We start from the raw sequence: 288,358 nt of genomic DNA, 5'->3' as shown, positions 1-288,358 counted from the left end.
TGCTGGTCTTTCTTTTTAATTATTTTTACCTTATTCTGTTGTTCTTTGCCAGGAACTTTGAAACAAACTTTTTTTAGATTCTTTCAGTTTATCAAGATTATATAAAATATGCTCTGTCACCAAAGTCATTACTGAAATATGAAATTATGGTCAACCTTATAACTGTCAAAATCCTCTGTTCCATGCCATCTGTTTCAAGACAGCTGAGCCAAGTAATTGTGACTCTGCTGATCCAAGGATTGTCAGCTCAGTTACAAAAACAGTACAGATGTTATCAAATAGAACAGAAACCAAACTAATAAATGCTTTTACATGACTCTTGAAACCCATTGTAGGTAGTCTGGTGCTTCTGTGCAGAATTAGCTTCTATCATAAAAATCTTATTAATTCAGGTTTGACTACAACCTTGCCAACAGAGCACACTGGAGATACATTGATAAACCAGTGAAGATGTGTTGAAGTCTTCTCTGAAAACTACCTTGTAAGACCTATTTAAGATAAAAATTTTTGAGGATGCTAAAGTCTCTTTGGCTTGACACAAAGCTGTAGATTCACTTAACATTAGTAGAGACATTTAACATTAGTAAAAACTATATCTCCCATAATGATCTATTCTCAAGTTTGAACAATTTATCTCAAATTTCTTGGTATTTCATGTATCTCCTCCTTCTTTGTAAAATCACCCTAAGAACAGCAACAGCTCTGCATTTTCTTGCTGCGCATCTTCAGAGAGTCTTCAGTGAAAGCTGTTACATAGGCATAAACATAGCTGTCTGTTTGGTCAAGTAAGTAAAAGCAGGGAATCAAATTGAAGTCTTTTGCACTGTCTTGCAGACCACTAACCACAGTAAAGATATTTGGCTGGCCCAGAAATAACATGTGATACTGAAGTCATATCCAGACTGGGGATTTTTTAAATCATGGTATCCTCAGAAAGCAATAATTTTAGGACTAAGGGCAGGATGATTGTTTTGTTTTCTTGTAAATCTTTCAAGATGCTAATTGTGATTACAGTATGAAATTAGAGATCTAGCCAGTGTGATAAATGCATTTCATATCACAGACAATTAGAAATTTGAGAAACTTAAAGGACTGTCTGTTCAGAATAGAAAAGTATTTGTTTGCAGAAATGTGTTTATGTACAAGAACAAAAGTCAAACAGCAGAATCAGACACCTTTTGGGTAAAGGCTGCTCAAAGGTACTTGCACTTGCAAAGCTGTAAAGCTTTGAGGTATATTAGATGAAATTATTTTTTTCCCACACAAACAGTACTAGGTATCTGAATTTGACTTTTAAAAATTGCTTAGCATATGAAATTGGTTATAATACTCTTTTTTAGTAGAGAGGCTCAAGAATAAATGCTTTCAAGCTGTGCAGGGTACACAAACAAATTGCACAAAGGGAAGCTTGGATCTGTAAAACAAATCTGTTCAGTAGGTCAAGAGTATTAACTGAATTCACCTTGTATTTTAATGCAGAACTCAGGCACCAGGGCATAACAAGGAATGGGCATACTTCATCCCTGCTTGGTAATTTGTGGTGGTGTTCATGTATCTTGAGAACTTCCCTCATTCGTTTGTCATTAAATCAGTTCTACTGGAAGTCAGGTTTCCATGCTGAGAGCTAGGAAGGAAAATATTTATGATTAAAGAGACATGCAGCTGCTATTGCTGATCCTGAATAGTTTATTTTGGACACATAGATTAGGACTTTCTTTTCTTTTTTTCACTTTTGGGTAAAAGCTTGGGTGTGTGCTTGAAAAAATAAGCCTTCAGTGAGGGTAGAGAATGCCCATTTATTATCTATTCTGCCTGCTGTTTAGGCACTGTAGTATATTTGAGATAAACAGCAAGATTGAAAACAATGTTATTGTTGTTGTTACTGTTACTTAAGACAAATAGGTATATTGTCTTTGATTTCCACAAACATAGGGCTCTTTAGTGTAAGGCACCACAATGAAATTCAGACCAAGTCAATGTCTATATTTTAAAATAAGTTGCAGACACTTGCTACGTATTTTGACTATCTTAGTTTTTGCGGTATATTAAAATAAATTCTTTCTTTAGTTTCCCTAAATAACATTCATAAAAGGTCAAAAAAGTGGAAGTTGATAATATTCAATATTTTGTTGAAAAGTGAACAAAAGTACCTGCTTTCATTTCTCTTAGAATGAACTAATAGTCCATCTCAGGAAGTAGTTTACTTTTCAAGCACTTCATGGAAGTTGATGTTGATATTGTTTAATAATGCAGTTTACATTACTCTTAGTAGACAAACCACAAAAAGTAGTTGATTAACAATCAAAAGTATACAAAAAGTATATTGATATTTAAGCAAACAGTTTAAAGAACTCCTGTGTACACCAATCATTCAACTCTCAATACTTAGTAAAACTGACAGCTGTTGTTCTAGACAGCTTACATAACTCAGGCACTTCATTTCATCCTACTGTAAAGTTTCTTTGGTGAGTATATGGAATTGCTCAGAATTGCTTGTCGCAATGTATTTTGCCTCCAATACTGATCTAGTGCTTCCAAGTGACTTATTTAACTATGAACTTCCTCTCCTTGTTCTAGTTGGGTCATTTCCTCATGTTTTCCTTGGCTTCTGCTTTTCTAGTCACCATAGATATCTGTATTCTCAAACTCCCTCCACTACTTTTGCTGTGTTAGATGGTATAATCTCCAAAGACTAATAATATTGAGTACAACTTCTCTTTTAATTCACAAGCCACATATCTTTCGCTCTCCTCCCTTCTATTCTGAGATACAATTTCTTCCATAAATTAAAAATAAGGAAGAAGATTTAGATGAAAGAAAAGAAACATGGAAATATATAAGTTACTACATTAATTTTCCACATATAATAATTTATATAACATATGTGACATTAGTAAATATACTTCTTACTTTGGAATGCTTTTTATTAGTACCAAGCATGTCTTCTGGATCAAAAATACCATAAAGTTAACATATATTATAAATTCCTTGTATCAACAAAAATACTTCTCAAGATGGCACTTGTTTTTACATATTGAAAAATACTTTATTTACTACGAGAGGTACATACCAAATCTGCAAATACTAGAAGCAGTTACTCTAGAGGATTAATGTCTCTTGGGCCACCCCCAGGGATTCTTAAGAAAATTGGTTTTAATTTTGTTTTCCTACTTTTTTTGTGTAACCTAAGCCAGTGTAGCTCTTTGTAGTTCAGTTCCACCTGAAATGGTGGAATGGGTATTACAAGAAGTTTCCAACTTACAGGAGTAGAGACACATATGCTCAGCTAAAGTTATGAGATTAAGACTAATCATTACAAATACTCCACTGGAATATAGCAGCTTTTGACAAAAAGAAAAAAAATTCATCTGTACAGGATATCAAGCTTTCTTGGGATTGTGGAATTCTGTGCAAATTTACTGATTTCTGCTTCAAATATGAGGTGCATTTCCTATCTTTATTATATCTCCCATAAACATACAGGAGGAAAAAGTTTTCTAAAGTTATAGAAATTTTCCAAAACACTCCAATGTACACACTTCTGCTGTTAGGAAGAGCACAATAGCAAATTACACAGCAAAGACACTGCTGAGATGCAAAAGTAAGAAGAGTAAGGAAAAAGCTCAGTGTACAGAATCCATTTAATGTCTTGTGGCAGAGGCAGGCAAATGGTGATTAAGATGCAAGGCAAACTAATCATGCTGGTGATAAAAGAAATGGAACGTGTAGCGCATATAAGGAAGTATAAGAGCTTGCAGGGGAAGTAAACAGGAATAAACAACAGAGAAGGATGTATAGTCTCTGTTGCTTCTTACTACCTTTACTTCTCATGTAATTTTTCCAAGTAAAAAGTAGTATCTGATGACTCTATTTCTATTATAGTAACTTAATCCTTTTCCACAATGCAATTTACACATTTTGTTTTCCAATTTGAGGCATTTATTCAACTGTCTTTGAAATCTTCTACAGAGGCTTTTTTACAGTATGTCCTGTTTTTCACTGTAATCTCATTTGCTTGCCCTCAAACATTTTTCCATTTTCTTCCAAGCTGATCTTCCAGGCTTTTAAATTTCATTTGCACATAGGTCTGTATGTTGCAGAAATATTTCCCTTAAGATTTTAACACGATCAAAAAGTATACGAAATACAACATAGATACTAGGCAAAAGCAATCAAATTATTTTGCACTGACGAGCTAGCATGCACAATGCTATGAGTTGCATCATGTAGTAAAATAAACCGCTATGGTAATTGTCATGATAGTTTTTAATTTTCTGTGTGGATGCTTTTCTTCCTTCCCTAAAAAGAATCCTCAAAAAAAAAAAAAAAAACATTTAAATCGAACAAGCAAATCATTTGCCTTTCTAACATTTGGGAGCAAAAAAGGCTCCTGATCAATTTAGTATCTACTCTAGGACCATTTACTTTATATTACTTCAGAATATGACCAGCAATCAAAAGACTTTGCAGCAGTAGAAAGTTTTCTAACAACCTTCTGCATAATTACTGGACCTTCCTTTCTTCCTTCCGAATTCCTTATTCCTTCCTTCCGAATTCCTTCCTTCCGAATTCCTTCCTTCCGAATTCCTAATTCCTTCCGAATTCCTTCCTTCCTTCCTTCTGGATTCCTTCCTTCCGAATTCCTTCCTTCCTTCCTTCTGAATTCCGAATTCCTTCCTTCCTTCCAAATTCCGAATTCCTTCCTTCCTTCCGAATTCCGAATTCCTTCCTTCCTTCCTAATTACTTCCTTCCGAATTCCTTCCCTCCTTCCAAATTCCTTCCGAATTCCTTCCTCCCGAATTCCTTCCTTCCTTCCGAATTCCTTCCGAATTCCTTCCGAATTCCTCCCTTCCTTCCTTCCGAATTCCTTCCTGCCTTCCTTCCTGCCTTCGCTCCTTCCTTCCCCCCCCCTTCCTTCCCCCATTTCCCCCTTCCTTCCTTCCCCCGTTTCCCCCTTCCCCCCTTCCCTCCCTTCCATCCGTCCTTCCATCCTCCTTCCCTCCCGCCCTGACAGTACTGATTCATCAAGGTGGATGAAGCATTTGGGTATAAAGGTGTTCAACCTTAGGGGAAAATCTGCAAGTTAGTAGATTACAAGTGATTAGAGAAGTATCCATAGAAACCAGCAAATCTGAAGCAAATAACTTGATAAATTTCAAAGGGGATGAAGAAGAGAAGAGGGTCCATCATGAGGCAGCTATTGTCACATGGCATGGATGGACAGGAGACACAGAGAAGAGAGAGGTATTTAGTTAACTTCTGAGAGCAGAAAAAAAAGATCATGTTAGGATTAGTTGTAGGGTCACTGATTATGGAAAATATTTGGAGGAAAATACACATGGTGAAACATTTAGCCTGCTAGAAGTCCTAGAAATTCTTAGTCTGTCTTTCAAAGAAGCTATATTCACAGAAGTTATGTACTCACTAAATATCAGAGTGAAAAATAGTGTGAAGAGACCAAAGAGCTGCCACAAACATGAATAAGAAGTAATGCAGAGGGCACCAGAGAAGAAAAAGCTCAGGTCTGCAGAAATCAACTGAGACTCAGAGAGTATTCAACTTGAGAGGGAACCCTAGAAAACAGGTATAGAAGCCTATGGAATTTGTTCTGTATTCTTTTATAATGCCTATGTAGGCATGAGTTAAAAGTATTCTTTATTTTATAAAAGGCCATTCCATCTCTTCTGAAGTTGGAAAGTATAGTGCTAATTGATGAGGTTATTCACTTGTTAGAAACCTGTCAAATGTCAGTGCAGCATTACAAGACACAAAGTTGCAAGGACGTAAAGTATCAGGCTTTCGCTACTCAAAATAGTACTGATTCTACTCCTCAGGAAGTCAAATTCCTGTGGACTAGTATGTCCTTGGCTAAAAGGCCTAGTCTGACCTCCTGGTTAATCTTTGTGTCCACTTTCTTTCCCCTCCCTGAACATACTGTTTTCCTATATATCTTCAGGCTGGTTAGTAACTAGTCAGAATAAGTAGTAAGAAAATGGAAGCAAGGATTTTTCTTGGGTATTTGCTCAAGGTTTTCAGGGAGTGCTGAAAATTTCTCCCTGTGAACATCTGTAGCTGTGACCAACAGCTCAGCTATTCTGTAGTTGCTGTATCCTGCATGTCTTTCCACACTTTCCAGCAATATTGCAATCATTTTTGATTCCGCAAGTGAAGGTATGTCAGTATAGAAGAGGAGATTTTTCTTTTTTGGTGAGGAAAAGTGAGTCTAGTGAAAATCTTACTGAACTCATGGGCAAAGTGACATTCAGGCTCCTTATGTGAGAGGAGAAGACAAGGAAAACAATGATGATGACTGAAAAAGCATGTTTTTCAGATCTCTGCATGACTAACATGAGGCCATCTCCAAAAAACATATAGTTGTGCTTAAAAAGAAAAGGGCAGACAGTAAAATATCTTTATTTACAGTGGATTTTTTTACTGTCCTCTTGATACTGGTTAAGAAGGGTGAATAAAGAAAGAGTCAGGCACTTGCTTTCCAGAAAGAAAACAGAAAGTGGACATCTTTGGCTATAAGTACGAGATCACGCAGCTTAATAGCCCTCAAGGGAGCAGATATTTCTAGAAAAAAAAAAAAAAAGAAAGAAATTCCTCAGAGATCCAAATGACAAAGATACCCTGGTTTTAGAAGCTTCTGTTTCTCATATCAAAAACTAGCAAGTGGAGTAGTAACAGAGGCTCCCGAGTAAACTGAGACCCCAAATGAGCAGTACCCATACCATTCAGGGAGAAGCAAAGACCATCCAGTTCAGCGTGCTAAAGTGTTTATAGCTTACCTCCCAAGTTTCTCCTTTGCACTCTGCTGAGGCTTTTGCTAAATCCCTACATACATTAACAATACTAATCACACTCCATACTTGCTTGACAGGCTGCCTATCAGTAGAGAATACAAATTCAGCCTGGATACTAAGTTTTTCTAGCACATAAAACAGTCATATACAAGGATGACCAGTAGTGATTAGGCTATGGTACTACACAGAAGTTCCTCCATGTGATTTGAATTAATTGATTTATTAGTAGCAAAATAGCCAGGTGGGTCAAGCTAATTAAGACTATGATTGCTAATTGCCAACACTGGGGACAATATGAGCTGCAGAGGCAATAGATACAGTCTGTTTGCAACAGCTCCATAAACTGCTACATAGTTAAGACTGGAGAAAAAAAATAAGGGAGACGATGTTGCTGAGATGAAGGTGTAACTTACAGTACACCCCATTCAGATGAGGTGAAAGCAACCAGTCCTATAAAAAATTTCTCTCACTCCCCAGCAGTCTAGTCTAGTGGCCTCTGAAGAGGTGTGAGCACAAGATAATTCACTGGGAAGAAAATACATCTTGTACCATTAATAAATAAAAATAAAGTACTTAATTTGTCTTTATATTATCCTTTTTTAAATTTTGATTTTAAAATATTTTATACATAATATATTAATATAGTAGTGCATGTATATAATCTATAAATTATATAGGGGTGCATGATCAAAAAAGGTTGGAGTCTACAGGTCTAGCTTAAAATTCAGAATGACTTTTCATCAGGTTTCCAGTTTTCGGTGTATTTCAGTCTCTGCTATCTTGGGTCATTCCAGGTAGTTTGGCTCTCAGGTTTAGGGGTTTAAAAGAAAACAGCAATACCATGTGGTTTATGGTGTTTGTCAAGCTCAAGACATAAACCTGACATTCATGTGCATTTAAAACTGCGTGTTTCTCTATAATGCTTCATAAATCATACAATACAACTGTAGGGCCAAATGGGCCCAAATGATTGTTGTTGTCAGATTGTTTGCCTAAATGTCACAGAGAAAGTATGATCTAAATTTGGAAAATCTATTTTAATAGGTCTTTATGACCACAGCTGTATTAAGCCTAAAAAATCCAGATAGTATGCATATTGCAGAAGGTTGAGGCTTTAAAAACTTAGATTTTTAGATCAAGGAATTTAAAAAACCACAACATATTTCTAGCTATGGAATTGCTATGGAAGATGTTTTAAAGCAATATCAACACTGTAATTTTTGAAACCTCTCTTATTCTGAACCCAGTTTATTTATTAATAAATTAATTTCAAAAGAGAGGCATAATTTTTTTGTATTGAACATTGAGTTCCTCATACTTCTTTCTTTATCAAGCACTACATAGTTCTGGATGTTCCCTTTCTTAACATCCCTTTCCTTTTTTCTCACTATGGATTCCCCATACCTCTTTATCAAGTTCTACAAAGTTCTGGAAGTTCCTGTTCTTAATGTCCCTCTCCTTTTTTCTGACTAGTAAATGAATCATGAAATTTATTCCTTTTAAAACAAGATTCCTATTCCTTTCAGTTTGCCTGCCAAAACTGATAATCTCCTTGGATGCTGGCACATGTGTTTTAGAATGAATATTTTCCAGAACTTACTCCATGTTTATAGTGACACTCTGAAAAGGGATGTTACCTTCAGTTCTCTCTTCTCCATAGCTTGACTGAAGTTTTGGATAAATATTCGAGCTTGTTCTAAAAGAAACTTCTGCATGTATGATTATTTTTTCTTTACCATTGCTTTAAATGTAAAAAGTGAAATGTTATGTTGTATTAAAGAAAATTTGATTAACAGTAGATTCTAATGAATAATGATGCTTGCAGCATTGCTTAATCAAATATAATTCTATCACAAATCATTTTGTCTTCTCAGTTTTTGCCAACATACATGGCAGGTTTGTGGGAGGAATGTTTATTTCCCATACTAGTTCTATGTGTTTATTTGGTGTTTTCTTATTCGTTTGTTTCAATTCACTTAGCTGGTATTGGATCTTTTCTCTATGGTGCTACCCCCTCATTTAATTTTCTCAGTGGGAGAAATTCTCATCCTGAAGAAGTTGCTAGGATCAGAATTTTCCCAACAGATTTTTTCTGATGCTTTATGTGGTCTCTAACAGCACATGTGTTTTATATACTTATAGAAACAATTTTGTAAATTATAAACATTACAAGGCTTATTCTTTTTTCAGAGAGGTTAACAATATTTGGCAATTCTGTGGAATATTCTCTGCCTAACCTTCAGTATTATCTTTATTTTCTTGAGCATAAATTGTTAGGCAAGGTTCTTCTCAATGATGTTCCTGAGGGAATTTTAAGTGCATTAGTTCACTAACCACAGTAAATGAAATTTATTATCTATCTGTGCAACCTTTATATCTCAAAACATTAGTTTTCATCCATTTTTTGAATCTTATTTTGATAGTTTGCTGCCAAAGGATTTGTGTACAGACTTTACTGAGATCTTCCCATATGTCATTATGTTCATGTTTCTGTGCTGCCACACAAGTTGTCAAAGATGCCACATTTTTTTCCATTTCTTTCTATTTGACATATTCCTGGCATTTATTTCTAGTTCTTTTTTTAAAAACACTTGAAATTAGATTAACTAGATGTCTTTTTTAAGCTACTTTAGTATTCATTCCTCCATTGATTGATACTATGTATTAGTTTTTAGCCATTCTGTACTGAAAATAGAAGAAATATAAATGTCACATTCTGACCTCATGTCAAGACCTTGTGGGTTTCTTTTGACTAGTTACTTTAGAAATATTTTAGTTATCTCTTCAGGATTTTTGCTTCCATTAGGGACACATTGACAGTAATATCCTTGCTTTGTAGCTTAGAAATATTCATAATCTAGCCTGAACTGTCTGCTGTTAAGCCTAGAGAGTGTTGTATGCTTTAGAAGCTGTGTAGGTACTCGCGTGGACTGCTTTGAGATATACCCCTATATAAGCTCTGGCTTGTGCAATTGCTAAAAGCAGCATTCTTACTAGTGCTTTGGCCTCTCACACAACATTGCTTAAAGAGTGGTATAGGCAACACTTTGTTTTACTGTACTTGCAAGAATACATTGACTTGAAAAACAATAGTGCAATACAGAACATCCACTTTCTAGGTCTGTTGACTGTGTGTCTGCAGTTCACCTCCTGAGGTCTTAGACTGCTGACCTGTGGCCTGACAACTCAAATTTATTTGAAGCTTTTGTATCTCTCTCTCTCTTTGAGGCTGCTACACTCCTCAAAGATGAAACTGAGTGTTGTCCATGAAGGGAGAAGATGTAAAACATACTTCAGGTTTTAGATCAGAGCTCAAACCTCAGTGGATCCTTTTGGCTCAAGCTGATTAACTGATCTCCACAATTAATACCTGTGAACTGTTTTGGCAAGCCCATCTGAAAGGTGTTATTTTAGTATAATGTTCATTGTACATGCAAAACTGGTTCAGAATTGTTTTTCTGTAGGAACAAAAATATTGGGGTTTTAGTTGTTATATTTAATGGAACAGAGTAAAATATTTTTCTATTTGATCTCGGTCCCCTAGTGGGCTTTCTTTTTTTCTTTCTTTCCAACAGTGTGACAGTTTCCTCTTTAGACTTCTAATTATGTCTCCAAGGACCTTCTACATTAGCAATGGTGGTGGCCATTTACCATTCTACCCAGCTACATTCTACCCAGGCTATAGCAAGTTTTATAAAGATGGTTGTTGTATATTTTAAAACTCCTATAGAGTTTCAGGCTTTATTTGAATAATGTAATGGCAGAAATAGTCAAACCATTCTTTTATCTGGCTACAGAAGAAGTTGACATGCTTATGATTGTGGTAACATGGTCTATTCAAGTCATGGATCTGAGCTGAATATGGTAATTCAGACAACTGTTTCTCAACAAACCTGCTAATGGCGTTGTCTTTGTGAGGCCATCTGATAAGAACCTCTGCTATAGTATTTGAATAGCTCCTAAAATCAGACACTTTGGATAGCCCTTTTCCTCCTCTTCAGGATTATTATAAAGAATGCTGCATTAACTACGTTGTATCTTCCAGCTTTCCATTAATTCTATCACTCCTTTTTATTGCATCTCTAGATATCTTTCCATGCTACATGCTGAGAAAAAAATGTAAAAGGTATGCATCTTCCTTTTCACTCAAAAATGCTTCCCAAAAGCCTATTTCCCGCTAAAGTCCAGACAGAAAAACTCAGACATTCCTCAGACTGCCACACAGCATATTTGTAAGAGGATTATAGCAAAGGTGGTGTTAGTTGTGCAACATTTAAAAAAATTAGAATTAAATATAAAATCTAGTAAGATAGCCTTAAAACCTATTATCTCACAATCTAAACATGTCCTTAGCTTCTTGTGTTCCAAATTCCTCTTACCTCTCTGTCATAATCAGAACATCAGGTCTAACACAGGGTAATTTTAAAGGAATTTCAGGCTGGTACTGCCTTTTCAGGGTTGTTATGAAAAAACATACTGTGCACATGTAAAAACACATGGACTTAGTGAAGGTGCTTTTATTTGTAAGTCACATCTGGAATGCTAAGTCCTTTTTTTTTAAAAAAAAAAAAAAGTTCAGTCTGGACAAACTGTGAAAACAAGGGTAGTCCAACCCAAGACAAACAGTTACTATGCCCAGGTAGTTGTGGTGAAAGAGAAGACCCCCCTCTTCTGGCATGAACTGGAGTAGCTCTCACCACAAGATGATAAAATATGTTCAAAACCATGTTATGATCAGAAATAGGAATAAACCTAGTATCTGTATATAAAAAAGTATCTCTTCCTCCATCATGTCCTGTCAAGTTTTCTCATTTCACACTTACACAAACTTAGTCCTCCACACCAGGTAACTGCATGTGTATCAAAAGTGTTCTAGCTTCTTCTTTGCCAGATTGTGAACATGCAGTGTGTCATGGACGGATTATTTTTGCGTATTTGTTTTCTGGCTCAGGACAAAACATCTGAAGAACTCTCTATTTCAAGCACAGAGTGAACTGAGCACTGACATTAAAAATATGCCCTGCAGTCTTGATGACTGTAGGAGGAAAAGCCTTTTGACAGACAAATTGTCTTTGGTCAGGCAATATTATTTGCTTCATTCTTCCCTGAAGGTGACCAACAATTCCAGCTAGTGAGAAAAGACTTTTGCTAAAGATGGTCAGAAATCCTTTTGTATCCAGCATTTCAACTGTTCCTGTAAATGCAAGGTTTTCTCTATGATAAATGTGACAGTGAGAATTCTGTCCCAGTCACATTTCAAAACAGATAACTCTGTATTTATGTGTACTTATCATTCTCTCTTTAGCTACCAGAAGTAAAGAAGCAGCATTTATAATGTTTCCTTTTGTTTATTTTTAAATTTTGTATTATCTTTTTTACCAGCCTTTGCAATTTATGAGTTAATGGTAGGTAGATGGAATTCTTCCCTTTTAGATCATATACTTCATTCTTTGTAAATGCAAGATAGACTAGTTTTCTCTACATCCTAATGGTTAAGAAAAAATAAAGCAGTGAGAGACGTTCACATTCCTCTTGTATTGCTGGATGAGCAGCTGTTTTGTTTTAGTTTTAAAAACTGAAGTCAGAGATAGAGAGAAATGTAATGCTGTTTAGTGTAAGTCGTCTGTAAGGTAGAATATTCTCTGCCTGAAAAATGGGAAGAGTTGACCAATGGTGTATAGTTGTCTCATTTCTATGCAGTAATACACAAAATAATACACTTCTTTCCAGCAGAGAATGGCAGCCATTATGACAGGTACTGAAGTGGCATGGAAATTTGTCTTGGAATAGAAAAGCTCTTAGTTTTCAGCAGTTCTCTTCTGTATATCAGAAAATTCTGATCACTTTAATATATTTTATACTTTTTAATTCTAGGTTACTATGTCAAACCTAAATAATATGAAATTACTAGTTTTCATTTTTCTGTTCTCATGGTTTTTACTATTTCCATTTCTATTATTCATATCTAAATATTAACTAATCTTTGTTTGACTTTCCAGTGTGAAATCTGAACAAAGTACAGGTTAATCTAGATTTTTTTTCTAGACTCTCTAGGATTTTTCTCTAGATTCTCTCTTCTTCTCTAGATTTTTGTCATGACTTCTCAGATTGTGCAGTACAGTTTTGCTTTTCAAATCTATTGTTTAACTGGAGCAGTTTTCAACCGCTACTACAAAAAGGAATTTGTGTTGGAGTTGGTATACTAATGGGTAGCAAGAGAACTTCATTTTCTTCTGAATACTTTCGCACTTTACTAAATTTGTCCGCTTTGTCCCAAGTAAACTCTATTTTTGAAAGAAAGGTGATATTTTTTCTTGAGAATAAATGGCTGGTATGTCAACCAATGTCTCTCTGAAGTTTTCAATTACAAATGTTTAACAGTTGCTGTTGAACTACAGTAAAATTAAGGCAGTCACAATTTTGGAGGGGTAAAAGGTTTCTTGAGGTAGAACAACAAGCCAGAAAATAAATCAGCTATGTATTTCTCATTATATCAAAGCATGCTTTTGTTAGGTCTGGGAAAGTCTATGAAGGACAGACATATAGTATAGAGTATAAAAAAGATGCTAATACTGCATGAATTATGATTCTGTCATAAAACTGGAACTGGGAAAAAAAGAATCTTTATCACCAAATGTCTTAAGACTAATTGTTAGAGAACAGGAGATTAGTAATTTATTGTATTTACAATTTATTCATCTTCATCTTCTTGGGTGTTTTTATGAAGAACACGTTGCATTTTTACCTGCAATACTTCATGAACTGTTTCTCAAACTTTTTTAAAGCCATTAGAAATGTATATAATTACTTTTTACTTGCATATCTTATGTTAGGTCAGTTTTTCATTTCTCAATGTTATGACGTTGGAAGATTATTGTGAGCAATTGTCAGCAGATGGGTTACAGAAGAAAAGAAGTGTTTTATCTCCTATGAGAATGAGGCTAAGCCTGTTTTTCTGTTGCTAAAGAGAGTTTTAAAATGTTTGGAATTTATATTCCATTTTACTGGTGACTTTAAGTGACATTAAGGCAGCTAATTTACAGCTTAGATTTTAAAGGTCTTCTGGCATGTGTTTTCCAAGGATTTCAATGGTTGTCCAGCACCAAAATGCTTCAAAAATTAGTCCTTACTGTGTGATGTCTTTAGCTTACATTCTATAAACATCCTGCTCTAATGGTGTGTCAAGAGACTATATGTTATATGTATGTACTAGTATCTTACAATATTAACACAGACATTAGCCTGTATGATGTTCAGTTTTACTGAAAAGGGGATTCACAGTAATTAAAGAGACTGAGGTTCTCTCAAGACAATGACAATCATAGTCTTTAGGATTTTGAATACTCTAGAATACTCTATTCAAGACAATGAATTCACTGGTATTCACACAATTTTCCTCTGCATGAAAGAAGGCAAATAGTATCCTCAACTGCCTTAGGAGGAGTGTTGCCAGCAGTTTGAGAGAGTGATCCTTCCTATCTACTAAGCGCTGGTGAGGTCACACCTCAAGTGTTGTGTCAAGTTCTGGGCTCCATGGCAAAAGACGCCTATACAAATATGGGAGAGGGTCCAGTGAAGGGCTACTAAGATCATGATGGAACTAGAGCAATTATCTTAGGAGAAAGTGCAGAAAACTTCATCTGGTCATCTAGGAGAAGAAAAGCCTCAGAATCAAAGAGTTGGTCAGGTTTGAAGGGACCAGAGTGGTCCAACATACATGCTTAAGCAGGATCTTCTCAGAGTACATTGCACAGGATCACATCCAGATTGTTCTTGAATATCTCCGGTGACAGAGACTCCACAACCTCTCTGGGCAACCTGTTCCAGTTCTCAGTCACCTGCACAGTAAAGAATCTCTTCCTCCTGTGCAGGTGGAACTTCTGTGCATCAGTCTGTGCTCATTGACTCTTGTGCTATCGCTTGGCACTACCAAGCAGAGCCTGGATCCATCCACTGACACCCTCTCTTCAAATTTTTGGAGACAAGCCTTTCCTTGTACAAGAGATGCTCCAGTCCCCTATGATCTTTATTACTCTCCACTGGACCTGCTTCAGCAGGTCTGTGTCTCTCTGGTCCTGAGGAGCCCAGAACTGGACACAGCACTGCAGATGTGCCTCACCAGGGCTGAGTACAGGGGCAGCATCACCTCCCTTGTCCTGCTGGCAGTGCTCTTCCTAATGCACCCCAGGACACCACTGGCCTTCTTGGCCACCAGCACACACTGCTGGCTCATGGACAGCTTCTTGTCCACCTGGACCCCCAGGTCCTTCTCCACAGAGTTGCTTCCCAGCAGATCAGCCCCGAGCCTGTGCTGGTGCCTGGGGTTGTTCCTTCCCCAGTGCAGGATCCTGCATTTGCCTTTGTTGGAGTTCAGACAGTTCTTCTCTGCCCATCTCTCTACCCTGTCGAGGCCCTTCTGAAGGGCTGCACAGCCCTCTGGGGTATTGGCCCCTGCTCCCAGCTCTGTGTCATCAATGAACTTGCTGAGGAGGCATCTGCCCCTTCGTCCAAGTCACTGATGGAGAAGTTCAACAATACCAGGCCCAGTACTGAATCTTGGGGAACACCACTCATGACAGGCCTCCAACCAGAGCCTGTGCCACTGATAATCTCCTGTGATCTGCCATTCAGACAGTTCTCAGTCCATCTCACTGTCCCCTCATCCAGGCCACACTTGCTGAGTTTGCCTTTGAGGTTGTTGTGGGAGACAGTGTCGAAAGCCTTGCTGAAGTCCAGGTAGAACAATATTCACTGCTCTCCCCGCATCCATCTATCCAGGTAGTTGTTTAACTGTGGAAACCAATCGGATTGGCCAACCATGGTGTCCCATTGCTGAATCCATGCTGACTGCTCCTGATCTCCTTCTTTTCATCCATGTGGATAGAGATGGCCTCCAGAATGAGGTGTTCCATTACCTTTCCAGGGACTGAGGTGAGGCTGACTGGCTGGTAGTCCCCTGAATCCTCCTTCTTGCCCTTTGTGAAGACTGGGGTGATATTTGCTTTTTTCCAGTCCTCAGGCACCTCTCCTGATCCTCCATGACCTTTCAAAGATGACTGTGAGTGGCCCAGCTATGGTGTTCACCAGCTCTCTCAGCATTCATAGATGCATCCTGTTAGGACCCATGGACTGCTTGATGTCAGGTTTGCCTAGGTGTTCTCCAATCTAATAATCCTTGACCAAGGTAAAGTCTTCCTTCCAGCATTCCTTTACCCTAGTCTCCTTGTTCAGAAGTTCCTGAGGGCTGGTCTTGTCTATGCTATGATTTTTAGACTTAATATGCCATGATTAATTCTCTAGAATGGAAAATCTGAGACTCAAGTTTCTTGTATTAAACTCTTTAATAAACATATGAATAAGGAATATGTCCTCTTTTGATGCTAAGAATCATGCTTATGAGTACTGAAAATTTAGTGTCACTTAATGGCATTTAGAATAAGGGAGAATGAAAGTATCATCATATTAAGATAGTAAAAAAAAATTCCACTATTGTCACGTCTACATACAGCTAAGCATGTCACAGTGTTAATTTGAGAGTGCCTTGATAACTTTTTAAACTTACGTACTGCAGAATGGTATTTTCTATTACCTCAGATGCAGTATATATATTTTTCAGTATATATATATATATATTTTTTTTTTTTTAACAAAACTATCTTGGCTTTGTGAATAAGATCAAAAAACTTGCACTGGACACTAAAAAATTCTGATAGTTCTTTTTGTCATTGACACTGTGCATTAATGACTTAGTAATCAATACAAAACTGGCCTTTGTTTTGGAATTATCCTTTATCATCTTCAGGGGAAGCTCTCGAGGAGACCCAAGAAGTGCTCTGTCATGACTTAATGGAATTTATGAAAAAGAAATTGGGTGCTGACAGAGAGCAGAAATGGAAAGAGGAAAGAAAGAACACGTTAGAACAGTGACTGGTATTGGACAACTGGTCTTGAGGCCAAGACCGGAGAAGGAGTCCTCCACACTGCTTCTTCACCCTGTTTCCACTTCTGTGTTGTGGGAAAGAGAGATTGTATCAGCAATAACCTGCTTAAGAGCAGAACTCTATTTAACATCCTGACCGCCTGTTTAGTGAATGAATCAAAAACCCACGCAAAACAAAAGTCTATCAGGTGAAACATAAGTTGTGCCATCAGCAATCTTCAGCTCGGTAGGTGCAGAACCCATAACTAAAACTAGAATTAACAGGTTAGATTGTCCTGGAATTTTTGTGTTATTCTGTACAAGGAACAGCATTTTAAAACACTGTAATGTACTTTTTGCTGACAGGTTTCATGTTATTTACATGGGATAGAAAAATGTACATACAAAGGGCAGAAAAATATCAAGTTCTTTTTTGCCAAGACCCATCTTTTTGTGTTCATCTGATCGTACTGTTTCTGGCTTTGAGTTTTATTCATTCCTTTTTTATGCATTCCTCTAAACATGTCTATCTCTTCATCTATAGACTTTTCCCTCTGCTGCTGCTGCCTAAATTACAAACTCAGAAAGAGCTCTTTTGCATCTATGAGTGATGCCTTCTTCCAAAGTCTGCATATCCCTATCTAAATCTCTTTCTCTTCAACTTGTTCTCTGTCTGACTTCTGTAATGTTTTCTTTTATCTTCCTTAAAGTGGGTTCTATATTGACCACTTATCTTTTCCTGGCTTATGCAGAAAGAAGCATCTGACAACACTGGACAAATATCCAGTATTCAGCTTACTGAACTTACTCAGTTACTGGCTCTAGAAATGCAAAAATAGATGCTTTGCTTGGCCCAAGATTTGAATATAATCTTTATTGAGATATTTATTAGGTCTGAAAAGATAATTAGCTAGTTAGTTAGACAGGTCTAACACTTTTCTTTAAGTGTCCACCAAGCATATGACAATCATGGCTGCTTCTGAAAGCTTATAAATTGCCAGTGCTTGCAAAGAAGATGATAGAATCCTTCTCTAAACCCTATGTGACTAAAGCTTATTGCAGACAGAAATTGTGTCCTCCCAAAAAATAAATCTGATAGCGAATGTCATCCTGGATGGGTGGCAAGGATTAGAGCACAAATTTATGCACACAATAAAATGGTATTTAAATACAGAACTAAATAATGCATTTTTGTAATAACAATTTATCTTTTGGTTTACTAATAGCCTTTTAAAAAACAAGGGTGTAGCATGTGCACGTGTGTGCTTGTGCCCTTATAATGAACTCTTGCCCTTGTTTTTTTGCTGTGTGGTCTGGAGTGTAAATTTTCCTTTGCTTGAGTTTACTGAGTACAGTGCAAACAAATACTCTCTTAAAAAATTGTTCTGAGAACTGTTACATTCTCAACTTTGCAACTGAACTTTGTCTTCTTGAGGCTGTAATATTGTTTGTCATGAGAGTCTATGCAGGAACAAAAAATAAACCCAAACCAAAACTACATAACAGCTTAACTGTGGTGCAGGAAGCTGTAACCCCAGTGGAAAAGCACTCCAAGCACAGAGCACCTGTGGGCAGTCTGTGCTAAGACTTCTCTTGGAACATTTAAATTCCTCTGACTCAAAATCTCTCTCTTTTCCATGGAAAATTAATTTGTATAAGCTAAATGATGGTAGACAATTTTTATTTATTTAACAGGGACAAACTAGAAAGCATACCAAACAGGGAGAATGTATCAGGGTGCAGGAAGGGACAGATGCTCCCTGGGCACACAGAGTCAGCCACGTGGAAGCAGAGAGAGGCAGCCCCTACCGGGGCTTCAGACAGGGACCAGGGTGGGCAGGGCAAGGCTGGGACATTAGCCCAGAGGCTGGATAAGGGAGGTCTGAGAGAGGCTGTTGACCAGCTCTACTGCAGCATCACTGGGACAGGAGTTGGTGGCCCTGAGGGCTGACATAGGATCCTGGGCATTGCACAGACTGTGGAGAGGCACAGCAGCAGGCTGGGCAGTTCTGGTAAGGTCTGTCTGCCATGAGGGCCCTGGGAGAATAGAAAGTGGGCTTTAATTGTATTGTAAATAAAAATAAATACATAATAAAATTTTTGGCAGGGGGTGAAGTCCAAAGAGACAGTTTTTTCAACTACCTCTCTTGTAACTACTGAATTTCAGCAGTGAAACTAAATGAAGTATTTCAAAAGCCAGATAGAATCAGTATTCACGTAATAATTTGACTCATTTAGCGAATCATCTTGACTTTAAATTAGGAGTGCATAAATAGGAACATGTATGAAGAGACCAGACAATAGTACAGTAAGCACTGTGTCAAATCTAATTATGTATCTAATTTTTTAATTACCGATTAGTCTTTCTGTACTAGGGGTCACAGCTCACAATCAATGGTATACTGTGGTTGTGGAAAATTTCTACGCAAGTGGCAAACATACATCAAATCAGGTGGAAGGCCAACAAGGCTGACGTCCTGTTGGGAGTCTGGTGTTGACCACCCAACCAGGAAGAAGAGGAGAATAACTTATTCTACAAGCAGCTGGAGGATGTTTCAGGATCACCAGCCCTTGTTCTTGTAGGTGACTTTAACCTACCAGACATCTGCTGGGAACTCAACACAGCGAGAAGAGGCAGTCCAGCAGGTTCTTAGAGTGTGTGGAGGACAACTTCTTGTCACAGCTGGTGAGTGAGCCCACCAGCGGAGGGACTACACTGGACCTGCTGTTTGCAAACAGAGATGGGCTGGTGGGAGATGTGGTGGTTGGAGGCCGTCTGGGGCATAGTGATGATGAAATTATAGAGTTCTCAATATTTGGTGAAATGAGGAGGAACATCAATGAAATTTTCACACTGGACTTCCAGAGGGCAGATTTTGGCCTATTCAGGAGACTTATTCGGAGAGTTCCTTGGGAAGCAGCCCTTAAAAACAAGGGAGTCCAGGAAAGGTGGGCTTGCTTCAAAACAGAGATCTTGAGGGCACAGGAACAGATTGTCCCTGTGTGCGAAAAGATGAGTCAATGAGGCAAATGTCCGGCCTGTATGGGCAAGGAGCTTTTGAAGGAACTAAGGAATAAAAAGAGGATGTATCATCTGGGGAAAGAGGATCATATATCTCAGGAAATGTTTAAGGCAGTTGCTTGGGCATGTAAAAAAAAAAATTAGAGAGGCAAAAGCCCAGTTAGAACTCAAACTAGCAACTTCTGTGAAGTACAATAAAAGATATTTTTATAAATCCATTAATGGCAAAAGGAAGAGTAAGAACAACCTCCTTACTCTATTAGATGCAGGAGAGAATTTAATAACTACAGATGAGGAAAAGGCAGAGGTACTTAACACCTTCTTTGCCTCAGTTTTCAACAGAGAGACAGGTTTTCAACTGTCCTCCTGGGCTGGCAGATGGTGTTAGGGAGCAGAATGGTCCCCCTGTTATCCAGGAGGAGGCAGTCAGAGAACTGCTTAGCTGCTTGGATGTTCATAAATCTGTGGGACCAGATGGGATCCATCCCAGGGTGATGAGGGAACTGGCAGATGAGCTTGTGAAGCCGCTCTCCATCATTTACCAACAGTCCTGGCTCACTGGTGAGGTTCAGATGACTGGAAGCTGGCCAGTGTGGCACCCATTCACAAGAAGGGCTGGTGTTACGATCCAGTTTAGACCCAGGAAAGCAAAGCAAGCTAAGTCTCTGTGCATAAACTGGAAAGAACTTAGAAGGTTCAAAATATTCCCAGAAATGAGATTAAAACCAAACGAGGTTAGATGTTGTTGCCAAAAAAAATGGATATATTTTATTTAATAGTAAAAGAGGCAAAGAGAAGGGAAGAAAAAAGAGAGAAAGAAAAAGAAGTGTGCATGGGGGGGGGGGGGGGTGGGGGAACAGGGAGAGGTAACAGGGGTTAGATGGAAGCAGATCACCCATCCGAGGGTCCCAATGATGTCTCGTTGCTCCCCTCCATCCGGTCTGCTGGTCCTGAGGGTCCCCTGTCACTGCCGTGGCCACGCTGCTACACGCTGCCACACACCATGTCACACTGCCACACCACACACCGCCACACGCCAAAGAGTGCAGAATTCCGTGGATTCATATACACTTTGGGCCAGGTGGGAACGCCCACATGTCTCCCCTGCAGGGGCCAGCTTGACGCTGTCCCTTGCAACACTGAGGGTCTGTTGTATCATCTCTGGGGCTCTGGTGCAGGGTCTGGGGACCCCTTTGAGGGGGGCCCCTGTGATGGGCCATGTCACCCCCTTCTGCTGTGGATAAGCTCCCCCCCGCCCCCCGTGAGGACCCCTCAGCTGGGCTCCTTTGCACAGTTGGAGGATGGGCGGTCACTGCACCTCTGACCAGAGGCCTTTCCAAGATACCCAGAGCCTCTCCTCCCTCCACCCCTTGGTGCAAGGGTCTGTTCGAGCCTGGCAGCTGATAGCCCTGGGGCTGTGGTCCTCATCTTGGAGGTGTTAAGCCTGTGCTCAGTGAATGTCCCCGGCCCTGAGTTGTTACTTTATCTTATCTTCATCATGGAGCATGTCAGGCCTCAGGGCCCCATTCAGGGTGTGGGAGTCTTCTCTTCAGCTTTTGTAATACAGTTTTAAAAGTCCTTTAAGAAAATGTTTAAGTCATATAATATAGTATTTCAGTCTCCAACAGCTGGAAAGAAGATCCTAGTAATTACAGGCCAGTTAGTTTGACCTCAGTACCTGGCAAGGTAATTGAGCAGTTTATTTTGAGTGCCATCATGCAGCACCTACAGGATGGCCGGGGGATCAGACCCAGCCAGCACGGGTTTAGGAGGGGTAGGTCATGTTTGACCAACCTGATCTCCTTTTATGATCAGGTGACCTGCCTGGTGGATGTGGGAAACCCTGTGGATGTTGTCTATTTGGACTTCTGCAAGGCCTTTGACACTGTCTCCCACAGCACTCTCCTGGACAAGCTGGCAGCCCACGGCTTGGACAGGAGCACTCTTTGCTGGGTTAAGAACTGGCTGGATGGCCGGGCCAGAGAGTGGTGGTGAATGGTGCTGCATCCAGCTGGTGGCTGGTCACTGGTGGGGTCCCTCAGGGGTCCATGCTGGGGCAAGTCCTGTTTAATATCTTCACTGCTGATCTGGATGAGGGTATATCAGTAAATATGCAGATGAAACCAAGCTGGGAACATGGGTCGATCTGTTGGAAGGTAGGAGAGCTCTGGACAAGGCTGGATAGGTTGGCAGAGTCCAATAACATGAAGTTTAATAAGTCCAAGTGTCGAGTCCTGCAGTTTGGCCACAATAACCCCCTGCAATGTTATAGGCTGAGGACAGTGTGGCTGGACAGTGCCCAGGCAGAAATGGACCTGGGGGTACTGGTCCACAGCCAACAGAACATGAGCCAGCAGTGTGCCCTGGTGGCCAAGAAGGCCAATGGCATCCTGGAGGATGCCGGGAATAGTGTGGCCAGCAGGACAAGGGAAGTCATTCTTTTCCTGTACTCAGCACTGGTGAGGCCATACCTTGAGTACTGTGTCCAGTTCTGGGCCCCTCAGTTCAGGAATTATGTTGAGATGCTTGAATGGGAGGAGGGCAACAAGGCTGGTGAAGGGCTTGGAACACAAGCCCTATGAGGAAAGACTGAGGGAGCTGGGGTTGTTTAGCCTGGAGAAAAGGAGACTCAGAGGTGAACTTTATCACTCTCTACAACTGCCTGAAATGTGGTTGTAGTCAGGTGGGGGTTGGTCTCTTTTTTCAGGCAGCAACTGATAGAATAAGAGGACAAAGTCTCAAGCTGCACCAAGGGATGTTTAGGTTAGATGTTAGAAAAAAATTCTTCACTGAAAGAGTGATTGCGTGCCGGAATTGTCTGCCCAGGGAGGTGGTGGAGTCACCATCTCTGGATTCGTTTAAAAAAAGACTGGATGTGGCACTCAGTGCCATGGTTTAGTTGATGAGGAGGTGTTAGGTCATAGGTTGGACTCGATGATCTTAAAGGTCTTTTCCAACCTAGTTCATTCTGTGATTCTGTGAAATTATACAATAGTGTCTAGAAACCTTCAATATATGGTATTCTTTACAAGAGAGCATTGAAATAAGAACTTGTGTAAGTTCTACATTTATAAAACCTTAGTCACTATACAAAGAAAGAGAGAACTGCTCTCTAGCAATTTACAATGCTTGTCTTAATTCTAACCATACAATCACAGAACAGCCCAGGCTGGGAGGGCCCTCAAAAGGTCTCATGGTCTTCATGGGAAAGGGAGCCTGGAACATGGAGTATCCTGTCCAATCATATTTTGAAACAAACCTCCCAATGATGGAGAATTCACCATGTCCCTGGGGAGGTTGTTCCATTGAACAATATATCACTATAAAAAACCATCTTTCTTCTATCAAAATGAAGCCTCTCTCAATGCAACTTGTATCTGCTGACCCTTATCTTCTCCATGTGGCTCCATGGGAAGTGAGAGCCTCTGTCCTCTTTGTAGCTGCTTTTAAGTGACCATCTCCAAAACATATAAAACTTGTCACCATTCTGTGTCATACTGAGTCACAGAATCACAGAACAAATTGCAGAACAAATGACAGCTGTGCTTAGTGATTATTATCTTAGCATACAAGCATATCTACAATAAAACTAAATTCTGTCCTGATAAATTCCAAGACAGAATTACTTCTCTATTTGCCATGGTGAAACAGGTTTTTATTTACTGCATACAAGAGAAAAAATATTTGGTAGTACAAAATGTCCTCAATCAAGAAAGTGGGTTCAAAAATACTCAAAGGCTGATGACTGAATTATGCCCTGGACATTTTTAGATTAGTCCTAGATTATTATAGCCCCACCCAGAAAAATAAGGCATTTATTTCTTTCATTATTTGAGCCACAGTGCCTTTCATTTCTTTAATTTTAAAATGAGGTAGGTGATTATTTCTTCTTAGTGGTAGTGGTAAAGTAGTTGATATGGCTTTTTGATGATTGCTTTGCACTGTTTCTCCAAAGCTTCACAAAAGACATTAATCTTATCTACAAAGTCATGTGCTGAGTTCCAGCAGAAAATCTAGACTGAAAAACTTCTAGCTTATTTGTTGGGGTTAGAAAATATCATTATTTTGATGAAATGGAATACTAATTTAAAAAAGAAAAATCTCTGAAAGGAAAAGACTTAAGTGTTTGTTTAAGATCAAGCACTTTAGTTAAGTGCTCTGCTGAATTAGGTCATGGAGTAAGAAACGCAGATTAACTTGTGTCTACCACCAAGTGCTGAGAGCCTGTGCAGTAAATTTAATGTTCTCAAATAGACACATGTCTGTGCTCAAGTTCTGATTCACTCATTACGGGAATGGACAAATATATAATGCACTCAAAGCAATGTGGAAGAAATAAGCTATATGCCAGCGACATGCCAAGAAAAATAATATTGGGTGTAGAACTGATCTATATGCACATGATAAAATACAAACATCAGGGCTGAAATCTGCAGTTGTAAAATGGTATGTATCAACGCTTTACAATGTAAGTAGAAACTGTAGATGGGGGTTATGATTGCCCTCTACGCCTTGGCATGACAATCTAGGGTCTTGCTATAGAGAGTCATCCTTTGGGAAAGGAAAATTATTTAACAGGGTTTTTTACATAGTAAATAAGCAAGAGATTATGTAGATAGAGTTCTTAAAATGCTTTGTCCTCATATAAATTCCAAAGATTGATGTCAAAAGCAGGAGAATTTACTGTATTGGTAGCGTTGTACATACCATATTAGAAATTATTGTTTAGAAATCACATAGACTAATACATTTTTATTACTTCTGTGATACATGTTTCACAAGTAGAAAGCAGGTCAGACAGATACATGGAAAATCATTCTGGGAACTATATTGCATATGGCATCACGGGTTCCTGTGGGATGTCTTCAATAGAGTTAATTTACTTCCATGACAATAAGTTATATTTTAAACTTCAACAATTTCTTACTATTAAAACATGATGTTGTTGAGAGGTGTTATTACTGAAGTCTGTTGTATTCCCATCATTTCATGGTATAAAATATGATGGAGGAAAAAAAATTCTATAGAATAATCTCAAGATCTTTAATATTTTGAACTAATAGAGAAAACAGTGAAATTTATAGCATCCAAATTCAGAGAAGAAAATGTTACACTGTACACCATCCATCATGGTTAAAAAGAAAACTCCAAGATTTGTGTCATACAGATTGCAGTCTCCTTCATACACTTGAAGTTAAGAATTATTAGTGTTCAAACCACCCCTACTCCTATTTCCTCTAGCAGCTGCAAAAGCAGTTAATATTTGACCAATCCGTTATCATTTCCTGATCCCAGCAAACATAGCCCAGTGTTTACAGCTTACAGTTTTTAAAAATTTTTGGCATAAATCATTGTTCTTTCTTCTCAGTTTGCAGATGCTGAGTTTTTCATTCCGCAATGAAAATAAAATTTATGAAATAACTCAGCAAATATATAAAGAGATCATCATGCAAAAAGCCACAAACAAACAACACGCCCCCCCCCAAACAACAGCCTTTCAGTGGAAGATGCTGATTCTAGCAAAATACTTCCATGAATACTGTAAATAATCAACTTTTGCTTTGATAGTCGGAAAAACTACGTACCTTTTAATTGCCATATCATAGCATATTCTGTTGAATTTATGCAGTCTTCAGTCATCCCACATTGTCAGCTATTCATCTCAGATTCTTTTTTGTCTTCAGACTGAACTTTCATTTCCATTAGCAAGCTACTCTCAGTGTGGAATGTAACCATGATCCAATGACAGGTGTCATTTAAGCAGACCTTGACTTCAGTCATGTTTTTTATCTGGACTGTAAACATCTTTGAATGTAGAAGAAGAATTTAAAAACTTTTGTTGTTACCCCAAAGCATTTTAAAATCATCAATTATGAGGGATAGAATAGTTCCTTTGGAACGGACCTCCAATTACCTAGTCCAACTCCGTGACAATTTAAGGGCTGATTATAAGATGAAGCATGTTATTAAGGGCATTGTTGAAAGGCCTCTTAAACATTGACAGACTTGGGGTATCGACCACCTTTCCAGGAAGCCTATTCCAGTTTTTGATCATCCACTCTGTAAAGAATTTTTTCTTATATCTAGTCTGAACCTCACCTGACACAGCTTTGAGCCATTTCCACATGTCCTGTCAGTGAAAAACAGGAAAAAGAGCTCAGCAACTCCTTCTCCAAAAGCACAAGAAAACAGCTTTGAAGGTGCACAATATCCCGTTTTGGAAATTGAAGCGATCATTAATTTAACCTAATAACTAAAACTGCCTATCCCACCTTTCCACATGACCTGGCATGAGGATCGAGGCTTTGCAAGGGGATCTGAAGAACAATGATCACGATGGTTCATTTAGCGTGGGAGTGTTGTCAAAGTTTAGTCAACCAACCAGCATTAATACTGCTTCCATGAAGAAAAAACAGATGGATCGTTGTCACAGAAGACTCCCTGATAAGAACAGAGGACCCAACACATAGAGTAGGCCCACTTCTTAACTTCCCTCCTCCTCCTCTGGGGCAGAGGTTAAAGATGTGAAGAGAAGGCGTCCTACCCTGGTGTGGCATTAATTTTTCAGCAGGCAGTGATAAATTTTGGAACAAGAAGTCCCAGAGAAATCAAAAGAGATTTCAGGGCCTTAAGGTGATTGGTTAAGACATCAGAAGCACAAGTATGTTCTCCTCTATCCTTCCAGTTGCTGAGAATGATGAGAGAAGAAACAGGAAGAGCTACCAGATTGACACCCGGCTTCAAAACTGGTGTCACTGGCAGAATTTTAGTGGTTTTGATCATGGATTGGTTTACATGACACCAGGCCAGTTGGTGACTGATGGATGTACACCTGTCTCAAAGCAGGATCTTTTCACAGGAGTTAGCAGGGTTCAGTGAAAGAGCTTTAAACTAGGTTTGAAAGAGTAAAGAAGCCCCAAGCACACTAGAGACCTGGAGATAGCATGCCAGTGTTTGGGGGATGGTGTGCTAGTGAGTTTGGTCTGCTCCCTCAGTGGAGGTGGAGGATGGAGATCCATGCAGCAGTGAAGACACAGGTGTTATTGATAGAAACCACAGAAGGGCATGAAAAGAATCATATAGGAATTATGGCTTCTGGCCCCAAAAAGATGGGGGGGTGGGATCAATAGCCCAAGTGAATTTATACCAAAACATGCAGCATGGGCAATAAAGAGAAGATGGAAGCCACTGCAAAGCAAGAAAGCTATGACATAGCTGCCATCACAGAAACATAGTGCATTACCAGAGTGCTGCAGTGGATCATGCTAAACTCTTCAGAAAGGATAAGCAAGGAAAAAGAGAGGGTGAGGTAGCCCTCTATGTTAGGGAGTGTTTCAAATGTCTAGAGCTCAGTGATAGAGTGATGATATGCTCAAGCATTCATGCATAAGCATCAGAGAGAAGGCCAACAAGACAGATATCCTGGTGGGAGTATATTATAGACCACCCAACTAGGATGAAGAGGCAGATGAAATATTCTATAAGCACCTGGGAAAAGCCTTAAAATCACTGACCCTTGTTCTCATAGACGACTCCAACGTACCAGATACCTGCTGGAAATACAACAGAGCAGAAAGGGAACAGTCCAGGAGGTTTCTGAACTGTGTGAAACATGCCTTGATACTTCTGACACAATGGATGAGGGAGCCAGCCAGGAAAGGTACCCAGCTGGATCTGCTGATTGTGAACAGAGGATTAGTGGGAGATGTGGTGGTCAGAGGCCATCTTGAGCACAGAGACCATGAAAGAACGGCCAGAACTTCTGCCTGGGACTTCCAGGGGGCAGACTTTGGCCTGTTTACAAGACTGGTGAATGGAGGTGGTCCCAAGGGGACAAAGTGCAGAAAGGCTGAACATTCTTCGAGAAACAAATCTTAGAGGTGCAGGAGCAGGCTGTCCCCATGTGCTGAAAGAAGAGCTGTCTGGGAAGACTGGCCTGGCTGAACAGAGCTTCGGCTGAACTCAGGAGGAAAAGGAGAGTTTATGACCTTTGGAAGAAGGGACAGGCAGCTCAGAAGGACTAAAAGTATGTCATGAGGTTATGCAGGGAGAAAATTAGAAGGGCCAAAGACCAACTAGAACTACCATAAAAGAAAACCAAAATTTTTTCTGCAAATATGTTCACTACAAAAGGGGGCCAAGAAATATGTCCGTTATTGGTTGGCAAGGAGGGGGGTAGGTAGCATAATGACAAGGGATAAGGAAAAGGCTGAGGTATTGAATGCCTTTGAAGGGGGGAAAGGGATGCAGCTGGGCTCTCCAGAAGCAAGCCCAAGGGTGGTAAACCAGAGTCAGGAGTGAAATCAGCAGTCCAGCTGAAGTGCACATACCCAGGCTGTGTGCATTGCACACAGCATGGGCAAAAAGCAAGAGCTGGAAGCCATGGTACAGCAGCAAAGCTACGATGTAGTCGCCATCCTAGAAATGCGGTGGGACGATTCACACAGCTGGAGCACTGCACTGGATGGCTACAAGCTCTTCAGAAGAGACAGGAAAGGGAGAAAAGGTGGATAATATATATCCACCCTTTATAGTAGGGAGGCTTTTGATGCCATGGAAATTAAAACCAATGATGATGAAGTTGAATGCCTATGGGTAAGAATTAACAGGAAGGCCAACAAGGCTGACGTCCTGTTGGGAGTCTGGTGTTGACCACCCAACCAGGAAGAAGAGGAGAATAACTTATTCTACAAGCAGCTGGAGGATGTTTCAGGATCACCAGCCCTTGTTCTTGTAGGTGACTTTAACCTACCAGACATCTGCTGGGAACTCAACACAGCGAGAAGAGGCAGTCCAGCAGGTTCTTAGAGTGTGTGGAGGACAACTTCTTGTCACAGCTGGTGAGTGAGCCCACCAGCGGAGGGACTACACTGGACCTGCTGTTTGCAAACAGAGATGGGCTGGTGGGAGATGTGGTGGTTGGAGGCCGTCTGGGGCATAGTGATGATGAAATTATAGAGTTCTCAATATTTGGTGAAATGAGGAGGAACATCAATGAAATTTTCACACTGGACTTCCAGAGGGCAGATTTTGGCCTATTCAGGAGACTTATTCGGAGAGTTCCTTGGGAAGCAGCCCTTAAAAACAAGGGAGTCCAGGAAAGGTGGGCTTGCTTCAAAACAGAGATCTTGAGGGCACAGGAACAGACTGTCCCTGTGTACCAAAGGATGAGTCAACGAGGCAAGTGTCCAGCCTGTATGGGCAAGGAGCTTTTGAAGGAACTAAGGAATAAAAAGAGGATGTATCATCTTTGGAGGGAGGGTCAGGTCTCTCAGGAAGTATTTAAGGAGGTTGCTAGGGCATGTAGGAAAAAATTAGAGAGGCAAAAGCTCAGTTAGAACTTAACTTGGCAACTTCTGTGAAGGATAATAAAAAAAGGTTTTTACAAATATATTAAAGGCAAAAGGAAGGGTAAGACCAACCTCTGTTCTCTACTGGATGCAGGAGGCAACTTAATAACTACAGATGGGGAGAAGGCGGAAGTGTTTAACACCTTCTTTGCCTCAGTCTTTAGCGGAAAGACGGCTTGTCCTCAGGACAACTGTCCTCCTGGGTTGGCAGATGGTGTTAGGGAGCAGAATGGTCCCCCTGTTATCCAGGAGGAGGCAGTCAGAGAACTGCTTAGCTGCTTGGATGTTCATAAATCTGTGGGACCAGATGGGATCCATCCCAGGGTGATGAGGGAGCTGGCAGATGAGCTTGCAAAGCCGCTCTCCATCATTTACCAACAGTCCTGGCTCACTGGTGAGGTTCAGATGACTGGAAGCTGGCCAATGTGACACCCATTCACAAGGAAGGGCAGAAGGAGGATCCTGGAAATTACAGGCCAATTAGTTTGACCTGGTAATTGAGCAGTTTATTTTGAGTGCCATCATGCAGCACCTACAAGATGGCCGGGGGATCAGACCCAGCCAGCACGGGTTTAGGAGGGGTAGGTCATGTTTGACCAACCTGATCTCCTTTTATGATCAGGTGACCTGCCTGGTGGATGTGGGAAACCCTGTGGATGTTGTCTTTCTGGACTTCAGCAAGGCCATTGACACTGTCTCCCACAGCACTCTCCTGGAGGTCCGTGCTGGGGCAAGTCCTGCTTAATATTTTTTATTGACAACATGGATGAAGATATTGAGTCTACCATTAGTAAATATGCAGACGACACTAAGCTGGGAGCACGTGTCCATCTGTTGGAAGGTAGGAGAGCTCTGCAGAGAGACCTGGGATGGTTGGATGGATGGGCAGAGTCCAGTAACATGAAGTTTAATAAGTCCAAGTGTCGAGTCCTGCATTTTGGCCACAATAACCCCCTGCAATGTTATAGGCTGAGGACAGTGTGGCTGGACAGTGCCCAGGCAGAAATGGACCTGGGGGTACTGGTCCACAGCCAACAGAACATGAGCCAGCAGTGTGCCCTGGTGGCCAAGAAGGCCAATGGCATCCTGGAGGATGCCGGGAATAGTGTGGCCAGCAGGACAAGGGAAGTCATTCTTTTCCTGTACTCAGCACTGGTGAGGCCATACCTTGAGTACTGTGTCCAGTTCTGGGCCCCTCAGTTCAGGAATTATGTTGAGATGCTTGAATGGGAGGAGGGCAACAAGGCTGGTGAAGGGCTTGGAACACAAGCCCTATGAGGAAAGACTGAGGGAGCTGGGGTTGTTTAGCCTGGAGAAAAGGAGACTCAGAGGTGAACTTTATCACTCTTTACAACTTCCTGAAATGTGGTTGTAGTCAGGTGGGGGTTGATCTCTTTTTTCAGGCAGCAACTGACAACGAGAGGACACAGTCTTAAGCTGTGCCAAGGGAAATTTAGGTTGGATATCAGGAAAAAGCTTTTCATGGAAAGAGTGGTGAAATCCTGGAATTGTCTGCCAAGGGAGGTGGTGGAATCACCATCCCTGGATGTGTTTAAAAATAGATTGAATGTGGCACTCAGTGCCATGGTTTAGTTGAGGTGTTAGGGCATGGGTTGGACTCAATGATCTTAGAGGTCTCTTCCAACCTGGTGATTCTGTGATTCTGTGATTCTTTGCCTCAGTTTTTAAGAGCAACACCAGTCGTCCTCCAGGTACCCAGCCCCCTGAGCTGGAAGATGGGAATGGGGAGCAGAATGAAGCCCCCATAATCCAAGGGGAAATGGTCAGTGACTTTCTACACTGCTTAGAGACACACAGGTCTCTAAGGCTGGATGGGATCCCCTCAAGGGTACTGACAGTGCTGATGGAAGTGCTCACAAGCCACTCTGCATCATTTACCCACAGTTATGGCTAACTGGACAGGTACCAGGTGACTGGAAGTTTGGAAACATGACACTCATTTACAAAAAGGGCTGGAAAGACAATCAAGGGAACCACAGGCCTGTCAGTCTGACCTCGGTGCCAGGGATGGTCATGAAGCAGATCACCCTGAGTGCCATCACACAACATGTGCAGGACATCAAGGGGATTGGTCCCCATCAGCCAAGGTTTGCCAAAGGCAGGTCCTGCTTGACCAACCTGATCTCCTCCTATGACAAAGTGACCCATGGATGAGGGGATGTTGTACACATGGACTTCAGCAAAGCCTTTGACACTGTCTCCTACAGCACCATCCTGGTGAAGCTGGCAACCCACAGCTTGGACAGGTGCACCCTTCACTGGGTTAAGAACTGGCTGGACGGCCAGGCCACCAGAGTAGTGGTGAATGGAGTTACATCCAGCTGTCAGTTGGTCACCACTGGACATCCCAGGGCTCAGTACTGGGGCCAGTCTTGTTTAATATCTTCATTGATGAGGAGATTGATGAGTGCACCCTCAGTCAGTTTGCAGATGACACCAAGTTTGGCAGAAGCGTTGATCTGCTGGAGGGTTCAAAGGCTCTGCAGAGGGATCTAGACAGGCTGGATCTATGGGCCAAGAACAATGGTAGGAGGTTCAAAAAAGCCGGGTGCCAGGTCCTGCCCTTGAGTCACAATAACCTCAAGCAGCGCTAGAGGCTGGAGCAGAGTGACTGGAAAACTGTTTGTCAGAAAAGGCCCTGGTCAACAGCAGCTGAACATGAGCCAGTGTGTGCCCAGGTAGCCAAGAAGGCCAATGGCATCCTGGCCTGTATCAGCAACAGTGTGGTCAGCAGGACCATGGCTGTGATCATCCCCCTCTTCCTGGCACTGGTGAGAACACATGTTAAACCCTGTGCTCAGTTTTGGGCCTCTCATGACAAGAAAGATATTGAATTGCTGCAGTGTATCCAGAGAAGGGCAATGGAGCTGGAGAAGTGTTTGGAGCACAAGACCTGTGAGGAACAGCTGAGGGAGCTGGGTTTGTTTAGCCTGGAGAAAAGGAGGCTCAGGGGAGACCTTAGTGCTCTCTACAGCTGCCTGAGAGGAGATTGTGGCAAGGTAAGCGTCAGCCTCTTCTCTCAGGCAACCAGCGACAGGGCAAGGGGAAACTGACATTGCTCCATGGGAGGTTTAGATTAGACTTGAGGAAAAATTTCTTCATGGAAAGGGTTATCAACAGGAACAGGCTGCCCAGGGAAGTGGTTGACTTACCATCCCTGGAGGTATTTAAAAGATGTGTAATTGTGGCTCTTAGGGACATGGCTTAGGTGTGGCATTGGCAATGCTGGGTTAATGGTCAGACTAGATAATCTTAAAGGCTTTTCCAACCTAAAATGATTCCAACCTAAAATGTAATACTGGGTAACTCTTAAACAGTGTAAGAATTCCATTTTAATCTCTCTGTTTCCCAGTGATGGTCAAAATTAGGAAGGAGGTTTTTTTTGATGGAGTGATGCAACAGTAGGAAAATAAGATTATTTTATCCAATGAAATCCATTCCTCTTCTATAATAAAACTCAGAAAACAGATGCAATTTGAGACAAATGTCCTTAAAAGGGTGGAGGAAGTACTGTACCTCAGGTCAATTTTGACTGGGCTGTAGCATCTAATCTTCTCCTTTCCTGGAATTCTCCAGATTATAAAAACATAAGATATGACATCCAGTATCAGGTGGTTGGTGTCTCAGGTTCTGTATCCTATTATCTGTAACAGCAGTTATGCAGAACTGCAGAAACACAGAACAAGGCCCATTCTAAACAAAATAGCGGATAGTCTGTAACATATGATGGTCCATAACTTCCACTGGATACCAATTCAGTTGTGAAATACAGAAATTTCTATGGCAACTAGTCCTGATCCACATGAAATTTGACTGCCCTAGGATTAGAAGGCAACACTGTTGTTGGGGCTCAGGAATAGTATTCCTCAGTTTAGTGCTCTCACCAAAAAAATCCCTCCCACCCCCTATGCGTGGCCAGAGAGGAGAGTGGGAGGCACAAAAGGAAGATCATGGCTTGAGATGAGAACAATTTACTGGAAAAAGCGATGAGATGAGAAAAGGGACTGTAACAGTGACAACACTAATCACAAAAGTGTAAAAAGAGAGGGTGATTTACATGCAAAATGCTCACCAAGCCCCAGAAAATGCAACAATGCCAGATGCACCCTGTGCAAGCCACGCTTGTTCCCCCCAACAGATACCCTTCTTCTTGGAAGTGAGAGTCACTTTCCTCCACCCCTGGCAGTGATGGTAGCAAATAACCTGAGGGTCTTGGCCATGCCCACACGGCTTCAGGCCCCTCACCCTCTTGGGTGCTGTGAAAAATTAACTCTGTCTTTGGCCAAAACGAGGACAAACCATTGTTACTTCATGTGAAAATGCAATTTATTTTTTTTCCCCACCATTCAATTTTTTTATACTTTCATCAAATATACATGTATGATATGGAGCTTTTTGGAATAGTTCTCTACTGTCCTGCACTTTGTAAGGTCACTTCTGACTGTGTTCTGTGACTATATAAGATTTCTAGTCTAGAAAACCATTTTGGGCCACATTTCTAAATAAAGAAAATGTAAGCCTGTAATGTACAGTTACAGCCACTCACATCTGACTAAAGTCACAATCCTAATAAAAATATATAACAACTCAAAATATTTTTATATTTTTATGTTAAATAATATTTTAATATTAAATAATATTAAAAATATTTTTATATTAATTAAAGGAATTGTAATGAGAGTTATAATTAATGTAGCTCAGATTCCCTGGGAAAAAATATAAATGTGTATTTTGTAGGCTGTAGGCAGGAAATTGTGTTTTAAAATGCCTGTTTGGCTTTTTCTCACTGGTATGTTGGTGAAGAAAAAGGAAGGCAAATCTTCACTACCATACTATAGGGTGGAAAAGAAATACAGTGTGCTTTCCTGACATAGACCCTCTGTAATGCAGGGGGCTCCCACACTCTGCTGCTTTGAGTGGTAATATATGTGGGCTTTTCTCATCACTGAATGGTATGGTTTATATGAATTGATACTGTTCTCTCTCATTTTGTCCTGACAGAATACAGAGGGAAATAGGATTGTGTGCCTCTCCCTGAGTGCACATACATGCTGTGCTGATTCAGTTAGGACCTGTGGAGGTAAAAGCATTGCATAGGTCTTGGTATAATGCTTCTATAATTATCCTGATACAATCTGTGGCTACCTAAAACTTTTCATGTTCACCAGAGGACTTGCTGATTACTGTAATGAAGTATTTCACCCAAAGTTTTGTTTTGATACCACGGAAGTAGGAGACATTTTGGTGTATACAGGATAAACAAAACATTTAAAAATAAATTTCCTAGAAAATCTGCTTGCTGCCTTTGGGAACAGAATATATTAAGAGAAAGGTAAAAAGCCCATCTCCAACAAAACACAGAAGCACAGGCTTTGTGCTGGTACTTTTCAAAATCCAGAGGGCTTTTACGTGCTGGTGGCAGCACAGCTCCAATGGTCTTATGCAAACAGAGCAGTTAAAAGACACTAAAGACTGTGTGGTAAAAGCATGGCAAACTGAATTTTATTATCCCTCATTTCTTGCAAATCTCAGAGGAGTCAGAAGCTCAAAATTCCCCCTTTGTGGGCTAGCAGTAGTCTTGTGTCTCCTTGTCATAAAATGGCTAGAGGAAATATCTGCCTGGGATCTGTGCAGAGTTCTGCTTTTATGAAAAAGAGACAGAAAAAGAGACCTGGCATTTTAAGAGCCACTAAAGTGTTAAGGCTTCTTTCACAAAGATCTCTCCATACCAGTGAGATTCTGCAAATGTAAACAGTTTTCTTCGGCCAGAAATTTTCAGGTAAATCTGAAAAGGTCAGTAGCACACATGTTAGAAGTAAATAAAAACAGTTAATAATGAGGCCATAGTTTGAAGTTCTTGCTCAGATTTATTCAGTGAAAATTGGACCTTTGGAAAAAAAACTCCAGAATTTCCCCAGTAGCATTTTAATATTTAGGTGATAAGGCAATATACTCTACTTCCTATATCCTTACGCACAATATTGGTCACAACACATAAATGCAGTAATCTATCCCTAACAGTATATTTTATGTGGAAAGTCTTGCAATGAAACTGTCCATTTTTCTGATTTAAAAAAAAAATGTTCATGCTTTGACAAAGATTAAATCATCCTTCAGTGCTTATCTGTGTGCTGTATTTGTGAATATGAATAGGTCATTGTCTTCAAAGTTACTGTTCATGCATCAAAAATTCAACATATGCATGAGTTTATACAGGAACTTGATGTTAAATAAGTGTTAGGAATGTATTGTGCTTGTATTGCTCTATCAGTGTCTTTTGGATAGAGTTTGAGAACATTTCTGTTGCTATGGGGAGCATTCACTCCCTGCCTCTTATCCTGTAATAGTTTTGTGGTTATGTAGAAGACAGCCTGTAATGTAGTCAATTTTTTTATTTTCATGAAAATAAAAGTAACCTACACAGAAATAAAATATACTACAATGTAAAAATGTTAAAAGTCATTAAATGTTAAATCCCTTATTTCAAAAATCCCCTACTGCACCCTTAAGGGGGTAGTCACTTAATCTCTTCTTCATTCAAAATTTTCATTATCTTCAATCAAGACAGTCCTTCATAAGATCAGAAGGTGATCCCTGAATTCAGCTGAATTTTGCTAAATAACTATATTTAATGCAAAATTCCTAAATCTGGCCATCCTGATGGTTTCTAAGTGCTTGAAGTTACATTTTTGGATCCTATGCATCCACCAAGTGAGATAGCAAAACCAGAGGCATTGAAAAGAAAAAGCTGAAAATCACTTATTAGATTAGTCTACACTTGGACTTGTTGCCTGTAAGTATCATGCTATACTGCAACACCATATAGGGGAAGCAGATTGCACAGTCATGGCAGATCATTTCATTAGCGTAAGAAATAATTCCAGTATTACAAGCAATTTGGATGGGTGCTATGGTATATTGATCTTTAAAAAGAGGCTGCTATTCCTCATATCCGACAGAGTTTGAGGTCTTCAAAAGCAGTTCCTAGACCATTGTTACAACTAAATGTAAATTAGACATGATCTTCAGCTCTAACTAGCTGACTAGTCTTAACTATAATAATCCCTTTCCATCAGTGCTTTGTAATGCTTTGGAACATAACTTAGTGGAGACCCAGTGCCACCTTTCCTTACAACACATTCAGCTGCCACTAACTTCAACAGGAAATTAAGGGAACAACTTTGCTAAGAATGGAAGCTGTAAACATAACTCATCATGAGTTTTTTTGTTCATACAATTCTACAGGACACATTAAGACACAAGGAGAAAACTAAGTGTTTGAAGGCAAATACTGCCTGCCTGGCTCTTTCAAATCACTAGGTCAAATTCTGGTTTTGGTATAATTGTAATTACAGGATTGCTTTCAATTTATGTGGGAGTAGTGGAGACAAGAATTTGTCCCACTGAGATTACTTTGTAGGCTGATGTAGCAACACATCAAGATTAGTAGAGATTGAAGAATTTGGCTCACAAGGGAAAAACCTTCAGGATTTATAGTCTGACTGAGAAAAGTAAGAGTGCGTAGAATGTCTGATTACACTACAAAAAGGATGTTAAAAGTTCTATAATTTCTGGTTTTCTGTATTTACACATACGAGACAATAAAAATCCTATGTTAAATACAAAGTAAAGTGAATGTTACTAATAAATTACTTTGTCCTAAAGCAACATCCCACCTGTCCCAATACTGTGGCATTTATGGCTATGGTGAGGATGTATCAAGCAACTATTTAGACTGTCTCTCAGGTAGCAGAGTAAAATGCCTTCCACAGAAAGCTGAATGATGGAATGTAAGTTATAATATAATTTTCCAGCTGTTCAAAAAATGTGTATCATAGTTCCTATTTCACAACTGCAGTAAAATTAACTGATAGCCATACTCATCTGGGCCCAATTCTGTAAAGTGTTAAGAGTCCTGAATTTCTGCTTTTCTGTTGAGGTCAGTGGGAGTCTAGAGTCAGCGAGCATTTTGCAATCAAAATAAGAGGAGAAAAGTAGATCTCTCCTCAGTTCTCGAGAGCAGGGCCAACAGCCAATAACATCAAACTGATCCTACCACCATTAAATTAAGTCCAAGACACATCAGTATGAAAGAGGGTGCCAGTGAAATTTGCTCTGCATTAGATAACTTGTGTCTGTTTCTCTAACACTAACTTTGGAGGTCTCTTGGATAAACAGCAAGACAGAGTATGAAAGATGCTTGTTTTCTGCATCCCACTGGAAAAGAATCAAAAAAAATCATCTATGTGAACTGCGGTTACAATGGTAAAAAGTTTCTAGAAGTACTTTATTTGCAAAATATTTATGCAATCTCTGCAAAAGAAATGAGTACTATCTTAATCTTTACATCAGTTCTTATTTTAAAGCCAAAAAAGATTGTCTGCTTTAGGAGGATAACAAATTTGACAATTTTCGTCTGTCTAATAGATGTAAATTTTCATTTTTCTTTTAGTGCTCTGAAGGAACAACATCACAGCTGGACACATTTTCTGAGGATTGTAAATTTTTTACTGAGGACTCTAAGGCTTTAACCTTGTTATTTCTTTACTTCAACTGGAATATTCCACTCTACTGACACAAGGTTCTTTCCACTTGTCACTCAGTCTACACCTCAAGGCCAACAAGGTTCCTCATTCAAGAACTTCGTCGCAAGTAATCTCTTTACCCAAACGCTGAATGGCACCATTGAAATGGCCCAATACAAATGAGCCATTCCTTTATTCAATGGTCAATCCCCTTCTCTCTCACATCTCAGATTATGAACACCATCTTGATTTGATACAGGGCGAAAAGAAACAAGTGTTTCCATAGGATTTCAGCCTGACTTTTTCTTAAGAAACTTGATTTCTTTGAGTGTCAAGCTCCCTTTGAATAGTGTTTTAATGGATCATTAAGAGAAAAGAGTCTAAAATCTTACTCTGTTGCTCTGATAAATTCAGTATCTATGAGAGAAAACTGCAAATCATTCCAAAATGTCTCAATAATATTTAACAGAGAAGATGAATGTTCACCTGAAGTCTGAGCCTACTTACACAAAATTTAGATTCCTGAGTCATCTATTTTGTCTGTAAAGTTACTAATGTGAAAAGAAGATTACTGCTGTCACAAGAGCTCCACTAACAACTTTACCATTAATATTCTTATTATTTCCTTACAATATAATTTGTTACAGTGTCATCCAGGTTGATACTCTGTAGCAGGTCCTTCTGCCCCCTGTGTCTATTCAGAGCCTTAGACATGAACGGGAAGGCAAAACCAAATAGAAATTCAATTACTCTCCTGCAATCCAAACACCGTATCTCTGAAAATGGCTGTACCTTACAAAGCATGAAGTCAATAAAGTCAGTAAATGCATCATATTTATAACCAGAGTAACCTGATTTTGCAGAGATGCAATGAGGAACTAGTCAAATAAAAAACTCACAGCATGGAAACTTATCATAAACTCAAAGGAAAACAATCAGGTAGCCAGATATCTATACACTAATACATATCCAGACAGGATTAGTTATGATGGTTTGCTCATTTAATGATTCCCAAAGCCTTCTTTATTTTGTAGCTTCTAACAACCTTTTTAAAAACCTCTTGAGACCTTTCTCTAAATGAGTCATTTCTTTCTGGGAAAAAGGAAGAAAAAGGTGCACGGTACAAATACTACAATAAAGAGAAATATTGTATAGTCCAACTGTGATGTTCTTTCACTGTTTTATACAGCTTGTATCTTTCTTTGAGAAAAAAAAATTTAAGTGAACGTTATTCCAGGCTGGTGCAACAGGCCTCCCAAAAAAACCAAACAAATAAAAGCAGAGGAAGAAAAAGGTACTAGTTGGAATTTACTTACTTAATAGTCTACTTTCATCCATTCTTTAAAAAACATAGGGGTTAGCCCCTATTGTGTCATAATCGTTATGGTATTTTAGTCACCTTGACCCATCTACTTAATTTAGATATGCCTTGTTAGCATTAGAACTTCCATACCAAAATACCACTTTATAGTTTTCAACAGCCAAAAGCAGGAGCAAAGAGTCAAACAAATTATTGCAGTCTCTTAACATTTCAATCCATTATGATGCAGACAAATGAAATGTTAAATGTCATAATGCTTGTAAAACTACGATCTAGCTGTAGCCCGCTCCACACAAAGGCTCTTCCCAGTCCCTATTAATAAAGCCATACAGATAACAGAAATGGCTTGAAAGAAAATTCTAGTGTCAGCATATTTGAGTAGAATCCACTGCCTGAGAGAGCAACCCTGTTTGTTTTTTTTTTTCCTATCCTTCCTCATCAAATAGGTGGAGTACTTTCAAATAATTCCTCTATGAATTTGAGAGGGAACAAGGAGTACAGAAATAATCTCCCTGCACAATACGACCCCCCTTCTAACATCAAGATTTCATGGTCCCTAAAATGTCATTCAACCTCCCCAGGCTCGTTGCCTAGGTCTCTTTAGATCAGAAGCTGCTGGTCCTATTGACTGGTGCTAAAGTATGTGTGATGGTTTTCCTGATAGGCTCAACTATCTGTCAGGGACTGAGCTGAGGCCACTAAACTAATTTCATGTTGGAGTTCAGGTTTGAGTCATTTTTAAACAACATTAACATATTTCATGTATTTTCTCTCCAAGAGAAGAAAAAAACCCAAACCCTTGAGAGGCTAAAGCAGAATAGTTTCTGTAACATAAGGATATAAGGTAATCTTAAATATGATAAATGTATGATCTGCCTATGACTTGCTGTCAATTACAGAATTTATCCCATATCAGATGAAACAAGTTTAATAAACCACTTAAATGTTATAAGGTATGCTTTCTACCAACATGAATTATGTATCTATCTTCAGCCAAATGTACGTGTTCTATCACTCTGAATATTAAATACAAAAACTATGTTTAAATAATGTGAAGGGTTTGATTTAAAGCAACAAAAGCCAATAAATTCAAAGTTTATACTGGCACTCTATCCTTAACTCACACAAATTGTTTCAAACAGGTATAATGGCATGAATTACACCCCTCTTACATTTATGTTTCTACTTCTATATTTGAATTTTCTGAGTTCTGTTAGTCTAAGTCTCTCCATGAGTGTCTTTAAACAGAGTTCTAAAATGTAATTTATTCGCTTTGTTTCTATTTTTTAAGGCAAAATTATGCCTTATGGAAAATTTTAAAAGGAACATTTTTTTTTTCCTGAGGATGGAATGGTTCCTTCAGAACTGTTTTAGTTTCTCTAAATCAGAATGCTTAAAATATTTATTAATTACTGTTAACTTTGTATTAACTTGCAGAAGAGATTGTATGGGCTCCCTCCGAGCTTTTCTGATCTCTTGGTTTACCATAGACCTGGCTAGATATTTAGTATGCTCATTAAATAATAATTGTTATAAAATTTGTAGAGCCTTAGCAATAGCAAAGTGAATGTCTGCAGTGTTTGTTTCAAATACTGTGTTGGGTTTTAGCTGCTTTGCTGTTTCTATCTTCTTATATGTGATCACATAACTGTGAATAGGACTGTATGAGCCCAAAAAAAATTCTCCCCAAATGGGATCCACCTGAGGATTGTATGTAAGGCTGTTTGGGGGAAAAAAGCCCAAATGGTTAGAAAACACAAAAAAAAGTGTGATTTTTATATCTATGGGAATGCTGTTGGCCAAGAAGTACCTATAAGTCCTTGGGGAGAGGTTGAGAATGAAGCAAGATGGCATTCAACAGTTTGGTATCTCAGGACAGCACATAAATGCAAATCTCAACACATAAGCACAAATAACACAGACTTAAAATGCCATCTTAGTTGTAAGTTCCTCCAGAGAGGAGCGAGAATTATAGTTAGGTTGGAGCACAGAATGTATCCATTTATTAAATAAGAGAAGTTCTGTAGGATAGTATAAAAAGAATCTCAGACTTGGAAACTAAGTTGTAAATTTCCAAATCAATTCCAGTATTTTGGGAAAGTCACTAAATAGTTTTCTCTCTAAAATTTCTCATCTGCAATACATAAATACTTACTCTATTAGTGTAGTCTCAAGTTTTGTTTGTTATTGCTGCTATAACACAGAAAAGTATATACTACATGTATGCAAAATCCCATTATCATATACTTACTACTTATCTTTTTGTATGTATGTAAAGAGGGCTTTTTTAGGTTTTTATTATGGACAGCTTATCACATCTTTTTCTAACTTTCCCAGTGTTCTCCACCTAGCTGAATCCCTAATAAGTGCTCTGTGTGCATTTATTGAGTTAATTTGAACTGAACTATTACTGTGCTAGACTGCAAATCTGTTAACTAAAGAAACCCCTTAAAATTACTCTGGTAGGCAACCTCTTTCTAATACATGCTCAGAAGAAGCCCCTTCATATTTCTCTTCATTTGAGTTATACATCAAATATGATTTTCAGTGTGGACATTTTTCTTCTTCACCTTCAGATGAGAGAATACAAAAGCACTAGTAAATGTGGAAATGTCTCAACACACATTTTCATATTGTTAATCAAAATCAGTTTTATGATGTTGTTCTGAACTCTGCACATCTGAAATATGTGTAACTATATGAATTTACATTTTTAAACATGTTTTACATATCATAAAGAAGTATAAAGATGCATGCCTATCTAGATCTGGCTCATGAATGCTCACTCTTAGGATTCCTGTAATTCAAGACTCTTCCATAATGGTCGGACTTAGTACATACAATGTCCAAGGAAGTTGTGAGTTAGAGATCACATCACAGCCAATTGTCATAGGAAATAACAAACAAAAAGAATAAACGAAACAGAAGAATATTCTTTGTATGAAAACAAGATTTATTTTGGAATTGGAAAACCTTGGACAAGTCTCTGTCTCTTGAACTGCAGATGTTTTGACTTACATGGATTAAATGTACAAATTCTATTTTAGATTTAGTTCAGAGGGTCATCAAGATCAATTGACAATATAATTCCTATTATATTAACACTGTAGTATTTGTGGCTATATCAGATGCTCTTCCTCAAAAGAATAATTATTTAGATCACTGATTAATTGTGGTTTTGAGTGCAGGTCCATAACCTAGTGCTAATGTTTCACTTGAAAAAGACTACATTATAAAATATTTTAAATGAAAGCCCATCTGCTGGTGCTTTTTCCACTTGGAGCATGAGGGTCTACCACTACATCTACTTGGCTAGTGTAATTTCATAATTATGCTCTACCTACTGTATGTTTAGAAATCATTCATAAGCATATGCCCACAGAGAAAAAGCCAATAGGTTAAGGTTTAGCAGCTTTGTTTAGCTGGTTATAAGCCATGTACATATGCACATATGCATATATGATAGTAGAGAGTTTTGAACAAAGTATGTGTATATGACTACATGAGCATCTCTATAAGACAAGTCAGACAGGAAAGGAAGAGTACCTAATACAGAAATGGACAGATATTGAATGAAGAAGGTATCTAAACAAAAAAACCTTCACAGTTTTATAGGAAAAGAAAGTGTAACATAGAGCAGGTAAATGATAATGGTTATTGTGATTTTAATTAATTTGAGTAATTTATGTCTCAAGTATTTATTAATCTCCTTTTTAATCTTTAAAGAAACATGAAAAGGAAGTTCTGTATTTGGTTTTGGATGCCACAACTCACTGTTCAGAACGGGATGGGACAGCATAAGTTCTTTTACTGGTGCAGCTGATTGTCAATGGAGATGTATGTTTTAGCAGACAGTGATCAGAAACACAGGTAAAAAAGGAACAACTTGTATTCGTTCTGTTTTATGATACAGAAAAAAATTCAGGTCTTGTTTTGTTTTTAGCTTTAAAGACATTCTAATTCTTGTGGGTCTTTGAAACCTATGGGTTTCACTTAAAAGACTCAGAAACTATTATATCAATAGAACCACAAGTTGAGAAGTTAAACAACTGAAGGAAGGAAATATCTTCTAATCTTAAAAATACTGCCTATTCATGTCTACTTTTAAACAAGTAAGGTTTAGAAGTTGTATCTTTATAAAGCCTCCAGTGAGCAGCTTTTTTTCTGAAAAATTCTATATAGAACTGTGATTACTCTGATGCCATGGTGATTTTTCACCTTTTCTTTTATACTCCTTTTTATATCTTTTGTATTCTTAATGTTTTTTAGCCTACATTCTTAGATGTATTTTGTCAAGCTAGGAGACTAAACATTTTAGAAGCTTCATAGTTAGGGATCAGTGTACCCCAGACCCCAAGGTCCTCTCCAGAACACATTCTGTAAACTAAGATAGAACCATCCAGGGGAAGGCTCCTTGGGGAGAGGGGCTCACTCGAGCCTCTCACTGAGGAATCTTTGATAGATATGCTAATTAGTAAGACCTGTAATGTTATACCCAATCTATTGTGTGTGCCCATTGCGGTGTGCATTTCGGCGCATTCCACCCGGACGTGGTGCACCTAAGGATCCTTAAAATAAATACCAAGGTAAAATCCCTTTTTCCCTTTCTAACCATGTTTGATTCTTGATTTTAAGACCAGAAAAAGGCATCAACTCAACATTCCTGAAATACAGCTCACCTTATTTTACATGCATAAAATGAAGGCTGAAAAGATGAGTATTTGGGATTTTTCTTAGATGTGCATCTCTTTGGTATCTAAAGAGTGATTGTTCCTATTAAACATTTTTTAAATCTTTATCTTCTTGTTCTATTGATTAGAGGACCCTGGAGCTGTGAAGTATAAATCAGAGAGAGGAGCTCTAAGAAGGACATGGTTTAAGCTGCTAAAATGCTTTATGAGATATGCAGCACTGCTGTAGAGTTCAAGGCAGCTGGCATTTGGATACTCAAATCTAGAAATTCTTCACAATGAGGTACTGTGTGTGAAAAATGTGCAGGTGAACTGAAAGTATATCCAGATTTAGGAAAGCCCAAAAAAATCATCAATATAATTTATGGCTCCAAGCACAGAAATCTTACAACATGTTGTAAGGGATTCCAGTTGAGTACTTGGAAATGATAGGATGCTAGCTGCCATTGTACTCATTGGCCTATCCCCATTTTGGTTATATGCCCTGTCCCTTCTCAAACTTCATCCAGCCTCCTTTTTTATTCTAGGCTCTTACTTCTCATCTCTAATATCTCTTAGTTCTGTTAACAGGATTATTTTCTCTCATTCAGGTATTTTTGCTGGTTGAGAGCAAAGTTATGAAGAGAGAAATTTCACCCTGGCCTTTTAAAATGAAGGAAAAATTCCATTCTCCACAGTCCAGCTGAAAACATGAAGTACCAGTTGAACTGATGGAATTATGGCATAGCTTGATGACCAAACAAGATCTGTACTATTGAAGAGCTCAGTTTTTCATTTTAATTTTTTACAATATGCTTTTCCTAATGGATATCATTAGGAAATACACTTCTGGCCATTTTTATAGTCCCTAATATTTGGCTAGGAATCCTATACCTGTATCTGCCTTTTCAGTCTCAGGATAATCAAAAGTAAAAAAAAAAAAGAATGAATTTCTATATTCAGGTTTCAGAGGTGGAAACTCTTAACAGAGAAATCTGGAAATTATTGTTTCAGCAACTGAGTGTGTGAGTTGTGTGGTGTAGAGCATAGCAGGTACAGTTACGTTAAAGATTTTTGCTGTAGGTAGGATTGTGTGATTGTCTGATTATGTTAACTGAAAGAAGGGTTAACCACCACACTACCATACAGTGAACTGGATGAGAAAAATATTTGATTTCATTTTTGCAGGAATTACAAGTAGGTGCACTTGGTACTGAGTATTCTTAAGACCAGATATGAAACAAAAAAGTGAACCAAATATGTTACTGATGTCTGAGAAAGGCAGAAAGCTGGCCTGTTACTCTCTTCAACGCAGCAAACAGATACTTTGGGGTTTTTTCCTAATATCTCCTTGGACACTTCTGTTTCCTTTCCATCAAGTGTTGCTTTAGCTCAGCTGTTACAGCTTTGTGGCTTTCACTAAAGCATGTTCATCTCATTCCAGGTCCTTTTACTTGTTTGACACATAAAAATAGAGAGGAGACATAGATTCAATTCGCCTGACTAGGCCACATCAGGAACTTAAAATAGCATTCAACTAATTAAACAACAACAACAACAAAACCAAATCCTAACAGTAAAGCAGAATTTACCAGAATAAGAACTTCCAATATTACAGTGAGATGCTCTCTCAACCAGTCCTATGTGTTTGCCTAAATACCAGAAAAGTGGTGTCAAAATTCTCATGAGGAATGAAGGTCCTGCTTGTTCACTGTGAACAGAAATGTAGTCATAAATAGTCCACTTAATAAGATTTGTCTAATGATTTGGATGCAAAAAAAACCTAAAACAAACCAAAACCTGCTCTTTGCCATATACAACTACTGTTGTTAACTAAAAACTGAACTGGAGCAACTGATATGCTAACAGTATCTTTAAAACAGCAGTGGGGACATCCCTGTCTCCTGCTGTTTTCTCGGCAGGGGGGATGGGGGTAACCTGTGAATCTGTAGTTGTACAAGTACAGCTTGTACAAGGGAATGGCAAAAGAACATGCAATCCAAAATCCAGTAAAAATAAAGAAGTCTTTCTGTTACCTTCATGGGCTGTAGATAATGGCACAAGTGACTTGCACTCACCTGATACAGGTACAACCGTTCCAAACTTGCAGCAACAGTATGTATAGAAAAATATAAAATCAAGTCTACTGTGAGAAGAATCTCTGTGCTGTTTTAACATGAGTGTCCAACATATTAAAACAATGCAGATTGTGTTTCAATATTTAGCTACATTATTAATTAAATTTTAAAGTAGTTTTAGTCATATATAAAAGTTTCCTTCTGCCCATATAAGGTAGACATCTGTGTGTTATTTCCTCTGTTATCATAATAATTAATAATTGAAGAAAGAAAGAAAAAGCTATAAGTTACTTTTATTTTTCCTTTTTATGCTTCAGTGTATTAAGTTGTTTGGATAATTTATATAACTGAGTTCTCATAAACCTGTATGATTATAAATGCTGTCATCTACATGATGAAAACAAAAACGTGGATGTATAACAGTAGGCATTAAAACCAGAGAAAAGAGCTGAAAAATTCCTTCCTGACCTCACCCTTAGTATTATAATGGTTATGAAAACACTAAGACAGAAATTATGAAGTCATTTGGATACAAAAGAAGGAGTGATATGATCAGTGTTACTTTTCTTTCTGAGAAGAAATTGATCCTCGCAAGAGCTTTGTGAATTTTCAGGACTCAGGCATGATTTTCCAAAAGTTTTATAGCATGTAGATACATAATAATTTAGGAAAGAATGATCATAACCCATTATGATTTTGAGGTTTTAGCACTTTATACTTGTGGTCAGGTCTAAATACTGACAAAAAATACAAATCCGAGGAAACATCCAACCTTTGATTGGGACATCATTCTCATCTGGAAAGTGTCTGTCATTTGAACATTAATCACACTCCAATTATGTTGTGACTCATGATTTACTCTAAGCAAAAGACAAGAAACAATACTGAACAAGTTACTGAAAAAAAAAAACAAAACAAGAGCTGAAACAAAAAGTAAATACAGCTTTTATTGCCTTCAATAGTTTTCTATGCTCTTGAATGTGCTTGTTATTTAGCATAACACAAAACCATACATTTATTCCCACCCATCAGTTTCAAGGAGGTAAGAATATTGATACTACTACTACTACTACTGATAGTGATAAATACAGTATTAATATTATTGCTATGTTATACACACATACTTTAAAATTTTTAAGTCAAAACTGCATTTGGCTAATTATGTTTGGCCTTAAATGGTAACATTTGAGCATTTGTGGTGTATCTTGGGAGAGAGCCTCTCAATCAAACTGAATGCTTTGTCAGCTTACAGATTGTTCAAATAGCTCTGTCCTGTCACATTATCTTAATTATCTGTACTAAATTATCTATAGATACTCAATGCTATTAATAAATACAGCTTGTTTTAGGGACAGCATAATAAAGACACTGTACAAGAATATCATTGTACGAACCTTAATTATTATCAAACTCATGTGTTCTTGTAAGAGACTTATTATTTTCACTGCTCGCCCTTTCTGGAAACGGGAGTATTTTTGGAATCCACTAATAAAACAAGAATCTATTAATAGCTGAAAGCCCATTGTTATCTTCAAACACATTGGGTAACAATGGGTCAGCTTTGGTGGTGACAGTTTTATAGACATTTATGAAACATCAATTGAAGTTCTAATTAACCTTTAGTTCAAAGAGTCACCGAATGGTCTTGTTGAAAGGGACCACTGAAAAGGTCATCTGGGCCAATGTCTCACCTCCAGCAGAGTCATCCTAAAGCACACTGCACAGAATTGTATCTTTAATATCTCCAGCAACAGAGACTCCACAATCTCTCTGAGTAACCTAGAGCCTGGATCATCCTCTTGCCACTGTCCCTTCAGACATTTATAGACACTGATGAGGTCCCCTCTCAGTCTTCTCTTTCTGAGGTTGAACAGGCCCAGCTCTCTCAGCCTTTTCTCATAAGAGAGATGCTCCAGTCCCTTAATCACCAATGTCACCCTCTGCTGGGCCTGCTCCAGCAGGTCTATGTCTCTCTGGTCCTGAGGAGCCCAGAACTGGACACAGCACTGCAGATGTGCCTCACCAGGGCTGAGTACAGGGGTAGCATCACCTCCCTTGTCCTGCTGGCAGTGCTCTTCCTAATGCACCCCAGGACACCACTGGCCTTCTTGGCCACCAGCACACACTGCTGGCTCATGGACAGCTTCTTGTCCACCAGGACCCCCAGGTCCTTCTCCACAGAGTTGCTTCCCAGCAGATCAGCCCCGAGCCTGTGCTGGTGCCTGGGGTTATTCCTTCCCCAGTGCAGGATCCTGCATTTGCCTTTGTTGGAGTTCAGACAGTTCTTCTCTGCCCATCTCTCTACCCTGTCGAGGCCCTTCTGAAGGGCTGCACGGCCCTCTGGGGTATTGGCCCCTGCTCCCAGCTCTGTGTCATCAATGAACTTGCTGAGGAGGCATCTGCCCCTTCGTCCAAGTCACTGATGGAGAAGTTCAACAATACCAGGCCCAGTACTGAATCTTGGGGAACACCACTCATGACAGGCCTCCAACCAGAGCCTGTGCCACTGATAATCTCCTGTGATCTGCCATTCAGACAGTTCTCAGTCCATCTCACTGTCCCCTCATCCAGGCCACACTTGCTGAGTTTGCCTTTGAGGTTGTTGTGGGAGACAGTGTCGAAAGCCTTGCTGAAGTCCAGGTAGAACAATATTCACTGCTCTCCCCGCATCCATCTATCCAGGTAGTTGTTTAACTGTGGAAACCAATCGGATTGGCCAACCATGGTGTCCCATTGCTGAATCCATGCTGACTGCTCCTGATCTCCTTCTTTTCATCCATGTGGATAGAGATGGCCTCCAGAATGAGGTGTTCCATTACCTTTCCAGGGACTGAGGTGAGGCTGACTGGCTGGTAGTCCCCTGAATCCTCCTTCTTGCCTTTTGTGAAGACTGGGGTGATATTTGCTTTTTTCCAGTCCTCAGGCACCTCTCCTGATCCTCCATGATCTTTCAAAGATGACTGTGAGTGGCCCAGCTATGGTGTTCACCAACTCTCTCAGCATTTCTGGATGCATCTCATCAGGAGCCATGGATTTCTGGATGTCAGGTTTGCCTAGGTGTTCTCCAGCCCAATCCAAACCAAGGTAAAGTCTTCCTTCCAGCATTCCTTTACCCTGGTCTTCTGGTTCAGAGATTCCTGAGGACTGGTCTTGTCAGTGAAGTCCAATGCAAAAAAAGTGTTCAGTAAAATCTGCCTTCTCTGTATCCTCTGTTACTAAGGTCCCCCTCTATTTAGTTATGGACCCAAATCATTCTCAGCTTTACTATTGTTAGTGATGCATTACTTTCTAATAATATATTGTTTTCAGGATTTCCATTTAGAATTCCCAATACTGCCTTTGTCTCTCTTTTCTTTTTGTAGTGTTTGGAAAATGTATGAAATTATATTAGCTAAATTGACATCTTACATCCACTACATTACTACACTTCCCTTTATTTTATACTATTGGATCACTGTCTTTCTGTTGTCAGTGTATTTCAGAGAAAAATGCAGTAGTGTTTCTATGAAATGTTTAGATATCCTTACGATGCAGTGATAATGATCTTGAATAAAATCTGTTATTTTTTATATTTTTACTTGAATAGGAAGGATAATCCTGTTACATGAGAGACTTCAGATTAACAATTTATGTTATGTTGTGCTGCCTGTTAGTGCTGAGGTCTAAAGACCTTGGACCAGTTTGAAGGAGGTCCTGAGAATTACAGTGTGGCCTTGATGCTTAATACTTCACATCTGCTGCAGATTTAATGTTGGTACAAGCATGTACATGTCATACAAGCATATTCAGACCAACTTTATAGTGCACATAATGTTTTTCCTTCTCGGAATGCAATGTATTATGGGGTGGGTTTGTATTTGACAAGCTGGATTTACTGTGCACATACAGCACCATAAGGACAGGCACTATACTAGGGTTCCTCAGTAAAGTCTGGCAGTACATTCTTAAAAAACTGGACAGTGGTGAGATCACCTAAGCCCTAAAAATAGTGGAAGAACTGTACTATAAAAAAGAATTGAGTATATTATGAGATGTAAAGCAACAAAAGAGGTAAAAATAGATTTACATAGTTTGCATTGCCACACTTAACAGTACAATATATAATTCAGATCCATGTTCTTTCACAGGCTTTTTTATTGCTGAAAACAGTTACAATTTTTCTTGCAAATAAGTGAAAGTGTCAAGGACACACCTTAATGGTTTCTTTCAATACTACCAATCCATATAATCCATATAGGAGACGTACTTTGGAATACAGTCTGAATATCTAAGGTTACTGAAGATGACATGAAATAAAGCTTTGTTCCTCTTCCCAACCCCCAGAAAACTCCTAAACCAATGACCAAAAAAAACCAAAAGGAAATTTTGTAATTGATCTCATTTGATCTCTCTCCTGTTCCCTTTTCATCAGGTTGACTATCTCACACTGGCAGTTGCTGGCTTCTTTCTGTAAATCTTTAGATTCATATGAGAAGTGTCCAAAAGTTTTAATTTTAGTCTTACTGAGTCAACATTACCAAATATGCTAAGACAAGCCCTATTAACCATACTTACATTATATCCAGTTTTTTTTGTTGGGACTTTGTAGTAGCCTTCAGCATAGGCTCCCGGCCAGGGTGAATTGGCATAAAAACCATTTGGTTACACTCTTCTGCCATCTGGATGTGAAGGAAAATTTAATTCTTAGAACAGTATCAGCACTACAGTCATCTGTTAGCCACGTCATTATCATTGCAATATGATGGATAAAAAACTAGCCAACATGGTAGCAGTGAAGGAGACAGTTTCACTGTCTTTCAGGTAAACTGTACTTGCTGGACATTTTGTTTGAAGCAGATGTTACTACTCCTATTTTCCCCTTCTTCCTAAAAGACATCATCCACTTTGCTGTTGTGCTGAGCAGAAGGTGCTTAGCTTTGCATGTTCTGCCCAGATCTCTGTGAAATCCACAGAAAGATTCCTGGGAGGGAAGCTGGCACTGCACCCCCATGTGACTGCCAAAAAAGAGGACGCACAAGTCACGAAGCAGTAGGGAGGAATGGACCTACTGCCAGCATATACTACTGAGTATGCGTGGGTGAGTGCTTCTGCATGGCAGCATGGTTTCACCCAGCTGACAGCCAAGCCCCACACAGTCGCTTGCTCACTCCCCCACCAGCAGGATCCAGGAGACTATTAGAAGGGTAAAAGCTAGAAAATTTGTGGATTGAGATAAGGGCAGTTTAATAGGTAATGCAAAAGCTGTGCACACAAGCCAAGCAACACAAGGAATTAATTCACCACTTCACATGGGCAGGCAGGTGTTCAGCCACTTCCAGAAGAGCAGGGGCCCCATCACAAGTAACAGTGACTTGGGAAGACAAATGCCACCATTCTAAAAATCCTCCCTCCCTCTTTATTCCCCCACTTTATATCCTGAGCATGATGCCATGTGGTTTGGAATATCCCTTTGGTCACTTGGGGTCACCCATCTTGGCTATGTCTCCTCCCAGCCTCCCACGCACCCCCAAACTTCCTCCCCAGTGTGGCAGTACAAAAAGCAGAAAAGTCCTTGGCTGTGTGTAAGCCCTGCTCACCAATAACAAAAACATCTGTGTTTATCAACCCTGTGTTCAGCAAAAATCCAAAACACAGTCCCATACCAGCCACTGTGAAGAGAATTAACTCTACCCCAGTCAAAACCAACACACATGGGAAGGTCTTGTCTTCTCTATATTAGGATAGTAGTATATGATGTCATTTAGTGAAATTAAATATATGAGAAATACTGTGTATGAAAGGCTTTGCACAGACAGCATGTGCCCTCTAAAGCCTCAAACAAATAAATGCTATGTGCAGTCTATACAATTACCTCAGGTAAAAGGACTTTGTGATGCACGTAACTGGTCTGGAGAAGAAAGGAAAAAATTTCAGTACTTGCCACAATACTGCAATTCATTAGTAGCCAACTTCAACTCCAAGACATCAGAAAGAAACAAAACTTCTGAGACTACAGACTACATAGTTGCAGAGATGTGATGACTCATCCAACTGAGCAGAAGAAACCCATTGATGTACACTGGATGAAAAAGTGTTTTAATTTTTCCAAAGAAAAGAACAGGCAATAGGTGGTAAGATGATTGGCAGGGCCACACAGTGATTGACAAACAAAGGTGACTATGTGCAGACACTGAAAGACTTTATGGATGTTCCAAAAAAAAGAGAAGATGGAGGTTACAGGAGTCCACAGTGTAGGTTAGAACTGGAGGAGAATGGAATACAGGAAGCTGCCAGCTTACCTAAGAATTTGTCAATACTGTTTTGTTGAAAAACAGAACATGGAGGGGCAACTCTGACTAAGAAGGATAGCCCAATAAGCAACATAACTGCAGGGATAAATTGGAAGAAGGACCTGGTTGAAGGAGAAGGAAAACGGGGACATGTTACGTACATGGATGATCAAAACAGAGAAACGAGCAAAAGGTGGTAATAAGAAAGAATCAGATTTAGAAATAGCAAGTTTCTAATGTGTAAAACAACACATATTTTTCAGGAAAGGAAAGGAAATACTAGAGAAAAGAATGGTCAAGGAATAGGCCTGCATATGCCAGAATGAAGGAAACAATGAATGGTGTGACATTTCTCTTGTGGTCTAATGTCCCCTAGTCATCACAGACACACAAACACACACTTACTTCTGAGGGATTTTAAAAGTAAATAGACACTATGAGGTTCCATTGCTCAGAGTGAAAGGCACTGATGAACAAAAGAGCTATCAAGGACAGGTATAATGTGACAATTGACAGAGTTCTAAATAAAATTTTGCAATAAATATAATAATAAAAATGTTGCAATAAATAGAAACACATAGCTGAAGTTTATTTAGCCATACAAAGCAAAAGAGTGTGAAAGAAAGTTGTGGGCCTCCTGGAGGTCATTAGAGCTGCAACTCATACTTAATATTGTCTAGACATGGGCCCAAGATAGAGAAAAGTATTCTCTGGTTTCATTAAGAGGCTTTGCTCGAAGGCAAAGGCAGTATGTCCACTGGGACTAAAGGCAGTGGCAAACAACTACTGTTCCAGTCCAAGAAACAGCAAGTTAGATAAAGGAAAAGAATAAGCAAATCAGTAACATGTATGCAAACTAATCTGCAGTAATTCTGGTTCTCTAAACCATAATTTCTATGACAATTCCTTTCAATGTAACCAACAGTTCTTAAATGAAAATAATGATTTAAAAAATCACATCAGTGAAAGGTATTGTATTACCTGCTGTTACACTTTTTTAAGTTTTTTGTACTACCCTGAATGCTGATAATGATGCGTGGATTCAGAATTTTCATTTTCCAGGTGAGTTGGAGGCTGCATAGTTACCCGAACCTTTATGTGAAGTTAACAGTGAAATATATTATTTTTTATTACTTTGGTTACCGTAAAATAACAGACTCAAGTAACAGCATTTCTGTAAGCAGCACTCTGCTGTATATAATCCTAGATAAGTATATAATCTGTACAAAGGAAATGTTCACCCAAATAAGCTTTAAAACAGTATTCATACAGAGGTATTATTCAATAGGAAAAGAAATCCATTAACATGATGCAAAGAAAAAGCAAATCATGTTCTCTCAATAAATGGACCAGATAAGATGCCAGTTATTGATTTAGTCTGGGATACTGGAATACTAAATCTTCTGCTGTATCCAGGCACAGTTTATCTTTTGGAACTCCCATGGTGATGTATTTTTATGTTTAAAAAATAAGAACCCTATTTAAGAGCAAATACCTATATTCACACAGCCAGATTTTCTTTAGCTACTGGGAGAAATTACTATTTTTTGCTGAAATTTTCTATCATAAATATTGTCTTTCAGATTTAATATTTCTTTGCAGTGGTGTCCTCTAGGCATTGAGGCATTGTTATTTTGTGCATCTACAGTGTGATTTGATGATATAGGCCTCCTAATTCCTCCTTCTATTTCAGAGATGGTTTCCTGTGTGTATTTACTATCTTGTAAAATATTTTCAAATACCAATGTCAGCTTCTCGCTACACAATGGCGGGATAGAGAAAAAGGACAATGACTGAAAATGTTTTCTTCCAGGAGTCAGTCAGGGGAGTGCAAGTGTGACCTTGGACCCACAAACAACACTTCATCCATAATATAAATCAATATAATAGCTATTTCCCCTATGCTGCATGTCACAAGAATAATAGAATAGTTTTTTGTGAAGCATGAGGTCAGAACCACCCTCTAATAAATACTGTGCAATTGGGTGAGTACTTGTAGCAGGCTGAGTGACCCTCATGTATGAGACTACATTTCCTCAGTTTATTGTCAAACCAAGAGGTTTCAGAATGAAGTGGGTCTCCATGACTTGGCACACTTATGTATTATTAGCACCAAAAGAAATGTTTAAAATGGTGTCTGACCAAGCTGAGGCATTAGCACAAAGCTTCCCAAATCTGTTTTTAAAAAAATCAAGGTACTTGGCAGGAATGTTGCAATGCACTGCAAAATACAAATAATCTAATTAGCACAATACATGACAGATTCTTCAGATATGCCAGATAAGTATTCTCTATTTACAGTAGACAAAACCAGAATTATGCACATAGATAATAAGAATTCATATACCTCTAGTTATTTTCTTGAGTGTTCTTGGAGGTTATACCAATATGATCATCTAATCCATAAAGCTACAACATTTTAAGAAGCTACTGTCTTTGCTGCTTACATTCCTCATGGAAGAGCTTCTGTGGAAGTCTTAGCCATTGACAGAGGCCCAGGGATGCAAAGACTGTATTTGAAACTGCTGCTGGATTATTCAGTGGTCATTTGTCAAAGTAGTGACACCTAAATTCACTTGGTTGGATTCTCAGAAACGATACCTTAGAAAAGATAAAAGACTGAATAACACAAAGGATATTCTAGGTCATGAAATACTGCCAGAAAGCTCAGCAGAATATCAGAGCAACTCAGGAATTCCATAATTTTGAGCATACTTCTAAAACAGCTTATGTGGTCAGGAGTCACGTGGTCAGGATGCAGAACTGGTCAGGGGAGATAGATGTCAAGATGACACTCACTAGGAATACATAGACTTAAATGAAAATAATAAAAAAGTGGAGTTAGCTTGCAACATGAGACTACATATATTCTTCTACTCATTCCCTGAACAAAGTGGAGTAAAATCAACACATGATCTAATGTAATTGCTGTCTAGGCTACATATTTACTTTATATTGTTCACAGTCTCAATATATCATATTGTAGTAAGTTCAGACAACTAAAGCAATGAAAAATATTAGTATCAAATTTTTAGTATCTGTATCTAGTCTTCATTTAACATATTTCTACCACTATTTGGGTCATAAAACCAAATCAGCTTTATTTTTTTTATCTGTGGTTTTCAAGAGATATCTAATGTTACCTATGCGGAGTGTCCAAAAACCACTGGTCAGAGTGAAAATAAAATTGTGATTTCTAATAGCCGTTTATATTTGATTTTCAGGTTTTGAGTTCTTAGATCATATTCGGGTCATATTTTTATACTGTGGGATAAAAGTGCTAAAAGCATAATAAGAAACAACCCTAGAAATTCTTATGTAATCAAAGGACTCCAGAAGGAGTTTTAAGGAAAGTAACAGGGATCTTCCAACAGAATTGTGAGAGCTGGTAAGAATTAAATTTCATTTTCTGGAAAAAAAAAAAGGAATGTAATTATTCTTGGCAAACCACTCTTACACTCTATTAGAATGTTGTTTATTTCCTTTTGAATTGAAAATTAAGTGTAGCGAGAATTCTATTTCTGCTTTTTGTAAATTTGAAACTGAGTATGATCTGACAACTGCCTGTCCACCTCACAAATGAGTAAACACGAAAAGCTATCCTCTGAACCCTCACTGTCTGCCTTCAGACATAATTAAATTATTTTACATGCTTAAATCAATTCTTATCTTGTGCACATCACTAGGATACAACTGCTGAGAAAATTAACCAAAACAAACACATTTATCAAAATTCAGTGTTGAAAACCCCCTTAATTACTGCAGGAATTATCTTTTGTTTGTGAATGATTCCAGGTAATTTTAAATGCAGTTTTCATTACAATACTTCTGTGGGGTTTTTTTTAATACAGATATTTATGTAGTACTTATTCTTAAATATTTTGTGTCTCTAAAGGAAGAAACTCTGTTGAGTAAAAACTGTCTAAAGTTTTAAGCCCAAAACCTTAAATCAACAGATATGGACTCTCACTTTGTTACTCTAAAATCAACCACAGTAGGAAAGGAAAGGAAAGTTCAAATGCACAACTTTGCATCGCTGCCAAAATACACGAGCTCTATCTCGGTGAATTGAGTCAGTTGAATCCCACTGTGATGATGGAGTTCAGGCTCCAAGAAGAGTTCATGTTGGGCTGAGTCTGCAGTACCACCCCAGAATGCAATGTGCAGTATCTGTTTTGTATTCCCTTGGGCTGGGAATTTATAGCAAACAGTGCTTTTGGGAACAGTGTTAGCAACTGAAATACTGCAGCACAAAGTGCCCTCCCAGTAACTCTTAGCTACTGCCACAGTGTGCACAGATAATAAAAATAGAATCTTACTTGTTCATCTGAAGTATTTTCTGAATTCAAGTGATTGTAAATAACTGTAACTTAAACCTGATGGTCAATTGAAAACCAGAAACAAACAGAAAGACATTTACCTCAGCTTTTCAAGCAAAAGAAATCAGCAAGGTAATTGAGGCAAGAGAAATACCATAACAAGATGTCAAAACCTCCTTATCTTAGAGTGGGAGCAAGGATTTTTTCTTCTTTAAAAGCTAGTGTCTGTAAAATAATACATATTAATTTAAGCATTTTGATAAAACTAGAAAAAGTGTTTTAATTGCTGCAAATGTTTTTTGACTAAACTACTAGCTTATACTTTGTTTCAATTTATTTTCCAAAGGCCTTTATTTTTTTTAACACAGTATGAACTGTTAAACAAAGACCTGAAAATCAGATAGCTTGGCTCTGTTATGAGCAAAAACATTGCTGGGTTCTGATTTATGCTCTATTTAATATTTGCATCTTTATCAATGCTACTGCTGCGCATTTTGCTGTGATTTAACCTGACTACACCTTAACCTTCCTGTCATGTAAAAAGAGGTAAGCTATACTTCCATGCATTTTGCAGGTTGCCTGAGACATTCATTTTAAAATTTCTATTCAAAATTCTCTTATTACTTCTGAATGACAGAGATTTGAAATGTAGCAATTTTTAAATTGAACCTGTTTTTTTAATTTAATTAATTCCAGTATTTATACTTTTAATTTGTCCTCAGTCTGAAAACCAGTTTATTTCAGTGTATTGTGCAGCAGTGTCCAATACTAAAATATACAAACTGTTGCAAACCTGATTTCTAATATTAAAAAGGGGTAATTGTGAGGCACTTGCACATGTTCATGGCTCTTGTGTCGTGTGCATGTACATGAATGCAATGAGAGGATGTGTAGGTGTATGTTCTCAGCTGTAATCCCTAGGGTGAGGGAGTGGCTCGTCTGTGTCCTCTGCATACTCTAAAAAGTTTGGGTGGTCATTGACAGTGTTGCCCCTTTCAGCAACCACTCCTTGGGTTAACAAGGGTATCGTGGATCATGGCTTAACTTACTAAGCCTGGGTGGCCATGTACTCTTCACACCCTTTTTCAGGGTGATGGAACTCAGCTCTTCATTTTCCATGCCACACTTCCATAACCATGTGGCTCTCCCAGTTAGTTGATGATACAGGCTACACACCACATGCAAGGTCAAAGCTCAACTCCCTTCTGGGGTTCAATTTCACTACAAAACAAATTAACAATGAAACAATCAACTCCCAGTGCTCAGCTAAACCCATCTCTTCAGTTCACTACAACAAAAACCCAATACACCTCTGCCAGGACAGCCACACTGGAATCTGCTTCCCCCTCTTAATGACCTTCAGCTGTCTGCCCCTCCCTCTAGGCCTCCCATCGCTGGCAGGTGCTATGGGGTGGGGAAGACTTCATTCAGGACACTGTTAATCACTTCCTCCCTCTATGCTTTGTTCAGTTGACATGCCCTACTTTATATTAGTGGCTTGTGTTTTTCATTGCCTTGAAGGATATAGTGCCAAGGTCTGTGACCTCATTTAAAACACAACAAAAAACCGAAGTCTTCTCCATGGCAAAGGTAAGTGGAACAGGGACTCCCAGGGCCATGTTACGGACTCCTCTGGCATCATGATGTAGCCCTTCTGGGGAATGTAACCTGTTGATTGATGCTTACCCAGTCTATAAGTAAGGCACAGTGTGCAGTAGAAAAGTATGCAGTAAACTAAGGCAATAAAATAAATTTATTTTAGAGGCTACTTGGTTCTACCTCTTGTCTTTTTGGGAGCAAATCTCCTTGCTATCTTACCCTCTGCTTATGAGAACAAAATGGCACTTTCTTTGCACTGAGTGAAAAGTGAATTGTGCTAGTGGTGGAACTCCAGGCCCCTACATCAGTGAATCTAAGCTTCCATGCTGACCTTTTCCAGCTCTGCTTTTTCAAAATTTGCTAATTCAGTATGAATATGTTGTAATGGTAGGAATGAGGTCTGAAGTTGTATCTTTTATTACAAGCAGTTGGAAACAAAAAGTATAAATTTGGTCAAATACTTTTGTTCACAATTTTTTTAACATCTAAATGGTCTGCCTGTTCTCTTGGTTATGACAGGTGATCCAATATCAGATACTACTTTTCCTTACAGACCTTGGCACTTTTAAATCTCCCTTCTTCCTGTGACCATAATCAAGTTATTACATACAGCTACCACAGAAGTGGAAAGAATGTCTCCTGCAGCCCTGATGCATGCACAAGCAAAAACCACAAAACCAATCCAGAAACTTTTACTGGAAGAAAGTATGTTTTGAATTCATTGTCTAAACAAGATCTAACGTATTTCTAGGGTTATAATATGTTCTTGAGAAACATATAAATTACTACAGCATTGAGGACATTGCCAAAACCTGCTAGAAATCATTTCAGCAATTTTGATTTGTGTTGTTCACTGTAGCCGACAAACATCTTTCAGAAAGAACCTGTTTGATGATGCTGTTTCCTAGAAAACTACTGGTGACAAACATGAACAGTCAACATAAAAATCCAAGGAGAAATGCAAATTCTTAAGTATAACATTTTAACACTTTTAATTCAAATCAGACCAGTACAATATTTTTTGTTTAAAAGAAAATGAAAATGATCTATTATGTACTTACATTTCTTTACTTCTAATAATGAAGTATTGGGGGTTGCCAAAATGGATGGAGTAACTTTTTATTGCACATTAAGATAAGGAAAAAAATACACAAACAGAAAGAAAGGAAATTGTGATTGAGAGTAACTGCAACATGTTCGTAATATGAACATGTTTCAAAGAAAGATGTGGAATTTTCCAAGCGCAAAATAAAAAACCCAAACAAAAAATATTTTTCTTCTGCCACCAAAGCAACTTGGGGAGCACTTCCATTTGTGTAACTTTCACAGGGACTGCAAGTGAGCAAAAGCCATAACAAATAGGTTTCAATTGTGCAATGTATTCCAAATAGATGTCTTACAAGTGGAAAAGCCACAAAAAATTGCATGCTTGCTCAACTGCTACATATTAGGAAAAATTCTTGTGCTGACCTAATTCAAACGCAGTATTATTTAATTTTTAAAAAGTGAAATCCAAACGGAAGATAGTTTTGGAAGAATTTAGCCTAACAGTCTCATGGATTTGATAACTGTAAATGTAGGGGTTCCAAAATACAAAGATTTGGGAGAAATATAATGTACAAAATACGCTGATACAAGTCAATGTCTCCCAATTCACCAAAACATGCCAACTGCACATTTTAAAGTTTCTGAAATATTCTAAGAATACTGTTTGGGTTAATAACTAGAAACTTTGTTATAGAGAATAACCTTATGAAATAGCAGGAAAGCAAATGTGATGATGATTAAATGACACACAAAAATATTATGTCCTTAAAATAAATATCTTGTTATGGGAGAGTGTTACTTTTGTGTTTATTGTGGTAACATGTTGTGTCTACACAAATACTAAATACACAGATTTCTCTTTTAAGGTTCTAAAGTTGTAGGGAATTGCAGTCTTTTGTTTTGTGTTCTGTCAAGCTTTGAGCCTAGCCCCTGTAATAACTGGATCTTTTCAGCTCAACTTTGAATGACCTTGTACTTGGAAAATGTTTTTAAATCCTGTTTAGTCATTCTAGTTGTTCAGCAGTTAATCTAAGCATATTGTTTTTTAAGTAAGGTTAGCTTCTTGTTGCCCAAGTGTAATAGGGAACAAACGGTCAAGGGGAGAATGACAAAAATATTAGGAAACAAATGAAAAGCAAAAAAGACGGTTATTAAAAGGTAGGGCTGTGGAAAAAGTGAAGGCTACATAGAATCATAGTGACCGGATAATTTACGGTAGAAGAGAATTAGGAGATCCTAAAAGCAAAGAAAAAGTTTAAAATGTAAACAAGTTAGAATTGACGTGATGGTCATTATGGTCAAATGAACATTTAATAACACACAAAGATAAATGACAGGAAGTGCAAGATCACAAATGTGAGATGACACAATATACAATGAGTGACGAACTATAAAAATTATAAAGGGTGGTCTAAGGAGAGATGTGGTATTGATCCAATAATTGTTGAATCTCCTTAAATCTCCATATAACTGGACAGAGAAGACTCAAATGTGGTCTCCTACCTTTCTGTTTACATTCATAATTGTGCAGATAATATTAGTAAAAGTCATAGTAAAAGCTTTTATTAAAAAATTAGGCAAAAAAATTTTGGCATTGAGTACTGTAGCCACTCTCTTCTTCTGAGAAGGGCCCCTGGACATCGGTGTGATGCAAAATCAACTTTGACAGGCACAGCTATCACCAAGGATGCAGGAATCTTTCTGCTAGGGCCATAGGTGGAAGGATTGGACATTTTTATGTGTGTCCTAATTCACATGGTGTGAAACCTTCTTACTTCTCTGCATGTACACGTACACACTAAGAGTTTTCTTTCTTGTCACAGTGGTACATTAAGGGCAACTTCTCCAAAAACTGTGCAAAAGTTACAATGGAGAGGAAAAGAAAACATACTTCTATATAAAACAGGTATCATATTTCTGTAGTAAGATAATGACATTGGTGAAATGCAATTTCCAGGCAAAAACATATTCCGACCACACGTTTCAGCTTCTTTATCCATTTGTTTGGGGGAAAGTCTATCCTTTTTATGAGCATTTTGCTTCCCATGTAGGCTACATGAGGATTTACTTTGGCAATACCATTTAACCCTTTTTTACAAAACCAGGTATTCCACATATCTGGCTCTTAAACACAGTACATTTACATAGCACCAGCCGAAATATTTCACATATTTGTAAGGGTTAGATCTTGGAAGCCTTCCTTTGCTGTCAGTTGTAGGCTCTGAAATCCAACTCTGGCACTGTTAAATCTCAAAAGCTACCTGTCTGAGAAACAAGGGTGCTCATGCATCCCAAAACCCTATCAAGACCTAATCTAAAGCCAGATTTTTGACTCTTGTCTTGCCATTGTTATTACTTAATTCAGAGAAAAAAGAAACAAACAAAGAGGAAAAGGCGCTCAGGTATGTTGGAGCCTCAGCATCTCGCAGAACACCCAGAAACATCTCATCACCTCATCATGCGCACAAGTGTTTGAAGGGAGGGCGTCAGTGGATGGATCCAGCCCTGCTTGGTGGTGTCAAGCAATAGGACAAGAGGCAGTGGGCAAAACTTGATGCACAGGAAGCTCCACCTGAATATAAGAAGGAATTTTTTTACTGCGCAGTGAGTGAGCACTGGAACAGGTTGCCCAGATAGGCTGCTGAAGTCCCGCTCACGGGGGATATTCAAGAACGATTGTGTGCAATGCGCTCTGAGATAACCCTGCTTGAGCAGGGAGGTTGGACCAGATGGTCCACTGTGGTCCCTTCCAGCCTGACCCATTCTGTGAGTCTGATCTGCCCGGTTCGTATGCAAACATCTACGATCTGAACAGCGGCGGGGGACATCTGCTCCTCCGGCTGAGCAGGGGCAGGGATCCGCTGGGTTCCCAGGCACTTCCAGCATCCCTCGCTCAGCATCTTGGCTGGACAGCAGGTGCTCCTAGCCCTGTTAGACGAAGGCGGCAGACGTCCCGGGGCCAGTGCAGAAGCCGGCGGGGCTCCGCTCCCGGAGCGCCAGTCCCGGGCATCGGGTCACATCCCGCCGTCCCCGCCCCAGCGCCCGCACGGCGCATGCGCCGCCCCTCGGCTCGGGCGGGCGAATTCAAACGTGCCCCTCGCCCCTTCTCCTCGCCGGGTAGCGGTTGCGCTGTGACGTCATTGCACCGCGTCCTCTCTCTTCCCTGCGGTTTCCGGCGCTCGCCCGCGCGGTGAGTGCAGCGGAAAGTTTTCATTTGTGTGGTTCACGGCGTCTTTTCTCTCCCCTTTCCCCCAGGCGCCGGCGGGCGGGGGTTGCCTGATCCCGCTCTGCCAGGCGCGGATCCTCCTCTCCCCTCGCCGTCCCTGCGAGAGGAGCGGCGGGAGGCTTTCGGCGATGGCTTCGGGGGGTGCGGAGGCGGCGGCGCAGCGGGTGACAGAGCTGGAGGAAGAGCTGCGGGCTCTGGCGGAGGAGCTGAGCCGCTGCCAGGTACCTGAGCGCGGGGCGGGGGGCGGCTCGGGGCCGGGCGGGCACGTCCCTCTTGGGACCGCGGGTTCGCGTCCGCTCCCAGCGGGCAAGGAGGAGGAGCAGGGCCGCGGGCGCCCGACGACTCCGAGACATGAATTAAATCGAGCTTGAGCCCTTGCCCTGAATGAAACCACCTGTTCTGAGAGCTTTTTCGTTCACCCTCCCAGAAGCCACGGTTCTCTTGAATTGAAATGGCAAAAGTCCCGAGGTGCTGCCTTGTGCAGCTCCGGGGAAAAATGGACAGGCAGAGGGATCTTAGAGAATTGTTAAGACTTGAAGGAAACTCTGGAGGTCATTTAATCTCTTTCCAACCTTGCAGCAGGATCAAATATACCCAAGCTGTTTCTGGGAAGGGAGGGCTTAATGAGGAATTATGGGTGTACTTTCAAAAGTTCCCTGTCTGCCTCTTTACCTGTGGCCTCTCTTCACAGGTACACTTCCTTAATTTTTCCAGTTGGTCATTCATCGCTGACAGTTAAGTGTATTTATTGAAAATATAAAAATGTTGGCAGTGTGAGGTCTTGTGGTAGGAATCAGTGAAAATTCTCTACCAAACACATGGATTACACCAGAAGTATGTGGCAGAGGGGAAGGTGACACCTAATGCTGTGGGTGCTTTCTCACTTGCTGGTAGCCAAAACAGTATTTTGACATGGGATGTGGTCTGGTTAAAGCCATGAAGGCCTGGGCTGATGAAGCCATCAGAAGAAAGCATCCATGTTGAAGTTAGTAGAGGTTCCCTGCTCCAAGCAGCATTAGTACATTGCATGGCAGTTGGCATTGGATTCCTGCCGTGGGTAGAATCAAGACTTCTTGAGAAGACATATTGCATAGGAGATCTGTGGGGAGAAGGAGCTGTCAATGGAAATCCTGTTTGGAAAGCTGAACAATGCTAAATACTTCGGGGATGTTTTCAATGTCTTGTGGGAGAAGTTCAGGAAGCTCTCTATAAAGATATAGTTTGCTATTCCTAGTATGCAGATATGCACTATCAGACAAAATTTGGTGGAGGCAGAAGGAGGTCCTGTGCTCTGCTAGTTTGCTAGTTGGACATAAATTCTGTCTTACTAAAACCTAGTAGCATGTAATATTTTTGAAGAGCATTATACATAATAGAAACTTTGAAGTAAACAGTACAAATCTGAATTTCTAATCACTTTGATAACTTGATGTACACAAATTGTAGTTAAGCATCTGATTTACCCTTTAGATTAATTTCAATTGTGTGTCCATTTCGACTTGTTCCTTGATGAACACATTCCACATGTGTTGAACTCAGCAGACAGAAAATATTCTGAAATGTATTTATTTTAAATTTCTTGCATATTATCTTGCCATTCTTGTATCTTTGTCTTTTATCAGATCAGATAGCTTTCTGGGAGGAAAGCAGGCAAAAAAAAGAACAGGAAGATAGTTACTGGAGAGATTCTGCAGCAATCTCTCCAGCTCTAGGTAGAATCCAGTATCTACCATCCTTCTGATGACAGGGGATGCATGTCTTCAGGATTTAGTTCAGATTATTAATAAAATATAAAAGAAAGTGAAGAGCAATCTAAGCAGAGATTCTCTGAAAGTACTGCAGTGTAGACATCTACATGCTTTACCATTTCACTAATCCATCAATACATTTGACAGGTTTAAGCATGTGTATGTTACATAAAGAAGGGGGAAGGCAGATTTAAATAAGTAAAAGAAGTGATAACTTAGTCAGTTAGGCTGCTTTTTCAATATAGCGTTTATCTAAGGCGATTAACCTTGTACAGAAAGTTTTGTGAAGATACTCTGGATTTGAATGAGAACTATACTGGTCTGAATTACTGAATGGACTTCAGTAAGATTCTTCAACTGGTTTAAAAGTCAACTGATAAAATTATTTCTAGAAGGTTAATCCATTTTAAGGTCATGTTTCATGTGAAAACGTTGTGCAGAGACAAGCCATTTAAAAGCATAAATATGTATGCCTGATGTTAATGTTGTGTTTTTCTAGCTTCTTCACAGTTGAAATATAAAGTTTTTGCTGCTCAGCTAATTTCTTAAGCATAATTTTGTTTCATCTGCTGAGGTTTACTTAATTTCATTTAGATCTAAGAACTTATTTTGTTCCTATGCTGTCTCCTAACATTTGTAGGTCTTGTTAATCAGAGTTGTGAAAGCTTTCAGAGTGGATGGGGATTCTTTTGATGCCTTTTCCTGGTCTTAAAATCAAGAGTCAAACACGGTTAGAAGGGAAAAAGGGATTTTACCTTGGTATTTATTTTAAGGATCCTTAGGTGCACGACATCCAAGTGGAATGCACCGAAATGCACACCGCAATGCGCACACAGAATCGATCTGGTATAACATTGTAGGTCTTACTAATTAGCATATCTATCAAAGATTCCCAAATGAGGGGCTCAAGTGAGCTCCCCTCCCTGAGGAACCTTCCCCTGGATGGTTCTATCTTAGTTTACAGAATGTGTTCTGGAGAGGACCTTGGGGTCTGGGGTACACTGATCCCTAACTATGAAGCTTCTAAAATGTTTAGTCTCCTATCTGAACAAACAAGTCCAAGAATGTAGGCAAAAAGCACTAAGAATACAGAAGTTGTAAAAAGGTGTAACAGGGGTATAAAAGAAAAGGCAAAAGATCATCACAGCATCACTTTAGAGCATCTATTGCACCCCAGCCTAGAACATATTGCCCAGGACAGTGCCCAGTTAAGTTTTGAGTATGTCCATTCCTGGAGACTGCAATCCCTCAGGACAACCTGTGGAGGTGTATCACAGTAAATGTGTTTCAGTTTCTACTAAGATTTTCCTTGTCCTCTATCCCATGCTTTTGGCTAGGGTTATCTCCTTCACAGACTGCCTTAGCAGGCATTTTAGATAGAAAAGCTATGTAAATGTCTTTAGAAAGATGTTATTGAGAGGGTGTTAACTTTTCATCCAGCAACTAGATAAAATTGCCCAAGTCCGTTTCCTTTTCCTTAACAGGCTCGTAAACTGTGTTTGCAAAAAAACCTTTCCAGCTGAAATCTAGTTTAATAGTTTAAGGGTGTATCAGAACCAAAGGATTAGTCTTAAGTATCTGTTGGTTTTTGGATATCTTTTTTTTCCAAAGAAAAAAAGACATTTATTAAATGATTGAGGCTACAGTTTTAATCGGTTCTAAACCGAACAGTTTTAGCAAACAGGTATGTATCCAACATACAGATTTATTAGCATCTGAATAGATTATGTCATGTTTCTCTTCTACACACCTTCTTGGGCTATTACATTCACTGTCACATAAACTGCACTTCTGAAATGAAGTCTTTTCCTGGAACGGGAACCCATTGATATGGGGTCTTTCGGGTAAATACATGAGAGCCTTCTTTGGCTAGTGAAGCTCCTGAGCTTTAGTGGAAGTATTGTGCATGCTAGCTTTGCTCTATTCCAGGCATCTACTTCTGGATGTTGTTTCTTTTATGTTGACAGAATTCTGGAGAACCTGACTCTTCTAGTCATCCAGGATGGTGGCCTTTATGTTCAAAACTAGATTTTTATTCACATTTACTCTGTTCTTTTAAGGCAACAATTCCCACAAAGTAAAGGTGCCTACAGAGCCATGTATGGTGTTTTTAATACTTCCTCTTTTTTTTTTCTGTTCCTTTCTTTGTTTCTAAAGCTGAGGTTCTACTACTAAGTCTTGACTTCTGCAGCTTAGCTTGGTAGTATTTGATATTTCCTTTAATACTACTCAAACCATTGTAGGAGCATCAATTATAATAAGCAAGATCTTGGAGTAGGGCCTGTTAAAAGTACAGTTTTGTTGCAGTCACTCTGAAAACTGATGTTGACGTATAATTCTGTGGTGGAATTGGCAAAAATGAGAAAGCAAAATTAAGAAAATAGTCCAAATCTCCCAGATTGTCTACTGAGAAGCCTTGTCTAAAGCTAAGGAGGTGTGCCTCTATAGTATGCTGTTTTGGGAAAATTATGGTTGTGTCTGCAATAAGACATTTTGTAATTATTTTTAATTTCAGTGGCTCATCTTCTTATTTTACTTGAAAATTACTTGAGAAATCAAGTTTTGGTTCCAGAAAACAACTGAAAAGAAAGCAGGAAGTTGTTTTTTATTTTTAAATATCTTGTTTTCTTTGGCACCTTGTTACACTTCTGTGATGGGCTTGACATTGTTGGAGGGCAGTGGAAAGACAAAGGTCAAATATTAAGGCATGTCACATCTTGTCTCTGTTGCTTGTGTTAACTGCTGCATTCTATTTCAGGGTTTTATGCTGCTGCCTACCACTTCAAAATTTCAAGATCTTCAGTACCTATGTTCTTATTATTCTCAGGAGTTTTTGTTTTCCCTTGCTGTTGTGTATTTTTGGGGGTGGGGCAGATGGATATGCTGTTTTTGAAAAACATAGTGGCTCCTGGTGTAAGAAATTAGTCTGGTTAGTTTCTTTCTGATTTTTTTTTTTTGTTTGTGCTTGTTTTGATTTTTATTGGTTTTTGTGTTTTTTGGTTTGGTTTTTTTTTTGTAACGGGGATAAAATGTTGTATCTCTGGAAGCTCATTCTATGGGTGGAGTTTCTGAGCCAAGATCACTTTCTTTAGCTTTATGTGCTTTCTCTTTAGTCCTGTGTATTTCTTTAAACCACCTGTTTGGTCTATAAAGATTCATAGCATAGTCCTTGGTTGCTGTCCTGCAGGGAAGTCTCTTGTGGTGAAAGATACTTCATTTGATGTAAAATAATCTGCATTGCTAAATTGATGATTGATGTCCTAGCTCTCAGGTTCTTTCTAGAATAGATACTTTCATGCCTCCCTTTTCTGTAACGGAAAAGATAGGAATAATTCTTCCAGGCATTTTGTGATGGGAAACTACTTTAAATCGTTGATTTGAACAAGACAGTGATTCTGGACTGGGTTTTCCACATCCAAGAGAGTGTCCTATATTGACGGTAATACAAAAAGTTGGAAGAAGCAAGCACATCATCTTCTGGTTTTACTTATGCTATTGGTGGACTCACAAGAAGAGTTTTATTTGTTTAGCTTAGTTTTTATTTACCAGCCTAGGATCTCTCTATTTGTTGAAAACGCTGGTTTGATTTCAAACAAATATCTTAACAATTTACCCATTATTAGTTTCAAAAAAACCCAAGACACCATCAGTCTTCATTTTGCTGATTGCAGCTCTGATTTCAAAGGTAATATGGCATGTCTTTCTGCTAAAATGATACTGTGTTTTCCTAACTGAGGACTTTTCTAAACTTGTGGTTCTACCAAAACTGAACTGCTCTTTTGCTTTTTTTTTTTTCCCTGCATAAAAATATGTGTACTATTTTTAGGGAGGTCTTGTTAATGTTATTTTCTGTAACTCATTTGCCTTTTCTGTTAGTGATAGTTATAATCACTGTTAAAAAGTTAAAAATCCTTCTCTGTGTTAGGAATTAAGTACACCATTGCATGGTACTCTGCACAGTTTATAATCTTAGCCCAAAAAGTACAGTCTGTCAACTGCCAGCAGTCTGCAGACCATACTGTTTAGTCAAAGAAACCATACTGTGTATGGTTTTCACTTTACAAATGCAGTTTATCCATTAAAACATCGACAGTTCACCATTAGTCAAAAAGTTAGGAACTGATCAGTAATCTGTTGAAGATTCTGCTGTAGCAGATTCACCAGTAGCATTTTGACACTTTGTCAGAAGATGGTAAATACAAATGGGGAATAAAGAGATCTTCCTGTAGCTGCTGCTGCTTTTGCTTCTCTTTCTTACCAAGGATTGGAAAGAATGGACTATGTATATCTCTAGGCATTTTTGGGTAAGAGAGGATCAAGAAAGATGGCTGCTACTTTGTGGGAAGTGGAGTGGCAGGGATTTCAATTGCTTTTTGCCCTGTTTCATGCTGTGTTTCCTGCTTATTGTGAAGAGCTGTGCATAGGTCCATTTTGATCTTCATGTCCTGTTTTATAATGTGCTTGCAGAAAAAGAACAGTTCTTTGCGGGTAGTGGAACTGTCTTGTTTTGATCACTTTCTGCATCAGGGAGGGTTGTAAAATGTTCTGTTTGCCATCACTAGAACTGATAACAGAAAATATTTCATTAGCTGAAAGAAAGGGCACATTTATTTATTCTGGACCAATTTAATATCCAGGACACCCACTGAAAATAAAGTAACCATGATACTCTTGATTTATACGTAGTTTTATCACCCCCCTCCTTTATTTATACATAAACATGAAAAATATATTAACTAACACGTCAAGACTTTGTGTTGCTTCATAATAGATGACTAGATATTGCAGATGCATGTTGATTATACATATTAGAAATATTTTTAATCAATATCTGAGAAGTGTAAGTAACAATAAATAAAAAAACTTCAAAAAACAGAACACGAAAACATAGTTCTTCCATGGTGTTGTATTTTTATGTCTACTTTGTTCTTACCCATCCAACTTTGTGACCAAAATTGAAATTTTTGTAAACTACCAATATGAGAATTTGAGTGTGTCAATATTTCTTGTGGATAAATTGTTGATATCCATGCTGTTCTTTCAAAATGGAGCAAAGTGTTTAATCCTTCCGTTCATTAAATGCTAATTTCTTTTATTAGTGATTAAGCCAAGACCACATATTTATTGGTGCCAAGGGATGCCAGCTGTTTAGTGCTTTGGGTGGTTTTTTTGTTATTTTATACTCTTATATTTTGCCATAAGGAGTGTAAATCACATGAGTCTGATTAGTACAGGTGTTGTTAATAGAGGCCTTACTCTTTATGTATTATATGTAGAAGTACCGTTGTTGAATAGCTACGTTTATTTTCTTCTACTTTTTTTTTACTTCTGACGAATTTTAGTTAAATGTAATGAAATTTTTTCATACCTGGCATTCCTTTTGAAAAATAGTGGTTTAGAATATAGAAGTAAAACTGAAGATGAACTAAAAGTGAGATTTTTTAAAAACGTATATTTTTGTGCTTCATAAAGTAGTTACCTATTCATAGTATGTCTGTGTGTGAATATTTCAAATTGCCCCCAACATGCGAGTGGGAATTCAAAATTTGGTATAGAGATTACAGAGTTACAGAATAGCTTGGGTTGGAAAGACCTTTAAAGATCATCTAGTCCAGCCTCCCTGGCCAGGAATGTCTTTCAGTAGGTCATGTTGCTTAAAACGCTACCCAGTATGTCTTTGAACACTTCAGTGATGGGGGGATCTGCAATCTTCTTCGGTTGCCACACCACCTTGTTGTCCACATTTCCTTATGTTCAATCTGAATCTATACTTAATCTAAATTTAAATATTTTTAAATTGAAAAAGGAACAGTTTAAAACTGTTGACCCTTTTGTTACTTGAGGCATTGGTAAATTCTATCTTTCTTACAAGCCCTTTAGATATTGGAAGGCTGCAATCAGGACCCTTGTATGCATTTTCCAGGCAGCACAAACCCAACTCTTGCATCCTGTTTTCACAGGAAGGGTGTTCCACACCTCTGACCAGTTTTGTGGCCCAACTATGGACCTGTGCTGATGTGGCCATGTCTTTCTCATGCTGAGGTCCATAGAGCAGGACACAGCACTCCAGGTGGGGTCTCACAGAAGCAGACTAGAGAGGGAGAATTGTCTGACCTGGTGGGCCTAGGATGCAGTTAGCTTTCTGGTCTCCAAGTGCATGCTCACGTTCAGCATTTTGTCCAGCAGTTCATGCAACTCCTTTTCCACAGGACTCCATCAACTCATCCCACAGTCTGTATTGATACTGGGCTTTGCCCAACCCAGGTGCAAGACCTTGCACTTTGCCTTGTTTCAACTTTGAGATTTGCAAGCCTGTTGTGGTGGCTGGTTGGCCTGTGGTACAGAGGACAAAGAGTTCTTGGTAAGTCCCTAGTACCAAAAGAACCTCCTCCAGTTAGGGTAACCACAAAGGCTTCTCCCAGGATGCATTGTTCTGTTATGTTAATCTACCCCAGTTCTGCTCCCTTGGTTGGCTCGTGAGCCTCTCCATCCCCTCTATACCTTATATGTCCCCTGTCCCCGGAAGTTCTCCACTCCCTGTTTCCCCCATTGGCCCTTGCCCCTCACCACTCCTCCAGAGCTTTCCCATTGGCTTCCTTGTCCTAGTCCCGCCTTTGTACCACCCCTGTGCCCTCAGCCCCCGTACTTAAAACTAGACGCTCTGCTGTTCTCGGTCTTTGCCTCTAAAACCCTTTCCAGTGTAGAAGCAATAAACTACTCCTGTGGAAATTTGTGCAAAGACCCTTCCTGCCTCTTTGCCATCGACCCATATTACTGGAGATATCCGTGCGTTTGTGCATGTACGCGTGTGTGTGTAGCCGATCCTGCTAAGCGGCTTCGCTTTGGAGATGCCTTTTAGAGATCGCTACACCTCGCACTCCGGCACAGAAGCTGCAGAGCTCGAGAGAGCGGCGGTACCTGTCAGTGTCACTCCCTCTGGATGGCATCCCTTCCTACTGGTTTAGAAACTGCACTGCTCAGCTTGGTACTGTTTATATAATGAATATGTAATTAGGAATATATTAAACAGTACTGGTCTCAGTATAAACACTTATGATTGGTTTCCATGTGGACACAGAGCTGTACACTGTAACCTTCTGGACAGGGACATCCAGCCCAATTGTTACTTTTCTTGTAGTCCATCCATCAAGCCCATTAGCTCTCCAATGAAATGGCAAGAATGTTGTGGGGGACTGTATCAAAGGCTTTACGGAAGTGTAGGTAGGTGACATCCGTAGCACTTCATTTATCTGCTGATGTAATCACTCCATTTATAGGACCATTAGGTTATCAGCCATGGTTTGCTCTTGGTGAAGTATGTTGTCTGTCTCTAAGCTCTTTCTTGTCATCCATGCAACTTGTCATAGCATTCATCATGATTTTACTAGGCACCATGGTAATGCTTACAGATTGGTGGTTCCCATGATCCTTTTTACCCTTTTTAAAAAAAGACATGAAACTCCCTTTTCTCCAGTCACCAGGGACTTTGTCCAACTGCCATAAGATAGACATGAGTGCAAAAAAATGCCTATTACGGGAGCAACAAACCATTGCTATTGTCAGTAAAGGAAGTTGCATTTTATGTGCAGAGATGTAGTCTTTTGTAATTTTCCCAAATGCACGGAGGAAGCCTCTAGAACACACTTTAATGTCTGTGTTTACCATGTAGTTACAGATTCAGCATAGAGGAGAGTGACTGACTGTAGCTGGTCTAGCTTTCCCATCTAACTATTTTGGTTTGAGAAGGAGATACGCTATTCTTGAGTGTCTTCAGATAGTCTTCTTGTGCTTTGCTGTTATTAAGAGTGCACTGTTTCAACTATTTGAAGTTTAACTTATGACTTAAAAGATATGCAAATATTCTCCTATTTGTCCACAGTTTTACAGGATTTGGAAAGTATTACAATGTCATTTCAGATGCACTTGACATAATGGACCCAAATCCCACTTGGTTAGTCGTGTTAATTCAGAGTGAATATACCGAAATGTATGCATATGGTTATATTGTCTGTAACATAAAATCATTTGTGCGTTCCTGTATTCTTGAATGCATTGAAAGTCACAAGTGCATTATGATTATATTAATTAAGAGCATTACATTTAAACAAAACTAACTCTTAAGAGCTGTGCTGAAGCTTTTAAATTATCCTGTGCTCTCAGGTAAGTGATGGAATTGTTACAGTAACTCTCAGACTTGTAGAGCTTACAGAAAGCAGTTATGTGACTTAGAAAATTCATGTCCTATCCAATTCTGTGCATCTCCCATCTAAATTACTTCTATGACTGCGGTTAGTTTTAATTGAAGTAGTTTAGAAAGTTATAGCTTGAAATGAAAGCTGGCAGAACACTTATCTTATCCTTGGTCTAGAAAGGGATTAAAAGAAAGCTTTTGATTTCTCACATTTTCTCCTTTTTGAAAAGATTTCCTGCATTCACTAAGTGCCACATCTCCAATGCTGAGTACTCACAAAAAAAGCAACTGTTGGTAGAAGGCTGTTTTAGTGAATGAAGAGAAGCAGAGCATCCTGTATGCTCCCTGAAGAGGAAGGTAATTTACTTTTTGCTATTCAGTGAGGGTGGCATTGTGTGTAATAGGTCCAGGTCTATCTAGTAAGTTCTTTCTACCAGTGAATGGATGTTTATTTTTGTCCCTGCCTCCTGTGATGCTACTGATTTGCCTTTGGTGATGTTAATTCTTTGACTATGCCATCATCAGGAGATACTTTGTATTTCTTGTCCATTGATGCCACAATAAGTTGATTATTTATGTCAATTAAGAATATGTAATAAAATTACTCTGTTAAGTGCATTGCTGTCTTTTTGTTACACTGATGGACAAATCTGAGAGTATGATGATTAAATTGTGTAATGACAGCATCTTTTAGTATAAGTTGGGTGGTATTTTTGGTTAGACCACTTCTAGGGCATTGACATCGTAACAGTGACAACACTATATTATTTTTATGGTACCTGTTTGTGTTCAACAGAGGAATGAGTAAGAGTTCTGTTTCTAAAGGAGTGTGTGTGTATGTATGTTTACACACAAGTGTAAGTAAAGCGGTATACTACATTTTTCCTTTTTTAAATCAAATGTATACTTGTTGCCAGAACTCCCAATAGAGACAAAGTAACAGGAATTTCTTTGAATGGAAAATTATGCTTGGAATATACATGAAACTTTTTCTTTTTTACTATAATACATGTTGATTGTATATCACTTATGCTGCAACATTAAGGAATTGAGGGGATGGGGGAAAGTACTCTTGTTTGCTGATGACATCTGTTAAAAAAAGCAGTCAGTCTGGTTGAGTCACCTACATCCCTCTTCCAAATTTCTACATGGTAATTAAATGTTAACAGTGCAGTACTGTGTGTGACTTCTGTGAACTTGAAAAATAACAGTATTATTTTAAGAGCCTGGTGTGTCTAAAGTTCTAAGTTTTCTTGTGAGTTACCAATCCATCTTCTGGTGACTTTGTAGGTGTTTGAAAAGCACAGCACCTCAAAGATAGATTCTCTAAAAAGTAAGAATATTTTTTGTTGTGACCACTCAGCAGGACTGGGTTGTAAAGAGGATACCACTTATTTAGGAATGTAATATGTGACTGGAAAACACAAAGAAACACTGGCACAGCAGGGTCAAGAAGGTCTGAACTGACAGTGTGCAGCAGTGTAAGTTTAAAAGTTTCTTGTGAGACATCAAGAGAGAAGCAAGTCTGTCACTTGCATGTGAAGTGTATAAGTCAGCTTGATGAAAGGCTTAGCTGTTTAGTTGGAAGTGTACTAACCTATCCCAGAAGTTAGGGGATCCCAAACCAATCCATAGTAAAAATTTTCTTGGAGGGCTTTCAGTGCTTATACCAGCCAAGTTATCTTGTGCATTCCCCCCTCACACCCCATGCTACGTAGTATTTTGATTCCCGTACAAATTTTTCCAACCTGACAATCATGTGTTTTGAAATACTCAATTCATAACACAGAAAATTTTTAGTATGTAATTATTATAGAGTTCTTACTGAAAATTAACAGTAAACCAATAGCTCCCTCTGTCCTCCCAACTGTTTTATTTTCCCACTTGGGGATATAGACTGATTAAAGAACTAAAATAAGAGTTTGTGTCCTTTATTTTTGTAGAGATGATTGGAGAGGTGGGGGTGGAGAGGAGGTTGTTTGGATTGACTTTGAAGAGGTTGGGGTTTGTGTTTTGTCATTTTTCTGCCCTGGGGGTATTCTCTCCCAGATTTGAGAAGATGACTAATAATAAGTGAATAATAAACTGTAATGCTGCAAAGATTTAAGATATGATAGGAACACTTAACAGTAGTTAATATGCTTAGAAATTAATACAGTGAAACATCAAAAGAGTACTGATTTCAAATTGCAGGTAACTGAGATGCTTGATGTACGAATTTATGTTGAAGAGGGGAAGTTTTTCAGTTTATCCTTGTTCTCAACATAGTGCATGATATACATCTAAACAAAAAACAAAACTTACTTGTAAATTTAATACCCAAACTGCTATGAATCTATAGCTTCTGTGAGATAAAAAAAGAAAAAAGATACTGCCTATGCTTTTGATACTTGTTTCACTGCTAGTTTATAAGTTTTACTTTAGCAATTCAGTATCATTACTTTAAAAAAAGATGGCAGCTAATTCTCCTTGATAAAGCAGTATAAAAATATTCAAAAGATTCTATGGTTTTAAGTTTCCATTAGACAGCTGCAGTATTGATACAGTTTTAGGTACTTTTGATATCAAATAGCCAGTGAAATATTTATGCTTGGAGTTCCCTTCCAAAAGGAAGATAAAATGTTTTAAATAAGGATATTTGTCTTTCCCTGTTTGTAAGTCAGAGGCATTCTTCGTTTTGTCATTTCTGCTGATGTTTTATAAATTCACAGGTCCACTTGGAAACAAATACTCATGCTGTAGGTAGTTATACCATATAACGCTTGTTAATGGCTTATCTTTTGTCGGTGCTTCTGAGCTTGCTGTGTAGAAATCAGTAAGAAAAAAATCCAGCTTATTTTGCAAAGAACACTTTCAAAGCTTAAGGTAGTCTGCATTTCTGTTTGTCTTTCGGTATGATGAACTACAGTCACTTTCACTGTAGGCTGAGGGGAAAAAGGTCACTTTTCAGGGAATACACAATGTCCTGTCTTTTCTTTTTTCAGAGTATTTTAGCTCTGGCATGCAAACTTGATTGCAGGGTGAGCATCTTTATCTGACATTAGAAATGTTGTAAGTAATGAGTAATTTTTGCTAGCTTTCAAATGACATCTGTATTTTGACTTTATATAAGATCTCAGCTGTTCAAGGTATACTCTTGCTGACCTCTTGAGCTGTTAACGTGCACTTGAGTAGGCTGAATGTTCTTCGGGTGAGCTGAAGATTGATACATCCCAGGCCTTGACAGCTGCAGTGTTTTTCGGTGCCAACTTCAGTCTGTCTAAGCAGTCTTTTTTCCATAGAAATTGTTTGGCTCCCAGGGCCATTCAGGGAAGAGCTTTACCAAGTCCATGAATTCTGCCAAGAGCTTAAAAAGACTTTTCGTCTTTAAACTGTAATAATTTTTAACTAATACTCATTCCATTATACAAAATGCTTAATTAATCATATTACTTAGATTTAAATGAAATAACTATTAAAATGTTAGGCATGTTAAAGGTAAGAAAGTCACATATGATGACTCAAAATTCCTTGACTAATTTCTTAGTAATATTCTGTTGTCATAATGAAAATTTTTGTACATTTCTGTGTAAACTTTTTTTTTGTGAAGTAAAGTTTTCTTATTTTTAACTGCAGATGAAGTTGTGGGTTTTTGTCTTTTAAGTTGGGTTTTTTTCTTTACTGGTTGGTAACATATTTTTAAAGATGCATTTACGTCCTTACTCTTTTGGCAGAAGCACACTTGGGGCATTTGGAGAAGTTCAAGTACATATTGAGTACCTAGTGAAAGGCATACGATGATTTAATTTGGGATATCTGTTGATAGAATTGCAGCATTGCTTTATAGTTCTGTGTATGCTCATTCATAATTTCCTGTAGTAACTTTAAATACCAGTTTGTCATCATCAAAAATAAACAACATATATTGAAATATCATTGTTTTGCGATTTTGGAAATTCCAGATACTTTTCACTTACTTCCAAAGGATTTGTGAAGGCTATCGTTTGTATTTTGTGGTTATGGTTGTTGTTATTTATTTATTATTTAATGGACACCTCTTAGCCTGTTCTGTGTAGCTGTTTCTTTGAAGTTTGTTCAGTGCCCATTCAATATTCCTTATTGCAAGGAAGATTTTTTATTTTACAGTTAGGATGAGGTTTTTTTGTGTTGTTTCATCTGCTGTTCTTTTAGCACAGACAGAAGTGTTACAGAACTTAATTATGTAAGGAGTGGCAATTTCACTGACATGAGTACAATTTGTGGCTGACTACTCTTCTTTGGACAACTTTTAAAGTAGTCTGTGGAATAGTTACAGGTATTTAGAGGTTAAATCAAAGTGCTTATTTAGTTAAAAGAGGTAGTTTGTACCTGAGTGTTTGTGTTTTATTAGGAATGTTCTTTGAAACTTCATCTTTTGTGTTAATATTATCAAAGGGAGATTTTGCAAAGTTTAGGTAGAAACTCAGTTGCCAGAGGCTCAATACGTGCTGTATACTCATCAAAAACTATAGGAAGGATGTGAATACTTCCCTCTTATTGTACATATATGTACTATGTATTTGTTCATTAGGAGCAATTAAATACCTATTAAAGTGGTTTTCCAATTTTTTTGGCTTTGCTTTTTGTAATGGAGGAAAGCTGTGCTAAGAAGTATGTATCTGAAAGTTATGTGCTGTTCCGTGTTCTTGGAGTGGCTCAAGCTGTTTCCCAGCTGGGACTGGAAATGTATAGGAATCTGCATGGTAGGACAAAAAGCAGACACACCTGCTGGTAGGGAGTCTCCCGGTGTTTGATAGTGCTTCTTAGAGTCATACAGAAGCCCAAGGGTCTCAGCTCTTCTGATATATAAAAAAATAAGCTGAAAACCCAACAGCTACTTCTGTGGTTTTGTATTCAGGACAGTAAAGGGGAAAGTTAAGGAAGCATGATTATAAGCAGATCCAAGTCTTTAAACAGGCAAGCAAAACTAATGAAACATAGCCATGAGGTTATCAATCAGCATAAGAAACTTTTGACTATTTGCTTGACTCAAGATTTCTGAGTGTTTTCAGGTGGAATACTATTAGGTATTTCTTTGTTCTATTGGGTCTCCTTACTGCTGTAATGATTTCATGGTCCTTAGACTAATTTGTTAGTGATTTTTGGTAGTTTAGTATAAAATACACAGTGAATTCTGTCTTAAATATATAAAAATGCTCAAACACTGTTTTCATGTCATTTCTGCTGTCTGTATTTCTGATCAGATGAGAAATTTGAATTAAAATTATTTTAAACTTGGACTAGATACCGAGTTTATTCCTGTTACTGTGATTCAAGGATTTCCTTATACTGAAAGGCAGCAAGGCTGGTGAAGGGTGTAGAACACAGGTTCTGTGAGGAGCAGCTGAGGGAGCTGTTTTAGTCTGGAGAAAAGGAGACTGAGGGGAGACCTTATATCACTCTCTACGACTGCCTGAAAGGAGTCTGTAGCCAGGTGGGGGTCAGTCTCTTGTCCCAAGCAACCACTGACAGAGTGAGAGGACACAGCTTTAAGCTGCGCCAGGGGATGTTTTGGTTGGACATTAGGAAAAAGTTCTTCTCTGAAAGCATGGTTGGGCATTGGAATGGTCTTCCCAAGGACGTGATGGAGTCACTGTCCCTGGAGGTGTTTAAAAAAAGACTGGATCTGGCACTCAGTGCTATGGTTGATATCGTGGTGTCAGGTCATAGGTTGGACTCAATGATCTCAGAGATTGTTTCCAACCTGATTGGTTCTGTGAAAGTAGTGTCATAGAGGCTGTAAGAATACTGATTTTATGTCCTTCAAAATAATTAAAAAGAAATCACATTTTCTTTGCAATTGTTTAGTGAGGTTTAGTCTGGCTTTGTGGCTTGTTTTCTGTGTGTTCGTTTTGTTTGTTTGTTTTCCCCCCTGACTTGCCAGCCATAAACACAAGATTGTTTTAGATGTTAAAATTATTCTGAATCTGGCTTCTGTGTAGATCCTAATGCTTTTTGGAAGGCTGCAGCAGTTCTTCCAAATCTGAAAAACATTTTTATTTTTTCATTCTGTTTCTGCTTGAGAAGAAGCAGTAGGCCATGCCTGGTTCACAGTCTGCACACATTGTAGCTCTTCAGGTGGCCTTGCAAGGCATTTTCAGGAGATGGTGCCTTTTATTTTGAGGACGTGAAACAAGTGCACACTTTTTATGGTCTTTCCCACTGGTACATAAAAATTCAGTGTACTAAGTGCGTAAGGTGACAGCACGAAATGAGAGGTTGTCCTTTTTTTTTTACTTAGTGACTCAATTAATATGGTGCTTAGTGTTTATCTTTAAACTTAATTCTGAGCTGAAAGTTAAACTATTTTTAGCACTTGTATTGAAAAAAGACTTGGATACTGATGCAAAGTCATTTGAGGTATTAATTATATGGTGTACAGTTTAGGTTTTGTGTTACCTTTCTTCAAAAATTGAATGTGGTCGTGCACCTTAGTGCACCATAGTTTTTGTTTAGTTAACTAACAGTTACTAATGGTAACTAATACTGATAGTAACTGTTAGTTACTGTTTGTTTGCATACAGCAGGTTCACTTGGTTTTGAAGAGTCCTTACACTAGTAACCCAATTTGGATAGAGGAGGACTGTGGTATTTTCAAGTGTTTTAAAAACATCTTGTTCCTCTTTTCTTTCTGTACGAAGATTTTAGTTAATTGTTTGATTTTGTTTGAAATTCAAGAAACAGTCAGCATTTTAAAAGCTGTTCACAGCCCGTGAAAGACAGCTGAAATTTTTCTGCTTTTAAGAAAGATGAATTCTTTCTGGTGTAGTGCATTTTGCATAAGCTGATAATGGTCTTGAATTGCAAGATCTTTTTGGCAATTTAGTTTTTAACATCTAGAGTTGACATTAGAAAGAATTTCTTGTCGGGTGTTGGAACAGGCTACCCAGGAAAGTGGAGGAGTTATCATCCCTGGTGATATTTAAAAGACATGTAGATATGACATTAGGGATTAGTGGTGGATTTGGCAATGTTAGGTTACTGGCTGGATGCATTGACTAAAATGTCTTTTCTAGTCTAAATGATCCTGTTTCCAAAAAACTAGTAGACATAGCTGCACTCTCATTATTTTTGCCTGTTGAATAGGCCTAGCTGCCAATATGATGGGTTTGGCTTATTAGTTCCTAATTTTATGTTAGACTGTTTGAGTAGGTTTCATCCTAGTCTGGACAATGGTTTATGTACATATATTTTCTTATTGGTCTTCATCTTTTGCTGGATTTTATTTTTCTTCCCTAACATTTTTATATAATTAATACATGGGTTTGGATTGTAAAATAACTAATATTGGTGCTTCCAGTAATAAAATCATATTGGAATAGGAAGACACCAATGAAAAATATAACTTATGTGTGGTAAAAACACAAATGTGGGAAAGCTTTTAGCTGACATCTAGTTTTCACAAACTTTATGAAGTCTGTTTGTATTTCTTGCTCTCACTTGAGGTTTTTGTTCAGAAACTTCTGCATACATATGTATGCAGGTTAGATGAGTGTGTATTACAAGACTGTTTTACTGCATATTTTAAAATAAAGAGCTGCATGTGGTAAAGCTTAATGTTGAAGCATGTATTCCAGACTTAGTTTTTAATAGAAGTTGTGTCAATAACAGTAATAGATATAGCAAAAGGCAGCTTGTTTGAATAATATACTTTCTGCTGCCATATGTTGCATTGCATACTATTTTAATGTTGATTGTAGGTGTTTGTTTTACTTCAAAATTCTGTACGGTTAAAACTTTATTTATTCAAGAGACCTGTTTGCTGTGTTTTTGTCATTCATGGAACGGTGAGTAACTTGCAGGGAATTCTCACTAGAATAGAGTTTTTTTGATAATTGTGTTTTGAATATGCTCAGTATAACTTTTTTTTGTCTGTAAAAGGCATTATATATGTAATGTGTTTTTGTCTTTTTTTTTTTTCCTATTTCTAAGGCTGATAAATAATTTGTGTGGTCTCTTTGGAAACATCTCCAAGTGTCAAAACCAGATCTTACTCGAGCTGTCAGCTTGGTTGTGGAAAGGTGAGTTTGAAGATTTAACATGCTACTAAAACCAAAAAGCAACCAACCTCCCCCGCTGATACCATATTCTTTATCTTTCTAGTTGAGAACTATGTAGAATTCTAAAAATGTGTTGAAAAAGTTTAATAGTTAAATTTTGTGAAGAGTGCCTAGAATACAAGTTCTCCTTTTTTTGTGCTAGTTGACGCTTGCTTTAAAATCTGTTCTCACTGAGATTGCTGTACTGCCGTTGAATACATTTTTAAAATTATAAATGTACTGCAATATTTTGTTTTCCTGTTGGAAGAGCAGGAGGAGGTAAATGACTGGTAATTTTCCAGTGTCATAAGCTGTTGGGTTACAGTTACATATGTAAGTTATGTTTGTCTGAATTCTTAAGGAAGTGAAAAGTTAGGACTTGGTAATAGAAGAGATAACTATCATAGGATCGTAGAATATGCTGAGTTGGAAGAGGTCAGGATCATTGAGTCCAACTCCTGGCCCTGCTCAGGACACTCCAAGAGTCACACCAGGTACCCGAAAGCATTGTACAATTGCATCTTGGACTCTCTCAGGCTGGTGCTGTGAACACTTCCCTGGGGAGCCTGTTCCAGTGCCCAGCCACACTTTGGGGGAAGAACTTTTACCTGACTGTAGGAGCTTCCTTCTCTGTTAACACAGACAAGCAGGATCTTACTTCTGCAGCTTATTTCTCTGAGGATAGTAACGGTGATGATTTCTTCATGATACTAACTGTTATCTGGTTCCTATAAATGTTAGTTAATTATCACAGTATGCAGTTGATTGTTTTGTAATGCTAATACTTACGAATTCAGAATTTTTGTAGGCCAAACATAAGGAGAATGTGAATGAATTGGCTGTCAGAATTGAAACACTTGATTATCTTAGGGTGCCATGAGTTCCTCTTTTGAAATGAAAAATTGGGGTTTTTTAAAAAGAAAAAAAAGGGATTTTAACTTTTTTAAGTGGCATGCCATTTTTACTTGAAGCTTTTTATAGATTCATGAGGGGTCCTGGCTCCTTTGAGTTTCCATTCAGTGCTTTGATCTTAGAAGGCATGTTTCGTTGTTCACATCTTTCCTTTCTGGACTTCATCTGTACATGTTCTTTCACTTGTGAAAATATAGCATTAATTTCTTTAGCTGGGAGTGCATTTCACAGAATCATGGTATTGTTACAGCTAGAAGGGACCTCTGGAGATCTAGTATAGCCCCTCTGCCAAGGCAGGGTCACCTAGAGCAGGTTTTACAGGTTACGTGTCCAGGTAGGTTTTGAGTGTCTCCAGAGAGGGAGAATCCACAACCTCTCCAGGCAGCCTGTTCCAGTGCTCTGCCACCTTCAATGCAAAGAAGTTCCGCTTCATGTTGAGGTGGAACTTCTTGTGCTTTACTTCATGGCCACCGCTCCTCATCCTGGTGCTGGGCACCACTGAAAAGAGTCTGGCCCCATCCTCCTGACACCCACCTTTGAGATATTTGTATGTGTCGATGAGATCTCCTCTCAGTCACTATTTGCTATAGTGTTGTCCCATGTTCTGCCTAGTATAAAGCAATGAAAATTTTTGTCCAAGAATGCAGTGTGATAAGGGAACCAGAGCTGATATTCTAAAGGATTCATATCTAGAGGAAGACAGTGATGGTGTGAGGACATGCATCTTGTTTTAAGACAGCTGTTATTGGGGAGTTCACATATGGTCACCAATGGTATCGAGTAACTGCTGGCTTTGTACTGGGACACTTAACTGCAGGGAGTAGTAGCTTGGCTGTTGAGACAGTATACTATTTTTACTACTGTTTGTATGTTTGATTTGGGAAATAATTTTCATATATGATGGAGACTGATGCACAGATTTATAGCATCCTTCATGTATGTTGAAATGCAAAATCATAATGGTTTGTTTCCTAATGAGATTTGGTTATGTTTCCGTGAGGACAGTGGTGGTAGAATTGATCTTCCTTCATAAAACATTAAAAAAAAATGAGAGGACTGCTTAAAATATATAAATACAGTATTTAATATGTGTAAACATACATTACATGTATGTAAGCACAATTATATTGAAAATATTAAAAAACTTTATTGTCCTAACCACATTTTATAGATAGCTGAACAATGTGGAAAATTGTAGTTCTTTTACCTGAAGCTTAAGAAGGCAGAAGGTGTTCAGGCTTACTAACATTCTTTATTAATGTTGCATATAAAAATAATCGGGATGAATTGAAGCATAGACATGTTGGAAAGTATACATTTAAATAATGTTCAATAAATTAATTATTTGGAGTTCTTGAATTGTATGCCTATATAAGATACAGTTTCTCTTCTTTGTTTTTTATTCTTCATGTCTAGGAATATTTTTGTGATAGTTGTCTCTTGCTTTAAATTATTTTATGCTTTATTTGGAACAGAAATTAGTAATTTTGTGTATTATCCTGATTGTTACAATGAATATGGCATTCTTATATACCACCTTGATGCACACTAGCAAGATAATAAGCTGAAATTTTTTTGTATGTGTTTTGTACTGTATAGAGGCACTGGTGACTGGTGTGTGAAACCCTGCCCAACATACTTCTGTTAACATGCTTCTCTAGTTTTTTTATGTCCTCTATTCTTTTAGAATTACGCTAATGGTTTAGAACCTTTTTGAACTCAGGGCTATACATTTATATTACAGCTTTTCCATGTGTCTCTGAATTACGGAATTAAGAAAGAAGAAATTGCTTCCACAGCTTCTTTTTAGGTGTTATCATTACTCCTGAAAATCCTGGAATAGGTTTGGATAAAACCCATTCAGTATATAGGAGTTTTATTAATCACAACTTTGAACTTTGGGGTTGCTTTGATTTGACAGATGTACCAATAGTGTGTATTTTTCTCTTTAATTGATGTAGCTTCATCTCTTTTTCCTGAGAATGGTCTAATTGCTGCTTTGGAAATAGTTTCTAGCCCAGCTTTACCTGTGAACCTTCTGCACAACCAAATTACAGCCCCATGTATTCTATCCTAACTTTTCCTGGTTTTACTTTCTATAATGATTTCCTAAGTAGCTTCAGTTTAATGACTGTACCTCTTCACACTCTCATCCTTTCAGAAAAGTTTTTGTCTTATTCCCTACCTTGTAGGAGTAAATAATACTTTCTTATGATAGTATCAGTTTATCTTAGTTCCAGTACATTGATTAGCTTTACAGGGAATCTGTTATCTAGCACGGTTGCTGTACAGAAGATTACAGGACAACAGATTTTCTGGCTTTGTTAATCTGGGAAAAATACGTGGGTTTAAAGAGTATAAAAGAGTGGGATGATCAAATAACTGTTATAATTAAAATGATTCCTGAAGCATGTCACTTGGGAGGATCTCTGCTGCTTGCAGTATTTTTTTCTATATTATACACAGTTGTATCAGATGAGCTGGAAATTGAGAATTTACACTAAAATCTGATAAAAGCCATTTAAGTCTTACAGAATTTATTTTTCCTTCTCACCTATATTAGGAACAACAGAGACCCAGTCATATTCAAGTTCATAACTTTTTCTGTCTTGCTTGTGCTTATTATGAGATTTTGAGATAGAGACAAACAGAATGGAATGGATTAAAACCTTTTTTTTTTTGCTTCTTGTGACATGGGTACCATCAATGTTTACATAGCTTCATTTTTCCAGTATGTTCTTTCCACCAAAAATTCCATAACCAAGAAATGGTTCAGTCCCCACCAAATCTTTGTTAGAGACGGCCCGAGATCATAAGCTGGATATGTAATGGAAGCAGACAGAATCTATGAAAGCATAGGCATGTGTATCCTAGATCATATATATATACATAAAGAAACAAACAGTATTGTCCAGTGCATTTCATTCATTAAACTGATGAAAGAGACAGCTAGGCTTTCTTCATGAGATTACAGTGACAAGAATAAAAAGATGCAGGACAAAATTTTCACTTAGAACATTACAACTTAAACTACAGATGTGTGATGAAGAAAAGAAAATACGTATTAGGAGTGGGCAGTACTAGTTTTACAGTAAGGTAATTTATATTTATGGCATTAGACAATTCCTTATATTATCTTTTTCTGAACAAACCAGGAAAATGTAAAAGACATAATTTGGGGGATGTAGGGGGAAATTACTAGTACCTTGCCATTACTTGTCTGTTATTTTCAAATGCTTTCATGGTCCCAAAATAGAAGTTCTCCTGCCCTAAAATAGTAAAAATGCAACTTGTACTTTTTTATGGCTATGCTGCTGATTCCTGTAATACACCAATGATATTATACTTTTCAGCAGTCTTTGCAGTTCTTGCTGGATAACTGTAACTATATTCCCAATTTAATATTCAGATATAAACAAAAAATTATCTTTACTGTGCAAATGAGAAATGCCTTTGGGATATGTAAAAGCCTCCAGGTATTTTCAAACAAGCCATTGTAAAACTACTACTCATGTTAGTATACTTTCCAGCTACTTTAAATACTATTGATCTCAGTATTATGTAAAGAATATGCTATTTCTAGTTTGCTGCCTTTTGAAAGATTTTTTTTTATGATTTAAAAAAAAAGGTGCTAGAAAATAGCTTTTATTAGGTAAATGCATGTGTAAACTGAAGTGGAGTTGGGGTTCAGATGAGAGTATGAAATGTTTTGAAGTATTTTTGCAGACTTCAGAGCTCTGCTTTAAGACTCTTCCTTCTATAGTACATGAAATCTTGACAAGTCAACAGACTTAATTTTCCTCTAGGGCTTCTAGCTGACTCCTTTCCTTTCTTCTGGAAGGGGGATGTAGCAGGATCCATTAATGATCAAACTGTGGCAATGATATAAGACTTGGTAGATGTACATGGGGATTTTATTATGCTAGGTAATACATTTGGCAAGCCTGCCTTACGAAGAGGTTTTTCCGCATCTAAATTTCAAGTATGCTTTGTATGGCAGGTCTTAACAAAGGGAAAGAATGGATTTATCATTTCAGGCCACTCTTAAGAAACAGTGGCAACCTCAATGTTACTGCCAATGTTTTTTTGTTCTTCTTGCTGAGGAGTTACATCTGTCTAAAGGTGAACAGATGGACAAAAATATGGCCGAAAAGCAAGAGATCAAAAATAAGCAAAGAATTTTTGGAAAGGTAATTACAGGAGCTTACGCTGTGGTTTGCAGCATCCTGTGAATAGCAAATTGTGGAAGAAACATGAACAGGTTGACATAGATTCTTCAGTGACTGAAGATACGCAGATGTACTGAAAATGGCAAGTACATTTAATGTAAAAGAATAAGTGAATGTGCTGTATGAATGAATGCTGTAGATCGCCTACGTTAATTGAAAAAATTAAAAATCTGTATCTCACATCTTTTGAAGGGATGGTAAACATTGTGCAGAAGCTTACTTAAAACACCCTTTTACAAATTAACAGGAAACACCATCACAGCAGGACAATGATGTAAACAAGATGTAAGCCATTACCATTTTGTCACTCTGAATTTAAAATACAATGGACTGCCTAGTTACTATCACTCAATACAGTGGATAGAATAATACAACGTAAGAGTACAACCTTTCTGGCTAAGGTCAAATAATTGTGATTTTCTACAGTTAATGAAACTTTAATACCCTCTTTCATTAAAAATTCTCAGAACGTTGAACATAAGTCAACATTCCATGGAGAAGAAGGTATTATGCAGTTTGCATGTGTGCATATCTGCATATCGGAGCACAAAATATTGACATGATAATTGCAGTCAAGCCTGATTGAACAGTGGCCTCTGGGAATTCAGCTGGTGTTGTACCAACTGGATGGCTGCTCAGGACACAGTTTGAAATGCAAGGTGCAAGTTAGCACTTTATTCAGCACAGGCAGGCATCATTTAAAAATCCTTGGAGGAAACCCTGGTGATGTGCAGATGTTAAAGCAGTCTGTTCTGAAGTGCTGATATTTTGAACACTGTAAAAGACTTGCGTATTTGAGATGAAAAATGTTTGCAAAATTACTGGGCAAAAATGTCTGTATTTTTTGTACTACTTTAGTGTAAAAATATGTTTAGTATTTTATAGATGTTGCTTAAAATAAGACATCATCATATGCTTAAAATGAGAGGTTTATTCCTTAATACATCATCTAATGAATTAAATCAATCAAGTTAGAGATTCAAGAAAATTTATGTTTTTGTAATGATGCCTTTTCATTTTGAGACATATCATATAATATAGAACTGGCTCCATAGATAATTTACTAAGGAAACAAGTTCATTTAACATTTGTTATTAGATCTTGAATTATTTTTGTAAAGAAATGAAAATAGGTGTATCCCGGGATATAAGGGGAAGAAATAAAGGATCTTCTAGAATCTTAGGTGAAATTAAACTCTTGATTAAATGAAAAGAGCTTTTTTTTTTTATTAGTTCTTAACTAATTAGTTCTTAACACTCTAAAGTTTCTTCTAGGAAGATTAAGGCATAGGCTCTGTTTCTGCTAACCACCGACTGTGCAATCACAGGAATGTGACTGTACACAGTAATTACAATATTGGTTCCATATTTACTATAACATTGACAGTCTGTGCTCTACAACTTCACTTTGCACGTGGGTGATTAATTATCTGTTTAATACAAACAGAATGTGAATTTTGGAAGTCTGTAATATACTTGGAGGTTGGAGGACAAGGAAATAAGGTAATCAAATTAAACTGCATCACGCAAACTGATATTTTATAGCCTTTCTAGTTCTGCAGCCCTTTAGAATCAATGAAATGTCTTTCGAAAGTAACAATGTTTCTCGAAGCAGTTTATTGTAGGTAGAGGTGTACTGTTAGAATGCAGTCTATTGTTTTACCACACTGTTCAAAGTTTGCAGTGTATTTATTCCTAACTTTCTATTTAAGACCAAAGTTGTCGATATGTTTTTGGGTTTGGGACATTTTGGTGGGGTTTTTTTGTTTGTTTGTTTGTGGTTTTGTTTGGGTTCTTTTTATATTTTTTTTTACTGTTTCTTTTGGTTTTTTGTTTGGGGTCTTTTTTTGTTTGGTTTTTTATGTTTGTTTTTTTGGTTTTTTTTTTGTTTGGGGGTTTTCTGTTTGATTTTTGTTGTTTTTTTTAATTCAGCGTATTGTAAAACTGAAAGGATGTATTCCATGAAACATGTAAACAGCAAATTCAATTTATTAGTTAAATTTATTTTCATTTAGCTGATGTAAATGTGACATAATTTTATACGACTCCAAGTTACCTTTTCTTGACAAATGGTTAAATGCTTGTTTGATAAAGACCTGTGGTACAGGATACCTCTTTGCTCATACTGCTTTTGCTGAAGATTTGTAGAAACTTGAACAAACTTCTGATTTTTAAAGTATTAAGGTTTTTGCTGTTTTCATACCTCATTCACAGATAAATCTTTCCTCGTAGTCTAATGTTTCATTTCTGGTAAGCCGGTAAAATGGTGCCAAACATCAAGAAGGTTGTCTTGTATAATTGAGTAGAGCATAATACAAGAAGAAAATCGTAACAGAGGAAAAGCTTAAGAATATTTTCTCAGTTTCTTCATTTTTGTGGGAAGCTGAATCTCAATAATTTTTGTAGCTAAATGCATCTGTGTTAAACATTTAAAATAGGTACTACTCATGGGAAAACTGATTGGAGCTTAGAATGTGTACAAATTGACAGCCTCTCTTTACTCCATTTTTCATCCTAAAGAAGTCTGCAAATATTCTTAGCTCACATCATTATTGCTCATCAGTGATTCTAATTAGCTAAACAGGAGTTTGTCTCAGTCATTGATCATCATCAGCTTCTTGACAGTGCCTGAATTTTCCCCCCCCATATTCCAATGGACTTTTAAAAATACATTTTAGAGACATAACAGCTCAATGAATGAAGTTGTTTGAAGATTTTTTTTTCACAACATTTGTTACACTTTAAAAAAAGAAGAGGTGATTACTGCAATTCCTATCAAGTCTCATTTTAAGGTGTGACAGCAGATCCAAATATGATATGCAAGTTCCAGTCAGATACACGACCTTGAGTGTCTGTGGGGAGTGATCCTGTAACAAGCATGGGAAAACGTCCTTTGCCGTCAGGAGAAACTACTGATAAAATTGCATATGAGGTTTCTCTTTAGGCTTCGGACAACTTCCATTGTGTACCTAACTTCTAATAACTAGAACGTTTTTCTTTAGATGTGGGTGGTTACATGTTTTGTATTTTGGGGGCATTAGCACAGCATGTGTTATCTAGAGAGCTTGAGAGAAAACGTCATGAAGGCAAAATACATTAAATTTATTAAACTTTCCCCACTCATTATGATGATGTTAGATCTGTGTTTATAAACTATATTCTTTGACATCTTTGTCTGAAGGAGTGTTTTACCAAGCACTGGATAGGCGGAAAATGCTGCATTTAACTGGAAATGCACTTGGAACTGTTGGCTAGTAGGTACCTCTGTTACAGGCATGTTTTTTTGCTCTAACAGTGATCTGGTTTTTTTTCCTCTCCAGTCCCAGACTTTATTCTTTAAACTCCTTTTTTGAAACCATGTCCTAAAGTCGGAGGGCTCCATAGATTCTTAACTACCAATAATAAATCAGAATTAGCTGTGCGTACTGTTTTTCAGAGCTGTTTGTTCCTTTACTTGGTTCTTGTTTCACTTACTTTTTTTCTGTTTTCTCCTTAAAATAAATTTTTAAAAACTAACCACTCACAAATGTAAAGTTCCTTAGGGAAACTTACCTAACTTACCAAGTTTTCCAATCAATTAATACATTAGAAAACAAGTTTAATAATAAATTTCAAGTGGTGATTGCATAGTTGAGTTAGGAGGCTATCTAATTAAACAGTTTTTGTGTCTTGATTGGGTCTTGTTTTATGGAAGGCAGACTTCGAGAGAGGGGATGATGGTTAGAGTTGGGAAGATGACAGCATATTGTGGATGATAGACTTAAGGTTGGAATACTTCTGAGGGCTGGAGGCAATGCTAATCAGTGGTTCATGGGGCTTGTCTGTGGTTAATGGTATGATTCCTTCTGTGTTTGCACCTGACTCTTCTAAGTACTTTGTAGTAAAGACCTGCTTTCCTTTTTGTCTTCTGAAGCTCTTAGGATTCTGGATCAACTAGTTGTGTGTGTGTCTAATCTTGAATTCTTAAGTTTTCTAGCTGTAATTGAGACCTGACCGAACTTTCAATGTTACATTTCTTACAGTTTGGGCATAGATCAATATAGGTGTATCACTTCCTCAGGTTGGGGTAGCATGGTTACGGGAGAGTGATAACCTTCTTCCCCAAATATTTGGGGTTTGATTACTGCAGCTATTGTCTTTGAGAAACGGTAATTGTTGATCACCATTTAGGACTCCACAGCAAAGAAATTACGAAGAAGCATTAGTATTTCTATATTGGAACAGTTTTTGTTTCATTTAAGTTGAGGAATAATGTCCAGTACCTATCATGAACAGTATGTCTCCTTCAGGAACTTGCACAAACTTTTGGGTTAAGTATTATACAAATAAACTATTTAGACATTTTTGCTTACTAAATCCTGTTCTTTAAGGTTGTCTAGAATCTTCTAGTACAAAGTTTTATATACCTACCAGAAAGTCTTCTACCATTTTTTTAAAACGAGTATAAGAATGTGACTTCTGTTAGCCAGATGCGTGTTATAAGCAGGGTGAATCGGTTTCATAACCTATCATGTTTTGAAACCTGTTTGTTGTTTTGGCTCTAGTGCTCCATTTTTTTTAAACTTTGTTTTTTGGAAGGACATCACAGCATAACTTTTGGAATGCATCAAATAATTTCATATTTGTGTGAATTTCTGTAATCGCAGTCTACTTAGTTCTGTTCTTGTCGGTTTTCAAAGATAAACTATGAAAAGCTGTTTGTACTATTTGTTTTACTGCTTATGTGTTTCTAGCAACCTATCATGCAGTTGCTTGATGGTTCTGGTTGCAGGTGATCAGATGCTTTAAGGTCAGTATTTGATGTTAATTTTTCTGTTAAGTTTCTGTCTCACTTAAAATGTTAAATACATTTCAGATATGAAATGTCTTTTGGAATACTTGTTGAATATTCATGATTTGACTTTTCTCATTACAGTGCCAAGTTATTTTCTTTATGAAGTAGATTTTTTATTTAGTGACATACAACTGACTAAGACTGCTTCCTGTGTATTTTTATTATTCCTAACCTAAATGTAGCTTAAATGCATACCTTTTCAGGTAGGTTTTTCTTAGTTTTCTTCAGGTCTTACAACACATCATTGCTGCTATATTTGCAATCGGAGAGAGCTATTTAGAGTTATGATGCCTTGAGACCTGAGTTTCCAAAGCCCTCACTTCAAATTCTGCACCATTTTATTTAATTCTTTGTTTACTCAAGATTGGACTAGATATTTTAGCAGTCATAGAACTTTATTAAAAACCCCCATGTTATTGGATGGCCTGTTACGACAGTGTAGTTTAGTTTTCAAGATCTTTGGTATCATTAGGCTACACAATAATACCTAATAGTGGAGAAAAATAATCCTCCATGTATCTACTGTCCTTGTTGGCCATTGTTACGAAATGCTTCGGCAGATAAGGCCTTTTGTGTACAGCTGGGTATTTTCATCCACTTCAGATCAGATTTACAGACTCATGTGTACTAGTATTTCATTCCCCTCCAGCTCCGAAACATTCCTTATTTGGTAGAGCAAGAGTTGCTCAAGTAGGAATCCTTTGCTTCCACAGGTGGCTGATACCAGCCATGATGCAAGTTTTAACTATACTGTGAGAACAGGGTTAATCTGTATGAGTTTCTGCTTCCATCAGCTGTGGTGCTGGGATTGCCTGAAATATTTGGACACTTTTAGGGAATATATATTTCTAAGCCCTTTGGTCACGCATATGTGATAAGAACTCTGACTGGTGCTAAGGAATCTGAATATCCTTACTGTTGCAACATTTGTTTTCCTTCTGCCTAAAACAAGCTAGTAAGGGCATCAGTATTTGAACTCAGTTAAGAAATAAGATAGCAGTGAGATGAGGTACTTCGTTAAACAAAGCATTAATGACTCATCAACTGGCATTGTACAAAGTATTGCAGAGATGGTAATAGCTGTACACTTTTTAACCACATAGAGTGGCTCTGCTCATCCCGCTTACTCAAGCTTCTGAGCTGTCTTTTTTTTTTTTTTTCTGCTGGTAAAAGTTACTTATTCTGTCCCTGTGGAAGATAGTAAAATAACTATCTATGATGTTCAAAAGTGTTGTTTCAGGCACAAAAATGCCATGTAACTGTGAGAAGGACTTCACAAACCCAAGTAGCTTGGTGTTCTGCATTGCAAAGAAGGAGCAAAAACATTTTGCTCATTCTATGTTCAAGTACACTTTCTAATTTGGGAAAGAATGAGACAGGTCATTTCAGCTGCTTTAAAAATATTAAGACCTCTTACTTCTGTTTCTTTTTGAACAAAGTTGCATTAGATGTTTACAGATGTAATTTGCTGTCACTTGCCATATGCTCACTGATTAATTCTGCAGGGCCTGTCAGCTTCAGATAATTTAATTTTCCGTGCTTTAGAATGACATTCATTATCAGGACATGAAAAATTCAAATGATTAACTGCAAATTATGACTAATAAAGTGTCTCTTTTTTTTGTTTGTTTCCAGAGAAAAACAGAAAGCTGAAGTCAAGGACAGAAGAATTTTAGAGATTTTACAAGCCAAAGACAGCAAAATAGAATCTCTAGAACAGGTTTGTATTATGTTTAAATAGAGCAGTTAAGAAAACTTGTCGTTGACATCACGTTTATGTTTCTCAAAATAGAAAATAATTTGCTATTGTGTCTTAAGAAGAAAGCTGCAGGTGATTCAGAGATTATAACTTTCTGATAAGTATTATTTAAACTCTTTTGTGTGTTCAAACAGTTGTTACTTAAAAAGTTCATATTTAAACACATATATAGAAAACATACATACATTATGTAATATGATGTGCAGTAGATACATTATATTTTATTATAGAGATTATATAATGTATAGTATATATAGTACGTAATCTATATTATATACTTCATATACTGTAGAATTATATCTAATATTTAATATATTAGATGTAATATATATTACATCTAATATAAAATGTAGATCTATGAAAGATGTAATTGTAAAATAATACAGTAAAATAAAAATACTATTTATTATTAAATAAACTTTTACTTTGTATTACAGCAGTGGCTGAAATTTCAGTGTGTTGTCACATCCTCATGGCTGTAGGTGTGATGTGTAAAGTGATGCACACACATCATGTTTAGAAGCCAGCAGTGTATGATTACTCCTGCATTTCTATCCAGTCCTTATCTGAAAGACAAAATACCTGTGAAGACCTTTACCAGGATTATGTTTGCAGTATTGTGCTTTTAAGAAAGCTGCCTACTGTGACAGCATCTGAATCTGGGGTGTGCATCTCCATGAGATTGCTTTCTGTGGTTTCAGATCAGTTTCAGAAGCTGAAACTAATTGATCAGAAATCTGAAATTGATGGTGTGATATAATTACATCATCCACGTGGCAATGGAGAGAGGCTGGTAACTGTGACTAGAACCATGGAAAACTGGCAGCCTGGAAAGAAGAGTTTGTCAACAGGATGGTAAAACTCTGGATATACATACAAACTTGGGAATGAGAGGCTGGAGAGTAACCCCACAGAAAATACAGGGATCCTTGTTGACAGAAAGCTGAGCATGAGTCAGCAGTGCCCTGGCAGCCAGGAGGGCCAGCAGTGTCCGGGGTGGGGCATCAGGCACAGCATTGCCAGCCTGGCAAGGGAGGGGATTGTCCCACTCTGCTCTGCACTGGGGCAGCCTCACCTCGAGTGCTGGGGCAGTTTTGGGCACCACAATAACGAAGATGGTGAAGGGCCTTCAGGGGAAGCGCCCTTGAGCTGGGGTGGCTGAGGTTACTTGGCTTGTTCAGCCTTGCGAAGAGGAGACTGAGGGGAGATCTCATTGTGATTTATGACTTCCTCATAAGGGGAAGAGGAGGGGCAGACACTGGTCCTCTTCCCTTTGGTGACCAGGGACTGGACTGGAGGGATTGGCTTGGAGTTGTCAGGGTAGGTTTGGGTTGGATATTAGGAAAGGTTTGTTCACCCCAAGGGTGGTTGGGCACTGGAACAGGCTCCACTGGGAAGTGGCTGTTGTACTAAGCCAGAGTTCAAGAAGCATTTGGACTGCTCTCAGGCACGTAGTGTGATTCTGGAGGTTGTCTTGTGCAGGGCCAAGAGTGGGACTTCATGGTCCTTGTGGGTTGCTTCCAAATCAGGATGTTCTGTGATTTGGTGATTCTAACAGATGAAGAGAACAGAAGTTGTTCTGATGATCATCACAACTCTAATGCAGCCCTTACAATTAGCTTCCCTTAGAGTATCATTGACTTGAGGGGGGGGGGGGCAGGTTGTGAAGGGCACCAGATGGTGCCAGTGCTGTGTATAAAAGCAATGTACAGAGGTGATGTCATTCTGACCTTCTTGCCTCATCCATTGGCTGGGATGCTGTAGTGTTGAATCAAGAGAGGGATTGTTTCCTGAGCGTGTGGTTTTGGTGATTTGGTGTCAAAGAATGGAGCTGGCTTAAAAAACAATGTAGTAAGAAGTGTTCTTATTTATTTTTTACTGAATGTGCTCCTTCTTTGTTCGTCTAAGGAGAAAAAGTTATTATTTATGTAATTAACATGCAAAATAGGTTGCTTGTGAAAATGTGCATTTTGACAGAAATGGTAATCAATGTTCCTTTCTGTAAAGTGCAGACAGGAAGACTTGAAAGCTGTGTATTTCAGTCTACTAATTTGTTACATCTACTAAATTGAGATTAGCCAGTCATGTCTTCTGTTGTTTTTCTCTTCCCCTTCATGCACCATACAAAGATACCAGTTGCAACAGTATAATTTGTTGTAGGGTTTATTGTCTAGGAATTTCTGGGTGACCACCAAAAAGCTGATTGTATAAATCAATGTTGAGTAAGATAAAAAAGAAAAATCAATGTGGTATCTCATCATTTGACATAAATGTAAGCTTATATTGCTTCTAGAAATAACAACAAAACCCTGTAAGGAGAACATGAGATCATATTTCTTGTCTTGTATTATGCTTAGACTTTATCCTGACATGCCTAAGAGGACTTTTAAAGTTTCTGTAAATATGACAGTATATTCTCCACAGTCTAGGTGAGTGTCATGGGTTAGCAAGCGTAGTCCTGGAAGTGATGTTCTTGCAAAGGAGTGCTTACAGCTCCTCTGTGACCTGATAGAACCTATCAGCTGGCCAGTTTGAATATGGACAATTCTTTAAGCCACTTAAAATTGTGACCACCTCTGTGATACACACTTAAGAACAGACAAACCCCCCCCCAGCTCTCTCTCTTGTTTCCGGCGCTGGCACAGGTGGCTGCGGGGCCCGTGCAGGGGCCAGCGGGCCGAGCCAGGCCCTGCTCGGGCCAGGCCACGGCCATCCTGGAGCCGATGGACCTGTTCCACCCGTGGAACCCCCCCTCAGCCCTGCCGTGGGCAGCCGGAGCAGCTCGGCTCTCCCCCCTCTCCACTGCGATAAGCCGCATTCCAGCTGCAAGGCCGAGGTGAGATTAACCCTTTTAGTGCTGTGAAGAGCTGAAAACCTGAGGGAGAAGAAAGAGGAGATGCTTAAAGCTGAAATTCTGTTGTAAAGCTATGATGTATCAGAGTACCCATTGTAATTTCATGAAGGCGGGGGGGTGGAGCATTCAACTTGTACTTGCGAGCAAAAGCACCTGTGCTGAGATAGGCAGATGCTGATGCAGCTGTAATTTAATGAGAAATTTGAACAGGGAGAGATGGAAGTGATGAGGACTTCTGCTCCAAATGAAAAAGGAGAAGACCTCAGTTCCTAGAGATGCTCCCAGAGATAGTCCTAAAGATGAAGATGAGGAGGACCCTTTGCTCCCAGGGAAGGAGAAGGGCCTCTATTCTTAGAGATGAAATGCTCCCAGAGATGGGTGAAGAGAACTTTTATTTCTGAACGGCTCAACCTTAAAATTTCACCCCAGTAATTTCAAGAGTGGACCCTCGAAATCAGTTGTGGGAAAAGCTGCAAGTCGTGGGAGGGGACTCTCACATGCGAGCAGAGAACCAACCTGGGCGGCTGTCTCGTTGTGATATGTGTTCATAGCATGGGCAAGAGAGACTCCTCTTCCTAAATTGACTGAACAAGGTTATTATGGAAGTGGTAAACAGACTGAACATCTCAAGGGTTGTCTTTTTACATTGTCAGTGGGAGAAGGGAGGAAGGTGGGGGGAGGAGAAGAATTCTGAAGGTGTGGTATGATTTTTTTTTTTTTTCTTCTTTTAGGTCTATTAATAAACTTCTTTATATTCTTTCAAGATTGGTGCCTGCTTTGCGTTTCTCCTAATTCTTATCTCACAGAAGATAAACAGTAATGAGTATTTTGGACCAAACCACTACAGTGAGATAGATCCATCTAGTTAGTTCTTACTGAAAGCTAAATGAAATTAATTTGTAATGAGATTAGTATCAGAGTGGTTTCTATTTTAATAGATACTACTGAAAATCAAGTAAAAAAATAAATTTGGAGACTTATGATTGAGAAATAATATGGTCTTTAATCACATTTGTATAACTAACAGGGAAGAAGAGTGCTCAGATACTCGTGAGAATTGATACTCATTGCGGCTTTAGGGTTAAAATAAAAGTGGAAATCATCATTATTCAAAACTTCTGCTGTCCAGTATCTTTGGAATGGAGTATATACATTGAACTTCTGTTTACTTAATAGAACTTCAGCATGACAGCTGGTGATGGGGTCAGTGGCTCTGACCCAGGAAGAGGTGACCGGTCTGGGAAGATGGTCCCAAAAGGAATCACCTTCCCGAGGCCCGGTGTCTTCCCTCAGCTGCTGGCAGGAGGGCCCTTGCAGAGGCTGTCAGCTCTTTAGTGATTGTCAGCTCGTGATTCCAGCTCAGCTCTGTGGGGCAGCCTCCAGGCCAAGCCAGACCAGAGAGAGAGTCGAGAGGTTCGTGTGGCTGGTTCCGCACGAAGGCAGCTTTATTGTGGGTCCCCTCTGGCGAAGGGGAAAGCCAGGGACGAGAACTTTCTCTGAGCCCCACAGGGCCAGAGGGCTTGCTTTTATAGGGATACAGGGGTGGGTGAGGACCAATGGGTTACAAAGGATCTGCATAGAGTCTCCTAAAGGATTGTGGGTCTGTCTTTTCTCGCCGTGACCAAAGAAGTGGTTGCCTTTCCAGGGAGTCCTGCTGGGCAATTGCGAAATCTCTTATCTCAGCAGAGATCCCTCCAGGGCAGGGGCTGGGCATACCCCACACTTCAGGTTTTCACCTTTCCTAAATTACAGTGTTGTAATCTTCAGTTTTATGAATAAGACTTCTTTTTGGTCATGAACTTCATATTGTTTTAATGCATTAAAGTATGAATTAGTGTGGAACATTTAAAGATGTACCATTCAAAGTTTCAAATAAATTTGTTAAAGCACTTAAGATTAAGATTATTCTTGTCTATTATTCCACATAAATTCAGTACAGAATGTATTATATTTGAGTTTTCCATTGTACTTTTACTTTTCCCCTTTTTTTTTTTTTTCTTTTTTTTTTATTGGTTTATTGGTAACTTTTGGTCCTGATAGTCACAACTGGGCCTCATCTTGCATATAGATATGTTTCTTCTAAATGCTGTGTGGTAAAAATCTTACTCCTTTGAGATTAGTGTCTAGGTTATTTTTTACTGTTATTTTTGTTTTATGCAGTGTCTCAAAACTTTTTTTCAGCAGTTATGTATCCCTGACATACATGCATCACTTCTCTGTTTGTTTCAAGGAAAACAATTTCTAACTGCTATGTTTAAGTGACTAGGACACTCTCTTAGAATTTTAATTCTTCTTCTTCTGAAGACTGATAGATAACTTACTGCAGAAATCTTTTAATTCTCTTTTTTATTTTTAACCTGTTGTATTTGATTTATAATAATTGTGTGTATCTCAAGTAGATCACTGATGCTGTTTTTTCCTTAAAAAGTAAGGTGAGGTTTTTGGAGGAATGTTTGAAATTTTCAAATTCAAACAATTAGTTTAGCAGATAATGTTGGAGCAGGGAATATTCTTCTGCCATTTACGCAATAGATAAATTAAAATATCTTAACCTGTTTTCTTTAGAAGATGACATTAAAGGCATGTAAAAATAGCAGTAAACCTTTTCTTATAACATTGTTAATTAATTAGGTTTCAATTTTGATCTGGAGGAACTAAAGCTAATCTTTTTGTCCTAGACCTTGTAACGTTTCAAAACCTTATCAACTGATTATACTCTAGAGGGGTTAAAATAGTACTAGCTTGCCTCATTATCTACTCTTGAAAATCTTCAGCTTGCTGTGCAAATCTGTATTAAAGCCCCTTTAATGGGTCCAATTGAAAGAAGCATAATTCTACCTTCAGGCATTAATTAACACTGATAAATTTTTCTTGACTTTTGTACCTTCACCTGATTATATTTTTCTTTGTAATAAAATACTTTTATTAAATTAAGACAAATGTATGCAGACATTATTACCATCTAAATACTTTATTTTCAGTAGCATGTAAGCTTGATTATTCTTGTGTAATGAGGGACATGACGATAATTTTGGTAATAAGTTCAGGTGAATGTGTCAGCAGTGTTGAGATTATGTGAATTTTATAAACGTTTCGCAAAAAAAGTTTGGTAAATAAGATTTATGGATACTGCAGACAAAGCGTGTTGAAGGGGACACTAACACAAATTTTTTTTCTTTAAAAAACAGTGACTCAAGTTGTACGTTGGAAAAGGGATCAGCCTTCAGTGGTGAAACGTGTTCTATGTAGCACCTTTGAACTGCATCAGTGAATTATCATATGTCTTTTTACCTTTCTGCTTGACATCTTCTAGTTAGTTTTCTCATAAAATTAAGGAAGGAAACCTTGTTAAGGAGCTGATCTCAGTGAGAAAGATGGGAAGAAAAATACACAAACAGTTGAAAATTGCTGATTTTGGTTTACTGATAGAACGCTACCTGAGGTAGGTAGTATGATGACTATGGCTAATACCTGTGGGCTTTTTTGACTGCAGCAATTAATAAGCTCTAAGTTACAGTGTACCTTTACAGCTCATTAGTATTTTTGTAAGAATTCCCAGTAGGAATGCTTTTTCTACCAGTTGAAAATATGTTTCTGTGAGGTAGCTTACTTCATTTCGAGTAAATAGTTTTTAAACTTAACTTCTTCCTACTTAACTCTGCAGAAAAAAAGCTATATTGGGTACTTATACAGCTGTGTTGTAAATCTATGCTTTACCTCTTTAATAACTCACATGAGCGGCCGTTCTTGAAGTTGGCTAAAGCTTCTGGGTCTTAGGCTTACTCAGCCTTCATATTCTTAGTGGTGTTTCTACACAGACAGCCTGAAATGGTACCTGCACTTGGATTAGACAGAAAAATGTACAGTAAGTAAAGGAATGTGGTATCTCTTGTCCTCTGCCAAGTACACTAGTTTGAAATGCATGATTTCTTGAATATTGAGCAGAACTCAGTAGTCAAGCCTAGAAAGAAGAGAGAGATGTGGTCTTTATGATCTCATTCATCCTCCTGTGTTCGTGTCTAGTCGGGAAATTTCTTTACAGCCTGGTAAGAACAGTTATCATGTAGCCAGTGAGAGTTACAACAGAGTAGCTTTTTATTTGAGCTGAAAATGGTTTCTGTAGCCATTGGAATCTACTTTTACTGTGTAAGAGATTAACTTCTTCACTGTTTTTAGTATATTAGTTGGTCATTGTAGTGATGCTTTTTTTGTTTTGTTTTGTTTTTTTCTTTCAGTTCTAAGGTCAGTAGGCTTTTAAGGGGTTGGATTTTATTCCCTGTTTAAGGACGTTTGATGAGGAAGCTTTTCATATATCATGGCTTCTTGAATACAGGCAGATTTCCTGAAATTCAAGAAAATGGTTATGCTTTAAGGATCAAGTACCAGAAAGAAGCAGGTAGAGCCCTGTGAGATTAGATTGTGGCCTTACGAATCTGCTGACAACACTTCAGAAGGAGCTTGTCAGAAGAGTTGATCGCAGCAACAGCTGTTCTTTATTTACTACACCTGATCTGGCAGCATTGATGTATATGAGTGTAATGAAATACTGCTGTGTCAGGCATAGATGCTAGTAGGTATCGATTCCTGCAGATCTCAGATCGTCCTGCTCTCTTCCAGAGGCAGAGGCTAACTCACTCTGAGCACCTTGTTTAAGCCTTGCTGGAAAGGAAAGCGTAGAAAAAATAATCTAAACCTAGTTCCGTTAAGATTGTGCTCTTCAATGAAAATAAGAGAAAAGCTCATTTAGCAGGGTATTGGATTTGATTGGAAATTAGTAGAGAGAATAGAGGATAGAAAGATCCTTTGGATTTTTTGTTTTCTGACCTAGAAGGCTGTGCTGCTGCTGTTTCAAAGTAGAGCTGCTGAGAGGAAAGAACAGAGAATAAATTTATTAGTCAGTGTTGCTGTACAGCACTGTGTTATGGGTTGTATAGAAAATCTGGTCTGTCCTGGTGTAGAGAATCACTAGCTGTGGCAAGACTGTCAGATTATGTTGTCGGTATTTGCTGCAGTTTTCCTGAGAGCTCAGTAGAGTAAAATGGACAGTAAATTTTTAAGTGTAGCAGATGCATTGCTGCAATACACACTACACTGCTTGGTATTGATGCTGAATTTATTATGGAGCTGCAGGTTTTCTATTTTGACAAAATGCTGTCTCATTTCCAAATTAGAGGTGTGTTTTTGCGAAAAACTGTCCCTAATTTTTTTGCCTTTGCAGGGCAAGGAGCTTCTGTGTTCCTTGTTTCAGAGATGGAAAGCCTGTTGTGGAAAACTACATCTGCCAGAAGCAGTATTTGGCTTCCTTGTCAACGCAAAAATGCAGTTGCTGGCAGTGCTTGCTTGCAGCAGAAGGAACTGAGAGAAAGGGATACAAAGGATTGTAAGATATTGTGGAAAATATCAGTAAAGCTTTGTTTTAGTGAACAAGAAGGAATGTGCTGCAGTGGAGTTGTAAGGAGCAGCATGAGGGGAAAGGAGGTGGTGCACATCATAAAAAAGTTCTTTCCAGGCTGTGACTTACTCAGTAGGTTGCTGGTGAGAGATGGTTCCATTGCTGCTGGTGAAAGTGTGGTGCTAGAGTTGCATAAAGCCACAGTTTATTTCCACCACATGTTCAGGTAATGAAAAATTCTATCAGGTGTTTCGATTAAGATAGCAAACTTTGCTGAAAATAGCAAATTAATCATGCCAGACAAGTCCAAAGAGGGCGATAGGGAACATGGTGTTTATAATAGATTATGCTGTTTGACCCGTCCTTAATCTATGGGTCAGGTGAGAATTCAGGAGCAAGGCTGACTAATAGTAGAGAAGTAAATACATATTCACGACCTGCAGGATGAGCAGGATGAAGTCAGCTGCTCATATTTCTGGTCTGCTTCTCTGTAGAACCATTTTAGTTGATCCTCTTAAAAAAACTTTAAAGAATCTTGATTTTCTTTTCTACTGCCTGCAAAACAGACCTGTCCTTTTCCAACAGCACGTATATGGTAGGAAAGCATATTTGAATGGACAATGTTTTAAGAATGTTTTTCCTTGTATACATCTCTAAGTTACCATGTTGTATTTCATGTCTTAAATTGATAGAAATAGGCATTCAAAAATTCTCATTCATTTTGGGAACAGATTTATACATACCTGCTTGCAGGTTAATAATTTTTCTCAGAAACCATTTTTAAAATTGCTTTATCTCAGGGAATCCTGGAGAACATGGGATTGGATGAGGAAGAACAAACTTTGGTGTTACGAAAATCAAGTGAACTCCCCCACTTAAATTACTCTATATTTGTGGTTGCTTTTTTAATTTGTTTAAGATTGTTCTGGCAGAAGATTAGGAATGAAAAGTAAGAATTAAAAATGGGACATGCATTCAAAATACTGTTATATGTGTTACATTTTAATCCATTATATGTCAGCTGCTATTTTTCATTGTTTTTTCATCCTTGTTAGGAGACAAGTTTCAAGTTGAATACTTAGCTGTGAATACAGGTATGCTCTGGAACCTATGGTAGAATCAGGTAGCACTGTTGGCATTTTACTTCTAGAGCAGTATGGATTTAAAAATAACTGATATTTTATATCATAACTAGCTACTGTCATTCAGACTCTGAAAGGACACTGTACAGACTGTAGAATGCAGCTGATGACTCTCACAGCACATGGTTACCTTTTCGTGAACTATTTGCATTGAACTTCTGTTTGTCCTACATCTGAAAATAATTTAAGAATCTAATGAATAGTCATGAGATGAAAGAAAGGGAACTTCTTTTATTAGTTTTTTGTTTTGTTTTGTTTTTTCCCCTTTGTTTTGGAGGACTGTATGAGAATATGACTAGCAATGCTTTTTGTTAAATGTGCATATGAGTGCTCAAGAACCATGAGGATTAATAAAGTTGAAAAAATATAGAGAGAAATTTAAGAAAGCTTAATCAAGGGAAGATACAAAATGTCACTGGCACATTTCTAATGGTGTATACTTATTGATAAATTCCTGCTAGAAATTGAAAACAGGAAGGAGAGGAGGGGTTAAAAGTGTGGTAAGTCAACCTCAACTACTTGGCGAGGAAAAAGAGATGATGAAAGGGAGAAAATATGTCGTAAAATGTTGAAGTAGAAATTCTGAGGAGAACTTTAAAAGAAATGGTATTCCCACATTTAAATTTAATAAAATAATTTCATTACTAAATTAATTTTTTTTCTGCATAAGATGTCAGGATTTTAACTTTAGTAATATTTTTCCATGTGCTGTATTAGAAGTGGACTACTGCACACTAAAAGCTTCTGATAAAGAATGCAATGAAGAAAGCACAGAATTTAATATTTGTTACCCTGATCCTTTTGGTAGTAAAAATCAAATGCATGCCCCTTTGTTGCATTCATAGATGGACTCCATTAATATTGTTGTGCACAGAATTTTTTCATGAAGTGCTTCAACACCCAGTGTGTTGGTGCATTTCTGTATTAGCAGCAACATTGAAGGATATGTCAGTTTTGCATTTCTGCTAGATAGTTTTTACTCCAGTTTTGATTAACTGCTTCAGATGAAATAAAATCCACTCTTACTTACATTTTATGAACCTGTATAGAGGTAGCTATGCAATACTGATTTAGTAGTGGAGTCTGATCTGATTTCAAAATGCAGAGTTAGGAGCTGGTTTCCCACATTTTTGCCTCAACCGCCAAAATAAGAAAATTTGGAAAGCACTTAATGTACTAATAACATGTACAGCTGTTGTTTCGTAGTTCTTTCTACACGCTTTTTATGTAGTAGATTAAAAAATATTTCGCTAAAGACTGGAATTTCGGTGATGATATCTGCAATATCAAACAGTATGTAACTTCTGGTAATTGTGTCCTAACTCACTTTTTTTTTTTTAATCAGACTCCTGGAATTAAAGGTTTGCTTTTGTCACCCCTTTCACTGTCTCCACAGTGAAAATTCACAAATGGGTAAAAATGAGGTTTTAATTTAAAACCTTTTTTTTTTTTTTTTGGCTATTCACATGAAGTATGGACAGATAATTTTGACATCCTACTGCTGTGAAAAGACTTATGTGTTCAGATTTAGGACAAAAAAAGGCTATTGTGTCCTTTTGGTTTTGATCTGTTGTTTTCATAGCAGATTTTCTCAGTTTGACTTAGTATGTGATTTTGCTTCCTCTTCAGATTAATATGAAGGTATTTAAAAAAGAAATAGTATTTGGTAGTAAACAGTGTAGCTGTATTATGGAAGCAAAAAAATTGTATTGTACTGTAGGTAAAGAGATGCCATGGGAAAGGATGAAAATGAATTCTGGAATGACAGTCCTCTGAGCGTCAAAAGGTCTGTTCCACCAGGTCACAGTGTTTCTTTCTGTGTACTGTTGCCTGGAGCACTCTGGGCTCCAGCAGTATACAGGGGATACTCTTTGATTCTTCCCACCTAAACAGAAGGGTAAAATCAGATTGTTTTGGTTTTGATTAGAACAAATTCATTTTAGAATAGGTTTCTTTCTTGGAAGTTTGTCAAAGTGTACTTTAAATGTCTTAGTTACATTAGGGTTTTTTACGGTTCTTGACCTCCAAGCTGTCAAACACTGCTTTTGCCCTATTGTATTCAAACAAGGATGACTGAGTCAACTCAAAGTGCAAGTTGAGATTGTTCTTGTGTAGTGTCAGACTGTCTATATAGTATCTAGACAAAAATCAGTAGATACTATGGGAATAGATGAATTCCTGATGGGTGTTTTACCTGGTGAAATCTGTCAAAATAACCTCATGTCAGAAGTTGCCCCATGTGTTGATTTGGTATCTTTTTTTCTCTGCTGTTTCCCTTGCCTACCAGAATAGGGTAGTCTTTTAGGAACACTGCTTGTGTTCTCTGCTGTAAGAAATCAATCTTTACTCTCCTATTATATGAAGTAATATATAGGTTGAGGAAGCAAAGTACAAAAACAGCTGCACAGGAAAAGGCAGATGATAGTTTACTTAATTGTCTGTATCTCAGAAATTCCTTTTTATAACCCTTATTTCTACCCAGTTATGGCTCCTGTGTAATACTTCTGGTTTTTTCTCTTCTTTATAAGTGCATGAAATAAGCAGATATGTGAGTAAAAGTTCAATTCATTTAGAGGAAAAGATAAGAGCATGCAAAGTGATGCCCGAAAAAAATGCTTTGAAACATAACATTTTTTTTTCCATGCAAGTGTAACTCACCTAGGTAATGTTTCACTACTGCTGCAGTAGATGATTTTGTAGACTACTCAGGTGAGTTTGCTGCTTAGTGATCGATGTGGTATATTTGCCTTTTGATTGATTCAAAGTGCTAAGTCAGTCAGTTGTGGAGATAAGTAATTAGTGTGCAAGTCTGATTCAGGATAACCCGTCTGACTATTCTGCAAGGTATTCACAGTAAGTAGTTTATTTCAGTTGAAAATTAATCCTGAGCAATACAGAACAAACATTTGAAATATCTAGTTGCACTTTTGTACCATCGTGTCTCCGTTCATTCTCTAAATTGCTGGAAACATCCCATTCAAAACAGAACCCAAATATATCTGATTTTGCTTCACAAATACACATATGCTTACCAGTTTCTGCACAGTGTATAATGAAACTAGGTACTAATATGATGTACCTGTGTTCTCAGGAATTAGATGCCTTAAAGAGCTGGAGCTTTTATGAAAATGTGTGTTTGTGAATTTTTAGGTCAGAGCCAATAGTCTCTTTCAGACAGGTGAGATTTTTAATGATGTTTTAAGGATGTCTCCAAGTACAGACTTTTGATAAATGTTAAGTAGTAATGAGCTAGAAGGAACACTGAAAGGAGCCGCTTACTCTAATTCCATGAGGACCAGGGAGTGGGAGGGTAACAAACAAAATTACTGATGCTTTCCATAGTAATGTGGATACATACCTTTTTAAAGATTCAACTAAATCATCTCTGCCAGCAGTAGTTTATTTCTGCAAGTGTAATAATATATCCAAAGAGCAAATGTTTTGTGGTGAAAATGCGACTTCAAATGTACTGTTTTGCGTGTTTTTTACTCAGCACATTTTCCTTCTTTTTTATGTCTGACATACTTATGAACCAGATGTAAGCTTTAGACAGTGAAAACTCTTACATGTATTATCAGATGTATTGTAGAATAATCTAGAGGATTATTGTTTTGTTGTTAATTTTTCATATTTCTGTACACATTTCATTTTAGCTTGTGTATTAAAAGTGAAGCAGATAGACTTCAGTACTGACGTGAAAGTTTCATCAATTTTGTACCACAGTTATGGTGTCACTGCTAGGAAAATATTACAGATTAATGCCCTTTTGATTTAGAAAGAGATGAGACAAAATAGACTGTGGAATTAAAGCAGACTCCTTCAGGAAAACACAGTTCTAATGGCATTGCAAGTATCATGAGAATCAAATGAAATTATCACAGAAACTTGAAGTTCTTGTTTTATGGCAGTGGGATTTTTCTGTTTGTGGGTGAACTGACCCATAGTATGTGTTGAGCAATGTTGTATTATTTTCCTTGAGCTCTAAATTCGGCCAGACTTAATTCTCTTTAAAACTATTTTGTATCATAATTGTTTTGGTAGCCTCACTTAATAGTCATTTCTGTTTACTGTCACAAAATATGGAAGTTGTGGAGAATTTTGAATTCAGCTCTTTGGTTTAATTTTTGATGTGCTAGCAGTGCAAGTTAAATGGTATTCTAATATATTCTTAATCCATAAACACAGATATAACTTCTGTAAATCACTGGTTTTGTATAAGCTTCATTGAGTAATTTCCATTCAGTTCTGCATTTATAGGCTTCTTTGTTCAGTAGCAGCAGAATATTTGGTTCCTCATTTGCATTATTGTGTCTTACAGTCATTCAGCTTTGAGTATGATTAAAGTACTAATGAATTAAAATAATGCTGTAAAAGCTGCATATGTCAGATAGTTACATTTCATAGGCCTAAAACACAGGACATGCATGCTCTTCTGCATTTGCTTTTTGTCTATGAACAAATTTTTTTTTTTTAAATAGAGACTCACAGGACAGCAGCAGGAGATAAACAGCTTAATGCAGAGAAAAAGTGCTGTGGATGAGGAAAATACCCGTTTGAAGAATGAATTCGGTAACTTGAACCGGAAATTTAAAGATAAAAGCCAAGAACTTAAGGTATATTGACTTGTACATAGTTTTGTAAGACTGTAGCTTTGAAGTACTTCTTTAAGCAGTGTCAGCCTTTGTGGCACAGAAAGTGACAAGCTTGGAGAAAAAATTGCCTTAGGCCTTGCTATACCTTACCGTTTTCTCACATGCCAACTGAGAAAGATGCTTTAAAGCCAAGAATCCAAGCTTGTAACTTTCAGATAAATAGTTAATGATGGAAATGGAGCAAAGAAAGTAGAAGTGTGAAGATGTGGCTTCTTGTAATTAGATTCTGATGGGACTGGCATTATTAATTGATAAAGCTGAGGTCTGGGAGGATATGTCTGTGTGGGTCTCAAAAATAGCTGGGGACAGCATCAAAGGCAGCTTGATCAATTAATGGGCTCTTTGCAAATGTGTACTCATCAAAGCTGTCATCCAGCTAAAAAATATGACCCTTCCACCTGCATGAAAGAGGCCAATAAAAGTACACAGGTGACCTTGGCCATCAAATATAGAAGAAGCTGCTGTGAGGGTAAAACTGCACAGTTTATATTTGCTGATTAGTTCTCACTTTTTTGTTTATCGGCCCTTGTGGTACTGTTCTACAGGACACTGAGGAGTGTGCACGAAAGAAGGAAGAGCAAAACAGACTGGTTATAAAAAACCTGGAGGAGGAAAGTAAGGAATTAAATATATGCTGTGCTGACCTGCTAAGTGACCTGGAGAAACTGAGGAAACAGGAGGCACAATGGAAAAGGGAAATGTAGGTACAAAAATGCTGTTAGTGAGGATCTTCTTGTTATTTTTCTAAGTCTGTGAGAGACTTTTCTCTCTCACAGAAGAGGTAGCAGGGAATGTAAACAACCAAGCAACCTTGGAAAGTCTTGTTTATGGTATAGTAGAAAATATTTTGATAACGGATGTTTTAGGATTTTGGCCAATCACCTCCAAGGGGTGGCTGGTCCTTTGTCCAATTAGACTATGAAGAAAAAAGTCTATAAAAGAGTTTGTAAAATAATTAAATAAATGAATCTTGCTGCACAATTCCTGCCTGCTGGATCTTCTCCTCCTCCTCCTCCCTATGGCTGCGGGACACGGTGATATACCGTAGGAACCAGGCCTGCGGTAATATTTGGTGCTGCCCGACGTGATTTGACTCTCTGACGTGTCCTGCTGCTGCGAGCCAAGCCGAATTCCTGTAGAGGTACGCTGTTCCTTTACCCCCCGGGACCGGGAGGTCCGACAGAACTGAGAAATGGCGAACAGCGGCTCACAGAATGACGCTGTCGTACTGGTCTGGAAAGGTGTGTTTAGCATATTGCGCACCTCCATTCCTGAAAACTCAGTTCGGGAATTATTAGACTGGGCTACTTTAAAAGGGATTTCCATGGACAGAGATACTGCCCTGGACTTTGCCTTATGGCAAGAACTCGGCTCTGCTGTCCGACACGAGCTCCCAACTGGGGAGCTGGCAGCATTAGAATTATACAAAACCTGGCGGTCGTTATTTATTCTGCTGACAGACCTTGACTGTGATAGCAGGGCTGGATCGCCTGTCTCGGTGATGAGTGACGGAGGAATGTCCGAGGGGGACCCCGCTGACTGGGTTTCTGGGGCAAGTGATGGTGGATTTGGAATAACCCCCCTGGCTCCACAGGCAGAGCCTGCGCCGGCTCACCCTGCACAGTCTCAGGACTCTGCAGCCCCCAGGAACCCCGCGCCGCCAGAGGCGGGGGGTGTCAGGGCAGAGGCAGGGTGCACAGCCTGCCTTGCCGTTCGGCTGGACGGCAGCCACGGCTTATCCAGGGCCGCAAATCAGCGGCTTAGCAACTTGGACACCCAGAGAGCCTCCTAGTTTGCTTCCCTATGCACCTGGATCTAACTTAGCGGGCGTTGCGCCAGGCATGCCCCCCCCGGGACTGCCTGGCTATGGCCCGCTGCCCTCCCTGGCGCTGGACTGTTCTGCGCAGTCGCAGAACCGAACCATGGACCTTTTTATGCAGCATTTGCCCTTTCTGGCAGAGCTACGAAACCTATCCCGAAGGATGGAGGACTTGCTCAGCCTGTTAGAGCGGCGAATGCCCGAGCCCGCGCCGCAAGCGGCGCCAGCCCTGGCCATGCCGTCCGCGCCGCCCGCACACCCCCCGCCCCCCCGCCAGAAGCGGGAGCCGCGGCTCCGAGCCGAGAAACAGCGAGGCCGGCGGCGAAACTGGGAACAGCGCTGCCGCGGGAAAACCTGGAAGCGGCAGCGGCTGCTGAGCGGCGGGCAGAGGCGGCAGCACCGGGAGCATCCGCAGAGAACGGACCGACAGCGGCGCCGGGAGCGTCCGCGGAGCGCCAGCCAGAGACGGCGGTGCCGAGCGCGCCCGGGGAGCGCGAAACAGCAGCGGAAGCGGCGACCGCGCCGAACGTGGCTGCTGTGTGGGAGACGACCGCGGCGCCGGGCGCAGCCGTAGTTCCAGAGTCGGCTGCAGCTTCAGTACCAGCTCGGTCGGATCTGGCCGAGATGGCCTCCCGTAAAGAGACTGCTGTAAAAACTGCTGCGCAGCCAGCTGCAGTCTGTCCTGTCTGTTCTGGCTCTGGCAAACTTAGCCAAAGTGCCTCCCCTCCCCGTACATTTCTGTTCCCTCCCAGCACCCCAAAGTTGCCTTTGCCTGATGATTCCTCGTCAGGCAGCGAGGCAGATGAGGTTCTGGCCCCAGGTCGTCAGGCGGCTGTAGCCGCGCGGCGAAGAAAAAGGCTGCGCCGGCCTCGCCCCTGGACCTTTCCGGACTGCACGGTAACAGTGCATCCGACGCATCGTAATCGCTTCCTAGAGTCTCTTAAGATGCAAGCATTGGGGGAGGGTGACTGGAGGTTATTAGAAATCCTTGGAATGCCAAATAGATCTGAGGATTCTGGGGGTAACCGGGGAGCTGTACACATCCACAGGCTGTGCCAGAAGTTCAGGATGGTACTGGTTCCCCGAAAGGGATCCATGCTTTCCCAGTGTATAAGGCTCTCCCAGATTCAGGAGAGCATGGCAAGCATGAAGTAATTGCTTGGAAAGTTGCCCAGGACCTCCAATCCAAGGTGGCACAATATGGGCTAGGTTCTGCTGAGGTTATGCAAATAATAAGGGTGATAAATACAGATTCGCTTTCTCCATTTGATATCAGACACTTAGGTCAAATTCTATTTCAACCTGTACAATTTACAGTTTTTGAGAAAGCCTGGAGAAAGCTGGCCGACAAGACTGCATTAGCAAATTTGCAGCTCCCTGCTGCTGATCCTAGACAGACAGCAGGAGTGGATGCTTTGATGGGGACTGGTCCCTTCTCTGATCCCAGTCTACAGGCTAACTTGCCCTCTAGCATCCTGCAGCAAGCTCAACAGGTCGGCATGGCTGCCCTGTTGAAAACCATAGAGTTGTCAGCACCCAGAAAGCGGTATACTGAAATAGTTCAAGGGAAATCAGAGTCATTCCTTTCTTTTGTAGAGAAAGTCGCTGCTTCTCTCGAGAAGCAGGTTGAGGATGACAGGTTAAGACAGTTGTTGTTAAGGCAGTTAGTGAGAGATAACGCAAACGAGGAGTGCAGAAAAATCATAGATGCCTTACCAGGGGATCCTGAGGTAACAGACATGGTCAAAGCCTGCGCTAAGGTGGGATCTGGGAACCAGAGAAGGTCTGCTTTGGCTGCGTTCCTGCAGCCTGTTCACGCATCTTCTGGTCGTGAACCAAAGCAACCAAAACAGGTGAAGAAACGGAAGCGGCCTAAGCCGAGCCAAAAAGAGAACACACCGATCCCCCAGTGCAAGAGGTGTGGCAGGCCAGGGCATTGCACGGGCTACTGTAGATCCCGGACTCATGCCAATTGTCAGCCTTTGTCGGGAAACTTCCGCCGGGGTGCAAGGAGGGGGAATTGCTCTCCGATGCAGTCACTCCCCCAGAGAGTGGCACAGGTACAGGCACAGGCCTACCCAGCCACCCTAGAGACAGCACCCAGGGATCAGGCGGCACCCAGGGATCAGACAGGTTTGACGTCCACACCGCAGCCGCAGTCGTCTTAGACTCTAGCGGTGTTTATAAGGTTCCCTTGCATGCATATGGACCCTTAGCCCAGGGATCCAGTGTGATGCTGATGGGAAAACCTGACGTTGCCCATCAAGGAATCATAGTGCACTCAGGAGTTATTGACACTGACTTTAAAGGTCAGATTTGCGCTATGGTCTCCACGCAAAAACCCCCTGTAACTATTCCTGAAAAGACCTGCCTTGCTAAATTAGTGCCTTTTAAGTCTTGTGTCCCCAGGATAGAGCAACAAACTCACGAAGATAATAGCAGTGGATCTACGGGACTTCTGCAGGCCTTCTGGACTGCAGACATCTCTGACCAAAGGCCACAGATGACCTGTACCCTGGTCCTGCCGAACGCCCATCCACCCCGGACTCAGCTTCGAGGTTTGATTGATATGGGTGCTGATGTAGCTATCATCTCCTTCTCTGCATGGCCTCCCTCATGGCCTTTAGCCCCGGTGGGATCGGCCATCGCAGGATTAGGAGGATCCACACAGAGCTATTTAAGCAAACAGCCTGTGATGGTGAGGGACCCAGAGGGGCACACAGCTACAATCAGGCCTTATGTTACTACCACTTCCCTTAACCTTTGGGGGCGGGATGTGTTGGCAGCTTGGGGTGTACGGATTGGGACAAATTTTTAGCAGGGGTCACTGTGTGTAAGGGCGCACAGCATCCTACACTGCCTTTGCGGTGGTTGACTGACACACCAGTCTTTGAGCCGCAGTGGCCCCTACCAAAAGAGAAGTTAGACGCCCTTCATCAGTTGGTTCAGGAACAGTTACAACAGGGGCACCTTAAACCTTCTACTAGTCCCTGGAACACTCCTGTTTTCATAATTAAGAAGAAATCAGGGAAATGGAGGTTATTGCAGGACCTCCGGAAAGTTAATGCAGTAATGGAAGGTATGGGGGCATTGCAGCCTGGCATGCCCTCTCCCACCATGATTCCTACGGAGTGGGACATCCTGATCATTGATTTGAAGGATTGCTTTTTCACAATTCCTTTGCATCCTGATGACAAACCAAAATTTGCCTTTACTGTGCCTGCCATTAACAATGCTGAACCTGCTAAGAGATACCAATGGAAGGTCCTCCCTCAAGGGATGAGGAACAGCCCAATTATCTGTCAGTGGTATGTCGCCCAAGCTTTAGCCGGAGTTCGCAAGCAGTTTCCTGATGCACGCTGCTACCATGACATGGATGATATCCTGGTGGCAGCGTCCACTCGGGACGAGCTGCTGAGAATACAGCCTCAGCTGCTCTGCATGCCTATGGATTAGAGGTAGCTCCAGAGAAAGTTCAACAGCATCCTCCTTGGAAATACTTAGGAGTGAAAATTTTGGACCAAACTATCCAACACCAAGAGGTGCAGTTCCCGGATTCGATTAAAACCTTGAATGATGCTCAAAAGCTGTTGGGTGTCATCAATTGGTTACGACCTTATTTAGGTCTAACTGCAAAGCAGCTTTCCCCTCTTTTTAATACATTAAAAGGGGACCCTGAGCTGAATTCACCTCGGGAGTTGACTCTGGAAGCGTGGCAAGCGCTGCAGGAGGTCCAACGGGCTGCTTCCGCTCGTCAGGTTTATCGAGTGGATCCCTCCATTGCTATCACTGTTTTCATTACTATTCCAGACCTCCATCCTGCAGGTATCATTGGACAGTGGAATACACAATGGCCTGATCCTTTGCATATCCTAGAATGGGTCTTTTTGCCTCACAAGCCAAAACGACGGTGACCACAGTGTTTGAATTGGTCGCTTCTCTGATAATCAAATGCCGTCAACGGTGTTTGCAACTGATGGCTGCGGATCCTGCAGTAATTGTCATTCCGATCTCAAAGGAATACTTTGAGTGGAGCCTCATCCATAGTGCTCCTTTGCAAAGCACGCTGCAAAACTTTTCAGGGCAGATCACTTACCATCTGCCCAGACATAAATTACTGCAGTTGGCAAAACTGACCGTACTTTCCTTGCGGCCGAGAAATAGCCGAGTGCCGGTGCAAGGACCCACCGTCTTTACGGATGGTTCTGGGAAAACTGGGAAAGCCATCGTTACCTGGAAGGAGGGATCGGAATGGCAGGTGCTGAAGGAACACGAGTCAGGCTCTGCTCAGTTAGTTGAATTAAGGGCTGTTACCATGGCTTTTCAGCGATTCTCACAGGAACCTTTGAATTTGGTTACTGACTCTGCTTATGTAGCAGATATCACCCAACGCTTAGATTGTTCACTTCTGAAGGAGGTGAACAATGCGGCTCTGTTTTCACTGTTGCAAACCTTGTGGTCTGCGATTCAGGCTTGAGTGCATCCGTATTACATTCTGCACATTCGAAGCCACACCAGTTTACCAGGGTTTCTAACAGAAGGCAATACCAGGGCTGACATGCTGACCAACCCTGTGTGGGTAGGGCCTCAGCCTGACAGAATTGCACAAGCCAAGGCATCGCACTGTTTCTTCCATCAAAGTGCACATACCCTGCAGAAGCAGTTTCGTTTAACGCCAACCGAGGTGCGCGACATTGTCAGTGCTTGTGCTGACTGTCACGGACTCACTGCGCCTTTGCCAGCAGGGGTAAACCCCAGAGGGCTAAAAGCCTTGCAGATTTGGCAGACAGATGTAACTCACATCCCAGAATTTGGTCAGCTAAAATATGTGCACGTGTCTATTGACACTTTCTCCTCAGCTATATGGGCTACTGCTTACACTGGAGAGAAGGGCCGTGATGTCATTGCCCATTGGAAATTGGTTTTCTTAGTCCTGGGCGTGCCAGCTTCTGTGAAAACCGATAATGGTCCTGCCTACACCTTGGAGAACATGCGGCAGTTCTTGCACCTATGGGGTGTGGACCATACCTTTGGTATCCCACATTCGCCTACTGGCCAAGCCATTGTCGAACACGCTCATGGTACTTTGAAGCGTGTTTTGGACAAACAGAAAAGGGGAATGCATGGAGAAACCCCACAGAGCCGACTAGCAAAAGCTTTGTATACAATTAATCACCTTACAGTACCACAAAATTCAAATAATCCTGTTATTCTGAATCATTTTCTCTCATTGCAGTCTGCAGGCGACAGACAGCTGCCCCGGGCAAAAGTCTGGGTACGGAATTTCCTCACTAACCAGTGGGAAGGCCCTCATGAGCTTATCGTTTGGGGTCGTGGGTATGCTTGCGTTTCCACAGATACTGGGGTACGGTGGCAACCTTCAAAATGCGTTCGCCCTGACCTACGGCAGCAGAGGCAGAACAGGCAACCTCCAAATGATGACCAGAACGCCAACCATCCAAATGGCAACCAGAATGTAGATCATCAGCCTAATGACTCTTCTGATGATGACCAGGATGTCAACCATCAGGCAGATGGTCCTTCTACAAGCAGAGACTGGGATGGTCCTTCCACAAGCAGAGACTGAATTTTGAATTTCTTGTTATAGAGTCAGATAGTTAAAGCCTTAAGGACATTTTTAGAATTAATAACTGATGTAGATTTCTATTTAGGATTAATAGTAGGGTTGTTATCTTATAAAACAAAAAGGGAGAATTGTAGGTACAAAAATGCTGTTAGTGAGGATCTTCTTGTTATTTTTCTAAGTCCGTGAGAGACTTTTCTCTCTCACAGAAGAGGTAGCAGGGAATGTAAACAACCAAGCCACCTGCAACCTTGGAAAGTCTTGTTTATGGTATAGTAGAAAATATTTTGATAATGGATGTTTTAGGATTTTGGCCAATCACCCCCAAGGGGTGGCTGGTCCTTTGTCCAATTAGACTATGAAGAAAAAAGTCTATAAAAGAGTTTGTAAAATAATTAAATAAATCAATTTTGCTGCACAATTCCTGCCTGCTGGATCTTCTCCTCCTCCTCCTCCCTATGGCTGCGGGACACGGTGATATACCGTAGGAACCAGGCCTGCGGTAATAGGGAAACATCTGGCAATGATGCCAGAATAAAGGTATGAAGTGGAATGGACTCCTAGATGTTATTTGAGAATTAACTTCTCCAGACATTTCACTACAAGTTATTTTCTTTAAATAGCAAGTTATATATTCAAATCTACCAGTGGGGACTTGCATTCATTTACATTCTATCACTTAAGACCCACAGCTTTTTAAAAATTGATGCTGCAAAGCAGGAATCTGACTTCAAATAGTCATCTTAAAATGTAATCATTAAAAAATAGAAGATGCTGTGCTTTCAGATAATATATATGTGTGTAAAATAATAAAAGCTTAAAAGTCTTACCACAATTTTTTTCTTGATTTGTAATTTATTTACCTATAATCTTGTTGCAGTAGACTTGATCTTCATTGTTTTGGAAGAACATGTAGTTCCAAATACACTGTGTCCTGGCCTCCAAAGATCTCTGTTCTGTAATGGGTCTTATTATTGCTTAGAATATATTAAAAAGTTTATGATAGTTTATGGTAAAGCGAAAAAAGGAAATAACTGAATACATGGTACAGAGTATTTTCTCTTATTTAGATGATACTTTTTCCTGTTTCCTGGTGGAAGTTGGCTAGTGTTTTTTAAATTCCTCCAAGAAATGAGCCACAAACATGCTATCTTAGTGTTCAACAGCTGCCTATATACACACCTAGGTAGTGGATTCTTTTTGTTTACATGACTAACGTACACTTACAATGCTGTGTTCTTTTACATTATCGTAGTATATTCATTGCCTTAATTATCTAATTAACACGTCACCCAGAAATGCCCTTTTTTCCTGAACTAGGAATTTTGGTGATGCTTCTGATTGTTATGGTGATGGAAACTCTTTTGAAAGAGCTTAATTCAGATCTCACGGGAAGTAAAGTTCTTGCAAATTGACTTCTTTGGACTGGTTATGATGAAAGCGTTATAGGGTTCCCAAGAGAAGAAATTATTTGTTGATTCTTGGGAAAGAAAAATCTACTGTGCGCCAAACTGATAAAATAATTTTTAAGTTGTCAAATGTAATACTTGTAATATTGGACAAATTATTGAAAATCTGTTACCCATCCCTTCAATGAACACAGAATAAGTTTTATGTCTCTGTCTTTGTGGCTGATGAGGCACATTGATGAGTGAAAGAGCTGGGTGATTGTAGGGATGAGAATTAGTAGAGTTGGTATTTCAGAGGGGTTTTACAAGCAGGTTCAGCTGGTGTCTAGAGTGTGACAGAGGGTACTTCTGGGGATGGGTGTTGCCTGAGACAGCCAGGAATGTCACACAGTTGGATTTGCTGTTTACAAACAAGGAAGAACAGATTAAGAAAATCAGTGGCAGTCTTGGCTATAATGACCATGAAGTTGTCAAGGCCAAGACCTTGAGACAATGATGGAAAGAAAGTAGCACAGTAGAGTCCTGGAATTAGAAGCAGAGTCTTCAGCTGTTCCGGGAACTTGTCGGTGGAATCCTGTGAGAAGCAGCCTTGAAGAGTAAGGAGCTCAGGAAAAACTATCATGTCTTTAAAGACAGCTTCCTCCAAGCCCAAGTATGGTCCACTGGGATATTCAGGAAAAAAAGTGGATGCATGAGGAGATCAGCTTGGCGAAACAGAATTCACCACTAGACTCCAGTGTAGGCTGCAGGTGGAAAACAGTATTCAAGAAGTGGAAACAGTGAAATCTGTAAAGGAGGAGTTGAGAAACATTGTCTGGAAGGGTGGTGGTAACCTACCTGCAGTTCAGAGTTGCAAATAATGACTGGTAAAACCAGAGTTTCTTGCACTGCTTTATCAGTGAAAAGCTGAACAAGGAAAATGGGGATCTGCTGCTGAAATGTAACAATTATAATTACAAAAGGTAATAGGTACAGCAGAGGTACTAAATGTTGTCTTTCCCTCAGTCTTCTCCAAGACGTCCCCAAAAGTTTGTGCCTAGAGAGAGACTTCAGTGTGAAGTACTAAGAATGGATGTGTTAGAAGGTACCTGAGGGAACTTGACTAGTACACGTCCATTGGGACAGCCTGAGATGAACTGCGTCCAGGGGTGCTGGGAGTGTTGGCTGCCTCTCAGCCTTTAATTTGGGAGTTGAATCAGCATCTTTTTGTACATGTTTTTTAGTAATAAATAAGGAATTTTACAATATTAAAGATGTGTTGTATGCAGATGTTATCAATGTTAGTCTCCTCTATCTGAAAGAATAAAAAGAGTCCTTATCAAAATGAGCTAGCCCAACATTGCCTTTAAAACGTGTATTAGATGCTAGAAATGTAACATCTAAATCACAGATTGCTTCTTTGGAAAAATGGTCGCCTGTACAGAGGCTGAACTAAGTGTTATTAGCCTTTTTTTTTTTCTTTCCCCCCCCCCCCTCCCCAGTCTTTAAACCATATCCATTGAAGAAAAGTGCCACTTCTCACTTTCAAAGACTGGTTGTTTTTCCTAACCTACTGTAACCTGAATTCGGGTATAAAATTCAACTTCTTCAAATTGAGAGAAAGGAAAAGCTGCTATGGCTAGTTTGTCCTTTCGAAGAACATTTCTTTAAAGTTTTGTCATATTAGCTGAAATCAGACTGAGACAGGTTAACAGGAGGATACCTGATAAGGTGGCAAAAAAGTTGACAGTAGTGTTTTATTGTTTGTCCTTTCTGTATGTACCTTCATGTAAATAATGTATAGTGTACAGAAAGTTGACTTAGGTCTTTGCTTTCTGCCTAAAATAGTTCTTGAGAAGTTTTTGTGCTGCTTTTGTGCTTCCCAGAGTTTTCTATATATCCTAAAAGTGAACAAGTGGAAAAGTTGCCAACCAGCCATCTGTCTCCCTATCTAAGAATCAATTAGGTATTTGAGTTATTTGATTGTTCTTTAGGTGAAGGTTACTTAAGCTATTGTTTATTATCAAGATGACTTTTTCCCCAAACTCAAGTCACAAAAGGTTTTGTATGTAGATGAAAAAATGTCAGGCTGGCAGATTTTAAGTGGAAGTGAAGTAAAAGCTAGTGGAATTGCTTACTGGTGCGTTGTTTGTTTGTTTTTGTTAATTCCTAGTTAGCATGGTACTTCTTGAAGTTTCTAAAGTCTGAAGGTCAGAACTTCCAAAGAAACAGCCATCTCTCTCAAGAGGAGCCTACGATTTTAGTTCCACTGAAAAATGAGAGTTTTATTGAGATGGGACCTTGAAAAATTACTCTCACTTCTGTCATAATATGTAACAGGAAAAAGCATGAAAACAAAGCTACTGTCTTTGAAAGTGACTTTCAACGGGTTTGAAGCTACAAATAACAAAACTGTAGTGTTAATTCATAGTGACTCCATAATGGGCATAACTGTGCTGCCTCATGCCTTGGTTTTTTATGCTTTTCATTTTGCAGTTCTTTTAAATTCACCTTCTCTTGCTGTCTGGCAGTGTTTAAGTCCAGGTTGGATAAGGCCTTGAACAAGCTGACCTAGTAGATCTCCCTGCCCATGGTGGGGAGGCTGGAACTAGATGACCTTTCAGATCCTTTCTAACCCAAACCATTCTATGATTCTGTTTTAGATTTCTGATTTCAGTATTAAGCTGAGCTTTTGTACATCAGTATGCAGTATTTCAGTAGGTAAGGTGTTTGTATAACAAGTTTTTTCTTTCCCTATTTTCATGTTTTTCAGTAATGCTTCCAAAAAACTCAAGCTTTCAAAATTGGTTCAAAAGATTGACCTGATTAATTTCTTACTTGAAAGCAAGAGCTGGAGTCACATATGTCACAAATGGAAGTACTGAAGGATACTTTTTTATAATTTTAAATTCTGCCATTAGATAACTTCTAAAGTTGTATTTATGACAAAATAATGTGTTACGTATTCTCTGTATTGTACCGTGCAATGGGTGACAGGAACTTACAGCACTGGTAACGTTAGATTTTTTTCATCCCTTCCGTGGAAAACCTCTGCAACTCTATAGTGTGGTATTAAAAATAGTCATATAGAATTTATTCACAGAATATATGAACTATTACAGTTTTTGTTCACATATTCAATACCTTTAGCTGCAGAGGAGAAAAATACTGAGGAGAAACCCTACAATTATTTGTCTGCAAGTTACAAATACCTCATTACATTAAAAAATTTCTTCATATGTTGATAGTGAACTGTCTCCTATCATTTTGATTTTTTTGTTATTCAAGGAAAAATAAGGTTTTTTACCTAGCCTTTGACATTGAATGGTGACTCCTTTGTTGGGTACACCAAGTATATAGCCTGATATTTGTCAAGAAACAAATTAATTTCCTACCTCATTCACCTGTGAATTTTGGTATTTCCTTACATCAATGTTACTGTTATTAACAGGACATCACAGTTCTTGTAAAATTTCATGGAATTTGATTGTAGTACACTTCTCATACATCTAAATACTTATAAGACATTTTTATGCAATTTTAAGGAATTTTATTTAGAATTTAATTATTCACTTTTCAGTTATAGAAATATTTTGATAACCTCAGTATTTGAGATATTGCTGAAAGGGAAAAATATACATTTCTTTATGTCTCTAACGAAGTCGGTATGTAAATGGAAAACTAATACACTCTTGGCAGTAGATTAGGGATGATATTCTACTAGGAGGCTTTTATTTTAAATTATTAATGAATCATTGAATATTTGCCTTACTGAGAACGAGTGGTTGCATCTGTGAGTAGCATGATTCCAAAGCAGGTCTAAGGCTGTTGCCAGCGTCTGAAATTCTGTTCTAGATATTGCTGTAGTATTTGTATTTCCATTCTTGCCTCAAAACACTCTGGGGAGAACAGTCATACAAAGCTTCCTGAGGACTGATGTGCTCTTCTGAGGGAACTCTGGCAAGGTTTATGTAGAGATTGAAGTCTTGCTTGAGTAAGGTGCCTTACTGCTGTGTTTCCTGGATACACCTTCACAGTTTGCTGACTAACTTCTAGCTTAGGGCAAAAGGCAGAGCCTTGCTTGTTTACACTGTTTTCAGTGAGCACTTTCAGAAGTTTTCTTGTATGCTGTTTCTTTTCCTGAATAAACTATTCCTTGCATTGTATTAACAGATCAAAATAAGAGCAGGTTCAACAAGCAGTCTCAAAAATGAATCTGTATCTGTGGTTCTTAGTTCATATACACAATATTGTAAATTTTTCTGAGAGCTGAAAACAATGAATGCATAGCTGCTTTTTTTTAGCAGCTTCTACATAGAAAACAAGGTTTAATCAGTTCAGTAGTTAAATAGGGAACTACTGTTTTGCAAAGATTTAATTCAGGATCCTCCTTCCACATCCAGCAATTGAACTAAGGAAAACTTCTTAGAGTAAAGAAGTTGTGGCCACCTAAAATTGGAAACGCGCATTTTTTTCTGGTATTTCACATTTTTCATACATGCTCATATACCTATATGTATTTGCTTAGACCACAATAAATGTATGCATGTATGTATGGACACATCTATATATCTATTTACATAGATAACTTGCATAGTAGATTTTAATTATTTCTTCTGCATTAGCTTTAATGAATTTCAAATACTTTCTTTGCAGAATTTGGAAACTGATTTAGCAGAGACAAGACAACAAATAAAAAGTTTGCACAGTATATGCTGTAACTTGTCATCTCAGGTAGCTGTGAAAGAGGAAGAACTTTTCCAAAAGGATTGTGATGTGGTCAGAGCTAAGTAAGTATTTCATAATGACTTCAAGTCTGAATCCTCTCAAAAGGACTGTTGTTCCACTTACAAAGCAGTATCATGCATTAGAGATGTGCAACAGTGTATTTTAACATTCTGTTGCACAAGACCTAAGGCTTTTGGAAGTCTACCAGTTTATGTAGACTCGTTCTGATACATTTTGACTCTTGGTGTATCTTACCAGTTTTTGAGTAGTGATAGACTTAAAACATTACAGTTCTGTAATTAGCTTTGGGTCAGAGAACTACCAATCTCTACTGAAAGTAACAAAGTAACCATTATGATTCGTGACATAGACATTAATTAGAAATGCTAAATGCCCTAAACTTGAAAAGGCTTTAAGCCCAAGTTTAACTTTTTAATTAGAGTCATATCTGACAAGTCAGCAAAAGTCTACATAGGCCTGTGCTGAAGGTTTAAAGTGCAATGATTTAAGCTTTATCTTAGGTCTCACACACTATTTCTTCACACTGAATCTGTAAGATTAGTGCTGCATTATTTGTGTCTTTGAAAAGAAGTAAAGGACAGAATGAATTACATGAATTGAAAAGACTACTGAATTCCCCAGAATGAAGGTAATGTCAGAAGATAATTGGTAACTTTAAGTGGATTGTCAGGAAATTGCCCGTTTTTTACTTCTTAATTTCAGAGGCATACACAGTGTTTAACTTCTATGGTCGATAAATAATATTCCCTTCAATATTCCTTTAAATTGACGTTTTGCCTGAAGAGCTGCAGTTGGGAAGTAGAAGTAATTGGTATGGATACTTCTCTTTACTTTCCAAGCACAAATATTCTTTCTATCAGGAGTCACTATCTACATGTTTTTTGGGGAAAAAACCAAAAACCAAGAAATATGATTTTTGATGCATCTGACCTAAATTGTCATCTTGTTGAAATCTTTACAAGAAAACTGATGTCTTGTTTTATTCATGTTTAAAAGGAATAATACCAGTTTGGTTTAAAAAAGTCAATAAACATGGGCAAGCTTATTGGGAAATTGTATTGAAAGAGGAAATCAGTAGCATTTGTGAAATTCAGCAATGGACTAATAGAATTTATCTCCTGAAATTATTCTCAGAAAAATATATATGTGTGAGGACAGAAAAGAAGGCATTTTAGTCAAGTAATCAAATTAACAAACTTACTGCTTGCTGGTTTCAGCTTAGGATATTGCAATCTGAGTTGGCCAAATCATTGAACTTCAAATTTCTCAAAATATGTTCTTTGTTATTCACTACAAAACAACCTCTTAGAATTTGGCACAAACATCTCATTAAAATACGGAATTAAAATAAGGGCATTTTTGAACATAAGGTCTGAACATGAGGTAATAAAGAGATGAACAGCATACTTATTTTAAAGTAAGTCTTTTTCTATGTTTTTTTCCATATAACCAGTCCTCTAAATTTAAGGAAAACAGTAAATCAATCAGATGGGGTTTTTTGTATGCTTTAATGTTTTCCTACCTAGATACTTAGTGGTATTGCAATGAATAATAGTATTTTTGATATCACTAGTATGTGAATTACACTTCACATGTCTGTATGTATATGTTTGATCAATATAATTATAATTCATTGTCTGCTAACTTCTTTCTGCTAATCTTTCTCAATGAACTTCAGCTACAAATTTCTTGTTGACATTTCTGTTATGAAGAAAGACGGCTTACACTTATATTTTGTAAAATCCACAGTTCCAGTAGTTAGCAATACATACTAAGAATTGCAAATAGTCTGTACTTTTACAGTACAGAATATTGAAATTTCTCCTAATCCTCCGGAGATGTCAGTATGTAGAGAAAACTAATTTTCTGTTGTTTCTCAATGAAAAAAAATAGTGAAAATTATGCAGGTCTTTGTAAACAAAAGACAAACTCTTATTTAAGTTAAAGTAACAACTCCTCAGTTAAGGGAAAAAATCTGAGGAGAAAATGAAGCCTTTCCATCTTCACATCTAGGCCAAGGTCTTACAACTGTGTTGACTTCACAACGAAAGCATTTAATTTTTCCTTTTTATGGTTACTGGGTTTTTTTAATCAGTTTAAAACTTAGTCTTATAAAAGTATCACATTGAATGCTTGGTTTTCATTTGATACTGGCAGAAAATTCTTTGACAAATAGTGTGGAAAATACCCAATTCTCCTTACTATCTTCAGTTTCCCATTATCAATTTCAAACTTTAGAGCTGAAAAGACAATCTAACTTGGAAACGTATCTGTTCTCACCAGTGCTCTGTCTCCCTGTTTTTTGTCTTCCTACTGTCCCCAACCTTCCATTCAGTGAAAACAGAGCAGGAACACAACTGAAATTGTTAGAAACAAGCTCTGGAAGAAGAAAGAAAGGCAACTGGCTTCCTTCATTTGGTGTCTTCTTTCATATGCACCATAAGCAGATTCAGAAAAATACACCTTCTGCTGACACCTTGGTGACACTGTCCAAAATTTTTCACTAGGTGCTAAATTCAATTGGAAAAGGAAGTCTCCAAGGGAATATGTGCATACTGGGCTAGTGCTCTGTTTCTTGTGCATTCACAACTTCCTGTGTTGTGCATATCTGTCAGTTTGCCAGCAAGAGGTTTTTTTAGTTTAACAGTAAATGTGTCTGTAGACATCAAGAGAATCGTTTTCTTCAGCAAATTAGCAGAGATCAGACTTTGAAGAAACACTGCAGTGTAACTCTGGTTCTACAGAATAAAAAGATATTTCTGAAAATACTGCCATGTGTCAGTAAGAGTCTGCCACATAATTATGAGGTGTGGAAGATAAATTTTCTAGGACCAGAGAAAAAACAGGATTTACAGGATCCATCCTGCATAGTGAATGTCTTCAAGAAGCCACTACCTTTCTTCTTCGGCTTAATTTTTGCAAAGCACTCTTGACCTTACTAGATTTAATTTCAAACTTCTCAATTACTTGTAAAATGCATGTTCTTGTTTTATTTTTCATGTTTGCATTCAGTACAAATTTTCTGGGTCTCTTTAGAGTCCCTGGTAACCTTTCCATTTTCATGTTATCAAACTTGGTGATTTTTGCTTTAAAATTATGCTAAATACTAGGGTCTAGAACTTTGTGGTCTGACACAGAGCTCTGATGAGGCTCTAAACATCAGACTGGAGAGGTTTGCTTGACATTTTGAGACTTGAGCCTTGCTGTCATTGTTATTGAGGAAATATTAAACTGCTTGCAAAGGTAGTAAAATCTACTCTAAAATGAATTTGAATTTCTTGCCCCTGCGTTTTTAGTGGAAATGTGAGCCATGTCTTCATGCTTTTGAATTGTATCTAGTCCAAAGGTATCCCTGATAATTTTCCAACTAATTTTTTTGTAATAATATTGCTAATCTTACTCCCCCACCCTGCCCACCACCCTTTCCAATGCAGTTGCTCTTAATTTTTGTGCTATAAATTATGAGACAGTCAGGTTTTTACTCAGGTCTTAATTTGCTGCTCTTGGATTTTTCAGGTAATTCTCTGCTGTGTGCTGCAAACCATTTTGTAGTATTTATGCCATTTCCATGAGAAGTCATAATTTGTAGGACCTGTCACTGTGCTGTATTTTTAAACTGCAGGCAATGGAACCTAGAGATTCTTGAATTACCCCAAACCATCTTCTATTCCCTTGATGACAGGGGCAGCTGCGGTGCTCAAAGTCCCAGTATATTCACTAAAATTGTGGTGGTGAAACAAAGTTAAGAAACATCGCTTGAAGTGATGGGTGTGTTTTTAATTCTGTTTGTAGCACAGTTACATAGCTTGTAGGAAGCTTCTCTAGGAAGCCACAGGTTACTCTAAAACCATTGGTAGGGGCATACAGGAACAGAAAGGTTTTATTTATTGTTATGTTTTAGGGATAGAAGGAAATGTCAGATTCAAGCACCAGAGCTGTCTCTATACCCTTAGCAACAGTAATGACTTAAATATTGTTACTGGTAGAACAAGGTGCCAAATCTCTGAGTCTTTCTGCAGTCTGCTTTGTGGTGTCTTCATGTAGCATCAACCTTGCAATGCTGAGAGCAAAGTCTACTAAGGTTACCGTAACAACAGTCTTACTTCAGTGGCTGAAATAATTTAGTAATGCTCTTCTGTTTTGACTTGAGAAAGACCAGACTGTTTTTCATAGCACAACCTTTCTTGTTGCTTGAAGAGTGCAGGTCTGTAAATTTCTTCTTTGCTCTTAAATGGAGTTAAAAGCTCTCAGTATTGTAGTGTGTTAGTTTATGGAAAATGTGGGGGTGGTGGAAAAAAGTAGACTTGAGTGTTTCAGCTTGGGTCTTAGCTGACAGTGTTGTTTTTTCAATTACTGTTGCTGATGGTGACTTTTTTCTTAAAATTGTGTTTCTTTGAGGTGTATGGTGTGTTGAAACATTTTATCAGCATGTGCTTGTTTGTACATCTATTTAAATCTATGTATGTACATGTTTACATGTAATTTATATTTTATGTGTAGATGTATGTATTTTATATATCTATATGTATGTATAGATGCCTGTATACATGTATGGGTGTGTATAATGGCATTTATATTTTAGATGCCACTCATCATTGTTACATTTAATTAGTAATTTTTGGTTATTTCTTCTGTTCTGTCCTCACCCAGGACGAAAATTTTTCTGAGGACTTGACGTCCTTATCCTGCTGCAGTGACAGACAGGTGTCTGTCTTGTAGGGTGTTTATTGTTTGCTGCTTAGAGTAAGCATGTTAATAAATATTTTGATCAGAAATTAATTTTTATCTTTTAACAGTTTTTTTGATTACCATGGGGTTGATTTTGAATACTTGGGAGCACAGGACAAGCAAATTAATAACAGAATCAAAGAAAATCACAGGGTGGCTGAAACTGGCAGATACCTCTGGAGACGGTGTAGTACGCTCCTTCAGCAGGTCTAGCCCTCTGCTCCGGCAGTATCAGCTACAGCAGGCTGCCCAGTACTGTGTCTAATCTGAGTATGTCCAAGAATGGAGACTCTGCAAACTCTTTATGTAGGCTTTTCCAGTGTTTGGCCACTTTTAATGGATAAAAATATTTTTACTACTTTTAGCTGGAATTTCACTTGGTTTTTATTGGTGCTTATTGCCTCTTTTCCTTTCACTGAGCACCACTTAAAAGAGTCCATCTGCATCTTCTTTCTAGATTGTCATCAGGTATTTATAGATGTTGATAGTTCATTTGTCATTGAACTTTCCCTCTCCAGGCTGAGCAGACCCAGCTCTCCCAGCCTCTCTATGTATAGCAGATACTGCAATACTTTAATCGTATTTGTGGCCCTTCATTGGGCTCACTCCAGCCATGTCTGTGTCTCTCTTGTACCGGGGAGCCCAGAACCAGACCCAGCACCAAGATGTGCCTTAAAACTTCTGACTAGAGGGGAAAGATCACCTCCCTTGCCCTGCTGGCAACAGTATCCTCTGTGCAGCTCAGGATGTCATGGCATTTAGCACAAGGCCACATTAGTATCTGATGGCAATTCAGGTGCCCCCCAGGGCATTTTCTGGCAAGGTGCTATCCGGCTTGTCTGTCCCCAGATTGTACTTTTACACAGGATTATTACCCCTAGGGGCAGTAATTTGCACTTGTCTTTGTTGAACTTCATGAGGTTCCTGTCAGGCCATTTGTCTGGTCTGCCAAGGTCCCTCTCAATGGCAGCACAAACATCTGTTGTGCCATCCCCCTTTTTTGTGTCATCAGCAAAATTGCTTTGGTGCATTCTGTTCCATTGTCACTAATGAAGATGTTGAAAAGTTGTGGCCCCTAAGCTACTCCTTTAGTTCCTGGCCTTGAACTGGACTTTGTGCTATTGATGACAACTCTTAAAACCCAGCAGTTCTACCAGTTCAAGGGAACTTTACCGTCCACTTATCTAGCCTGTACCTCATCTGTCTGTCTATAGCATTTTTTGGGAGACTGTGTCAAAAGTCTTTCTTACTACAAGCAAAAAGAACATTCAGTGCTCACCCCTTAGCCACTGAGACAGTAATTCCCTCAGAGAAGGCTGCCAGGCCAGTTGGTTAGAGCGTGGTGCTAGTAACATCAAGGTCGTGGATTCAGTCACCGTATGGGCCATTTACTTAAGTTGTACTTGATGATCCTTGTGGTACCTTTCCAACTCAGAATATTCCATGAATCTGTGAATATTATTTCCCCTTATGACTCCCAGTGATCATCTTCTCCATTACATGGTCCATCACCTTCCAAGGGACTAATGTTGTAGTCACTAGATTTAGCTTAGCAAGCTGCAGCTTTCCTGAGAACTCAGCAGGGCTGCTTAGGGCAGTGCAACCATGGTCGCCCTCCCGCGGTCCATTTCAGACGGCCCCGCGATCTTGCTCCGGCAGCTATCAGCACTACAACCAGTGATGCCAAAGGAGGTGAGAAGGGTCTCCCATGAGGGTTTGAGAGGACTTTTATCTCATCTTGTCCCAATGACCCTCAGAGGCAGAGAGACCTCTGGTCTGGGTGCTGGGGGGTTTTCTCAGGGGCACAGGGGCGGTACATGGGCGGAGCTGGGGTACAGGAACCAATAGGGAGAGCCTGAGGGAGTGCCCAGAGCTAGGGGCAAGGAACAGAGTGGGGAACAATCTGGGATAGGAAAAAGCCATGAGTAAATAGATCACCACAGACTAACATGTGGTTGACTGCTCTAGTTTCGCAGAACCTTCTTTTTGAACATAGGCCTCCCTAAAGAACTTGTATCCATGTATGGCAGTGCTTCAGTCATGTGAGTTGTCCCACCTTGTCTTTGTGATCCCAATGAGTCCAGCAGGTGCAGATAGATCTCTCATTCCTCCTGTCATTTTCCATGGGGATGTGCTGTGTCCATTTGAACAGCAGCTTCAGATAGGCACCTGGTTATGCTTATTTCCATGTGGAAAATCACGCTGTCAAAGGCCAGTTTCCACAAAGGAGACAGAGGAGTCCTGCAAGAATCAACTTTATTGGAATAAAGGGAGAGAGTTCACTAGGCCATACCCCTGTGGGGTCTCTCTTGGGTTTTTGGAAGACATGGCCTCCTTTTTTCCTAAACTCCTGACTGCGTGTTGCCCTCGTCCTTTCCCCATTGGCTGAGGTACTAGGAAGGTACAACCTTTCTGAATCATCCACTGCATATTCCCCTGTAAGAGTATCCCCCCCCACCATAATTCATTGCATGGCTGTTAGAATTGGCTTTAAGCCCACCCTGGGTGGAAAAGTTAATATTCATAAGTCTATTAAGCCTGCACATTTTTCCCTGAAGTTCAGACTGCACTCGGTTCTGTGACAAACTTGTGCAGCTTGATGTTTGTGAAGACCCCCACAGCCTTTTTTCCAGAACTTGGCTGATTCTTTCAGATTGAGTTGTTTGTGAAGACATTAACATCCATTTCTCCTATCACCAGGAAGACCCTTAAGAACCTCCCTCATACTGTCAGCACTCTCTTATTTATGTGCATTAAGGTGAAGGTCCTCCCTGAACATTCTGCTGTTCACCACAAGGTGTTTTCTCTGCATATCCACTTGTCTGCTTTTGCTGGCCAGCCGAGGCCACAGCTCCCTCACTTGTCATTTCATCAACATCTTTGTTCCCTGCCATTCCTGTCAGGGTCCCTGCCATGTAGCTCTGGGAGAGGGGCCCTGGGGGGAGGCACGGGGTTTCCCTGCCCCTGGTCAGCCTCGTTCCCCATTGGTTATTTTGTGTTTCCCTGCATGGGCAAGGACCCTCGGGTCCCGTGATTGAGCAGTTCCTGGGCAGAGCTCCGGCCATGCGGCTGGAGAAATAAACATCTCTCTGAAACATCTATCAAGAATCCATCCATATATATTTCTTTTCCACGGCCTCCTTGCTTGATATATCATGTTACAGAATCCTCACTGTAATAAATGGTAGAGAATTGCAAGCAGAACGATCCCCGATCCCTAAGGACAGAAAATTCGTGAGTAAAAACCACTCTAGATCTCTCTCTTCTCACCTTGGTTTGGATATTCTCTGTGGACTATGGAAGAATCATGGGAAGTGTGGCTCTCTGAACCACAGAAAGAAATGTATCTAGAAGTTAAAGGAATCCTTGAACAACAAAACAAGAAAGTATTTGTTCCGGGAGATCTAGAACATTTTTTTAACTGGCTTTTCAAAAATTTCTTCTGTATTTCTTGAGACTTACTTTTTGATATTAATCCTCCTGGAACTAGTCTCGAGTGCTTTTGGTACAAGATCTTGTGTGAGATGAGGGATCAAACAAAACATGCATTAGTGATAGAACCGCTCTGTGGATGCCTTGTAATCACTGAAGCTCTTGAGGAGCATTTGTATGGTCCCATTACCCCTATAGCAGAGGGTGGCCGTAACCCCGTGGCCGAGGCTGCGTGGTTGCCATCCCAGGAGCGCGTGACTGCAGCCGTGCCAGCGGAGGTGCCTGTGCTGGATGCGCCCGGCCCCCTCAGGAGCGTGAGCCTTATCGCAGACCCCATCCCTGTCTCGGGGTCCCCGGCCGCTCAACCATGAGCGAGGGAGCGATGCCACAGGCGCCGCGGGTGCCGTGGGCCACATGCAGCAGAGAGGCGGCCCCCACGAGCAGCCAGGAACCGGGGGTCGGCGTGGAAGCCCACTCTGAGCACATGGCTCGGAGAGCCTTGTAGAGCGAGAAGCGGCGGTTTCCATAGTGACATGAGAAGCTGCGCAGCGCCGAGCTGAAACGGGGCCGCTCTCAAAGCAGTGTGGAGATGGCGGAGCGGAACTGCTCGGAGGCCGCGGGGCCAGAGCCCAGACACTCGCCGGAGCAGCGCCGCTTGGAGGGCGCGGAGCAGCCGCAACGCAAGGGCCCGACAGAGACATTGGAGTTGGCGAGGCAGCAGCCACGCGGGACCAGCAGCCACGACAAACACGCAAGCACGTGATAGGAGAAGTTGTAGCAACGAAAATCACAGGAACTGTGAAATGGTACAATGTAAAAAACAACTATGGATTTATAACATGAGATGATACAGGGGAAGATTTATTCATCCATAGAACTGCCATTAAAAGGAATAACCCTAAAAATTACCTGCAAAGTGTAGGAGATGGGGAAGTTGTACAATTTGATATAGTTCAAGGAAAGAAGGGTTTACAAGCAGCGAATGTTACTGGACCTGGAGGTATTCCAGTCAAAGGCAGCCGTTATGCACAAAATTATAAACAATATCCATCCCAGCAACTTCCCTACCCACAGCCTACTTTCCCCTTTTACCCTATACCCAATATAAACCCTTTCCTAAATTTACCCCATCCCCAGTTTATTCCTCATCCGTTTTTCACCCCATGGCTTCCCTATACAGTTCCCTTTCCCTACAACTCCTCTGTGATGCCAAGGGGGGAATGAAAAGGGGGACGGAAGACATTAAATCCTCTCCTGCATCAGTTTCCCCACAAAGCATGCCCGGAGAGTTCTGTCTCCCTTCTGTCAGCCTTAAGATGTTCCAGAGAATCTGTTTGGACATTTAAAGACTCAGGAGGGTGGCTTGTTTTGTTTTGAAACTGTCCTTGTTATCTCATGTTTATCCAGTTGTTTTCAATGTTAAGTTTTAAATCTCTTTTTGTTAAAAATAAACGGGTGAAATGTCAGGGTCCCTCCCCCCTGCCATGTAGCCCTGGGAGAGGGGCCCTGAGGGGACGGAGATGGGGTTTCCCTGCCCCTGGTCAGCCTCGTTCCGCATTGGTTGTTTTGTGTTCCCTGCGCGGGCAAGGACCCTCGGGTCCGGTGACTGTAGCAGTTCCTGGGCAGATCCCGGCCATGCGGCTGGAGAAATAAACATCTCTGAAACATCTACCAAGAATCTGTCCATATATATTTCTTTTCCACAGGCCTTGTTGTTTGATACATGTGTTGCAGTTTCCCCGCTATAACAGGGAGTTTTAAATTAGGAATGTGTTACAGTGGGGATACTGTAACACGATGTATCAAATGAGGCCCGTGTAGCGGAAATATCTATGGACAGATTCTTGATAGATGTTTCTGAGATGTTTATTTCTCCAGCCGCATGGCCGGGATCTGCCCAGGAACTGCTACAGTCACCAGACCCGAGGGTCCTTGCCCGCGCAGGGGAACACAAAACAACCAATGGGGAACGAGGCTGACCAGGGGCAGGGAAACCCTGTGCCTCCCCTCAGGGCCCCTCTCCCAGGACTACATGGCAGGGGGGAGGGACCCTGACATTTCACCCGTTTATTTTTAACAAAAGGAGATTTAAAACTTAACATTGAAAACAACTGGATAAACATGAGATAACAAGGACAGTTTCAAAACAAAACAAGCCACCCTCCTGAGTCTTTAAATGTCCAAACAGATTCTCTGGAACATCTTAAGGCTGACAGAAGGGAGACAGGACTCTCCAGGCATGCTTTGTGGGGAAACTGAGGCAGGAGAGGGTTTCTTCCATTTGTACCTGTTGGAACTTGTCATAGGTTAGCAAGCATAGTCCCGGAAGGGACGTCCTTGCTAAGGGGTGCTTACAGTTTCCTCTGGGAACTGATAGAACCTATCAGCTGGCCAGTTTGAATATGGACAATTCTCTAAGCCACTTAAAGTTGTGACCACCTCTGTGATCCACATTTAAGAATAGGCAAACTCCCCCTCCAAGCTCTCTCTCGTTTCCGGTGCTGGGACAGGTGGCTGCAGGCCCCGTGTGGGGGCCAGCGGGCCCGGCCAGGCCCTGCTTGGGCCAGGCCAGGCCGGGCCACGGCCATCCTGAAGCCATGGACCTGTTCCAGCCGTGGAACCCCCCCCACTGCCTTGCTGCGGGCAGCCGGAGCGGCTCGGCTCTCCCCCCTCTCCACTGCGATAAGAAAAATTCAACATTCCAGCTGCAAAGCTGCAAGGCCGAGGTGAGATTAACCCTTTTTACTGCTGTGAAGAGCTGAAAACCTGAGGGAAGAGAGAGAGGAGATGCTTAAAGCTGAAATTCTGTTGTGAAGCTATGATATATCAGAGTATCCTGTTGTAATTTCATGAAGATATGGGGGGTGGAGTGTTCAACTCGTAAGCAAAAGCACCTGCGCTGAGATAGGCAGATGCTGACGCAGCTGTAATTTCATGAGAAGTTTGGACAGGGAGAGATGAACCTGATGAGGACTTTTGCTCCAAATGGGAAAGGAGAAAACCTCAGTTCCTAGAGATGCTCCCAGAGATAGTCCTAAAGATGAAGATGATGAAGACCCTTTGCTCCCAGGGAAGGAGAAGGGCCTCTGTTTTTGTTTCTGAACGGCTCAACCTTAAAATTGTACCCCAGAAAACTTCAAGAGTGGACCCTCGAAAGCAGTTGCGGGAAAAGCTGCAAGTCGGGGGGGAAAGGACTCACACGCAGGCAGAGAGACTCCTCTTCCTAAATGGACTGAACAATATTTGGAAGTGGGCGGCTGTCTCGTTGTGATAATGTTTTCATAGCATGAGCAAGAAGAGACTTCTCTTTCTAAATGGACTGAACAAGGTTATTATGGAAGTGGTAAGCAGACTGAACATCTTAAGGGTTGTCTTTTCACATTGTCAGTGGGAGAAGGGAGGAAGGTGGGGGGAGGAGGAGAGTTCTGAAGGTGGTATAATTTTTTTCTTCTTTTAGGTCTGTTAATAAACTTCTTTATATTCTTTCAAGTTTGGTGCCTGTTTTGCATTTCTCCTAATTCTTATCTCACAGCAGATAAACAGTAATGAGTATTTTGGACCAAACCACTACAGAACTCTAAACAACAATAGTTAATTTCTTCCCTCTTCATTCCCCACTCAGCATTGGAAAGGGATTTTTGGGGAAACAATTGGCAAAGGCATGGTTTTGTGAGGGAAACCATGGGTGAAAAAACGGATTGGGAATACACTGGGGGTAATAGGATATAGGATAAAAGGGAAAGGTGGGATTAGGAAAGGGAGACTGTAGGCGGGGCTTATAATGTGGATATTGTCTAACATGGCTACGATTTTTAGCATATATACTGCCTTTTACAGAAACACCATCAGGCCCAGTGACCTCTGCTGCTTATAACCCTTTTCTACCTTGCACAATTTTGAACTCCACCACCTCTCTATCTCCCAAGCTTGGGATGCATTTTTCAGGGTTATTCTTTTTAATAGCAGTTCTACGAACGAATATGTCTTCTTGGTTGTCACATCTTGTTATAAAACCATAATTTTGTTCAACGTTATGCCACTTTACTATTCCTAAAACCTTAGCTACGGTGATTTTTTCCTTTTTCGGAGTGGCTGCTGTTTTCCATCTTGCTGCGTTTTTGCTTTCTCTTTCGTTTTCGCTCACTCCTGCATTGGAGCTGCCAGGGTTGCTGGGGCCATGGAGGCTGCTCGTGCCTGCGCGCTCTTCCTGGGGTCGCATTCAGGGCCTCGTGGGCCGGGCCACGCTGCTCAGCTCCCCGCGCGCCGCCACCTCTGCTCTCAGTTGCACTGCCGCTGCCTGGGGCTGCGCCCATGTCTTGGCCAGGCCTCCGGGTGATGAGCCCCCCGCGCCCTGCTCCAGCGCGCGTCTCGGCTGGGTGTGGCTCCGCTCCGCCGCCACCACTGCCGCCGCCCACCGCCTGTGCGCCGCCCCTCTCGCTCGGGCATTCACGGGGCGTCGCTCCGCCCACACGCGGGAACTGCCTCGCTGCTGCTCAGAGAGCGCTCGGTCTATGTGGGAGAGGCCGCACGGTCCCTGCGCCAGGCTTCCCTTTGCCAGGACACAGCTGACATTGCTCAACAGTCTCGGTAATTAAATAATATTCACGAAAATATTCTTCCATCGGCATATATTTTGACTCAGAAATTAACGGTGTTCCAGAAGTCTTTGGTAAGAATTAAATCCCAAGAAACGTAGAAGTTCTTATATAACCATGAAAGGAAATGTTTCAGTTCGTTTTGGGCTTGAATTAAGCTAAAATTTATAAACCGTTGTTCAAGAATCTTTTCAAGTTTAAGATAAATGTCCATATGCGGCTCGGAGAGCCAAGAGTCTTTCCACAGTTCCTCCATAGTTTAGAGATGGAACAGCAGAACAAAAACAAGAAGAGAAAACCAAAGTTTACTCACAATTCAGTCACTGTAGGGATCAGGGATTGTTCTGCCCGCATTACCCACCATTTGTTACAGTGGGGATACTGTAACACGCGTGTATCAGACAGCATGGCCTGTGGAAAAGAAATACATATGGACCGATTCTTTGTAGATGTTTCAGAGAGATGTTTATTTCTCCAGCCGCATGGCCGGAGCTCTGCCGAGGAACTGCTGCAGTCACGGGACCCGAGGGTCCTTGCCCGCGCAGGGAACACAAAACAACCAACGGGGAACGAGGCTGACCAGGGGCAGGGAAACCCCGTGTCTCCCCTCAGGGCCCCTCTCCCAGGACCCCATGGCAGGGGGAGGGCCCCAACAGCTCCCCTCATTGATTTGGCTCATCGTTATCAATGGTGCTTATTTCTGTGTATTTATTTGTACTGCACATGGCTACTGAATAGTACCTGCTAAGGTTAGCAGAATTTCCATATTGCTCTGTAAAAATGAAATAAATGAGATAAAAGAAGGTTCCCCCATTGACTTACAATGTAAAAATAGTGCCTTATTCACTAAAGAGGGAAGCAGGTTAAAGTACAAGTATGAATAAATCAAGTTGGATTTTTAAAATGTGTTGTAACTGAACTGTGGCTGAGTTTCCTTACACTTAAAAAGCCTTGAATTTAACACAAGCAAACATGTTAATGTGTTCTGACTGTGCTGTGGTTCTTGTGTGGCTGCAAGGTTTAGCTTCTCCCTCCCACTGCCTCCCCTTAAGGATATAGCTGGAAGTCTGATAAAGTCAACAAAAAAGATTCCCATTGACCTTAATACAGTTTGTGGGCCGACCATTAGAGAACACATAATACTGCATTCTCAGGTGACAGACACAGATAACTGCATTGATGTTTGCATACAAATTAAAGAGTAGCAATATAGCAGACCAGTCTTGAGGATTCAACATTATCCCATATTTTTCCCTTCCACAACCAAATGAAGATCTGATGGGAGAACCTGTGCAAAATTAATACAATCTCTGTTTTAACTGCAGTGAAAAGATTTGTCATTTTCTACTGTATACACACAGGGAAATTAAACAGGTGCATGTTTGGAAGCTCATTGTACAGCTGTCAGAAAGCACTAATATATCACCCTATCCTTATTTTTGCTGTTGTACTTCTGAACAGAATTAAATTACTAAGTATGCAATACATACTGCAGTGGCACTTTCTTACATCAGGAGTCTTTAATGTACCTTTACCCTTGTTAACTTCGGGGAACTAACTACTTAACAATTCATTCAGAACAGTAGGACTTAGTGTTAAGTCCTAGTAAACACGGTTAGCATGTCCTTAAGCGTTATCCTGTGTTGCTGTGTTAACAGGCCTTCTGAAATGGTGCCTTTTAACAAAATAAAACTGTCTGACTGTTGTATTGTATATGTAATTTAAATTCATGTATTCAGATGTATCTATATTGAGTAATCTTATTAATTAGTGGCATAGGTTTTAAGAAAAAAATTTTGGGAACTTCCCTTAAAATTGTTTATTTGTCATTCTGTGTTTTCCCTGGAAGAAAACAGTGAAGTTGGTATTGGCTGCTTACTTTTTGTACACTAATCTTTGCCTGGACATCTCCAGCAGTATTAGAAAAATTCAGTGATAACTCCTGTTGTTAATGATAGTTCTAGTCAGAGAAATCTTATGTATGTGTTAGAGGTTACAGAGACAAATCTTTGAAGAAATAAGGAAGAAAATTAGTTGGAGTGCTAAATATATATTTTGGTATCTGTATGTAATACTAGTGTGAAATGCACTTGTGAATTAAAAAATAATTAAGTAGAAAATATATAAACAGGGATACTGTACTCATCAGGGATCATCTGTACTTTTAATATATTTTGCAGAAAATACTCGAAGTTTTAATCATTAGTAATAGTGTTACTGTACTTTGATCTTAATTTAGAAAATCCATCAGTAGTACAGTAAAATTATCAACAAAGCTGGCTATTAGATCTATTCTATGGTTGCATTACAACATCATTCCTATTATTGTCTTCATAGGGCTTTTATTATGTTATATAATACGCACCAAAGTTTTTGCTTAGTTTGTTTATGGTTGTTGCAATATGCCGTACCTGCAGACAAAAAGTAATTTATCAGCAGACATACTTCATGTGTCTAGGGAATAGATGCATTTCAGAAAAAAAACTTGCCTCACACATACTCTGCAAGTTCAGGAAAAAAGTTTTATCTTTTTCTGATTGTTCTAGGTAAAAAAAAATTAAACTTATATATAGTTGATGTGTTCTGCATATTTTACATTTTGACATGAACTGCTAAAGAGTTAACTGAATATTGATGAGAAAACAATGCAGTAGTGAAAATTCATTTATTTTAGAGCAGTTAAAGCATTACAGGGAAATAGAAAGGCATTCTATTTTGAAAGTTAACTGTTTTGTAGATATTTCTCAGAAGAATATGGTAAATATTTTACATGTAACTTAGAGTGTTTGTAAGGCAATTGACAGAAAAATAAATGAAGATAGGAAGCTCATTACCTACAATAAAATTATTTGCATACAATTTTTTAACAGAGGTCATTGTTCTTTTTCTTAATTTCTCTTTATTCCTTGTTTTGCACAGGAAGGAGTTAGAGGAGCTACCAAATCTTTACAGACAAAACACTGAAGATACAACACAGCAGGCTGAGCTGATAAAGCAGCTATAGACTCTCAATACTGATACAGAAAAAGTGCTGCAAGACTGAGAGTATGCTCACACAGCTAAAACATCATCATATCAAAAAGTATGTTATTCTGCTTTGTGATCTTAGGGTTCATTTTAATATCCATCTGTTCAATATCAATGGAAAGAGTAATCAAAGCTCTTTGTAGTGTTGCATCCTTTAGATCTCTGGCTTTTTATTATTGCCAAAAGTAGCTGAGTATCAGTTTATTGGCCTAATTGCATACCAGCATATATGGCCCCTTTCATACATTGAATTGATCAGACTTAAAAATCAAGATTATATTTCATCTTAAGAAAAATAGGATTGGATGGCCAAGCATATAAATTTCTTTATCTAATCTGGTGTTAACTATGGTTTTCTTCCTCTTCTGAAGGATGGGAGCTTTCAATTACTAAATTCTCCAAACTGATGTTCATAGTTTAGGGGAAGATATTCTTTTCATTTGTAAACAAAGTATTTGTGCGAATCACAAAGAATTTTAGTGGTTTAAGATACAAAAACCTGCTCTATAAAAATTAACTGGAAAAATTATTGGTATAATATCTTTTGAAATGGTTGACTAGTTCACAAAGCTGGAACAGTATGTACATTTGCAGAACAGTTTCATATCTTTGGTGATGTCAGGGGCACTACTCAGAACTTGTTTTAGGTTTATGAAATGATGTATGTTTTTCAATCTGTAAGAAATAGAGAAGATATATTTGCTTCCTTTTTAGAAAGATTAGGAAGGAAGAAGGCAAAGAAAGAATTTGTATAAACAACTTTCACATGCCTTCTTGTATCTTGGAACTACTTTCTGGAGTTGTGTATTGCTAGTGCTTTTTCCCAAAAACTTTTTCTTCCTTTTGTCATCTTACTTAAGAGTATGCAGTTTGTAATAAAATTGTGAAGCTAGGCCTGAGTCAAACCAGAATCAGTACTGGGTTTCTAAAGATGTGTTTGGTTAGCATTTTATAGCTCATAGGGCCCAGCACATTCTTGTCTACTTGACACTGTACCATGTGGTGCAGTTTGCTAAGGTAATTATAAATGTTGTGGAATACCAGCATAAAGAGCTGCTGCACATCAAAAGGAGTGGCAAAAACCCCAAACACCTAAAAAACTCTACAGTTTATTTGACTGTAGATATGATAGATATTGTAGACTGTAGATATGATAGATATTATATAGACTGTAGATATATGATAGATATTAAATCTCTTCTGCATTGCAATAGTAGCCCAGTCAAGCTACAGGTAGACTTTCCATCAAAGTTGTTCAGAACATGTACAAGGCAGGGGAATTTATCCAGCTGGGGCAAGACAGAGTAAATTCTAGAACGAAAAAAAGGGAATATAGGTGTCAGGAGTTGCTAGATTTTTATTTTTCATTCTGCAGTCAATGCTTCTGAAGGTGTTAAATGGATCCTTTGAGTCACTCAAACAAAAAGGAAACCAAACCAAAAAAACAAAACCATAAAAAAACCCCAAACAAACAAAAAAATGAAAAACCCCAACGAAACAAAACAACGCAACAAAAAAAGCCCAAAAAAACCCAAACCAAAACAAGCAAACAAACAAACAAAAACCAAACCAAATAAAAAAACCAACAAAAAACCCAAACAAACAAAAAACAAAAAAAACCCCAAACAAAAACAAACCCAAAAACCAACAAAAAAGGTGACAAAAGACAGTAGGAAGTGTCTTCACTGGTGGCTGTAAAACCATATTCTTCCAGACAAGTTCTATGACAGTACAATATGAAAGAAAATAAAACTGGATTTTCATTAGACTGTTTTAAAGCATGACAAAACTCTTTATATAGGTTACTTTACCTTGCATAATAGTGATTTTGCCAGTATTTCTTCAGTATGGGAAAGAGTTTGATCTGTCCTTTGAAAAATAGTTGCTTAAGTAATATGTAAAATGATGGGTATACTGATATAGCTATAGGGTCAAGCCGCTTCTAATCTGGATTTGGTTCAATATTCAGGATTGCTTCAGAAAGCTGGTTCACAGTTTTTAGTCAGTCTTAGGCAGGACTTAAAACTTTTACCTATCTTACCTTATAACAAGAATAATGTGATTTAGAAGATAAGTCCTAATTTTTGATAGCTACCAAATACTTCCAACTTATAAAAGACCCTAAAATTTGCTGGTTTGGAGATGTTGAGTTCAATATTTTTTAACATGAAGGAATAAGGTTTGCCTCTTAAACCACTAAAAGCCAACTCAGGTCTGCTAAAAAATTACTATTGTGGAACTGCTAAGTTGTCTTTTTGTAAAATATCGTACCTGAAAAAACATGGGAAAAAAAGAGAAAAAAAGGTGAAAAAAGGAGTAAGTGAAGTTTTTGAAGTCAGAGTGGAATAGATCTAATGTTTGTGGCAAGTTGAGTTGAGAGAACTTTGGAAGGGGAAAGGAATTCCTAATCATGACAGTCCTATTATGTATTTCTAATCAGAACTGTATAAAACAGCCAACTGTAATTGCTTCAAAGTTACATGGATTTTTTGAATCACAAGATATGCAGTCCTACCAAAGTCACAACAGGCTTTTGGAAAACTCAGCATCTCTAGAAATTGTACAAATGTCTTTCTTTTTTGCTTGAATGAGGGAGGAACAAACTATTGCAGACAAACCTGTGTTTGGTTTGTCTTCCCTCCATTAATAATATGCAGTCTGCAACAGCTAGATAAGGATGTGTCAGCTATTCCATAAATATAGTCACAAAGGAATATTTTCCTACTTCTTCAAATGGCACTGAGCCTATCAGCGTGTACATCCTATGATATATTGTCCCTTACAGCAAGATCAATGACCTCACTGTTAGTGGTCGGATAGGCACAATGTGCTATAGCTCAGGCAGTATGGTTGGCTCACATATTCAAAGTTCACGTTAACAGGGTACCATTGAGAAAAACAGATCTTTGTGCTGATATTAATGTGTAGTATGAAACAGTAGACTGGAAAAAGAAAAAAATATTTCTGATAAATCTAAGATCATAAACTTGCATTGGATTATATGTAAATCCATCGGGCACCACAAATTCTCTTTCAAGTCTAGCTGTAGTGAGCACCATGTAAAGATCTGTAATCTGTTTTATCAAGTTGGGTTGACTTGACATACATTTTTCCTCTAAGTACAAATTTTAAGGATTTTGTATTCTACAATAACACCTTTACATTAGAGCTTTTATGGAAACAAATTGATGTCTACTTCATATTGCAGCTGTAGTTCATATTCTCAAGGATAGAGAATATTTTTCTGAAATGTGTAGCATCTGCTTTAGTGGTCCCAAATGCTCTGGGGACTTCATTTCTATGCTGGATTTAATGAGACTCAATAGATTTGTCCTCACCAACAATTTCAAGGTGGAGAGATTTCAATCAATACTAGGGATAATAAGACAAGAAGAGATTCTGAAGTCCTTCGCCAGCTTATCACTGTTTTCTGAAATTTACAATTTAAGGCCTTTGTTTTTATAATGAAGTACTTTTGCTTGATCTGATGTGGCCATTAGGATCCATGTTAATCATACTGATTAGATGTTTTTCAGTGGAAGACTTTTTAGTGGAGTGAAAAGACCATTGTCATTCAACAGGAAATGATAATTTATGTCCTGGAACTCAGCTCTCAAATAGAGAATACTATGAATAGCGGTACCGTGCATGTCTGTGGATGAAGAAAAGGAATGCACAGTAGTTAGTCTAATTAGACTATTTAGATTTAATAATTAGAAAGCAAGTAAGAGTTTCCAGTTATGAGGCATTGCAGAAATCTGCATCAAGTGCATCAGCAAATAGTTAAAAATAGAAACGTGACAGATACATTTTCAGATGTTAATATCGTACCTGCATTTGCTTTTGCTAGTCCTTCTCATGGTGTCTTCTAGAAGTAGTTTGCTTTGCTTCAAGCCCAAGAAATTGTCATCAGAACATTAAGTTACTGTGTTTACCATAACAAGGTTAAATTTTACACTTCTCATATTTTTTGTAACTGCAGCAACCTTTAAGCATAGTTAAAAATAAATGTGTTTATGCAAGCAGTATTAAAGTCTAAAAATAAATACTAAACCTATACAGATCTGTAAATGCTAGTGATAGTGCAGGTTCCTATTCAAATTGGAATGAAAAGCCTAAGTTCTTTCTCACATGATAAGGCAGGGGAGAAACTCTATGTCCAGTCAAATATGCCGAAGCCCACATAAGTAATAACTGTGTTGTCATTTTCATGTCTACTTTGGAAAAGTTATGAGGAATTCAGATCTTTAGCAGATTCCCACACTTTAGTTCAAGCTCAGATACTGTTTTCTATTGTTAATTAAAAAAAAGTGTGTTAATTAAGGTAGTCTTTGTTTCTTGTATGCCAAACACCAGTACACTTGGTCACATTCTAGCAAGTAGATTTTGGCACCAGATGTTCTTATAGGTTAAAGTTGAAGAAATTCTGGGTTAGACTGAGTCTGTTAGGGTGATACTAAATTGTGCACTCACAGGCAATGATTGTCATGCTTGGAAGACCCTGTACTGATATTCTTACAGCACAGTAGTTCCTGTGTGTAATGGTGTAGAATGATATCTGCAGAATATTCAAGTATTTCGGAAGGAAAAAAGTGAATATAAATAAAGTAAAACTAAACATCATGAATGTGCTATGTATAGTCTGTCTGGACTGTTTCTTCACCTTCACCCTAGAATTTCTTCAGCCAATTTCTGCCCTTGTCCTTTTCAAGTTCTCATAAAAAGCATGGGTTGTAACATGAATTTCTGTGATGGTGCTGTAATAATTTCCATTTATGGTTTTACTGCGTCTTAATTTAGACTAACTTTTTGAAACTTACATCATTACTATATGTTCAATATTACAGTATGTTTGGGTTCATAAGCAACTGGATATGGCACTTAGTGCTATGGTTTAGTTGACGTGATGGTTTTGGTCAAAGGTTGAACTTGATGGTCTTGGAGGTCTTTTCCAACCTTAGTGATTCTATGATTCTATTTACTCGGGTCTCTGTTTACTTTACACTTTTTTAGGGTGTGAGAATTGTGATAAAACATTTAATGTAGGAGAATACTTGTTTTATACACAGTGCATATATTACATTTTTTAGATGGATCTACCTTAGTGTTAGTTCCTCACCAGAAATTAAGAAAGGTTCCCAAATGGCCCTATTCTTGTACTTCAGTTGATATCATAGAAAAGTTCATGACAGTATCAACTAAATACCTTTTGGACCATGAAACTGAAAAATGTACCCCGGCTATTAGCTGGCGTTTAGTGCATAGGAGCAATCGAAACCTACTTTGAAATAATTCCTGTACACTTGTTAGTGTTGGTAATTATTTTCAGCTGTTTCACTCTGCAGGTTTTTTTTTTTCCAACTGTGCTTTGTTTCTGGCTAACATACCATCCAATAAATAGCATGGGTTGGTTTTTTAGTTTTATTAGGGTTTTTTGTAGTTTCTCAGCTTTTCTTGGTCTGACCTAAGATAATTTTGCCATCACACGTATGCAATATATGTCAGTATTTCCTCATCCCACCATTATTAGGCTGTGAGCAGGCATTACAGTCCCATCTTTTATTCCTGGAAGTCTTGGCTTTGGTTTGGCATTTTTTGCTTACTTGTTGGCATTATGTTTTCTGTTTCAAGTAACTCTTCAATGGTGTACCAAAAAACTGTTTTCTGATGAAATCAGGTAAATCAATACAGGAAATTGTTCGGCTAGCTGAGAAATGTGGAATACTTTATTTTTTGTATAATTCAGCTAAATTACTTACCTTTCTGACTGATGAATAATGCTCTTGTGTCATATAGACTAGATTCATTACAGTGTACTGATTTCTGATATCTTTAATCTTTTCTCATTTGTTTTTAAGTATCTTCACCTGCAACAGTCTGTGCTGCCTGTCAGAGAAAGGACAGCTATAACATGTTAAGAAGTAATTCTCAAAGTACAGTCAATCAGCAATTTTTGCAGAGCACTTGTGTTTTGCTTGCTGGTGCTTTTTTTTTTCTGCTATCAAATGTCTTAAGATGTTGTAAGGAATTACTTAAAATATATTCCTTTTTATTTTTATCTTACAAGCATAATTTTTTAAGTTTTGGGGATTAAAACGTTTACTGGGTAAATCACATGTCCTGTTTGGATTCTAATAAGGTATAACCATTCACATATATACAGTCAAGATTCCACTGGTTTTTCTGTGAAGTTTGCTAGTTCTGAGATAAATGACATACAATATGTTTGATTTTCTTTTGACTATTCTATGCAATGTTCTGTCTCTAGTCCTCTGATCTCTGTTTTACATCTTGTTTCTCTACACCTGACTTTATTAATGGTTGACATCATGCTGTGCAATTCTGAGTATTTTGGAATGTGCTTACTCTGCAATGTGATTAAATATGGTGCCTCTCCTAAAATCGGGTCAGAAATTAGCATTAAATGCAAAATAATCCAGTGTAAATATTAAGCATTTATTTGATCTACAAAACAGAAAAAGAAAAGATGAGGAGCCACATGGAAATTTGGAAGCTGTTCCGGTTATCTGTGTTATTTTCTAACAGATAATTTCTGTTTTTAAATTTCCTGATGCTAAATTCCTTTAAAAAAGGACCTAAGTATTATCAACTAGTATTGAATAGTACATTGGTGTTGTTTAAAAATTATATAAACCTTAGTTTAAAAAGATGAATAGTGTGAATATGGTTTTTACACATAGATTTAGCTAGCTTTATGTTTGACCATGTTTTTTGTTAGTACTGTTTTCAAAGCAGGAAAGGTTGGAAAAGTTTATGCAAGTCAAAAGACAAGCTATTTGTCTTGTCCTGACAAATGCTGACTACCAAAAAAACCCATTAGCTACATTAGGGGATGTGGCTGCCAACTAGGAAAAAGCATCATATTTTTGATGTTCTCCATTCATCTTACTAGGATGCTACCTTTCAGATACTATAATTACAACCACTTAAGTACTGCTAGTCATAAAACCAGCAAATTGTCATACCAGTATGATCTAGCTAATGAGCTTATATAGTTATAGCTGGAAGTAACTGTGTCTTGATGTTCCGTTCATTTGGAAGGACATTATATAAAAATGCATGGTTTTGATAAATGAACTGTTTATGTTCCTTTGAGATACTTATTTCCATAAGAAATTGGCTAATCTTGAACTTCCACTTCTAGAGATGATGTAAGCATTCTTAAATACAAATATAAAAGAAAGATCTGATAGGCACAAAAATTTCAATGCAAGTGTTTAATGACTTGGATTCATTTGAAATATCAATCTATCTGGACTTTGAATTAATTTTGCCTGAGAGACATGATCTCTGATCTGCCTTGGAAATAGCCAAGAAGTAATTCACTTTGTCCTAAGTGGATTTTGAGAGCCCATGGGAGTAGAAAATGATAGGAAGAATGAAAGGCTGATTATTGTTTCCAAATTTCTCACAAAATGTTAGGTAGTTTCCCAATCTAAAACCTGTGATCATTTTTCAAAGGCTTTAACTCCTAAGTGATATAAACAAATGAAAGGGAGAAAGAATTGTATCACTTAAATAAAAGTGACAATACGAAGAGTAAAATGAAGAGTCATTCTTGCATTCTGCTGTAACAAATACCACAAATTTTGTTAACATGCAGTCTTGCTCTGGTTGAAAGCCTGGAGTATGCCTTTTGGGAATGTATCATAATGCTCATTTTTGACTGGATTTTGATTACAGCCAAATTTCCCATCACCAACTTTACTATCCTGTATAAATTTCAGAAAGGTAATTATTATTGTGTTGGTTGCACATCAGGGGTTTCTGGAGGGAAAAAACAATGATTACCTTCTCTGACTTGTTAGATAGCCATAATTCTGGTAATTTGTGAAATTCCGAAGTCAAACGTCATTAAGAGGAACCTTCTAGCTCATTCAACTGTCCCTTGACTGCAACATCAGAATACAATGGATTTGGAATAAAAGCTTGGTTAACAAGACACCAAAGCAGTGTGGACACCTGTTAGTTCCCCTATAAAAATTTTTAAGCAATCATTCTTAAGAAGAGAAGTTGGTTTAAGTGCAAATTAATTTCTGCCATGAAATACTGATTTCTTGAGCATGTTCAGATTAATGCCTTGCTGAAAGTTCAGCATGTGGGGCATGCTAACAGTCCGTCTACACAGTAATGTATCTTCTTCATATACTGAGCAGCTAGGAATATAATACATCAGTGTTGCATGTGTTAGAAATACATCAGTGTTGCATGTGTTTTTCCTGGATTTGAACTTTTCTTGCTGTTCAGATTATGTCTAGTCAGGCAAAACCGAGTTTTTTAGTATTGGCTTTGTTAGCAAGAGTATCTCTGTTTTCTTCCATTAAAGGTAAAAGATGCCTTTTTAAAAGATTGTAATCTTAATCTAGTCAATGTGGCGCTTGGGTTGGTGAGAACAAACTTTTGGTTCATTTCATTTGGCTATTCTGGTAATGTGTATGATGAAAAATTTCAATCTGCCTTACAGAAAGTTTCTACTTACATCTTACTATGTATGCATTTAGTCATACAGTTAGTATACCATAACTATTACCCCTGTAAATAAAAAATATACCAATATATTTACTGAACTGAAGCAGTCAGTGCCTTGGCTCCTACTTTTTGTACGTGTGCAGACACCAAAGACAATGTCATCAAAGAGGTGTTACTTGATCAAAGAACAGTAATTAACAGGCATGTAAAAGTTTCCATTTGTAACTAGCATTTGACAGGTATGTGTGTTCTACCTAATGCAGAATTCACTTGTGCTTTTATAGCAGTATCATAATTTCTGATTATGAAGTTTTTAAAACTAGTCAGAATAGAAAATATCAGTAAAACAATGGAAGTACATAGACTGCACATAGATGGAACTTAAGATTATTAGACAAAAAAAAAGCAGATTTTTGACTAAAATAAAAAGTTAGATTCATATGAGAAATACATAAAGAAAATATTTCAAAACTGCACCATTGTTGCCTTGCAAAAGTCCATCAAGATGTATTTTCAGAGTATGACTTACTGGTTTTTAACATTAGTTTTTCAGTGATTTCAGTTTATTAGGCTTATGTAGTAGAGTCTTTAAAATACTGAATTTGGCTGAAATATAAATGGTAAAAGAACTTAGCTGGACAGGGTAACTCTAGTTTATTTTGGCAGTTCTAGATTTAGTCCAATATACTTATATTGCAATGTGAATATTTGAAGTCTATGTTTGAGCTTAATTTTCTGTCTTGGTTGTGATACAGCATAAAAAAAGGCAGATATCCCATTGTAAGTGTGGTGCTGTAAATTCCATTTTGCAGTTTTTGATCATTTCAGTTGCTGAAACATTCCTAACAAAATGCTTTTTACATTACAATTATTTTGTCTTTACTGTTAGAAAACCTATTAATTTATATGCAATAAAAACTTCTCAATCTTGCACCCTCTATGGGTCAAAACTTGACAGAATTGTCTTCCAGTTTTTAGAAATATTCAATTCATTAAAAAAAAGAATTAAAGTCATCACAAAGATGTCAAAATGTAATTTTTAAAGGAACTAACAAATACTGTAGTAAAAAGGTATTTGTAGTAGGCAAGATGAAATCATAGTGGATATTATTGCTGTGTAACACTAAAACACATTGAGAAAAGCAAGAGATTTATCACTGTTTGCTTGAAGGCTCAGGCTTTGGAGAAAGTAATATGGAACTGAAATTGACCAATTTACGTGACACAACATGCTGAGTAAATAATTAGGCTTTAATGATGGAAAATACCAATAACATTTTTCAAATGGTTGTATTCCCCTAACTGCAAACTGTCTGTTATTTTGAGATTATTACCCTTATAATAAGGACAAGTATAAATTATAGCTTGCAAAGTTTAATTTGTTCCATGCTCAGATATGTAATAGAAAAGTAACAATATTTATTAGTGTTTGAAACACATAGGTAAGTATAATTTTAACTTTACATGTGCATCACATGGGATCTTCAATATTAATGAGGTAATTTAAATTTTTGTTATATTTTTAATATCAAATTAATTATGGTAGCTTATAGCTAAATACTTTTAAAAAAACTACTACAAGTCTGTGTCAGGTTGTTTCTCAGTCAGAGAAACAGTAATAATTTGTTACTTTCCAGACATGTTTTCTTACACTAATGTGTTGTGCAACCGTATTTACAATGTTTTGTATACATGTTTTTAAACAAGATGCAAAGGAGAAAATACAGGTATTTTTTAAAGTATTATTATTTTTCAAAAAGTCTATAAAGTCTTTGAGCTGCACACATGCTGAGGTAATGCACATATAAGGACTGTGCACTGAGTGATTCTTGGCCTCAGAAAAGCTGTGTGGCACTATAACTTGTCTAATGAAGTCTGTGAAGTCATTGTTGCTGTTGGGATCGCAGTACACTCGCACTTGATCACCATAAAATGCAATTTCAGTTATATCTGGGTTTGTTTTACTATGACAGTTTGGAATTTCACCTGCAATGTTGTATGTGTGCCAGGATGCAGGCATGTGATGCCTGTAAAACAAGGAACAGTGGTTTTGTGCAGCTTTTGAAATTCCTTTTTAAAGAAGGAAAGAAATGCAACGTACCTTAGGGAGTAGTGTAAGTTTTGAAAAGTAATCTACATCCTGTTCCACAGTGCTAAAAATATAGAAAGAAAAAAAAGAAGCAGATTTGAAGAATAGTTTCATTTAGTTTAGTTTGACATTCCATATATCTATTTTCAATGTACAAGAATCAAAAAGGACCAAGATACTGAAAATGTGAGGTTTATAATGCAAAGAGCAACTCAACTTTAACTACTCTATAGTGGCACTATTCATGCTGCTATAATAAAACTTAAGAACGTTTAGTGATTTTTTTTTCTCTACAATTATTCAAAATTACATTACCCTTACTGAAAACTGAATGGCTTTTAGTGGATTAATTAAACTGTAGCTGGTTTGCCATCTGGGTGCTACTTGTTTAGCTGCTTTCTCACAGAAAGATTTTTCACTGAATAAAGAATATTTTTTTTGTTAAAAGACAGCTGCCAGACAATAATTTTTAGACTAGAAATGATACATGGACTATTAATTGTTATCAGGTTAAGTTTTGGGTTATGAAGAGGAAACTACTTGGACATTTCTTTCCAATTTTCAAATTTCTTTTCATTCATCCCCACACACCCCATATCCCCCTCATTCCACGTTGCAAAATGCACAGGCTCTTGAAATATAAAATCTGTTTATAAATGTACGAGAAAATAATTATATTTTACAGCAAGATCACCCATGACATTATGTTGGAGTCCAGGGTATAGGCTAGATGTAGAAAAGAAAAAAATAGGGAAGGGGGGAATTAACTAAATCTGATTTTTATGGCTCAAGTGGTTTCATTAAATTAGAGTGCTGTGTGCTACTGTTCATTAATGAACTTGTGCCATATGCTTTAACTGTTCTGGTCAATAGCTGATAAAGAAAGGCTTGTGTTTAAAAAAAAATGGATAAAAATATCTTTGTGATGGGCTTTTATCAAAGGACTTACTTTGAATTCAGTAACTACTACTGAGGCAATATGGCTCGCAATTTGCGACCCAAAGGTAGTCATACATTATTGGAATACAGCCTACTGCGCTTCACATTACACAGATGTGAAGGCCTGATTATAGCTGCTTCATAATTAACAGTGATCCGATTTGTTTTGTGGCATAAATGGTGCATGTGTAGAACATTAGCCATGGCACTCTCATTCAAATTCAACTCAAGGGCTCAGCGGCAGGCGGGTCATGAGCTTCAGGGAGTAGAAGCACAAGCTCCTCCATATGTTCTTGCTGCATCTTACTATGGCTATGAGTGCAAGATAAGTTCCCCAAAGAACCTAATCGTGTTCTGTAATTACAGCGCGGCTTTCTGCTGGCTAGAAATGAGGGAGAAGCTAAAACACTCCCTCATCAGATAATTTGTAAATTACTTTACATGGCGGATGCCGAACTCAGTTGGTTTTCAACTGCTGAAATTATAAATAATTGTAACAGATGTGGCAATATGGCTGGCCTCCAATAAATGAGGCCCTTGATAATTTGGCCGACCCTTTGACAGGCCAATTTAATAAAATGTGAACAAAATCTTCTTGCTAATAATTTATCATCCCTTTTCCCAATAGAATAAATTTAATTACCCTAGCAGTTAACAAGGTCACACCCAGATGCCAAACTCGGCTACAGTTTTGATAATGCAATCAGGAATTGAGAGGTGATGACAGCGTTGTTGTTTTTTTCATTACCTGGCTTCACATAAACACAGGTGGCGTAGCTTTCTTGTCAGTTTTTAATAATTACAGGCTATTATGGAATGCATAGTTAGCAGATTGAAAACCACACTTTAGTGAATTTGTTTGAGTATGATTGAGGTTCTAATGTACAGAGATGATAATGCATAACAAGCACAGTCCCTAGTTTACACCATTAGTGCACAGGTTTGATTTTTACTTATGATAATAGTGTAATAGTTCAGTAGACAGCAAAGTTACTTTTTTGGAGCAGCCTCACCATCATACAAAGGTTTATATTTTTATCTTTCTAGTGCTGAGACTCAGTAAAAACTCAGAAAAATGTGCTTTTTTAAACTTACCTGGTAACTTCCAATATGGAGATATATCTATATCTCTCTATCTATCTGTCTATCTATCTATATCTTAAAATAGTTTAAAATCTTTGAAGAAAGACTGTCTTCATTTGGTGTATTTGGTCTAGTTAAATCACCTGGTAATCAGTTAATAAGCTTTTTAAAAACTAAGATGCCAGAGGAAATGCTGTAAGAGTTCTTAAGAAAAAATAAGAAGAAAAAGCCATAATACTTACTAGAAACTTCTAAACCACAGTTGTAAAGCTTTGTTCCAATAGTATAAAGATATTTTAATCAATGTTTACTTGGGCTTCTATGGTGTTGCAGTCTGTTTTTAATGTCTACTAATTATAATGTATTAAAGAAAATAATACTGATGTTTTAAACTTTTGCTTGCTGTGCTGTGATCAGTTTTATGGAAAAATACCCAGTTTTATTGTGTACTTGCTGCTAAAAAGTTGCCAGTTCAACAAATGCATGAGGAAATGAGTGGCTAGTTTGACAAAAAGGCTTAATGAAATCCAGCCTTGTCTTTATGCTTTCAGTGATTATTCTTCTAAATGCGTTTTCAGACTACAAAATGGTTTTCTTATCTTGTAATTGCATATTTTTCCTGATAATTTGGGGCATTAATTGTATACCAGGAGGTCTAGTCTTCCTGATGAATAAAATAAATCATTCATACCGGGTTTGGGAAATCTTTCTGGTGTAGTGGCCACATGGCCTTCAGAAAGGAATTGCATCCTTTTTTCACCTCCCTGTTCTTCTGATCTTAGATGATCAGAGTGTTCTTTTTATATGATATAAATCACGTGAAATTTGGAGGATGACAAATATAAGTGTTTTTTGAGGGTGAATGGATGGTGTAAACTCTTTGTCTGACTTGTAGCACATTTTGGCAGCTCAAGGGGACATATGAGATCAAGGTCCAGTCTGAGTAAGTTGCTTTTCAAGACTTGTTGCCCATCTTAGATGTATTTGCAGTGAATAGTCATGAGGCTGTAATAGGATGCCCAAGCTGCAGAAAGGAGTTTGCAAAGGATGCTGTAGTGAGCACTGCCTGTGACTTCGCTGGGCAGCTTTTTAACTGAATAACAGAGTAAGAGGAAACTCCTTCTCAACAGTTCATTCATCATGGCTTTGCTTGGCATATGGCACTGGATTCCAGGAGTTTTGACTGAAGGAAACTTTGAGGTATGGGTCATAGTCTAGTTGGGTGCCACAGGTCAAAATTACTATTTTCCTAATTCAGGTATTCTGGTAATCCTATATACCTGTTCCCTGGTCTGAGCTGTATGTCTAAACTTTGCTCTGTTGCTGAGCCTTTAGTTTTTACTAAAGCCACAGTGTGCCTCCTGACCAGTTTGCAGCAGAGTTGAGCTTGCATCTAACTCACAGAAAGACTGTTGAGGCTCTTCTTGTTCTCTCCTAGCCCATAGTGTTGGTACGGTGCAGTTGGTGTTAGCACAGCTTTCTGCTAAGAAAGCTGAGCACATGCACCCGTAAGGAACAGAAGAACATGTTAGGCTGTGTAATTAGTCCTGAAGCTCTTAGGTATCCATTCCTTTGGTACCTGCTCTCATTTGCCAGTTCAGAAAACTCATGCAGAATAGAAATACGATGGAGCATAGCTGTATTTTTTTCCATGTTGTTTGTACTGCTTTTGATAGGTGATAAGAGTGGTATTGGATTCCCTTCTCTAAGTACAGTGGATGGTTCCCTATATACTACGTTTGTGGCAAAGGTGGTGCTTATGCTTCAGCTTGATTAATGCATCCAGAAAACCATCGGCTGAGTCTCACTGTGAAAAGACATGTAAGAGTAGTGAGATATCTACTTGATAGAAATACATATTTTCTTGATTATATTTGTTGTTTATAACATAAACTAAAATTCTGACATTTATTTGGAATATATATTTTGCCTGTAAGAGAAGTTTCAGTATCACAATAGACACGTGATCTTTCGTAAAATAACGTGATGTAAACTGATTTTGCTGTGTGAAAGAGGAAACCATTACTCTGTTAATCTAGACCTTGTAATACAGTTGGACTCTTAAGATGCTTGAACCTGAGAGAAAAGTTTTCATTTGCTGCACTCAGCATGTAGATGGATAGACTGTGAAGAGGGTCACCATTGTGTGTACACTGAAATGATTGTCTCATAGAAATTTTAGTTTTAGACATAGGATTCAGAATAGACTTTAGGAAGTGAACCTTTATAGAATTCCCTGGTGAGTTACTCTGTGAGTTACTGTTTCAATTCATAAAACGAAAAATTTAAATGATCATTCTGAGGCAGAAGCTGTTGAAGAACCTCTTAGATTGTGATTTTCTGCCTCTCAGATTGCAGTTTTCTGGATTGTAGATTTTTGATCTTTACTATGAAACTGGACTCCATCCTTCATACAGGCCTTGAATGTTGAATGATTTATGTAGTTTTGAAACTCAGTATTCTGCTTTTTTTTCCTGATAGTGTTAAGATTTTTAAATCAGAGTTCCATTATAGTCCAAATTATTTGCCTTTTTGGCCTTACTATTTGTAATACTTCCCATAGTTCTTAGGTTACTAATTAGAGTTTAGATGTAAAGTTAGAAAGTGAAAAGCCAAGGTCACATTTCTCTTTGAGGAACTGATGGAATTGCATTTCACAGAATCATAGAATGGCCTGTCTTGAAAGGAACCTAAAGATCATCTAGTTTCACCGTGGCCATGGGCAGGGATACCTCCCACTAAACTGGGTTGCTCAAAGTCCCATCCAACCTGGCCTTGAGCACTTCCAGGGGCGGGGCATCCACAGCTTCTCTGGGCAACCTGTTCCAATGTCTCACCACCCTCACAGTAAAGGATTTCATCGTAATATCTGGTACAAATCTCCCGTCTTTCAGTTTGAAGTCATTGTCCCTTGTCCTGTCACTACATGCCTTTGTAAAAATGTTGTTCTTTTTTCATGCGTAGAAACTCTGTCTTGTTCATGGAGTCATTTTTTTATACAGAAAAATTGGTTGTTCTCATAGTAACCAAATCTTTTTACTAAATAATTTGGGTTTAGTAATTCTTTTTGCTCTTAACCAAAGATACCTGGAGCACAAAAGTCTGGAAGTATAAAGTTAAATTGACATGGATATGAAACAAAAGACCAGAGAGAGAAATTTCACCCAGCTTTCTGTCTTGGGAAGGTCTACTTTAATGTATAAAAAAAAAAAGTTTAACATTCTCTTGATATTTGAATAAACAAAGTCTTTAGGCTAGGAAAATTAAAAGAATATTTCTCAGTTATTCAAGGATATGTTAAGTTTAATGGAAAATTATACCCAACTCCTTTTAAACTGGAGTCCATTGATAAGCAAAACTTTCATTTTTAAATTGATCTCATCAGGTTACATCTGGGTTCTTAGAATTTCTGAAAATGAAGAAATTTGACAGGTATGCTTAAAAAAATTGAGCAGGTTTTGAGGATATTGTAGACCCCAATTCTATAGGTAAGTATGTTTTGGTAACAGTTTATTGAATATTTTGTGGTAAAAGCATAAGCATTTTGGAGGTGTACGTTAAGATCTAAGACTGGATTTGTTGGATTTAGTTTTCCAAGAAATATGTCTGTATAGCCATTTGCACAGAGACTGTTGTAAGGGTTTTATTAGAAACTGCGCCTTTACGGTATTTTATTTGAAATAAGTATCACAGCATGGTGATTTCTAGGGATCTCTTTTGGAAGAAGAAAAGAGTAGGAAAATAACCTCAAAAGAAATTAAGAATAATACTGTTTATGTATTGGTCCTATTGAAGTCAATAGTAGAACTTGCACGGCATAGAGGAGCAAGGTTTTGATGTAGTCTGTGACTCTTACATGGAGTTATGTTTTAAGGCACTCGGCATTTCATTTTTTAAAGAAAAAAAAGTACAATAAGAAGTTAATCATTAGCGAAAATTCTGTAATTCTTATGGGTTAAAAGTCAGCAGCAGTGGTTGGACTTGAGGATATTGAAGGTCCTTTTCAACCTAAATGATTCTATGAGCACTTAACAGGTGTTACTCTTTAAAGTAACAGTAATGTGAATTTAAATTGTTGTAACAGATTGGAATTGTTGACTCTTTTTTGAATTACTAATATAATTGTAAAGCTTATGTTCCACATGGAGCTCTTTTTTTACATGCAACTGAGGAAGATGTGTGTGTCAAGCTCATAGGTTTTTCTGGTTTGGTCAAATTTAGAAATATATCCTCTGAGAGAAGGCACAACCACCCCTCCCCCCCCACCAGGTTTGGGAAAAAAATAAATTTTCCTTGAGGGAAAGTGAAGGAGATAAAAACTATTTATTTAACAAACACATGGGAAAAGGAAAATAATGCTAAATAATAAAAATCTCTCGCTGTGGAGAAAAAACCTGGGAAAGTGTTAGAGTCCTCCTTTGGTCTCCTCGGAGCTGGGGCTTGGGCCAGGGCCAGGCCCTCTGCGCTCGGTGGAAAGTCCTCCCAATGTGTTCTGATATTGAAGCAGTCCAGTAGAAAAGGAGAAAATCCGAAATTCCAGGGAAGGAAAAAAAAGTCCAACTCTCAGTCTCTCTCTGGAGAAAAAGAAACTGAACAACTGGCCAGAAACTGACTGGAAAGCAGCAAGCCGGGTGCTTCCTCGCTCCCCTGCTGCAGCTGAAAAAAAATCTCTGTCTCTGTGTGACCTTGAACAAGCTGCAAACTGCTTTGAAAAAGTTTTGCTCAAGTTTTCCTCCCCCCTCTCAGGCTCAGTTTAAAGGCATAGAAAGGCACAAAATTAATTCCTTGGCATAGGCAGCGATATGGGATACACATCATAAAGTCACCCCAAGACATAGGTGTATTTCTCATTTGTAAAAAGAAAGAATAAAGTTCAAGTAATAAAATCAGTTCCACAGCTTAAGTGTAGCTACATATCCCTTATCTACTGACACTATTTCTGTCTTCTAGGTTTTGCTGGATTTTTTTTCCTTCTTAAATAGTGCTCAGGTTTTGTTCAAACAAACGTGTGGTCCAGCTTTCTTTAAAGCATTCTTTTGAATTCATGGCTTGTCTACTCCTCATTTTCCTGGTTTTTTTTTTTCCCTGTGTGTTAATAAGCTAATGTTTATAAACAGGCCTTTTACTGATCATAGGTAGTAATGATGTCTGTTTGCAACTACATATGGCCTAAACTATGCAAATGAGGAACGGAATTTATAGTCAACAAAAGCATGGGCAACTTCTACTCTCTGACAAATTTCTTACACTTACTTTATGAGAAGAGCTGTGGTTTTTCTAAAACAAGTGCTCAATATCCTTAATTTGTATTTATTTGTTGAAATTGTGAGTTTATATTAGGCTTTATGAAAAGCATCATGTACTGCATAGAAATAAAATGGCTATACCCATTAGTCTGTTTCTAAAAAATAGTAAGCTTACTAAGGTGTTTGCTTGATCAATTTTAATCAACTTTCGACCACCTCATTTCTTGATTGGCATGAATTTGGAGATTTATTTACTTAACCTTTTTTTTACACTGCTTTTTCTGATTTTTGTCAGTATACCTGACTTGTTTTACATGGGGAATACCAGTATTTGAGATGGTAGTACCAAGGGATAATTATACCTAATTTTATCTTCTCTATTGAAATAAGTATTGGTCTTAAGAATATGCTCAAACAGTTGCAAGCAAGTGCTGTTGCCAGGACCTTGTTAATAAGGGGTAAAATAAAACTTGTAGTTAGTCTTAAGAGTGTGTCTTCTGGATGAAGTTTGTTGGTTGAAGACTTTACTGCTTGCCAGCTGCTTGTCATTGCTGTCAGAACACCACTGGCAATAGAGTTCCATGAGTTTCCTCTCATCAGTGTAGTACCAGGTCAGCTCAAGCCACTTCCATTGACTTTTTAAACTAACCAGCCCTTTTAGTTATGCAATCAATCAGGGAGGTGTTTTTCATCGTTCCTTCTCCAGCAGTGGCACTGAGGTGCTAACCTCTAGCTGCCTGGATGCAGTATTAAAATGTGGGAATTTTACCATCTTTGGCACAGCTGTTTGAAGATGAATGTGTGTCCCCAGCCTTAAGGCACTGTGGAGGAGGTTTGAGGTAGAGCATTTCACTTTGTGATTGCCATAAGGTGGCACAACAGGCATATTGCTGCTGCTTACGCTAAGCAAAGGAAGTTTTGCCCAGTACTTGTAATGGAGTAGAGTGTCATCACAGCCAGGTAATGAAAACTAAGCTGACATGGAGTCAGTCATCAAGCCATGGTAACTTTACCACTCTTGGTCATGTGCACACAAGTCTGCTACTGGATATCAGGGATATAACTTAGAGTAGCTGCTGCCAGTGAAATGTGTCCTGTCTGAACAGGTTTGGTAACTAGGCCAAATTGATCGGTGTGCAGGAGCATTGTATTGTGCCAAGGAATTGCTGCACATGGATTGATAGCTAGGAAAGGTCCTGGAATTTAACAATTTAACAAAATAAAGTACCAAGCTTGGGTAACACTGTGACCTAGAATCTATTTTTTCTATAAGTCTCTTCAGTTTGACCACAACACTTGTGCTGAGTTTAAGGATGTAATGGGGACAAGTTGTAGATTTACGTCAAAAAAGTTCTTTTCTGAGGCAGTTCTTAACTAACAATAAGTTTATTTACAGAATGTATGTTTATTTACAGAATATGCAGTTAAAGGTTTTTTGTTAGACCAGTGATACTTACAACTTGAAGTTTCACCAGAAACAAGTCCAGAAGATGCAATACTTTGTCAAGAAAGCTTGATAGCATGTGACATACAAAATACCATCGAATAAGTAGAATAAGTTGCTGCAGAAGAAACATCTGTATAAAACAACCATTTTAAAGAACGCAAATTTGGATTTGGAAGATATGGTAGTGGTCTGAAAATGTTTATATTTTGAGATCTGGTTTTGATTATGGATTAATGAGTCATTTTTGAAAGCAGAATTATTTGCAGCTTTTACATGTTTCTGTAATATTGCTAATATGTTTCTCTGGGCAGTTTTATGTAAATGGTGTGTTATGGTTTTGATTTTTTGTTACCAATATGATATAACTGTGCTGCCATTTTCTAAATATTTCAACAGCCTTTTTTTAAGTGAACTAGAGTGCTGTATTACAGTGCAATCATATGAAATTGAACTTTTATAGAAAAAATTGAAAAAAGCAGGTCTTAACCTAGCAGAGCATAATTTGTACACTACAGCTACTCTGGAAAGCAACAATCTAAGGACTGGAAGAAAGCATGAGGTAGGGTAGTTTTATTGTCTGGTGTATTTGTGTCTAAGTCAGGCTGGTGAAGCCAAACGTTTTTGCTCAAGGGTCCAGATAATAATTTTAATATCTGTTGACGCTGCTTATAATTCTGGAAGGTTGTTTGAATAGTTCCTGTGTTATCTGCCAAAGACTTGTTAAAATAGCTGTTGGGAGTAGAAGATTTTTACCTTATTAAATACTGAATAAGGGATTCCTAATTAAATGAACTATTTGAAGGATAAATTCTTTGTAGGTTTGCTAATATGAATATTTATCAGATATTTTGTGGTGTTTATCAGAATGACCATCTTTCACTGTAAGGAAAATGAGAGAGCTATAAATGGTTATTATGATTTTTTAAGTGAAAAAGATTTTTTTAAAAAAAAATCTTGATTTTTAGAGGGGAATATAGTATTTTTTCGAGGAAGAATGACAATGTCCTTTGAGGTTTATACATTCAACTTTGTATAGTGCTGGATTGCCTCTTTCATTGTTTCTCACTGTTTAATTTAGGCATTAAATAACAGTAACAGCTATAAGCTATAGTAAAATGAATGACATCTGTAAATAAATCTGTTATTTAAATGGATCTATTAAATTAGCTGTAATCATGATGCTTTTCAGTGTGTTCAGACTCTTCCTCATCTGTTTTTATTGTGATTGTATAGAGTATGGGAATCTTGGAAGAGATCTCCTTAACAAGTTTGCAAAGGTGAACATGATTCTGAATGGTATAAGTAATGTACAAGGGTAGAACATCATGTCTGCTTCCTTAGAAACTTTCTAGTTTATCCACATATGGCATCTCATAATGTTTTCTTTGAAAAATATATGGCTTGTTCTTTCTTAATGTCCTGCACTGGGTGCTAGTTTCTATGGGAAAAAACATACTTTAGAACATTTGTTCAGGAACATGTTGTGGCATTTCTGAGACAATGTGCTTAAGAAAAACCAAAATGCTACACAAGCAGTGCAGAGTGAAGAACAGAAGGTGAGAAACAGCCCAGCAAACACCAAGGTCAGGAAGGAGGAGAGGGAGGAGTTTTTTCACATGCTGGAACAGGTATTTCCCTGCAGCCTATGGAGAGGATCACTGTGGAGCAGATGTCAATATTACAGCTTGTGGAGGGGCCCAGAGCAGATGGATATTCACTCGTGGAAGCCACATGGAGGGGAGTTGATGCTGGAACAGGTTCCTCTCTTACGTGAACTGTGGTCCATGAAAGACAAGCTGTGGAATAGGTTCATCCTGAAGGACTCCAGCCTGTGGAGAGGCCCAGTGCTGGAGCAGGGAAAAGTGTGAGGAGGAAAGAATGGCCCAATAGGAACTGTTATGGATTGATTGTAAACCTTCCACCTGCATGGCTCAGAAGGTGGTAAAAAAGTCAGGAGTGATGGAGTGAAGTTGTGCCTGGGAAGCTGGGAGCTCCTTCTGGGTAGGGAAGAAGGTGTTGATTAATTTTTTTTTCCTTATTTCTTATTACTTAAATATATTTTAAGTGGCAGTAACTTAAATTGATTTTCTTCAAGTCGATTCAGCCCATGATGTTGAGTGGTAAACCCACAAGCTTTATCATCCTGTTTTCTCCCTCTGTCCTAGTGAGGAAGGAACGTGAGAGCAGTTGAGTGGGTGTTTGACCCTTTGCCAAGGTTAGCCCTTCACAGTGTTATTTTCTATTTCCTCAGGGGAAAGTAAATGAGTCTGCTGTGTTTGTCGTGAACTGTGTCAAAATAAAGCAATTACACCTCCTTGATTAAAACTGAATACAAATTTTTAAGACTATTGTAGAAAATCTCTTCCTGTTTTGATATGTAGATCTGAATCATGTTCTTTCAATAGTCAAGGTTGTTTGATATGTCCACTTTTTCACAAGTGCACACAAGTCTCTATTAAAAATTTTGGGAACTCAACTGATGAGCTACAAATCCTTTGTATTTAGGCAACACAGTAAGTGAAATTTTGGAAATACTCTGGATTTTCTAAAATAGAAAGGTGGTACTGCTGCGGTAGTACTTTACGCTTTACCCTTTTTCCCTTTCAATGAAATATCTTCTCATTAACTCATTGTTCAGCCTTTTATCACAAAATTATTTCTGACAGAAGTTATTAGCACATGATTTGACAGAAAAAATATGTTGGATATTCAGTCTTTGTTTTAAAAAGATGATCCTTTTGACTTTACAAAGACTGTTGTGCTGCCCCTTCATTCCCCCTTATGTACATTCCCAGGATACAAAGAGCAAATAAGCATGGAATCACTTCTGATCGGAATTGCACTGCTTTGATGACTTACTGCTCTGAAAAGATTTTGAAGGTGTTGAAAGAAGGAATAGGTGGAGAGGTGTTAAAAAGAAGAGCCTGGTACAAATCAGAAACTTGGTGCTACTGTGATAAATCGGGAGGTATGGCCACATGACTAGATGCTTCCAGCTGTGTTTGTTTATATGCAACAGCATATATGCCTCTATAGCCTCGTGTTGGTTTCTTTGTGAAATGTAGAAATCCGTCTTGCCTACAGTCAGACAGAGTAACAGAAACAACTTATTCTGCAAGAGCTGGTTAAAAGCTTTGTTAAATATGCATGTAATGTCTTTTACCTTGATACTGTGATACTGTTAAGCGTTACAGGCAACTGTAACCTTCATAAGTCCAGTCTCTGTGAAAAGTGGTATAGCTGTTGCATCTGATAGGAGTCAGTTGCTTGACCTTCCTAGAGCTCTTTTAGAAACTTACACTTTGTACCTTTTTGAGCTTTAGATGATTTCTGTTAGCTGATTAAACTGACATTCATATGTGTGCTGGCTGATTCAGTAGGGTTTTGGGGTTTTCTTACAGCTAGGCTTTCCCGTGGTATGATGCATGGGAGTTAGAATTGCCTTCTATTCATATACGTTCTATATCATTCTTCTAAGTCTGTAGTGTCAAGATACTGAAAGGCATGTTAACTTGCAGTACTGGTAAAGTTTCTGTTGAAGAAACATAGCGAATCAAGAATTTGCTGTTTTTGTTCCCTAAAAACCCCACCTGTATCTGGTCAGTCTTGAGTTCAGCCTCAATGATGTTTCTGTTTCTTCAACTGATAAAAACATTAAGATTTCTGGCCACTGTCCTCAACTATTAAGATATTCCAGGAGCAGTTCTGACTTCCCTGCTTTGGTTTGGGTTTTGCTGGTTGGTTGGTTGGGTTTTTGTTTGTTTGTGGGCTTTGGTTTTTTTGTTTTGGTTTGGTTTTGTGGGTGGTTTTTGTGCTTTTGTTTTTTTGTTGTTGTTATTTTTTTTTTTTGTCATTTTTTTGGTTGGTTGGATTGGGTTTTTTGTTTGTTTGTTTGTTTTATTGGCTTGTTTTGGCACTTTATTAAACACAAAACTTGCTGAATTCAAGAATGTGACTATTTGCAGCTTCATCCCGTGGTGTCTTTCATGGTGCAGACAGGTAAGAGAAGGTTGTCTAGAATTAGGCATATTTTCTTTTTCTACTTGTGTGCCTCCATTACCAGTTAATGTGTGTCCCATCTACTTACCTGCTATTTCTTTATGTTAAATTTTCTGTTACAAAGTGTTATATCTATTTCATATTACAGACTCTGTTTATTTCTGATTTTCTGCTACTGCTATTTGGTTTAGTCTTTGGTAAAAATGTTTTAGGAACATTCAATGAAAAGACTTCTGATCTAAATTCCTTTACTTACTTGAATTAACATTATTCACTGATAAAATTGGAGGGCTTTTTTACTCCGAAACATGTAGAAAATTTTTGGAACATTACATTTTGAAACATGATATACATTTCTGAAGATATTAAATACAGATATGTCAGAATTGTTCTGTAGAATCTGAGGAGTGAATTAAAAATTATTTGTTTATATTTGGTGGCATCAGGAGCAGTAAAGTTTGCACTTGTGAGAAGGGTATTACAGATGCCATCTTTCAAACTGAGTTTTGCAGCAGCCCTCAGCTATCCAATTACAGTGTATTTTACTACACAATCTCTTTTGTCTTGATAGGACTTGTTGCCTCCTTAGCAAAGATTTTGTTCAAACTACCTATGTGCAACTGTGGAGCCCAGACCCAGTGTCCTTTATCCACAGACCTTTAGTCTGATCACTAAGAAGGTAAAAGCAATAGAATGTTCTTAATACATGTCACCAATCCCATCCATTGTCACAGGGAATTATTTCCATATCCATAAATAGTTAAAAGTTTTCGCTGTTTCTTTACATACCTTGGCTCTAGCACAATCCTAGGTAGCTATATATAAACTCTGTGTGTATATATATATACATATATATATATACGTACATATATATATATGTATATAAATGCTTACGTACTCATCGTATGTTATCAGCTGTGACTAGACTAGCAAGACAATGAATTTTATCTTTTTATCTTTTTTTTTTTTTCTCTTTCCCCTGTTCCTTCTTGGCTTTTCTCTACCTATGTATTCTTAACAGTCTGGCACTGGTTGATCCACTTCTTTTCCTTTGTTGTCCTTCTCTTTGGCAACAAGTAGAGTGCTTTGACCTTCTGTTTCTGATTTCAGAGAAACTATGTATGTTCCAGATCTTCTCTATACAAACATAGTGTTTAGATAGAAAACAATTCTTGAAGAATAATGATTTATGATCATTATTATTATGGTCATATAATGATTAGGAAATGTAGAAAATAGGGGGTTTGGGTTTGGGGGGTTTTTTTAAAGCTCTTCGTTTTATTCAAGAAATCTGGGACTTCGAAGACGCATATATTTTTTTGGTATTCAGATTTTAAATGTACTAAAATTCTTTCCAGATGTTAGTTCTGGGTTTGTGCAGGTGGGTTGTTTCAGTTTAGGGTGGGGTTTTTTGTTGTTTTAGTGGTTTTGTTTTGGTGGTTTTATTTTGGTTTGGTTTGGGGTGGTTTTTTGGTGGTGGTGGTTGTTTTTTGGTGGGTTTTTTTGTTTTGTTTGGATTGGTTTTGGTTTTGGTTGGGTTTTTTTTGTGAGGTTATAACAATGTTTTTTTAAAAACATTTTGCTTGGTTGTTTGTTGGGCTTTCTTACATCACTTTCTTACTTCTCTTTCAGAGGCAAAAGAATCCTGAAACCAAATGACAAAACCACACTGGAAATGTTAACATTCATATATAGGAATATAAATATCAGATATTAATGTTTTCTGATATTTCATGATAGATTCTTTTTCTCCTTTTTGGAAACCCGTACTATTTAAAATGAAACTGTGGTATATGATGTCTTGTAAATATTTCATACTGGAAGGCAGTGGTCAAAGAAAAAAATGCCAACTACTAATTAAGATACTCTTCAAGATTAAATTATTTTAATGGAATAGTGGAAGTATTGACGTATGGAGTATTGAAGAAGAATTTATCTTTGATTCCTTTTATTGTACATCAGTTATTTCACAGTGAAAGTGGCATAATGCAACAAGAATAATCACAATTTATCTTAAGTTTTTGTTTGACTTTATGTATTGGCACAATGGATTTTACCTTATTGGCATTAACTGTGTGTTAGTATTTCACTGTTCTTAACCAAAGTTATTCAGAAAATCTGAAAGTCTAATTTTATGAGGCCTTTCTTTCTTTGCCATAAGGACTTACGACATAGAATGAACAAGAAAGCTGCCCAGTTTAAGTGTTACTTTCACATACTCTTTCTCCAGATTGCTATATGAAGCTGTACATAATATAAACACATATTCTTGTCTCTAGTTAGTCACATTATAGTTAATGACCATATGGTCATTATGGTATAAGATCTACTGTCTGTTGTATTTATATTCCTCAAGCATATTGTTCCTTCAACTTCACAGTGTGTTAAACTATTTCAAAGGGAAAAAAATCCTTTCCCTCTTGTTTCTGGTTGTCCTATCAAGTGTAACCTTGGACCCTTATAGAGCAATTAGACCAGCCTCTATCCCCTCCTTTGTAATGAGGTTTCTTGCATTTCTGAGTCTATAACCCTTTAGTCTTCCCTAATGGGACATCATTATTCTGAAAGAAACAATGTAAATGTAAATGAATATTCTCATTAACGAGTCACAGAGAAACCTTTAGTGGTAGCGCTGTGGTAATTCTGCTTGTTATTTCTCTGGTATTCCATGCAGATTTTTTTTTTTTATAATTCATTATTAGTATTCAAAATTACTTCTTCTTTAATTCTGCATGTCTTTCATAATCCGGTGTTCCAACTAGTTCAACCATGTCCTTGTTTTATTCTCCAGGAACCACCTGTGAAACGTTCAAGGTCTCTGTCCCCAAAGAGCTCTTTTAGAGAGTCAGAGGAGCTAAAGAAGCTTAAAATAGCTGAAAGGAAGATTGAAAACTTAGAGAAGACACTACAGCTAAAGGTGAACATTAAATAAAAATAAATAAAGAGCCTGATAGCTAAGCTTACATAGATAAAGATACACCAAAACAGACATTTTAACAATTAAAAATACACGTACTGTTGTGGACTGTGTGTTTGGATCAGAGAGCACTGTCCATTAGTTTTTGCTTTACTGTGTGAATAATCCTGCTGTCCTGTGGAAGCTTAATTGATCTGTCATCAATAACGTATACTTGTTAAATACGTTTTCAAAGTTTGTGTTTGAGAATATATATTTTGAGAAATTGATGTGTTCGTATGAAGTAAATCAGAAAGTACAAACACTGAAACTACAAAGAATTTTTTTTCTGTACAATAGACCCATACTTTAAAATGCTGAAGTCAATTACTTGAAACAGATTGACCCCTGGAAATCATAGAAATTATGGCTCAGTTAGTTGCTGGTCTAATAAATGCTGTTAAAAAAAACCCAGTAAAAATTCTGCTCGCTCCACCCCTTCATAGAAAATCTTAGTTGAGCATGTTTTACAATTTCTCATTTTGTCCCTGTTTCACAGATTTCTGTAGCTGTGTTTTTGTTGGTTTGGTATTTTGCTACATAAATACAGTACCTTTTCAACAAACGATTGGTTTAAAATTGCAACTCTGAATGCAAAACGCAAGCCCTGAGTCGTATCTTTTCAAACATGTAAAATTCATCCTCCCCTCCCTCTCTTCCGTCTCCTCCTTCTCTTTTTTTTTTGCTTATCTTTGTTCAGGTATGGAATTTGGAAGATATTTTCAAGTATGTGTAGCCTAAAGGAGAACTGGTTATATTGAACATGCTGTGGTAAATGTTAGGTAAGCGAAAAATTTGGGAGCTCTACCAACCATAGTGATAAGTCAGTTTTAGAAAAATTGTAAATGGGAATTATATTTCAGCACAAATGCCACAGTTCACCCCTCTGTATACTTGGGGGAGTTTAATGCATCATCTTAACACATGTAGAGTATATGGACAGGAAAGGTTATTTAGACTTCAAATTCAGTCTTCCAGGTTGTCTTGTTCCTGAAGATAGAAAACTAATTTTTTGTGTTTTTTCTCTCTGTTGAGAAATCTAAGGCATGTCCCAGCAGCTAAACCTGAGAACTGGCCTTTGGGAGGCCTCCTGTTCATTACTCTTACTTGCCCTGCCTGACACTGGTGCTACAGATTATTCTGGAACTGTGGGCTGCATCTGTTCTGCCCTCGGAAGCAAAACTCCCATGTCAGTGCATATTGTTGTTGCCCTAAATGATAAAGAGCTCGACATTTCTTCTGGAAAGAGGAGTGAAGGAAAGCAGATGCAGAAGAGAAAGAACTCTCTCTGCATAACCTCATATAATAATTTGTGCCATTCACCATACTGCCTTTACTTATGTTCTATTTAATCTTAAAGTGTAATTTAGAAATCTGAGCAGCTTTATGATGTTTAGAGATGTGGGATCTCTATCACAGACATCCATGATGTCTTTAAGGGCTAAGTCTCACCTCGAAAGTGAACACATGAAATTCTTGCATTTTCTCTTGAAATTTCATCTACTTGGCTTCTTTTGCAGAATGCTTTAATGGGCTGAAAATAAGCTATAGAGACCCAGGTCAACATAATAAGTTGTGGCACTACATTCATATTTCAATGAGGCTACTGCCAGCATGAACTAAGCTGTCATAAAGTTAATGGCAGAATATTTCTATTGCTATGCTGTGATTTCTTAATACTAGCCTTCTCTCAGGCATTGTTTCCAACAAAGAAAAATGGATTTGATCAACATTTTCAAAACTGGTCCTTGCATTATTGCCTCTTCAAACAAAGTGTTGTCTATATGATTATTTGAAATATTCTTGCTCAGAGAAATGGTTGCTCTATCAATACACACACTGATGATGCATGTCTCGAACAGGAAATTGTGACTCCATACATCAGTCCTTTAGAAAAATTGGTAACAATTAAAAAAAAAAAAAGAACAGCTCTATTTATGCGGTTTTCAGGAACAGAAATGCCCCAGTCAGTATTGCAAAGGAGCAAGAAAGCTCAAGCTCCCATTCAGTTCTCTCAACTGACTCGTTTGTGAACAAGAAAAGTTGGCTCTTACTATCTTTGTTGCTAATATAAATGGGGTGATCCTATAAATTCAGAGTTTTTATACAGAATTGGCTTTGTTTCTAGACATACTAAAAAAGTAACAGAGCATGCCTGGTTGCACCCTTGTTTACAGAAGACAACGTCAAAATATATAATATTTTTAGGGTTTTAAATAAATTATCAAGCTGCTACTTAGAATGGTCCAAAGCATAAGTACTTCAATCTACTGTTGATCTTTAAGAAGTGAGTAGGAGTTCGGTTGTTGAGAGGTAGGTATTTGATACAAACTAAGAAAATATATTCATCTTTTCCTGTATTGCTTCTAGAGCTGTGATCGCTGGTGTAGCCTAGAGGAGATAATCCTCCCTTTAATTGGAGAGGTCTCAAAAGCAAGGGGAGCTCTTCCCTTTGAGTTTTATCATCCTTTCTAGGTTCTAAAATTTTTGGAGGTAATTAATACATGTATTGTAGAATATGCACATCAGTCTTTAAGGCCACCTTAATACTTGTGTGAGCAAGACCACACTCACATTTACTTCAGATTTCATCTATAGTCCTGTTCCATGTATAGTGTTCAAATGCTGAAAATAGATGAATATTGCAGCTTATCCATGTAACTGTGGAAGAAACTATTTTTGTAATGATTGGATGCCTCAGCTATTGTAAGCCTAAGAATAGTAGTCAAATAATTGAATGAGTGTAATTTTTAAAATTTTCTTTTTACCGTAACAGAAGGTCAATTTCAACAAAAATTCGAATTAGTGATTAGAATCTTTTGACTTGTCTGAGCAGCCTTCCAAAAAAAAAAGGAAAAAGAAGGCTTTTTTTTCATAGGCAGTTGGGTTTTTTCTCCTGCAGGTTGGACTTTGTGTTACTGTTTTTCATTATTTCATGGGAAGTACTACAGATGACAGTGGACAGCTGGAGAATAATCTGGTGGTCCAGCACTGCTAGAGATGGTTGTTCTGTCCCATTTCTGTAAATATATACAGAACTGTGTATAAGACAGTTTAGTTATTAAATATAACATAATACAGTCAGACAGAGACAGATCTAACAGATTATGGAAATTTCAGTGTATATTTAAAGTCCTGAAGTGCTTAATTTAATGGAGAGAGAGTTATTAGGGCAGTTAATTGTCTAATTTCTATTTCTGCAAGAGCAGGGCAAGTGATAAGGGAAGGCAATAACTGTAACAGAATGGATAATAGAACAGGTAAGCAATAATGAAAAATATAGATTCATAAATAGGAAAGGCCAAATTCTACAGTTGGTTACATCTCTGAAAGGGCATTGACACTAATAAGCTTCTGAGGATTTATGTTGAAGATGTTATTTTCCAGTACCCTGCCAGACTTGACCAGTTTTTGCTAGCGATATCAACCATTCTCAGAACAGTTGTTTCATGAACTTCTTTTGAAAACACAACATCTGTAATTGGATTCTTACAAAAATTTTCTCTTGTATAGCTTGGTAATGGTCTCTATGTTCTTAGTCTAAGATTTATATTGCTATTTATGTGATTGTTTTTAATATCATTGTGGTATATATTATTATATACATGAGTCACTTAAAAACAGTCAAAAGTACTTTTTAAACAATTCAAAATTTATAAATGTATTTGGTTTAGAGGTTGTTTCAAAAAAAAACCTTGCCACCACTGCTTTGGGAAAGTATTTAATGGTAAGGTCACTTTGGACCTGATTGGGTTCCTAAATCTTCTCTTTGTGTTTCCTGAGTCACTTCCAGAAAACTTCTGGAATTTTGCATATAGTACCATTTCAAACTTTAGCTGGTATCTTTCAGCTTTGTGCATCATGAAAGCTGGACTACATTTGATAAGCCAAGCTTAGTATAGGTACTTAGTAGTTAGCAGTTCTCTAGAAACCCTTGCCATGTTTTTATAGTGGGGTTCAATTTTTATTGTTTGCAGCTCTGACTATTGGTCTGTCTAATTTATTGACTAATGCTGAAAAGTCCTCCTTGCATATAAGCAGTAAATACTTGCAAATAAAGTGTTGTGATTTATTTAGTTCTACAGTTGCTTTAAAAGCAGAGCTCCCACTGAACTGAGAATGAAGCTCTGATTGCAAATTTTGCTACAGCAGAATTCTTTGCTGGTGAATTCTTTACTAGTGTATACCAGAATTTGACTTGCTTTATACTGTGAAATGCTTCTTCTTAGTGTTAATTTTTTTTGCAGAGCACTGTATTGTCATTTAGAAAAGTCTGGTTTTAAGCTTACATGATGTTATCCAGTAATATAAATCAAGGTGTATTTCGCTTTTTGTTCTGTACTTTTTTTTTTGGTATGGTTTTCATTACATAAAAGCTATTGTAAAAATTGTTTTTATTTCTTATTTGCTGCTTTACTAGAGGACAAAGTCTGGTTGTTGCAGGTATATATATACTTACATAAACAACTTAATATGTGAAGAAATCCTGAAGCCATTTAAATTTAGATTTTTTTCATGTGGCCAGTATTTCCCTTGAAAACACGTAGATCAGTTTTTCATTGGGAAAAAAAAGAGTAGTTTGAATAAAGAAACAGTGCCAATAATCCTTTTTCAGCCTATGTATTTTTAAATGTATTAGGGCAATGCATTTGCCAGATGAAAGCTGACAGTTTGGTAGTAAATTTTTGAAACTTTCAACAGCATGAAAATAATATTTAAGTGAATTGCCAAATCAGCAAAATTTTCTGAAGTAGTAATAAAAAAACTTTGACCTCAAGGACTGTGATTCGTGATCTTTCTGCTTAGATTTCTGAGTCTCATGGTAGCTGTTAAAAGAGAACTTTTGTTTCATGTGAGCCGTGTAACAGTCTCTTACATTTTGTCCAACTCTAATTTTGTTTTTCTGGTTTCTTATAGTCTCAAGAATCTTATGAGCTAAGAGCAGCCTATGGAAATCACGAAGAGAGGCTGCAGATGTTACAGACCAACTACAGAGCACTAAAAGAGCAGTTAAAGCAATGGGAAGAGGGTGATAGCAGGTAAGTTACATAGCTCATTAAAAACATTTTCCTTACACAAAAAATCTGAATTAAAGTATTACATAGGTATTCAAAAGAGAATTTGATTTGAAGGAAGAATCTATGATGTGGTGATCAAGACTATCCTTTGTTAAATGTTAAAGCATGTTAAAGCAGAATGCATGGCTTACCCCTATATGAGAAAAATTATAGTTGAAACCAAGAGGAAATACATTGAGCTGACACTTTGACTTTTTTTGTTTAGTATCTCATTCTGAGACTGAGTACTGGACACAGATCTGCTAGGACTGCTTACTTGTGTTTGTCTAATTCCTCAATTATTTTGTTGACTGTGTATGTTTTTAATTTTCTGTAACACAACAGTTCCTCATTATGTTTCAAATAGTTTTCAAAAATAGTTTTATTCATTAAAATATAGAAATATAGAAATATCTCTAACATTTAGTGATTAAAATATTAACTGAAGCTAAAATCTCCTTCCTTATAGGGGAAAAATAATATGTGCATGATAGCAGGGTGTTTTCATCTGTTAAAGTGTTCAAAAATAAATTATTTTCGATAATTTTACAAAAAAATGGAGTAATATATCTTTACTAATGGAAAGAGGAAAGCCTTTCCCACATAAAATTTGCATAATGAACATTCTGTATATTATTCTCCCTTAGGTTCTATACAGAAGAGTGAAAATTTTATGCAGATATTCTTCTTGTTTTTTAAGTCCTTAGCAGACAGAATTTTTGGTAAACAGATGCAGTTGGAGGTATGAAAACATTTCTCATCAGTTCAGTTATCAAACACTGCTGTTTTTCAGGACCAGTTTCAAGAAAGTAATTTCCTTGTGGCTTTAGCAGGGCTTTAGCATGCACCTACAGCTCAGTAAACACGTGTTTTACTAAAAATAATTATTTGTGCAGTTAGAGCAATACTGACTAATCTTGACACTAACTTTATAACTCTCTCTGAACAAGAAGAGAGTCACAGAAAATGCTGCAAAACTGGTAGCTGTTCAGAGTCCAGGGTGACATAAAGCATCCTACTGTGAATGATAAACTGTTCCTCATATATAAGTAATGCTATGGCCTATCTTAGTAGATTTGCATTGCTTTGAAGTACTAGCATTTACTTAGGAGTGGTTTGTCTTTAAAAAAGGGGGGAAAAAAGTGTGGATGAAAACAATAGCAAAGTACAAAATTGCTACATGCATTGATGGTAGCAGAGGAGCATTTTTTGAAATACCCAAGCATAAAGACAAATAGAGTTGTTTAAATTACAATGAAAAGGTTTTGTTTATTTAGGAAAAATACGGATTTTTTTTTTTCTAGCTCACTGTTTTAAATTTAGTGCAATCTTGAAGTGACTAAGGGATGATAATTACTATATTCAATGAAATTATTTAATTCTAGATCTGTACCTAAACAGGCATTCATATCCACTGAGAGGCCAAGAGTAAAAAGATTAAAAATTGAGCTAGATAAAGACAGTAAAATCTTAAACTTGATATGTAGTGAAGCACTGGGTGTTCTGGTTCTGATAGTTGAAAAAAAGAATGAAGAAGAAAAGGGAAAGAGAGCCAAAGGAGACTTCTGCTTCTGTTTAAAGTAAATGAGACCAGCAGGAATGTATTTGGGAAAAGTAGATATTGGGGAAAATGTAATGCTCAGTCTTCAGTTAGTCATTTGATTTTTTCATCACTATTTAAGATGAGCTGAAAATAACAGGGTTTCAATAATTTTTTGTCATCAGAATAGAATTGTATGAAGCCACACTAGAGGAGGTTTGGTTTTTGTTTTTTATTGTGCTTAAACAAAGGAGTGTAGACAAGACACAAATAAAAGCAGTCTGTAACAATAAGACTCTGTTATTCTGGTATCTCAGCTGTATAGTGCTGCTGTAATGTAAATCATGCATTAAGAACTCAGTGTCAGGTGCTTATGTGGCATTTCTGATCCTCTGTAAGTGATGGAGGACCCCATTCTCCTTATTCTTCATAGATTAGTATCTGTTATTGAGATGGCAGCTGATGGGACCTAATCCACCTGTCAGTGTACATACAACTTCCACTGATGTACGTGACTGCAAAGATGATGGGGGCCTTAGGAGGTTACCACATTGTCTAACAGTTTATTTCTATGCCCAGTAGGAATTTAGATTGCAGAGTTTTAAATTAATTTCATAAAGGATTTTTTAATACAAATTTTATATTTGGCATTATTAAAATACCTAAAAATATTTTAATGACAGATAAACTGTTAAATATTTTAATTTTATTTTTCTGTGCTTCTAAAGTCAGTATGCTTTTTCTTAATACATCATCTTGTGTGTAGATAGTTAATTCTTTTATTAAACTGTAGAACAGTTTGATTTAGAGTGGGCATTAGTTACAACTTCCAGATTGGCTTGCTGAGGCTTTAGGGGAGCTGATGGCTCTCCCTTATATTTCAAGAGATTATGTGATGATTTTAACAACTTCTTTCTCATACCAGTATTTGAAGTAATGTCATCAGAATGTGAGTGACACTATTCTGCCTCATGTCACCTGGGAGGCATGGTGTCATACTAGCACAATATATGTCTGAAACTATGTAATTGAACTTCTCTTCATTACCACAGTTAAGGTTTCATGCCTCAGAACATATACTTCATACAAAATTTAGATTCACTGGATGCTGTACTTGAAAATTTGTATTTCCTGAAAGCAAGGGTGCTTTCATTCTGGTTCTCCTAAAATATTTAGATATTTGAAAATGAACAACCTAGTTTTACTCATAAACAGACTTGAAAATAGTAAAAGCAGATACCAGTATACAGGCTTCTGTCAGCTTTGTCAAGAGGATCCTGGTGTAGTGTGGAATGAACTGGCTTTTTTCAAAAGTGAGCACAAAAAACTGTAGATTGAGAAGTGAGTTTGTTTCTTAAATGGTGTTTAAATAAAGAAACATACTGGGTTTTTTCTGAAGTGCTTTACAGGCCATACAAGACAAATTCCTTGCAAAATTCTGTTATAAAAACATCTACCAAAAGCAGAAAAGGAAAACATCAGCTCTTTTTTTTTTTTCCTTCCTTCTCTCTCCCCCTTAAATCAGTGACAAGTTACAAGTTTGCTAGCACTAACAGAAACTGTATTCCATGATCTAGGGATTGTGTTAATTAATGTGGCTCTCATCTGTTGGAGGTGTCGCTCTTCATTAGCCTGTATTTTACACACTGCCGTGCTTCATTTTTGGAATGAGGTGGTGAGGGGATAACCTAGCCAGCCATCCTTGTTTGATCTCTGTGATACATACGCAATGCAGAATGCCTCAGCTCTCTTGGTTCCCTGCCCTGTCCTGCTAATCCCAGCTGAGCTCATTATGGTGTAGCCTTGCTGCTACTCCTGGAGCCAGAGCTGTCCAAGCTAATTACTGGTAGCAGCAGAGCTGCCTGTTAAGGGTCTGGTGTGGATCTGCTAACATGGTCCTTGGTAGTGACCTGCAAAAAGCACGAGGGAGTTGCTCTCTTTCTTGCTGTGCACAGCCTGTCCTTTGGGTTTAGTGCTGATCCCTTCACACAGCTCTTTCAGCTGTAGTAAGTGTAAAACTTGGTGAAGGAAACTCTTACTTTAGAAAACATACAGTTTGCTGCTTTGATCTCATAATTCATAGGCTATTACACTCAGCCAGGCAAAGTAAAAAAATGTCCTTTTATACTAGACAAAAGGAAGTTAGTATGGTATAATTAGCCCTTTGCTGTGATTTAACACTTTCTGTAAGTCACGATGATTTTTTTGTTTTAATTTAAGAACCAAGACATCATAGAAAGTTTTATTCAGACTTTGTTTTTGTCAGCATTGAAGAAAATATGTTTTCCCAATGGGTCATGTTATAAACCCATTTTGTGGCGATACCATGAAGGCTGCTATTTCAGAATTTCAACGGTAGCAAATTGTTTTGTTCTATGTAAGTCCTTGTGTTGACCATAAGCTCCCTTGGTGTATTATAGGCAATATTGCCAGTAGCTGTGTTACATGGGGTATTCTTATATCTGCCAGTTAAAATTGCGTGTCTGTTCTTGTCACTTGGTTATCATATCTTTGTTTGCTGTTTTGAAGCTATAACAACAAATTATCACATGCAATTAATTTTTGGGTTTTCATTTTTTGTTTTTATGTAGGAAAGAACACTTTCTTGCCATATATGTAATTTCATATATGTAATTCTCCCTCCATCACTAATGAACACATTCACCACAGGCAGTAGTAACTCAAGAGCAATAATGTAAGCCACTTTTTTCACACAAAGCCATGCAAGAGAGATTGCTTATGTATTTTGCACACCCTGAAGGTTTGTACAGTTGGACTGCTTTTCCAGAGTTCCTGTGCAGTCACATTTATGGGAACACCCTTATGTCTGGTAAGTTGCAGATCACTGACCTTGACTAGACTGTGGTGAGGTGGCATGAGCAAACAGTTGAGCTCTTCGAAATACAGAATTTATAATACAAAATGGGTTCATAAAATTCCGTGTGGTAAGTACTTAGTAAGAAGCCAGTGCAGCATTGTGTTCATTAAGGTGAACTCCTTGTGTGGGTTTAGGTACTGTTTGGCTCCTTATGGGCAATGTCACTTTATGTTAGTTGAAGTAAGGAAGAAATGGATGCATAACTGTGGGGTTTATATCTGTCTTTCTCTAATAGTGACAGTCTTTAATTTGTTGAAGGAAGTCACTATTTCAGGATTTCAGCTCATTTTCTTAAGAAATTCAATACTAAATTTATTGTACTTTTTAGATCTGTGGATAGAGCTTCTTTATATTGCATATATTGTTATTTAAATTCTGTGGATAAAGGATATGATCTGTGGAGTTGGACCAGTTGCTTATATGTGTAATTTACAAGCAGTCTAAGTAAATCAGGTTAGCCCAAAGTTTTTGTGAATGCACTTAATTTAATAGACCCTACTGGTTGTTATCTTAAGTTGACATAGAACATACATAAACCAAAACCAATGCACTATTGCTTAAAGAACAGTGCCTGTGTAGGGATTTTATTTTGGTTTAAGTAGTTTTAACTTTAATATGTTCAATTTCTCTCTCTGACTAGGCCAAAGAGTGAGTGTTACAAAGATAGGATTATTTTTTATTGCTTGTTTATGTATTCAATCTGTAAGAAAGATTTTCTCTCCCATCTTCTGAGGGGAGAGCAATAATGTAAAATGTCTTCAATATGCACATATACTAATCATGTTTTTAGCCCTCCACTGGACCCACTCCAGGGGCTCCATGTCTCTCTGGTACTGAGGAGCCCAGAACTGGAAACAGCCTCACCAGGACTGAGCAGAGAGGCAGGATCATCTCCCTCAACCTGCTGGCCGTGTTATTCCTAGTGCACCACCAGGACACACTGCTGGCTCATGGATATCTTGTTGACCAGAAGGACCCCCCAGGTCCCACTCCATAGAACTGCTTTGCCACACATCCAATTGTTCTGCTACTTAATTGCAGGCTGGCTAATTTAAACTATTTCGGTATTTCCATATCAAAAGCTAGTTAGTTGGAGCATAGGGATATCCTGTCCCTTTGGCCTTCATGTACAGACTTTGGAAACGTATAGATGACTGTATATAAACTATTGTGGAATCTTTAAAATTTTACATCTTTCATTCTGGATTATTTGTAAGCGACCTTGTAATAGATACCAGCAACACTCAATTATTTGACATAGAACATTCTTCAGCATTAGACATGATGACATAAGTCATCATTTTCACAGCTAGCCGGAAATTTGTTGTCCGTATGAGTGCTGTGTAGTTGTGCATGTCATCCATTATAGGAAGTGTGCTCTGCGTCTTTAAATCATATGGAATCACTACAAGCTCAGTGGTATCTTTCCTCTTCTATAGCAGCTATTTAATAAATGTTTCTGATAAGCTTTCCTTTTTTAGGAAAACAAGACCTCATGGTTTCTGCTTTCCTTGTTCCTGTAGAGTCAAAGCAACTGCTGTATACCTGGTGTAGTGGTATGCGACCAACTAGTTGATAGGAGCCTATCTTAGTACCAGCAAAACCATATGATGCCTCTTGCCTTTTCTAGCTATCAGAATCGGTATGGTGGAGGAAAGCTAAATTAAGTGCGCTGGAATGCTAGCAACAAGAAAAACAAATGTAGCCTTTATTGGTTCCTCTGCTTGTTGAATGTATCATCCCCCCTACATTTTTTAACAAGAGAACTTCCTGAAAAATGCAGTTTTGATAATCTTGACAGTCTCAGGCAATAGGAAATACCTGATCATCAAAGACTTTTATTTTTAAACCTCTATGGTTTTGTGCAACATCCAAATACCGCAGTAATTTTTTTTTTTTGTTTAACTCAATGGGTATATCATGTACCAGATTAATTTGGAGCAAAGTGTATGCATGCTGCGTCAGTGTTAAAAAGTGTCATCTACAGCATATAGCTCGTCTGATTTATGTGTTTTCTCTGTAAAGTAATCTTTCTGGTTCTCAGTATTAGGAATGCTGGGACATAGCAGACATCTTACTGTAAATTACTCAAATCTAATAGGTCAGGGCTTTTGTTTACTTTTTTCTGCAGTTAGTAATTCTGTAGTTAAAATGATTATGTGTATGGGTTTGTTTAGGTTTTGGATAAAAAAAAAATCTGAAATACCACCTTTCATTCTACTGAAAGCAATTCAGCCTAAGTTCTGCAGCTGGTGTTGTGACTCTTCTGAGGGTTTTGACAAAGTGCATTCTTACTGACCTAACTGAACATTGCTCAGTGAAAATGACAGTCAGGCTCAAGTGTGAGAACAGGAAATAGTGCACTAAAAGTAAATTAAAATGTAAGAAATCAGCAGCATTTGTTGTACTGCAGAGTATAGTTTCTAAAAGATGTTTCTAAAGGACCAAAGTCAGAAATGTAAATGCCACATGCACTCATGTAGGGGCTTTTACATAATGAACAAAATGGCCCTTTTTGTGAAGAGAATTAGTTCTTTTTTCTAGCAAGCTTCCAGGTTTATTTTCACAAGGCACTGTGTCAACCAACTATTTTTCAGTGAGAGGGTTCTGTCAGGGATTATGAGATTAATGCTTTTTAATTGTTAACCTTGTCTCTAGAACATTTCTTACCTACATCCACTAGATCTTGTGATTTCCTGCATCGTAGCTAACAGACAAATTTGAAGACTTAGTGTGGTTTTTTATATCAGATGTGTTTGTGTTTTTCCTTTGTGCTTTCGTGTTTAATTAGACTCTGCTTGTCTGCAGAGATTTGTATGTGCCTTCTCATGTATGATGGAACTTTGTCATATTGAAAACATGAGTCATGCTGCTTAACATTTTTTTTTCATGATACAGAAGCAGGGAAAGGCAAAATTAAAGTTGCATTAATCGTAAAATTTGAGCATTTTCAGGGACAAAAATAGCAGAGAGATCTTGAAGAAAGGTAAGGTGTTGCTGCCTGTTCTGAGCTTCCCTTCCCCCCTCCCAAAGACATGTGCTCATAGCTCCTTTGTTCCAAGCGCGGGCAAAGCCAAATGTAACTCAGACTCTTCAGCAGTGTCTCATTGGCCGGTCACCCCGGGTCCGCCCCCAGTCCTCCCCTTTCCCCTTCTCCTAATAAAAGATGGTCGAGGGGAGGCAAAGGCTCTCTCTCAGCTCAGCTACTTTCCTGTAAACATCTCTGGTCGTCTGTCTCATTTGAAGGCTTCTAACTGCAGGGAATTGAGCGAGCAGCGAGCTATATTTCTCCCTCTTTGCTTCTGCTGATGGTATTTGCTCTGCAGCTGATTCAGGTACCGATTTTAGAGCTACTGAAGTGCTAGATTGCCCGTGCTACCTCTCAAGGCTGCTCGAGGCTTTCTAAGGCATTGAAATACAAGCGCTAGCCGGTATAAAAGCTGAAAAGATACCTTCCACAGTAAGGACTCTCTGTTAGCTCCCCTTTGTATTGCTTGCACGGTACTATTCCTTGCCTTGCTGTTGGATCAGAGTGATTTCTGTAGATTATTCGGTTTAGAAGTAAGTTGTTGTACTGTTGATAAGCACACTGCCTGCAAAAGAACTGTCTTTTTCTTATCTCCCTCTCTGGCCTAGACAAAAGGTTTTCAGCATTCAGATGGAAATGTCTGAATTATTAGCCTACATATACATATATATGCATGTATAAAAACAAGTACTAAATGTGTCATGTTAAATTTGGCCGAATGTTCATAGAAGAAGCCTAGGAACCTACAATCTTTAACTCCAAAGCACACTAACTGCTAGTAACATGTCAAACTGATATATTAAGAGAATAAGGAGTGAGTAATGAAAATAAGTTTCTCTACAGTACCTTCTGTGAAGTTCTGGGAATTCTGGTAAAGGTAGCAGTGCTTGGTATATTTTGGCACGATGAATTTAACATACAGTGCTAATTTTCTACTTTCCTTTACATAGTACTGATTTTGGAACGGAAATCACAAATTTTCCAGGTTCCATGTATCTCAGCTTTGATAATACAATATGGAACTTCAACAACTGAATTTTGCAAAATTATAGAGACATTTATTTCAGAGAGTGCAAATAATATTTTACAATGAAAGTTATTAAACATTGTTTATGTACTCTTGCTTTATCTCTTGAACTCTTTCCTAAAGTGTACTATTTTGTAATTTTAGAAAGTCAGATGTGGTGCTAAGTGGACCTATATTGTGGCCCATCATGATCTTTGTGATAAAATACTTAGCTGTCTTTTGTTGCATGAGGCAGAATATGCAGATACATGCAAAAGTTTAACCTATTTTAATGCTTTTGGATCTTTTTCTAATTTATAAGGAATTCAGAATGCATTTTCTAAGAATTATTTTTGTATTTGCTTTTTTCAAACACAATCACGTGAGAATAAACATAGAATCTTCAAAATTTTCCTAAAACTCAAATACTTCAGTGGAAGAAATAAATTAAGAAATTAACTTTTATCCTTATTTTGCATTATTGAAAACCAGCTCAATACTAACAGCAGGCTGTAGGCAAGAGACTTTAGTGTGTTGTCGTCTTAGGTTTATAAAGGTTAGAAGGACTGATAGAACAACAAAATTCTCTTGATATTCATATGATGGAAGTTGTACCCTTGTGCCATGAGCTTCTCTGAGTTACGCTGATGGCAGTGGTACCCCAGTCTTGGCCCTTGAGGTTGAATCTGTTGTGAACTAACTACAGGTAAAAACACTGTTTATGAGGCTGTTCTGATGGTCTTATTTTAAAGGAAGGAAAAACTGCAAATTAGAATAATAAACATAATTCACACAATGTAACATTTATATTGTCATTAAACACTTCTTGATAAATAAGCTGTATTCTGTGCTACAGTGAAACAAATAAAAGATTACTAAATGGTAGATAAAATGTTAGGCATGGGCTTCTACCATCCTTTTGCAAACTAAAGGTTATGCTGTATGTTGAAACTATCTTAGTCACTAGTGCTTCTTTAGCTTTGGAGTGACTGTTAATTTGAAATATATCTCAAAAGTCACTCTTGACAACTATGACACTATTGACTTTTTTGCTGTGTGAACAGACATTGGACTGTTGAAGAGGGAGTTGCTTTTATCCTTTTTTTGCTCCTGAATGTGGGTTGTAAATCAGAGAGACTTTACTTAGCACCAACAGATACCTCTTTCTGCAATTTTCATCCATCCTACAAGTGACTGAATTGGGAAACAAAAATGATAAGGACATATTTCTGGGAAGTGAATGCACAAGTAAGATGGATAGCTCAAAGACTCTATGTAGTCAAATGCTTCATTTCTTTGGTTAATTAAGACTATACATTTCTTATTGTAAACTATAAGTTTACAATTTTTTAGTGTAAGGGAATTCCAATAAATCATTCTGGATAGTGTGAATGATCACAAAATGGGAGTAATGCTAGTACTTTTTGATTTACTCTTACCTTGGCAGTGTTATCCCCAGACATATGTAATGCTTTTTGCTCTCTCGCACAGTCTATATCAAACACTCACTCCCAGATTTGCTCTGAGTTCCCAAGGCTGTCTGTTGACACATGAATATACAGACCTATAAAAAGAGCATATTTTGCTCTTACTGCAGGCAAATGTACTTGAATCATAATGCTGTGGGAGCAAAGTGACATATTTCTGTCAGAGTAGTATTTCACCTGTAAAAGTTGGATAAAGTTTCTGTCTGGCTTGGTTTTCCTGACTCGAAATAATTTTGAAGTAGCAGAAAATTAAAATTAATGTTAACATTATGACATATGAGACCATTTACAACAGACTCTTTGTATATTTTCTGTATGGGCTTTTTACAGAAGTATGTGTAATGCGCATGTGCATTCTCCTCTGGTTTTACAGAGCAGAAATTTTACCCTTTTGAAGTCTAAAGAACAGAAAGTGCAATTCACCTTTGCTTACCTAGATGTTTCTATGTTGATGTGCTGTTTTTCTTCTCAAGCACCTTTCTTTTCTGAGGGGAAGAAAACAGAGCTGCTTCTGCTGTCCTTTTTCTATTTTCCTTGCAAGGATCATTAGGCTATTCAGCTTAAGCTTTGGATAAGAAAAAAATTCTGTCTCACTATGTTGACCTGGTGTCTTTAAAACTTACTTTTTTTGGTACTGTAATAAGCAATGCTGCTGTCCCTTTTTAAGGACTGTGATAAAGAGCATATGAAGCTTGCTTAGCAGTCTTTTTCTGTCTGATTTTCTTCTTAATTTGACTTTCCTGTCTTTAACAGTCTTCCATGACTCTGGAGGAAAACATTTGAAAAGGCAATAGTTAACCTCATGGACTCAGAGGAAGGCTTCCCTGACTGCTGCAGCTCCTGGACTAGCCCCCTAATATCTGTCCATACCAGCAACAATATGCATTAGGAGATTGTGGTTGGTTGTGCTTATTTCTCCAAAGAGTCATCCTGCTGCGGTCTTTACAACTTGTAATCCTTGGGAAGGAGTCGGTTTCCTCTGTGGGTTTTTCCATCTTATGTATTCAGCTCTATTAGAAATTAGATTCTCTGCATGGTTTTATTTTCCAGATAAAATTCCCTGGGACAAATGGGAAAAATGTCTTATTGTTTGTTTGGATGTTTATTTTAGACTGCCATGAGCCTGCTCTCCTAATTCCTTTTATCTGTATGCAGGGGAGTGTAGAAGTCTCCTGCTTGTCTTACCTGTGAATGCTGAAAGCTGCTGATGAGCAATGGCTGACTTACGGGATGTGCATTACTCAGGAGGCAGTTGTTTGCTAGAGGACTAACTAGAGTCTTCTGGCAATGGGTTAACCCAGGGTCAGCAACTCTGGAGGGAAGGAACCCTTTAAACTCATAAATGCAGAGAGAAAGTTTATGCTATAGTTCAGGCTGTCTTTCAAAATTACCTTTTCTTTAATGCATTGGGACCAAAGTGTGCAGGTATATATGTATCTTAGCTTTGGAGCTGTGTGAGGGCTCCTGATGGTATCTTTAGAACTGCTGACAGTTAAAAATGATGAGTACTAGGATATTTTGTTCCAGCATGAAGGTATATTTTGCAGAAGCCCAGCTTATATGCAGATGGTGGGAGCATTTCTCCTATTCTAGTAACTTGATAAGTAAGCAAGTGTTACAAAGAATTTCTTGCTGATGCCTAGCTATAATCTAAAAGAAATGGGAGGTAGTTTTTTTAGTATAACTGATTCCATAGCACAGTTTTTAATATGCTACCTCTTCCTGTATTCCAAATTGGTGAGTATTAAAAAATGACTTAAAAATGGAGGAGTATTATATAATCAATAGTATTATAATGCAGAAAATAGAGTCCAGAATATTGTAGGATACTGAAAACAGTAGATTGTGTAATTGTGGGTAAAGATCAGTACCTTGAAAAATAAATGCAATACCACCATAAGCTATTTCATATAGATTTGATCTCTCTTGATTTCTGAATATCCTTGTTTTCATACTGCCAAGTGAGACTGTGGCAATCGTAGTTGGAGGATAGAAATGAAGCATTTCTACATAAAACAGAATGCTGCACACTTACTGCTCTTGATGGTGCATTTTCTGTATGTGTTACAAGTAAGAAGAATGACTTTTTTCATTAAGTTATTTGTAGCAAATCAAAGGCTTTGAGGTTATTCTCAGAATGTAAAAACACATTATTAGAATTCTGACCAGCCGTATTAGAAGATCCTGGTAGTCTTCTAGGAAATGCCAATGGATTCCTGCTAATTTAGGGTGCTGAATCCTCTTAAATCAAGGACTTAATATCTCTTCCTTGGAGTTGGAAGTTCTTCTCTGACAACCTAGTCTAGAGCATCTACAACTGCTGCTGCCCTGTTTCTTGTCAACAAAATCTTTAAAAATACTTTCAAGTAGATTACATCGTCAGAAGGTCAGCTTGTTTTGGAAGCAGATAAGAAAATGCTTATTGTTGACAAAGATTTACTGAAGGAATAGAATAAAATCTACCAGATATACTTACAAGCAGCATAACCTCTTTTTGCAGAAGGCTCAAGGCCATTAAGCAGTTTAAGGTGTGCATAACGCTGAAAAGCAGTGCACTAGTTTCTAGGCTTTGTATGGCTTTAAGTCACTTTTTTCCCATCTGATGGGCTATCATTTAAACTTGGCAACGCTGCTAGAAAGTACAACATGTGAGTATAAATAAGAGCAAGACATTTTTTTCTGGAAGAAGTCATAAATTCTGGACTTTTTTCAGTCTGCTAGTTTTTATTACTCTTTCAACTACACTGCAAAACTGGCCTTTTTTCTTTTTTCTTTTCCTGTCTTTTCAAAAGCTGAAAAGACTGTGTGGGAGCTGAATAGTTATTTCAAAGACCATTTTCAGTTCATCTGGTAGACAGACATAAGATTAGTGTAGTCCTAAAATTAAAAATAGCAGTCATGTGTGTCACTCATAGTTACGTAACCTTCATTATTGGCAAGTTTGGTATGTTGTTACTGTAAATTTTCAGGATACATTTTCCAGTTATACAGTCTTCTTTAGCACTTTCTAAACCTTGAATGTAAACTAATCAGGACTGTAAAGACTCCTACAGTGCAATCAGAAAATATTTGACACATTTGACATGATTTGAAAATGTTTTGTATCTTTTCAGTTTAAAGAAACCAATCCATTGTGATTAAAGTAAACCTATGAAAAAAGTGCATCTAGATAAAGGCCAAGTGATAATTGAAATTTCAACATTGCAGGTTTTTAGAAGTGGCTCACTGTGTTAGCATTACCATTGCAGATTTGAGTTTAGACTTAAAGAAACATTATTAAAGTTTAACTCAGTGGTTACTTATTTTCTTTTGTTCTGGATTGCTGATATGTATTCCTAGTAATGAATCTTCTTTGCCTGACATTATTTATGTGTGTGTTATTTGTGTAAATTTACAGAGACAATTCTGAACAGTTTTTGTATTACTTTGAAAACCCATTCAAATTTAGTTAGGTTTTATTTCTATTTTTTCCATAAATTTATTAATGGATAAGAGCTTATTTGCAGAATTTTGGCTTTTCAACATCCTGCAAGGTGTTGAAAAACCTACTCCCCATGTCAATAAAAAATAGTGTGTAAGTTGTCAAAATAGCTCACAGTATTTGATAAACACTTGTGCAAAGTTTGTATCTGGTATCTCTCTATTATTTTAAATTATATCCCAGGAACTTCCATTTTTTTAAAGTTGAATTAAGTAATAGAATGAATACACAACAGAAATGTGAGAGAGACAGTAAAATGCAGTAGTCATCTTTGTCTCTGTGAAGAGACAAAGTGTGAAGCTACGAATTTTTGAGCTGGACGTGACCAATTAATACTCACACTTAGATTGCTTTGTCTTTTCTTGTGACCTGTGTGTTTTCATTGTATTCAAATCTCATCATTCATTCTTGAATTATAGTTCAGAGGTTTATCTTCTCTGAGTCTATAGAACAAACTTCTTTCCATAGAAAAGTTTTTGTTTTTCTACTGTCATAACCATACTTTGTTTTGAGTTCTACATTGCTGTATGTATTTCAATTTAGAACGTGACTGTGTTTGTGATGTTGTGTATGGTTTGCTTATCAGCACTTGGGTACCCACAGGTAGCATATTCTTCCTTTTGTACAGGGATTTCATCTTTAAATAAACTTCAGTTTCTAGTTCTTCCTCATTTCTTGCGAAATGCTTAGAAGTTTGAGGGGTTTTAATACTGTTTGGTAGACATAATTTTGAGATTGTCTTTATGAGATGCTGACAGAAATAACACAAATACAACCATGAGCAAGGAAATAAATGCAGCGTATGAGATTTATAAATCAGCATTTTTTGAGGAAAAAAAAGTTCTTTTTAAAACTGAAATTTTAAAATCTATGGTTACATGGTTGTGTTTGTGTTATTTCTGTCAAGTCAAGTTCTAAATTGAAATACATACAGCAATGTAGAACTCAAAACAAAGTCTATGGTTACCACAGTAGAAAAACATAGTAAGAAGAAGAGAACTATAAAGTACTCTGCTTCTCAACTGATAAATTGTCATTAGGAGACTTGTGAAAGGTAAACTGAAAGCAACCACCTTGTTTGATGTTACTGCTTGCCAAAGCAGACAGTTAAAGCAGACTGTTTCCAAATTTTTGTAGGTTTGTTCTTCTCCTACAGTTCCTTTATATACTCATTGTTGAATTTCCCTCCTGAGAAAGAAAGTTGTGCTCAAGTACGTGTGCCACTTAATATTATAATAGGAAGTAGGAAGGTATTTAACCTCATCTGCAATATAAACTTGTAATTTATTTCACTTCATTTAGTAACTACTGGATTTATTAGAAGAAAAAAATATTTGATATCTTGTACAAAAAGTTTAAAGTATACTTTTTTTTTTTTCCTTTTTTAAATCAAGCTTGTAGTAATTGTAAAATATGAAATCCATGGAAAGTCCTAAAAGAAAAAAAACTGTATAAACACAGTTAAATGGATGTTAACATAAGCCATTTCTTGCCTAGTCTTGAAACATCATCAGCTCTCAGTGTTTCTACTGTCAAAAGATGGAGAAAACAAGTACTCATATTCACAGGTTTCATTTCAATTTCCATGCCTGAAGTCTGCAATCACCTTAGGAACAATTTAGACAGAAACTAATTTCTCACTGTTGAAATATCTTAAAAGATTCTGTCTCTCAGCCTCAGTTTGTGTGTTGGATGGTTTCAGATGAAATAAATATGGTGCCCTTTGCTCAGCACTTGCTAAATCAAAGACAAGTTTTTCAATGTTCAGAGAAATCCCCTTTTCAGTTAGGACCAAAACCTGACACATTCCTTCTTTCCATTTTTTGATGTGTTAATTGAAAGTGAACGATGCAAAAACTAATGCAGTAAATCCAGTGAGCATATGCTTAAGATAATTACAGCCAATATTAGCTTAATCTGGTAAAATAGTGTTGGAAGCTCTTGTTCACAATATCTGAAATTTGACACTGCTGTTCTGACTATAGTTCCAGTAGGTTAGTATTCTTCATTACCACATGCACAACTTTTGCTCCTTTGAGCTGCAGGACTGGAGAGGCAATTCTTCCATCAGTAAATGAGGGAGGCATCTCATGTCACTAGAATCTGTGCAGCTGGATCACAGGTCTCTTCCTAATCTGCTTTGTGAAAGAGTTGTATGTGAATCATTTAAAAGTCTGGTGGGGCAGACATAGTTTGTCGAAGGCAATCCCACTTTTGGGTGAAAAACCGAGACATTTATCTTCAGACTTATTTTTAATTGGAGAGGGAGGGAAAATTTCAGAAAAATAAATCAGTTCTTACCTATTAAGTTGGCATATCTGTTTGAGACACTGAGAAAGATAATGCTGTAAATGAAAGACTGGAAAGCAAGTATTTCCCCCCACCTCTGCTTTTTGCCATTGTGTTCTTTCAGGATGAGTAATTTCAGTGTTGAATTATACTTCAGCAGTCTTCAGTTACCTTGAATTGCTTGGAGTCCCTTCTTTCTTTGCAAGTTCTTACTTGAACCTTTTGTGATGCTTCTTCCAAGTGATCCGGTTCACTTGTTCTTGAGGAATGTGGCAATTATAGAGCCTTTTCAAAGAGCTGTTCTCTTCAAGAAGACCACTCTTGTAATGAAAACTGCAGTGTGCTTTTGTGGTTAATTTTAGAGAGCTGAAATAAATGTGTATTTCTTATTATAATGCTTATACAGGTGCTTTTTTTTCTTTTTACAAGTTCTAGCTAGAGTAGTTTAAAGGTTTTGTTTTATTATGTTATTCTTCAGATAAAAAAAGCGTGAGCAGAAATCAGTATAGTATCTGTTTTCAAATCAGTTAAACACTTAGAAATTTGCTCAGTGCAAACATATTGGTCTTGAGCAGCCTAATATTTGCATTCAAAACTTCAAAAGTTAGTGAACAGAAGATTAGCAGGCTTCAGCTGTTAGAAATAATAAGAAACCAACAAACTAATTAGCATAGGGCGTGATAGGATAGGATGACAGTAATTGGTTCAAAAAGGGGGGCTATATCTATGTTAGCTTCCCAAGATCAAGAAAATTAAACTCAGGACGCAGATAGCAGTCCCCCCAGTGGTATGCGTCTTACCCAGTTTGGTGTAGTGTGACATGTACGATTTTCTACATATAAGAAGACATAACCACAAAGAGCATAACCCTTGAGAAAGAAGAGCTCACCAGGAGGAACTGAGTCCCTTAAATGAGACCATGGATGAAATATGAGACCTGCTTTCTAGCTGATGTAATAATGTCCTCTTGCACCAAGAATGGTCCTGCAGTAAAGGAATTTTTTTAAGGATAGAAAGAAGCAGGTGTTGGTAGTGGGAAGTTTTATTTCACCCTGTCAGCATAAAATATATGCCTAACCTCTGGCAATTTTGGTACCCCTTTGCTAGGCTTAATCTATTTGGGTCAGTGTCTTTCTTGGAGGAGCCTAAAACAAGACACAACCACACATGCTGTCTCAGAAGCACGGATTAGAATCAGTTCTGTAAATTGACTGACTTGCTTATACAGCTAGCATGTTGTTAGGCTTCACCACAAAGGCATGTCACTGCTAATGTTGGTCATATTGGTTCAAAGGACATAATTTTTTTCTGCAAAGCTGCTCTAGAGCCAATTGGTCTTCCAGGATGTCCTCTTTCAAGTAATTTTTCTAACTGGGCTTTGCCTTAAGTGTGCTTCATGAAGTTCCCATCAGCCATTTTTTTCTTCCTATGAAGTGTCTGTGAACAGTGGTCCAGCCCTCCACTGAGCCCTCAGTTGCTTCCCTCAGTTTTACATCATTTGTGAACTTGCTGTGAGGTGCTCTAGCACATCTTGGAGGTTGTTAATAAAGACAGTAAACAGTACTGGCTCTATAATGCATCCCTGAGGAATGCTTATAATTGCTAGCTGCCAGTTGTAGTCCATATGACAGATAATCACCCCTCCAACCTAACAGTCCAGCCAATTTTACAGACACTTTATTTAATTTTCAATTCAGATCTCAAATCTTTGGCAATAAGGAGATGAGAGGCCATCAAGGCAGTGCCTTACTAAATTCAAGCTATACACGCTTGCCCACTTCCCCTTTATTCTTACAGCCAGTCATCTCTTACAGGTGTCGTGAGATTGGTAAAGCAAAATTTTTCCTTGGTAAGTGTATGCTAGTTGTTTTCAATCATGTTGTCTGTTAGGTGACAGGACATTATTTCCAGGATAATTTGCTCTGTAACTTTGCTAGGGAAAGAAGGAAGGCCTGTATTGGGTTTATGTAGTTTTTTGTTTGGTTGGTTTAATTTAAATAATATCATTAAGAGAGTGGACCAAATCAATTGGCCTAGGGATACTCACTTTCTGGAAAGGAAGCCATATAAAAAATGAAGCAACTAGTCAAAAAATCTCCAACCCCTAAAGACTAGAGAAAGTCGTACAGAAACGTTGGTTGGAAACTCTTAAGAAAGATACTGTAGCTGAAACCTACCTGGAATACGTGCTACAGTTTAAAACAATTAAATTCAAATAAAACTAAACCATTCCCTGCCCCCAAAGAGTCTTAAGGAGCTCTCTTTAGAGACTGTGGAAGTTTTTATGGCTGTTAAAGGGAAAAGGTCAGCATTTAAAACTTAAGCTTGCATTGCTGAGAAACAGGTAGGACCAATAAATAGAGACAGGACAAATGCAGGTGGGAAGTTCAGAAGCTTAAAAAGGCTCTTGAAGAGTGGTTTGCAAAGATGCTTAAACTATTGCAGTAAAGTTTTGCTTATATAGAGTGAAAAAGAAGACAATAAGGAAATCCATAGGTTTGCTTAATGATAACAGAGTAAAATGATACACTGGGTTTACAGGTCATAAAAGAACAATCTTTTGCTTGGTCAGTCTTTGGTATTAGATGGTCTTTAAGATGCATTTCAACCCAAACATTGCTATGATTGTATGTCTACATGCTAATGATGATTAGAAGATGCCAACAACTTGTGTATGCTTTGCAGCAGATAGATCAAAGGAGTTAGACCTGTTTGAAGTAACTGTACAGCAATTATGAGGTCAAGTAGATTAGTTACTTGTAAGTATATTGAAGTTAATATTCTTCACATGCCAACTGAAGTATGAAGTTACTATAACCTCACTGTTTACAGCCACTGTGCCATCAGACCCGCAGGTTGCCACTGTAACTCCCATCTACAGAATGGGCTCCAGAGGGAGCTGCAGACCAGTGAGCCTGACTGCTTCTGAACTTAGAAGATGGCAGTCAGTCTTTACAAAAAAGAGGGTGGAAGGGAGAAAGCAAAATAAAACCACCAATGACCAAACAACCAACAAAAAGCACAGTAGAGGAAGATATCACTAAGCACAGATCAATACAGTTTTGTTGGGGAAGCATTAATGTGGCTCCTGTAAAGGTAAATACTGCTTCATTAACCTGCAGAATTGCAGAAGGGTAACAGTAACTATGTGGTAACAGTAATCTGATCTGTATTTTCCAATTGCCTTTGAAAAGGCTCCGCATGAAAGGTTATAAAGAAATTCTGTTGCTGTGGGATTGGAGGAAAGGTCCTTTTCGCAACTGGGAACCAGTTAAAGCAGAAGAAGCAAAGAGTAGTGCTTATGTGACACTTCCAGGGTGAAAAATTTGAATGAGACTGCAGAAACTGTTAGGCTTCTACATTTCCTTGAGTAGCATCTGCTTTTGCCTCTGTTGGAGACATAGTACTGGTGGTGGTTGGACCTGGCACCTGGCTAACCCAGTTGGGCATTTCTAACATTCATTCAAGCCAGTCATTGACTTGTATGGGTCGAATCTTGTATTGCACATTGTAATTTTTGGTTTGGACTTGACTAAAATTTTTCTGTTGTAGATATATCATAACTTCAGTTGGAGGTTATTTCATAGACAAATGAGTTTATTTGGAGGCACTTCAGTTATTCTGACTATAAACTTACCCCTTTACTTACTTCATATAGTTAGTTTACTTCTGCATGTCTTTCATCAGCCTAGAGAAAAAATACATGTAGAAGTTTACTCTTAAAAATCTTGTATAGTCACCATTGTATGCTTGTCAATTAGTGTGTAAAGAGGCAGTATATATGTTCATAAACGTGTTCATTCAGATAATGTTTATGAAGTTGAAAATTAACTTGTTCAGAAGATCAAGCATGTTGATTTCAGTCTGTAATTACATAAACAATGTTTTTTCAAGGAAATATTTTGCCATTCAGTGCAAAAAACTAACATGCTGTGAAGAGTTAAGACAGTGTGAAGACAAAAGCCACTGTAGTCTTGTAATATAAATTGATGATGACTGAGTTTTGGAGGATGAAAGAACAGCAAAGTCAACATGTGATTGATCCCAAAAACAGCTGGATTTCTTATGTGTCATGCAAAGCAAGTTACTTTAACTTTTCATATTTATAATTTTCTCTGTAATTCATGTTTTACAGCTGAGTCAGAGGTGCATTTAACTGATAATGTGCTTTAACATACTGTGTGTACCAAAAGACAGGCTTTTAAAGTCCCTTTGTTAAGTTAGCAAATATTTTGGCCAGATTTTGTTTGTGCCTTATTTCAGAGGGCAAAGTAGGATAAAGCGTAAATTTCCTGTGAAACAGGTGCTGCTGTTCAGAGTACAATAGAAATAAGTGAGAAAATTAGCTGTCCATCTTTCACAACAGAGCTAGGTTAATGTTTGTTTGTGCATGTATGTGTTTATGTTTTAAGCAAAAGCTTCATATTAAATGACTGTGTGCTGTTTTGTGTGCTGTATGATCCTTGGCTGAAACAGGTGGGGATTTTATTGCTGAAATAGTGTACAACTATAGAGTTAGAGAATGTGTCAGAAAACACAAGTATAAATAAACAATTTAAATTAATGTCTTTCTTTCTAGCATTTCCCAATTTGACTTCGAAACTTTAGTATTGGTATCCTGGCAACTTTATTTGTATGTAATTTTATTAAATTGAAAAAAGAGTAATTCAATTTGTTGTGCAGACCTTAGCTGGTTGATATTACAGAATAAGCTATGGTAGTGATATAATACTCCATCAGGGCTGAAAAACAGTAGGAATGATTCTGTTAATAAATTTCTCAAATAGTTACTAGATCATAAGACATATCTTCACAAGTTTGGCTGGCAGTTTCCCCTGACACAGAGTATTTATCCACCTCTTAAAAGGCTTCTACCTCCTACTGGTCTTCTTTTCATCTCAAACATTTTCTTGCCTAAAAAAGATTGGCTGAAACTTCTTAGTGTGTGTTACAATCAGCAGTGTCTGAATTTTGGAAATTCAGATGTTTTACACATTTTAAAAAGCTGTTGTATGAAGGTCTCCTTGTGTTTGAAGTAATGCTAAGTGTTGACAAATTAGAACTAATTCCTGGGTGTTGACAACTTTATTCCCGGTAATATGTTGGTATGGGTTTGGTTTTTTTTTTTTATGATTTTAGTGGCATCTGTGTGATTGTTCCTATTTTTTTATTTCCTCTTTGTAGACTGAATCATGAAGAAGAATTGGATAAGATGAAAACACACCAATCTGTGAGTAAGTTCACTATACAGGAACTGTGCTTATAGCAAAAAAAGGGAAAGTACAGTATTTTATACGTTTTTGTGTCGTTGTAGTGGCTTAAGCCTGGCTAGATGCCAGGCATGTACCAAAGCCTCTCTATCACTTTCCTCCACAGCTGGACAGGGGAGAGAAAATATAATGAAGGGTTCATGAGTTGAAATAAGGACAGAAAGAGATTACTCACCAAGTACTGTCATGTGCAAAACAGACTCAGCTTCAGGGTGTTAATTGAATTGCTAAAAAATCAAAGGATAATGAGAAGTAAAAACAAATATTAAAAACACCTTCCTCCCACCTCTCCCTCTTTCCTAGCTCTACCTCCTTCCCCCCAGCAGTGTGTGGAGACAGGGAATGGGGGTTATGGTCCGTTCATCACATGTTGTTTCTCCCACTGCTCAGGAAGGTGAGTCCTTCCCCTTCTCCAGTGTGGGGTCCCTCCCATGGGAGACAGTTCTCCATGAACATCTCCAATGTGAGCCATCCCATGGGCATCAGTCCTCCCCAGACTGCTCCAACGTGGGTCACTCTTCCATGAGGTGCAGTCCTTCAAGGACAGGCTGCTCCAGTGTAGGTCCCCCATGGGGTCGCAAGTCCTTCCAGGAAACCTGCTCCAGCATGGGCTCCTCTCTCCACAGGTCTGCAGGTCCCTGCCAGGAGCCTGCTGCAGCACAGACCTCCCATGGGGTCACAGCCTCCTCTCAGGCATCCACCTGCTCCAGTGTGGGGCTCCTCTGTGGGCTGCAGGTGGATCTTTACATTCATGGATCCTCCATCCATGGGCTGCAGGGGTACAGCTGTTTCACCATGGTCTGCACCATGGGCTGCAGGGGAATCCCAGCTCCAGCACCTGGAGCACCTCCTGTCCCTCCTTCTGCTCTGACCTTGGTGTCTGCAGAGTTGTTCCTCTCACATATTCTCACCCTGCTCTTCTCTGGCCACAATTACATCTGCACAATCATTTTTTTCCTTCCTAAATATGTTACTGTGTTAACTGTCAACTCTGATTGGCCTTGGTCAGCAGTGGGTCCATCTTGTAGCTGCCAGGGATTGACTCTGCTGGACATGGAGGAAGCTTCTGGCAGCTTCTCACAGAAGCCACTTCTGTAGGCCCTCCCACCACCAAAACCTGGCCACTCAAACCCAGTACAGTAGTCTGTCAGAATACTAATTATTTATGTAAGGTTATTTTCTCTCCAAAGATTGATTGCTTTTTCTTCAATGTGCATTTTGTAACCATAAGGCCATACATATGATTTGAAAGTATGTTTGCCCATTAGTTCTCCACATATCTATTAATTCAATGACAATTTATATGAATATATACACACTAATACATTTGCAACTAATGTATGAAATACAGTGTATAGAAATGTTATGCTTATTCAGACTTCGGTTTTAATACTAGTCTAACAAAGCATGTGAATTTGAAAGTAAATCAAAATGGTGAAATTGTAAGAATTGATCATGAATATCTTCTTCTATATCTTTATAATCTTTACCATAGATAATGGTTTTATGAAGATGAGTCTTTGTCAGTCAGATAGGTAATATATTGCCACTGCCTCTCAATCACTCCTCTGATTCTTTGTATTATTAGCTGTCCCTGAATGGTCTGGGAGAAACATTCAAGAATGCATAATTACAGTCCAGCTGGGTATTGCATCTGTGGTGAATTCTTTATGCACAGTATTGTGCAAAGGTAGTATGTAGGAGACTTGGAGAAATACTCTACACATTCTTAGCAATAAAGCCTTACCATTATTTACTGCAGTTTTCTGCTGGTGGCTGTTTTCTCTTCTTTGTGATAATGTTGATCACTTGAACGAAAAAGTAAAGTTTTTTTTTCCTTTATTTTAAAATTCTATCTTTAAAATTAAGTGGAAATATCAGATCTCCAGAATTGCCAGTTCTTGACATGTTTAGTGCTTTAGCAATTAGTATTTTCTTCCTTCTTTTTTCATTCTCTTTTCAGGTTAACATATCCTCTTTTAAAAGTGTGTGGGTAGATGCACTTTTCTGGTTTGGTAATTAGTATAACGATTAGCTTCTCTTTTTTTGGGACTGAAAAAAATGTTTAAGCTCCTAGTGAAGCATTCTAGGCAAATTTTATTTACCTTTTCCAGTCTTTGTTATGGGTGTCATATAAATGAAATGTCTGGTAAGATTAAAGTCCAAAGATATGTATTAAGCACTGAAGACTGAGATGATTCTTGCCGTTTCCATATTTTGCCAGTTGAAATGTAAAAAACCAGTTGCTCACGAGGTCTCTAAAAAGTAATTTCCTTATTCCATTTGCAAATCGAAGGGCACTGCAGTGTTGTGATGCATGTATTGTTTGAGATTTTCTAGAAGGTTGCACCATAATGACTGAAGCTGGATGTCCATCTTTGAGCATAAATGAGTGTATGTTATGAGTCCTTGCTCATGCGCTAAGAAAGTGCATACACCCTCTGCCTTAAGAAGCGTGTTAAATGCCTTCTTCCTAGATAAAAATACACCCTCATGTCTATTACCAGTAATTTGCTGAGAGTCCAAATTTGATGTGGTCTAAATACACTTTGTTCATAATTTTAGTATGTTGTCTTTCATAAAAGAAAATCTGATGCCAATTTCCTCATTTTATCAATTAGGTTGGAGTTCACTTTCACCTTAGCAGATACCTGTTTTCATCAGGCATTCTAATATCAAGGGATAAAATCTGTAAAAAAAGACTGAGCTTTCCTATATTAAAATTGTCTTTATTGGATATCAGCTGTGTTTGTCAGGAAGAAGTAACAAATAGTTATGTTGTTCTTCCATATAATTTTTCAAATCTTGTTGGTCAAAGATGAAGTGGGTCAAGGGAAAAGGAAACTCTGTTCCTGCCATTCCCAATTTCTTTCTATTCTTATTCTGTTGTCCAGTTATTTTCTTGTAGTCATCAAATCCAAATTCATTGTTCATGCTATTCATGTCATTATTTGTTCCTGAAGGTAAAGAATATGTTGGCAGGTAGTCACGGTATTTCCTCCAAAAGCAGGATAGTGGATCCATAAAATCCTATTCAGAAAAATAGCAAATGCCTTCCTAAAAAGTAGTAAACTGTTGGCCTGCTATTTCTTCAATGAGACAGTTTGAAGGCTTCTTTCATTATGAGACTTCTGAATTTACTGCGTCCTCAGTGCATATGTGGGAGTGGCATTCCCTTCTGGTCTTCACCCTGGTGTTTCCCACCAGAAGTTTCTTTCCACCCAGTAGCATGGGTAGCTACCACTGGAGTCAGTAACACAGTGGCTTTGTGAACCATAACACCTTTTGTCTGTCAGGGAAATCCTTCACCTGGTGTGTACTACAGGAAAAAATGTCATTCCTTTGATTGTTTATATAGGTTCTTCGTAGGTGACTATAACGGAGCTCTATTGTGTTTTTTTAAATGGGTGTTTTTTTCTCTGTGTAAGCAGGCTTTCTGCAAATACTAATAGTGAGCTATAGTTTCATAGTTCAAGTACCATTTTGGCAGCAGGGTTGAATTAACTCATCATCAGATTTGGTGACTATTAATTAGGAATTAAGTTTTATGTTCTCAAGCTGACAGTTATCTATGTTTTCTCAGTGGGATGTAAGTGTCCTTATGTAAGACCATGGTAATTTGATGACTGAAGATAGTGGGGTTTATGACTTGTGGGTATATTCCTTGAGGGAGAAGATGTTGTTTTTTTATGTAGAAGTATGACAGGTAGAGCATGTCTCGCTGAGTAGACTGATATGATGTATCTTTCTGCTGTCCTAGACAGTTAAAGGCAATGCTGTTCACTGCCTCCCTAACCAATTCCTATGAACAATTACATAACAATTAGAAGGGAGGAGGGAAGAAGGGGCTTGAATGGGCCATATATTTTCTGCTCAGTAGAAAGGGTTATGTTTCAGTGACCTTTGGCTATACTTCAGTTATGTTGCTTGTGTCTTCTTTGATAATACTGAACATGTATAGTCTTTTCTATCCATTTTGCAGTAGTATTCTTTATTATCTGCATATAATATGTTTATTTATAGAGTTTTAAATTGCATTTTAATACAACCACATAATAAACATAACACCTTGTGTGCTTTGATCAGTTTCTTTGACTATGGGAAATAATTCTTCTTTTCAGTGGTGTACAGTAAATGCTGATATAAAAGCTACAACAGGCATTCAAATGAGTGAATATTTAGAAAAAGATGAAAAGCATGTTCATATTATCTTTGTGTGTTACTTAAAGAATGTTCTAAATGTATGCAGTACCACTGTGCTGGGGGACCGTAGTCTGAAGTAACATGGGAACTAACATATTAATATCAAGGTAAAGGTACATATTCCCCAGATGCATAGTTTTACCTTTTTCAGCTTTTATTATCTTTAGAATAGTGTTCCATTTATTTCATGAATACAGAAGTATTAATTGGCCATGACATGTTCCAAAGACAAAAGAAAGGTCTAATTCACTCTAACAAACTTGTTAGTCACTGTTTATATCAAGAGGATTGTGAATCTACAGAGAGTAACACTGTTTTCTTCTACACTTGCTTTGTTTATAAATCAAAAGTTTTTAAGTGACCTACAGTGTCTGCTTGTAGTTTGAAATATTACTTCTAAAGCAGACCTCCACTGTGTAGCACAGATATTTATCCCTTAAGATTAATTCTTTAAGTTAATTTGGGGGAAAGAAGGACCAAAAAAGAAATACTAATATTGTGGTGCTTTTAGAGTATTGGTCTGTAATGCGGTATTTCATATTCTAAGGTGAAATCCTTCTGAGGTATGTAATTGCTCATTTCTGTGAGCAGTGGGCGATTTGTGAATGCTAAGGCTCTTGACTAAAATCTAAACAGAATATGGTTTACTTCTGATTGAGCATATGTATTGGTACTTCTAAACATTTTTTTTATGGATAAGTCTAATTTTTAACTTGGGATTTTTGGTATCTCAAATGTATAGCTGTCTCTGACAGTGATGCTTAGATTTGTATTAGCTATCATTAGTTGTATCAATTTCTAATTGTTATGATTTCACAGTATTTCAGTTGAATGATTTGTGTGATTTATCTAGTGAAGTACATGATCTTTAACTTAACAAAAACCAGGGTTTAAAGTTTTCATCCATCGTAATTCAGTTACTGTTTGCTTTGTTCAACAATCACTCTGATCCTCCTAGCAGGGGACAAGACCTAGAGAACAAAACTGATAGTGACTGTGTAGATAAAAAGGCAATGAATTCTGCTTTTAAGGCATAGAGGGAATAGTCTGTAAAAGAATAAAAATTGGAATGAAAGTAGAGTGTCTTTAACCTGCAGATCTATTGTACCTTTGAAAAGCTTGTACTCTGAAAAAAACATACTGTGATGCTACAGAGATTCATAATTATGTGACAGAACACTTTGAAGTGAGGTCATTTTAGAAACTGACCAAAAGGCTTGTCAAGAAGATAGACCACATTATAAATAATTACAGAAATAAAGAATGCATTTCCTTAAAATGTCTATGGATTGTTTTAATGAAATACTAGGTGTCAGAATGTATTTTATTTATTATATGATAGTGATGTGTTATTTACTTTCTGATATAGCCAGTTTTTAAACTTTGTGAAGATGATGAGGTCAAGAGTAATACTGCAAAGAGGTATATGGGAGAAGTTTCACGTGAAATGTCACAGAAGGTAAGATGCTAACCCTAGCAAACAGATCTAAATTTTAATAGAAGAATTATTTATATATATATATGTATATGTCAGTACTCATGAATTTTAGCCATTGTTTTCCTACCTAATTTAAAAATGTGGATTTCCTGAATTTTGCTCAGAAATTAATTCTAGGGAAATAGCTGTGAATGTGTCTTGTATGATAAACATAGGTAATGTCATAGAAAATTAAAAGAGTGTTTAGGGTCATAATGTTAAAAGCTAAGAAATTACCTAAATTGTAAATAGCATACACTTAGCATTTTTCCCCTGAACTTCGGGAACCCTAATTTTTTTGGCTGGGTGTTTAACTTTAGATTATATCTGGTGTTAATCTCCATAGAGCTCTTCTACAGAATAGAATTGATGCATAATAGTAATATATCCACCTTTTGTTGTATTTAAATTTTAGCCCAATGTTGCATATGCAAATATTTTCTACATATGTGGGTCTACCACTCTTTTTACAATATAGTACCATACACATGTAGTGTTCTTTAGCTTAACAAATATAGTAAGTATTTTATCTTTATTGCTTTTCATTCTATAGGTTTTGCCTCATGCAGTAACGAGATATTCTTAACTAGTTGTTATTTGTATTGATATTTGTAATATACACAAGTAGTTTAGTATGTTAACAGGTGTTCACTTAAGAGGGCTCACTTGTATTTTACCATATGTTTTGTTTGCTTGCAAAGAAAAGGCATCCTTCAAACAGTATCATGCCTTTTGTTTGTCATTTTGCAAAACTATTTGTTTAATTACTTATAAATCTTTAAAAGCATGCTTAAATTGAATAAACACAAATCTATAACTTTGAATGTCAGTTCAGGTATGTCTATTTATTTTTTATCTGTGAATTAACTTGTAGGAAGTATGGTAATTTACAGCAGATGATGTGATTGCGTATACTTGTAACACTTGCCATATGGTCAGGCAATGAAGGCTGTCATCTCGTTATTACTGAATGACAAACATCATGTTAAAATAATAACACACAGAATAGGAAGTGCTCACATTCATTTATCTTAAGGTAGAGTGAGTAATTGAAATAATATGAATGCTACCATCTGAAATGTCACACAGTTTATGCTTGCTTATCATCTATATTTCAGAACTATAATTTTGTTTGCCAGGTACTACATAATTTTTATCTCTATGGATATACAGAGTTATGATGGTACCTTAGGGATAGGTGTAGAAGCTATTCATTGTTCATTTCCTTCCAGCTGTCATACATGACTTTAAGTGCTACTGAGTGCAAAAGGTTGCTTTAAAGAACTGAGAAAATCTCAATTTAGGAAGGGGATTGAAGAAAGATATTGGTCTAACACATTGTCATTGGAGTAGAAAGTGCAAACTGTGATTCTAATCGTAACCCTTTGTTTCACTAAAGCATTTGAAAAAAAAATCCCTTTTATTTCTAATTTCACCCGATAACTTAATGTAGCTATAATGCATTGTCTCTTCATATTAAAGATTTCCTATCAAACTCACAAATTCAGTATCCAATTCACAAATATATATGAAGTTTGATCAGCTCTTGTCCTAATTTTCCATGTACATCAAGAGCTCTCATTTATTTGAATTATGTCTGTAGTACCCACTTTGTAAAACATTTCATAAATCTTCAAATCATTTAAAAGCATTGGCAAAATGTCCTTGTAAAAACCTGTAAGTAAAATCTTGCAGCAATAGTATGGTTTCAATATTTTAAGTGTCAAAGATAGTTTTGACATTTTGTATTGCTACAAAGTGTGGGAACTGGCCAGTATTTTACAAGGTTAGGAGTTCAAGTTAGCCATACACATGCTAGTATAGCTCCTGGAAAATCAGCCTTTCCTAACCATGTACAGAGAAATCTAGAACCCCTGACACTTAGCTTAGTGAAAGAGTGAAGGGGGTTGCGCTTGTACAAAAGCAACCAAAAAGATTTGTGCCAAGTATTGGAGTAAGTGGTTACTGAGCACAAGATTTGCTCTGATGCTCTTTTCAAGCTTCTGAGGAAATCTCTTAGACTAAATAATCACTTGAGTATCTGCTAAAATTAAAATTGCCCCTTATTTCTGGAAATTGTCTTTTATGTGGATATTCCAGAACATCCTAGAGAATCAGTTTATTGTTAATGGACTTCAATATGCATAAACTTCAAAGGACTTTACAAGCAAAAAAGGTAAAATGCTTCTTCAAAATTTATATGATAAACTTGTAAAATTAGTCTCTTAATTGAAACATGATAGATTTTCCCTTCTAGTAAATAGAAAACACATACTAGCTTCCATATTTTTTAGGTGTTGAATTTCTAATATATTTTTCTAGGATTTGTTTGGGGTTTTTTGAAACATCAAATTAATATTTTATTTCTGTATTTATGACACTTGAAAGAAATTGTTGATTCAAATAGCTAGTGCAAAATTGTCCATATTTCAAAGTAGTAATCCTTCTGAAAATGTTTTTTTTTAATTCAATTAGTATGTATAACCAAATCAGTAATGGGCTCAAGATGCATCAGGAAGATTCATTAGCATAGGATACTTAAACTTCTGTGTCACTTTGCCTGGAATTGTAACTTCTTTTACCATCTGCCCTTTGTTCAACAGCTGTATTATTGCGTCTAAAATGTTTTCATCTGTACTATGTTAAAATTATTTTTAAATGAAGGACTATAGGTAGCTTTTGTCCTTGCTCTTCATGTAATATTATTGTCATATAGTAAATATATCTGAAAACATAGTTTGGCGTTTTTACAGGACAGGTTGAAATATTGTGAATGCTAAAATTGCTTTTGTTAGGTACAACAATTAGAAAGAAGATTCAAAGCTACTGAAGGGGAATTAAAGAAACAGAAAGAAGTAAATAAAGACTTACTGAATGAGAAAATTTATTTGAAAGAATCTTTAAAGGTGCAAAAGGAAGATGGAGACACAAGAAAAAGAGAGCTGGAAATACTACTTAAGAGGATTTGTGAAATAAAAAAGAAAAAGCAGAACTTCAGTTAGTGATTGATGAGAAGGAAAAAGAAGCTGCCTCTTTGAAGAGGCAAGTGACAGAAGCTAACAGGTTGAGAAATGAAAGTGAAGATTTGCTGAGTCAAGTGCAGGAGCAGAAGTGTTTGCCGGATAAAGCCAAAGCAGTGGCAATCTCTGGGCAATGTAATTGCAAGATAACAGGCACCAAGGTTAAATTAAAAACAGCCAAGAAAAAGAGCTCTTTGGGACATCATGGAGCTTTACTCAAACAGTCCATCAAGGTTATGAGTAATGTATTTGAGAACTTCAGTAAGGACGGCTGGGAGGATGTGAGTGAAAGCAGGTACAGCTCTCATTAACTTAGCCCTGTAGAGGGGACACTGTGCATATGTAAAGCACTAGCAAATGGAGATTGAATTTCAACTACTGTTGATTTGGTATTCAAAAAAAATACTGTCAGATCCTTTGAAATATCTTGGGAGGTCTTGTTCTGAGCTTATTGACTGAAATTTGCATGCGAAATTAGCCACAACTGCATGAGTATTTGAATAGGTGCCAGGAAACCCAAAAGAAGGCAATGCTTGATTTCTTCTAGTGATGCTATTTTCATGCAGTCATGAGGCTTGAAATTGACAGTTTGGCAGGTTGATTTAATTTGCTGGCCCTTTGCATATTCACCACTGACAGCTAAGGATTCCCAGGCAAGCCTACTAAGTCAGTTTAGTTATCTTGTGACATGCCGACCCGGGAGGAGAAACATTTTTTCCCCTTAATTTAGTTAGATAAATTTTGAATGACCCATTTCAGCTTGCTAGCAGATGTCTACAAGCTGTTTAACATCCTTTAAATTAAGAACCATCCACACTAATTATTTCATGTATGTTTTATGCAGTCATTGTACCAACTTTAATTGAATGATGGTTAAAAAGTCAGTTCTTTAAAGGTAATGGTTACCACATACAATCTCAGTCATGAATCAAAAGGCTCTCTGAAAATTCCACTGGCAAGCTTCATAAACATAGAGAATTTTTGCTTCTCCGTATTATCTTCCCATATACTTGAGGAGGCAGCAGTTAGCGGCTAGGTAAATGGTTATCACACCTTGTCTTCCAAGGCTTCGTTCTAAGAGACAAGCAAAGAAATTTCTCAAGCCTGTATGTATCCAAAATACAGGAAACATGGGAGAAGAGTAAAGAAAATGGAATTTCTTCATAGACTTTATACTGGCTTTATATGTCATATGGAGCAAATCAATGTGAAGCTCTTCTACTGCTTCTCCCCCTGCAAAATAGAGGGTTCCTGAACACAGTGTCTCGAGAGAGAAAACAAATTAAGAACTGTGTTATTTGTCAGTTGTTATCATTATTGGTTTTTGGTTGGTTTTATGTATAATTAAATATTGCAGATCTGATTTTAATAGAAAACATACCTGTTTGCACATATGGAAACATGTATGCATGTTGTAATTAGTGAGTATTTAATTTGCTATGTTGTTCTCTTTAAGAACAAAATTGAGCAAGCACATTGTCATTCCACTTTAAGTTTGAAATGAAAAGTAATTGCATAGCTTCACTTGTGGCTAGCCATAAATACTACCTTTAATAATTATACAAATGTTGGGTTAGGGAATTCTTGTCGTAGAACAGTGAATATTTCTGAAAGTGAACTGTCAAGGTGTCATTCTTATCAAGTTAGGGAAATATCTTCATTTTGTTTCTTCTTCTGCTTATTAATAAATACCATTCTTTGTCACTAGTACCTGTCTCTGAGTTTCTAAATGCAAGCCTTCCATTTTCTAAATAGAACATTCCTTGAAAGCAGGTGGGGGAAATGTGTGTATAGTTAGAAATATCTCAGTGGTACTGCAGCACCTTTAAACCATTGCATTGATTTCTGTTCTCATCAGTCAATAATACATACCAGAGTGTCAGGACAGGTTATGGAAAGTATAAACATGTTTATGTGTGAATTCTTTTTGTCAGTTTGAGGGCTTTTCTCTGCTTAAATAGACTGCATCTCTAAACCATTGATTTTTATGATGGTGTAACTTAATTTGAACTCAGTTATGCTATTTTAAATACCTTGGTTTAAAAAGTAACAAATCAAAATAGACTTCTGTCAAGGGATTCCTTCACAAATCTGCTCAAACAAATGATGATAAATACCCGCTGATGTTATAGAAAAGAATATATCCAAGACTTCATGTTTTAAGGCAGACTTCTCTACCTTAATGTAATGATAATGTGGGGTAAGGCAGTGAAAAACTGGAAATTAGGAGCACATTGAGTGCAATTCTAAGGAAAAATTTGAAAAAGATTTAAAGTTTCAGGTCCAGTTTCTCTGCACAGCGTGCAATCTCAGCAAAAGGATTAACAAGTTTACAGAATTTAAAAGCACTGCGAAGGGGTGCTAAATAAGCTTCCTCTGAAGTGTACTTTCTGAGTTTGTCTCAGTCAACACTACAAATAAAGCTCAATTGAAAAAAAGTGTTCTTAAGTATTGTGGATTTACTTGTTTTAGTATAAAATGTGAAAGTGAAGGAAAGTAGAAATTTAGTAGTTTACAAGCCGTTCACAGACTAGAAATACAATCAAGTATTTTTTCATTTTTTCCACTTCTGTGGATTGTCACAAAAGCTGTCCTTTAAGAAGCAGCTGAAGTCTCAGGCCTCCCTGCATTGTAGCGAGATTGCGTTTGGCAGAGTAGAACATGAAAAAAACATTTCAGAGATAGATTTTTTTCTTCATTGTATTTGTAAAATGTGTTGAATAAGTCACTTTACTGTTTGGATTTTATATTAGTTTCCCTTCTTTCTTGCATGTGTTTATTTCTGTGTGCTTATGCATTGACTGTGGAACATTTAATATTTAGCTTGATTTGTTTTGTTTCCGGCATGGGCTACTTTAGTGACTCTGAAATACCAACTTCTGAAAGTTTGGAAACAGTGATTATGAAGTCAGTGCAAGACATTGATCCACTGCCAGACAGAAGTAAACAAGAAGAAAAAAAGCCCTGCAATGTGGTTCATTTAGAAGTCAAAAATGAGCAATATAATAAAAAGGTATATAATAGAATTTGTTTTGTTCTCCTGGGTGGAGTTTTGTAGTTTAATATTAGCACTGCTGTTCTACTCTTAATTAATTTGACTCTTGATATTAAAGTGAAAGCCTGCTTCCAGATATTCAGTGGGTGGATGCATTATATTTTAGAATATTTTCTGAACAATAAGTCTGCTGTTGTGGATTAACCCTGGCTGGATGCCAGGCATCCACCAAAGCCTTTCGTTCACTCCCTTCCACAGCTGGACAGGGTAGAGAAAATATAATGAAGGGTTCATGGCTTGAGATAGGGATAGAGGGAGATCACTCATCAAATACTGTCATGGGCAAAACAAATTTGAATTAGAGATATAAATTTAATTTTTTACTAACAGCCGGATAATGAGAAATAAAATAAGACCTTAAAAACACCTTATTCCCACCCCCCCCTCCTTCCCTGCTCAACTTTCTCCCCCCCAGCAGTGTGTGGAGACAGGGAATGGGGGTTATGGTCCGTTCATCACATGTTGTTTCTCCCACTGCTCAGGAAGGGGAGTCCTTCCCCTTCTCCAGTGTGGGGTCCCTCCCATGGGAGACAGTTCTCCATGAACATTTCCAATGTGAGCCATCCCATGGGCATCAGTCCTCCCCAGACTGCTCCATGTGGGTCACTCTTCCATGAGGTGCAGTCCTTCAAGGACAGGCTGCTCCAGTGTAGGTCCCCCATGGGGTCGCAAGTCCTTCCAGGAAACCTGCTCCAGCATGGGCTCCTCTCTCCACAGGTCTGCAGGTCCCTGCCAGGAGCCTGCTGCAGCACAGACCTCCCATGGGGTCACAGCCTCCTCTCAGGCATCCACCTGCTCCAGTGTGGGGCTCCTCTGTGGGCTGCAGGTGGATCTTTACATTCATGGATCCTCCATCCATGGGCTGCAGGGGCACAGCTGTTTCACCATGGTCTGCACCATGGGCTGCAGGGGAATCCCAGCTCCAGCACCTGGAGCACCTCCTGTCCCTCCTTCTGCTCTGACCTTGGTGTCTGCAGAGTTGTTCCTCTCACATATTCTCACCCTGCTCTTCTCTGGCCACAATTACATCTGCACAATCATTTTTTTCCTTCCTAAATATGTTATCACAGAGATGCTATCATTTTTAATTGGCGCAGTCTTGGCTAGTTGCAGGTCTGGCTAGAGCTGGCTGGCATTGACTTTGCTGGACATGGAAGAAGCTTCTGTCAGCTTTTCACATAAGCTAACTTTTTTCCCACTACCAAAACCTGGCCATACAAACCAAATATATCTGTAAAAGTATTTGGAGCGTATTTGGATGATTAAAAAATGTAAAGCTGCTGTAGGCTAGTGGTGCTGTCTCACAATGCAGACAAAGAACGCCACAGACATCACGTTAAACTTTCTCTCAGTCAGAAGAGCTATACAGAACAGGCTGACCTAACCCATAACAGGGAGACAGCAACACCCCTCTCTCCCTCCCTTCTAGCCAAATGGTGTGCTGACTAATCAAGCATAAACATCTCTCAGTTCGTTTGTTGTGCACTGGACGAATTGCTCCATCTTAGAAAGATACTTTTGACTCTCTCTGTGTCCAGGAGATTCTGTCTTGAGAAAAGTATGCTTTTAGCCTCTTCTTAGCCTATTTAAATTCATTGTCTGGGATTTGAACTGCTTGTCTCATTGCTAACATCTATGTGCTGTTTTCTCAGAGAAGAGGGCCAGCTGGTTTTGTCCCAGGTCTTTAGAGGTTCCATACAATCTGTAACAGATGACTCATTCTTGGACTTTTTAACAGTGTCTAATACTTTTTCCCTCCTGTGTTTGTCCAAATAAATCACTTCACAGAACTTAAAACATAAGCAGATATTATTATTTCTTAGTTCAAGAAATAGAATACTGAAACGCGGAAGAGCTTGCTGCTTTTAGATAACTAGTTTGAAATTCAGTATTTTGAATACTTAAATATGTAATACTGAATATAGCAGAGTATTAAAAAAAATTGTGTTTTCTTAGTTTCCAAAATTTTAAAGCAAATGCAAACTCTCTGGTCTTGTTAAATATACTTGATTGTGTTATTTAATCAATACTTTTTGGTCAGAAAAACTGAAAAAAGGGAAAATTCTTATGCAACCCTTTGTTGGTAACAATACATAGTATGAGTAGGTGTACATGATATATGTGAAAATCTGACCAAGTGTGCTACTCCTGTTAATCTCCTGCGGCTCCTGAGTGAGGACATACAAGGCAGGGAATCCAGGAGACTGCCCTCTCTTATTGGTAGTGTAGCACATCCATTACGATTCCTGTAGGGCGTGTATTTACTCTCTGCTCCTAGTGGAGAAGATAGATATATTCTGATTACATCTGTAACAGACTGATGGAATTGAAGCATACACAGGAAGCGTCTGGAGAGCCCTAAGCGTTAAATATGCTTCAGCAGAAGTCCCCTATTGCAGGAAAAGCACCTGAAAACATGGTTTATGAGTGTGGAAGATATTATTGCACAAACATTTAGTATTAATGGTTAGGAACACCAATTTTAACAGAATTCTTAAATCCATCCAGAGGATTTAAGGACCCTACTGCTGAGTCACAGTATTCTCATACAAAGAGAGGCTGAAGAAATCTCCTAAGTCTTGAGCTGTGCAAGGGGTTGGAGATGAGATAATTTATGACACAAGGACTTGGTCAGTTTTTCCCCATGTGGTATGAATATATAATACCCTGTGCACTATCAGCAGAGTTACGAGCACACTCTTACAATCATACATTTATTAAGAGCTGTGGCCTAGAGTGGAGATCTCTATCTTTTTGCTGCAGGTGTGGACTGTTTGCTCGTCATCTGCTGAGAGCTCGGTTCTTGGTCTTTCAAATTGTGTGGTGATTGTACAAATCTAGAATTCATTAATGAGTTATCCTGCAATGTCAGTAGTTTGTTCAGTGCAGCTAGTAGAGAATGTGTTGCTCTTTACTCTTCTAAATTTGCGTAGCAGCTATTTTAGATATGAATATTCCCAGGAATATGTTGCATGATATGACATAGAAATTGCAATCTGAAGACTTTAAAAATTAGATAAATGCTGCAGAATTCCTGATCAAAAGTGGTTAAAAATACACTGAGCATTTAATACCCAGGAAATTAGTACTTTAGATTTTAGACTATGCCAAACTCTGGCCATTTTTTTTTATGTATTGCAAACAACATTTTTCTTCAGTTTCTGCTTCTGTCATTGAACATTTGATAGGTTCTAGAAACAGCTGGTTTTTCAAATCGCATATTTAAAAGGCACTCAGCAGACTTCTGTTAAACCCCGGTCAAACACAGGGATCTTCTCTTGCATGTTCATATAGATGTATGCATCTTCTAGTTACAGCTCAGTGTCTAATCTGGTCTTCCTCTTTTTGAACTAATGAGACTGCTATTCCTTTTTAGTTTCACTTAAATATCTTGAAGAATAGGATGCTATAGACTTTCAAGTAATACAGACCATCTTTTTTCCCTACTAGTAAATTCATGCTTTATCTAAGCAAGTAAAGTATGTATTAACAGATACTTCATTTTTCTCTGAGATTATTTGGAAAAGGCCATGAATCACCTATAACCATTCATTATTTCTTTTACATTTGATGTGAAAGGCAGAAATTTTTACTCTTTTTTGGATGATGTTGTGAGAATGATTTTTAAATTAAAATTAATTGGAATTTATGTATAATTTGAAGTAATTTTTGTTCTTTCAATTCAAACTGCAAAAACTTGCACTATTGTGGCTGGTGTGCCACAATGAAGAGTGGCTTGCTTTTTACTTCTGGTTTTTATTGGTGCCATTAACAGATTAAAGACCTAGAAAAATTACATTCCAAGAGGAGGATCTGCTATCCCATACCATCTTATCCATCAATTCTAAGCAAAGATATGAATATTATATATTTCATAAGTAAGATTGATAAAGCATTCCTGCCTACTAAAACCTCTTCAATATTACACCAACTCACTGATATGCTGTTGCAAGATTTGCTTGTTTGAATTTGTATGTGTATTTTCAAATATTTAGCTCATCATTTTAAGGTGGAATTCGCATATAAGTGACTGTCAAACAGCATCTTTTCACACAGCTAAAGTAAGTTTTTACTAAGTCCCACCTAGTGAATCTACTGACTGATATGAGGTGTTTTATTACCTTTTGTTCATGTTTGCCCCTTGTAGCCAACACAGCCAATGCAACAAATTAAATGTATTTTGTAACAAGGCACTGAAGCCTTTATTTTTGGTAATATTGATCAGAAACTCAAGACACATTTAACTTCCAAGTCTGTATTGATTTTGTAGTGTTGGCACTTCAGAAAAAGCACAACGTGGAGTGCCTACAGGTTGACTGTTTCTATACATTTTATGTTTTTATAGGTCAACTGTTAATTTACCAGTTTGCTTACTGAGAAATATTTTAGAGATTTCTGAAGGGCCAAAAAAAAATCATAAATCATGTTCCTTATGATGATTTTGTCCATTTAGTAACATGCCATTTTATGTTCAGTGAACAGAGCAAAAGGGAGAGATACCACTGTCCAGAAACCAGCCTACTCTGTTGCTCTACTGCAGGAAAAAATTAAATCACTGCAGAAGCAGATAGCTGTTTTACAGAGTGAAAAAAAGTCAGCAGTGGCTTCCATGAAAAAGATTAAAGAAACCAGTGAAAAGCTAACAAATCAGCTACATTTGGCTGATCAGACACTTCACACTAGTAAACTGACCATAGAGGTAAAGTACTTTTCATTATAGTGTCTTACAATGTTCACCTTAATGCTATTGCAGTTCTGTGAATTTTTGGTAACACTAATTTCTGGATTTTAATTTATTATTGTCAAAATTATGAAATATTTTATATTACCATGCTTTATGTGAGCCAGTTATTATGTACAAATGATACTGAGGTTAGTGTGTCGACCCCATTCATTTATCCTTCCGTAAATGGCCTTCATGCTGATATTTTACATGTGTTCAAATGAGTAAGGTAAGTTTCACTTTTAGCCTGTAGTCTGCAAACTTTCCTGGTAATCTGATTAGCCCAGAACTAGCATCTGTTCTTCTGTGAAGAACAGACACTGTCTCTTTACACCCCAAGACAACTGGAGTTTTCTTCCAAAGGGAGCTCAGACGAGTTTCATATCTATTTAATCCCATCTTTCTCTGTTAAGGTGAAAAGCAAAAGAACAAAGTTTATGGAAATAGGGATTAGTAAAAGTATTTAGTTAACAGCCCAAGGACACCAACTTTCTTCTCTGCTTCAGTCTTCATTCCTACTTAATCCTTTTCCATGCTATTACTCCTTTCTGGTTTTCCCCATTCTCATGTATATATGTATTTTGTGTTAATCTATATGCAGCTCCTCAGCTGGAATTCTTTTCTGTTCATACTGTAGTGATTGGCCTGCCCTTTATAGAGCTGAATCAACAAACACTTATGCAGTAATTGTCTCCTGTTGGTCACACACATACCCTGCTTCCAGAATTATGGTGCTACAACAGATGGACTTGCTGGAAGGAGGCAGACATTAAAAAAGAAATCAAATCCCCTCCCCCTTAAACTTCTCTGTGTTTTTGTCTGCACAGAAGGCAGAAGCAGTATCAGGAGCAGCACTTTTCACTTTCTTAGGGCTAGGGAACTGCTAATTTCTGGAGGAGGGAAAACTTCATTTCTGTTACTCATTTTGCATAACTATATATGTGTAATGAATTGTTCAAAAAGTGTTTCCAAGGTCATTGGAACCAGTGGAGATCTGCCTATCTTACAAATAGTATCATAATACAAAGTTTCATGGACAGTATAAACTTCACAGGGAACTATGTGTGTAATTTAGCTAAAATGTTCTGATTTCTGAGACATCTTCATGATTTGCCTTCCTGGAAGACTACTCCTTAGGTGTCCATAGAAGAGCAATGTGAGAAATTAAATCGAAAAAGCTGTTATCAGGGAACTGGTTAAAAAAAAAGAAAAGGCGGAGGGGACAAAATTTGTGTAACAGAAGAGCGGGTGTAATGGAAAAGACTGACTAAAATGAAAACAGCATGGCTTTAAAACTAAACTGGTTTTCTATCACTCAGTTTTTCTGGAAGGTTTTAAAAAAAAAAATGGTCACTAGTCTATTTAAAGGGTGGTGCATTCTAAGCAAAAATAAATAAATGGTGTTGCAGGTACTCAAGGAAAAAATCTTTATTAGGCATGCACATTTTTTTCCTTCTCAGCAAACAATTCAAATTCCCTTTCTTACAACTAATTACTCTTCAGGTGCCATACTAGTGCTACCAAGTGGGAAATTTAAAGCAGAGGCTTGGGCTACTTGCCAGGTGAAAATTAAGGAGGTAAAGAACCTACACAGTCACTGCAGGGTAGACTCATGTTTTAGAGAGAGAACCCTGATTCAGACAGATCAAATGGTTGTAAAACACGTGTTTGTGTGTGGGACTTGTATGGGGGTTTTTTGTAAGAAATACTATCTAGAAGTGAACTTTTAAGATACTGCAAGGGAAATAATCTTTGTTAAGTTTTTTGTTAATACTTTTGTTACTTTAGATTTTAGAATTTTCTCGAGAGGTAGAAGGTGAAAAACAAGCAGTCAAATCATGAAAAAATAAAAGATTGACACAATCTCTGGATTTGGGGTAATCTTAAATACTTAAAGAGTGCCAAAATTACTAATATCCAAAAATAAACTTCTATTAACTGCCATAACCATAAAGTTCTGAGTAAACGTGTATTAAATATTTTGATCCTAGGCTAAGGTAAGTTTAGCAGTCTAGCAACTGTAAACATTAACATAATGGCTTGGACAAGATGCCATTTTGTCTGAATTTATCTAAGAAAATAAATCCTTTAGCAGACAAGGACAGATGTTTGTGCAGTCAGTCCTTTGTTATAGTCCCCAGGGAATCTAGAAGATCGACTCTAGATTTAAGATTTAAATGTTCCAGATGTTCATTTTGAGACAGATTTTACAGTTCATGCAACCTAAGGACTGTCTGGCATCTGTTGATTTTCAGAATATATATTCATGCATGGTTTTGTGTATTTTTCTTGAAGATCCACACAGACATGTATGTAGGTGTATATTTGTGTGCTCTTAAGAGTTCAGAATTCTGGATTTAAGTTCTAGTTTTGTTTGGCCTTATAAATTCTTTGCAGTAATGTAGATATCTTTGTTTCATTTCTGCAAAAGCAATTCCTTGTATATTTAAAAAAATGGCTGTGAAGTGACTGCACATGTGAGAATCAACACTTGCATTCTCTAAGGATTCACATTAACACTGAGTCAAGACCATCTGTACAGAAGTACAGTAGTTACATTTTGTTATTGGTGTATAGAAATCACAGCTGGAGCAGATACTTAATGCAGAAGCAATGGTATTTAGCATTTTCTTAGTTTCTAAGAAAAGCATTTGAAAGAAGTGGTTGTAAAAGTTCAGGATCTTTTTTCTAAGGTTTAGTCCCCTTCTCTACTAATTTCTACCATTAAGTGCTTATAAGAGGAGTGTATTTATTGCTTACAACACAGTAATAATAATTTTATGCAGTGTCATTCTTGTGGCAAAAATCCAGACAAAGTATATTGAATAAGAAATTAAAATCATAAGCAGGTTAAGTCACTAGTGCTTCTCTTATTCATGTCAAGTCTATTCAAAGGCCCACTGCTGAAATGTACCATACTTTTGCATCTCCAGTTCTCCAGTGTTTCTCAGGTGATATCACAGGAAAGCTGCATTGCTTTGTGGAATACTATGGGCATTTGCAAAGTGCCTGTGTAAGTCTACTTCAGTAGGAAATTTGAATCTCAGAATAAGAACAAGTCAACCTGTCAAATGCAGATAATGTGAATGTTTAAGTAAAGTTTTTTTCAGATGCATTCCTGCAGATATATACACTTCTGCTGAATTGGGAAGCTTTTAATTTTTTTTAGAAGCATATTTTAACTGTGACCCAGACAACACTTTTTTTCTGACAGCATTTTAAACATACCTCCAAACTTTATTTTAGCTATTTGATTTTCACTTTTCTCTGAATTTTAAGGGAACTTTTTCCCCCTGAGCTCATAGTTTGTTTATCTAATAGATTATCTCAAGCATTGAAAAGTGTGAGCATGGAAAGCAGAAAAGTAAAGTGCTAAAGAAAGCCTTTTATTCTTTAAAGGTTGTGGCTTTCTTTACATATTCTCTTGACTATTTTTTATTGCTCAGTGTATTAAAGGACAGGCCAAAATTCAGTGTTGCATCTGCAAAACCAGCATCACAGCTTCACTCCTCTTATGGTACCCAAATATAAGTAAGTCAGCCAATTTAGCATTATTCAATTACACTGAAACAAAGAAGAAACTGATGACAAATTTAGATGCATTGGAAATTATTGACAGAACTATTATTTATGCAAAGATCTCACTTAGACTCTGGTTTTCATGAAGGGTTTTTCACTCTTTAAAGATGTATTGCTATTTATATAACAATTTTTGTATGGTTGTGGTTTCCTTGAAGTAAATTTTATGAATAAATTTGAAATTGTAAACTGAATGCTATTTGTAATTATCCTGCGGTAGCTAGAACTGCTTTTGAAACTTCCTCACATTTTGTTCATTCCAGCAAATGTGTAATTACTTGGACAGGTTTGTGGGCTTTCTAGATAAACATTGTCCAGTTAGAAATGCTTGTAGATTGTTCCGGTTGTTTCCTGTCAAAACACTTTGATCCATGTCCTGGGTTTATGTGTTTGAAATCTCTTACATGGATGTACTCCAGGGCATTTGTGCATTTTTATTAAGTTCATAAGAGATTCTACATTTAGTGTCACATCTTCTAAATTAAGTGTTGGGTTTTCTTCTTTCTCTAGTAGCATGAAAAGATATTTCTCATTGTGTATGATAATGTTAATGATACCTACAGAAGATCTGAATGATAAAATTTTATTAAATGTTTTAGAATAATTGAAATTTGCAAGACTTCAAGTTAAACATAAATAGTAATTTATTCAAATAAACCTAGCAAGAAGTTACTACTACGTCAGTAGCATATGCAGGAATTCTGACTTTCATATATATAAGTAGTAAAAGAAAGTCAAAGTAGAGGTGCTAATAATGACTTCATATTTTAATAGGTAAAAAATAATCTAATAAGAATTCAAATTGCTTCTGCTCTGTTAAACAATGTTCCTTTCCATTCTTACAGGGCAAAGTTCAGCCTGGAACCTCTTACTTGTATGTATCTTAAAAATAAAAACCCTGTATATGTCGTCTTTAGCACTTTGCCAAACCTGATGCAAAATCATTTCTGCAGCTGTCCACCTTTGGCACAGATTGTAATGGAACAACCAAAGAATTCTGTGAAGCTGTTTAGGAAAAGTCTGTTCCCAAGAATGTGAGGAGAATCGTGATTTATCCCCTCTTCTATAGAAGCGTATAGATAATCTTTCCTAACTACTTTTAGTAAGAGTACTTTAGGTTAGTTTACAAGAACTGTAATCTTTGGACGCAGTACTCAAAAAGAAGTAAAGAAGATTTCTCAAAAATATTTAAAAATCAAACCAGCAAATTTTCTATTCTACTTTTTCTTAAAATGCAGCTGAAATGGAAAGGTAAACCAGAAGGAATAAACCTGTGGTAAACCAGGATATACTGCTGCCCTTTCCAGAGTTTGCAAATGCAGTCTAAGACAGCAGAGGTTTATCTAATAATTGAACTGATGAGACTGATGTTTTCTCAAAATTTGATTGAGAAATTCTGTTTTTTTACTTCTGATGTCACACTGCTTTTACCCTTGTTTATATTTGTCTTGAAAAGATCTCTTTGCAGGCGCAGTGTATAATTAAAAGCTTGAAACACACGCCCAGTCTATGTGTTCTTGAAAGAAAGACTCACTGTGTTGTTCCAGACCTGAGCAGTGCCATTATCTGCAGGCAGGAAAAATTGTCTGTAATTTACTTCAAACCTCAATTTTTTTGAATTTAATTTTAATTTCTGGGCCGTACTTGTAATTTTTGAAGGCTTTGAATTGACAATATTGAAAATAATAGGTTCTGGTCTGTTGCAGTTTTATTAAAGCTTTGCTGAACCAGATAAATTGAAAATCAGAGTATGCAGTCACATAAAGGCTGGGAACAGAGACAGAAAATGCTCTGTGACTCTCTGGGATTAGAATTCACCTTTTTCAAGTCCTACTCCAAAATTCTGCCTGGAAAGAAACAGTCAGCTAGTCAAATATGTTTGCTCAAACTCTATGGTTACTAAATGGGGAAATCTCTAATACTTCCTCTAACCACTGAGTCAGCATTGCTTCTTAAGTTGACTTGGAAATAAAATAAGGAATTGCCAAGGGTAAAAATGAGAGTAACTGATTTTTTAAAATGCATCTACACCAAAATTTTTTAATTATTTTGATATTTTGCTGCATCAAATACTTACAGCATCCTGAAGTCTGTTTTGTTAACAGAACTATATGTAAAATATATTTATCCTGAAACTGTGTTGTCACTACCGAACAAAAATAAAGCAAAATACTTTTTACAATTTATGTTGATCTTTGAAGAAAAATGACAATAGACATGTTGCATTATTGATGAACAGCGTTTGAAGTACTTTGCATGTAGGGAATGAGTCTCATTCATAAATTAAAAAGAACAGTTGGCATGAACTAGGACTGCTAGACTTATACTCCTGTCAAAATGAAATAACTTAGAGATAGGTAAATTCTAGAAAAACATAATATGAATTAAAATTTGTGAAAACTATGTGAAGTTCAGAGAATAAGCTTACAATAAAAACAATTTATATTGCTGTATCATGTAGAAATCCTAAAAAGCATTCTTCTATATTAGAAGAAAGAACCTGTATCAAAAGAATTAGCATGTTATTGTAATGTTACAAACAGAGGTTGTACACATATCTGTAAATATATCTAATATATTTATATCCAATAGTTTAATATAGTAATGGAACAGTCATTTAGATGATACAACATACTTGTATGCGTATTGAAATGAAATCCAGAAGATACAATCCTGTAATTTTTATGTTTTTAATGTCATGTGATATGAGCTTATTTTTCTTCACCTTCCCTGTGATTTGATCAAACTTTCCTTTGTATTGACTCTTATCTTACTATTGGAAAAAACACCATGAACCAAAAGAGAACTCAATTTTCGTTTTTTTCCTGTAAAAATTTTCCTGAATAAGATACCACTTGAGACCTGGAAAAGCTCAACATATACTATCATAATAGGATTTCCTTTTGTGTTCAGGGGAGTGTCTTCATTGAATTCACTGTGACCTGCACATTAATGAAAGTTAAGCATAAAGCTACACTGGATTCTTGAACCTTCTCTACTATGTAAAGTTCTATGGATAATATATGGTTTTGTCAGAGGATATTTATTCACCATTTAATCTCACACAAAGAAGTTCACTGATTTGGGAATTCATATGTTGCCAAGAGATTACATTTCAGATCTGGCATATTAGATTTTCTTACAGATTGTCACAGAAAACCGGTTTGCGTTGGAATTGGACCGGTACTCTTAGGCTTGTTCACCAGAGCGGGCCATGAATTATTCATTATTAGTAACTACTACTATTAACTCTGGAAGTTACTAAACCCTTTATGCATGTGCTTATTTCCACTCAGTTCATGGAAATGTCAAGACATCCTACTTATTGTGGTAAAATTTTTATTTGCTCTAATCTTGCCTATAGATCTCTCTATAGTGAGAGGTTCCTTTTTGTTTTCAACTTCTGGAGAAGGAGCAACAATAGAGGATGTAGCTGCATTTTTTTTTTTAATATTGTGTGATTTAGTATTCTGATAGACTGTGATATAACATGCAAGAAATAACTGCTTTGGGTTTCCATCAGCCATATATCCTCCCTTGGAAGTTTCAATTCTCTTTGCTGGGCTTTTGTGATTGATTTTTACCTAACAGTCACTCTTTTCTCTCTTTCCCAGCCTAGATAAATGTTTTCCTGATTATGTTCTTTGGAAAAGTTTTCAAGACTCATGAGAAATTGGAGAGATAATTTTGTATTGTGAACTTTAAGTGAGTTGATTCTCCTGCACTCTCGTAATGGAATCTTCTGCCTTACTTCTTCTTTCCTTTGCTCCTGTCCTAGTCTGGTAAATAAATTCTTCTCATTGTGAAGATATGGAACATAAGATTGGTGGAGGAGAGTGCTTAGTATGGTTAGCAAGTACATACTAGGGGACTAGGGGAATTGGTAAGAGACAGTTCTTTATTTGAAGAGTTGCATTTTTTAAGTTGGATGAGTAGGGTCATGGGATTAGAAAAAATAGCTCCATGACTTGGAAGTATCAGAAGTTTGGTAAGCACATTCAGTCATTTTTGTTATGTGGCTCTGTGCAACAGTCATTGCTTATTGAAATGTGAATATGAAATAAAATTTCTAAAATTGTCTTCATCATACTTGGTTTTACTTAGTATTTGGATTGGAGCTAAGCACTGCTACATGGAACACAGTGTAGACTCAATGTCTCAATTCATGCTTTAAGGTTAAATTGATGCATATAAGTACCACTTAATCATTTTCACTAGCTCAGAATCTCACGTACCATGAAATTAATTTTTCAGTTGATCCCTCACATGAATGATAACATTATTTTTTCACCAAGATAATGGTTTACACCTTACATATCTATTCTATCTGGATAGACTATGAAATAAATGACTTTTTGCTGTTTGTTTTAAAAGTAAAATCTTTCAATCATTTTTTAAAAATTAGTGGCAACGTAAAAAATCCAAGCCAGTGCGATAGGATATCTTCAGTCATTGACAACTACTCTTAAGCTTTCAATCATCCACCAGAGTCTGATTGAAAAGTATGGATCATTATGATCTCACAGTGTTTTTAATGAGCAAATCATTACATCATAATGAAAACCAATACATTGCTCGAGTTTCATGTTGAGTGAGGCTGAATGCCTGTCTCCTGGGAACCAGGGTCTCTAAAGAAAAATGAGAGTCCTTGGAGGTAATGCTGAGCATGACCTCCCGTTGCCATTTTAAAAAATACTATCCTCGAATATAGAAACTGGAGTCTGTACAAGAGGAGCAGAAAGATTATGTTTTCTTTCACTGGTGTAATTTGACTGGTCTAGAATAATGTGTGTAGTTCCAATACACAGAATCCAAGAAAGAAATTAAAGGAAGGAAAACATTTGAAGACTTAGGAGGAGGATCTGAAAATACCTTGTTCCAGAGAACAATGTAAGGTTTTCAGAGAGCAGATTAACAGGTAACTCAAGTTTAAATATCTAAGAAAAAGAAATCTTGTAGAGACTTCTGTCTAGCAAAGGAAGATTGAAAAAATACCGAAGATAGAAACATACCAGATATGAGATCTGTAATTTTTAGGTGACTGTAACTGTCCATTGCCAGTTGGAGTCAGACAAATGCCATGATATTGGCCAACTAATCTAAAAAGGAAGACTTAGAGAGAAATCAGCTGCTTGTGGTTAGCAGTGGGTAGATTCTTTCTTAAAGGAATAAAAAAAATATTGGGTCTGTAGGATGCATGAAAAAGAAACAGGAAGAGAGAGGATTTGTTTGATGGCATGAGCTGAATTAATGGGAGGTATGAACAGGAAAGTAAATTCTCAACTTCAGTGACATTGTTCACTCACCTGAAGAACTGATGGAAGAGGTGCATTTACATCCTAGAGCTCAGCTGGGCAGCAGTATTTTTGTAATTAATGCTAAAATGAGTTTAATGCTGTGGAAAAGAGATGGATGATAAATTTAAGATAAATCAAACCACTTGTTTTTAAGGATCTACCTGAATCCAAGCAGGAGTGCTATACTAACGTTCAAATGTCAGGTTATAAGGAAGAGAAATTCTGAGCCAGAGGAAGAAGCCATCACCACTGAAGGCATACATATATAAAGCCATGGCACAGGGAAGATGGATGTTGAAATGAAGGAAGTAACCCAAAGGAAATGCCTGTTCTATGGTGTGTAACAGGAGCATTTAAAGAGCATTAGTCTTAAGCAGAAGATATGCAGAGAAGGAAAAACGGCTTTTGTGTATCATGTACACAGAAATGTTAGTCTTGTAAAACCCTTTAAATGTTGCTGATTGCAGATCTGAGAGAAGATTAAAGCTATTTAATTTAGGTAGTATATAACTTGGTATGAAAAATGCAGAAAACAAAAGATAAATTATGATTTTTTAAATATTTATTTCATATTCTACCTGGAGGATTGAGCATAAGGAAACATGTTTTTAGTGAGTTAGTCATGACATTTTTTAAGAAAAAAGCTTTTTGTTTTAGTTGGGGGCATAGAGATAGTTTAATATCTTTTTTTTGAGTCAAAATCTTGATAAAGTACTCGAGATATTTTGTTAAAGGCTTGGTTTCAAAAGAATAAAAATACTTACTTTTCAATGTATTGTTTGCAATAAAAACTTTGGCAGAAAAAAATAATAAAACTAAATTTACTATGAGAAAAATGAAGGAGAAGCATTATAATAAAAAGTAACTTCAATTAAAATTCTACAAGTGCTGCACTTATTTGAATATTTTACAAGCTCTGTCACCAAAAGATTTTCTAGATACGAGGAAGTCTAAGTGGTAGGAGACATAAATTTCTGTTGTTTCTTTAGGAAAACCTATATTGAGGACTGATGATAGTATATGATAATAGTATATGATGACTGACAGTCTCAAGACTTCTACTTTGAGTAGTTACTCTGAATAAAATAAAAGAAGATTTTCAATGAACATGATTTTGATAAGGAGGCATTATGTATAGCTTAGAGTGCATTTTATTGCAGCCCACTGTCATAGATACTACTGTGTACAGTTCAAAATGTCCTTTTGTTTTCTTGAGAATTCCTGCAAAGATTGTGAATATTGGATTTTCCTGTGTTTTTATATTTCTTCCAGGTGTCATAAAAGTTTTGTTTCATTTCTGTTTTTCAGTTGCTTCTTTGTGGTATTTGTGACACTCTTCATAAAATGGAGTTTAAAACTTCTTTATATATAAAAATACATATTTTCCTATTTACATATACTCAGCTTTTTGTCTCTAGACTTGTCTTTACACTAGCAGTTTTTGTAGTAGACGTCATGTGTACAGTATTCATTTTATATATGTCAGATCCTCAAGGGCCATGGCTTTTGCCAGATGAAGCACTTTTGATTTTGAGGCTGATGAAACACAGTGCTATTATTGATCTGTGCATGACACAGCCAGTCTCTCTGCTGGCAGAGTGTAGCAACATTTATCCAGGAATTTGTGAAATGTCACTCAGATCATGTTCGTAAGGTAAACTGTGCAAAATCCAGGATTCAAGCTGAGAATCCATGAGTAATTGGACGTGACTCTCTTATTCCTTCATCCCATCTTCTAGGTCAGCCAAGTTATATTTGTTAAAACAATGTCTGTGTTTTGTATTAGGTGTTGAAGAAAGTATGACTATCACTAGGAACACCCTGTACAGTGTAGTCATACTGCTGGTTTTCAAGTCACTAGGGAAAACAAGATTTAAAGTTAGTAAAAGTGATCTAAGCATTGCAAGTGTGTAATTTTTGTTTTCTTTGTAGCAAATGGGTGATTCCTGTACAGCTACAAGCAGGAGACTCTGCTTAAATTTTCTAAAGAAATTTAACTTCCCTTGCTTTATTTTTGCAGGTAGAGATATGTGTCAATTAATGTTTGTCAGTAAGATCTCATTAAGTAACAGTGGTCGGAAAGGATGTGTGACAGTCTCCACAGATAAAACTGTCGTAATATTGATAATTATGCATTTTCTTTCTTTATAAATATGATTGAGAAAGGCTGCACATTTTTTACTAGTATCAAAAGCAGGTCATTTAAAAAGTGCTAGGTAAAGCTAAGGTATATAACAAAATCCCAAACTTCCATGTTTCTATATTTGTAAAGGGTCAAGTGTCAATTTTCCAGACATTTTTATAGGTGGTGTTTCAGTTTAAAAAATTCTTTTCAGGTATAAAAAAGGCACAAAAAGCTGCAATTCTTAATTTTCATTTTTTCTTTCTAAATCAGTTATAATATTAACAATTTCAAAGTTAGCCATGAAGGAAAAGGGAAAAAAAAATACATATTTGCAAACATTTTTCAATTTTAAACATTTGAATCTTTTAAAATATCTCCTCCTATTTGTTTTAAAAATCAGTTATTAGTTAAAGTAAAAAGAAGCAGGTTTTATTGAAGTGAAAGTTCTCAGTTAGGCTGTCTTGGTATTTTTTTTCCAAAGCTAGCAAGGATTTTCTTTTATTTTTCTAAAATAATTTCTGTAGTTTGAATCTCACAAGACAAAATCAAGATTTAATTGAAACACCGCTTGTGAATGACCACAGAAATGTTCTTGATATCTACTTTTTCAAATGTTCTTCCAACATTTGTACATAAAGAGTAAACCTAGAGGGGAGAAGTTGTTGTTGTTGGTCATGAAAAAAGTATTTGCATATATGAAGCCTTAATTTTTACATGTTATCCCTCCCTTTACAAGATTACCGTATGTGACATCCACCATAAGGTAAAACTCAGTAAGTTGTGGGAAAAGTCAAAATAGTGGTTGGTTTTTGGATTGGGTCATGGCTTTTTTGTTTGCTTGAGATTTTGTTTTGGCGTGTGGGATTTATTTTGTCTTGTGGATATGCGTGTTTATTTTGCAAAGATCCACAGGCTGAACAAATACCAATGTGTGTTTCTTAGGAACAGAAAGATGGTACTTCATAGCATGAAGGCCACCAGCTTGTCAAACTACTGCTCTTCATAGCAGAACCATTGCTAGCTTGTCAGGCATTTTTTACAGAGAATTTCACAGAGGATATTTCTTTTTCTACTTAGCAATGCCAAGGCACTCTGTGTAATATTGCACCTTGGTTTGGCACCATACACAAAACACATACTGGAAGAAAGGAACAAGAATTTTAGTTAGTTTTGAACATAACAACAGTGAGGAAAGATTGAAGTTGTGTAATTAATGAAATCTATAAAAGAATAACAGATTAATGGTAAAGACTGAAGGAGTGCAACACGCACCTTTCCACACATTGAAGACTATTTAAAATTAGTGGTCAGTTTGTGCTTCCATATCCTTTAAAGAGAATGGATTTAATTTTTCAAGAAGGACCACTCATAGATAATGCAAATTTTCTCTCTGAGGACATGGAAGAAGGCTGCCAGGAGAATCTTCTCTGCATTTATACCAAAGTTTTCAGGAATAATTTGCTTATACTGTTTGGTCCGTGTGCTATGTTTAATGTATTCTTGACATCACTTTCTTGTTTGGCAATTAATTTTTTATTTGCGTTCATTCTCAAATGGAAGATCTTTTTGTTAAGATAGCACAGGAAAGATTTCGTAATTGAGAAGAGTTTGAACCATGGATCTAGAAACTAATTCTTGAAAAGTCTTACTCCTTGGACTCCAAGTTCTCCTTTTCCTCCATGCATTTTATTACTCTTTGATTTCTAGTAGGGTTTAACAGTGATCAGAAAGGAGGACCATAACAGCTCCCACATCTTGTCCTTTGGGAACAGGAGTTCTTTTGGACTCCTCTGGATTTCAGAAGAGGAATGGTCACCATCACCAGTTCAACATTGATAGGTCTGCAAAGCATGAGTTTCCTGTTTGACCCTATTTTCTTACCTGTCACAGTGAGATTTCTTTGTCTGGATTATATTGCACAAAGGAAATTGGCACTTTTGTTACAGCTTGCATCTTACTCCAAGTTTCTTACTCTCACAATCCTCTGTTTAAGCTTATGTGTTCAATGTTAATGTTGTTGCTCTGTTGTCCTGGCTACTCCCTTCCGCTATAGGAAGAAACTTCAAAACATGCATCCATAGCCAGGAGTACAAGCCATTCTTATCACTTCACCAAGGATGATGCACGAACCTTCTTAAAGTTTTTGTTGCTGGTTTTTTTTGTTTTGGGGGGGGTGGGGTTGGACTTTGTAGGCATAAAGGAATGGGAGTCAAGAACCAAGGCATCTTCAACAACAGTAGAAAAAGTAAGTGTAACAACTAAGACACTTCTGAGACAAGGGAACTACACCTGAGATTCCTTTTTAAAAATATTTATCTACAGCTTTTCCTCTTTGGGATTGTCTTAGTTATTCTCTGCCTTAGACTCCCCATTGTTTCAGACAATGAGTGCTGATTCCTAGGATACTATGGCATCCCTACCAAAGTCAGACACTCTTACTGTCCTTGTAACCCAAGGGAAGAATTTTGTGGTTTTGACGAGATGCTGGTTTGCCTGAAGTCCCTGAACCTCATGGACTCCGTAACTGCTAGAGGAGGTAGAAGACTTTTTATGCTTTCTTACTAATGTTTTGCACAGTCTGATTTGCTCTCCTAAGGTTTAATTGGGAGTTAATGAGGGAGTCATGGACTGTTCCCATAGCTTGTGTCATGTTCAGGTTTATTTTGCATCATTCCACTCTACTCTTGATGCCTAATGTGCCAAGAGCCTCAGTTCCTTCCTTTCTCAGCAGTGGAGACTGTATGACTAGCCATAGCCATAGCCATAGCACATCTCACAAGATTCACAGGCACTGGGAAAACATCTACTCTTTGGTGGTTGAACGGTGCACAGTGTTCTCTTTATTTTTGGTTGAAAGGTTGTCCTGTGGTCTTTTGGGTATTGTGTACACAATTTAGGGTATTATGTACACAAAATGGGTGATTTTGTCTATGCTCTTACCTTGGTAAAGCAAGCAGAAGAGAATGAGGGAACTCCTAAGGAGCAGCAGCTGTAGGTCTGGTTCAAGCTGGGATTTAGAACTGTAGTGTTGTCCTCAAACTGTTCATGTATGTGAAAATAATAAATTGCCCAAGTGAGTCATAATGTTGATGATAATCGTGATAAAGGGAAAGTATATTTCACTTTACACATTAGACTGAAAACATGGCTTTCTCTTGTGATGGTCTCTTCAGATATTAAATAAATATAAATAGTATATAGGTAATATAGTAATATAAAGAGTATTTTGCTCTAAACTGTTCATTTATGCCTGTAATTTTAGAAAGAGTTCCAATGATAACATAAATTACAAATTAAAGATAAGACTGTGGGGGCTCATTTACAAGAATCCAGGGATGAATTACCAGTTTAATTTATATGAAGTACATTTTAGTGGTAATTTTTAAATGCAGTTCATTATTTTGAAAAATATTCCTGTCTTTGCATCCTCACCACAATGTCTGTCGTCAACTTTCTCATACCTCTCAGAAGTGGCCAGCAATATCTTTGTTTTCTTTTATAAAAATGTAAATAATACATAAATATTTATATAACATCACCTTTATGTGTCTAGAAAAATTCCTTCCAGATACTTAATGGTTTTTTTCCCTGCAATTCTTTCTTGTTTATTTTTCATTCTCTATGAGAACATAGAACTTTTCCATTACCTAAGTTTGTTAATGCAGTTTATATTTAAAATGTTTTGCTTTTACACAGCTGTCTGCAAAAAAACAAGTAAGAAATCTTTCTTAGGACATTTTTTCGACTTTGTTGATATCTGAAGTGGCTACAAATTAGATGCTGAAATAATTAAACAAAAATAAGCATAGAGCTATCTCTATAAATTTTGTTCCTTGAATATTGCAACCAACTTCTGAGAATGCCTATAGCCTACATACATTTTAGTAATTTTTATTTTAAAATAGTTACATCACTTCCTCAAAGTAAGTTGGAAGAGAATGGTCTTTAACAGTTGAAAATCTGAAATTTAAGCAAAGGAAAATAATACATAAGGAGTAATGTGGGAGGTGGAACAGCTTTCCCTACAAGCACAGATTTCCTGCTCACTTACATTTGAGATGCAGAAATATTTCAGTAGAAAATGGTTTACTCTCTAAAACAGATGGAAATGAGGAGAGGTTAAATTAATATTTCTCCATTCTTTCAGTTCTTTTGTTTCTTTTTTTCTTATATATTCTCTTAAAAACAACTTTAGTTTTTAAAGATATAAAGCTGTATGCTTCGAAACCTAGTGGGTAAATCAAAAGAAAGTTTAAACACAGTCTTTAAAATAGCATTTTCATTTTGGTTTCTCTCTATTTTATGTGAGTTATACAGAAAACAGATGGAAGCATTATTAATTTTTTCCCCCAATGAGTTTTAGTACAGTATATTTGTATGTGTTATCTGAAACATATGAATACTTAGTATTGCTGCTGTTAAATTTGTAATGAGTTGTAGGGATTGTGAAATTCCCTGACTGGCTCTCATGCAAGTAGTTCATTTGCAGTGCTTAGATATGTTAAGATTAAGCAGGGGGAATATGGCAAGCACTATCCCTGACCCTAGATGAAAAATTCAAATTTCAAGCTTTATGAGTTTGCCCCTACTCTTGTGTTTGGTGGAAATCAGATAAATACTGTGTAGTCCTGAAAAAAACATAATGCCATATAACCTGGTCCTAACTACAAAAGATTGCCTGGATATCATGTCTTATGTTGAAAATCCCGTAGTAAGTACACAGCCATGGAAATCTTGGGGCAAATTTTATGCATCAGCTGTAAATCTTTTCTTGTATCTTAATAATGTGCACAGGCATGTTAGGTGTTGGAATACTAGTATTTATTTAAATAGCAGTGGTGGGTACATGAAAACATTGGTTTTGAACTTCAGCCACATCTTCACAACTGGTTTGCCATCATAGATATTTTCAAACGGGACAAAGTGTCATGAAATGTCACCAGTTATATTTTCATTTTTAATTTATTTGTAGTAAAACATTTTAATGTATTGTGTTATGTCTGGTAGGTATTAATACTTCGAATAAGTTCAAATAGATAAGATAGTATATACTGAAGTACTGAATATTTTTATTTTTAATATTGATTTCTTAAAGTTCTATAATTTTTCTCTGGAAATATTAAGGTCTTGCAGACAGTGTCCTGCACACTATATATTTTGTGAGTTTACATCTCCATATTGGAAAATCAATCACTACAAAAATTAAATCACATAGTTGTGATCATGTAAGTCCTCATTATGAAATACTTGCATAAGTACTGTAAAATAAATAGTTAATATTCCTTATATTCCTTTGAAATTTGCAAGGACAGATGGAGTGCAGCATCTGCTTTAGTATGAAAGCGAGATAGTGTTCTTAATACGCACAGAAATTAGGCATGGGATACAGCAATGTTTACTTGTACATAGACATGAAATGAAAGTGATAGAAAATGAAGGCTAAAATAGAATTGCTGCAGGACAAAGCATTTATCTTTGAATTGGTGTAATCATTATACAGATTACATGTTTCAGAAGCATTTTCATCATCTTAAAAATTGTGATTTATATTATTACTAAGTTTTCTCTTATTTTCTATAATTTATTTGAAAAATCGTTGGTGGCACAATACACAGTTTTGTACTCAGACTTGTCTGTTGTTATAGGAGCAGATAATTTCTTGGAGAATTGGGCCCAGAATGTATTAGCCGATTTGTTTATATATGAGTGTTGTGTGTTCCTCTAAAATATATTTATGTTTTCTGCTCTTGATCAATGTGATACTACTAGTATTTACAAAAAGAATAAAACAAACCAAAATTCAAAAAGGACCTGTCTGGACTGATTCAATTGATTTTCTTTTTGTATTATTTAACAAATTGCTGTAGCCAGATGTTGCAATACTAGGCTTTTATAAGTTGTAGAATAAATTTAGCTGTAGATTAACTGTGAGTACCTGAATTAAAATTACAGGAAAAACCTTTGTTTATGAAGTGTTACACAGTAAATAGCCCTTTATAAAAGATGACTGATCAGTAGTAGCACATGTTTAAGCATGTTTAAGAAGACACTCAAAATCCATGAGTCTAGGAGTCTTTGTTAGTGATTACAAATGTTTTTCCAATAATAGCTGAATTTATAATTTGTATGTGTGAAAGGACAATTCCAATGTAAACACTGCTTTTATAAAGCAGATGAACTGCAATTGTGTTACCAATATCAATAGGACAAATGTTTCTCTTTAGTAAAATACCTGAGATGAGAAATATACCTCTTATCTGCTGGTTAATGTCTGTATTTCTCTTCTGGGAACTAATTTAAACACTTCATGAGAGATTGACATTTTCAGTAACTTAAACACCCTTAAAAGCTGCTTTGTTCATTGCAAACCATATTTAGTATGACCTCATAATAATGTAGCACACCTCAAGTGTCATGCTTGTCTTTACTATGCACTTTGGAGCTGTGTTCATCCATACTAGACAACTGCACTTCAAGGAAAGATTTTTTTTTCCTTGATAGGCAATTAGCAGTAATTAGGAAGATTCACTTCAGTAAGGTGTCAACACGAGATTGTTTAAAAAAGTTGAATGTCAGTGGCTTTAAAAGAGGGTTCTTTTCCCTGACACATAGGTATGGCATGTGAAACATGAAATGTTAATTTAACTTTTCTGCTTATTATTCATGCACAATATTATTTTGTCATTCAGATACTACACTGACAGAGTGCAAAGGGTGTTAAAATAGTGCTGCTAGAATAAAAAGAGGATTAATCTACCATTGGCCAATTAGCCAAAGGGTACTTAATGGTCTCTAAAGGCTGCTGAAGTCTAACAACTAGCTAAAGCACTGGCAAAAAGTCCTCTATATTACCTTCATTTATTTGACATTTTGTGAAATAGTCAGCTCCTGATAACTGCAATTGGCTGAAAAAATTACAACTAATTATTACAACTAATAATGATTCTGTAGATTTTACTAAAATTTCAGAGGAATAAATGACAAATAATTCCTACATTTTAGAAGTTTTCCTTGCTTTTGGGGGGTCTTTGTTTCATTTTAGGGATGGGATATTAAGTCACCAAAGACTTCTGTTTGATATTTTATTTTCATGTCTAGAATACTAAGTAATCAACGACTTACAGCACTTGCATGAAAGGAACTTTGATTGAGGATTTGAAGTTATTTGCCTTTTCTCTATATGATCACATTAAGTATTCAGCATAGCTTTTTAGTCTGGTATGTATCTTTTCAGAGAGCTACATACCATCTTTATTAATTTTAGCTTTTTTTTTTTTTGTATGACCCATCATGCTCAGGCAGGTTTTGATTCAAGAGAATGCAGAAAGGTCAAGTTTAGTGGGATTGACACAATAAATTTGTCTTGGATATTGTAAATAGGTTTATCATTACGTCATATAGTATTTGGTAGAGTGAGTAAAACTGTAACTACGTAACTGTCTACCTGCAAGCATGCTTTGAAAAGTTATTTTATGTTTTATGTGTGCAACAAGTACTGCACTTGTTTTTCATGTTGTTGTATGTTTTCCGTGATTGAGCTGAAACTGTGAGAAAATACTATTCTGTATAAAACATTTATAGAAGCAGTATTAAATTCTAAAATAGAACTTTGTATAGGAGCTACTCACATAGCAAATGTATTTTATTACCTACTGTAGCAAGATTTTTTAGAGAAAAGAAAAATGAGTGTGTTAACTTCAGTTTTCTTACAGACATAGAAATGTTCTCGTCTGCCAGGATTTTAGGGTGGGAAGTTCCATAGCAAGTGGGATTTTTACACGTCACAGTATATTAGCTTTAGCCGGTTTACGAAATGAGTAGCAAAATAAGATTATGTCACTGCTTAAAAAGTGTATCAAGAATGTTTGATTTACGTCCTGGTTTATAATTATTCTGTATAATTTATTTTGCAAATATAAATGTATGGGGTTGTGTGACTTCAGTAGGAATACAGTATCGGCTACTTCCAACAGAAATGTTATATTCATACGTGCAGTTGCAGTAGAATAGTGACTTCTGTAAAATGAGCTCAAAGCCCCTTATTGAGTGATTGTGATGCCAAGGAACAATAGGCCATTCCAGGAACTTCCTGTGTTAACCCACTGGGCCATCCACACAGCTGTCTTTCTGAGCAGAGGGTAAAAAGCCTTGCTGAGTCACTGCAAGTTTTATGCTGACTACGTAGAAACTGAGGTTTCATCACTACTCCTTTGTGAACAGCAGAACAGAGTGTCGTGGGTATACCAGGAGCAAGGAGATTAAGATAGATGGGTGTTAAAATATTGAACCTATAAACATCTGTTAAGCCAAAAACACTCTGGAGGAGGTGCAGCAGACAAAGGCCACTACATCATAGGGGAACAGCGGTAGGCTGCACTTACCAACATCTGGTCTAGCTGATGTTTAAGATTCTTCTACCTTTCATCCTGGTGACCTCTTCCCCGGGAGTAAATTCTTTTTATTCTGTCATTCAGGATTTGTGTGCATGGTAGCACACACACAAAACTTCCATTGTGTCTAAAAAAGAAAAAAATAATAAAAAACTTGACCTAAAATATAGGGAGCGGTAAAGAACACCAGGGTAATAAACTTATTTCTTAAGTAAATGCAAGGAATATCTTTTAGGCATAAATATCTCTATAGGGCAAGGGGGCTGTTTTTTACATCCCACATGGATTTACACAGGATTTTCACATAACCGTTCAATAGATTAAAAGCAAGAGTAATGCAGTAGAATTATCAGTCCTGTAGTACATTTACAATGTCTACAGAAATATTAAGAGACAACTTCTGTGAAATCTCTGATTGCAATTGCATGCCTGTCTCCTTTTGCGAGTTGGGGGTCTTGTACATTATATGCTACTTTATCCTTGTAGTCCTTACGCTGTTTCCGAATTTATGTAGATTTTTATTCAAATTCTTTTTTTCTACCTCCTTAAGTAGTTTTTATAACTGTCATCTTTAGCAACAGTCCCACAAAGACCTTTTCTTTTTGAATATATTTATTACGATTTTTGAGAATGTGTCTGGTGCAAGTCATGACGTTTTAGAACTGATGCATATTGTCAGGAGCAGTAGTGTAAGATACTTCTAAGAGGCACGAGTTATCTTGAGCAGATATTGGGGCATTTCTAATTTTGAACAGAGGTATTGATCTAGCTATGCTTTATTTTTTCTTGCTTTTCTTTTTATGAATAATTTATTATAGAGACACTGAATCATGAAATTCTGCATGTAGAAATATTGGTTATACTGGACAAATTAACATAACCCTCATATTTTTCTATACTATGTCCTTCTGTACTACTACTGGTTTTGCTTATTGAAATAGCCCTCATTTTGTCTTTTACTCTGCGAATGTATTAATTATGAGAATAATATATCAGATTAAGGAATAGTCAATTCGAAAATACAGTATCTATTGCTTGTTTAATGACAGCAGACACAGAAGGGAATGGAAAGATTAACCCTTTCACTAAGAACAGTACTTACCTCAGATACATATGTAAAATGCCCACTGACTTTAATAAGTGCACTTAGTGAATATGAAATAAATACTGTTAGAGTTTTAACTTTAAATGCCAGATGAATTTACCTTGTACCCGTGATATTTTTTTAGGCTAATGCAAAATCTACAAGCATTCTTTTCTTATTCATAATGGGAATAAATGTGACTCTCTTTTAGCTGTATATATATGATCATCAGATTATTGTCATGGGAGTGTGTTTTATAAACACATATATATATTGTCATGGGAGTGTTTTTATAAACACATATATATTAATTTTTTTTTCTAATAACATCAAGCTGTATAAAATCTAATTTGTAAGTTAAATAATAAATTGCTCGAAAATAGAATACTCTCCTTAACTTTTTCGTGGGTTTTTTGTTTTTTTGGGGTGGGTTTTTAATGTTTTGTTGGGTTTGGGTTGGGTTTTTTGTGTGTTTCTGAGGCTTGGGGTTTCTTTTGGTTGGGTATTTTGTCTGGCACCAGCTTATAATCAGGCACACATTTAGCTGTTTCAAGCTGTCCTGTATCTTCTCATGTTTCTGATCAGGATTCTTCACAAAGTAAGGGGTTTTTTGTACTTTGAGATGTTTCAATACAATTTTGTACAATTGTTTCTTATGTTAAGCTACTATATTATAGTCTTATATGGAATAATAAGATAGCACTTTAATAACCCTTTTAAGGAGAAGAGAGCTGTTAGGCCATTGTTAGCTTTCATCTGACTACAGTTTTGTGAAAGTTAATCACTAGCATGGAGATTATTTCAGTTCCCCTTTTTGCAGAACAACATTCAATATTATTTAAATTAAAGCCATTATTTAAAACATTACTTCTGTAAGGAGTAATGTGAAATATATTGGTACAAAGTTGAATAAGTCTTGTTGGTTGTCAGTCAAGTGCAACAAGACAGAGTTTGTTTGCATGGTATTTATTTGAACTAAATCCTTAACAAGGCTTGTCTGCTAATTGGACTTTGCATTTATGTTGCTAAGTGAGAAGCATTTTGGCTGCAGTATAGGGTGGTAAGACCTACCCAGTGGAATAAACAACTAACATCTGTTATCCTGTCCTGCTCCAGCTTGTCTTTTACCACTTAAATACTTCAGCCCTAGAGTCAAGGTTATGGAATATGTGGTTCTCTGGCTGTGGTGCATATATTGAAAGGGATGAAATAACACATAGGTAAAGACCAGCCAACCAGGAGATCTTTAGTGCAGCTGGTCCACTTTGCTTTAACCTCTACAAGCCCTACAAATACCAAAACAAAAGCCAAGAGAAGGGTGTATGCTTTGTAGCAGTTGTCAACGCAGCAATTCTAGTGAGCTTCAGTGGTCACCATTATAACAGATTTGACATTTAACGACCCTTAATTCACACTGGTGTCTGAGACATCGTGGTATTTCTTCATGTTCTGTGTAAAAATAATTGCTGAATTCCAGAGGGGTCTAGGTAAACAGGTTTCAACAGTAACTGCTGCACAGTTTTGTATGATAATTTTTGTTTGTCGTGGTTAAAACAGTAACATATTCAGTCAAAATTGAATTATTTTGCCCTAAAAAAATTTGGCTTGTTTTTAATGGAATTAGACTTCTTTTTCCTGCTGGATTTGATCTTCGCCTATACTAGAGAATTCAACCAACAGCTATGCAATATAATTACGGATAATGTATACTGTTTCATTCCTCTTGAATGCTGAACTGGAGAAACATCTCATATGATCAAGCAGAAATATTTTTAGGATGAAACTGTGATTGTTTATTCTCTTTGTAAAACAGGTGTTGACCTCCAACCTGGGCAAGTGGCAACAGGAAAAGGAGGATTTACAAGGAAAATCAAAGTTGAGAGGACACCTGTCTCAAACTGCTGGCAAGAGTGAAGCCACACCAACTCCTTCAAAGAACATTAATTTAGAGATAAAACAGCTGCAGTGCAAACTAAAGGTGACAGAACAGATTATCTAGAGCTGAGGATAATTCGTATGAGCAGTAGTTCATAACTGGGTCAAGCAGACATACGTATACTCACATATGCTAACATTTGTATATCATAGCCAGTGATTAGCACCTTAGGTGTTAGATTGCCTTTGATGGTAAGATGAAATGTAGTCATAGACAGAACTAGAAGTTACAATTAAAACAATTCCTGCAGATCAAATAGTCCAGACAAGGAGACTTGCTGGGTTTTCGCACAGTGATAAAGTACATCTTGTTGGAAGGTGCTGTGGAATTAGTTAGATGAGAATTCAGTTGATTCCTTTCTTCCTTTACGAAGAAGAAAAGCAATAGCTGTCTGTGAAAGGGGAGCAAAGAATCTGAGCTAATGGGGCAACACTGTTGTGTGTGCGTTACTACTGTCTTTGTCTTCAAAGGGACTATTTTTTTCAATTTGTATTTTTGTAGATTAGCTGGTAGGGAAATACTGACTTGATGATTTCAGTTCTCAGTCTCCGGTGAATCTGTTGCGTGTGAGTGATGCAGATACTGAACTGTGTTGTTCTGAAAGCTTTCTCAGCAGGTGGCCTTGCTCAAGCATATTAATTCTTCTTCTCTTCTCACTGGAGGAAATATATTTGCAACAGAATGTCTTAAAGTTGGTTTTTCCCATTGTTTTCTGTTAAATAGTAGAAGAAAGAGAAAAGGTCAAAATGGTACAGCTTCGTGCTGCTAGAAAAAACTCCACAGTAGCCAAAGGGTCTGCCAAAGCACCAGCTACAAGAGAAGGCTGTATTACACAATCAACATAGCTGACTCTAAATGCTGGATTAACTGTGCTAGCACACGAGATGTGGGTAATGCTCAGACCTCTTCGTTGTTGATGGTAATCATGGTATTACAGATCTTGGCTATTGCACACTGGATGCATAACATCTAAATTCAGGGATTAGTAAAGGTAGGTCACATTGATAAAGAGATGTGCCCAGCTGGGAGTAGCCATGAAAAGGCACATAAACTGATGTACTTTAATTATGAGAAAGAGGTCTTAAAACCATACATACTGTCTTCTTGAGTATTGTTTTTAGATTTGGGATTGACTAGTCTGCTTCTGTTGCTGGTGAGTGGTAATTTCTGTTAATTAGGGTTGTACCTTTTAGATAAGTATCTTCATTATACAGAAACCTAGCAGTCAATTGATCTATGCAAGTAGGAAAAATAAAAAAAATGGGATTTATTTTTTTAAATAGCCTAAGAGTAGCACCCATGCTAGAAGCCTGCTCTATTTGTCTGCCAAATGTGAACAGCAAAATAAATTGCTGAAAAATCAAAGGTTTTTTTGTTTCTGCAGCAGAGGAAACATTTAGCAAGCATATATAAATCTGATATCAAAAATACTGGCATGACTTTTAATTCCTTCTTAAAGATATATTAAATTTTTAATGAAAAAATAAATCATGTATGCAAAACTATATTTAGGATGGAGATAGTCTGTGACCCCCAATGCTAAGCAGTAGAGTAAATTCACTGGTTTCTGAATTGGATGAGAGTTTTTAATAAAAGGGCCTCAAAAACTACTTAATCAAGTTTCTAAAATTCTTAACTTGATTTAAAGCTAGTTGAAGTCCTGCAAGTCACCTTTTAGCAGAAGAATTTGTCAAAGGGTTGTCGATTATTGTTCCAGGCTCTCTAGCTGACTTAAAAAGGAGACACATAGTTACTCTCTTAGATATCTGAATGTATAAGTAGCAAAAGCTTTCCTTATAGCTCAAAATCTCCAAGTACCTGGTTTTATTTTTTTTTTTTTTTCCTTAGCACTGTCTTTGCAGTGTTTGTTTATGTTGTGTGTAATGACTCCTTGTATCTCTGCCAATAGGAAGAAATGTGTTAAGTGTGGGTGGTGAGTTTGAAAGCAAAATACCGTAAGCATATGTCTTTGCCTCTGAACATGTGCAGGGGCCCACCTACATACTCAAGTTCATGTCTGGTGTGTAAACCACGTAACTGGGTGCTGTGCTTTACACTAATGGAACTCAAGCTCCACAAACAGGTCTTGGGAAACTCAGGAATATTCTGCTAGCATACATCATTTAAACAATTTTCTGGTTATACCTTGCATTATAATAATAGTAAATAGACTAGACAAGTTATTAAGAACAATATTTTACATCTAACTATGCACACAAGAATATATACTCCCCTTGAGGTGCACAGAGTTATGTACAATACTGCCATTAATGTTAATAGGCATTACAACTCTGCACCTAGCAGAGAAATTCTCCTGAAGTATCTTTGTTTACAGCATATCTGATCTGTTTGCTTATTGTTTATACATAGTGAGTAAAAAGCTGTAGTACAGTGGTTGAATCGGTATACATATAGGCACACATATATGTTGTGCATATGCTTAATACGTATCTTTTGGCAACACTTCTTGGAGTTCTTAAATACCTCAGTGTGGTGTGTTTGAGCTGCCATTTCAGCAATGGCAGTCAATGCTCAGATTGCTAAGATGGCTACTTAGTTAAATTTCTTTTTTTTTCTGTAGACTGATTCAGATCTGAATTTAGGTCTTGGGTAGATAATATGTGTAATTGCATGGAGGAATAGAGGCACTTCTTTTCTTACTGTATACAAATGAGGAATGGCCAACAACTGTATAATTGTCCTTCACTGAAATGACATGTGCCTGAAAGTTAGGATCATACCTGCTTGTTGTTGTGTTAGTACAGCCAAATGGAAATGTCTGTGTCTTGTGCTTTGAATTTCAGGAGACATGAAAACAATCACTCTTCTAAATTTTCTTGTATTTCCTAATACTCAAGATGAAAGGAATTACTGGACGTTCTTGTGCTGTACAGATGTAGACTCCTTGTGCTGTAGAACTATACCATTCAAAGATGCAGTTCAAATGAAGATCCAGTTTTACTTCTCTTCTGTTACCTTTTCTTCTGACCATGCTATGCAAGAGAAAATGTGGTCCTGATTGGTGCTTGCAAGTGTCCCGGGGAACATCTGTTAACCGTACATTATTAGAACAATGGAAAAGTACTGATTTTCGTCGTTTTTTCCAAGGAATGTGCTTCTGCTTAAGTGTTGCTAGAAAGTAAGAATGCTCCTTTTTACCAGTTAATTTCTAAGAACCTTCATAAAATACATGGAAATTTACACAGATAATGTTTTTCAGAATTTACTGTTGACTGTGATCATATTTAGTCTACTTTATTTATATTTTAATATTTTTCAATATAGAATTTGAATACTGAAACCGCTAAGCAATCGACCACCATTAAGTCACTTAAAAATCAAGCCCAGGAAAAAGAAGAACGGATTCGGGAGCTACAAACGAAGTATGGTCACTTTTCTATCCATTGTGTCTGGTGCCACCCAGTGGCAGCTGTAAAATCGCTACAACGTTAGCTGTACTTAGGTTTTTAAGAGAGCGATGTATTCTTTATATTGCAGTCTTGCATACTGTTACGGGTTTTTTTTAAAACTGGAGCAGTATATGCTTAAATTTCGGGTTTTTTTAAACTGATGAGTGATTAGCTAGCTACAGTACCTGTATGGCAATAAAGATACCTTAAGTCAGAACTCAGACTCTAGAGTAGGGTATTTTATCCTTGATGTAAGTCAAAATGAATTCCTCAGCACTGTTAAACATAGTCTTTCAAATTCAGTAATTCTTTGCCTAGGGGCTAAGAGACATGTCAAGGTTCAGATGCTTAAATAAGATTAAATAGCTACTCTTACATTCATAAAAAAGTTCAAAAAGACAGTTGTATTTGTTTCTATTTGAATTGATTAAGGTTTGCTATTCATTTTGAATTTCATAAATTGTCAGGTATGCCACCGAGATTTTTATTCTACCTACTGTAACTGATATAATACTGATCTTCAGTATAGTTATTTTATAAACCATAAAAAAGCTATTAGTGTATCTGAATTTCTTGTCTGCCCAAGAGTTTAACCCCTCTAACCATTCTGATTTTTTTAATTGAAGAAAGAATGCAGTTTACTTATTGGAAATAATTTCATTTGAAAAATAGACTCTTAAAATGGTTAAATTGTGTTCATTGTTTATTTTCTGTTTCAAAGTGAAACTGAATTTTTCCACCATAAGATTTTAAACTTAAAATAGTCAAAGGATAGCATGCTTTCTTTATAAAATAGATACTAGTTTTTTCATAAGCTGTTAGACATACTAACCAAAATAACAGTAAGAGTGTAAAGGTGAAACAGATCAAAGAAATTTTTAGATGCATTCTTTTCCTGTTTTTTTTTTTTAATATGATATTGACATTATATTAACAGTGTTGTATTCCTGAACATACTACCATTCATTTTGCTTTCATTGGAAAAAGATACAGATATCTATACATATATCGTTATTGCTTATGTTTATATTTAAAATATTAATTTTTGTTATTATACTGGAAGCATTGTATAAGGCATAAATTTCTCATTGAACAAACTTAGTTTTTAGTACATAAGAGTTTTGGGGTTTTTTTGAGCAGTTTCTGACAAAAGCTGATGTTATTTCTAGGTTTTGCATTTTATCTCATCTGACACACAGGGAGAGAGTTTTCTGTGTTTTGCTCAGTATGATGAGAGCAGACTTCCCCATTTCACTTTCTTTTGAAAATAATTTTGCAAAAAATACTGTTTGAATGACTGTTTGAGAGATCAAAGGAATTTAATTAATTAAATTTTGTGGGCTCAGCAGGTTTATTTTTCCCTTTTTTTGATAATAGTTTAAGAATTATTGTGATATCAGCTCAGACTAGCAAAAAGCAAATCACAAATGTATTGCATATTTAGAAATAGGTCTGTTTAATAAGAGATTGAAACTGGGTTTAGTACTTGAGAACAGGGTAAATTGCAAGAACTGAATCAGCTTTTGTTTTTAAAAGTATTCTAAAGCTGCAGGCATGATAGATTGTCTACTGCCTTTATACCTTTTAGTTGCATATTAACCAAATTTTCTAATAGTAATATCCAGTCCAATTTCTTCCCGTGCAGAATTTCTCAGTTGGCGAGGGACCTTACTATGAAAAGACATTTGACAGAAGACTTAAGGTCTCGCCTAAAAGCAAATCAAGAAAATGAGAAAACCTCACATGAAACATTGGAAAGTCTTGAGAGAAAGGTACTTCTTTCTTGCTATTCCTAGTTTTTGGAAAAACAGAAGCTGATGGATTTACAGAAGTTATTTCAACACACTATTCATATTAAATCAATATATTGCTTAAAGCAAATAACACACAGTTAATTGAAGGGTGTAATTCCCACCACTATAATTTGTATGAAATCAGTATATGGTGATAGCTTGAATGGATTCAGCATAATTTAATTTCTCTTCATGATAGGTGTAATTAAATATTAAAGTATTCAGAACACACAGTTGCAAGGATATGCTGTAAGTAGTGGGATTTAGTTTTATGCACTGTAAGTTCATAAAATACAGTAGACCCGAAACAAGGGTGATTTTACATGACATATGCTAATGAAGTCCATGCATCTCTCCTGGCTATAGTAGTTAAATGCTTTAATATGTTAATCTATTTTCTACTGCAGTGTTATGAATGATTCACAGTTCTTAGCTTAAAGTAATTCTAACTGTGTTGGTAGTATTTGACTTCTCTAGCAAATCATTTTCTCCTGCAAAATTTTAGGATGATTTCACTGAGGGTAAGAGAACTTGCATATGGTTTGGCATATTTCTGTGTTATCCAACTGATGTATTGCACTTTGGCCTTTAGTGCCAGAAAAAGATCATAATGTTTGGTTGTCTGTCAGGTTATGCAGCTTATAAATCCAAAATAGAAATAAACAATCTGCCAGTTTGCTTTTGTTTGCCTAGAATGCAAGTGCTTGCTGAATATCACAAGCCCTGTTTCTGCTTGCTGTCACAGAGTGTTTTCTGCTCCAGAGAGAGCTACTGTATAACCCTCCATACTAAAGATAAGGTGTTATTAAGAAATCCACAGCCAGAAAGTGAGAACATAAGTAAGCAAGGGAGTTAAGGTATGAGAGTTAAGTATGAGAAAAATACCTGGTTTTGGTTTTAGATAAAAGATTTAGCATGGAATGATGTGCTTTAGTGCTGTACTTTGACTGTTTTAAGCACTGCATTTCCAGAGAATCATATTCCATATATTATTTTGATTATTCCATGTGGAAAATCAGCTTGATAAATTTTACATTATCTTCTCAAAAGATCAAAGAAATTCCCTGTTACTTGATATTGACAGGAAAACTTTGTGATAAGCACTATAGGAAAGCTGAACGATTTTTCGGAGCATTGTTTTTTTTCATTTTATCCCCAATCAGTGTTTACCTTGGATAATCATTATCTAAGAAGCTTTACAGACTGTTAACATATAGACGGTTATTTTCTCAGCTGAGTTTGAATTTATGATTTTATCTCTGACAAAAGAAATTCGTGGAAGTTGTAGTTTACCCCCTTTTGCAATTACTGTAAGTCAAAAATATGAACGAACAACTCTGCAAATGAAGAGCTTTTCTTTATATTTAATACAGGTCAAAACTTTATGTGACAAGATTGTGTGCAAACTGATCTCTACTGGATCAGCAGTAGAGATTTATTAAAGTCCGCAGTTTCAGAAAAAGATACTTCAATAAAGTTATTTATATAGTTACGTATGTTTGTGTAATATAGATATGCTTAGTTCTGATTTTATTCTAATTTTTGAGTTTTCTGTCTTGATAATCAATGCTCTTGACCTTTCATTATTTCAGGTGAAGGCACTGGCTGAAGACAAAAAAGCTTCCATTGACTCATTGAAACAAAGATTTAATGTAGCTATGAAAGAGAAGTCTCAGTATGAGCAGATGTATCACAAGGCTAAAGATGATTTGGAGAAAAAGGTATAATTAGAGTTTTGATGGCTCCACTGTGGAACTTTTTCATACCTTCCTTTCAAATGAAAAGTTGCAAGGTCATCAGCTTAAACTTTCAGTACAGAAAAGGAGAAAATAGCAGAATAATAGTAATCTGTTTCTCTGATGTTATTCAGTCACACCTCTGAAATTTAGGTACTGAAACATGGGCACAATGACTGAAAATGAAATTACTTTTTGCCATGAAATTACATATTATATGTTGGAAGTGAAATATTGTGTGATGGCAACCATGGTGTGGGAGGTTGGTTTGTTCATTCATTTTTTTGTAATCCTGTCAGCTTTTGTCATAGCACTGCTGTGTCTCTGTGGATGTGTTTTAGGATCTCAAGCTTACCAAACTAGAGAGCGAAATGATTGAGACTGAATGTGCTATGACTGACCTTGAAACTGCTGCATGTCAACAGCTGCATGGATTGGCTAAACAGAGTGCACAGGCTTTGGAAACTCTGCAGAAGAAGCTGCTGCTTGCCAGTGACAAAGTAGAAGAGTTGAAGACATTTGTGAAGGTTTGAATGTTGATTTTCTTCTGAGTGTTCACCTGAAAAAATGTATTTTTGATTGAAAGCAAATAAAAGATTAAGCAAGGCTTTGATGCACTCCCTGTTCCAGAACAATATTTGTAGTTCCTGCAGTGTTCTGGTGTTAGGTTTCAATGAGGAGAAAGAATCAGTGCCTCTCTCCCAGACTTTCAAAGACTTCCACAACTTTTATTGGTCATCTTTTTATGTATAGCTGCCATATACTTGTTCCTAAAAAAAGGTGCTTGGTTGTGTATCAGATTACTTTGCAGCAAAAAAAATTCCAACACATTTAATATAATAACTCAGGTTGATTACTGTGAATTACCTCATTTTCCATATGCATGTGCTTCTTGTTTTAGAAATACTAAATAAGGAAGCTTCCATGTTGCAAAATTGAAAGCCGTTTTAAGAGCAGTATGTAGAATATTGTTTCCTTACATTCCTTTCAGGGAAGTGGTCACAGCACCGGCCTGACAGGGTAGTGTTTGGACAGTGCTCTCAGACACGTGGTGTGACTCTTGGGGATGGTGCTGAGCAGGGCCAGGAGTTGGACTTTGATGATCCTTGTGGGTCTCTTCCAACTCAGAATATTTTTTATTGTATTAATTTAGCATATAACTACTGTATACCAACTTTCAAAGTAGGCTATTCCTTATTAGCCCAAGAAACAGAGCTACTTCTCTACTGCTCTTGGATTTCTGTAGAAGTAAGCTGCTTTCAGATATGTTTGAGCAAGCTGAAGCATTCAAAGTAAAGAGTAATGGTATTTTGATGCACTGGAAAAAGAAGGCATGTATAGTTCAAGAAAAACTTTCAACACTGGATTGAAATTTAGTAACTTAAATACTTGTGCACGCCTTTCTGTCATCATCAGGTGAAAAGTCACTCTGCACAGCAGTTTTCAGACCTTTAGCATTTGCCTGAAATCATCCCATGTTCAGTTCAGTTGCAAAGTTCATATAAAATTCGTATGAAAAAAGACTGAATGATGTTGAATACACTTTAAAATCCTAAATTCAAATAATTCAAAGCTAATTTATTTAAGTTGAAAATAATGATTGGTTTTCACAAAAAAAGTGCCTGTTATTTAAAAAAATGAGTTATTTTAAAGTTTGTGTTTAAAATAAAGGCTATTTTCTGTTTGCCTTTTGATGTAACTTTTGCAAAAGAAGTATAAAACTGATCACTATGCCTGTTCATTTAGAAATATGCTGCCTATTCTTGAAAAAACTGTAAATTTTCATGAGAGAAAATGTGTTTTCTTCTAATACTGAATGTTCTCTAAGAGGAAGAAATAGATGTTCTTTCCACAGCTGCATGCTTATTTTTGGATCAATATGGGAAAACCTGAATTAATCTAATGTATTATCTATTATTTTTAGTTAAGTACTCCTGTGTCATTGATGACAGAGAGAAGCAATTCAGTCTCCATTCAGACTGCTATGAATTTTGGAATTTCTTCATTTAATAAAGTGAAAGGAGAAGTTATAGAAATAAGGAGATAAACCAATCATACTATCAATATTTTACATACTGTCTTAATGAAAAGTTTTTCAAAAGTTAGAAAATGAGAAAATGAAAGCTCTTCAGTTCTCAAAAGTAGCTGTAGTGAGCAGAATCACCTATTAGCATCTATAATGATAACTTTATTCATTGTTGAATAAGATGACAGCTTCATTGTTAATTACCATGAATACTCATTAGCACTTGCACAGTTACACTATATGTGAAAAAAATTTTAATAAGAAAATTTCTCTTCAAGTAGTAGTAATAATAACAATAACAAAAATATTAATAATAACAATTATATTTAGCTAATAATACCTACTTTCTTGCCTAGATAGAAAGAATATGCATGCATATTTCAAGTAACCTTTTTACTGACCACTGTTCCTCTGCAGAAAGATTTTTTGAAAACAAAGATAGTATCTATAAGTAAACTACTTTGTTTAGTTGGGTGCTAAAATCAGATAACAATATACCACTGTAAAAAAGTAAAATCTTTGACAATTCGGTGGAATTGTGCAGTATGTCAAGTAAATCCTGTTAAAATACCTCTTGTGTATCTGATGTTATAACAAGGTATTGTGACAGTAATTACCGTAATAAATAGCAGTACTGCTTCCTCTTGAAGAGGAGCTCTACTTTTGAAGTCTGGTCTCCCTTGTTTCTACTCTTGTGGATAGCTGTCAGTTTTTTGTCCCCTGATCTTGATTCTCACTCCAGTTCCTGTAACTCAAATAAGTTTCCATATAGAGATCAAGTTTAACCTATATATATCACTTAAACAGGTTAACAAAATTATATGACCGTCTAATCTTCATCTGCTATTCTGATGGCTTCATAAGCTTTACTTCTTTTTCAGAGTGCAAGTGTAATTTTCTCCTCATTCATAAATTGAATGCGGTTACTTGTTCTACCCATTCCATGTCTCTTTGACATTATATAGTTCTTTTGTAACATACAACAATTAAATTATTTTAGAGTTTCTAATTAACAGTTATAGCTATTAATGAGAGAACAGGGGAACTTCAGAGAAAAGAGTGTGACTCTTTATAGCAGGCAGTGTTACTTGCTTTTAGAGCTACTGATAGCACAGAACCACAGGATCTTGGATCTCTTTGGGTCAAGATAATAAGTTGCAAAACCTAGGGAAGAGGTTTCTTGTAGAAGTCCAATACGAACCACTGGATCACATTAGAGGATATGGTGAGTTACTAATTGAGCACATGTTTCTAATGTAATGTAATAGAGTGTTGCATTGCTGTGGTCACCCCAATTTGGGACAGTTAGGCAATGAACTAACATCGCTAGATTGTAGAATCTAGTAATAGTTTCCGAAAATGGTGAAAGGAATACTTGTAAACAAAAGTTGCTGAATCCAATATGTTCTAAGTAATTGTTTGGTTTATTTTTGTTGGAGTGTGGGATAGGGATCAGGCATTATGTCCTGAATGACTTTCAGTGGGAATCAACAGGATGCCTAAAATAGGTTAATTCAGAGCTATTTATTTCTCCAAAGCTGTTAAGAGGAAGATATAGGCTAGTAGGAAATATGAATAGAAATTGTGGATGGTAACAGTTTATTAAGTAATCAAAAAACCACTGTTGCATAATTAGATGGTAGCTCCTTATAAATACCTGTTTCATTTTGGTAGAAAAGGGAGCAAAGTATTTAGAAATAAAAGGCAATATAAACAAAGTGGAAAATAGATTATAGATAATAATCTGAAAATAAAAGCAGCAATGGAGTATAAAAGATGGAAAAGAGACTAAGGAAATGAAGAGGAAATATGTGGGTAGCAAGGCCAGGAACAGTAGTAAACAGGCAGGATTTAAAAATGTACTGCTACTAAGGTAGCTATTACAGGGCAGATACAATCTATCATTAGATAAAACAACGCTATAACTGTGTAAAGACAGAGGTCAACTAATATTTCTCTTCTATTTCTGGAATGAAGTAGGCTGATATCTTATGAAGATGCTGCAACATCCTTAATCATTAGTAGCCAAGGGAAGATTTTTAACATTTTCTAAAAAGAGGTAGTAATTTTGAATTGAGAATTTTTACAGCTTACAACTTTATAGAGCTGGTTAAGAAATTTTTCTCTTGCTGATTTTCATTTTGAATAAGTATTCAAAGTTAGTGCATATATATTATAACACTGCCTAGAGTCTAAAAGGATGATAATATTGAGTCAATATTCAGAAAAGGCAATATTTTATGTTCATTAGTCTGACCTAATTTCTGAATAAAATACTGATACAGAATTCAATTATTAAAGTATTAAAGCATGGGAGTATAGTTATACTTCTTAGAATGCCTTTATGGAAAGCAAACTGTATTGAGTAAATCTGGGCGTTTTTTTGGAGAGTACTACAAGTCAGTTGATAAAGATTACTATTTGTTTTAATATACTTTTTTAAGGTGTCTGACCTACTACTGAGATGTTGAGATAAGAAAAATAGGCTATACAATATCAATAGTATGTTAAATGGATTAAAAATAGCTCATGCAGTTGATCTGAAAAATAAATCATTAAATGTAGGTGTTTTTTAGAGTGCTGTAATGATCAGAACTAAACTTGATTATTAAACGTTTTCACAAAATTCATATCCTGATAAAATTTTTCCATGTTATTTATAAAGACTAAGAAATAGTAATGAAAGTAAGGCTTTACGTATGTCAGCTGACCAAATAGTGAAAATGCGAGCTACCTGGAAGAAGGATCAGGTGGCTCTGAGAGTACTTCAGAAGCATTTTCTAGAGCTCATATCTTTATCCTATCCCACTTCCATCAGCACCATAAATTCTCTTTGAATCATGCATTCAGTTTTTATGGTGGGCCATTGCTCAGGATTTTCTATAATATGTACTTTCCGATCTTCAGGTGGGTCCTGCCAGTTATGTGCAGCACAGCAACCGAAGCAAATGTTCTTTGTTGTTCTTTGTTCTTTGTTGTTCTTTGTTCTTTGTTTGTAGTACTTGTGAGAACTTATGCAGAAAATAGCCATTGGATAAAGTTAAAAAATTGCTATTACACTGCTTGGCTGGATTTCTATTGAAAATACAGTACAACATATTAGTTTATTATGAAACTGTCCAAAATCCTGCATGAATTCTGTGTTCCAGCATGTTCTATTTTTTACACTCCTCTAGACTTTGACCGTATGTTTCTGTTAGAGACCTTTGTAAGCCGAGACCCAGTAGTGTCATCTGTCCCATTCGACTTGTACATCAGCAAAACTCATTTTAATCTGCAGTGATGACACCTGCCTGAGCATATCAGAACTTTTCTGACCTTGAGAAGGATTGTTTTGATAAGGCATCTGTATTCAACTATGGCAGTAATGAATAGGTGATGGCAGCTGAATGCTTTGAAATCAGTTGAGTGCACTTCTCACTTCCATAATGCCTTTGTCATTTGGGACCTGTGTGCCTTCCACAGAGGATACCCACTGCAGCACAGTGCACATCTGGTGTGTTCTGGCATTGTTCTTGATAGGTCTGCAGTACAACCATCTGATAAAATTGACTGCCAAAATCAAGACCCGTGGCAGTTCACTTGGCAAGCTTAATGGATCTAAGTTGGGATCTAATACCCTCTTAAGACAGCTGCCCTCATTTTGGCTATTCAGAGCAGGGCTTAAGCTACGTGCATTTCCCCCCCCCCTCTTGTTTGACATACATCTATGTTCACCAGCCACATGTGTCAGAGGACTTATATCACCTCTGCTTGGCCAAGTGGTGTTCTGCCAGTTATTTGCCATTCAGTCAGTTTACCTTATATCCTAATATATGTCAATCTCTACTACCTTTCTGCAGTTTACCTTGAATACTGATGTAAATTTTGGCTGTAGTTCAAAATAGAGGTTTAGGTAAGTTAACACTTCTGTTGAAAAGCAACACCCCCGAGTGAACCTCACTCCTCATTTCTGCCCTTACAAAACTTCATCCCTACTCCATTTCTGAAATGTCATCATAGATATTATCTGGGTCAGTTGTGAGCTAGTTCATGAAAATTCAATTAACTGTCTAAAAACCCACACCACCAGCTTTTGTGTACCACAGAGTGTCAGAACAGGGACAGGTTTACATGTTTGCAGGATGGGGATGCTGGGACTGTGCCTTAGTGGCAGTGCTAATTGAAAATTTTACATGTAACTTTGTACTGTTGCAAACAATAGCGGATTAGATAGTGACTGGCCACATTAAAAACTCCTATTATCTGGCAAATTCCTGTTATTTACTATCATTGTCTTTTTCTCTTGAGCTGTTCTGTGTTGGTTCAAGATAGAGCATTGCTAGGAAGTATGTTCTTCTCAGCATGGGTGTATACAGATCTTGTCCTATTTGGTCTTTATGTATAAACAAAAAGTGTATAAAAGTGTATAAAAATGTATAAAAAAATTAGACATAATTAGTTGGGTTGGAAGGCATGAATATTTGGGAAATATTCGGTTGGTTTTTATCAGGTGCTTTACAACATAAGAACAACAAAGTACATTTCTACTGTCTGTACTTTCAATCACAAAGTCAGTTTTTCAGACAGAAGGAAATCCTTGCAGGGGACTCTCCGAATTCTCCAGTTACAGTGAGACAGCAAGAGATATTCTTCATAGAACCTTCCTGTTGCTGAATGCATTATCAAACCCCATGGATTCAATTCTCCTGGCAGTACTACTGCTCCAACGTCTTCAGGCCCAGAATGATGGGACGCAGTTTTTCAGATGCAGATCAGATGCAGAATGATCATTTGTTTCCTTATCTGAAAAAAAAGCACATAATGGGTAACTGTAAAATTCAGTATTTGGCAAAAACAGACTAACTTTTTATGGAAGTAGAACTATGCTGTACAGATGAAAACTGGCTTATTTTGAAAATTTTATGCAATTTTATCTGAACTGTGCCAGTTTGGAAGTGTTGTTTGACCAAAGAAAGATTTCTTCAGCAAGTCACTGGGACATTTTGCAAACAACAGCAGATATTATCACATAAATCAGCACCGTCAGTTTTGATTTGGAAGTGGACACCTTTAATATGTCTTCAAGTTGCTAGAAAATTTTCCCCACTGGGAACATTTGAGAGCCAAAAGATAAGTATATTTCATTTATTACACTCCAAACTGTCAACACTTTACCTAGAAAAGTATACCCAGAGTGATTATTTTGTATTGTGTGGAGTACATGATAAGTCTGCCAATCCGTTCATTCAGAATCAGCATAACATTTGATTCCAGGAATATGTTCCCCTATGATGAGAATCAGTCGTCTTACCTGTAGAATATGCACCTTAAAAGATGGTGTCCTATATGCAAAGCAGAATTTGTGTAACTGAGAAAACCTCACCATTAAAAAAAATTAGGCATTTTTTGCTTCTTCATTGTGCATGCTACTTCAGGGAAAAAAAGAGAAACACAGCTTTTATTATGAAATACCAACCTTTCTTGGTTCTGAGAAGAAATTTGTGATAAATTAAGATAATCTCCATCAGGATTGCTCTGCATCTGGGATTTAGGCAAATTGAATCAGAGACCTGAATAGTGACAGTGAATATCTATTAGACTGTAAACAGAATAATAGGCCTTGTGAATTTTAATGAATGAAATGAATGGCTGAATTCTTACCATTTACAGAAGGCATATGATTACTGATATATACAGTGTGCCAGGAACAGCATATAATGTAGATGTCTTAATGGATAAAATCTTGATAAATAAAAGGAAGAATAAAGAGGAAGATGCTGAAAAGCTTTTCCTTACTCTACTTTTTCTTTGCCTTTTTAGACATGGAAGGACAACACTTCACCTTGGTTTTTGACTATGATAGGTAAAGACCATAAATGATGTAGCTTAAAATATATTGAATGTTTTTATATCCTACTTTTTGTCTAATTCTGTATTAAGAATTTAAGGATGTTGATTTAGAGGATTCAACTATGTAACCAAGTTTTAAGGTGTGTCAGGTTTTTGTACGTGCACATGTATGTCTCATGCAAAGTTTAGATGCATGTCTCACATACACAGGTGACTTTGTTGATAGTGGTGCTATTTTCATTTTTCTTAGAGTGCATGAGAATCATTTTCACAGACCATGACTCCATAATGGTAGACAGTGTGTGAACAGATCCAACAAAATTGAACTGAACGGGAGACTGATTTCACCAACTCTCAAAAAAATTTTGTTTGTGCCTCAGTAAAAAAAAAAATCACCCAAGTTTAACAGAGAATGAGATTGAAACAGGATCAGCTGGATCAGCTGGGCACTACTTGGAGATTCTGTACTGCACTTCCTGGAAGGGTCTAGATCCACCTGGGATTTCTTTAAATGGATTGGAGAGACTTCTTTTTAAAGCTCTTACTCAGCTCTCTGCTGGACATAGAAAGGTGCTTAATTTTAAGATAATGGCCAGTTTGGGGTCTAAAAGACAGAAACAATGTTGACTGAAAAAAGAAGTAACTGGAAGACTTCAGGGGTGGACATATGAGTACATACTAAAGGGTCTGGGCTTGAAGTGATTAGAAAGCCTTTTGGCAAAAAAACAGGAAAACTAGCAAAACTTGGAAAGGAGGAAAAAGGTCTCCAGTAATGATTTATTTAAGAGTTCTTGTAGAAATAATTGTTTAATGTATGTCAATCAAATTGCTAAGAAAGTGAGCCATAGCAGGGAGAACATAAAGTACTCATATACAGGGTCTTGTGAAGTGTCCGCAGTAACTTGGGAACTAAGGGGATTCCCGAAGGCACTTGCCAAATGGGCTTCAGAGAAGTAAGAAGAGCCCTAGGAAGACAGAAACATTAAAAAACTCAACTAACTGAAATATTTTAAGGAAACACAGTTGGTAAGTTTTATGGGATTTTTTAAGAGTCTAAGTAATGCCAGAGCTGACCTCTTAAGCTGGGTTTCAGACAGGTTTGTTTCAGTCTTGCAGTGGCAGTGGTCTTGCTCAGAGCATCTGATTTGTCGTTCTTAGGCTTTTTGTGTGTTTCTGCAGAAAGATAGCATAAGCTTAGGCACTGAGCTGAGTGTCAGGAAATCATGGTGTTCTTCACATCTTGGTCACTGACCTGCTATGTGACCTTTGGAGTGTTGCTTCACCTCAGTATTTCTTGGTCTGCCCTGAATGTCTTTGTTTGCTACATCCAGTACAACTGTGCTGACTTTGTCTGCCCTAACTGTTCAAGATAATAAACTCTCTAAGATCCCAAGCATCTCTTGCTGCACGTGTGAAGATCTAATCTCTGTCAGTGCCTTTTTTTCCCTCTGTGTAAATAAATGTAATATATGAAGTTTTAAAGGAATGATGGTAGTTTTGCTAGCACCTGTGTAAATCAGCGGAAATTCTGTTGAAACCAAAGAATTTACAGCAGGCTAAAAATTAATATAAATGAGGTAGTACTTAAATGCAGAAGTAAATAGGACTTTAAATTATTATTATTGCCCATTCCACATAAATAGAATTTTAGAAACCAATATATTTTGGCAGAAATATTCTGCCTGTCATTCCATACTGATTATACATATTTCAACTCATTCTCTGCTATAAGAAAACTATTATTTTTTCTCTGTTATAGGTCACAAAACATGGTAATTGTGCTGAAAATTTAGCAACAGTACAATGAAAGCTATGGAGTGTTTGCTGCGTCAGCCTGAAAACATTTGGGTCTACAGTTCAAGTTTTTGACAGTCCTAAATCTTAATGTACAGGAGAGATTAGATAATTATAAAGCTGTAAAATTATATATGGCCATAGGTCCCTCATATTAGTAAGTACCTGCTGTTTGTTCTATAAATGAGGTGTACAGCTGGTGTAATAAGTTCTACTTAAAGGTATTAAAAAGAATGTAATGAAAAAAAGCAGATTTTTAAGACAAGATTTCAAGCTTTAAGTGGGATAGTTAAACAGTTATTAGGAGAGGATTAGAAAACAAAAAGAGAAAAAAGCTAACCAGTAATACAAAGCCCATTAATTTTTATTCACAAAGGGAATTTTAAAAAATGTAACTATACTGTTAAGAATACATGGTATATTCTCTACTGAAATATAAACTACATGGCCACAATAAGTCCATTGCTGTATCTTTGCTTAAATATGGCTTGTTTTGAAGACAACCTAAAATTAAAAATTGTCCATGATTTAAGTCAATTGTCCATAAATTTGTAAATAAATTAATGGTTTTTTTAGAACATAGCGCAATGTATTCCATTTCCTTTTCTTATAATGTCCAATACAGGCTGAAATATTTTCAGTGTTCTTCCCTATGGTTTTCTGCACCTGGAGATAGTTAAGAAAATGCAGTCAAAAGAACATTCTCAATTTTCTACTCATAAATATATGGTTATAAAGAAACTCTTTGTTTTCAATAGTTTTGAATCCAGAAGGAATGGTATTCTGCTACAGTACGTAGGATGAGGTATTTTGGAGAAATGGGGAGCCAGCCAAGGTAGGCTTTCACCCCTAATGGCAAGTAGGAATATCACAATTTAAGTCAGCATAGTTACACAAATTCAGATCTTGCCTTTGATAGGGATCAGATTATCAAATTTTATGCAACACAGTTACTAATTTCTGTCATTGTACCTTATTATTCTTACTACATTTTAACTGGGTTTTTTGGGGTCTGCAGTACTAAGTGCCAGGAAGCTGAAGTTTTGTATGCAAATGCTGAAGTTATCAGGCCCTTTTTACACTGTGTGACTCAAGGGATTTTCAGAAAAGCTGCAATGCATTTAGCTTTCATAGTTGAAAAAAAAATACTGTGCAAATCTGTGTACACTTCTTTAGATGTTTGGTTTGGGATGTTATGGATTCACCTATTCTAGTTCACAATCTGTCATCCATAGCTCAGAGCCATGGAAGAGGCAGGGTTGGGCTAGGATGTTGGACTGCAAACTGGAGATAGCTTTTGCCACTAGGATAGAAGAGAATGGTAATATTTTAAATTACTTCAATGAATTTTTCAGATCTTGTCTGTTAGGTTCTTAGTTATGCTCTTGTGTGTTCACGTTTGCCTGTATTAATTGACATGGAAAATCAGATTGTAGATGCAACTGTGGTATCACATTATTTTTTACTCTCAGACAGCAGTTTCTCTATATTTATGTATAATGGAATTCTTACAGGTCATCAGTAAAGCAGTTTGTTGGGGTCCCTTCCCCCCTGCCGTGTGGTCCTGGGAGAGGGGCCCTGGGGGGAGGCACAGGGTTTCCCCAGCCCCTGGTCAGCCTCGTTCCCCAGTGGTTGTTTTGTGTTCCCCTGCGCAGGCAAGGACCCTCAGGTCCCATGGTTGAGCAGCTCCTGGCAGAGCTCCGGCCATGCGGCTGGAGAAATAAACATCTCTGAAACATCTGTCATGAATCGGTCCATATATATTTCTTTTCCATGGGGCTCGTTGTTTGATACGCGTGTTGCAGGATCCCCACTGTAACAAATGGTGGATAATGAGAGCAGAACGAACCCCGATCAACAGCGACTGATTTGTGAGTAAACTTTGGTTTTTCTCTTCTTGTTTTTGTTTTGCTGTTCCATCTCTATGGAGGAACCGTGGGAAGACTCTTGGCTCTCAGAGCCGCACATGGACATTTATCTTAAACTTGAAAAGATTCTTGAACAACGATTTATAAATTTTAGCTTAATTCAAGCTCAAAAGGAACTGAAACATTTCCTTTCATGGTTGTTTAAGAACTTTTTCTACATTTCTTGGGATTTGATTCTTACCAAAGACTTTTGGAACAGCGTTTGGACACAGTTAATTTCTGAGTCAAAATATATGCCGATGGAAGAATATTTTCGTGAATATTATTTAATTACTGAGACTGTTGAGCAATGTCAGCTGTGTCCTTGCGAAGTTAAAACTGCTTCAGGAACTGTGCAACCCAGGCTATGTGGACCGAGCGCTCTCCGAGCAGCAGCGAGGCAGCTCCCGCGTGCGGGTGGAGCCACGCGAGCTGCAGTGTTGGTGGCGGAGCGAGGCGCAGCAGGAGCGGGGAGACCTGGCGGTGCCCGCCCGGCCCCGCGCAGCGCGTGGCGGAGCGACGCCCCATGAACGCCCGAGCGAGAGGGGCGGCACACAGGCGGTGGGCAGCGGCTGGTGGCAGAGCGGAGCCGCACCCAGCTGAAACGCGCGCTGGAGCAGGGCGCGGGGGGCTCATCACCCGGAGGCCTGGCCAAGACATGGGCGCAGCCCCAGGCAGCGGCAGTGCAACTGAGAGCAGAGGTGGCGGCGCGCGGGGAGCTGAGCAGCGTGGCCCGGCCCACGCGGCCCTGAATGCGACCCTGGGAAGAGCGCGCAGGCACGAGCAGCCTCCACGGCCCCAGCAGCCCTGGCAGCTCCAATGCAGGAGTGAGCGAAAACGAAAGAGAAAGCAAAAACGCAGCAAGATGGAAAACAGCAGCCACTCCAAAAAAGGAAAAAATCACCGTAGCTAAGGTTTTAGGAATAGTAAAGTGGTATAATGTTGAACAAAATTATGGTTTTATAACAAGATGTGACAACCAAGAAGACATATTCGTTCGTAGAACTGCTATTAAAAAGAATAACCCTGAAAAATGCATCCCAAGTTTAGGAGATGGAGAAGTAGTAGTTTAAAATTGTGCAAGGTAGAAAAGGGTTATAACCAGTAGAGGTCACTGGGCCTGATGGTGTTTCTGTAAAAGGCAGTATATATGCTAAAAATCGTAGCCATGTTAGACAATATCCACATTATAAGCCCCGCCTACAGTCTCCCTTTCCTAATCCCACCTTTCCCTTTTATCCTATATCCTATTACCCCCAGTGTATTCCCAATCCGTTTTTTCACCCATGGTTTCCCTCACAAAACCATGCCTTTGCCAATTGTTTCCCCAAAAATCCCTTTCCAATGCTGAGTGAGGAATGAAGAGGGGGAGGGAAGAAATTAACTATTGTTGTTTAGAGTTCCAACAGGTACAAATGGAAGAAACCCTCTCCTGCCTCAGTTTCCCCACAAAGCATGCCTGGAGAGTCCTGTCTCCCTTTTGTCAGCCTTAAGATGTTCCACAGAATCTGTTTGGACCTTTAAAGACTCAGGAGGGTGGCTTGTTTTGTTTTGAAACTGTCCTTGTTATCTCATGTTTATCCAGTTGTTTTCAATGTTAAGTTTTAAATCTCTTCTTGTTAAAAATGAATGGGTGAAATGTTGGGGTCCCTTCCCCCGCCATGTAGCCCTGGGAGAGGGGCCCTGAGGGGACAGAGATGGGGTTTCCCTGCCCCTGCTCAGCCTCGTTCCCATTGGTTGGTTTGTGTTCCCTGCGCGGGCAAGGACCCTCGGGTCCCGTGACTGGAACAGTTCCTGGGCAGATCCTCAGCCATGCGGCTGGAGAAATAAACATCTCTGAAACATCTACCAAGAATCGGTCCATAGATATTTCTTTCCATGGGCCTCGCTGTCTGATACACGTGTTTCAGTATCCCCACTGTAGCAGGAGTTCTTCCAGGCAATGTGTGCTTTCATTTTCCACTTATCTCTGTGAAGTTGTGAGCACTATTCTCGGTGCTAATCAACATAAGACTGTTTAACTTATCATATATATTGGTCTGAAAGCTAGGTATTTACAGGAGGTATTTCTTCTTTTCAGGTCTTCACTGTATTAGCCTTTGAAACTTTGCATCTCTTCTAGCTTTTAGGTGTCACACTAATATTCTCTTGAATGTATATTTTTTATTTTTAAGGAGTTCGACATATTCAATGGTACGTTTGTTTATTCTTAATAGAAAAGATAATTATATCTTAGTTGCTCCAAGTACATACAACTATGAGACACATAGCTTGAACATGTATATTAATACATTTTAGAACTGCAGCAGAAACTGACTGTATACAGGTAAATAAGACCAACTCATCACTTTATAAATGTGGCCTGTGTGACATTGGTAAAATAATGTTATTACCACTTTAATATTTGACAGCAGGAGTTTGAATACTGAACTTGGTGAAGGAAGGTAAGGTTGTTCTATATGTCCTCTACATTTTTATACTCTACTTACAGGGAATCTGCTGGAGTCTCTAAAATGACATGTGATCTCTGGGGATCATAAGAATTAAATCAACCTCCTGAGGCTTTCTCATTCCCTTGGGTCAGAATGCTACTTGTTATAGCCCTAAGTCAAACAGGTCTATTGTAGTGGTCAGTCTTTGTGTCTTGTCTTGTCCCTTTTCTGATAAAAAAAGGTTATGCCTAGAAGGTGTGATTTTTTCAATTGAAGGAGCTGAGTTAATTTAAATAACATATATAAATATATATTGAGTAACATATTTTAAAAATGAAATTACTACAGAATAGTTTTCAATCATGCTATGAGATTAGTTTAAATATTATTACTGAAAGTATTTTGAAAGTCATTTTTAGAGAGGCAATAAGGAACAAATAACTGTACTTTCATTGAATGCTTATTTCAGCTGCTGAAATTATGTATGACATCATCTCTTTGTGACTTTTTGCCCATTCATTCTGTTTTTTGTTGTTTATGAGGTATTTGGGGTTGTAATACTTTCTCAGCCCTTTTACAGCATTAGGATCTGGCCTAACCTTAGGCCAGCAATAAATATTCTATCACGAAAGTAGAGTTCTTTAAGCTCAATGTTCAGTTCTGTGAAATTTAGCTCTTGTTGTTCACAGACAGCTACAACATCTTCATAATGCTTTTGATTCTTTAGGAAACTAACCTTGTTTCAGAAAAGATTTTCCACTTCATTTTTGGTTTAATGCTCTCAGCCAAGTCTGTATGCCTTTCTGATCTACAAAACAAATGAGTTTCTAAGAACATATCACTTGTATATAAAGACAGTTTCATATTGAACTACACGCACAATGCTACACATAAAATTGTTCTGTATATTACATTCTTCTATACATTTTTGGTTGGATGACCTGGCCAGCAGCTAAACACCACATAGTTGTTCACTCCATGCTTGCTCCCTTTCTGCAGTAAGACTGGGGAAAGAATAGGAAGAGGGAAAGTAAGAAAACCTGTGTGTTGGTAAGGACAGTTTAATAAAAGAAAGAAAGGGGAATAAATCCCCAAGGAATGTAGATCAATGCCTAGCCAGTCTCTGAGCAGCATCTACCTGACAGACAAACCACCATTCCCCTGAGATTTTATTGTTAAGTGTTGTAAGTGTGAAATGTCCTTTTGGTCACTTGCGGCCAGCTGTCCCAGCTGTCTTCCCTCTCTACATTTTGTGCATCGCAAGCCCACTTGCTGAGGTGACAACATGGGAAAAAGAAGACCCTGACACTGTGCCAGTGCTGCTCAGCAATGGCTGGTATGTTATCAGCACTGGTTTAGTTACAAATCCCAAGCACTGCACCCTAGAAGCTGAGCTGTTAGAAGACAACTCCATTTCTATTTGTGCTGTAAGATAAGCCAGGAGGGCAGAAGACTGGTGTGGTTAAATAGAGACCTTAGGCTTGAACTTATGACAAAAGAAGAGAGCATAGCATCTCTGGAAGGATGAACAGGTAACTTGGGGGGACTACAAAGATGTTGTCAAGTATGTGGAGAGAATATTAGAAGGGCCAAAGCTAAACTGAACGTCAGTTTGGTCACTGTGGTTAAAGACTAGGTGATCCTGAAGGTCTCTTCCAAGCTTGATGATTCTGTGATCTCAGCCAGATGCAGCACACTGTTATTACTATTGTACAAAATACAGTAAAACTTAAAATTATCCATGACTTGTGAGCCATGGCCTCTGCCCTGAGATCTGCACCAGTGCAAGACTGAAATCTGGCTATACGTAGGTATGGTGCTAGCTAGTATCAGACTTTGGTTTGTCTTGGGAACATTAAGGTTTATTATGCTAGAAACAATAGTGTGTAAATTAACATGGTAATTACTGGAAAAATTTTTGCATTGCCTTGGTCATATGACATTACTTAGGGCCATTGATCAAATTGTGTAAATCCCAGGGTCAACGAGTGTCAGTGGTTTGGGATGTGAAGGCCTTATTAATAGTGTGCTGTCAGGGTCTTTATATCATCATGGCTTCTTTGAGTGTTTAATTAAATATGACCCTTTAATTGAAAGAAGACCTTTGTCTTTATACATCTCAAAACTGGCAAAAGATACAGTGCTAAGAAGTGATTACATGCTGAGGCCAAATTTAAAAACAATATATTCTTAAGAATAAATGTTTTAGGTAGTGAAAATAAAGTAAAAAGGCTTAGAATAGAGATATTTCAGAATTATATGTAACCCAACATCTGTAATGTGTACTACATAAATCATATGGTGTTTGTAGATAATTCAACAATTGCTACTGATTAAAAAGGACTAGGAACTTTAAGCTCATTTGGTTAGAATTTTAAGCTTTTTTTTTTTTTCCTAGTCAGATCAGTAGCAGTTGCACTGGTCTGACAAGAAGCAGTGTAGATTTGTTTCAGGAATTAATCAGGAACTCCTATTCTAGTTGGTTGGTAGCAGCTAAGTGTGTCCCACAGGAATAACTCTGACGATAACATCTAAGTTAGGAAAATGGCTTTATTAACAAAATATCCTCTAGAATTAACAGCAGAAAAAAAAAAAAAAAACCAAGGAGAAAAATCTCAAATCCTAGTATTACTAGTACTAATAAAGGCATTGTTATATATCAGTACAGTACAGAAGTCATATACTGCATTGATTTCATTTTAGGCATTTTGCATCACCTATGCCTATTAATTTGAAAATAAACAATTTTGAAATACAAAAAGGGAAATGTGTTTGTTCAAAATCCTACACCTAGCTCCAGAATGCATTTGATCAAATTTTTAATCACAGAAACATCGTTAATGTGGCTTCACTACACTCATCAGCAAAACCTATGTTGCTTAACTCTTGAGTTTTTGTACTTTTCAGTTTGGAAATGGGTCTTTCAGTTTCTAAAACCTGTGTGGCTTGAGACAGAACATTTCTATATTGGAGCATGAACAGACATATAAATTAAATCACTAATAAGTAAACAATTTAGCACATGAATACATTAGTATACGATGGATGAGAAAATATCAGAAGAAAAAACAAAATCATAGGAAGACTATAATTTTTTAAGGAGCTTATTTAGTGATAAAATGTATATCAAAACATTATATCAACTTAATAACTTAGAGGAGGGAGGTTCAAAAATAGCTAGTCTCTCAGAGTCCAACTTCAAAGTCCATAAAGAAGCCTTATTTTTCACATATGGTTTGTGCTTCACATATGCTTTAGTGTATTTGAACTGCTCAAGGGACAGAGGAATTGAAGTGCAAGTCCTCCATATGTATGATCTACTGTGATTATATATAAAGTGTGTGCTTGCATATTAAAACCTATTAGTTGTAATTTTCTTTGATTTTTGTTTAAACTTGCTTTTTCCTTTTTCTTTTTTTCTAACTTTCTTTTTTTAAATTTTTTTTTATTTCTTTTGTTTTAAATTGCTGCTATAGAATCTTCAGTGTCTTTCAGGTACTTGTCTTTCTGGCACCTTCATTTCTGGAACTGTGGACTAAAAGACAATCACACTGCAGTTGCAGTTTCTGAGTTCCACTGTTGCTGTCAGCTTATTCATTCATCATGAACTTCTTTCAGAGTTTGGATATACCAATATACCAATTTATGTGATAATGTCAAATGACTATTGCCTGGCAATGTTTCAGTGTTTTCTAAGGCATTTGAGTGAATGTTTAACATTGTTTATTATCATGCTTTTTGTTTGTCATTACTTGTGGCCTTTCCATGTGGCTTTGCAGTTAATTTTCTTGGTATTTTGCTCCTTTAATTTACATTTCCTCTTTGCATCAGGTTACAAATGTGCATCTTGTAGAGTGATCACTTACGTCTGGGAGAAATCTCCTTTTAAAACGTGGGAAGCTGATTCAATTTCATTAAAAAGTAGGGTTGAACTTATTTTCCATTGTCAAATATGTGTTGCAAGAGCCAATTTATTGTTAGACCATTTCAGATGCCACAAAAACATGTGATTTAACTGTATTGTTTTTCATAGTGGGTGCTTTTCTTTTTGAGGCTCCCTCTTCTCTTAGTCTATTTCCTTCCATGACCTTAGTCCAAGTTGCCCAAGATCCTTGCTCATTACATTTCAAGTTTCTTCATTCCTCTCAGCTCTGCATTTGCAGACAGGTCTATGTGTGAAATAGTTTGCTGGAAATTCTGTGGATGGAGGGACTCACACTTGAATTAGAAAACTGGACAAATTTCACTGTACCTCCTCTCCCCAGATTTGTGGTAGGGTATTTTTACTTTAAGTAATTAAATTTATTAAGTACAGAAAAATGTTAACTTGGGAAGTGGTAGGAAACAAACAAACAAATCTTGGAATTGGATGAATCTTCTGTGCCTTTGTTGAAATATATTAGAAAATGCTCTCTAATGGCTGTTTCAGATTCACTAGAGACTATAGAATACTTTACCCTAAATGCCAATAAACGGCTTCATAATTCTGTAGTCAGTTTCTATGAGATGATGGCATTCTATAGAAAAAGAATCTTCAGAAGCTGATCAGCTGCTGTTGAGATGTATCTTAATAAAATGAGCTCCACTAGGATTATCAAACGAAAATCATCTTCTCTCATTTTAAACTCAACCAAGGTGTCTGTGTTGACAATCACAGTTCTGTTTGAGTCATGGAAATAGAGTATTCGAGGCAGATCATCTGAAAATGGATTACTAGTCCTGTTTGTTAGTCAACAATTTTTAAATAAACTTGTCTTACTCAGCTTTTGACAAAATCTTTGTGTCATAGTTGCATAAATATTAAACCAAAATAACTTCCGTTATAAAACTGATGACTTACACTGATATTTAGTGTTATTTCACTGAACCACAGGACTTAAGAAATAGGAAAGGTAGAGACTTGGTAGCCAGGACAGTTTTGAATTACCCTGTCTTGGTGGGAAACAAAATTTCAGGTTTTCAATAAGGAGGTGCACTGGTGTTTCTGCATGCAGAGACTGTCAATAAGCTTAAAAACAAAAACAAAAACAAACTAACAAAAAAACCCTACTCTATTTGACCACAGTAAAGCCTGACAGTTATGTTCTTATTTCAAGAACATTTCTGGTAGACTGGGTCAGGAGGGGATTTTGATTGATTCTGTGGAAGCTGTTTTGTCTTACTACTGATGGCATTTATAAGAATAGTTATTTTGCTAAAAACATAATAAAACAATACCTACATTTAAGAACATTTTTTGGTTTACCATATTAATTCATATTTCGTGTTCTAAGTATCCTGTAATTTAATATTCCAGCACATATCCTGTTGAACCAATAACACAGAATGATGATAACTCCCATCTAAATGAGCTTAGTCTGAATGATACTGTTTTTTCCATCTTATTTGTACTATTAAAAAAAAATCACAGTAGAGAATTTTTTGCTTATGTCTTCTAGACTCTAACCAGAGAACAAAAATCAAACTGGCAAAAAAAATGGGAGGAATGAAAGCATGCAAAAAGGGTCTTTCCCAAGAGTGTCTTCAGTTGGCAGCACCTATCCTTAACGTTTCAACTACTGATCTTTACGAAATACTACAAGAAGAAGATGATGAGGTACGTTATTTTAAGGACTTCAGTAAAGAAAGGTGAAGATGAGAAGATGCTGACTATATCCATCCTTGAGGAAAAGGATTTGGAGGTAAAGACTGAAATTTCATTGTGGAAGATGCAGCACAAAAATCAAGAAGGATTTAATCTAAACGAAAAGGTCAGGTTAGAGATTCATGAGGTGGCAAGACTTCAGGCATGCATAAGTATAAATATACTGCTTAGAGCATGTGTATCGAGAGATTATATTTAGTATTTCCCTTTTTCATTAGGCTATTTGGCAGGATTGTACATTTTAAATAGACTTCTGCATTAAAGAAAACAAAATCAGAATGTATCTTGGTGTGCTAGATTGATTTTGTTGATGCTTCCTGTCTGAATTGTGATACCTATTAAAGGTGTTTCTGGTAGACAGATGGTTTCTGGGTGAATTCATTGCCTTTTTTGTTGATTCTATCACACATTTTACTATGAAATATTTGGTAGTGTTTCATCAAATCACTCTATTAAATAGATGCAGTGATAGGATTTCTTATCCAGATTTATTTAGTCCTGCTCAAATAATATATGAAAAAGCCTGTACAGTTACTTTAGCAAGTGTCTAGCAGTTGGCCATTATTGGGTTGTAACAGTACTCTGGTGATGACTTAGATTTAGCCTTGTTGGAGCTTTATATTAAAGAGGTCACGAAAAGAGAGTTTTCATGTTGGTTAAATAACAGTGCATCGTATGTGTATGCACTGATATGGATTACACTCATGAATACAAATATAATGGGCTGATCCCTGGCCTGTTTACTAACATTTATACAACCCTATAAAGTGATTCACTTTGACAGAGTTGTTCCATGCTTATCTCATTCTCAGAGTAGTTTCTATGTCCTATTTCTTTTTGTTTCAGTCACTGTGAATATATGTGTAAAACACATAAACATACTTAACTATAAATATAAAACGAAGTTATAACACAGGTGATGAATTCAATCTACACATACACTATATATTCCATCTATCAGTGCATAGACTCAGGCACCTTTATGTTGGACTCATACAATTTAGACATAGATCACACTACACCAGTATATTCATATGAAAAGAACATGCCATGCACATTTCTAGGGGCATGAGCAGACAAGGATAGGTTTAAAAATTTAACAGAGCATTGATACTTGGTGGATATGCGTCAGATAATTAATTTTGCAAATGTGATTCCGACTTTCATATGCTGTGTATTTAATGTATACCCAGTTGCACATTTCCTTTATTGCTCCTGATGTTTTTCTATTTTTAGGAAACAGCAAGGACAAAAATGGAATTTGAAAAAGATAATGGCTACAGCATATACAGAAACTTCTTGAAGTACAGGTGCTCAATTTATATCATCCCACAATGAATTGTAAGTTTCTCCTCTGATTAGCTAAGTGTTTTTAGATTGTAATTAATACATTGTATTTTTAATTGCGGTGCCGTTGATGGTCTCAAATTACACTGTGATGAGGTAATGTGAAATCCTTGTTTTGTAGCATTTCCTTTTTATTTCTTTTAAAACCAGGGTTACTGCATAAAACTGAAGAGATGTTAATCAAGGATTTGTGACAGCTAACTTAACAGCTAACTTAAGCTAACTTAGCCAGTAAAACCGCTGGAGAAAACCAGCGCATATCTTGGCAAATGTGTTAATTGAATTATTGAAATGCAGTATAATCCTTGCTAGAGTGAAAATGATCCATTCTCTCATACCTCTTAGGAAAAAGAGACTTTTTTTTATGTGCCTTTAAAGTTACTAGTTGTTATGGACACCTGAGGAGTTCATGGGTTTCAGTGACCTTTTACTGTGGACCTGTTTCCAGTCAATTCATGTTTTCCTCATAGCCAGACAGCTGTTTATTATCGTGTCTTCTCACATTCTCTACAATATTTTCTACTGAGACCTCGAGCAGCTTGTTAGTGGGAAGTAAATATTGATTTGGCATCCTGTCAATGCAGAAAGAATGAAAAAATTTCCACCAGAGGCCCCTCAAACATTTTCCTATCGACATTTTCTGGGCAGAGAGGAAAGCTGCATAGAGGATGACAAGTCTGAGACTAGCAGAAATCCCTGAGGGGTCCATTGAGACTGCTGCTGTGACCTGTGTGATACTTTTTCTTCTCTTTCAAGTCTTTTTTTTTAATACACACAGAGTCTGCTGGGATGCTCCCCTCTTGTAAGTGATCAAGGGCAGTTTATTGGCAGGTGAGAGCCCAGCTTTTCTAGCCATAGTCAGCTTTTGTTTGGACATCACTGACAACATACACTGACTCTTGAAACTTTTCCATTATATTTTTAGTTGTCTCTTTTATTTAGATGATGGGCAGCTGATGTCTGGAAAGAAAGAAAACTTGATTTATAAATCTAGTGCTCCTAATGCATATTCACTAGCATGGGTCCATTAACGATGTAGTTAATATCAGTTAAGAATGTGAATGATTGAAAATATTTTGAAAGCCATTTCAAAGGAACATTCACATCACATTTATGTATTTTACCATTAACAGCTTTTGTGTCAAGATTGTATCCTGTGACCAGATTTTGTAAGAAATGACAGATTTTCCCTCTTTCATTATCAAAACTTACTACTACTGCTTAATTGCTGCAGCAGAGAAGATAGAAATATCAGTGTGCTTTTACTAGCTTTGTCAGAAAAACTGGCATTTTAATTAAACCTCATAATGCTACATGAAACTCAGCATTAAAAGCTCAATTATTTCTATTCATTTAATTGCCATAATTTTAAGAATTTTTAAAAAATTATAAATTTCAAGATTCTGTTCATATTATGGTCTCCAAAATATGAATCAGTTCCATGGAATACAATGAAGACTTCTTGTTCTGGTTTTTGTTATTCTTTGGTAAATCGCTAAAAAACACTAAGCAGAATGTTATCACTTCTCTTCATCTGCTATAGACAGACAGCAAAAACCAGGGGAGGGAGAGTAAAGGAATTATAGAATGAAACCAGGTATATTAAGATTGCAAATGTTACATAAGGATAGAAGAGCTCATTGCTCTTAGCCGTGTGCATTTGTGTACAAGTTAATAATGATTTTCAGTGATTTTTGCTCCATCTTGTGGGGTTCCTCAGAAGAAACACTGAGTGTAGAAGTAATTTTTGGCAAGCAGACCATGTTTAGAATTGCAAGAGGATTATAGAGGTTTTGGGGAGCAGCCAGCTCTGCTTTTCATTTCTGTCCATGCTAAGGCACATAGATGGAAATGGTTAAGATTTCTTCATGTATTTGAGAGCAGCTCATGGAACAGCTCTGTGCCCTTTAAAATGCTTTACTCATATCTTGCAGACTTTGGCTGTGGTTTCTTTTAGTAAGCTTTGGTAATATTTCTGATCAGCAAACTAAAGCCCATGGTGAAATCCAGCTTTCTGCAGGATTTTGCTCATAAGACTGCCTGCCAAGTGTTACGTGTTGGCACACTGTGTTACCCATTTGCATCTTGAACAAAGATGCAGGATTGCCCTTTTCTGTTATTCTGAGTAAATGTTCAGTGGAAAATTGCATCAGATCACTTAATATTGCAGCTTGATATAGTGTCTTTTTGTGCCATTGAGCCAGGACTTTGGAACATAATTGCCCAGCAGTATTGATTTAATTGCCTAGGTTTATTTGTGGACTCCTAATTATTGACTGGAGGTAAATTTAATGGAGAAACCTTTATGAACACTGGGAAACTGCTGCTGTTGCTGTTATACATAATGAACTGCATCATATCCCTTTAGATCATTCTTCAAGCTAATTTTATTCCACTGTGACAGTACGATAACATTTAAAATGTCATAGACATTTTATTTTTATTACTGACATACGCCATTTTACTGCTGCACTAGAGTTTTGGGGGAGACTGAGTACTAGTTGCTTTTTACTGTCATTTTATAGATTCCCCTAAAGTGTAATGATAAAGGATACCACACCTGTTTTCACTTCATCTGTACCTTTGTTTTCCATACCCTTATTACTTGAAAAAATCTAATATCTGCCAGCTTTACAAGAATATTAATATTTTAGTTATAAATACTTTTGCATTCCTGAAACTCACAGATACCAGTCAGAGTTTGTGTCCTTATTTTATCAACTACTATGTGAAGAAACTACACCACTGCTAAGAAGCTTATGATTTGAAAGAGACATCTCTGCATAGGGATGTTATTATGTAAATAAGAATCATATAATAGGAAAGTACAGTCATATATAAACTTGGAAGAGCTGGTAAAAATCACTTGTTGTCTCAATCTACATCTTGAATGGCCAAGAAGTGGGTTTTTTTCTGTTGCCTCTCTCTATTTATACAGTAACAGCCTAGATTGTTCTCACTAAAGAATGAAAGAATAAAAATAAATCATCTCAATAACTGACACTGGGATAAAAGGAAAAGGTTCTCGGGCCTGTGAAGAACCTATATGTGGAGAGTTTTCACATGAGTGCGTGGAGATACCTGCTACCTGCACATGTGTAGAGGCATCAGACTAATTACACATTACTGTTTGGGCTTGGGAGAGGTCTCACATTATAGACCTTTGAGCTTTTAGCAGTTTATAATATTTGGGGGGGAACAAGTATGATTATCTCAATATGTATGTGTGTTTACATCTTGCAAGGCGAGTGATAAGGCTTTTACCCACTTTATCCCTCACATCTGAGTGTGTCTGTCTTATTAATTGAGCCTGGCTCTGTATAGTAGCACTCTCTTCTTATCATCATAAACACTCCCCCTAAAAACTCAAACAAAACAGCAATCTTCTCTAGCTTTTTCCCATCATAGGAAATTTACATAGATAAGCCAAGAGGATGACTTCTTCTCATGTAACTTAAACATGAATTTCTTATAGCACCCTTGGCTTTCATTCACTGTGACTTATTTTAAGGAACGCCCATCTCAGAAAAATCTGTTAATAATTTTGTGTGTGAGTATAGCACGGTAGCCCAATCCAGATTACTGCCTGAAGTCTCCAAGAATTATTTTTTAATAAAATGCAAATCATCTGCCAAGTTTTCCAAGCAGTAAAGCAAATGACAGCATTGATTTAGCATGTCCCTGTGAGATCTATAGTAGCACTTACCTTTCCTCCCTCCTCATGCCCTCCTTGGGATATCACATCTCACATAAACAAAGCTGCTTAATAAAATCTTTCCTCTCATGATTTCATTATGGATCTAAAAGTCATATTCCAATTGTGAAAACATCAGAAAGTCTCCCTCTCCTTCTATTGTGTGGACACTCTTTGTATAGCACATCTCCAGAATAGGGTGTGGAACAGTATATTAACTAATCGCCAGTAAGGATTTTCCCCAACCTCTTTTTACGATTTGCACTGGCTTCTAAATGCATATTTCTATTGCTGTCATCTGGGAATGGACATTAACAGCCATAGCTGTTTCCTTCCAAATTTCTTGGCTTGTGACTCACCTGCTTTGCTTTTATTAGTCTCTCCCCAGTCTGTGTGTGTCGTTGAAGAGGTCACAACCAGAAACATGTATTCACCCATGCACAAATACCTGTGCACACTCACCACTGCCACCATCACCAGGTGCTTCACCTGCACCTTAAAAAGCAGCACCAGCACAGTCTGAACCACATCCTAGGTACCATTAGCACTTATATCAGGTCATGATTTTCTTCTCATTATGAGAATAAGAGCTTAGTCCTGTGCACTGACAATCCGTTATGGTATAAATCTATATTTTATCTCATGCGCACAAACAAAACCACGTTATATCACTCATCCTGAACTGAAAACAAGGAAAAATTGGCTTGGCACTCAGGGTAAGAATACATATAGGCACCTATGTGTTTATATAATGATGTATATGCAGCCACCACAAAGCAGAATAAGAACAAAGAATAAGACAAAAAACAACAATAAAGTGAGGCATTTATCTTTTTTTAAAATTGCGACTTCTATTTTTTAGTGAAATTAGGATGTTTTGGTTATTGGTCTTAGTGTCTAGTTTTATTTCATATTATTTTTTGTAGCTCATCTAATTCAACCTAAGGCATGTCGGCAGTGTGTTTGAATAGTTTTTGTTGGGAAAATGTATTTTATACTGATGATCCATATGGTGAGGTTTGAAATAGTTGTAACCACTAATTTGTATATTCCAAAACCTAAATACTTTTATTTTTATGCTAACACATTTTAGAGTTTGTGAAGCAGAAGACAGAGTGTAATGCTACACTCTGCAAATGGAGATGTTATGTCTCATTAGAACAACATTGCCTTGCATTCATTATAAGGCTTTTCACTGGCAGATCGGTGTATATTTATGCACTTGTGCTGACAGAGACTCAGTCATGTGGTGTAAGGTCAATAAATATTACTAGTTTGCTTTTTACAGAAGGGATCTCCAAAAGAAGCAAACTTAATTTCAGAATAAGTAGATGAGAGAAACAGAATTAACTGTCACTATTTCTGAGTCTTTAGGATCATCTTACTTTACATTTATCAGATATCTGTCTGATAAATTGTATAAGAAATATGCCTTTCATTCATATAGCTCTCTACTATCAAAGAAGAAATTTGTAAATCTGGAAAGTCAAATCAATAAATAAAATTCTTTAAATCCACATGTAGTTTGCATTTTCAGGTGTTGTGAAATCATACAGATCAATACTACTTCTGTTAAAGCCTACCATAATGTACTGATTTAGGATCGCCACTGTTAATGGTCAGTTAAATGGGTTGTGGCACAGATAATTGTAAAACATTTAAAAGAAGTATCATTCTGTATTAAAATACCTAATTATCAGTGGTAAAAACAAGCTTTCACTCCTTCAGTGTGCACTTGGCACTCACTGAACTTCCAAAGCCTTCCCCAAGAATATGGCCGGTTTAGAAGCTGGGATGAATGCTTTAGAGTAGAGATGACTTCAACAGTTGTGAAGTTCTGGGGAGAAATGTAAAGGGAAGTTTCCCAGGATAGTGGCAGAGCCATCATTAAAAGTAAATCTGACAGGCTTGTATTAAAGATGAAGACTCTAGGGATCATCCAGTTCTGAATGTCTATACAGAGAGAAAACCAGAGAGAAACATACAGCATTTTCTCTGAAATCAACAAATGTTGAAAGAGTGGCATAATGTTCCACTTTCAAATGCTCTTGATTTAAATGAATTACTTAAATGGCAAGAGTTCTTGAAAGATCACTTTGCTATGACATGGAAGCCACAGAGAGTAGTGAGCAGCAAGTAAAATGTAGTCAGAATGATACGAGCCAGAGACATCAATAAGAAACCATTCATCTCAGGCACAACATTAAGGAGGTGAAATGTATCAGAAATTGATGTAGTCAAGCTAGGCAAGAAGAATTAGAGACTTTGAGGTAATGACACAGTGTTCTCATAAAAGACATACCTAGAAGAAGAGGGAGAGAAATTAGAGTGAACAGGATGCTGAAGTCAATGTTTTTAAAGCGTAGTAGCAAGTGTCCCAGAATTTCAGGTAAGATTATGTCTTATATTACACTGAATAGATTTCTGCTCAGTGAGTTCAAACCCTCTATTCCCCAAAAAGTCATCACAATAGCACACAGGAGAAAGCTGACAGGTATAGATGTCTTCTAGAAGATTCTTACCATACACATAAGTTATTTTTGACAGATGGAGACATGTCTGGCCAGCAAGTACCAGCCTTTGAAAACCTCCTTTCCTGTAGAAAAGGGAGATAATACATATTGTTGTCTTTTTCCTGTAACTACAGAGCAACTGTTGAGCAACATGTAGGATTGCCACTATATCGCTTCACAATACATGCCTTCTATTAACAAGATTTTCCCTTTTTAGATATTTTTTCTGACTCGTTAGTAATTTTAAATATCAGTATGTAGATTCAAGTCTGCATATCACTTCAAATGTTACATTTTGTATTTGATGCACTTTTATGTCTGGGGTTTTTATTTGTTTCTTTTATATTTTTTGTTTCATGTCTATCTAGGAAACGAGCACTACTCTATCTGGTGTAAGTACCATACAACTTTCTCTTTCAGATAGAATAAAGAAGTGAAAAAATGAAATTAGCACAGGAATACTGAAGTGTGGAACTAGACAGGAGTTCCAGATAGAAAAGTGTTGCTTCGAACTACGGTTGTGAAAAGCAGAAAATGATGATTGGCCTGTTCCACTGGCTGCTATATTTTACCTTATTTATTTCTGGTGGCTTCATAATGTAAAATTATCTCTCCTTCTGAATGGGCTGTTACTTCTGTTGTGGTACTGACCCTTCAGTCACCACTGGTCTCACCATGTGTTCAGGAAGCTGACAGAGCCCTGTGAAAGCTGTTACAGACTTTTCAACAGTGAAGGAAAACTGTCCTGTTCTGTGGCACAGCACTGGCCACTCTGGATGGAGCTGCCACAACCACTGTTCTGTACCACCTCTAAAAATATTTCCCAGTGGACAGTGCACTGATACACCAAGACTTTGAAAGAAAACCTCTTTATGCATTAAAGCTATGGCACTGAAAATTATACCAAATCTCCTTCGAAGACATTGGTTGTACAAATGCATCTTTATATAAGAGAAGTTATAAAAGAGGTTTTATTTTTTTCTCTGTAGATATATCAATAAAATTTTTTGGATTAAAGTTTTAGAGAGGCAGACATTTGTGTCCTATTCCAGTTTACGCAATTGGAGGTTTGGGATTTTACTTTAAGAGGTTTTCTTGTGGTTTCATTTGTTTTGTTTTGGGGTTTTGTTGTTGTTTGTTTTGGGGGGTTTTGTTATTGTTTTTTTAATTATTTACAAGGTTTTGTGTGTGAGTCTAAGGCAATTTGCTACAGCAGTGAGAATTATACTGGTCGGTCTGTGTCACCCTCCTGAGAGTAGTGAACTTACACTCATACACTACCATTTCTGGATGCCCTAGAGGTGACTGTAACCTTTTATTGATCAGCTGATTGAAGATAAATGACAGAGATGCTGGTACTGCAGTTTACATCATTAACATGGTCAGTAAAGCATGAATTGTTCAATAAGGAGTTTATCTTTTTTCATTTTACACTGCTCTTTTATCATTTTTATGATAGAGAGCAAATTTTCAGACACTAACCAGGCAGATGAACTTTAAAGATCAGATATGTGTGTGTGGTAGTTGTCAGAACTAAGTGAAATCTGATAGTTTAAAGATATTTAATAAATGTCTTTCACATGAAGAAAATAAAGTTCAATGACCATTTTTTCTTACTCTATTTCTTTTTCAGTTTCCTTTTGCCTCATACTTAATGGATGCCATACTGGAAAAATTAAATGAGAAGAAGAAATTGGTAGAAGAATTGAGTTCTCTCATGAAGCACACTCTATGATATTACTAGGATTTATCCAATGTGTGACTAAAATGTGTGCTGTTTCCTCATGTCTTTTCTCAGAAACTGTCAATATGCATGTTCAATACATACACAGAAACCATGAACTAATTAATTGTTGAACAAGAGGAATTAATTAAATTCCTATTAGAAAGCAGGGTTGGTATTTGATTCTTGAAGAGAAAAATTGCTAAAAATCAATGCAAAGTTCAAAATCATTTTTCTTTAGATGCACTGGCAGTGAACACATGTGCAGGCTTTGTAGAGAGAGGATGTCTTTGTTATGACTAATACACATCTGTACAATTTTGAAAGAACAAAAAGCAGCTAAGTAACACCTAGTTGTTCTAATCACAACAGTAGAAGTAGGATTTACAGAGGAACTGGGGATATCGCTGGGGTTTTGAATACCTAATTTCTTTTAGCTTCTTTGTAAAGCCCAGCTTTCTGATATGTGCTACATAAAAAGATACGCTTTTGTGTTGGAAAAATTGAATGACTGTAGAATAAAAATATTCTGTGTGGAGTAATACTGGAAAATCTGTATTTGCTTCTGAGTGTATTGGAGCATAATGTGTGCAATGTATTTTTAAAAAATCAATAAAATAAAGTTTTTTCTATTACGGCTTTTTTTACTAGTAGATCCGGTTCTTTCTCAGCTAAACAACTAGCTGCAAGCTCTCTTACCTTAGGAAGTGGTGTAGAGTTTTAATCGGTTATTTCCACCAAGGTTTCTCTGGCAGTACTAACAAATAATTGCTGTTTCTTCACATTTTTGATCTTAAGGGTTTTATTCCTCTGGACCAGCCCAGCTGAAAAAAAAAAAAACCAAGACACAAGTTTATGAATTCATGTGTTAATAATGTTTCTTATATATGTCTCGTCATTTGTGAATATCATTTTGGTTTACAACAGATATCATTATCCATATTGGGTGGGGAATCAGAAGAAAGATCCACTTGGACTAAGTTCACTTAACTGAAGCATGAAACAGAGATTTTCTGCATGGCAGTCAGTGCTTTTCCTAGGATGCAATGTTGTATCTCCTAATTTATGGAGTTCACTATTTGGTGTCTCTGAGAAAAGGAAGACCTGCTCAGTTGCACCTGGTGAACAGAGGGGCTTGTGAGAATTTTTATTAGAATTAGAGAAAGTAATGCAAACATACTCTGCCTGCGCCTGTAAATTAAGACTGGGAACTAGGCCTGTAAAAAAAACCTGCCACATCTTTCAGAACGATTGACCACCACCTTTTTCAATGCAAGAAATAAGGGCCATCATATAAAACTGTGTGATATTTTCAAAGCAAGCAAAAGGAAGCCACTCACATGCAAATGAAACTGAGCTGTGGGAACCATTTCCCTCAGGGTTTTGCAGAAGCTAAAAACTGACATGGACTCCAATGCAAATAAAATAATGACAACAAAAATTAAGGGAGATAAATTCATCAAAACATGTAGAAACCATGCTCTTATGTTTTTCAGTAATTCCAGCAAAATGTATTTTAAAATAATTTCAACAAAACATCCATTACAGCTTAGTGTAAAGAGCTTCAGGAAGCCAAAGCTCTCTGAAAACTATCCCCATTGTCTTCACGTCCACATTCCCAAACACCCACTGCTGCAAGTCTGATCTTGGTGCTGATCTTTAACACTTGATGATCTTTTGTCGAAGTGAAAATGCAGGGAGCATCAGCCAATTCCCATAGAAAATATGCCTCAAAAAGAGGGAATTTTCCTGACTACTAACTTTTTTTCATAACTTTACATCTTGCTTTTCTGCCCCTGCAAATTTCTGTATCTCCTGGGCAACTGGGTATGAAGAGACCTCTTTTCTTGGTGCCAAAATAAACAAGAATGCTGCAGAACCAAATTTTTGTCTACTTCATCTCAAAAGAGAGAGCAAAACGAAATCCATACACCCAGCTGGAGACAGATTTACGCACAAATGTTCCTGAAAGTATAACACTGCTAGTCTTTCTGCAAACTGTGCTGGAAAGTTTGCCAAATATCTTTGAAGAGCTTTCTTAATATTTTAAAGGTATTTTATTGGTATTTTCGTTCAAAAATTATTCTCTTCTCTAATTTGAAGTAAACAAATGAAAATGGAAATACTAGTCAGCATTTTTCAGAGAAAAAGAGTCATGCAGCTTGAGAGATATTTGTAAGGACAGCAAAAGGGATGGTGCTCCAAAGAAAAAAAAATTTTTTTCCTTTTGCTTTCAGAAATGTTGAATTCTGCCTGTAATGAACATACTTGTTTTTACTGCTTATTTCATCTTTACTGCACCAGCAGAGAAGGAGATGGTCTCTGAAATAAATCTTTAACACTGTAACAGGATTAAAATTAATTATTTTGGTTATATTATATGAATATTTAAGGAATCCCCTTACACTAGAACCAAGTTGGTTACACGTGTTGCAAACTTAGTGAAGAACTGATTCTGATTTGGGGAAAAGCATTAGTTCAATGCTTCCAAGATGATATTGCTAGCAAAGCTAAACATTAAATATATTAAAGGCAGTGCTGTTTTGTAATAACTATGCCTACGGATATCCAGAAAATCCGTTTAGTCTGTTTTTCTTTTGTTAAGGTCGTTTTCTCTCCTGGTGCTGCCTGATACGACCTCTAGATGGCAAACTTTCCCAAAAAATGGGCTCGGTGCTTTGATTCCCTACAGCCATTGAAATACTGTGTCAGACAGGCCTGTCCCTCGGGCAACAACAGCTGACGTCTGCGCGTGTGAAATAAATGGGCAGTTTGCAGTCATTATGTACAGTGAGACAAGGGTGAGGCCCTGAAATATAGCCATTTTTGTATTTATACATATACATATATATAAATTTATATGTGTATATATATACAAACACACGTATGTGTATGTGTGTTTATGCACATACGCATTAAATATGAAATACGTGGAGTTGTATGGTGCTTCAAAGTTGTTTAAATGTTTAACCCTTTCAAAAGTCTTTATTATGCTCTAGCAGGTCCACGGGAGGGTGTGAGAGACTGAAGTGTTAATTGTTAACACCTCATGCAATCAGGTGATTTGCTGGCGATGCTCATGGAAACAACCCGTGTGCAGGAGGTGTGAGCACCAGAGGATGACCGTGACAAATCAACCTTCTTGCTTAGCAAGAAGCTGGGGTTTGAGCTACATAAGGGGCTGATAAGCAGATCCTGCAAGATGGAATAATGCTTTTAATTCTACCAGTGTTGTCCCTTACACAACTGGCTCAGTTGTAAAACTCCCCTCCCGCCTCCCGCCAGGGGAAGATACTGGGACATTCACATTATTCAACCCTGCTGATGGAGCATAATTGGCTCTATTATGCTGATGTGAGAGAAGTGTCATAAACCATCAAAGACCCTGAAAATGCCCCCAGACTCATTTCTGGGGCCTTGCACCAGAGGAGTGGGCATGATCCAGTGTTACAACATGATTCACAGTGTTGCATCAGACAGTATAAAAGTCCCCATCCCAGGGGAAATACCTGGGTGGTCCGCCTGACCTTGAGTGTGTATTAACCCATTGAACTTCGTGTTTCACGGTCTTTGCCCACCCCAGATTGATAAAGACTGTGACCATCACTTCAACCAATGGACATCGAAATTGCAACAATCAAGTCTCATTTCTGGATCCACAGGTGGTGATGTTTTTCTATCATTATCCTTTCTTTCTCTTTCTTTCTCTCTTTCTTCTCCTAACTTTTTCTCAAAATATATTTTAAGCCAGACTGAAAAGTTCCAGCCAATGCCTTGGTAAGTGCCCTGTTGTGTCTGGATAGGTTGAAGTTGGCTAACTGTAAGTTTGCTAAGTTCAAGTTTGTGAAGTGCCTTACTTTCTTTGTTGCTGTTTTAAATTTTGCCATGTACCTTCTTCTATTTTAATGCTCCAAAGTTTGCAAGTAGAGGTTTGTTGTTGAACCTTCTGAGGGTCTTGTTGTTTCTCCTGCACATTGCACAGAGTGAATTAAAACCTGCCAAGGAGACCAGGGCAGACTGAGAGCCACAAAGATAATCTGAGGGCTGGAGCAACTTTCCTGTGAAGAAAGGCTGAGAGAGTTGGCGTGGTTCAGTGTAGAGAAGAGGAGTCTCTGGGGCGTTGTTATAGCAGCCTTCCAGTGCCTAAAGGGGGCCAACAAGAGGGCTGGATAGAAAGGGTATGTAGTAGTAGGACAAGGGGGAATGGCTTTAAGCTGAAGGAGAATGTGTTTAGGTTAGATATTAGGAGGAAGTTCTTTACTGTGAGGGTGGTGAGGCACTGTCACAGGTTGCCCAGAGAAGTTGTGGGTGCCCTGTCCCTGGAATTGTTCAAGGCCAGGCTGCTCTGAGCAACCTTCCTCTAGTGGAAGGCATCCCTGCCTGCAGCACGGGGTTTGGAATGATGATCTTTAAGGTCCCTTCCAACCCAAACCATTCTATGATTTTGTACTCTAAAATGTAAAAATTAAAGCATCTGGCAATAGTCACTTCTCACAGTATGTTTCTGTAGTGCCATCTGTTTAACCCACACAAATCCTAATTTACCTTGATAGGAATAAAGATGTGAGTCTTTCTAAATGTAGATCTTTTACACAAGTGAGAGCCATTTTCTTCTGTACTGAGAATTCTCTGTTAGAGAAGGCACTGTGTGTATCTCCCCAAGTGCCTCTGGACTTCCACACTGTCTGAATGGGTTGCAATTTTCAAGGCTAGGTATCCTAATAGACTGAAGTGTAAGTGTAAGACCTAATAGCCACAATAAAGAGGAGTTCAGGGAGAGATTTAAAACATCTCAAAGTATTCATGTAGCCATCATGTAAGACCTCATTTTTTGTATTCTTGAAAATAAGAAACCTGTTTGAAGCAGTATTTTTTTCTCTGTAGTGTCTGTGTTATCATACATACAGTAAGGATCTATTTTTGAGGTTTCCTGAGAGATTTGAGAATTCCCAGCGTGTAATTATTTGAAAGGTCTTGTAGCATCATAAATGATTATGCTGGGAGAGAGCTGGGAACACTTCTTGACTTCTGCTATAATCAGACATTTAATAATTAGACATTAATGAATTTGTGTTGTTGGGTATGTTAAGTTTTTGGTTTTTATCTTCAGGAATGCAGAAAGGCTATGAATCAGGAAGTCTGTATTTTAATTCTGTCATTCCTTCAGCTAGGTTAATTCTCTTTTCTGTTTCACTTTTACAACTGAATTAATATCTAGCTACACTACAAGCTAAATATCAGAAGGAAAACAGAAGCTAATTTCCATAGCTGTGTGCCATTTACACAGTTTGTGCATCACCACTGGATTGCTTCATGTGATTTAAAATATGTACGCAACTAGTACATGAAGGGAATTTAAATCCAAATGGGTCAAGAGCCAGGTAAGCAAAGGGCCCAGCTCTTTGAGGATATTGACTCAGTATCTTAGTTTTAAGATCAAGGTAACAACCTTTCTGAGATAAATGGAGATGTATTCACATATTGCTCAGATATATGTAAGTCCAGCATTCTGTGAGGGTTACTTTACAGCATGTTTATCAGGCTGGGGAAATTTAAGGCTCCTGTCTCTGTGAAAGAATAAGCTTATCAGATTAAGAGCCTATTTGGAAATCTCTATCAGACGGTATAAAAGAGAGGTTCAAGTGACTCTGACCTATTGAACTTATTGCAGAGCATGGATTTGACATTTTTCTGGTACAGGAAGACTCCTTTGGTAAAGGAATCACACAGCAGTATCTGTAATTCAACAAATCCTAGGTTTTGAAGGATGACAGAGTTCCTTCATGATTTCTTGTTGTGGAGCAAAACAGAACTTGTAGCATAAAATACTTCAATTTGTGTTTAAAAGCAGTACTCAACCTGGGCTGAAGAAATTATGTGATAGACAACCCAGCAGAGTAGGCCTATGATGAAGAATTCTCACAGCTCAAGATTTCCCATTGAAATTTTCTAGATTCAGTTTCAAATCCTGGTATTTATGAAGTCAGAAAAAAAAAAAAATCCCACCATGGTGGTAATCAAGACTGTGAGCTAGACAGAACTTGTAAGTCATGGTGTGCATGTGGGGTCAAGGGGCATGAGTAGACCTCAAGCCTTACAGTGCATCTTTGATATATCTTTGCACATTGTTCTTTCTGCAGAAAAACTGTTTAAAATATGTGTTGAGTAATAACCTCAGTATGTGATGATAATTATTGAAAAGGTAGTGCTATTTCCTTATTCTATGTGATCTTTCTCTAGTTATACATGCACAGACTACATTTACCCTCTCAGCTACAACTTTGCATTGGGAACTCATATTGAACTGTTTTTTTCAAGGGATTAGCCTTTATTCTATAAGGATTTTTTCTTCTGTTGATAACCACACATCAGAAATAACTGTAGCCAACAGGAGCTCTAACTATAGCTTATCCATGTGAAAATAAAGGTTTGAAGGTGTCAGTTGAAAATGTAATGATTTTTAAACTAAAAGTATTGATTTTTGTTTCTATAATCTACCTTTTGTGAATGTAAATTGGAGAATAATATTGACCTTCTAGAAAAGCTTGGGTGAATGGTTAGTTGAATGCTTATTTATGTAACTCACTATCTCTATTCAATTTAATTTAAGATGTTCATGTAGTGAAGCTGCTGATTCTGAAATTGTTTTTCAAAATAGAATTTTTAACTTTTGAAGAAAAATAATACATGAGAAATGAAATCTGTTGTTGTATTAGCAGAATATCATATACATCAGAAATTTACTGATTTGTGGAGTGCAATTCTGTGTTCTCCATACTGCCTACCCTTGAGTATCTGGCTCAAGACAGGAATTTCTCTTGTCAATATCTGTGTTTGCATGCATGTTTTCCCAGCTCTAAAAAGCCTGTGAGGCTACTAGCTGGCACAAGCATGACATGAACTAGCTCTGGAGAACGCTGGTGTTTAAAACGAACAGTTTGATGTTCTGACCCAGGCGCTGTGAACTGGGGCTCACCCATTGCCCTCCCTGGGCCGTGAAGTGTGCTTTCAGGAGAAGCACAGTCTCCTCCAGCACCTAGATCCAGGAGCTGTGAGAGCAGGCTGCTGACAGCTACATATTGAGTGACAGCCTGCAATCATCAGGCAACTGAATTGATGACTTGTATCCAACATCAACCCGGGAAAGCCAAATAAACATTTAGCAGGAGACAGGACTGGTGACAAAAATTCTTGAGATTTAGCTCAGCCCAGGACTGTTGCCCCAGCCCAGGCTCAGGTGGATTTACAAACAAAAGGCTGGGGTTGGTGGGTGAAGGTTTCTGGAAGAGCCCCATGGCTCTAACAGCACTTTTTCTTGCTTTTCCTGCAGATATTCAGGAACAGCAGGATTTCACTTCCCACTTCAGCCCATCAGGCTCCCTTGTGCTGCTTGTCTCTTAGATCTGCTTTGATTCCTTGCTCTTTCTTGGCTCCTACTCTGCTTTCAATCTGATTTTCCAAGCCTTCACAGGTATGATTACATGGCTGTGAAGTTAATGAATGTTTGTATATTATTGTTGTGGTTATTGTTGCATTCATTTATTATTTTAGAAGGAATCTATATTTGATAAGGATACCTATGAAATGTTAGTCTAAACTAGAGCTTGTAAAAAAAATTTAGCACATCCATTCGACACTGACAGAAGATCATGGTCTTTAAAGACAGTAAAATGAAATGCCATTACTTCCTCCTCGTGGTGTGTCAGTTCAAAGGGAAAATAAGCAGTGATAATTCTTTAAACATTTTGCCAATAAAATTCTCTCCTTCAGAGGAAGTTTTTAGTGGGGCTTCCTATGGAAAGAAGTGGCCACAGAATAAGTTCTCAGTTTTCTAGTATTGAGATAGTCATGCCCTGCAGATAATACAGACTTCTCCCACAAAGTGAACGAACAGGGACCATGTTGTTTGCAACTGATATGAGCTGCCACTAAGATAAATAGCAGTCAAATGATCTTTTAGTTTGTCAGGACAAGGAATTTCTCATATCACTATGATCCTTTTCCTCTTCTATGTTTAGCATTTGCAATTCTGTAATTGAATTTAAAAATGAATGTTTCTACAAGATTTTAAAATAGTAAGTGGTGTGTATTGGACATATAATCTTGGTGCTATAATCTTGGAGAGGTAAATTAGGAACTGAAGTGTTAAAGCATCGGAGATTGCTTTTTTAAGTAAATGACCTCGTGTCTAACACTGGATGGCACTGAAATACTTCACAGTGGAGCCAAGTAGGGTACAGGAAATGGCTAACTTCATTATAAAGCTTCATTTTGCAGGGAACTAACTGGATAAGGGGTTTTCATGGTATTAACCTCTCCCAAAATAGTATCTCTTTAAGGTGGTATGCAAAGAGGATTTATAAGTCATCTGTGAGGTCTGATTCAGAATTAATCCTGGCATTACGACAGAAACTTAGCAGATACTTGATATAGTGATAATTTAAAAATTTATGTTGAGACTTCAAGGCAGAGTGCAAACTCTATCCTGACACAATGTGGGCCAAGTTTCTGTCTGGTTTCATGAGAAGCTGTCTCACTTCACTCACTGACATATGCAGTTTGCTGAGAGTTGAATATATGCCCTCTATGTAAGAGAGGTATTTCAATGTTCATTAATATGAAGGATTTGCAGTGGTGCAACCCAGATGAGGAAGGGAACTAAGCATGTGCTGAATTTTAAGCACACTGGAAGTCCTCTGGGAATTAAATAGCCTCTTGCTTCAGTGCTGACCATGTGAGAAGAATGAAGAGCAAAGAATGATGCTGCAATGCAAGCATCAGATGACTGTCAAGGTCTCCTTCCTGCCTTCTCATATCTGCACCTACTGTGTATTCTACAGAAGAAAAGTCTCAAAACATTCAATTTTGGGTGATTTTGAAGAAATCATCTAGCCTGAATTTTAAGTTTTGCATTTTTCTTACTCTTAGAATTTCTGTATCTTCAGACGTCTTTTGCTTAGCAGAGCAATAAAAGAGCAGGATCCCTTCTATTTTGTACATGTCAAAGACTTTGTCAAGTCCCTTGTTGTTTATTATGACACAGAGGCCATCTGCAGGAGTTGGGCTGATTCCTCCATGTAACTCCCTTTTTTAAAAAAAAAGGTAATATTTCTTGATGTTGCAAGAAATACAAGTATTTCCCTTGTTTCATTGTTCTTTTTGAAACCATAATGATTCATTTCTAGTCTTGTCCTTAACTGTATCCTGTTAGTTTTGATGCTTGTACTGCCTTGGAGTATTATCCTATATTTTGTCAGAGGTACATAAAGTATCAGAGACTGCTCAGTTCATTAACAAAAAATCATTTTCCTCAAACAGTAAACATAGCCCAGTAATAATATTAAGAATATAATTTTTATCGCAGTCCTTACCTGGATGAGGTCTCTCAGCTTCCTGTATATGCAGAGTTTATTTTTCAACAACTTTTCAGTGGCATCCAAAACACCTTCTTAGTTATGACTTTGAGCTAGAGGATGTTCTATGCTGGTAACATAAACTAATCAAAGCCTAATTTTGGCACATTTGTCCACATATTACTGACATCAGCAAGTTTTTATCTTGTGTGATGGAGACTGGCACATGGCAGCAGCATCTGGAACCATGCTAGCATCAGCATCTGGTTAGTAATTAATATTTAAACTTAATGATTAAAGCCAACACAGAGATGAGAAGTAGTAGAAGATCTAGTAGTATTTATGTCTTACACCCAAAAGCTGAAATTTGGGGACAGGACTACTGTGTCCATGCAGGGGTATGGAATGAGTCAGTCATGGTCCAAGACAGACATAAAAACCAGAGCTGTGTTTTCCAGTGCTGCACCACACTGATCACAGGTCATAGTAAGATTATGGCAGCTTGTGGAGTTCCTCTTTCCGATGAGCACCCATGCTGCTTTTGCTACATTTTGATTCTCCTGTCATGCTGTGTTGTTGCAGTCTCCTGTGCTGGTAGGTTGTACGTTAGATACCTCACCTATAAGACTAGAGATTCTGGTTTGAATCTCTGATCAAAGAACCAGAAGGCTATGCAGATACTGTGATAAGGATGGGAAAACTGTGCAACAAGGAAATAAACTTAGAAGCACTTTTTAGTAGTTAAGAATTTGTTTCTTACAAAAGGTTTCAAGAAAAAAGCACACTAATATAGAATATGGCTTCTTAAAAAATATGCTTAAATAATTCATAAAGTGAGATGCAAACATGTCATAACAATTTTTAGATTATCTAGTAATAAATTCTAACATCAATGACTCATTCCTTCACTTCCTATTCCCTCAAAACTTTCACAAAGATTTTGTGACAGGGACCAGTAATGGCTATTTACCTTTAAGGTCTATTCTTCTGAAACCTGCTGACTGAAAAAAAAGTAGTGACTCATTGTTCTTGTGTGTGGTTCCTTGTTGCATAACATTTGTTGACAGTGTGTGAAATGCCACATACATAAACCAAAATATGTATGCCACTTGCTTTGGCCTCTAGTTTGAAGTCATAAATCCTGAAACACTGCTAAAAATACAGTGACTTTCCAATGAGTGAATGAAAAGTGTCTCACCTTTTCATCAGCTGCTGATGTCCCTAAGTAAACAGTTACTTTGGTCTAAAAGGAAGTGTAGATGGATAGAAAAGCAAGCCTTCTTGTGAAATATCCAATGGCACTTACTTTACAGGGGTTACACGGAAGTCTAACAAACTAGGGAGAGGAAAATAAATCAATTGTAACATGTCTATAGATTGTCCCACAAAATAATACTGATCAATGCTCATGAAATTTTCAGTATTGTTCAACCCTGAGAAGCCTTAAATTATTTCTGACATTGCAGTGGTTTATATATCATTTTTATTGGCTTAATGAAATATACATGTGTACATTCTTTCTTGCCTGCCCTTGACTCTTCCTAATGAGCTCATCTTTTTGTAGCCTTCATTTGCCATAACAACCACGTTAAAGCAAAAGGAACAACATAAATAATTTGCTAACTACTGGGAATTAAACTTGATATTAAGATGTATTCTAGGTATTATATATATTCTAGGCTTCATACAGTTGCCCATTCAAGCTATCTGTCCTAACTCTGCTTATGAAAAAATCAGATTTCATTGATTAAAAAAAATTCTTAGATAAAATTATGTGACCACAATTATGCTGATCATCTTATTATTTACTACTTACTAGTATTTATATGAAAATTTTATAACCCATTGTAAACTCAAGAAAACAATCAGCAAGAAGAGGTGGTTTTAATGAAGAGCAGGACTAAGCTTTAGGTGTTGATTCCTAACCAAACTCAAGTCACAGGATAAATGATTGAGTTCCTTTTGAATATGGGATAATGCTGAGGTCTTTGAATTTAGGGAACAATTTATGACCCAAAAGCAGCAGTGTATACCTTGCTGGTTGTTCAACCCAGTAATTATGTTCATTTACACCATGGTTTTGATACCAGTGATACCAGAAGGGGAAAGTGCAAAGAACAGAATTAATTTATTTAAATTCCGATTGGTATTGGTACATCAGGATGAACTCATCACTGTATTTTATTTGCCTTCTTTGCCATACCTTCTGTTTTGCTGTGACACTGTTTTTGCCCCCAGTGTCTGATGCATAAGTGCCACAACTGCACAGCCTTATTCCATCGACAGAACTCATCTGAGCACATATTTGTACCGTAAACGTGCTTTGCTGATATTTGTAAACTTATGAATTTTATTTCTTGGTTGGTTTTCTTGGCTAGTAAGAATTGAGAGAGAAAGAAGGAGGAAGAGGAAATTATGGCATTTGATCTTCCCAAGTCACTGCTAAACATGATGGGGCCCTGCTTTCCTGGAGATGGCTGGATACCTGCCTGCCCACTGGAAGTGGTGAATTAATTCCTTGTTTCGATTTGTTTGTGTGCACGGCTTTTGCTTTTCCTACTAAACTGCCTTTATCTCAACCCATGGGTTTTCTCACTTTTACTCTTCTGATCCTCTTCCTCATCCCCCCAGGGTGGTAGTGAGTGAGCAGCAGCTTGGGATTCAGCTGCCCACCAGGGTTAAACTTGGCACCTGTCTTCTTCAGATATTGTTTCTTGTCATAGTGGATGCTCAGTTACAGAGTGCTGTGAACTCTTGCATAGCTTCATTACAGACTCTGACTTCCTGTCCCTGACAATGTCTTACTGTTCTGTCAGAAATTCATTGTGTTCTCCCCACCTCACCTGATCACAGAGACATCTGTGATGTCCCTGAACTTCTTGTCCCAGAATCTGCTCCTGATCTGCTCTCTCAATAGGTATTCAGTCCTTCAAAATCATGACTGTTTCTTTTTTGATGAGGTGAGCCATATGTTCATTTTTGCACTTTCCTTAAAATAGAACTATTTCTTACGTTTCGCTTTTTGTATGGAGTCCTATTCTCTCTGGTTTCATAGAATTCAGTTACCATTGCCCAACAACTAAAAGGCATTTAATTTATCATGTGCTTCAAACCCAAATATCATCCCGTATTCTGCTTGCAAAGTGAGTTTTTGTTAAAAATTTTTCCAATACCGATGTCTGTGGCCCCAAAGTCTGTACTCATCTGTACAGATTTTAAACTTTGGGCTTTTAGCAGCTCCATCTTTCCCATTATGGTTTCTTTCCTCTGTAAGTGATGACCAGGCCCTGTGGTTTTACAGTCTCCCTAAACCAACAGAATGACTGGCTGCCATTAAAGGTAATGATGTCTCCATTACTCCCTGGATTTGTAGCACGTCCTGCTACTGTCTATGGGCTGGTGCTAGCAGCTGTCTAGATAAATGAAAACTCAACCATTTTTCTTTCCTTTGGCTACTTTTCAGCTAGGTCAGTTTCCTGATCCAGACTGTTGTGGAGATACAGAAATTCAGCCTGTCATAGCATGGAGGAGAAAGGAGGGAAGGCAGAAAAAACACAGGAGGAGGAAGAAGCGGCAGAAACTTTATCCTTATGTCTGAATCTTTCTGCTAGAAATCTGTTCCCCTTGTGTTCACTTTGTATAGCAAGATGCCCCATCCAGGCTCAGATGTAATATTGAGGTTTTAAATTCAGGTTCTCCTGTGTGGCAAGAATGAGGATATGGGCCAGATTCTTTTGATAACAGATGTAAAATCCCTTTTGATTTAAATATAATAGAGATTTCACTTCAGGCAACACGGAAATCAAAGTAGTTTTTGTTGGTTGTTGTGTGCCTAACACCTTTCAATCTGTTTAAGCACATTTAGACTGCTAGGGTAGAAGAAAATCCTCAAAGCAGAATTAGTGGGAACCTGAAGAAAGTTAATTTGTTTGTATATGACATGGACAAAGAAGTACAGGCAAACTGGATAGTCCCATTGTTACAATACTGAGCTTCATAAACACAATCCTCAGTTTAGCCTTTGGGTGTCCAGGTGGTTCCACCTCTGATTCTGACCTTGTGGCTATGTCTACACTGCAGTTTGTAGGTCACCTCACAGCAGTGTAATGGTTGACTCTGGGTGGATAGCAGGTGCCCTCTGAAGTTGCTCCATCACTCCCCCTCCTCAGCTGGATAAATGAGTGAAAACATAATGAAAGTCTCATGGATTGGGATCAGGATGGAGAGATATCACTCACCAATTACTGTCACAGGCAAAACAGACTCAGCTCAGGGAAACTGACAATTTATTGCCAATCAAGTCAGAGTAGGAACAAAAACAAAACTTAAAACACCTTCACCCCATCCCTCCCTTCTTCCCAGGTTCAACTTTTCTCCAGTTTTTCTCTACCTCCTCCCCAACAGCAGCACAGGTGCACTGGAAATGGAGGTTGCGATTAGTTCAAAACTCATCTCTACTGCTCCTTCCTCCTCAGTCTCTTCCCTTGCTCCAGTGTGGTGTCCTTCCCGTGGGAGACATGAATTCTATGAACTTCTCCAACTTGGATCCTTACCAGAGGCTGCAGTTCCTCACTCAGTGTGTGTCCCTCATGGTCTGGCATCCTTCAGGAACAGGCTGCTCCAGCATGGGTTCCCTGCAGGCTCAACACTCCTGCCAGCAAACCTGCTCCAGCATGGGCTCCTTTCCATGGGGTCACAGTTTTGTTTGGGCATCTGCCTGCTCTGGAGTGGGATTTTCCATGGGCTGTAGCAGTGTATCTCCTCCACCCTGGACCAACATGGGCTGCAAGGGCACAGCTGCCTCATCATAGTCTGCACTACGGGCTGCAGGGGAATCTCAGCTCTGGTGCCTGGAGCACCTCCTCCCCCTTTTCTCCACTGATTTTGGTGTCTGCAGGGCTGCTTCTCTCACATGCTCTCACTCCTCTCTCCAGCTGCAGTTGCTGTTGCACAGTTTGATTTCACTCCCTGCTGTGCTCCCCCTCACCCCACTTCTTAAACAAGTTATCCCAGAGGTGCTGCCACTGTCACCAGTGGGCTGTCACTGGCTCTGTCAGACTTAGGGACAGGTGCTAGCAGCTTCTCAAAAAGTGGCCCCCTGTGAACCCCTCACAACCAAAACCTTGCCATGCAAACCCAAGACAAATGGCAAAAGTTTAGCAGGAGCATCACAAAATTTTCACATGCCTTCTGCAAGTGTACCATCCCATAGAAATGCCCTGTGAGGTCCTAATTCACGAAAGAACAAATCACTCTTAAATTCAATAGGAAAATTGTTGTCTCCAGGAAGTTTTGTATTAAGAAGCACCCAAAGTGCAGTTTCAATGAGTGCTTAAAATAGTGTCTGCATCATCTCAGTTAAAATAAAGAACCAAACAAATGCAAGAAATAAAAACAAAAAAAAACCAAAAACCAAACAAAAACCAAACAAAAACCAAAACAAAATAAATAAATTAAAAAAAAAAACAAAAACCACCAAGACCCTACTTTTGTTTCAGCAATGCTAAAAAGTACTTTGTGACACAGAGTTTCAAAATGTTTTATTCTACCAGGAAAAAAAAATTGTTTGCATCTGAAGAACTTTTCTTCCTTTCAGATCAGTTTTCAAAATACCTAAAAATTAGTGCATCAGTTTCGTTTTCTCTTTTCCTGGAGAAAAATATTGGAGTGCCAGGGATGTATGAAGGGCTCACACCCTTCACTATAAAGATCATGACACAAAGAAAGAGTGTGCCTTTTGGTTAGCTAATGATGTTGCAACTGCTCTTAACTCAGCCAGCTGTTTTAAGTTGAAATCTGAACACAGGACACTGCTGCAGAATTTGTAAATATACAGAGAACAGAAATTAAGGAAAACTATTCTTCCTATAATTGTTTAAAAAGGCAAATCCAAATGTTTTCTTTCTCTATGTCCGTCTGAGGAGTAAAGGTGCTTATCCACTAATAACTAGATCATAAAAGATTCAAAGCCGGCAAAGGATTTTTCTGTTGTTCTCAGTTTTCTCTCTGGAAACTTCATGCAAATTATGATCACTGCACTAATCAAAGGGGAGGCACTTTGGAAACCATCTGTTTGGAAATTACTCACTTTTACAGAGATAAAATGCTATTTCTTATGTTAAGGAACCATTTTGCAGTATTCAAAATCTCTCAATAATCTTTCTCTCATCCGAAAGCAGGGCAATGTGTGAATTTCCTTATAACTGAAGCCTCTCCATACATTGGCTTTTATATTTAGAATAAAAAAACATCTTGGTAATCATACATGAAAATTCTACCTATGGTATGAATGAGACCAGACACCACAGTAATCCACCTCTTTTAGATGATAATGTGTTTGGTGTCACTAATCCCACTGCTTTATGTCTCAGGGAACCCATAAATATAGGCCATTATTTTTAAGTTTGTTTGATGACTCAGACATTAATTTTTCTAGTTTCCTTTCTATCTACCATGAGAAAGAATGGTATCATCCCAGGTACAGGTAACTTCCTACTGCATCCTTGTGACTGAAGGGAAAGAAACAGAAAGATCAAAGATGGCATACAGATGAAGTAAAATCTAACATGTAAATTGGAGAGCAAAACAGCTGTCAAGGGGAATCAAGACAGAAGTGTAGCAATGAACCAAAAAGATAAACATGCAGGAAAGGAATGGTCATGAAAGAACAAGGAGAAAAAGACAGTAAGAGAATAGTTTAGTGAATGAAGGTCAGGAGGAAATACACAAGGGAAAACATATTTCATGGTTGTGAATTTGTCAACGACTGCTTTGAAAATGTATGTGAAAGACTGCTCCTTGAATGATTAATACAAGTTGTGTATCTGATATGATGTACGTTTTTAGCCTCTTTGTACAGTGGCATAACTGAAACTATCTAAACATGAAAAAAGTAATGTTAAAAATAATGTAGTAGAGAGATCACACAGAATAGGAATTGGGAAGATTTGGATTTGGGGCTTTTTGTAAGTACTCCATGGAATAACAACTGTGCTTGGTCTTTTCCCATATGCTATGAATAACTTCTGAAAGCACAATGTTGAGATTTTGGAAGTGATCTAAAATAAGGGTTTGTTGATAGCTGTTAGAACAAAGCTGCAAAATTTTTAGCCTAGTATTCTTTGAGCACAGAACTGCAATATGCAGTTTCAGTACTTATTTCTCTGCAGCAGTTATTCTATACTGTTTTTGGCTTTCTAAACATGTCTACTGATTGTGATGATATGAGAGTCTAATGCACTAAGATTTTTTTACCATTAATGCTAATGCACTGACCTTAAGCAGCTTGAACTGAAGATATTTATAGTTTGGCACTGTCTGAAGTCTTGGATGTTGAATGGGAAAGCCATAAGTGCTTCCTTCAATTGTTCATTTCTGACTGTCGGCTCAGACTCTTGGCATTCCATCAACATGTGGGAGCAGATGGCCTATTTTGTCTTGTATTCACTAGTGTTGCTGAAGTATTTAAAATTACATTAGTGAGAATGGTGTGATGACAGCACTGTGCTATGTGACCTGTGGTCCAGGGTCAGTTTCCAATTTTAAAGCATTATGGCAGAGGGAAGTGCAGGGCAGTACCACTTTGAGCAGTTCTGGAGACCCTAGGGAGCTCTAAAAGACCAAACAACAGATGGAAAGGCGCATTTAAGCTCTTCTCTTTATAGCAGGCCTAAGGCAAGTCTTCTTGTTCTTTGTCATTGTTCTTCTTCAAAAGAAAATAAAGAATTGGTTTTTAATGCTTGAAGTAATTTATTGCAGAACCTGCAGGATCTGCCTTTTTTTGTTTTGGTTTGGTTTTGATTTTTGGTTTTTTGAATTTAACTTCATGAAGCCAAATGAAATTTTATGAGATAAAAGTGACTCTGCACAGCTTCTCTCTCCTCTATGGCAGGTCTGACTTTCTCACTAATATTAAAATTCAGTTTGTAAATGAAACCATGCACAAAAATAGGGATTCTTAAATTGGATCTTACTTTTAATACGGATGCTTAATTTAAGAAGTATAGACCAAGAAGTAGTAGAAGCAGAGTTCAGGGCAGAATGTCAGTAATACATTTTAGTTAATGTGCTGATCAAGGACTGCATCCCTGAAAGTTTAAAATCTTTTTAGAAGGTCCTTCAAGTCTGCAGGGCAAGATATTCCCTTATATTGGATGTCCAGACTGGCATACTTAAAAAATGAAACCTTCTACACAAAGTTACAGACACTTTAAATGTACTGAAACCCTGCCTGATTTTTCCAATGCTATCCTTTGTTCTAACAACCTACCTATAAAATATGATGTGTGTACATTTTGACAAAATATTATAGATACTTAATTAGTGTCCACTTTTGCTGTTTGCGTACACATCTTAGGGAAGTCTCATTGGGACTTCAGCTAAGCATGCCTCTGTTTAACTGGGAGGGGATACCTTCCATACTAACCAGATCTCTCTTTCCTTCTCTTAGTTTACCTTCGTCACTCCCACGTAATATTTCCTTTAGAAAATATTTTTTAAAAATTTCCCAGCAAAAGTATTATTTTAAAATGCTGAATGTTTATACCAGCATGTTTTTTATTGATTTTTAGGTATTGTTTTGGCAGTTTAGCAAAACCTCAGTGTAAATTGCTGCTATATATAAAAAATTGACAGATTGCAGTGAATGTGGCATTGCTGGCAAAGAGGTTATGTTGCAAACATAACAAACGCACAAATGATCCTTTTTTCAAGCCATGAGGAAAAGACATGATCAGAAAGAGATTTTTTCTTCCAAAAGTATCATAAATTTTTAAGTTATGGTCTTATTTCAAGATTTTTTCATCTAGAAAGCAACCTTCAAGACTTGCCCCTCTAAACTTGTTACTTGTCAAAAAATAAAGGTCACTTACAAGTTAAAAAGCATCAAATAAGTGAGTTTTTCAACAAGTAGCTGCAGTCTTCAAATGGCAAGTTATGAAGAGTATCTGAAATAGATGCAAACTAAAAAAAAAGAAGTATTAATGAAAAAGGGGAGGAAATTTCAGATTACAAGGATTCTCCAAGTATTATAAAAAAAGCAATTCAAATTAAAAGGCTTCTGCCTCCAGCTATTTCTATAATTAGCTCTTCAGGCTCTCTTTTTCCCCTCCATAATTTTGAGATTTTCAGGATATTTTTGTAATGAATTAAATAATCTCTTTATAGCAGTTTTCAGAGTCTCTCCAGGGAAAAAATAGCATTGGGAAAATCCTGTGGACTTATCAGGTAAGCTGTGAAGTCTGTGTCTTGAAAACCTAACATTATCTGCTATGTGAGTGTCAATGACTGGTTTAATTATACAACCTTCAGTAAGTAAGAAGTGAAAATATCTGTCTATATCTGTCCTGTTGTGAAAATCTGTCTTCTGCACATCTTTTGTATTTTTAATACAATAAACAAATGTACTTTCCTCCCCCTACCCATGCAGTCTTCTGCTCTACTCTGTCCCCAGCATCATTATTGTCACCTAATTTTAGGCATTTACTTACCAAAGAGTCCACATCTAAGGTGACAATCTGGTTATCTTTTAAAGAATGAAAGGCAATCCTATAATCTGAAAACAGACAGATGAGTCAGCTAACTTCTGCTTTAAAAGTAGGTCTATCTTTTAGTTAATTAAATAGAGAGATACAGAGATAGCTTAGATGAACCCTCGTGAGTCTGCAGATGACACCAAGCTGAATGATGTTGTCGATACTTTAGAGGGAAGAGATGCCATACAGGTGCACAGTGAGAGGCTTGAGAGGTGGGTCTGTGTGAACCTCATGAAGTTCAACATGGTTTGGGGCAAACCCAAACCTGAATTCAGACTGGGAAATGAGTGGATTGAGAGAAGCCCTGCAGAGAAGGATTTGGGGTATTGGTGGACACAAAACTGCGTATGAAGTCTGTCAATGTGCATTCACAGCACAGAAAGCCAGCCGTGTCCAGGGCTGCATCCAAAACAGCGTGGCCAGCAGGGAGAGGGAGGGGATTCTGCCCCTCTGCTCTGCTCTGGGGAGACTCCACCTGGAGCAGTCTCTTCATTCAGCTCTGGTGCCTCTGGCATGAAATGGACATGGACCTGTTGAAGAGCACAGAGAGGAGAGCCACCAAGCTGACCAGAGGATTGGAATCCCTCTCCTATGAGGAAAGGCTGAGAGAGTCGGGGTTGCTCAGCCCAGAGAACAGAAGGCTCCACGGAGACCTTGTAGCAGCTTTCCAGTTCCTGAAGGGGGCTCACAAGAGAGCTGGGGGGAACTTTTGGCAAGGGCATGTGGTGATACGACAAGGAGGAATGGGCAGTGCAGATTAGATGTTATGGAGGAATTCTTTGCTGTGAGAGTTGTGAGGCTCTGAAACTGGTTTCCCAGAGAAGCTGTGGATGCTCACCCCTGGCAGTGTTCAAGGCCAGGCTGGATGGGGCTCTGAGCAACTTGGTCTAGGGAAAAATATCCCTGCACATGGCAGGGAGTTTGGAACAAGATGATCTTTAAGGTTCTTTCTAACCCATTCTATGATCCTATTTCTCTCCTGGATAAATCTAAAGCTGGGTAAGAAGAGTATTATTACCCAATATTTACTTTTTTTTCTTGTTTTCAATGCAAGTTGCTTACAGGAACTGAGGAAGTTAATTTTGTTCAAAGTTGATTTTGTTCCACCTTAGGGATCTCCATAGCCTCCTATACTGCAGCACTTTGATGTAAATCATGAAAGATCATAAATCATAAAGAGCTATACTAACAATATAGTATGGATTTGGCTTCATGACATCACCCTTGAACACAAAACAGAGGAAGGCTACTTCCATTGGAAAAACTGGAAAGATGCTTACAAATTTGCTGAATACTGTGTCTTTGGACTGTATAAAGCACCAATGGGTTGTAAAAGACACTTTTTTGCCTAAATTTATTTTTGGGTGCAAGGAGTGGTGGTTCAAATATTGCACACATGACTACAATAGAACAGAGAAATGTGATTACAGTGTGTGGAAAAAAAGGCATGGTTTTCAAATTGCAGGTGGAAGTGGTTGTGAATCCCTGCAGTAGTTGGATATTAAAACTCTGGCATAAGCATATCCATGAGAACTAGCTAATTTCTGTTTTGTACTCAAAAGTAGCTCAATTGCTCTCTGGGATAAAGGTGATTGTTGCAGGTATATATGCTGGAGACAGAATAGGAAATAAAACCTCTAACTTTTGGCTAAAATCTGGACAGGAGTGAATGAAATGAGCTAGCCAGTGCTTCAAAGAAACCATGTGTCACAGAATCCCAGAGATTATGTAATATTACAAAGTACTGTCTAGGCAATACTGATGGCCCCTTTAGGCTCCTCAGAAAAGGATGGGTTGAGGAGTTTGAACAGTGCTCAAGATTCATTCTTTTCTCATTGATATTCTGCTCTACCTCTTGTGGGGCATTTACATTTATTGCATTTCTAAATGCTACAAGGCTAAAGACTGGAGCCTTTTAAAAAAAATACTGTGTTCTGACAGGAATCTGCTGCCTGCTTTTATGATGCTCTGCCTCGCCTACAATGCAGTGAAAGCTCAGAAGAAGCACACAGGAACTTCGCCCACTTCACCCTGCTTTGCCTTCTGAGGTGCATTGAGTCCCTCATGCAGGTATAGAAGAGGTTATGGAAAAATAAAGCTTGATAATCCCACAACATTTTTGTGAGTCACTTTGTCACATTTTTGGGGAAAATACCTGAGAGGCCCTGCAGCAAAGAAGCAGAAGCTATGGAGAAGAGGCAAGTAATCATTGTTTCTGCAGTGGAAGACCAGAACTAGTTTTTGGGGTTTTTACAGTCAGTGGAGCAGGGGGACTTGTTTCTTATCTATTTTGTTTTTGTAGAACCAGAAAAAATTGTTCTTTTTTCTTTTTCTCTCTAGTTTAAGCCTTGAAGTTAGTCCAAACTGTGATTCCTAATCAATTAAAATAAGCCAATTTCATTAATTTTATGACTTCACTTCAGCCACTGGAAAGGCTGTGGCAGTCAATTCCTCACTTTCTGTACAAACTCTGTTATAACTCAAGCCCAGTCATACAAATGATGGACAAAAACGAGATTCCTACACGGGAATTCTGAAAGCCCTTCTTGTGTAGGGAAGAGATGGAATATGAATCCTCTTGATAACTGAGAGAAGTGTACTGGTTATTTAATTAACAGAAAGGAATCTACAAAGTAAAAGCAGTGTGGGTGATGCCAAGTTGTGGCTTGGGTGCTCTCCCTGTTTCAGCTTCTCTTACTCGGCAAGGGGATGGAAACGCAGTACTGGGAACCTGGGAGTGTAGAACAGTCCACTTAAGGAGGGCATGATGTATGCTGAATAACAAAGGCTTCTTTCTTTCCAGCTTGAACGTCAAGGCTAGAGAACTCAAGGCACATATTCTTGTGATTGAGGTCCCTGGCTCAGTGCTTACCTGGGATCTGGTACATGGAGGAGTACATAGAATTACTAGGTCATAATTATTGCAAGGTTTTTAGTGAAGCTGTTAATCTTTACATAACTAGTGGAAAGAAAAAAAACAAACAACGTGAACTCAGAATGGAGGGAGAGGGATTTGGATGTTTTATTCACATAAACATCCAAAATAACAGGTCAAAATCAAGATGTTCAAGGATCATCTTATTTTATCTGAAACATTTGAGTGCACCAGTCACTCTTGCATTATTTCTTTCGTCCATCGTCTGGCCTTTTTGACCTATTCAAAACTCTCAGAAATTATCTTTCTGCAATTAGGTCAAACCCATGTTAATTTTCAATCTTGTGGAGACATGGACTTGGCTTTAGTGTCTTAGCATTATTCTTTCAGTAAGGACCACTGGGAATAGATCGCAACAACTGTGAATTGTTGCTAATCTCTGTCAAGGGTGGCAGATAATTCTTCTCAGTACACCAAATAGGCACAAATGGGGTAGCCTCTAAACCATGGACAGCAACATGAACAACTGGGCACAGGATTTACAGTTATTGGATATTCAATAGTACAGAAAGAATAGTTGGTGCCCAAACTTCACACAGATTTGTGGTAACTGAAACACAAGTATCTGGGCAAGAAATTATTATGACAGAGGTTAAGAGTTAATGGTACGTCACTGAGCCAGAATTCACTGCTTCGGCGACTGCTGCAAACCTGGGAGATCTGTTTGTTCTTTAAAGCTCATATTCTAATATAATTTGTTATGAAACTTCGGCTTTTTCATGCTGACTGCACTGGTAATTTGAATCTCTGAATGTTATTTGCACTGTAATGAAGTCCCTAAAAAAGGGTACATTGAAGGTTCTGCAGTTTCATCTAGTATTTCCTTCCCAACACATCTCCCAGCATAAGTTGTCTGTAATGTTTTGTCCTTACTAAACAACCTATGTTTCCACAAAAGAAAAGCAGAGCAGAATCAGAGAATCATAGAATGGTTTGGGATGGAAAGGACCTTAAAGATCATCTGGTTCTAAATCCCCTGCCATGGGCAGGGAGACCTTCCACTAGACCAGGTTGCTCAGAGCCCCATCCTACCTGGCCTTGAACATCTGCAGAGATGGGGCATTCACAACTTCTCTGGGAAATCTATGCCAGCACCTCACCACCCTCACAGTAAAGAATTTCTTTCCAATGTCTAATTTAAATCTACTCTCAGTTTGAAGCCACTTCCCCTTGTCCTGTCAGTGCATGCTCTTGTGAACAATCTCTCTCCATCTGTCTTGTACGCTCCCTTCAGGTGTTGGAAGGCTGCAATTAGGTCACCCCAAAGACTTCTCTTCTCTGGGCTGAGCAATACCAATTCTCTCAGTCTTCCCTCACAGCAGAGGTGCTCCCTCTGATCAACTTGGTGGCCTCCTCTGGACTCTCTGACTCTCTCCAACAGGTCCATATCTTTCCTGTGCTGGTACCCCAGAGCTGGATGCAGCACTGCAGGTGGGGTCTCACCAGAGCAGAGCAGAGGGGCAGAATCCCCTCCCTGGCCCTGCTGCCCACGCTGCTTTGGATGTATAGCCCAGGACATGTTTGGCTTTCTGGACTGGGTCAGGTCCAGCCTCTCATCCCAAGGACCCAAGTCCTTCTGGGCAGGGCTGCTCTCCATCTATTCACCACCAGGTGTTGACACCAGGGGTTGCCCTGACCCGGGTGCAGCACCTTGCATTTGGCCTTGTTAAATCTCATGAGATTCCCTTGGGTCCACTTCTCAAGCTTGCCCAGGTCCCTCTGGATGGCATTTCTAGTGTCCTAAGATGTTTTTTTCAGCAAGTCAAGAAAAAATGGCCTATGACTGATTCTCAGGCCTAATAGTCTCAAGAGCCAGAATTTTCTTTAGAAGCTATGCATTGGTTTGTGTTAGCTGCTTGTGTATCACAATGAGACAAAGACAGTATGATAAAAATATCTAAAGATTAAAATACTTAAAAACATCTCTACTGGGATTAAAAATAAAAGTAAATATGAAACAGTCACTTAGCTACAACTGGAATTACAGCACAGAACTGAAAACTGAGTAAGAATTTTTCAACGTGTATATATAATTGTGATGCGTTCTTACTCTGTACACTCTCTACCTGCACATATTGTTATTCATTTATTTCAGATGACTTAATGTGGGCCTAGTGATATGTTTCATCTGTTTGGTTAATTACAGCTTCATTACATATAGGATTACGGTTGCTGCAGTGCTTTCTTTATGACAATATTGCCGATACGGTATTGCAGGGAACTGCTTACCAAGGGACAGATCAGAAGGAGCACTCATTGATTTAATGAAGAACAAATGATGCTTACTTTTTTGCTGTGCTCTGTTTCCTGGGAGTTGGGGATGTGGCCATGTTGACATCTGTGCAGCTTAGTAGCTCATCATCTGTTTCAAGGAGGCATGGGACAAGATATGAGCAATTTAGCCTAACTGTTCTTCTGATTAAAATTTTTGATTCAAAAATCTAAGTTAGCTGCACACCTAAGGAAGGCTTCTTGTTCTACTGTTTGCACACAAACACATGCATATGTGGGCATGCCTCTTGTCTGCACAAGAAACAACCTGAAGATGTGTAAAGTCCACTTTCAGGACTTCTGGCCTACTAAGACACCAATGCCTAGACATTGCATCATGTGTATAAGCAGAGCAACTGTATGAGGTGCTCCACCACCTCTGAAGTTGATCCAGGTTATTCTTTGCTGCTAGGTGCCCTAGCTGAAAACTGGTGCTACATTTATAGGCCAAAGACTGTGTCTTGTCTGCAGGTATTTTTCTGATATTTCTTAGTTGTTATGATGAAGCGGCTGCTGCTACAAAATGTAGCTAAAAACTGCTACTTAAAGACATGAAGGTGGCTGAAAATTAATTTTAGATGTGATTCTTAAAGACCTATTTATTATCCAGACTAGGCAAAATTCAGTAAATGAGGGATCTAACTACTTATTCAACTTCTGGAAAAACCAAATAAAAGGAGACTTGAAGCTTGAAAAGAACCAGTCCATGCTCCCTCTTCATAACTAATGGAGCAATTAACAAAAATTTACTAGCTTACTGCTGGTGGTAAACCACAAGGGCAAGATTCATTATTGCATTGTCCTGCATTTTTCAAATATGTAATTATAATGGACAAGGCACAACATTCACACAGAACAGCAGGATTAATAGCACTCCTCGTAGAACATGGACTGGAAGTAAATAAGTATCTTTGGGAACAGACAGGACAGAGCTCAGCAATAATCTTATCAAAAGCATCCTGTCAGAAAAGGCTCTCATCAGCTAAGACAAACAAAAAAAATGCTTGTTAGTAAGGTACTATGGGAAGAACACAGACATTGTTTTCTTTGGAATATGGGGACAAAACCCTGGCATGCTTTAATGAACAGTGTTTGAGAAGTATACTATCAGAGTAATGGCATTGTGTCCAATTAAGCTTTGTGTACTTTTATAAAGAAGAACTCTTGGACATTGTAGGAAACCTCATCTGTTGATCATCTATTAAGAAAGAAAACTGAAGTTGTAAATTCATGAGCCTGGAGAGAGTTGATTTGGAAGAGTGAATCTACGAAACATGGATAATCTATGTTATGTTTGAAACACACAAAAATTTAGCTATTCAATCTATATCTACTGTGGTTGGAAGAGTAATAATACTTAACTAATAAGAACAATGCTGTTAATCCTTCTTTATTTTATTGGTTTGTGTGAAATGAAATTAAATGGTTCCTGTAATTCAGACAAAGAGATATGGCTTATTGATATTTTTCTGTCCTGATTCTTTCCTTGTTAGATGTTTGCATCTTCCCTTGCTTGTAACTTATTGCCTATGTCTTGCATACATTTTTACCTTCAGAAGCTGACAAAATATTTCCTAATCAAGGAAAATATCAGGTTTATAAAAGATAATACAGTAACAGATTTTTTTGTTTGCTTCCTTTATGTCTTACACTTACATGGCCATCTTGCACTCTTTTTAAAAGTTACCATTGCTTTAATGTCCATGCAATTTTTCATTGCCTGTTGATTTCACACAGCTTGGATTTAAATGTCTTCACCAGCTGACCTGCAGTAGTGTAGCCCAGATTAGATTTCAAATGAGGGCTCTGATTTTTAGTTTCTGGCTTAATTTCTTACTGAGCTACACAGTCCCTGATCATTTGTGGGTGATTAGCCAAACCTTCTGTGGAGCCTTTCCTATTCATAAGTATGTTTATGTTTTCTGTCCTGCACAAGATAATATCAACAAATATTTCATGTAAAAGTATTGACGTAGC

At 37.6% G+C, this 288,358-nt stretch overlaps 1 protein-coding gene and 1 long non-coding RNA gene across 6 annotated transcripts in view; both read left to right on the top strand.

Moving 5' to 3' along the window:
* The window catches only part of LOC116438441, a 50,074-nt gene extending 9,997 nt beyond the window's left edge, over positions 1-40,077 (top strand). For all 5 annotated transcript variants that reach the window (XR_004237739.1, XR_004237738.1, XR_004237741.1 and 2 more), the window contains one exon: positions 37,572-40,077. This is a non-coding gene — a long non-coding RNA (uncharacterized LOC116438441). The remainder of the gene's footprint in view (positions 1-37,571) is intronic.
* A 39,225-nt stretch (positions 40,078-79,302) lies between these two features.
* Positions 79,303-262,899, top strand: CNTLN (centlein). Its single transcript, XM_032097108.1, is given in 29 exon segments — positions 79,303-79,311; positions 80,063-80,151; positions 91,779-91,863; positions 105,769-105,903; positions 106,488-106,642; positions 113,855-113,885; positions 119,390-119,523; positions 135,157-135,336; positions 138,050-138,113; positions 155,019-155,117; positions 161,349-161,409; positions 166,429-166,552; positions 187,464-187,509; positions 193,122-193,211; positions 196,025-196,208; positions 196,211-196,544; positions 199,109-199,263; positions 203,069-203,156; positions 203,778-204,003; positions 226,316-226,480; positions 229,724-229,821; positions 231,494-231,620; positions 233,234-233,362; positions 233,719-233,904; positions 252,132-252,159; positions 252,807-252,964; positions 254,249-254,282; positions 254,285-254,322; positions 262,200-262,899. Coding segments are annotated over 29 exon segments (3,354 nt in total). The 3' UTR covers positions 262,302-262,899.
* The last annotated feature ends 25,459 nt before the right edge of the window (positions 262,900-288,358 follow it).

The sequence above is a fragment of the Corvus moneduloides genome, chromosome Z (genome assembly GCF_009650955.1).
Source record: "Corvus moneduloides isolate bCorMon1 chromosome Z, bCorMon1.pri, whole genome shotgun sequence".
NCBI classification, from domain to species: Eukaryota; Metazoa; Chordata; class Aves; order Passeriformes; family Corvidae; genus Corvus; species Corvus moneduloides.
Note: the sequence above shows the minus strand (reverse complement) of the source record. Positions and strands in the feature narration are given on the sequence as shown.